This window comes from Dendrobates tinctorius, unplaced genomic scaffold (genome assembly GCF_039654945.1).
Source record: "Dendrobates tinctorius isolate UK_male_01 unplaced genomic scaffold, ASM3965494v1 ptg000011l, whole genome shotgun sequence".
Lineage (NCBI taxonomy): Eukaryota > Metazoa > Chordata > Amphibia > Anura > Dendrobatidae > Dendrobates > Dendrobates tinctorius.
The window spans coordinates 5,326,064-5,614,421 of NW_027361679.1; the positions used below are offsets into that span (position 1 = coordinate 5,326,064).

The window sequence follows — 288,358 nt, forward strand, 5'->3', positions numbered from 1 at the left end:
TAACAATTCCCCCTTTTGAGGGAGACAGACATTAATTGGAACCCTCAAATATAGCAAGATCTTCTTTCTTCTTTTCTTCTTCTTTGACAAAATAATTTAATATCAATAATAATAATAATAATAATAATAATAATAATAATTATAATAATATCAGATTACCGTTATAAGTACTCAATGACATAATTGATGTGAATTCATGTTATGGTAAGCCGTGAACAATATTCATATAAAATATGTATAATTATACTTCCCTAAGTCTAAATTGAAGCATCTCAGGTCCAGTCATCATCATCTGATGTCATCTGGTCTTCATTTTGATGTCTTCTGTCTTCTTCTTGGTTCTTTTAAAAATACAGTTTTCTTATAGCATATAGATGTTGTAAAAATCGTGTTGTATATAAAATCAAAGTCTATAGATGAAATGCAGCTTTAATATCTGTGCAGTGTCATCTTTAAAAACCTGGGCTTATATTGGCTCGCCTTGGATATTCTGGAATCCTCCATCGGTACTGGTCTTTGAACAGGTGTGACGTCTTTGGTCAGCAAAGCAAGGGTTAAAATGACTCTTCCTTGCTAAACATAGCACCATAACCAGTCCTTGTCCTAATGCACAGGACATATGTCAGGGTTGTAGCCTCCCGACAATTACCTTATTGTTCACCAGCCTTACATCGAAGCTTTACAGGTGATTGAAAACCTCTGGAACTTGATAAGAACGTGATAACACCGTTCATCTCAGCATCATAGGATCATCGTCCTCTGGTTGTCAGGTTAGACACTTTAATCGTGACTGTCAGTGGTGGATACTGCACTTGTGATTAACACAGTCTATTACTCAGTAATCATAGCTTTGTTACCTTCTGGGACTTCTGGATCGCGGCATTCTTCTTCTTGCAACTGATAAGAATCAATGAAGTTTAGAAATGTGAAAAGTCTTTATTAACATAATTTCAGTATCTTGCTTGAAGTCTTCATTCCCTATTCTATACCAAATCTGGTAATTTCCCTATCCCATAATATCACAGCGTACCATAGCAATCAGTAATATCCATATAATTATTATCAGAATTTGTACCATATATGGATTTCAATATTTGAAATAATAAACGATAATACATTATTATCCGCATTTTTCATGTGATAGAACATTTTTTATGTCATAGGTGTAATTACCTTTTTCAACCCATAGGTGTCACTGTGTTTTATGTAACCAGTGTTATCATCTTTATTAATAAGGAATATATTTATTATACTAATAATATGTAGGAATGTATAGCCATGAACCAAAATAAGAATATATGAGTGAGCGAATGAATGAATAAAAGAATTGTTGCATATAACTCAGAAGTGAAACATTTTCCTTAGTAATAGAACCATATAATTGCTATATTTAATGAAGCAATATTCTCAGTAGATATTACTTTACTAAATATTGGTGAAAGAATTAAAAATAATGAAAAATAAGAATAAAAATAAAAATAAGAATAAGGCCTTTATGTTGATGCAGAGTAGTTATGTCTTCAGTAACATATACCCTTAATATTTCCATGATCTGGATTATTTCATAATTGTCATAAACTTGTGTTATCAAAATATTCAAATTATGCAACTTTGCATGTAATTCCTCTTAGTGTAAAGAAATGAATCCTTATAATACTTGTTATTATACCCAATACTTATACCATTGCACCTTATTAATATTTTTTCCTATTAAAATGTGTGAAGAAGAAGTATTAATCAAATGTGATGATGTAGTCAGGATCAAAAACATATTTTCCCCCTTAATACCAAAAAATATTGTTCTATGAAATAATTCATTTATCAAAACCAAAATTAAAAATAATTAATGTATAAATTATGTGAATTTATACTTGCTTATACCATTATTTGTCTGAAGATGTGTAACCATCAAAATTAATTTGAATATCATAAAATTATCCTTTGGAAAAATTAATTTAAATGTAGTTTAAGATTAACACACTTGGACAGAGAAGGAAGGTCCACTATTCCCAGATGCAGCTGGTGAATACCAGGCTCTGTGCTGGTGCCTGTTTAAAAGAGCTAAAGCTGATAAGGAAAGAATAGATTTTCTTCCTAAACTATTTTCTATTTTGTTGTGCGATTGCACTTATCCACAATTAACTAAATCAAGAAATAATAATTACTATAGAAATATAGAAATATATGTTGTATAGATAATATTTCATTATGTATCTTAATATTCTAATAATTTCCTAAAGATAAAAGCTTTTGGGGTTTTTGTTTTTTTGTTTTTTTCCTTTCTCTCATGCATTCAGGATCCTGAGGTCTCACAAACATATCACATTACTCGCTCAGCAGCTGCTCATACACTCAGTCACTGTCACTCAGACTGTGTCACATATTAAGTTTAAACCAAATACCTCACATACGAAGGTGTGATGAATACACGTATTTTAACCCAAATTATCCTAATTATCAATGCATTGTAAACTATTTCAATTTAGTCTCTTAATATTTCTTTGAATATTCCCCAAATACACATGACATAAATATATGTATATGTATAGCTATACTTGACATTTAGGCCTGGAAAAAAAATTCCATTGCTTTGCAAAAGTTGAGACCCCCTTTAAAATTCTTTTCCTAAGGAACAGGGACATAGCATACTGGTATACTTGTATTATTAGAACAAGGTTCAAATTCCCCTGCTGTGGTTGTCATTCAAACCATGCAGTAAAGCACACACCCAGAACATTTTAAAAAGCAATTAGTTATTTCCTTTTAAGGGTTAGATATATAAAATCATGCAATATTGCAACTTCCTGTGTAAATAAAGGCATAAATCCTTGGAAGAGAATTTTTCTCGATTAAGTCCTGCTTTGAAATGAAAATTCTAAGGAAACATAAAAAATAAGGTTAATATCATATTCATATTCTAAATATTATTACTGATGTAGATTTTAATTTTCATTAAAAAATACAGTTCTACTATTTCTACTTCTACAAACACTCTATATATACTGTATGACTATGTATATATCCACAAACCATAAAACTACAGGATTATACTCTATAACTCACTAATTGTATAACACTGTTACACAATATATATTACTTTTTTCCTAGCCAATTCCTACACCCATACTTATTTCTCTGCAAAAAATATCCTGAAAGGTTCTTGCCATTTTAAAGCTGATAGATTCTTGGAGCAGAGTATTCAGTTTACAGGCCATGATGTCACTCACCACCTGTTTCTGTCTGTTAAATTCAGCCATCTTAGTTACAGAAAGAAAATCAGAACTCATCATTTTTCTTAATTCCATTTGTGTCTTTTCGGTGTTCTTTTGCATCATTCCATATGGCTTATAACAAACATGTGATTTTCTTTTTCTTTCTTCGTAGATTTGATTTTGGGGAAATCTCATTTTAGAAGGCTTTGCTAATACAGGCTTCTGATAAGATTTTACTCTGCCTGTCTTCCCAAAATTAGCACAATTTACTTTCCTCTCACGATTCTCGTGTTTTCTGGCAAAATCAAGGAATTGCGCACATTCAAACAAAGAATCTTTTTGTGACGCAATAACACGAGATGCAGGATTTAAAAACCAAAATTTGCTTACAAAACTCCTTATGAGGGACTGTGTTTTGACATTCTCACTCAGCATTTTGTACAAACGTTCATATATGGACATGAACGTAAAAATACATTCCTTCCGACCAATTCTTAATTTTTGAAGAATATCAATATCTGGATGATTTTCATTTGATGAACAAAAAATGAGAATTTTTAATCTGTCTTTATCAGTTAAATTCTCATGTGTTTCACCAGATAACTTTAAAGACAATCTCCTAGCAAAATTTACAGGGATCCACATTTTGAACAACTGATTCTTCTCCTCGTTAGATAAATCAAATTTATCAGAACAACTTTCAAAGATCTCAGAGTTTCTATAAACATCTATTTTGTTGTCATAAGCAGGAATTATTTGGCATATCTTTATCAAATCCTTCCTCACGCTACTTCGGATTTGGGCCTGTGAGTCTTCTATTTTTAGTGGTACGTCTTTCCCTTGTACGTCCTCTACGTCAGTTCTGAAGTCTCCTCCTACTTCTCCATCTTGTTCCACGTCTGCAAGGTCACCTTCAATGGCCGCTACAGACACTTGATTACAGTCAATCTCCCTAACTTTACAGCCAATCTCGAGAACATCACAACAATCATTTTTGGATTTCTCTGACACAGATCTATGAAATATATCTACCATCTGTAGAATATTTTTTAATCTCTCTCTTTCTCTATTGAAAAACTTAGAATCTAACCTCTGATTCTCGAGTTCACACTCGGCATATAAACTTAACCATAAAACTTCTGAATTAGAATTGTCTACAGACTTAAATTTCAATTTACTCTGCTTAGCAAGACAATTAATGACATCCATTTTATCTTACCTTGAAATGTCTCAGCTCCTTTGATGGACAACGCTGGGTTCCTGTTGTCTTGGTTTCAGCACGTCTGGCACTTTGGCACTTGTAGTACTTCTCAATCTATCTGGCAATTCTTACTTCTAGGTTCTGTGTGATTCTTGTAAGTAGTGGAATTCCCGACAACTTGCACATATGATTTGACGTTAGCAAAGTCCAATCCCCCTTGTGGGCAAGTGGAGGGAAAATCCACAAAAAAGTACAAAAATTCAGATCTGGCTGGCTCTCCAATGTAAAATAATGCTTATCCTGTAAAATACTCAGGACTAATTACCAGATAAAAATATAGTGGTTTATTTGGATTCTTCCATCAAAGAAAGGTTATTACAAAAAAAACAGGTGAATAAAAATAAGTGAAAGAGAGATTGTCCATTAGATCATAGCAAAGCAGCATGTATTCTTCTTTCTCTCCGGAATCTCACATGGCAAATGGCGTCTGTCTCTCAGTTCGGCTTCTTCGTAATAAAGTAACATACCAGCTGTTGAGTTATGTCATCTTGCGTCTGTGTCTCATGATGGTGAGGGAAGAAGAAGAGCGACCTCTACAGTTAGCCATGAATTATATACGTCTCCTAAAGCACGTGGTCTCTACATATATGGAGCTGTCTTTCTACCATGAGCCAAGCTTAAAAATAGCCTATGTCATGTAAGCTAAAGCATTCTACAGAACTGGGTGTAATAAGAAATAATTAACGGATTATTAATATTTAACACAGCCCCTGTTAGTTCCCTGGAGGGAATGAATGTCGGCTGCATGATAAAGGAACTGTGAGGTTACCCGGACGTGGGTGAGATAACTTGGGGCTAGGAAGCCTGCACATTGAATACTGCATAGCCTATATGACTATAGGACATTGCTAACAGAGGGAAACTCTGGAATGGACGCTATGCTGACTATGCTGTTAAGTGAACTGTCTGCTGCTGTGATGGTTTATGATGGTGAATAAACCGCAAGGACTGTATTGATTTGATGAAAAATCCGTGCCGGATCTGGTTTTGTGGCTGCAACTGAGTGATCCCCTACTTAGATGACAGCGCTACCTCACACTTCTTATACATTTTTTTCAAAAAACTTATCAACTAAATACCCTGTTTTTGTTATCATATTTTACCAGCACTTGCTGCTTATTGTTACACATATTTGACAGCAGAGTATACATGCACGTTTGTCATACTGTGTGGTTTTTCTGTGTCTCAGTCTTTGGGTGGTGTGAACATTGTCTTATTGACCTGTTCATTCTTGTGCATGTTCCATGTGTTTTTAATTTATTAATTTCTTGCTCATGCAAGCTTTGGGAGATCCCCGCCTATCTCTTGTGGGACTTGCACATGAAGACCCATTTTGCCCAGCGTGCCTATACCGGGCAGTGCCTTTCTGAATCCTGCTCATGTAGGTATTGTTCACATGATCAGGTTTAGATACATTAGATAGGACTGCTTTGAGAAGGGTATACCGTGACGTGGTGGAGTGGCTTCGCATACATTTTTTGCAAAAAACGTATCAACGAAATACCCTGTTTTTGTTATCATCTTTTACCAGCACTTGCTGCTTATTGTTACATATATTTTACAGCAGAGTATTCATGCACGTTTATCATACTGTGTGCTTTTTCTGTGTCTCAGTAAATGTGATTTATACACACTGTAGGGCTCAAAATGGAGAGGGCATTTAGATTTAGTAGTCCATAATTAACTGGATTTCTTTTGGGGTGCATGGAGTCAGAGCACCTTTCCAGAGCTTTTGTGCTACCTGTAAAGTGGAAATCCCCCTATATTTCCGCTAACAGATGACAGACCTGAGAGTGGACTTGTCTTTTTTGTGGATTGAGTTGAAGCTTTTATTCTGAACATTTTACATAAGATATTAGAACACATTTATCTAAATCTGCAAATGATGTGATTTATTCACTATAATGAGGCAGCAGAGTTACTCTGGACTCCGTTTGGCCTCTGTTTAGTGGTATTGTTATTTTTGCTCCACACTAATTTTGTACATTTAAAAAGGAGAACGTCGAATCATAAGCCAGATGTAGTCCACTGTGCCTCCATCTGTCTCATTACAGGGAATCTTCTACCAGGAATCTTCTACTCATTGTAGGGAGTCTTCTATACATGTCTAAATCATGTATTTCAGAGATTTAAACGGAAACCCCAATATACAGTGGGGGAAATAAGTATTTGATCCCTTGCTGATTTTGTAAGTTTTCCCACTGACAAAGACATGAACAGTCTATAATTTTAAGGGTAGGTTAATATTTAACATTGAGAGATAGAATATCAAAAATAAAATCCAGAAACTCACATTGTATAAATTATATAAATTTATTTGTATTTTGCAGTGAGAAATAAGTATTTGATCCCTCTGGCAAACAAAATTTAATACTTGGTGGCAAAACTCTTGTAGGCAAGCACAGTAATTTTGGTTCATTCCTCTTTGCAGATCATCTCTAAATCATTAAGATTTTGAGACTGTCACTTGGCATCTCAGAGCTTCAACTCCCTCCATAAGTTTTCTATGGGATTAAGGTCTGGAGAATGGCTAACCCACTCCATGACCATAATGTGCTTCTTTTTGAGCCACTCCTTTGTTGCCTTGGCTGTATGTTTTGGGTCATTGTCTTGCTGGAAGACCCAGCCAAGACCCATTTTTAATGTCCTGGCAGAGGGAAGGAGGTTGTCACTCAGTATTTTACGGAATATGACTCCATCCATTATTTCATTGATGCGGTGAAGTAGTCCTGTGCCCTTAGCAGAGAACACACCCAAAACATAAAGTTTCCATCTCAATGCTTGACAGTGGGGATGGTGTTCTTTGGGTCAGAGGCAGCATTTCTCTTCCTCAAACATGGCAAGTTGAGTTAATGCCAAAGAGCTCAATTTTTGTCTCATCTGCCCACAACACTTTCTCACAATCACTCAGAGAATCATCCAGGTGTTCATTGACAAATTTCAGAAGGGCCTGCACATGTGCCTTTTTGAGCAGGGGGACCTTGCGGCCACTGCATGATTTTAAATCTTTACAGCGTAATGTGTTACCAATGGTTTTCTTGGTAACTGTGGTCCCAGCTGCCTTGAGATCATTAACAAGTTCCCCCTGTGTAGTTTTAGACTGATCTCTCACCATCCTCATGATAAAGGATACCCCACGAGGTGAGATTTTGCATGGTGCCCCAGATCCATTTCGATTAACAGTCATTTTATATTTTTTCCATTTTCTTACTATTGCACCAACAGTTGTCTCCTTCTCACCCAGCGTCATACAGCGTCATACAAGTTCAGAAAAGAGCGACCAGAATGGTGACCGGTCTGCAAACCCTGTCTTATGAGGAAAGGTTGCAGGATTTGGGAATGTTTAGTTTGCAAAAGAGAAGACTGAGAGGAGACTTAATAGCTGTCTACAAATATCTAAAGGGCTGTCACATTGTAGAAGGATCAACTTTATTCTAATTTGCACAAGGAAAGACTAGAAGCAATGGGATGAAACTGAATGGGAAGAGACACAGATTAGATATTAGAAAAAACTTTTTGACAGTTAGAGTGATCAATGAGTGGAACAGGCTGCCACGAGAAGTGGTGAGTTCTCCTTCAATGGAAGTCTTCAAACAGAGGCTGGACAGACATCTGACTGGGATGATTTAGCAAATCCTGCTTTGAGCAGGGGGTTGGACCAGATGGCCCAGGAGGTCCCTTCCAACTCTACGATTCTATGATTCTATGATTCTATGATTCCCACTTATAGTTTTGTAGCCCATTCCACCTTTATGCAGGTCTATGATCTTGTTCTTGACATCCTTATAAAGCTCTTTAGTCTTGCCCATGTTGTAGTGGTTAGAGTCTGACTGAGTAATTTGAGTCTGTGGACAGGAGTCTTTTATAAAAGTGACTATGTAAGACAGCTGTCTTTAATGCAGGTAATGAGTTGATTAGAAGTGTCTAACTGGTCTGTAGGAGCCAGAACTCTTAATGGTTGGTGGGGGATCAAATACTTATTTCTCAATGCAAAATGCAAATAAATGTATATAATTTATACAATGTGATTTTCTGGATTTTATTTTGGATATTCTATCTCTTAATGTTAAAATTAACCTACCCTTAAAATTACAGACTGCTCAGGTCTTTGTCAGTGGACAAACTTACAAAATCAGCAAGGGATCAAATACTTATTCCCCCCCCCCGTAATTGCTCAGTGTGGAGTGCAGGATAAATGTGAGCTGAGCCTTAATGTGAACTTTGGGAGGCAAAATGAAAAAAATCACATCAGGTCAAGGAATGGTTCTAATTTTTACGCTTTTCCTTGTGCAGTATAAGTGAATAGATAATTTCATTCTCTGGGTTGGTGCGATTACAATGATACCAGATTTATATTGTTTTTATATGTTTGGCTGCCTTCACACACTAAAAACAATTTTTATTGCACATCACCATATTTTGAGCTATAATTTTTCCATGTGTCTGTCAATAGTCATGTGAGGGTTTGTTTATTGTGGTGTAACAAGGTGGCACGGGGTGGTATTCGCGGGCAAGTCTACTTAAAACAACAGTCCAAAATCACCCCGGCCCCTTGCACATGAAACACAGACAGGACAGATGCAGCCCCAGGCTATTTATCTCTTCTCCACAGTCACTGCAGTCCAGGCAATCAGGATCCAGGAACACAGTTATAATCCAACAGGGAACCTATTTATTTTTAGGATTAGTGAGGTAGACAAAGATAGAAATGGTAGTTGCAGTAAATATAGTAAAACTTCCTGCTATTTCCCTATTACTCTTCACCACCATATCAGCAGCAGCAACAATAATGACAGCTTACAGTGACAGTCCCAAGTCCAAATTCTGAGTGCCTATAGTCATAACATAAAGCATAACATTTAGCACAAAGGTACACCATCCGGGTACCACATAAAGTGCATGGGACTAACACCTAGGAAAGAGGGGAAGCAATGAGTCTCTCCGCCATCTCCTTACACCCCTCCCCCCTAAAACATGGTCATCCCCGGCCATGATGACCCCTGAAAAGTTGGTAGCAGCACTTAGATATATTAACATCAATGAAACAAATTTCAAATAACATCCATTCGATATACAATACAAAATAATATTGTGGTACCGTGTTAGTCAGAAAAATAGATTTAAATACTTATGTCTCCAAAAAAAATTAAGAAAAGTATTCAAGGTGTGATACCTTTATTGGCTAACCAGAGAAATTATATTTGCAAGCAAGCTTTCAGGGCTCAGAAGGCCCCTTCATCAGGCAAGATCACTTGAAATCTAGCCTGATGAAGGGGCCTTCTGAGCCCTGAAAGCTTGTTTGGAAATATAATTTCTCTGGTTAGCCAATAAAGGTATCACACCTTGAATACTTTTCTCAATTTTTTTTGGAGACATAAGTATTTATAAATAACATCCATGGAACAGTCCAAGTCTCTCTCTTAACATGGGTCCACGTGACCCAGGTCCCATTGCTCCTGGGACTGTTAAAACCAATATCCTAGCCCGATGACCAACTTATTACATAGTTTTTAACCCGGCTTGGTCCTCGGGTCCTCCTGATGGCACTCTCCCCTCCCTCTTTTGAGTGGGCCATGGGCTTTTGATGGTGGTGGGCTGCGTATAACATGGGGCTAGTCCAGGGTTAGAAATGGGGCAAGTCCAGGTGCAACATAGTCCAGTTCTGTAGTCGCACACAGAGCCCACCGCAATTAAGCTCTATAGGGTTACAGCCCCGTGGTCCAGCAGAGAAGGTGCAACAAGCACAACTGAAAACGGTGAGGAGGGGAAGAACTACATTAATCCACTGTGACCACATTGGCCACCACTGCCGCCTCAGTCCTTTGGCGCCATACAGGGCTCCCTGCCCTCTAAGGGATGCAGAATAGTCCCTTTGGCTCCACAGGTGTAACCAGTACAAGTCATACTTTCTCTTAAAGGGGCCACATCAGTCAATACACGGCCACTGGGTGATGTAATGGGTCGCATGCGGACCCTGTACAACGATATAGGTGTGGGACGAGGATCCGCTGTCCCCACTGTTCCTCTGGCTCCACATCCCCTCCAGCGGCTGTCCCACCGCTCACAGAGCTTTCAGTTCTGCTGCGACATTTGCGACTACCTCACTGAGTCTAGGTGCCACTCTCTCCTGCACATCCACAGGAACTGCGGCCACGGCAACCGGCCATTCATCGGGACAAGCCTCCTGCTTTGAACTTGTCTCCCAATCGGAGACCATTCGCACAGCCACCACATATGGCCCTCAGGGCCCCTGTTCTTTGACAAAAGCAACTCGGTCCCCCACCTGTAGAGAACCACGGAAAGTCAGGGACCTAGCATTTACATATACTATCACTACGGTCTCAAGCTCCTGAATGAACTCATATCCACGGGCCCAGTCGAGATGCCGGACCACACCGGTGGTCATCTGGCCAGCCACAACTCCCTGGCCGGTGCACTGCAATTTTCAGACAATGCAGTGCTCTTGCCGCTTCTTCTCCCGGATCACACGTCGTATCCACTGGGCCTCTTCCGCTGGGGCATCCGGGGTTCCTCCATATACATGCTGCTGGTGCTGGACAGGGCAGGTGCAGGCCAAGAGGACACAGGAGCTGCCAACACCAGGGTTGATGGCGGAGACGGGAGTCAGAATGCAGGACGGGTGGGCCACAGGAGGGGAAACAACAGCGGCCGGGTAAGTAGGTCGTTCAGACGGAAACTTCCTACTCACCGCTGCTGCGTCTGGTGACAGTCCTCTTGTGCAGCCGTGGAAACCAGTGAGGGCGGCTACAAAAACTCCCCTCATTGCCACTTCAAATGCCCTCCGTGCTCCTTCTGGTTGCGACTCCTTTAGTTCCGCGGGCTCCTCGCTCTCCACCGGTCGCTTGTCCGACTGCCGAAAAGGATGTCATTCCACGAACTCCTCTGACCACCAGGCCTCAAAGCGTAGGCCCGTCTCCTCCAGTCCTGGCGTCCGAGGTAACCACAAAATGACATGCTGGGAAGAGTCCAGGGGAAGAGTCTTGAGGAGATCATTTGCATATTCCCAGTGCCTTCTGGGATAAGTGAAGAGTCTCCGCGAGCTCAACGATCACTGGGTTTTGGACGTTGCAGCTGAAAAGAGGAAATCGGAAAACCAGGGGAAGAGTCTTGAGGAGATCATTTGCACATTCCCAGTGCCTTCTGGGATAAGTGAAGAGTCTCCGCGAGCTCAACGATCACTGGGTTTTGGCCGTTGCAGCTGAAAAGAGGAAATCGGAAAACCAGGGGAAGAGTCTTGAGGAGATCATTTGCATATTCCCAGTGCCTTCTGGGATAAGTGAAGAGTCTCCGCGAGCTCAACGATCACTGGGTTTTGGCCGTTGCAGCTGAAAAGAGGAAATCGGAAAACCAGGGGAAGAGTCTTGAGGAGATCATTTGCATATTCCCAGTGCCTTCTGGGATAAGTGAAGAGTCTCCGCGAGCTCAACGATCACTGGGTTTTGGCCGTTGCAGCTGAAAAGAGGAAATCGGAAAAACCGCGCGCCGATAGCTCATCTTTCATCGTTTTTAAGAAATCTCAAGATGGAAGAGGCCAGGAGCCATTTGGTGAGCTGCATTTCTTGCTACATGTTCACAGACTTACCAGTGGAAAAGCCAAACTTCACATGCCACAAATGCAAGCTTGTGTCCCTGTTGGAGGAAAAGTTGCAAAATCTCGAAGAGAGGTTAGCTACGTTGAAGATCATTAAGGAAGGTGAAGAGTTCTTGGACAGAGCAGAATTATCTCTTCATGTTACAGAAAGAGAAGAAATTCGAAGTGCACCTGAAGAAACAGAGGAATGGAGACATGTGACCCAGAGAAGCAGGAGGATCAGGAGGCAGTCAGCACCCATACTGCTCAGGAACCAGTACCAGGCTCTCACCCAGGAAAACAATGAAGAAATACATCAGGATAAGACTTTGCCAACAAGCAGCAACCTTGTACGCCTTCAGAGTCCTCCTGGATGGAGAAAGAAAAATGTTGTGAAGAAGAAACGGAGAGTGGTGGTCATGGGGGATTCCCTGCTGAGAGGAACTGAGGCCGCTATCTGCAGACCGGATATAACTTCAAGAGAAATGTGCTGTCTTCCAGGTGCAAAAATTAAAGATGTGTCTGACAGGATATCAGGACTCTTCAGACCTACAGATGACTACCCATTCCTGCTACTACATGTGGGGACAAATGACACCGCAAGAAACGACCTGGAAACCATCTGCAGAGACTTTGAAGACTTAGGCAAGAAAGTGAAAGAACTGGGAGCGCAGGTGGTCTTCTCTTCCATCCTCCCAGTGGATGGCCATGGAACAAGGAGGTGGAATAAGATTCTGCAGGTGAACAACTGGCTACGTCGATGGTGCCGTCAGCAACGATTTGGATTTCTGGATCACGGAGTGAACTACTTATACGATGGACTACTTGCTAGAGATGGGGTGCACCTTACGAAGACTGGAAAGCATGTATTTGGAAGTCGCCTTGCTACACTTGTAAGGAGAGCTTTAAACTAGAACAACATGGGAAGGGAAGCAAAAGACCAAAAAAAGCCATACACCTGACAAATGCTATTGAGAACTCTGCTATTAGAAGTGGAAAGGAAGAACAAAGACGAAAGAATCTAATTAATAAAAATATTGGAGAAAGAGAAACCAATCACAAACTAAAATGTTTCTATACTAATGCACAAAGCATGGGCAACAAACAAGGAGAATTGGAACTACTAACGCAGGAAAAGAAATATGATGTCATTGGAATCACTGAAACTTGGTGGGACGATACACATGATTGGAATACAAGACTAGAAGGATACAACTTATTTGTAAGAAACAGACTTGATAAACGAGGAGGAGGTGTCGCATTGTATGTTAGAAACGCGTATATCTGCACAGAGATTGAAGCTTCAGAGACTGGGAGTTCTGTGGAAACTGTTTGGGTAAGAATACAAGGACAGAACAATGGAAAGGACACCATTGTAGGCATTTACTACAGGCCGCCTGTGCAAGCTGAAGCTATGGATGAACTCTTTATGCATCAAATGGCCAAGTTCTCCAAAAAATATGACATAGTTGTCATGGGAGATTTCAACTATCCAGACATTTGTTGGGAATCTCTCTCAGGCAAAACTAACAGGTCAAGGAAATTCTTATCCTCTCTTGCTGACAACTTTATCTTCCAAAAGGTAAGGGAGAAAACAAGGGGAACTGCTACCTTGGATCTAATCCTTATAAACAGGGAGGAAATGGTTGAGGAGGTAAAAGTGGCTGGGACCCTAGGAGGTAGCGACCATGCTATTTTAGAATTTTGGATAACTAGAGGCGGAAGACCTGTGAAGACTCAGACGTCAAGGTTAGATTTCAGAAAGGCAGATTTTAAGGGATTCAGAAAGAGAATTGGAGGGATCCAATGGCTGGATATCCTTAAAGACAAAAATGTCCAGGAAGGATGGGAAATCTTGAAAAATGAAATTCTCAAAGCACAGTTGTTAACAATTCCGAAAAGAGGGAAGAATAGGAAGCAGTTAAGGAAACCAGGATGGATGAACACAGAACTTAAGCACATGCTAAAAAGGAAGAAAAAAATGTTTATAAAATGGAAAGAGGGAGGCATATCTAAAGAAGAATATAATGCTGTCTGCAGAACCTGCAGGGCACAAATCAGATTAGCTAAAGCTGAAAATGAATTGAGGCTTGCAAGAGATGTCAAAAGCAATAATAAAGGATTTTGGGGATATGTCAAAAGTAAAAGAAAAGTCAAAGATGCTATAGGATTTTTACAGGATGAAAATGATGAAATGGTAAGACAGGATGTTGAGAAGGCTGAACTTTTAAATTCCTATTTTGCATCTGTTTTCTCTCAGAAAGGAAATGTAACATCAACTGTTATTCACTGTCCTATTAAGGGAATAGAAGAATCCAGGATATCTATAAACAGAAAGATAGTGAGGAAACACTTAGCTAGCCTAAATGAATTCAAGTCTCCAGGTCCAGATGAATTACACCCCAGAGTACTGAAGGAGATAGCAGAAGAAATTTTTGAACCCCTCTCTATAATCTTTGAAAATTCTTGGAGAACAGGAGAAGTGCCAGAAGACTGGAGAAGAGCAAATGTTGTTCCTATCTTCAAAAAGGGGAAGAAGGTGGACCCAGGTAACTATAGGCCGGTGAGTCTGACTTCTATACCAGGAAAGATCTTTGAACAAATTATTAAACAACATGTATGTCAATACCTGGATAAGAATGAAGTGATTAAACAGAGTCAGCATGGGTTTGTAACTAATAAGTCATGTCAGACTAACTTAATTTCCTTCTATGACGGTATCACTGATTGGTTGGATCAAGGAAATGCTGTAGATATAGTATATCTTGACTTCAGCAAAGCATTTGACAAAGTCTCTCATACAATCCTTATTGAAAAAATGATTAAGTATGGAATGGACAAGGCAACTGTTAGGTGGATTCATAACTGGCTTAGTGATCGGACCCAAAGAGTGGTCGTAAATGGCTGCACATCCAGTTGGAAGAATGTCTCAAGTGGGGTACCACAGGGCTCTGTCCTGGGCCCTGTATTGTTCAACATCTTTATCAACGATTTAGATGAAGGAATTGAGGGTAAACTGATTAAATTTGCTGATGACACAAAGCTAGGAGGGATAGCTAATACTAGAGAAGAGAGAGAGAGGATTCAAAAAGATTTAAATAAACTGGAGAAGTGGGCAGCAACTAACAGAATGGTTTTTAACAGGGAGAAATGCAAAGTACTACATCTGGGCAATAAAAATGGAAAAAGCATATATAGAATGGGAGGAATAGGGCTAAGTGACAGCACATGTGAAAAAGACTTGGGTATACTAATAGATCACAGACTGAATATGAGTCAACAGTGTGATGCAGCAGCAAAAAAGGCAAATGCAATTCTAGGATGTATTAACAGAAGCATACAGTCTAGATCACGTGAAGTCATTATTTCCCTCTACTCCTCTTTGGTCAGACCTCATCTGGAATATTGTGTCCAGTTTTGGGCACCACATTTTAAAAAAGACATCAACAAACTGGAGCAAGTTCAGAAAAGAGCGACCAGAATGGTGACCGGTCTGCAAACCCTGTCTTATGAGGAAAGGTTGCAGGATTTGGGAATGTTTAGTTTGCAAAAGAGAAGACTGAGAGGAGACTTAATAGCTGTCTACAAATATCTAAAGGGCTGTCACATTGTAGAAGGATCAACTTTATTCTCATTTGCACAAGGAAAGACTAGAAGCAATGGGATGAAACTGAATGGGAGGAGACACAGATTAGATATTAGAAAAAACTTTTTGACAGTTAGAGTGATCAATGAGTGGAACAGGCTGCCACGAGAAGTGGTGAGTTCTCCTTCAATGGAAGTCTTCAAACAGAGGCTGGACAGACATCTGACTGGGATGATTTAGCGAATCCTGCTTTGAGCAGGGGGTTGGACCAGATGGCCCAGGAGGTCCCTTCCAACACTACGATTCTATGATTCTATGATGCTCCGTCTCTCCATTTCGGTAAGAAACGGCATCTCCTCTCTAGACACGCCGTCTTGCTCTGCTGGGTTCCACCCATTCGTGGGCGGTGTCACACTTGGCGGTTCCACCTATTTCCTTGGATTCTGGGTGGGACCTTATTCTTCGCCCGCACCCATTTAGGGCAGGCCTCTTTCACAGGGGAACGCCACCTTCTGCCTTTTGGCGCCAAATCTTCTCCATGATGCCCATGAAAGGTGGCAACATCTCTCATTTTCATGCCAACAGCCACCATCTTCTCCGTAGCGGCCAGCGCTATCTTTAAGTCATCAACACCCACCATCTTTGTCTGTTTTATAGCGGTCAACATCTCAAAGTCACTGTCAACCTCCATCTTCATTTCTTTCACGGTGGGCAACATCTCAAAATCACTGTCAGCTGCTATCTTCAATTCTTGCATGGCAGGCAACATCTTAACTTCACTGTCTGCCGCCATCTTCAATTCTTTCATGATGGACATTTCAAAATCACTGTCAGTTGCCATCTTCAATTCAGTCATGGCAGGCAACAAAGCACACATCAGTCTTTAGGTTACAGGGCTGCTGGGGTCAGATCCTGCTGACTATGCCAAATGTAACAAGGTGGCATGGGGTGGTAGTCGCGGGCGAGTCTACTTAAAGCCACAGTCCACAAATACCCCAGCCCCTTGCACATGAAACACAAACAGGACAAATGCACCCCCAGGCTATTTACCTCATCTCCACAGTCAATGCAGTCCAGGCAATCAGGATCCAGGAACACAGTTATAATCCAACAGGGAAGCTATTTATTTTTAGGCTAAATGAGGTAGAAAAAGATAGAAAAGGTAGTTGCAGTTAATATGGTAAAACTTCCTGCTCTTTCCCTATTACTCTTCACCACCATATCAGAGGCAGCAATGGCGGCAGCAACAACAACGACAGCTCACAGTGACAGTCCCTAGTCCAACTTCTGAGTGCCTATAGTCCTCAGCGGGGCAACACACAGTCCTGTGCCTGCTTCATTGCCCATAGGATCGGGGCAGCAGTCTTTGTTACCTTCCATGTGTCCGGCAAACTCCCAGCTGCTGCTGAGGACCTGCCCTGGGCAGGCATGCCCAGACACTGACTCACTTCCAGACGGGCTCCTTCTGCTCTAAGTGGGGACACACTTAGGCCCCAGATGGGGGTCCTTTCTGTCCCAAACGGGGATACATACCCTGCCTCAGGCACTCCTGCCTGGGCTCTGACTGGAAGCAGGAGCTTCCTGATGTCTTTTCTGGCTGCTACTCCAGCCCACACCTTAACCTTTTACTTTCCCTAGTCTGAACACACAGTAATACAATACCGAATAAAAGGGACATCACTCGTTGCATTAACACATAGGAAACATTGCAAACACAGCACATTAATAAATAGCAATATATCAATGGTACATAACATTTAACATACAGGTACACCATCAACGTACCGCATAACGTGCACGGGACATAGGAGAGAGGGGAAGCAGTGAGGCTCTCCACCACCTCCTTACAGTGGGACGAGTTGACATTTTTATTGGTACCATTTTCAGGCACATAAGATTTTTTGATTGCTTTCTATTCTTATTTTTGGGAGGCAGAAATAAATAAAATCTAGAAATTCATTAATTTGTTTTTATGCCATTTACCACGTGGTAAAATTGAGAAGGTAGCTTCATTCTTGAGTGAGTACGATTACAGCGATACCACATTTGCAGTATTTTTTTTAATGTTTTGCAACTTTTCCACAATAAAAACTATTGAAACAATAATGTTTTTGCATTACTATATTCTGAGAGCTATAACTTTTTTAATTCTCAAGAGACAGTGATGTATAGAGGCTTGTAATGATGAGCGGGTATACTCGTTGCTCGCGTTTCCCCGAGCATGCTCCGGTGGCCTCTAAGTATTTTAGTGTGCTTGGAGATTTAGTTTCTGTCGATGCAGCTGCACGATTTGTGGCTGCTGGACAGGACGAATGCATGTGAGGAATGCCTGTTTGTTAGGGAATTCCCACGTGTATTCAGGCTGTCCAGCAGCCATAAATCATGCAGCTGAGATGACAGAAACTAAATCTCCGAGCACGCCAAAATACTCGGAGACCATCAGAGCATGCTCGGAAAAACCCGAACAACGAGTATACTCGCTCATCACTAGAGGCTTGTTTTTTATGGGACAATATGGCATTTTCATTGATAGCATTTTTATTTCCATTTGACTTTTTGAACGCAGTTTATTCCACACTTTAATCAGCGGTATGATGAAAAATCATAGTATTTTTGACACATTTTTATTTAATTTTTAAGGTGCTAACTGAAAGGGATAACTAGCGTGACAGTTTTATAGATCAGGTTGTTCCAGTTGCGGCAATATCAAATATGTGTACTTTTTTGTTTACTCTTTTTTACATAAATATATCTCTTTATTGGTATAATATTTTTTTCATTGTTTTGTTCTTTATTTTGTGATTTTTTTTTTTTTTTTAGAATAATATCACAATTTTTTAAACTTTTTTTTTTACTTTGTCCCATCTATGTGACTTTAATTTGTATTTCTCTGATCGCTGGTATAGTGCATTATACCTATCAGTGCTGCACAGACAGAAGTCTCTTAGACCATGTTCCTGGCATGGTCTAACAAGCATCCATAGCTAGCTGACCAGGAGATTTTCATGATGACCTCAGTTTGCCATGCCAATGATCGAACGTTGTGATGACGTCGCGAGGGCGTTGATTGGAAGGGATACGGAGCCCACTCCTCTCAGCCTTAATGTTCCAATAGATATGGATTGTGGCATTTAGGGGGTTAAATGGCCTAGAGTGGTGCGGGCACTGCTCATGGCAGTGACAGCTAGAGCTTGGCTATAACTTAAGCCGATCTCCCTGTGGCGATTGCGCTTGCTTTGCACTGCTCCTGTGCCCTGTATGATCCCCATGATGTACCCATATGTCAAAGGTCGGCCCTATCTGATGATGTATGGGTGCGTCACAGGTCGTGAAGATGTTAAAGGTATTGTCTAGTGTAGCAAACTGTTATATACACCTTTAGAAAATTCTGCACTAAAAGAAAGCTTCTTTTATTAGGATCTTGTTATCTCGGACAGAGGGGCAAAAGGGATAGAAAGAGCATATCTCACTATAAAGGACCTGTCTCGTTCCTCATTACATAGATAAACCTGTGATTTTAAAGAACTACTATTTAATGCTTCATGTCCCCTCTGGTGGAGCTGCTGGGAAAATCTACCCGTATTGCTAAGTTTCCCCACAAATACCTGCTGATTTCTGAGGGTCATAGCATGCGGACAAACTTTAATCAGTTTATTCTCAAGACTTTTCTAAAAGTAGTGATTGTCCAAAGCAATGCCCCTCTATTGAGCTTTGGAGCTGTTACCAAAATGCTGGAGCTCAACAGCCTATTTTTGCTGACCTGTAGCATTTTTTAATGACTGAAGTTGGTTTTAAAATGTTTTAGATTTTCACAATGTTTTGATGTTTTTGGTGCTCTTAAAAGTCTAGAAAAACATTTGTGAATTTTTTTTAGGCATCTTGAACTGTACACTAGTTGCTGCTGATAAACATCAATGATCAGAAGGAAGAAACATAAATATCTATTAAAGTTTAAAGAAGAATAATAAGTCACAACGCTGATCTAGTTCTTATTGGTGGACTGACATTAAGTGAACCAATAAATCTGATAACACAGCATTAATTAAACCAAAATGTGTTAGTTTTCAGTAAAGTATATAATAATAAAATGTTTACTTTAAAATCTAAATCTAGTACAGTGAAAATTATTTTAGTGAAACTGACATCACTTGGAAAAGTAGTGCCAAGTATAAATTAAATATATGTCCAGACATCTTTACTTATTTATTAGCAAACGGACCTAATTATTGTATATTCCCATATCAAATAAAGAACGCAACTCATCAGAGACGTCTTGTGGCAAAAAAATAGTTAAATAACCACAGGTAATCTCCAGTAGTGTGGGACATTTGGCACACTGAATATTACATTTAGCATGAGAATGCATAAAATGACAGCGGACTCAACCAAGAATATGCCACTATTTGTTAAAAGTATTAGACAATATATTTATATATTTTGTAAACGAAACACCGATACTTGAGTAGATTAGTGAGCAGTCCGCCTCAAATAGCAAAATAACATGCAAAATAATAGGAATATAGCAGCGATATTGCTATGTCTGATACCTCCGACCGGCTCCCCCACTGGTTATCGCTGATTGCGCGAGAACGTCCTGGACCATTTCTCGTCGTCAGCTTCCTGCTGGGCTTCCTGTGGCGCCGAGCGATGCGTGGATGCGGGCGGGAGGACGTCAGGATCGCCGTGTCTGACAGGTAAGTAACGACCCCCGACCGCTGCTATGTCGCTGGTGAGATCTGCCTGTGTGGCAGCTCACTAGCGACCACTTAGCGATGTACCGGCGATCCTGACCGCGTCATATCGCTGGTTGGGAACGCTGGTGCATCGCTAAGTGTGACAGTACCTTTAGCGTGGGATGTTTTGCACAATAACTTAAGTGTTTAACATGAGAATGCATCTTACAACCAAGATTATGCCAATGTTGTACAATTTGTGATTTGTGAGCAACAGCAAATTTATACATTAAAACAAATACAGACCAGCAAAATGGTCACAAGCTCTAACAGAAAAAAGTGGAAATTAAAAGTTAATTCAGTTTCAGCACCAATGTATTTAATCTGTCAGGTGGGAGTCTGACCTTCAGTGACAATAGCTTAAATAAACAAAGGGCATTATACTCATTTTTTAAAAAAAAATACCAACCAAGCCCATGCCTCATAGTCCAGATCCCAGAAATATTGATGATTCTCCTATACTCTGCTAGTCACAGCAGAAAAAAATAATTTTTTGAGACAGTCATTATTCAGGCAGCATTGCAAAATCTTCTGACAGATCCTGTTTAAATAGAAAATGTCAGCTAAAGCCCTGTTATGTGTAGCACCGGTGATCGGATGATCGCAGCTTCTAGTCTTCTAGTAAGACTATTGAAGCCAGTAAAAAGTAAAAAAAAAAAAAAGGTTTTAAAAATATTAAAAACATTTAAAAAATAAAATCACCCTTTTGCCCCATTCACAATAAAACAATTAAATTTTTTTTCTTTTTTTTCAAAATACACATGTTTGGTATCACTGAGTTCAGAATCATCCGATCTATCAATATATAACAATAATTAATCTGATCCGTAAACAGCATAAAGAGAACAAAAATCAAAAATGCCAGAATTATGTTTTTTTTATTTTTTTATTCACTGCAAGACTGCATTAAAATGCAATAACGGGTGATCAAAACATCTTATGTACCCCAGTATGATATTAGTAAAAAAAATCTACAGGGCAAAAAATGAGCTCTCACTAAACACCAGATCATGAAAAATGGAGACGCTACGGATCTTGGAAAATGACGCCATTTTTTTTTATTTTTTTTTTTACAAACTTTTTTTTTCACCACTTAAAAAAAAAATCTACACATATTTGGTATCTACAAACTTGTAATGACCTGGAGGATCATAATGGCAGGTCAGTTTTAGCATTTCACGAACATGGTAAAAAGAAAAACAATTGTGGGGTTACACTTTTCTTTGTAATTTCACTGCGCTTTGATTTTTTCCCCGTTTTCCAGTACACTATATGATAAATTTAATGGTGTCATTCAAAAGTACGATTCATCCTGCAAAAAACAAGCCCTTCCTTACATGGCCATATTGACAGAAAAATAAAAAAGTTATGGATCTGGGAAGAACAGCAAAAGTCAGAAACTTAAAATGGAAAAACTCAAGGTGGTGAAGGGGTCAATAATATACTAATATAGGTCAATTAGGTCAGTTGCGCACCATCATCTGGCACTGTAGCCACTGCCAAGTCCATTTTATTTGTGCCAGTTTAAACCCTCACAAACTGAAGGCATTAGTAATGCTAGTAACTATGCAGTTCAACAAAGGAGGGCCCCCTATGAAACTCCCTAAACACCGTTCTCATCCCCGGAGTGCTATCAGAAGGTGTTTGTAGGTTGTCATGAAAGTCTTTAGCCTGCCATGTTAAAATTGAGAAAGGATCTGTCAGAAGTTTGGATTGTAAAGTACAGGCATGGCTATAATTGTTCTTCAATACAGATTAAATTGATACCTTTTTTGAAGAAATTTGCGTTTTCCTTCTTCAGTCATCACCATTGAAGCCATATATTAATGAGGCACAAGTGCAGCAGGTGTGAGACATTGCACTTAGTCTTCTCCTGCCATTCTTGGTATTCCCTGACCCCTTCTCCTGCTTCCTCTCTTTCACTTGCAGGCAAACTACTTTTTCAGTGATTTGCCTTCTTTGGTGTTACATGTGTAGATTGATTTCTTTGCATATAACTTTGTATGGACGTTACTGCGCATGCATCTCCCTCCGCAATGACGGCATCTGTGTGAGATTTTGGCAAGCATGCTCATTGCTGGGTTGAGTGCATGCGCAGTAACTTCCACTTGATGTTATCGAGCCAAGAAATTGATCTCTAAGTCCATGGTAATTGACGGAATGAAGGCACCTGAGTGAAATATTGGATAGAGTAGGCATGTCACTAAAAAAAGATACCTTTCAGTGAAAGAAAGGAGGCAGGTGGAGATGATGGAGAATACCAAGACTGACAGAAGACCAAGTGCAACGTGTGCCTCATTAGCATATAACTTCAACGTGTGATTACTGAACAACGGGAAAACGGATTGTATTAAAAAAGTATAATTTAATCTGCACTAAAGCTCTTTATAGCCATGTATCTACAGCACTTTGCAATTAAAATTCGATTGACAAGATCTCTTTAAAACTATGCTAAATAGCGAAATAATGATAGGGCAATACAGTGCAAAATAGAAGTATTTTGAGGTATTGTTCCATTGATAGGACAATTACAGGGGCAAACTAAAAATAATAAAAAAAAATAAAAAATAGTATTAGAAAAACACATACAAATATGAAGAACTTTCCTTTCCCAATTTATTGAAAAATTATAAAAATAAAAGAACATGATTGGCATCACTGTGCTCATAAAAGCACAATGCGTTAAAATATTAGGCTATTTTTTCTGAACAATAAACATAGTAAAAATAATTTTAAAAAATGCCACAAATGCTGTGCTTATCACTTTTACTACCAACACACATTTAAAATTTATATGCACCCCAAAGGGTATCAATATATTTACAGCTCTTCTGGAAATAAACAGATGCTTACACAGGTCTACTGAAAAAATATAAAAAAATCTATGGCCCTCATTCATTAAGACTGGAGTTTTGAATGCTAGCCTTAGTGATGGGAGTGCTGGAGCAAGAGATGGCGCGTACTGCAGTATGCAGGCACTGGGCCTCTCTGACCTTTCCCGGTGCCTGCGCACTGCAGTACTTTGCTCTGCCCTCAACAGGGCATAGAAGTACGCCTGTGCAGGAGCGCGACACAAAGCAAGCAGGAGGATGGCATTGCATGAAGATGGGAGGCGCCAGACCAAGAAGAGCAACACCCATTGGACCGGACCACCCCGCAGGTGAGTATAATAAAAGTTATTTTTCTTCTCTTCCGGGTTGGGTTGGGTCAGATATACAGCATTATAGAATGCTGTACATCATCCCTAAAAGGTGATGGCCGTAACTGAAGACAGGTTCCCTTTAACTATTTTGTGTGTTACCATTATCTAGATTGAAGGATTAAACAAGGAGTTGAGAACAATTATTTGTTCCAAGGCTATTTGGTTATTTATAACATTATTCACAGGCTGTACAGAATTATCAACTTTAAAATTATCCTGTTATATGTGGTCAAACATTTAAATAACTTGCCTCTAATGTGATGATTGGAGCTGTTTCTCTTTGGTGAGAAGTGTGATGTTATTTGGTACCGAAGATGTTCCTACTCACAACTGCTTTTCTAGGCTGCATAGGTCTGGAGCATAGATGACACAGATGCGTATCTCAAGTCTCCTCAAAGTGAGAAATTCATCACAGCAAATGTAACATTTATAGAACTCAAGCAGTAAGAGGTCTACTGTATACATCACATAGGAGACGCCAAGACTCCTGTATAAACAGTACAATCCTTGGCCGAAAATGTTGGGGACTAGGGATGAGCAAATGTGCTTGGTGATACATGGATATCACTCGAGTATCTGCATGCTCGGATGTGCTTGACACTCGGCGAGCATTAGACGGTGCTAGATTTCAAACTTGAATTTCCACCCCACATTTTTGGCGCCTGTTGCACAGCCAATAAGCATGCAGGGAGTGCCTGAGAGTTACTGTAATGCTGTGGTCATCTTTGTAGTGGCGTTACTGTGATTGGCTAGCAGGGCCGTCTCCAGATTTTCATGGGCCCCTGGTGAAACAGTCTCAGTGGGCCCCTTTAACACATACCATAATTCATGAGGCACAGATACAGCAGAGAAATATAGGTATTATACAATGCCAATTACTTCTTACATGAGTGATATCTATTGTAAATTCTACAATAGCTCAGAAACTGGACAGTATAGTCCTCCATACAGTATTATGGGCACCACATACTGCTCCATACAGAATAGTGAGCTCAATATATTGCTCCATACAGTATTGTGGGCACCACATAGTGCTCCATACAGAATAATGAGCCCCATATATTGCTTCATGCAGAATAATGGACCCCTTATAATGCTCCACACAGTATAATGAGCCACATATATTGCTCGATGCAGTATAATGAGCCTCATATATTGGTCCATACAGTATAATTGGCCCCATATATTGCTCCATATAGTATAATGAGCCCAATATATTGTTCCATACAAAATAATGAGCCCCATACATTGCTCCATACAGTATAATGAACCCCATATATTGCTCCACCCAGCATAATGGATCCCATATAGTCTCTATACAGAATAATGGGCCCCATATATTGCTCCATACATAATGAGCACTATATATTGGCAATATAATTCTCCAGTATATAATTGGCCCCATATAATGCTCCATGCAGTATATGATGGGCCCCATATAATGCTCTATATATAATGGGCCCCATATAATGCCCCATGCAGAATAGACCTATTTAATGCTCTACTATATGGTGGGCCCCATATATTGCTCCATACATGCTCCATAAAGTATATGATAGGAGCCATATAGTGCTCCATATATAACGGGGCCCCTTATAATGCCCCATGAAGAATGGGCCCCCATATAATGGTCCAGTATATAATGGGCCCCATATATTGCGCCATACCTAATGGGCTCCATATAATACTGCATGCAGGATGGGCCCATATACTGCTCCAGTATATGATGGACCCACATATTGCTTCATAAAGTACATAATGGGCCCCATATAATGCTCCATACAGTATATGATGGCTTCCATATAATGCTCCAGTATATAATGTGCTCCATATATTGCTCCATATATGATAGACCCCATATAATGCTCCAGTATATGATGGGCTCCATATATTGCTCCATATATGATGGGCGGTATATAATGCTCTAGTATATGATGGGCCCCATATATTGCTCTGAGCAAAAAAAAATTAAAATGAAATACTCACCTTTCCTCGCTGGCCACTGCTATGCTTTGGACTCCTCACTGTTGCAGTCTTCTAGCTCTCTATACTGTGACTGTTAAGAGCACAGAGCGCATATTAGTCATGTCATCATGCCCTCTGATCTGAAATTTCACAGAGTCAGAAGACGTGAAAGATGGCACAGTGGAGGAAGGAGGAGAGGTAAGTATTGCACGTGTCGGGGCCCTGAGTAAGCGGGTGGGCACTGGGCCCACATAGTGTGCCGGTGTCCCCGATGGCGAGTGGGACCCCGCCTGCCCTGTTGGCTGGCTATGTGACATCATCATGGGGTTATGAAGTGACAGGCTTCACAAGGCTCAGCAAACTGACGTCATTGCACAGCTCTGTAACAATTGTTATTGCAGGGAGAGAGTGCTTGTCCAGGCGTGCGTGTACACAGTTTAATGAATCATAGTCCTGTAGCATTGAAACTAGTGCTGAAGCTGAATCATCAAATTAACAGTCCTTGTAAGGGCTAATTTTGTGCTTTGCTGTTTGTATCAGATGCAATCTGCATTTAATCTAGGGAGGGAGAGAGTTGCAGGAGTAGGGAGAGTGGATGAACGCAGTCTCTAGGCAGGGATTAGGGCTTTTCAGTTTGTTGCTAAACATATAGCTGTGGCAGTTAACCACATTTATATTTTTTTTGGGTGAAAACATTTACTACAGTATATTGTAATGCATAGAGTATTAGGTGCTTTGTAGTACTTTTCAATGTTATATAACACTCCCAAAAAGTGTAGAAACATTTTTCTGTGTTAAATTATTCATCCACATAATATTGCATGGTCTGTGGTACATTTCCTTGTTATATAACACTCCCAAAAAGCATTGAAACATTTTTCTGTATTCAATTACTCATGCATATGCTATTACATGACCTATGGTATATTTTAGTATTCAATAACAGTCCAAAAAAGCTTAGAAAAACTTTTCTGTATTTATTTACTCATCTGTAAGGAGAAATTGAACTGATGGACCCGTCTATGAAGTCCAGCCTGAGGGAGAAGAAGGGGTCCCTATCTGAGTAGTCCACCGAAACATGCTACGTCCTTGCCTGTCATGAGATCCTGAAAGAGAAAGAAGAGCGCCAAGTGTTTCTGAAGTCCACTCCAGCGATCTTCAATTGTGATGAAGAAGAAGAACCTGCCTTACCCTTTGATCTGGACTTTCCATTACCCACTGGCACAGGAGAAGTGCGAGATCCTGAAACTCCTGACATGGCTGCTCCACCGAACCCAGACACGTCCCCATCCTCAACTGTCCAACCTGACTTGACTACTCAACTTGACTTACGCCACCACACAGAATGAAAGACAGCTTGAATACCTCCCAACCGTTATGAACAAGACCAATTTGGCAGCAAATCGTTCGAGAGATGGAGTCAACGCTTGCTGCAAGAACTCTCACCCATGGAATGGTGAGCTAAAGGAGAGGAGGAGTGTAAGGAGGAAGACTGGGCCATTGGTACCTGTACTGAGCCGGGTCTGGAGCTGTTTAGGCTGCCTCCCTTGTTGCTTGGGGGAAGGAATGAGAAGCAGAAATGACCTCATGACCCGGGTATGAGGGGCAGCTTAAGGAAAAAAGTGCACGCAGCCACAGGGAGTTTGGCACGAACCAGCAGCAGCGTGCAACCAGGTGAGCAGCATGCTCTGTCCTTTGAGTACAGCTGCATTGGTTGGTCCCCTCCCACCTCCAGTGTGACTGCTGCCAGAAATAGAAGTGCCGCGTGCTCAGTAGCTGCCAGAGACAGAAGTGCCGTGCGCTCAGTAGCTTCCAGAGACAGAAGTGCCGTGCGCTCAGTGACTCTGAGTACTGCACACATGCAAAGGAGAGAAGGCTGAGTACTGGACAGACTTTTGTGACCTTTACTGCCAATTGCTTCCCGCCCATTTACGTTTGACTCTGAGAGTGCCACGGCCTTGTTTGTTATGGCTGCATGTGCTTATGGACTAGGGGCTCAGCGGAAGGTACCGGAGACTGACCGCTGCTGTCAAAAGATGTACCATGGCTTAAAGGACCCCATCTGAGGACATTGCCTGGCCGCTGTTGGTTCTACAACCCCCCTATGGGATCATCTGCAGAAGAGCATACAGGACACGGTAAGTTCCTTCATTGGACTGCTATTGCTTTACATCTGTTATCCCTATTATTCCCCCCTTTAACCAATAACCTCCCTGCGAGGCGTGAATACCTTGTTCTATTAAATTGTTACATCTTATTAACCCTTGCTCTGCCTCCTGTCTGTCACTGCATCCTGCAACCTGCTTACACATCCACATACTATTACATGATCTGTGGTAAATTTTGGTGTTATGTAACACTCCCAAAAAGCACTGAAACATTTTTCTGTATTCAGTTACTTATCCATATACTATTACGTGGTCTGTGGTACATTTCAGTGTTATGTAACAGTCCAAAAAAGCTTTGAAAAACTTTTCTGTATTCAATTACTCATAATTGTACTAGTATGTGTTCTGTAATACATTTTGGTGGCATATAACACTTCAAAAAAGCATTGAAACATTTTTCTGTATTTAATTACTCATCTTTTTAAACTATTACTCTGTGGTATATTTCAGTGTTATATCACAGTCCAAAAAAAGTTGGAAAATTTGTCTGCATTCAATTGGTCATCCACAGATTATTAGGTGCTCTCAGTTACATTTTGGTGATACACACGACTATAAAAAAAAGTTGAAAAATATGTCTGGATTAAATTAGCAATACATACAGTATTAGGTGCTTTCTGTTAGAGTTCGGTGGTAAATAAGACTCAAAAAAAAGTGTTGAAAAATATGTCTGGTTTCAATTAGTCTTCCTTAAAGTATTTTGTGCTTCCTGTGACATTTTAGTAGTATATAGAACTTCAAAAAAGCATTGAAAAATTTGTCTGGTTTCAATTAGTCATCCATACAGTATTAGGTGCTTTCTGTTAAATTTCAGAGGTATAGAAGACTCCAAAAAAGTTTTGAAAAATTTGTCTGTATTCAATTAGTCATCCATAGAACATTAGGTGTTTTCTGTGACATTTATATGGTATATAACACTCCAAATAAGCATTTAAAAAATTATCTGGATTAAATTAGTCATCCATATAATATTTGATGCTTTCTGTGACATTTCAGTGGTATGTAGGACTCCAAAAAAGCAAATTTGTCTGGATTCAGTTAGCCATTAATTCAGCATTAGGTGTTTTCTGTGCTATATAAGACTTCAAAAAAGCACTGAAAAATTTGTCTGGATTCAATTAGTCATCTTAGAGCATTAGGTGCTTTCAATGACATTTCTATGGTATATAACACTCCAAAAAAAAGTTTAATAATTTGTCTGTATTCAAATAGGCATCGATATAGTATTTGATGCATTCTGTGACATTTCAGTTTTATATAAAACTTCAAAAAAGTGTTTAAAAATTTGTCTGTATTCACTTAGTCATCAATATAGTATTTGGTGCTTTATGCGACATTTTGGTGGTATAAAAAAACCAACAAAAAGGCATTGAAAAATTTGCCTGAATTCAATTAGTCATCCATACAGTATTAGGTGCTTTCTGTAAAATTTCGGTGATATATAAGACTCCGAAAAAGCAAAAAGGCGTTGAACATTTTTTGGGTTCAGTCATCCATAAAGTATTAATTAGGTGCTTTCTGTGAAATTTTGTTGGTATGTAAGACTCCAAAAAAGCCTTGTAACATTTGTCTGGATTCATTTAGTCATCTATACCATATTGGATGATATTTCAGTGGTATGAAATTCCAAATAAGCACTGAAACATTTGTCTGTATTCAATTATTTACCCATAGAGCACTAGGTGCTTTCTGTGACATTTCAATGGTACGTAGGACTCCAAAAAAGCATTTAAAATTTTGACTGGAATAAAATAGTCATCCATACAGTATTAGGATCTTTCTGTTAAATTTTAGTGGTATAGAAAACTCTAAAATAGCAGTAGCCTGTGGTCTGGAACCGGACGCTATCCCAGAACCATCAAGACTGCAGACAGGAGAGCAAGGATCTTGCAACTAATGAGCGGACTGCAGAACCAGGGCTGGTTGGGAGAGAAAAGGAGGCGAGCCAGGATCAGGGCTGGAGAAACACTAGAGGGCCCGCTAGCCACATGGCAACAACAGTTTGCATCCGAGGGGGAGGTTGTGACGTGCTACCGGCAGCAGAGAAGGGGGTCCATAGAAGAGTTTGGGACCCATCATCGCATCTTGTTCAACCAGGAAGAGATGGAACACTTGCCTTGATGGTTGCAAGAGTTGACGGCTGGAACCAAGGTTCTGTTCCTCAAAGTGAATGGTCAATATCACTGGTACTCGCTGTGTGAACCGAGAAGGAAAGGAGCAAGATGAACCCTCCTTGAGAAATAAATGGGCCTGGGAGAGGCTCCTCTATGCCGCCCCCTGGGAAATCATACTTTCTTTGGGGTTCTCCTCCTCCTATGCATGAGCAGGCAAAGATGCAGGTGACACAGGGGGCTTCTTGCCCATTTCTATATGTCGGGGGCTCCTGCACTACCCAAAACCAGGTCATTTACAGCCCAGGCACGGAACTGTTAGTGTACCTAGAATGAATTCTGGAAGGATCCAGCTACTGTACATTATGCCATCTCACACTATATTCCCAGGAGTAAGGACCGATGTGACATTCCCTCGTTAAGCCCTGTTCATGGCTTGCCAATCTCCAGCTACCATTTCTTGGAAGTGTTCTAGGAGCATTTCTCAAAACAACAATGCCAGGCTGTATGTTGCTCATGCTACTGTGAACAGCCTGCATTGCCTAAACATGCTATAATGGCCTGCAAAGTCTCCAAACTTGTCTCCCATCAACTACATCTGGGACGTCATTGCTAGGCAATTGCAAAGGGAACTGCCAGAAATGGTTCTTGATGATTTGCATGCACAAGTGCTTCAGCTTTGCAAAACATTCCTCAGACAACCATTAATAATGTCACTGATGGCATGACAAGGTGCATTGTATTTTTACACATAGCGCTAATACTAGATGCTTAATAAAGCAAAATGTTTTGAATTTTTTTTCCAATTTTTCATAATTTGCAATTCATTATCATGTCTATCGATCAAGTGATTTCTTTAGTTCCATGACTTTTCCTTCTTGATGTTGCAATTTAAGTTGTCATGGCTGGGTGTAATGTGCTGTTATTTGTGTGAATTTCCTACCTTCCAAAATATTCACAAATTGAAGGTAAAAGGGAATACATATGTTTGTAATTACTGTGAGCACTAGTCTATGTCAAATTCATCCAAATTGCTGTTGATCTCTCTCCATGCTTTCAAAACTTGGATGTAGAATGGATAGCTAAAAGAGCTTTTCCAGTGTTCCATGCTTGGTGAGCTTCAAAAATGTTTAGATTGGCCTTGAACACGGAACATGAATCAAATGAAATTAAAGCTGGATTATTTAATATCAACATCTCAATATTCTACTCACTGACGTCCATTGTATCAAATGCCAACATGACTTGGAGGGTCATTCATGTTTTGAAGTCTGTTGGCAAACACAATCTTATTTTGTATATAACTTTATTTTCCTTACTGTAGGGGTTAAAATAAGTATACAGGTTGCTTTCAGTCAGTATTCACATTACATACTAAATCCAAACATTTTATTTATATTCTAACATTAGCCTATATAGTCACTTGATAGATGCTTTGGATAGTGTATATCAGAGTTCTCAAACTAAAATGGGCTCCTTTACACATTATGATGGCCATATAGCCATAAGGGGGCGAAGCCCTGCCGAACTGAGACAAGTGCATTGATTTTGATGGCCACATAACTCCCTTATATACAGTGCGATGTCCCTAAAAACTCCTATACACGTTTTGACACCCCACAGCTCCCTATATAATGTATATTATAATGACCTCAAAGCTTTTATATACAATATGATGGTGCCACAGCTCCCCTACATAAAGTATAATGGCTATGCAGCTCCCTTTTATACAGTATGATGTCCTCACAACTCCCCTATATATGGTATGATAGTCCCATAGTTTCTCTATATACACTGTAAGGCTCCCACAGTATCAAAGCCCCAAAGATCCCCATGCACAGGATGATGGCTACATAGCCTCCCCAAAATACAGACTAAGGCTAGTTTCACACTTGCTTTTTTTTGCAGCGCGTTTTTCCCGCAAAAAAACGCATTGAAAAAACGCATACATAAGCATACAACTGCTGCGTTTTTTTCAAGCATTTTTATGAGCATGCATGAAAAAAACGCAGCGTTTTTATGCGTTTGTATGCGTTTTTAGCGCGTTTTTACCGCGTTTGCGTTTTTTTCCAACATTTTTAGGTGGCCCCTCACACTACCCAAACCATGACTTTACTAACCCTAACCCTGACCCTAACCCTAACCCTAACCCTGACCCTAACCCTAACCCTGACCCTAACCCTTAACCAAATCATACTTAACCCTAACCCAAACCCTAAACCCTAACTAACCCTAACCCTAACCCTAACCCTGACCCTAACCCTAACCCTAACCCTGACCCTAACCCTAACCCTAACCCTAACCCTGACCCTAACCCTAACCCTAACCCTGACCCTAACCCTTAACAAAACCATACTTAACCCTAACCCTGACCCTAACCCTAACCCTAACCCTAACCCTGACCCTAACCCTTAACCAAACCATACTTAACCCTAATCCTGACCCTAACCCTGACCCTAACCCTAACCCTAACCCTAACCCTGACCCTAACCCTTAACAAAACCATACTTAACCCTAATCCTGACCTTAACCCTGACCCTAATCCTTAACAAAACCATACTTAACCCTAATCCTGACCCTAACCCTGACCCTAACCCTAACCCTAACCCTAACCCTGACCCTAACCCTAACCCTAACCCTAACCCTGACCCTAACCCTTAACAAAACCATACTTAACCCTAATCCTGACCCTAACCCTGACCCTAATCCTTAACAAAACCATACTTAACCCTAATCCTGACCCTAACCCTGACCCTAACCCTAACCCTAACCCTAACCCTGACCCTAACCCTAACCCTAACCCTGACCCTAACCCTTAACAAAACCATACTTAACCCTAATCCTGACCCTAACCATGACCCTAATCCTTAACAAAACCATACTTAACCCTAACCCTGACCCTAACCCTAACCCTAACCCTGACCCTGACCATAACCCTAACCCTAAACCCCCTTAACTAACCCTAACTCTAACCCAAACCCCTAAATTCCATGGTTTAAAAAAAAAAAGCGCATATGCAAAAAAACGCATACATGAGCATGCCAGTGCGCACATATGCGCATCCATAGGCTATAATGGCCATTTTTAGCGCAAAACGTGCGCATATGTGCGCATGCGCTTTTTTGCAGGGCCAAAAAATGCAACATGCTGCGTCTGGAAAATACCAACGCACACCCCAAAAAAACGCAGCGCATGAAAATCGCATACATGCGCTGACCAGTGCGCAGGTATGCGCACCCATGTTAAATATAGGGGAAAAAACGCATGCGCAGGTGTGCGTTTTTTTCCAGCGCTAAAAAACGCAAATGTGAAACCAGCCTTAGTTTCCCTATATAAAGTGTGATGGCCCTACCATATGATGGCTCCAAAGCCAGTCAAACAGTACTTATCTTCGACTATGCAGCTCATTTCTCATCCAGCACTATTGCTTGGAGATCCTCTCCAGCAAATACAGGCAGCGGCAGGAAAGCAATGGGCCTTCTCTACAAAGAAAGAGTGGGGAAAGATGTTTCTTTATGTTTTTAATTAACCATTCCAGAGCAAATTCTCATATCTATCCCTTTTTGCTCTCTGGGAAGTCCAACAACTAGACCAGTCCTCCAAATGAAGCATCGAATCTTTTCTAAAAAGTTTATCCATTTGCTGAAGGACACATAATGCTAAAATGAATACACTGACCTAAGTAGACACAATTAAACATGAAAAACACTGGTTCCCTGAATTGTATACCCCCAATAGGCACTGGTAAATCTCCACTCGTGTGGTAAGGGTGCACTGGAAACCAGTTTTGCAGTTCACTTCCTGGGGTTGAGTTAGGTGAAAGCTCAGGACAATAGAGAACCAAGTTGAGAATTCATTTTATTCTTCAACAGTTAATTTTCCACAGAAATTCTGGCCAGTTCACTCTTGATCTCTGAAAACATCCTAATTTATTGCCCCTACTTTTGCATGAATACCCATACATTTATTTTTCTAAAATTAAAATAAAAAGTGTGAAATGGGATGATTAAACCCTTTAGCCACTTGTTCAGAAAATTCAGTGTTCAAAATTGCATAATTATCTCTCCTAAAGTTAAACGGTTTATTCCTCATCCCACTGTCATTGCATCATGTATAATCCTTTCTATTCAATGTACTGAATATCTGTTTATCCACATTCTTTTATTTGTATCCAGTGTCTCCTAAGTTTGTTGCATTTTGTTTCTCATTCCTATTGTTAATAATAAACCACCCATGAAAGTATTGTGTCGTAGCTTAAATCAATATTTCTATAGCTGTAATGCATCAAAGCACCAGACGAAAATCCAAGCCAAGAAGATTATTAACACCAAGGTTTAATATGGTATTTAGCACATAACAGCTAACTCTTATCCATTTTAGTGCATATTGGTGGTGCTCTTTTTTACCAACTGTACCTATATATTTGCATGTTTCACACACAGCACTTTGTAAACTTTTTCAACAGTATTTTTGTAGGTGTTTTAAGGGTTTTTCATGACTTCTTTCTGCAACCAGATATCAATTTAAGAATGAAAGGAACTACATACAAATGATGTTGGCTTATGGGCTTTTTAGGTGTGTTTTAGGGGTCAGTAACATTCTTTTTAAAATCCAGCATTCTCTAGTTATAACCAGTGATGAGCGAGGGTGCTCGTCACTGCTCGTTACTCGGTTGAGCATCAGTGTGCTCTACATGCTCATTACTCGATAAGTATTTTTGTATGCTTGCGCACAAGCTCGAGTCCCCCACCCCGCATGTTTGGCATTTCTTGGACAGCCAATAAACATGCAAGGATTGCATGCCAGTCACCGTAATGCTGTGGTCATCTTGGTTGTGGCATTACTGTGATAGGCTGGCTGCAAAGCGTCATCGGGTCTATAAGGCCTGTGATGTCATGCTCACCACAGTGCACCAACAGACACAGGCAGAGAAGGGAGAGGTGCCGCGCTGATGAGCTAGGGACAGAGTTGTAGCTGCGTATAAGCAGAGGTTAAACACTATTAATATTTCTTTCAACTGCAACAACAACCCTTATTAGGGCTATTTGCAATCAATATTCATACTGCTCATGTCACGGTGTGACTCGACCCCAAAGGGTGGTCGGTCAATGGATGGCGCAACTCACATACAACGGGATGGAAAAGCAAAAGGAAGGCACTAGAGATATGGAATGAGGGATTGTCACCACCTGAGCTCAGCCTGAGCCTGTCCCTGCACTCCCCTAACAACCTATGCAGGCTTTCCCCCTGCTGCCATCTTGAACCTAATCCCTAGTGTCACATGTCTCTACCCTGGCTAATGCACTGGCTGGCAAGGAGCACTAGCCTTTGCCACTGCAGATTTTACACACAGGGAAAAGTGATAAACACCAAAAAGGACTAGGAGAAAAAATACCCCACTTAGCTTATATGCACCGCTGATATCAACAGCAACAGGACTCAACACCAAACGTGGCAGGCACAAGAGAGCTGCTTCTGCTAGGCTGGTCTCCAGAAAGGACCTGAATAACCAACAGTCAGCTGATGCATCAGGCGACTCCATAAAGAATGGTGGGAGTGTTCACCACCTACATCAGCTGACCCAGCAGCACTGCAGTAACACCAGGTTGCTAGCGGGGAAAAAATGACATTAACCCCCGCTGACCTGAAAGGAAAAAGTTTAAACTGAGTGGAACCAGAGCTGTTACAAAAATCCAAAAATGGTTTGTGACAGTATCCCCAAAAATGGTTTGTGACAGTATCTCCCTTTCAATTAGGGGCCTCTGGACCCTCAACACCAGACCTGACCAGGTAACAACATATGGTGAGGATGCCTCGATCCACCAGAGTTCACCTCGGCAGTCACCTGACCCTCAGGTTTATGGCAAACACAGAAACTATTGGCTGTTTTAGATACAATTTTTGTAATGCTTATTTATGTTCCATGACTTGACAAATTTTGCCTGCCTAGTCACACCATAGTTGCTTCATTATCTACTGGTTTTTATCAATTCTGTATTTTCTACATGGTATTTACTATATGCACTCTCCTGTTTTTGCCCTATTTTGTATTTAAGTAAAAGAATTTTCTTGGCACTTTTTGCATAAAACTTGGCATGAGTGGACTTTGTTCTTTATTTTTTACCATGTTATTGTATCAAATTCTATGGAGGTATAGGCTCTCTTTAGCTTTCCGATGTTAATGTATGGCAAACGCAGCCTGATGGAAGTGACAGCAACGTAGGCTCCAGAGGCGCCACAAATCTCCAGACTGTTGACCTGGGGAATAAGTTGTACATGCATAACTGGGGGTGACTCCAACTGGAAAGTCCCCATGTTGAGAACGGCCGACACCCAATACGGCCCGATCACTCTAGAACTCCAGGTCCCAGTAGCACACTTCCACCTGATGTTTTTGGTGGACACCCACATGTACTCATTCACACACAGGTCCGGACCTGAATGTTTATTTCCATGCACACACTTGCCACAAGATTGTGAACTCTTAGAAGAACCGATAACAGAGGTGTCCCCTTGTGTCTGCACACTCACACCCTCACTATGTACAGAGGGAACCACCACCCTCCCCTGACCCCTCCTAAGAGGACTCTGACACACAGGGTTAGCTTGTAGTGAGTGTAGAGTCTTGCCCCTACTCTCTGGCACCACTTCTGCTGCCCCCTCCGGAGAAGAAGGGGTAAGTTGTAGAAGGACGGCAGAGATCATAGCTCCCGAGCAGCAGTCCTTACACGACTGACCCCAGCTGACTACTTACCTGGACTGCCAATCTTTGACCGGGTTGTGTTTTTTCAACCATGGGAGTTGGCATACCCTTCAAGTCGTAGCATGACAGGGACTCTTCGTGACGAGACTCTATGCGCAGGTGTATATCAACTACAACTTGGGTCAGCCTGGCTGAGTGGGACAGAGTCAATGGCCTGAACGCTTAAGGGTCTCACTAGCGTCTTACTCATCAGGCATGATTCTGGACAAAGTGAGCATCCACCAGACTAACTTCCACTCCACTGTCCACAAGCACTGGAATTGTCTGTGTCACCCTTCCAACCACCACTTCAGCCCACAGTAAAAACATGCCCCCATTACTCAGTGAACTGCAGGCAACCCCATTTGAGATCCAACTTCTCCCACCTGCATGGGTTTGTCTGTCATCACCGGTGTGTCCTCCTCCCCAGCAAGGACAACAGGGGGCAGATTTGGTGTATGCCTCTCCTTGAGGTGTCTATCCACCCGGATAGCAAGGGACATGGTTGATTCCAGTGACTTGGGAGCAGCGTACTGCACCAGAGTATCTTGCAACTTAGGAGACAGCCCCTGACAAAAATGGCTCCTAAGGTCATGGTCATTCCACCGCGTGTCAGTGGCCCACCTCCTAAATTCTGAGCAGTACTCCTCAGTGAGCTGGCCCCCTTGCTTTATATTATTGAGATGAGACTCAGCCAGGGAGATGCCTTCAGGATCCCCATACACAAGCGCCAATGCCACAAAAAACTGGTCCACTGACCGCAAAGATGGTGAATCGGTCGGCAGGGAGAAGGCCCAGGATTGGGGATCACCCTTAAGAAAGAAACTATAATTCCCACCCATTGTTCCTCATTCCCTGATGAACGAGGGTGGAGCCTGATGTACAACTTGCAGGCTTCCTTAAATACCAAAAACTTATCTCTCCCTCCCGAAAACCAGTCAGGTATAGATTTTGGGTTCCGGTAGAGCCTGCAACTGAGCCGAGGCCCACATCCCCATCAACTGCTGAAGCTGCTGTGTCACCTGACCCCACAGCTCCCTAAGCTAATCAATGAGGGTCTGGATAAGTTGGGCAAAGGTCTGCATTAGAGACATGGCTGACCGGAAAAAATGAGATGGTTGGTTATACTGTCACGGTGTGACTCGACCCCAACAGATGGTCGGTCAATGGACGGCGCAACTCACACACAACGGGATGAAAAAGTGAAAGGAAGGCCCTAGCGATAGGGAATGAGGGATGGTCACCACCTGAGCTCAGCCTGAGCCTGTCCCTAACACCCTATGCAGGTACTTCCCCTGCTGCCGTCAGGAACCTAATCCCTAGTGTCACCTGTCTCTACCCTGAATAATGCACTGGCCGGCACATTAAAAGGGACTAGGAGAAAAAACACCGCACTTAGCTTATATGCATCGCTGCAAAGTTCCACACTGCAAATATCAACAGCAACAGGACTCTTAACACCAAACGTGTCAGGCACCAGAGAGCTGCTTCTGCTAAGCTGGTCTCCATAAAGGACCTGTATAACCAACAGTCAGCTGATGCATCAGGTGACTCCATAAAGGATGGTGGGAGTGGTCACTACCTACATCAGCAGACCCAGCAGCACTGCAGTAACAACAGGTTGCCAGCAGGGAAAAAATGACATTAACCCCCGCTTGCCTAAAAGGAAAAAAGTTTAAACTGAGTGGAACCAAAGCTGCCACCAATCCAATAATACTTTGTGACAGCTCATAGCAGAACTTAGGGAGTGATTGTGCTGAAGGGATAGTGTAGGACAGCATAGGGTTAATCACATGTCCTTTCCGCTGCAACTCATACTAAAAACCCTTCAAGTTCTCAGGGCTCATAATATTCTTTTTGCACTTAATCCTGCAAATTGTTCTGAGCGGGGAAATATTATACACCATTTTTACTGTGACAGTTGTGCATCAAAAGCATACAGCCAGACCTGGTTGTTTAGCAATAACATCACTATATTGCTCCTGTACCTTATCAAGTTCATCTGAGGTGTGCAAATATTTCTGAGATAGTAATCCTACACATTTTTTTCAGCAGTGAAATATTACGCGCCATTTATAGTACACAAATTGTGCCTCAAAAGCATACAGACAGATTCGATTGATTAGCAATACTGCATGGGTTAGTAATTTAACCCCTTCCCAACCCATGACGCCTACGTAGGCGTCATGTAAAGCTGTGCCCTTATGACCCATGACGCCTTCGTAGGTGTCATGGTATAAATCACCCTCCTGCGAGTCACGTGACTGGGGTCACTGAAAGGTCACTCGACCCGCACATACAGGAGGTGTTGCACTTCACCCCAGGGTGGTGGCTTAGTGCCCCCGTGGCTACAAAGGCTCTGATTGGCTGTTGAATGTAAAACAGCCAATCAGAGCGATAGTAATATTTCATCAATAAAATTTGATGAAATATTACAATCCAGCCATGGCCAATGCTGCAGTAGCATCGGACATGGCTGGAGACCGAGATGAAACCCCCCCACATTGGCTGGCGGGGGTGATCGGCCCCCCGCCACGGACTGACAGTAGCGATCGGCCATCACAATCTGCTCCCCCTCCCTTCCCCCCACTCCCCCCACAGTCTGATCACCTCCCCTCCCCCCCGGTACCGTCCGAGTCCTACTCTGGCTCCCGGTGTCCCGCCGTCCCGGATCATGGGCGCCGCCATCTTCCAAAATGGCGGGCGCATGCGCAGTGCAAGTGGCAGATTCCATTCATTCATTTTGATCACTGTTTAAATTCTCACAATGATCAAAATGAAAAAAATAGTAAATCACCGGCCCCCTTATCACCCCCATAGGTAGGGACAAATAATAAAATAGAAAAATAAAAATATTTTCTTTAATAGGGTTAGGGTTAGAATTAGGGTTAGGGGTAGAATTAAGGTTAGAATAAGGGTTAGGGTTAGTGTTGAGTAGAGTTGAGCGATACCGTCCGATACTTCAAAGTATCGTATCGGATGGTATCGGCCGATCTTTAAAAAAAGTATCGGTATCGCCGATTCCGATACCGGAAGTCCCATTCAAGTCTATGGGACTTCCGGTATCGGAATAAGAAAAACCCTTTCCTGCCCTTGTACAGCCTCTCTGGGGTCTGTACGGGCCTTTCGGGGGGCTGTGCCGGCCTGCCAGGGGGTCTGTGCAGGCTCCGGTGGTCTGTGCCGGCCTGCCGGTGGTCTGTGCAGGCTCCGGGGGGCTGTGCCGGCCTGCCGGGGGGCTGTGCCGGCCTGCCGGGGGGCTGTGCAGGCTCCGGGGGGCTGTGCCGGCCTGCCGGGGGGCTGTGCCGGCCTGCCGGTGGGCTGTGCCGGCCTGCCGGTGGGCTGTGCAGGCTCCGGGGGTCTGTGCAGGCATCGTCCGATGGGACTACAAGTCCCATCGGGCGATGCCTGCTACCATGACAGTGATTGACACATTAGCCAATGATGGGACAGTAGTAGTCCCATCATCCGGCTAATGTGTTAAATGTAAAAAAAAAAAAAAAAAAAAAAAAATTACATGCTACATACATACAACATGCATACTACATACATGCTACATTCATACTACATACTACATACATGCTACATTCATACTACATGCAACATACATACTACATATATACTACATGCATGCTACATACATACTGCATGCTACATACATACCACATATATACTACATACATACTACATGCATGCTACATGCATGCTACATGCTACATACATAACACATATATACTACATGCATGCTACATACATACTACATGCTACATACTACATATATACTACATGCATGCTACATACTACATACATACTACATATATACTGCATGCTACATACATACTGCATGCATGCTACATGCATGCTACATACATACTACATACATACTACATGCTACATACATACTACATATATACTACATACATACTACATACATACTACATGCATGCTACATGCATGCTACATACATACCACATACATAACACATATATACTACATGCATGCTACATACATACTACATGCTACATACATACCATATACATACTACATGCATGCTACATACATACTACATGCATGCTACATACATACTACATGCTACATACATACTACATATATACTACATGCATGCTACATACATACTACATGCTACATACATACTACATATATACTACATGCATGCTACATACATACTACATATATACTACATGCATGCTACATACATACTGCATGCTACATGCATGCTACATACATACTACATACATACTACATGCTACATACATACCACATATATACTACATACATACAATACATTCATACAATACATACATAGACATACAGTACATATAACATAGAGTAACATACTTACCAATACTTGTCACATTGTTCCCCGAAGCCATTGTCTTTCCGGAATAAATATTAACATAACAAACCACAAAAATACTCACCCACGATCCGAAGCAGTCCACGAGTGTGTCCCACGACGATCTTGGGTAGAGAACTGCAGCATCAGATGATGCTGCCGTTCTCTACGGGCTGCAGGAATCCAATGACGGAAGGTAGGTATCCTTCCGCACTGTATTCCTCCGCCACTTAAAAAAAAAAAAAGTCCCTAGTCTCACTTTATGCCATTGCTGTGTGGGAAATTCCCACGCAGCAATGGCATAAAGTGAGACTAGGGACTTTTTTTTTTAAGTGGCGGAGGAATACAGTGCGGAAGGATACCTACCTTCCGTCATTGGATTCCTGCAGCCCGTAGAGAACGGCAGCATCATCTGATGCTGCAGTTCTCTACCCAAGATCGTCGTGGGACACACTCGTGGACTGCTTCGGATCGTGGGTGAGTATTTTTGTGGTTTGTTATGTTAATATTTATTCCGGAAAGACAATGGCTTCGGGGAACAATGTGACAAGTATTGGTAAGTATGTTACTCTATGTTATATGTACTGTATGTCTATGTATGTATTGTATGAATGTATTGTATGTATGTAGTATATATGTGGTATGTATGTAGCATGTAGTATGTATGTAGTATGTATGTAGCATGCATGTAGCATGCAGTATGTATGTAGCATGCATGTAGTATATATGTAGTATGTATGTAGCATGTAGTATGTATGTAGCATGCATGTAGTATATATGTAGTATGTATGTAGCATGCATGTAGTATGTATGTAGTATGTATGTAGTATGTATGTAGCATGCAGTATGTATGTAGCATGTATGTAGTATGTATGTAGTATATATGTAGTATGTATGTAGCATGTAGTATGTATGTAGTATATATGTAGTATGTATGTAGCATGCATGTAGTATGTATGTAGTATGTATGTAGCATGCAGTATGTATGTAGCATGTATGTAGCATGCATGTAGTATGTATGTAGCATGCATGTGGTATGTATGTAGCATGCATGTGGTATGTATGTAGCATGCATGTGGTATGTATGTAGCATGCATGTAGTATGTATGTAGCATGCATGTAGTATGTATGTAGCATGTATGTAGTATGTATGTAGCATGTAGTATGTATGTAGCATGCATGTAGTATGTATGTAGTATTTTTTTTTTTTTTTTTTTTTTTTTTTTTTAACATGTAACACATTAGCCGGATGATGGGACTACTACTGTCCCATCATTGGCTAATGTGTCAATAACTGTCATGGTAGCAGGCATCGCCCGATGGGACTTGTAGTCCCATCGGACGATGCTTGCACAGACCCCCGGACATCAGCACAGCCCCCCGGCAGGCCGGCACAGCCCCCCGGCAGGCCGGTACAGACCCCCACAGGGTGCACAGCCCCCCGGCAGGCCGGCAGAGACCCCGGGCAGTCCACACAGCCCCCCGGCAGGCCGGCACAGCCCCCCGGCAGGCCGGCAGAGACCCCCGGAAGGCCCGAAATGACGGCGCATCATGATGCGCACACACCGCGCATCATGATGACGTCAGGCCGTCAATCAACTGAACTTCCGATTCCGATGCCGAATTCCGATATTGAAAAAATATCGGAAGTCGGTATCGGAATTCCGATACAGCAAGTATCGGCCAATACCCGATACTTGCGGTATCGGAATGCTCAACACTAGTGTTGAGTGATACCTTCCGATATCGGGAAATATCGGATCGAATTGGATCGGACCGATACCCAAAAAGTATCGGATATCGCCGATTCCGATACCGGAAACCAATGCAAGTCAATGGGACAGAAATATTGGAATTAAAATAAACCCTTTCTTTCCTTGTAGGTTAATTCTACATGAAGGAAAACAACTAAGAATAATGTAGAATGTATTGGGGGAGGTGGAGGAGACATTAAGGGCATAGAGGTTTAGCCCAATCAAATGGAATAGCAGGAATTAATTTTTTTTAAGACGTTCGGAGTTACAAAGATATTGACTATGTTAAAGGGGTTGTGTAGCAATACAGGGATACGTTCAGAAAAGGCACATGTTGGCGGAGTGTTGGAACGGAGTGCTTCATCTAGCTTGGAGGTTGACTGAGCCCCTGACCTGGAGGACACGGCACGGATGCGGGCACCTGTATGCACAACAGACTGTGAGTAAAGCTTTGGAACTACATGCCCTGGTGTCCTCCAGTTATTCCTGTGCCAACACACTCAGCACTGCTACATCTCTGTGCCTGGCACTGCACCATCTGCGTCTCTTCACTACCTCTCCATATACACTGCCCTGGGACTACAGCCCTACCTGTGGAGGGCCACAACATCAAAGCTGCACCACACTATCTGTCCCAGAGGATCTGTCTGCAGCGTTGGCTTAACATCTTCATTGCCGAACACCACAGGTGGCGTCACGAATCATTCACTCATAAACTCATCATCCACACGTTCAACATTTCCCTTTTACAATGGATGCCCAGGGTCACGGACCGGGTCACAGCTACCGTGACATCTCCCATTGAAACCAACGGGCCCGCTACCAAGTACCCCACCAGCCCTGGCGGGCGATCCAACTTGGCGGAAATACATAACAGAACAGGTTGTCCGGGCTTTTCACATAATCTCAGTGCATATCTAGGCTGCAGAATGCTGACAATAAGTAATTTACCTTCTGTGGCTAGTCTGCACGGTTTCCAAGATATCATCTCTTGCTTCTAAGATAAATGTCCAGGGGGGGTGTTCTGACATTGAAATGAGAACTGGTCATTTCCTCCTTCCTCACTAGTTTCACTTTCCATAGATCACTGTTCAGTGTGTGTCTGAGGGAGGAGCAGATGGGTCGTCTGCTCGCAGCCAATCACAGCCATGCCATTAGTTAACATGCCTACATGCCTAACAGGATGTGCCCACACTTCTTAGGATTCCTCATTGGCTGAATCAAATCAAACTTGCTCTTTCCGATTCCGGTATTCGATATGCAAAAAGTATCGGAACTCAGTATCGGAATTCCGATACCGCGAATATCGGCCGATACCCGATATTTGCAGTATCGGAATGCTCAACACTAGTTAGGGTTAGAATTAAGGTTAGGATTAGAATTAGGGTTAGAATTAGGGTGAGGGTTGGAATTAGGGTTAAGATTAGGGTTAGGGGTGTATTGGGGTTAGGGTTGGAATTAGGGTTAGGCTTATGGTTAGGGTTATGGTTAGGGTTGGGATTAGGGTTAGGGGTGTGTTGGGGTTAGGGTTATGGTTAGGGTTGGGATTAGGGTTAGGGATGTGTTGGGGTTAGGGTTGTGGTTAGGCGTGTGTTGGGGTTAGGGTTGGAGTTAGAATTGAGGGGTTCTCCACTGTTTAGGCACATCTGGGGGTCTAAGAAACGCAACATGGCGCCACCATTGATTCCAGCCAATTTTGCGTTCAAAAAGTCAAAAAATGCTCCCTCCCTTCCAAGCCCCGACGTGTGCCCAAACAGTGGTTTACACCAACATATGGGGTATCAGCGTACTCAGGAAAAATTGCACAACAACTTTGGGGTCTAATTTCTCCTGTTACCCTTGGGAAAATAAAAAAATGGGGCTAAAAATTATTTTTGTGGGAAAAAATGAATTTTTATTTTCACTGCTCCGCGTTATAAACTTCTGTGAAGCACTTGGGGGTTCAAAGTGCTCACAAAACATCTAGATAAGTTCTTTGGGGTCTAGTTTCCAAAATTGGGTCACTTGTGGGGAGTTTCTCCTGTTTAGGCACATCAGGGGCTCTGCAAACGTAGCATGACGCCCGCAGACCATTCCATCAAGTCGGCATTTCAAAACGTCACTACTTCCCTTCTGAGCCCTGACGTGTGCCCAAACAGTGGTCCCCCCCCCACATATCGGGTACCAGCGTACTCCGGCAAACTGGACATCAACTTCTGGGGTCCAATTTCTCCTGTTATTCTTGTCAAAATAAAAAATTGCTGGCTAAAAAATCATTTTTTGAGTTAAAAAAAATGATTTTTTATTTTCATGGCTCTGCGTTTTAAACTTCTGTGAAGCACCTGGGAGTTCAAAGTGCTCACTATGCATCTAGATAAGATCCTTAGGGGGTTTAGTTTCCAAAATGGTATCATTTGTGGGGGAGATCCAAAGTTTAGGCACACAGGGGCTCTCCAAACACGACATGGTGTCCGCTAACGATAGGCGCTAATTTTCCATTCAAAAAGTCAAATGGCGCTCCATCCCTTCTGAGCCCTGCCGTGCGCCCAAACAGTGATTCCTCCCACATATGGGGGGGTATCAGCATACTCAGGACAAACGAGACAACAACTTTTGAGGTCCAATTTCTCCTGTTACCCTTGGGAAAATAAAAAATAGCGGGCTAAAAAATCATTTTTGAGGGAAAAAATGATTTTTTTTTCTTCACGGCTCTGTGTTTATATACTTCTGTGAAGCACTTGGGGGATCAAAATGCTCACTACACATCTAGATAAGCTCCTTGGGGGGTCTAGTTTCCAAAATGGAGTCACTTGTGGGGGGTTTCTCCTGTTTAGGCACATCAGGCGCTATGCAAACGCAACATGACGCCGCCAGACCATTCCATCAAAGTCTGCATTACAAAATGGTGCTCCTTCCCTTCCGAGCTCTCCCATGTGGCCAATCAGTGGTTCCCCCCCACATATGAGGTATCGGTGTACTTAGGACAAATTGCACAACAACTTTTGTGGTCCAATTTCTCCTGTTAGGCTTGTGAAAATAAAAAATAGTGGGCTAAAAAATCATTTTTGAGGAAAAAAATTATTTTTTTCACTGCTCTGCGTTATAAACTTCTGTGAAGCACTTGGGGGTTCAAAGTGCTCACCACACATCTAGATAAGTTCCTTAAGGGGTCTAGTCTCCAAAATGTTTTTTTTTCACTGTTTAGGCACCCAGGGGCTCTCCAAACGTGACATGCTGTCCGCTAACGATTGGAGCTAATTTTCCATTCAAAAAGTCAAACGGTGCTCCTTCCCTTCCCGGACTTGCCGTGCGCCCAAACAGTGGTTTATGACCACATGTGAGGTATCGTTGTACTCAGGAGAAATTGCCCTAAAAAAAATGGTTTCGTAAGTTTTGTTGTAAAAATGAGGAATCGCTGGTCAACTTTTAACCCTTCTAACTTCCTAACAAAGAAAAATTTTGTTTCCAAAATTGTGCTGATGTAAAGTAGACATGTGGGAAATGTTATTTATTAACTATTTTGTGTCATATAACTCTCTGGTTTAACAGCATAAAAATACAAAATTTAAAAATTCCGAAATTTTCAAATTTTTCTCCAAATTTCCTTTTTTTTCACAAATAAACGCAAAAATTATCAACCTAAATTTACTACTAACATGAAGACCAATATGTCACGAAAAAACAATCAAGGCATGGAGCCGATAGCTCTCTGCTCCAATCCATCTGCTAACAGTCTCAGGGTCCCAAGTATCCTACCACTGTCAAAAGTGTTGCCAGTGGATGCAGATCATGGTTGGACTGGCACTGCTGCCTGGGGTTGACAAAGCAACACATCATAAGAGTCACCCCAAACCACTACCTGAAGTGAGTTGCTCACCTCACCCCTGGTATTAGCAATGTACTCTCCAGAACAAACCAATGATACGTGAATGTGTTATAGCAGAACTTGTGCTGAGCTTTATAGTTTTGCTAACTAATATTACAGTTCATTTTCTCATCAGAATTGTCTCTCAAGAAGGCTTGCATGCCCTGTTAGAACATAGATATTGAAAGAGATTGGAAAGCTAGATGGTACTCAAGAGATATCTTGAGAATAGCCCTTTAATAAAAGTCTAAATTTCCAATACCAGAAAACTGTAGTTGATTTTGCATGACACAAAGATTCTTATTACAGTAATCAAGAAATGAATATTGAAATTGATTGACAGCAAGCAGGCATCTTGAAAACTAAGAGTATTTATGTTATGTGTGAAATGTATTGTATACAGTAACTTTTTAGGCCCATTTTAATAATAGTAACTAATCTATCCTTAAACGTTATTATCTCCCCATTTGATGAACAGTTTTGAGACATTTATCATTGTATTACTAGGGTAAATTGATCTGTTTTCATAGAAGTAAATTATCTGAATACATGGTAATTGTACGAATATAAACACAATTTCAACCTTCAGGACCTTTGTTTAAACATTTGGCAATAACTAACAAAAAGATTTGCTATAGTTATCTATAAAGTCTGATTTTGCATAAACACTATTTAATTGTGACCATGCTTTGTACTTTGATGTTCTGCTTCAAATTAAAAATAGTTACCCACAACTGTATGAAAATGACATATTTTGGCCCACATTGCCAATGCCTTTATAAGTCCTGGATGTTTTAATAGTCAGTACAAATACAGAATTATCAAAGTGAATCCATGTGTGGGAAATATCCACTATTCACCAACTCTAACCCCTTTACCCCCTGAGGGTAATTTGCATGTTAATGACTGAGCCAATTTTTGCAATTCTGACCAATGTCACTTTATGAGGTTCTAACTCTGGAATGCTTCAACGGATCCCGGTGATTCTGAGACTGCGTTTTTGTGACATATTGTACTTCATGATAGTATTACATTTTCTTTGGTATGACTTGCATTTATTTGTGAATTAAGCAGAAATTTGGCGAAAAATTGGAAAATTTCGCAATTTTCAAACCTTGAACTTTCATGCCCTTAAATCACAGAGATATATCACACAGAATAGTTAATAAATAACATTGACCACATGTCTACTTTACATCAGCACAATTTTGGAACCCAAATTTTTTTTGTTAGGAAGTTATGAGGTTTAAAAGTTGATCAGCGATTTTTCATTTTTCCAACAAAATTTACAAAACCATTTTTTTAAGGACCACATCACATTTGAAGTCACTTTGAAGGGCCTATATAAAAGAAGATACCTAAAAGTGATACCATTCTAAAAACTGCACCCCTCAAGGTGCTCAAAACCACATTCAAGAAGTTTATCAACCCTTCAGGTGCTTCACAGGAATTTAAAATATAAAAAAAAAACATTTAACTTTATTTCACAAAAAATATCAATATTTTTATTTTTACAAGGGTAACAGGAAAAAATGGACCCCCAAATTTGTTGTGTAATTTCTCCTGATGATGTTGATACCCAATATGAGGGAGGAAACCACTGTTTGGGCACACAGAAGAGCTCGAAGGGATGGAGCACCATTTGACTTTTTGGCGGAGGACATGTTGCATTTGGATAGCCTTTGATGTGCCTAAACAGTGAAAATCCCCAACAAGTGACACCATTTTGGAAACTAGGCCCCTCAGGTAATTGATCTAGATGTGTGGTGAGCACATTGTACCCTCAGATTCCTCACAGAAGTTTATAACATTGAGCCGTAAATATAAAAGAAAAACACATTTTCCCCACAGATATGTTTTCAGCACAATCTATTGCATTTTCATAAGAGAAACAGGAAAAATTGCACTATGCAAAGCTGACATCAACCCCAATACTATCACTTCACTTCCCAACGCACCACGATAAGTGGAGAGATCGATTTTAAGTGCCAGATTTGGCACATCTTATGGATGCACCATGTCTGGGGCGGCTGAGAGCTAATGTTTGTAGTCTGGGAGAGGCCAATATCTATGGACCCTTCTTAGCCTATTAATATCAGCCTACAGCTGTCTGCCTAGCCTTTGCTGGTTATTAATGATAGGGGGACCTCGTGTCATTTTTTGAGGGGTCCTTCATTTTAATAATCAGTAAGTATACAGCTGTGAACTGATATTAATGGCTTGGGAAGCTACATGGGTATTACCATCTTTATAGGCTATAAACATTAGCTCCGAGCTGTCACTGACATGTATCTATCTATTCAATGTAGATATATCTATTCTATTCGGACTTGTCATGCTGTGATTTTACTGTATGCAGCTGTTGAAATGTCATATTTAAAAGGACATGGGTGTGTAAAAATCGGATGGCACTCGCATGGTCCTAGTCCTGTGCGATTTTTTTAATCACACCCATTGACTTGTATTGGCAAGTCTCATCAAAGATATGAGGACAATCACAGCATACAGCGTTTTTTTCTCAGTCTGATCTGAGCTGAGAAAACAAATTGCAGATGAGCAGAAACTCAGACTAACGTTGGCCAAAATGCAATCCAATTTTTTTTATCGGACTGCACTCATCCTTTTTCCTTGTAGATGAGTATGAGCCTTAAATAAGAACAAGGAGTCCTAAACATGATGATATGGCCCCCATAGAACCCTGGTCTCAACATCATAGAGTCTGACTGGGATTAAATGAAAAGACAGAAATATATATGCAAGACTACATCCACAAAAGATCTTGGGTTAGTTCTCCAAGAAGTTTTTAACATCTTTTCTGCTAGGTTCCTTCAAAAACTGTGTGAAAGTATACCTAGAAAAATTGAAGTTTTGATATTGCTTTGACGGTAAAGGGTGGTCACAGCAAATATTAATGTAATTTAGATTTCTCTTGAGCATTTATTTTACATTTGTTCACTTAAAAAATATACTAGTAACATTCCATTTTTCAAAGAACTCTTGCTTTGCAGCATTTTTTCCACTCCCACCTAAAACTTTCACACAGTACTGTACATATAAGTACTAGTACATAGATTAGATTAGATTAGATCGATCGATCGATCGATCGATAGATAGATAGATAGATAGATAGATACAGTGGTTTGTAAATGTTTGGGCACCCCTGGTCAAAATTACTGCCATTGTGAACAGTTAAGCAAGTTGAAATTATCTATAAAAGGTCTAAAGATGGCACATTTCCTTTGCATTATAGAAAAAAAATACATGTATAGTCATTTTTTAAACTTTAAAAATTACAAAAAGGAAAATGAGTCAATGCAAAAGTGTGAGCTTCCTTGGAGATTTTTGTGCTCAGATAACTTTAACCAAGGTTTCAGACCTTAATTAGACTGTTATGGCTATGGCAAAAAACAATGGAGGCAGCGTTTCAAACTGACACCCAAAAAAAGAAGAGAACCATAAATATGACAAACAATTTTGTTTATCAAACAGTAAAAATGTTTAAAATAGCTACCAATTATTTTCAAACAAACGTATACCCCTGGGGGGCAGCATCAACTATAGCCTATGTAAATTTGCAATATTGTCTTTGTAGTATAATAATATCGCTCATTAACATAAAAAATGTATGAGCACAATATTATAAACACACCAAATATAGCTAAAAAGTTTTTAATAAAATAAGTGCATAATTAGAGGATGGCATAAAGGAATCCCATTAAACCGAGCCACAAATTTGCATACTCACTATGTGCCCCAATGTCATATACCTCTAATTATCCTAATCCATGCCCAATAGGTAAGTGCTATATGCATAAATATCCCCTATTATAATGGTGTACTTACTTAAAATATAAGCAAAGATAAGTGCCATTTGTGATGCTGTCCCCGCGCCCCGACGCGCGTTTCACCCGCTTGCTTCTTCCGGGGGCGTGACCCAATGAGTTGGGGAGGTGTTTTTATACAGACAAGGACCAATGAGGGTGCCGATAAAGTAATGAGTCATCCAGGGCTTTAAACGGCGCATGCGTCGATCACACAGCTCCATTGCCATTAAACCACACTTCCTGACATGCACTAAAGTAAATAGTGTGGTGTGACTCATGCATGTTATTATGGCAGCGCTGTCGGAAGTGTTTGGAGCATTGACCATAACGCATGCGCACTAGCTCCAGGTGTCCTTAGAATGAGAAGTAACCCACTCCTTAACGGAATTCAAGTGCGCCTGCGTATTCACGCTAATAATGTGAAGAAAAAGAAGATCACCAGAAAGTGCCCATGCTAAAATACTTATTTAATATGAATCATAATTAACGAGGAAAAAAAAAATATTGATAATAATAAATGTGCAGTTGAAAACTATATAAAATGTGAATTATTACATAATACAGTGACATATATTGTGCACAATTATTAATCATACATTACAGAAGGAAACTATAATTACCCTAATATAATGAATAGTGACAATAAATTGCAATTATTAAATTATTAAAGTGACATTTGTGTCACTATCATATAAATATAATAATAAAGCTACCTCAACGTAGCCATATATACCATTGTGATATTAAAGTGCCGTGCAATATACACTCACTGGCCACTTTATTAGGTACACCTGTCCAACTGTGTGTTAAGACTTAATTTCAGCCAATCACATGGCGGCAACTCAGTGCATTCAGGCATGTAGACATGGTCAAGACAATCTCCTGCAGTTCAAACCGAGCATCAGTATGGGGAAGAAAGGTGATTTGAGTGCCTTTGAACGTGGCATGATTGTTGGTGCCAGAAGGGCTGGTCTGAGAATTTCAGAAACTGCTGATCTACTGGGATTTTCACGCACAACCATCTCTAGGGTTTACAGAGAATGGTCCGAAAAAGAAAAAAAAACCAGCGAGCGGCAGTTCTGTGGCCGGAAATGCCTTGTTGATGCCAGAGGTCAGAGGAGAATGGGCAGACTGGTTCGAGCTGATAGAAAGGCAACAGTGACTCAAATTGCCACCCGTTACAACCAAGGTAGGCAGAAGAGCATCTCTGAACGCACAGTGCGTCGAACTTTGAGGCAGATGGGCTACAGCAGCAGAAGACCACACTGGGTACCACTCCTCTCAGCTAAGAACAGGAAACTGAGGCTACAATTTGCACAAGCTCATCGAAATTGGACAGTAGAAGATTGGAAAAACGTTGCCTGGTCTGATGAGTCTCGATTTCTGCTGCGACATTCGGATGGTTGGGTCAGAATTTGGCGTAAACAACATGAAAGCATGGATCCATCCTGCCTTGTATCAACGGTTCAGGCTGGTGGTGGTGGTGTCATGGTGTGGGGAATTTTTTCTTGGCACTCTTTGGGCCCCTTGGTACCAATTGAGCATCGTTGCAACGCCACAGCCTACCTGAGTATTGTTGCTGACCATGTCCATCCCTTTATGACCACAATGTACCCAACATCTGATGGCTACTTTCAGCAGGATAATGCGCCATGTCATAAAGCTCGAATCATCTCAGATTGGTTTCTTGAACATGACAATGAGTTCACTGTACTCAAATGGCCTCCACCAGATCTCAATCCAATAGAGCATCTTTGGGATGAGGTGGAACGGGAGATTCGCATCAGGGATGTGCAGCCGACAAATCTGCGCCAACTGTGTGATGCCATCATGTCAATATGGTCCAAAATCTCTGAGGAATGCTTCCAGCACCTTGTTGAATCTCTGCCACGAAGAATTGAGGCAGTTCTGAAGGCAAAAGGGGGTCCAACCCCTTACTAGCATGGTGTACCTAATAAAGTGGCCAGTGAGTGTAATTGTACTATGATATGAATATAGTAATAATAATAAGGCCACCGTAAGATGGTCCCATATACTATCCTGATATACAATAACCACACCACTGTGCAATTACAGAAAAAAATAATAAAAATATCTATATAATAAAGATATATAGATAAAAATAATAATAATAATAATAATAATAATAATAATAAAAAATCCATAAGAAAATAGACTCATGATGATTAGTCCCAAAAGCATTTCTTGTTACTTCTTCTTCAAAAACAATCGGCAAACCACCACTCTTCTTTTAATGGACACCGACATAATGACTCTTGAATCCTCTTCCAATGTACCAGATCAACAATAAATGGAAGCATAACTGTAACTAAATACAAAAAACAAATTAAAACCAACACCTTAAAAATTAAAATCCTAAGGAAAAAATGTGTATAGCCCAACCCATAAAAATACCTCAAATGAAACAAACTTATAAAAATGATGAGAAACCCAAGGTTTCATTCAAGCCCTTGGGACTCAAAGTCCCCAAACTAAATATCCACCTACTCTCACATTGCGCTAGACTTTTTGCCAAGCATCCTCCCCTGTAACCCAAATTGATCTGATCTATGGCTTTGATTTTTAAACCCGTGGCATTACAATTATGGTGTAATTTAAAATGTCTAGGGAGAGGTTTTAGGGAAGAGATTTCATCTATCTTTTTTGCTTTTTCTATATCTCTCACATGCTCCCTAGTTCTTACCTTTAGTTCTCTTGTGGTAAGACCCACATAAATGTTTCCACATGGGCATTGTGCATGATAGATCACTCCCACAGAATTGCAGCTGAGATGTTTTCTTATAACAAAGTCACGGGATCCATCCGAATTACAAAACTTAGTAGTTTTAACATGATTCAGGCAACCTTTGCAAAGGCCACAGGGAAAGAAACCTGGCATTCCAATCTCCGATTCCTTCCTAGGTGGTTCAAAATGACGATGAACAAGGGTATCTTTGAGATTTTTAGATCTTTTAGCGACAAAAGATGGTTGCTTAGGTAAAATGTGGGACAAAATAGGATCAACCAAAAGAACATCCCAATGTTTACGAATGATACCTTTTAAATCAATCGATATATTGTTATATATACTAATAAAACGTACTTGATTTGTCTCATATTTTTTAGAACATGGTGGTCCATACAGGAGTTTATCTCTTGAGGTTTTTAATGCTCTAAAATAGCCTTTTTTGATCATTCTTTTGCTGTATCCTCTTTCAGTAAAACGTCTGGTAAGATCAATAGCCTGTTTCTCAAAATTACTTTCAGTTGAACATATTCTTTTTGCTCGAAGAAATTGTCCCACAGGTATCCCACAAATGGTAGAAATTTGATGAGATGAATCTGCAGACAAAAATGAATTAGTAGCCATGATCTTTGTTATGGCTATGGGTTGTTCACTACCATTATTATGAAAGGCCAGGTGATGCAAATTTCCCAGCTTCCTAAGGTTTCCTAACCTTGTGCCAAAAAACAGCAGCCATGGGTTCTCCTAAACCACTGCCTTACACTCTGAAAAAGAAAATGGTGAAGACCTACAAAGCAGGAGAAGGCTATGATAAGATAGAAAAACATTTTCCAGTTGCCCTTTCCTCAGTTTGAAATGTAGTTAAGAAATGATAGTTAACAGGAACAGTGGATGGCAAGATAAGGTCCAGAGGATTTTTCAGTGAAAAATTTCTCGTAGGATGGATGGAGTGGCAAATCAAAACCCCTGATTGAGTGCAAAAGACCTTCAGAAAGATTTATCAGACTCTAGAGTTGTGGTACATTGTTCTTCTATTCAGAGACACCTGCACAAATATGGCCTTCATGGGAGAGTCATCAGAAGAAAACTTCTCCTGTGTCCTTACCATAAAATTCAGCATTATAAGTATGCAAAAGAACATCTAAACAAGCTGATGCATTTTGGACACAAGTTCTATGGACAGATGAGGTTAAAATAGAACTCATAGCCTCAATGATCAAAGGTATGTGTGGAGAAGAAGGGTACAGAATTTCAGGAAAAGAACATCTAGCCAACCATTAGGCATGGGAGTGAATCAATCATGCTTTGGGGTTGTGTTGCAGTCAAGGCCTTCACAGTCACAGTTCATTTTTCTTTTTGTAACTTTTTAAATTTAAAAGATGAACATATTTACATATTTTTGCCTAAAATACAAAGGCAATGTGTCATCTTTATCATTAGGCCTTTAGAGATCATTTCATCTTCAACTTGCCTAACTGTTCACAATAACAGTGATTTTGACCGTGAGTGCCCAAACTTTTTCATGCCACTGTAGATAGATACTACTTCTCCATATATACATATTCAATGATTCTATGAATACCAATTTTAATATGAAATAAACACTACTACAGGGAGAGGCTGCTATTCATTTTAATGATATGACCAGACTCTTTGTCAAATCGGTTTTCGTGGCTGTCAGCTGTTGATATCTAATTGGCTCTGGATTTATTTAGTGAAGAAGCAAATATTGAAGTGGAGGTATACATTTGGGAAAATGCAATGCATGTCAGACTAGTACTATTGGAATTAGATACAGAGCTATGAAAAATGTTTAAATTGCTCAGTAACTAAATTTGCTTATGATTTGTTTTTCAGTGTTTCCCATTTACCTGATTAATTAAGAAAAAATGTTAATGAATGAAGCAAATGTAAAATTACAGTAAATTAAAGTGTGAATACAAATTTGCATATTAAAGCTATTAAAAAGCTTCTTTTATAACTTCTCAACTGGATGACACATCATAAATATTCCATTTTTTATTGGTTCGTATTTCTTTCATCAAAAAATTGTAATCACATCAGGGAACAAATGTTACACATAAATCATGTGGATAATACATTTCAACATTTTCTCTACTAAGTGTATACACATACAGTATAATTAAAACTCACAAAAGTGAGCAGATACATGTTACTTCTGATTATGACTGTAAAACTGACTGTAAAATTATGTAAAATTTAATGATTGAAAAATTATGACTGGTTGCTTTTATACAGCACTAAAAAAGTAATAAAGCAGCTGCTTTTTAAGCAAAGAAAATATATAGGAAATGGTGCAGTTGAAATATATTTTCTGCCTTTATCATTTTGTATGTGCATTTTCCCTAAGGCCCTTATACAATTAAAACGTTCAATATAGTTCCGGAATTACAGAACTTTAATTTTCTGAAAAACTTTATAAGGCTCTAAACTTTTGTTCTCAGGGATTCATACAACATATAAATATATATATATATATATATGTATATATATATATATATATATATATATATATATATATATATATAAAGATTAGTGATGAGCGAGTATGCTCGGTACTTGAGATTTCTGGGTGTTCTCCGAGTATTTTGGGCATTCTCGGAGATTTAATTTGTGTCGCCGCAGCTGCATGAGTTGCGGCTGCTAGACGGCCTGAATACATGTGGGGATTTCCTAACAAACAGGCAACCCCACATGTATTCAGGCTGTCTAGCAGCTGCAAATCATGCAGCTTCAGCTACACAAACTAAATCTCCGAGCACACCCAAAATACTCGGAGAACACCTGACCATGATCGGAAATCTCGAGTAGCGAGTAGTGCATTTGTCTGGAGGCCTGTATGGGTAAACCTTTTTGCTTTTTGTCTGTGCTATTCCAATATTTTTTTCAGAATAAGTGAAAGAAATTGATATATAGCTATGTAGGAAAAGATTCTGACTAGCTTAGCTTAGATGTACACTGGGCGGTCTTATATTAGCATGCCTACATGATAGCTGTCAGTCACTGATAGGACCACCCACTGGATCTGATCCAAGAATTAGTAGGGATTTAGATAAAATCCTCTACACAGCGGTATACACCACACGCCGAAGGGGCCGTCGGTTGCAGGTAATATATCACCCTTATTTCACACTGCGCTTTTACCCTCACCAAGGGGTCACAATCAGCGATGCATTTATTTCTCTATTTCAGCGCAATACATACCATATAGTGACTTAGGTCGCCACACCAAAGCGCATTTTTTCCTTGTGCCTTGAGATACAGCATCCAGGTAAAACAAGGCCTTGCTTTGTTAGTCCCCACATTACTTTATATCTGGGCATTTTCTTCACATGGACAACCACTATATAGATAACCACTGTGTATATAACTATATGGCCTTATGTTACTTTCTCTTTGTTTCCTCCTAGGAGGACCAGCATACTTGAACCACGTTTAATATGAGCACCACTATATATTGTTCAGACACGATCTGCACCATTAATTGGAAACACTTATATCCTTTGCTTCATGGAGGTCCCTTCTCATCTTCTTTTCAACAGTGATTTCGGATAAACTATTGGCTATTTCTCCTTAACATCGTTATATATCTCACGGATCACGCGCACCTAAGGTTCAATCTCGAGAATTCAAGTTATATAATATACATATTTGACGTATTAATTTTGTTTCATTCATGTGTTTCTTTTCTCACTATGCATCATATGATATATTATTCTCTTTGAATATAATAATTATTGTAATGAGATTAATTTCTACTCTTTTATATATGTTCTCTAGAGAATCTCTGATGAAGATCCACTGTTGGATCGAAAACATTTAGTAAATATCTATCTGGATGCCAATAAACAAAGATTCACTTTGTTCACCATTTTCTGAGTGACAAGTTTTTGTATCATTTACTATATGGGCTGGAGACCCTACTTGTGCAGCTTCCACGAACTGATTGATATTTGAGTGCCTTGTTGTTTCTACTACTTGAATTTTTCCATCTCAAGAGCACCACCTAATAATGTCATGCAAGACCTTTTCATACAACGCTTCGGAGACTGCGGAGATTGTTTCCAAAGTGACTGCATCGAGTGATTTTCTCCAAACTTCCACAAGAGATATAAAAAACTGGGACCTAGAAAGGGAGTCTAGAAGAGCTATTAACTTAGAGCTACATTCCATTACCTTAGCTTTATATTTACGAGTCTTACGTATTCCAAGAGGCCTGAGAGTACCTTTACAACCCACTTTTTTCAAAGAGGACAAAGAGTACTGTACAAAGTTTGAACATATTTTAAATAAATGCTCATTTGACTTGATGACCCTAACCTTTTTGTTTCTTGCAGAAGAATTTGGAAATTGTTAATTCTCAAATATGTGCTATAGAAAATCACCTGTCAGCCACCATGACCCAGGAGGAGTTCCAGGAGCTCAAGCTCAAAAACCAGGAGAGCCTACTTACACACAGATCGGAGTTAGAAAAGAGGAAGAGATCAAAGTTCCTACGAGACACCGAGGACTACCTGCAAAACAGGGTTTACGGTTGGCGAGATACACAACGTTTTTCCAGACATCGCGCCTCACAAAGTTCTTCAGACAGCAGATCTGGTATAACCAACAATGCTACCTCTGCAACTTTTTTAGGCCACAACTGGGGCCACACAAGAGGAAGAGGAGGCAGGGCGGGCAGTGCCACCAGGGACACCAGAACCAACGTAACGACCAGATCACAGATAATACACCTCAAGTGATAAATATTTCCTCAAAAGACCTGGATACGAATCAATTAACTTTACTCCAGAAGGGGTTATCTTTCTGCCCAGCATACAAATTTAACTTTTTTGAACTTGACATGGACCTACACAGGTTTTATAGAAACCTTAGACTCAAGGTCCATTTTGCGAAACAACCATCAATGCCAACAGGTCAGGTGTCCTCAAGTCTACTCCAGTTTAATGAGTTGGGGCTTCATACACACAGTACATTTATGCCCCCAAAAGGGAATCCACCGGTTGAAACCTTTATCTCTTTGGTTGAAAGGGGCATACATCACTTCTACAGGGAGGTCAATCAGGGCAAGTTCCATCACCATACCAATTTGTCTAAATATGAAAGAATGACCCTTGACTGTCTATCTTCTGACAAATCGTTGGTCATTAAACCAGCTGACAAGGGCGGGGCCATAGTTGTCATGGACAGATCTGATTACCTGTGTGAGATCCATAGACAAGAGAATGATAAGGAGGTATACATGGCCATTTCTCACAATCCTCTCAATTCCATCATTATCATGATCAAACCTATCATTGAACATCATATAGGGGTGGGTACAATTGATAAAAAGATAGATTTTCTTTTGAAAACAGATCCCATTACACCAGTATTTTACACTTTGCCAAAGATTCACAAGAGACTACACAAACCACCAGGTCGCCCTATTGTGCCCTCTACAGACTCCATTCTTTCCCCACCTGCCATGTTTTTGGAGAAAATTCTCACGCCCCTAGTCAAGACCACAAGATCATTTCTAAAAGACACTAATGATTTTTTAACACTTATTAAATCTTTGGGCCCTCTCCCTCCTTCTTCTCTCCTGGTCACGTGGGACGTCAACAGTTTATACACGTCGATTACACACGAGAAGGGTATGAGAGCCACAGAGACGCTGATGGAGAGGGCAGGCATTGATATCAAGATCCGAAATCTCTGCTCTGATCTTTTGGTACTGGTATTAAAAGAAAACTACTTCCTTTTCAGGACACATTTTATATCCAGAGGCAGTGCACCGCAATGGGTTCTCATGTAGCGCCCCCTTACGCTATTACCTATATGGCTTCTTTTGAGGACAATTTTGTTTATACCCACCCATTATATATACAACACTCGATGGTGTGGGTAAGATTCATTGGTGATATATTTTGTGTGTGGAAAGGCCCCCTGAATACTTTATTACAATTTGATCAATACATCAACGGTGTTTGGCCCGAACTTAAATTTAGTTTACAACATGATGTAGAAAAAATGAGCTTCTTAGATACGTTGATTAGTAAAGATTCAAGAGGGACATTGTCGGTTGACCTATACGTCAAACCAACTGATAGGAACAGCATTTTACATTTTGACAGATTTCATTCATCTACTATTAAGAAGTCCATCCCCAAATCTCAGCATTGTAGGATAGACAGGATCGTCACAGATGAGGAATGAGGATACAAAGGCCCAGAGACTGATAGAAATGACAAATAAATTCACTGAGAGAGGCTATCCCGAAAGGCTTTTGACTGAATCTAGATCGAAGAGGGGCTATAGAACTAGCAAAACCAATAACTCCAAGAGGCGCATACCTTTTGTAAACACGTACCACCTTTACTCCAGAAAAATACAGGCCACTATAAATAGACACTGGAACATACTATCCAAAAGCTATCCTGAAATAGAGGAGTTTCAACAACCATTTCTCCCTTGCTACGGGAGACCAAAAAATTTAAGGGATAGGCTGGTTAGAGCCGATGCAGGCTCTAACACAATAATGCCGAGACAAACATTCCTTCGGACACAAAAACAGGGGAAATTTCCATGCCTATCTTGTTTACAATGTAGTAACATACAAAAGGAGAACCAGATTTTTCACCCTCAAACGGGAAGAGCCATTCCGGTCAAAGGATACTACACTTGTGAATCCACATATGTTGTCTATTTGATAAAATGCCCTTGTGGTCTAGCTTACGTAGGTGAGACTATGCAAATGGTAAAAGATAGAATATCTCAGCATAAATCAAACATCAGGTGCAAGAGAACTCATCTCCCATTACCATATCATTTCCTTGAGAAAGGACATAACATTTCCCAGTTAAAGTTCCAGGTTTTGGAACAGATCGAACCCAACAGAAGAGGATATGACAGAACTAAAACCCATAAAAGAAGGGAAGCCTATCGGATTTTCACGCTCCAGACCTTGGAGCCTAAAGGACTAAACAGAGACTACGATACACTAAGTTTCCTGTGAACAATGCTGTTTTAGGTTAATGTTAATGATGTTATTTTCCATCTGTTCAGCTTATTAACAATGTCTTCTCTTTTTCTATATAGAATTGCTACCTCTACTCTTCCCCTCCCTACTGGGCACCTCTGTCTACTCGGTATAGTATATTTTCACCAGCCATTGTTTAGCCTTGCTCATAATTATACATAGGCCATATTTGTTTATCTACAATAAGCCATAATTTTACTTATACATTTTACATCTAAGGGTTCATACTTTGCCCACTATAAATCCTTTTAATGGTTAACTTCATTGTTTATACCTTCAATCTTGGGCCATTACCAGCGAAGCAACCCCCCCTTTTTTCCCCCTAAATGTGGATACCACAGTTCCTGTTTGTAAGGCCACTACACCGGGAGCCTTCCCCTGACACACCTATACTCTATTGTGACCCACAGGAGCATCGCGTCACCAAACAGAGACGCGACCGCTCCGGTCACATGACCGCCTTAAACACTGACATGCGCAGTTCATCCAATGCTAAAATCAGCCCAGCCACTAACACAGCGCAGGCGTGATGCATCTGCATCATGTGACCACTATGACGCGGTCAGGGGAAGTCCCCGCCGGATTATAAAATCCGGAAGTACCCATTATGGCCTGGCGTCCTCTACACAGCGGTATACACCGCACGCCAAAGGGGCCGTCGGTTACAGGTAATATATCACCCTTATTTCACACTGCGCTTTTACCCTCACCAAGGGGTCACATTCAGCTATGCATTTATTTCTCTATTTCAGCGCAATACCATATAGCGACTTAGGTCGCCACACCAAAGCGCATTTTTTCCTTGTGCCTTGAGATACAGCATCCAGGTAAAACAAGGCCTTGCTTTGTTAGTCCCCACATTACTTTATATCTGGGCATTTTCTTCACATTGACAACCACTATATAGATAACCACTGTGTATATACAGTTGTGGCCAAAAGTATTGACACCCCTGCAATTCTGTCAGATAATACTCAGTTTCTTCCTGAAAATGATTGCAAACACAAATTCTTTGGTATTATCTTCATTTAATTTATCTTAAATGAAAAAACACAAAAGAGAATGAAGCAAAAAGCAAAACATTGATCATTTCACATAAAACTCCAAAAATGAGCCAGACAAAAGTATTGGCACCCTCAGCCTAATACTTGGTTGCACAACCTTTAGCCAAAATAACTGCGACCAACCGCTTCCGGTAACCATCAATGAGTTTCTTACAATGCTCTGCTGGAATTTTAGACCTTTCTTCTTTGGCAAACTGCTCCAAGTCCCTGATATTTGAAGGGTGCCTTCTCCAAACTGCCATTTTTAGATCTCTCCACAGGTGTTCTATGGTATTCAGGTCAGGACTCATTGCTGGCCACCTTACAAGTCTCCAGTGCTTTCTATCAAACCATTTTCTAGTGCTTTTTGAAGTGTGTTTTGGGTCATTGTCCTGCTAGAAGACCCATGACCTCTGAGAGAGACCCAGCTTTCTCACACTGGGCCCAACATTATGCTGCAAAATTTGTTGGTAGTCTTCAGACTTCATAATGCCATGCACACGGTCAAGCAGTCCAGTGCCAGAGGCAGCAAAGCAACCCCAAAACATCAGGGAACCTCCACCATGTTTGACTGTAGGGACCGTGTTCTTTTCTTTGAATGCCTCTTCTTTTCTCCTGTAAACTCTATGTTGATGCCTTTGCCCAAAAAGCTCTACTTTTGTCTCATCTGACCAGAGAACATTCTTCCAAAACGTTTTAGGCTCTTTCAGGTATGTTTTGTCAAACTCCAGCCTAGCTTTTTTATGTCTCAGAGTAAGAAGTGGGGTCTTCCTGGGTCTCCTACCATACAGTCCCTTTTCATTCAGACGCCGACAGATAGTACGGGTTGACACTGTTGTACCCTCGGATTGCAGGGCAGCTTGAACTTGTTTGGATGTTAGTCGAGGTTCTTTATCCAACATCCGCACAATCTTGCGTTGAAATCTCTTGTCAATTTTTCTTTTCCGTCCACATCTAGGGAGGTTAGCCACAGTGCCATGGGCTTTAAACTTCTTGATGACACTGCGCACGGTAGACACAGGAACATTCAGGTCTTTGGAGATGGATTTGTAGCCTTGAGATAGCTCATACTTCCTCACAATTTGGTTTCTCAAGTCCTCAGACAGTTCTTTGGTCTTCTTTCTTTTTTCCATGCTCAATGTGGTACACACAAGGACACAGGACAGAGGTTGAGTCAACTTTAATCCATGTCAACTGGCTGCAAGTGTGATTTAGTTATTGCCAACACCTGTTAGGTGCCACAGGTAAGTTACAGGTGCTGTTAATTACACAAATTAGAGAAGCATCCTCTTTTTTATGTTTGGTTTGGAATTATATCCAATTTGGCTTTAGGATAATTCTTTTTGTGTTTTTTCATTTAAGACAAATTAAATGAAGATAATACCAAAGAATTTGTGTTTGCAATAATTTTCAGGAAGAAACTGAGCATTATCTGACAGAAATGCAGGGGTGTCAATACTTTTGGCCACAACTGTAACTATATGGCCTTATGTTACTTTCTCTTTGTTTCCTCCTAGGAGGACCAGCATACTCGAACCACATTTAATATGAGCACCACTATACATAGTCCAGACACGATCTGCACCTATTAATTGGAAGCACTAATATCCTTTACTTCATGGAGGTCCTTTCTCATTTTCTTTTCAACAGTGATTTCGGATAAACTATTGGCTATTTCTCCTTAACATGGTTATATATATGCGTATGTGACATTTTATCTCACGGATCATGTGCACCTACGGTTGAATCTCGAGAATCCAAGTTATATAATATACATATTTGACGTATTAGTTTCATTCATGTGTTTCTTTTCTCACTATGCATCATATGATATATTATTCTCTTTGAATATAATGATTATTATAACGAGATTAATTTCTACTCTTTTATATATGTTCTCTAGAGAATCTCTGATGAAGATCCACTGTTGGATCGAAAACGTTTAGTAAATATCTATCTGATGCCAATAAACAAAGATTCACTTTGTTCACCATTTTCTGAGTGCCAAGTTTTTGTATCATTAGATAAAATATAAGTTATAAGGAATATTTTCCCACAAAACTACATATCAACCTATCAAGCTTCTCATCATTTAACATGATGCTGGCAGAACAGACTGCTTATTCAACCTGACAGTTTCTGTTTGGTTAACAGAGGGCATGCCATAACATAAAACTAATGCTTTGGGTGAAGAGATTTTCATGGAACTTTACAAAAGGTAAGCAAGTGTGAACAGGCAGGGTGTGTTCCCTAATGCCAGAAACTCATGAACATGTTTAAATACAGAGACACTTTCTTTTTTATATTCCAGGAAGAACTAAATACAATTTTTTTAGTTCTGTGAACCACTTTAGGTTGTTTTGTAATCAATGCATTATGGATAAAAAATAAAATGTTCTTTGTCTCAGGACGTATACTGTTAAGGCCATTGACTGACCGCAAACATCAAGACTATGCCATCTGAAGTCAATGTAAATATTGGAACAGACAGGAATGAAAGGGTTACTATATGATGTTTAATTATATCACATGTATGTCACATACAACCTTTTTATATTTCCAATTTATGCAAAAAGTTTTCTATAATTGCTCTGGTATTCTATAATTTCTGCAATCTTCATTTTCACACATTTTACTCCTATGTGCCCGAGAAGGGGTGAGTTACAGAATTTCCAACAATCCAATTAATTACTACGTTGCTCTTGAATCAACAAAGGGCTTTTTTATGTAGAGTAGATGATTTCAGAAGATTAGCACTGTACGTATGCTGTGGACAAAGAAAGCAGAAGCCAAGATTACTGCTAATTGTCAAAGCAAAAAATATTCAGTAAAATGCATAGGGATAATTACTATTCAGTACAATATTAGTTATTAGGGTAAGTAAATTACAGATGTAGCCCATATTTTATAACATTTTAATAATCTACAGTGAGAAATTTTACTGAAAACAACCAGGTGCAGCTATATCTTTGGGGAATTGGGGCCAACTGTGCAGCCACACAGGGGCCTAAAAGGTAAGGAGGCCACTTCAACCTCAAAAATAGGTGGATGGACTTGAGCATTATCAGCTGGTGGTCTGCAAAGGGTCAATATATTCTTGCACAGGGGCTCTCTTCCGTCTTTGTCCACCGATGAAAACAACAATGGTATTTTGTCAGATTGAAGAGTAGCATGAAGTTGTACCTCCTGCCTTTGACAATACTGATGTCCTTTGACTTGACCTTTGGCTTCCCCAATCATTCCTTTGCACCATCTATTGTTATAACACTGGCTGCAGATATAATAGATAATAATGTAGTGCCTGGTATGGCTGCTACCAACACTTTGGCATTACCCTGGGAAGACACTTCATTGAGTATTCAAAGTTAACCAACTAATGCTACATACAAGTACTAATTAATTGCAGTTCAAGGATGGATCTATGCCATATTGGTCATGCGGGTACTGCCTCTACACATAGTTAAGTTCCTGCTTACTGCATCATCTAAGTAGGTGGAGAACCAAAGAAACCACTGAGCATGGATCAAACAAAGAGAATAAGCGATGGCGACACTGGTGATAGAGTTAAATACCTTTATTGAAAAGTGGGTGGCAAAAGTTGGCATTGGCACTGTGTGCAAGAGTGCTCGCACAGTTACAATGATATTAAAAAGACAATTAAAAAAGGCAAACTGTGTACAAAATACAACTAATACAAAAGTTCTGAAACGCGAGTCGGGGTGTGCACCGCACTTTGAACCGGGGACCACCACTAGGCCACCACCAGGTAATACTCATTGATCCTATGTATACTATCCATACTCATATCCTCATTTATAAGTAGATTATGCAATAAACATGCCTCTCCTCATGATCACTTCCCTCTTGTCAGGAATACTGCACTGCACTTGCTCACTGAGCCAGTGTGCGTGTTCTGAGTAGAACAAACTATGCTAAACTATCTGTGGATCTGGGCATCAGCAGTGGAGATGCGTGCTTCAGGCAAACAGGACCTGCCAAGGGGCGGAGCCGGCTGCAGGTTTCCCAGAGGGAGCAAGAGCAGAGAGAAATGCTGGTCAGAAATAAGGCTCCTAGCAGGTATAGCACAAACAGAAGCGCCGATGAGCACTAGACAGGAGGGATGTCAGGGACAGGCTAAGGGTCACAACCGTATGGACAGCAGAAGTACCAGGGGCATAGACAGGAGAATCACCAGAAACGTAGCGGTCAGAAACCAGGAAAATAGACACACAGTACCGAATCAGCAGACAGAATGGATAGTCAGGACTTAGCAAGAGATCAATAAACCAGAATGGGCAATAGATGGTACAGAAATGGCAGGCAGGCACACAACAGGGACAGACCGGGTCAGAAGCCAAGATATCAAACACAGAAGCATGCACACTGCACAAGGCACAAATGCACAGGGGTCACTTAAACTAAGCCCAGGGCAAAAGTATAGCTGACAGAGAACCCTGGTAAAGAGTGAGTATAAATACCCCTCCCAGATCCAGAAAGAGGCCACATACACTTAACCCTGTGAGTGCAGGGCAAGAACCCCTCCAAACCATGCCACCTCCATCCAGGAGTTTGACTATTGATATCACATCATGGACTAATGTTTGAATTTTTGCAGACTTTCCTATATATGGGTATACTGTGTAGGAATAGTACCACTTGCATTGCTTTGTACCCATGTAGATCGTGCTGGGCATTTTGCCCTTTATATTTCTAGTAGTACGTTTCACCAGTTTGCACTTAGATAGATTTCAGTATATGTGCCCCATGTGCCTCTTTCTATAATTATTTTCTTATTTTTCTATGTAATTTTGGTGATTGATTTGGCACTATAATGTGGGCTAATCCTATGCATTTTTGTGCATTTTGTCATATATAGGGCTACTCATCATGGGAACAGTGTTTCTTTGCACCTTAACCCATCAAGCACTTTAAAATCTGGTTTCCATCATTTGTTTTGTAGTCCCCAATTCTTTTGTATTAATTGTATTTTGTACACAGTTTGTATTTTTTAATTGTCTAATTAATCTCATCATTGTAATTGTGCGGGTACTCTTGCACACAGTGCCAACTCTTGACACCCACATTTCAATAAAGGTATTTTACTCTATCACCAGTCTATCACCACCTATTCTCTTTTTTTTGATCCATGCTCTGTGGTTTCTTTGGTTCTCTATATTCCCAAATGATTTGCCATTCACTATCTAGGACACACATGCCACTATTACTCATGTTAGATGTTTATAAACGGATTTAGTTCTCATTTAAGTTGTTACGTCCATTTTTTCTCTTCGTTCTCATCTAAGCAGATGGCCACAGAGAGGAGATTTCCTATCAGTCCATCAACCCAACGTGTTTTTATAAAAGCCATGGGAAGAGGGAGGGACTAACAGTGTAACAGTGTCCCTCATGGCTACCATCATAGTCCACATATTGCACTCCTTTTCTGTGAGGTTTTTCTGTGACATGATCCTATTAAACTCTGCTAGAGGATGGGTCCAATGGGATGCCCTGCAGAGTTCTTGTGACAGTCATAATACACTGCAATTCAGAATTAAAAAGTGAATAAAAGAGTAAAACAATTAAAACAAATAAAAAATTATCTTTTCTCCCATTTTCCTTTTTTCTCATGCTATAAAAGCACACATACTTGGTACTGTCACTTTAAAAATGAACTCATCTATAAAAAGAAATGTTACTTGGCCAATACAGTGTATGTTACTAAAAAAATAAAAAAAATGCAAAACCGCTCTTTTGTTTTAGTTTCCTAAAAATGGAATAATTAGTTAAAAAAAAAAATCACATTTGCCCCAAAATGGTGCCAATGAATTTGCCATCTCAACAAGTTAAGGCTCAAAATATGGCTGCACAAACTCAAATTATTTACCCTTTTGAAAGGAATTTTATTATGCAAAAGTGCAAACAAAATAGATGCAGTCAAGTGCTGCCACCCTTGAAAATGTTCCAGAAAATGTAGTAATTCTCAAAGAAAATTATTGCAATTACACAGGTTTTGTTATACACAGGTTTATTTCCTTTGTTTGTATTGGAACACCACAAACAAACAGAGGAATAAGGGCAAATTGAACATCACTTCACACAAAATCCCAAAAATTGGTGGCGGGACAAAATTGTTGGCACCTTTCCAAACTTGTGGGCAAGCAACTTTGTTTCAAGTATATGATGCTCGTTCAAACTCATCGTGACAAGTAACAGGTGTGCGCAATATGAAAATCACACCTGAAACCAGATAAAAAAGAGAGAAGTTGACTCAATCTTTGCATGTGTGTATGTGTGCCACACTATGCACGGAGAACAGAAAGAGGAGAAGAGAACAGTCTGAGAACTTGAGAAAAAAATTCTTGAGAAATATAAAAAATTTCAAACTACAAGTCCATCTCCAGAGATTTTGAGGTTTCTTTGTCCACTTTAGTGACAGATGTGGCTATCAGAGCTTGCAGAAAGAGGACAGTTTGTTTAAAAGGGGTTGCTATGAAAATGACTAACAGGGATGTAGTCAGGTGCCCTATTATGTGGGAGGAACTACTTTATTTCTTATATATAAAGGCAGGCACTTGATATGGTGACCATGCTTTCATTTGACTTATATGCTGCCATATCACTCTGACAGTAAACAATAGCATACTTCTGTAAAATAACACATTTACTGAGTTCACTTGCACGCTCCAATTCAGAGTGAAATGGCATACTTTCTTTAATTGCTAAGGCAATAGCAGACAATTGTGAATGTAGAATGAGGACACCTCTATTATGGGGCAAATGGTGGTATTGAAATATAATAATTGCCATTAACAAATGTATGGTTTCATTTACTGTCAAAAAAAGGGGCAATTCTGTGATTTAGAGACATTAGGTAAAATGAGTATATTAGCCATGGGCATAGTGCAATATTTACACTTATGATATTTATCCATTGAATCTCATCACATTATTTATATGGCGGAATAGAAGAAGGAGAGATTTCCGGGGGCAAACATCCAAAGAATAATTCCTTTTTCTCGATGGAGAAAAAAACGCCTTTATTTTGCCAACATAAAAGAAAAAAAAAAAAGATGGCCACCTAGAGAGTGGCATTAATAGAAACCAACGTGCTTCAACAAAGAGACTTCATCATGGCGTGTAACATACCATACTGAATAAGGTTCTGATATATCCTACCAATAGACTTAGATCCAAGGGATACACGAATCCCATGTTAAATACAGCTAATACCATAGTTAATATTGACAGACAAAGTTTATTCTTGGATCACCCCAAAAATAGAAATCTGAATTTTTGTATTACTTTCTCAATAGCCCACAATACTCAGAGATCACCAGTATTATGCAAAAATAGGCATGGAGAGAAGATTCATTATCTTAATGAGTGGTGTCACGTGATAGCTCAGCAGAAGAAAGGCTGCTGGAAGCTGGAACGATGTGCTGAGAGGGCACGCTGGAGGGTGAGTAGGATTTTTTTTTTGTAATAGGGAGCATGCATACAATGAAGGGAGGGGGGAGCCACATATACCAGGACAGCTATGGGGAGAGTCACGCATACCTGGACAGCTACGGGGGGAGCCACACATACCAGGACAGTGATGGGGGGAGCCAAGCATACCAGGACAGCGATGGGGGAGCTACGCATACCAGGACAGGACGGGGGGAGCCATGCATACCAGGACAGCGATTAACCTGATCGCTAAACAGCGTAGCAAGAAAAAAAGAACACTAGAATTGTTTTTTGTGTATATATATATATATATATAGATGTCAGTGACACACACACATATATATATATATATATACACAGCTAGCTGAAGAGCCTGGCGCTGCCTGGGCATAGTAACTAACTACGGTTAGTTATTACAAATTATAATGATTATATATATATGAAGCTGAGTGTAGAGCCCCGCCCACTCCGCATAGCCACATTCACTATATCCCACATCATCCCGTCAGCCAGGGCCACCGGACTACTACCCCTAATATCCTACATCATCCCGTCAAAGCCAGTAAAAGTAGAATAGTGAAATTGCACAGAAACATGGTTCACTAAGATCCCCGGTTTTCTACTGATCAGGCTGATATTCTCACTTATCTGCCACCATAAATGGTCCTCACCGCTTGGCATATTCTTTCTCCACAGCCTCATATGTGTTTAATCCTCAGTGCTATACAGACTCAGCACTAACAGGTATTAACCCTTCGTTCATTTTATACTGCGTACTGTTTTACTTTGATACTTATATCGGTATCATTTACAGGCACGTAGCCTTATCATTCCAGGAAGTCGGACTCCATATTCAATGTCCACAATATCTTTTAACTTACCAGGTATAGATTTTTGTTTGGTCACGCTTCTGCAAAGGATCACCATACACCATATACTTATTTGGTTCTATATTCTTAATATAGCACAGAACATCCTGGGGACAGCTGCTTGATATATGATATACCTGCACTATACTTTGATAACAGGTATAACACCTTCCTTTTCTCTTAATTGCTACTTTTGCTCCTTATGGGGTTCCTGAACCACTTTATTTCATTTGTTATAGGAGTCCATACAATTCTTTACTTTCTATCTCGTCAATTTAATTTAATAGCAGTCGGGTAGGTCGTTTTCTCATTTTTTCTCCCTATTCTCACCTGGTTCTCCTGATGTATTGCTATTATGCATAAAAATGTTTATCCATGCAATTTTCTGATGTATTAAACTGCACATCTGGGCACATTATGCAAAATGTATACTGGATATAAATGTATTAATTATGGGGATTTATTTTTATTTTTAATTTTGCTTTCTGTATTTGCATTTAATTTACTACAGCAGACTGATGAATTCCAATTGTAGGCCGAAACGTCCCTGAGACTGCATTAAAATAAAATTTCATCTTACAAAGGATCATTCAGTTGAGTGCCAAGTTACTTTATTATTTCACTTGGGTCTGGGTAACCTACTTGTACACCTTGTGGTAGTGCCACGCTATACTTGACACGATAAATATCACAGTCATGCTTTTCACCAATGGACAGGCACAAACCTTATACATTAGTACAGTAGAGAAACCTTCACACACATTTTTATGCACCGTCAACTTGTAATTTGTCCGGCTGAGTTGCTCATGGATGTACAGCATCTGTATGCAGTATACAGTAGTATCATATTTAATGGGTTGTTATGGGAAAAGCATTACGTGTTATATGGGTATATTCAGGGGAATTATGGGGAAAGTAGCACTTTAAAAAAACTCACAGCATCAGAGCAGAGTAACACATCAATAATGCATAAAAGTGTTTTAGAAAATATTTAAATCCACATGACATTTAATATGTGCACTTTCCTACATTCATGTGTGTCACTTAATGATACCAAACGGGAGGGGGGATTCATATCTGTCATTTACTCACTGCTCCTTTCTGGGGCACAGACGATGGCTGGAGCTTATGTTCCTGGGGATGCTAGATTTCTCTCACCATGTCAGTGTCTGCTGAGGTGTTGTCAAGTGGGAAAACTTGTACATAGCAACCAATCACAGCTCAGCTACTTTTAACCAGCTCTGGTGAAATGAGAGATGCTTAGTGATTGGTTGCAAGGAAAACTGTTGGTCATAACTACCAATCACAGAATCACAGCTTAGCTTCTTTTGAACAGCTCTGGTGAAATGAAAGATGCTTCGTGATTGGTTGGTGATACACACACACACATTGATTTTTATATATAGAGACTAGCTGAAGAGCCCGGCGCTGCCCGGGCATAATAACTAACTGCGGTTATGGTTACGGTTAGTTAGTGTGCAAAGCTGAGTGTATAGCCCCGCCCATGCCGCATAGCCACATTCACTATTATATCTCACATCATCATGTCAGCCAGAGCTACCGGACTACTACCCCTAATATCCCATACCGTCCCGTCAGCCAGAGCCACCGGTCTACTAATATCCCACATCATCCCATCAGTCATAGCCACCAGACTACTACCCCTAATATCCCACATCACCCCGTCACAGCCGCCAGACTGCTACCCCTAATATCCCACATCGTCCCGTCAGCCAGAGCCACCGGACAACTACCCCTAATATCCCACATCATCCCGTCACAGCCGCTGGACTACTACCCCTAATATCTCACATCCTGTCAGCCATAACCACCGGACAACTACCCCTAATATCCCACATCATCCCGTCACAGCCGCTGGAATACTACCCCTAATATCCCACATCATGCCGTCAGCCAGAGCCACCAGACTACTGCCCCTAATATCCCACATCGTTATATATATATAAAGCTGAGTGTAGAGCCCCGCCCACTCCACATAGCCACATTCACTATAATATCCCACATTATCTCCTCAGCCAGAGCTACCGGACAACTACCCATAATATCCCACATCATCCCTTCAAAGCCAGTAAAAGTAGAATAGTGAAATTGCACAGAAACATGGTTCACTAAGATCCCAGGTCAACTTGTAATTTGTCTGCGTTGCTCATGGATGTACAGCATCTGTATGCAGTACACTGCGTGCAGAATTATTAGGCAAGTTATATTTGAGAGGATTCTTTTATTATTGAAAAACAACTATGTTCTCAATCAACCCAAAAGACTCATAAATATCAAAGTTTAATATTTTTGGAAGTTGGAGTGGGGTTTTTTTTAGATTTGGCTATCTTAGGAGGATATCTATTTTTTCGGGTAACTATTACAGTGCAGAATTATTAGGCAACTTAATAAAAACCAAATATATACCCATCTCACTTGTCTATTTTAACGAGGTAAACCAATATAACACAAAATTTAGAAATAAACATTTCTGGCATTCAAACACAAAAAAAATTCAGTGACCAACATAGCCACCTTTCTTTACGATGACACTCAAAAGCCTTCCATCCATAGATTCTGTCAGTTGCTTGATCTGTTTATGATCAACATTGCATGCAGCAGCCACCACAGCCTCCCAGACAATGTTCCAAGAGGTGTACTGTTTTCCCTCCTTGTAGATCTCATATTTTATGAGGGACCACAGGTTCTCTATGGGGTTCAGATCAGGTGAACAAGGGGGCCATGTCATTATTTTTTCTTCTTTTAGACCTTTACTGGCCAGCCATGCTGTGGAGTATTTGGATGCATGTGATGGAGCATTGTCCTGCATGAAATGATGTTTTTCTTGAACGATACCGACTTCTTCCTGTACCACTGCTTGAAGAAGGTGTCTTCCAGAAACTGGCAGTAGGTCTGGGAGTTGAGCTTCACTCCATCCTCAACCCAAAAAGGTCCCACAAGTTCATCTTTGATGATACCAGCCCATACTAGTACCCCACCTCCACCTTGCTGGCATCTGAACCGGAGTGGAGCTGTCTGCTCTTTACTGATCCAGCCTCGGGCCCATCCATCTGGCCCATCAATCAAGAGTCATTCTCATTTCATCAGTCCATAAAACCTTAGAAAAATCAGTCTTAAGATATTTCTTGACCCAGTCTTGACGTTTTATCTTATCTTTCTTGTTCAAAGGTGGTCATTTTTCAGCCTTCCTTAGGGTACTGTCACACTTAGCGATGTACCAGCGATCCCGACCAGCAATATGACGCGGTCAGGATCGCTGGTGCATCGCTAAGTGGTTGCTAGTGAGCTGCCACACAGGCAGATCTCACCAGCGACATCGCTGGGGACGGGGGTCGCTACTTACCTGTCACACTAGGCGATCCTGACGTCCTCCCGCCCGCGTCCACGCTCATCGCTCGTCTCTCCACAGGAAGCCCCGCAGGAAGCTGACGACGAGAAACAGTCCAGCCTTTTCTCGCGCGATCAGCGATAAGCGGCGGGGGAGCGGGTCGGAGGTAAGTATCTGACACAGCGATATCGCTAGCAATATCGCTATAACGTCACAAGTTATAGCGATATTGCTAGTGATATCGCTTAGTGTGACAGGCCCTTTACCTAGGCCATGTCCCTGAGTATGGCACACCTTGTGCTTTTTGATACTCCAGTAACGTTGCAGCTCTGACATATGGCAAAACTGGTGGCAAATGGCATCTTGGCAGATTCATGCTTGATTTTCCTCAATTCATGGGCAGTTATTTTGCGCCTTTTTTTATCAACACGCTTCTTGCGACCCTGTTGGCTATTTGCCATGAAACGCTTGATTGTTCGGTGATCACGCTTCAAAAGTTTGGCAATTTCAAGACTGCTGCATCCCTCTGCAAGACATTTCACAATTTTTGACTTTTCAGAGTCCGTCAAATCTTTCTTCTGACCCATTTTGCCAAAGGAAAGGAAGTTGCCTAATAATTAAGCACACCTTATATAGGGTGTTGGTGTCATTAGACCGCACCCCTCCTCACTACAGAGATGCAAATCACCTAATTTACACAATTGGCAGTTGGCTTTCAAGCCTATACAGCTTGCAGTAGGACAACATGTATAAAAAGGATGATGTAATCAAAATACTCATTTGCCTAATAATTCTGCACACAATGTATAGTATCATATTTAATGAGTTGTTATAGGAAAAGCATTACGTGTTATATGGGTATATTCAGGTGAATTATGGGGAAAGTAGCACTTTAAAAAAAACTCACAGTATCAGAGCACAGTAGCACATCAATAATGCATAAAAGTGTCTGTGAGAAAATATTAAATCCACATGACATTTAATATGTGCACTTTCCTACATTCATGTATGTCACTTAATGATACCACACGGGAGGGGGGATTCATTTCTGTCATGTACTCACTGCTCCTTTCTGGGGGACAGACGATGGCTGGAGCTTATGTTCCTGGGGATGCTAGATTTCTCCCACCATGTCAGTGTCTGCTGAGGTGTTGTCAAGTGGGAAAACTTGCACATAGGAACTAATCACAGCTCAGCTACTTTTAACCAGCTCTGGTGAAATGAGAGATGCTTAGTTATTGGTTGCAAGGAAAACTGTTGGTCATAGCAACCAATGACAGCTTAGCTTCTTTTGAACAGCTCTGGTGAAATGAAAGATGCTTCGTGATTGGTTGGTGATACACACACGCATTGATTTTTATATATGGCAGCGGGCCGCGTGAATCCTGGATACCCACTGTTTACCTTGGAAAACGGCGTACACGCTGGTTTCTAATGTAAACATCGGGTATCTAAGAGCCGCGCGACTCCTGGATACCCGATGCTTACCTTGGAAACCAGCGTGTACGCTGATTTCCAAGGTAAACAGCGGGTATCCAGGAGTCACGCTGCTAATGGATACCCGATGTTTACATTAGTAACCAGCGTCGCTGATCGCTGGTCTCTCACTGCCACACGCAGCGATGCTTGCTGGGCAGCGGGAGACCAGCGACCGAAAAATGGCCCAGGCCGATGCTGCATGATCAGCGATAACCGGCATGGGGACCGGTCGCTGATCCCCATCACACAAAATCAGCGATCTCACCTTTAAGAGTGGAAACCGGATTGTAGAGGGTTGAGAAGAGAGTTATCTGAGAGATAGTGGATAAGACGTGAGTGGACCAGGCGTTCCAGGAGTTTAGAGATGAAGGGAAGATTAGAGACAGGTCTATGGTTAGCGGCACAGTTTTGGTCGAGTGATGGTTTTTAAGGTAACAGATGTTTGATGGCATGCATAACACATCCATTACATATACATATATATGAGTGTGTGTCACTGACATGTATATACATGTATTCTATGTGTATATATCTATTCTATCTATTCTTTTCTAAGCTGTCAGTGTGATTTTACTGTAGCCGCACATGAATTGCTGGATTTTCAAAGGACACCGCATGTTGCAAGTGCTGCGCATTTTTTCTCTCATCCATTAACTTGCATTGGTGAGTCTCGTTCAAGATACGCAGCAAATCGCAGCATGCTGCTATTTTTTCTTAGTCCGATTTCAGCTGAGAAAAAAAATCGCAGATGAGATGTAAGGCCGGTTTCACATTAGCGCATTTTCAGCGCGCGCACGGCCGGGGGTAGCTCCGCCCCCGAGCCGGCTCTCTGCCCGGCGTGCCCGCCCCTTGCTTGTAGCGCCGCCTACTAGCGGACAGCGGCGCCTGCGATCGGCGCACCCTATCTTTAGCATAGGGTGCGCAGATCGTGCGCAGGCCGTGCACTAGTTGCGCTTTGACCTGCGCTGCGCACTTTTGACGGTGCGCCGTGCGCGCCAAAATCAAACTTTTCGGATTTTGGCGCGCACGGCGCACCGTCAAAAGTGCGCAGCGCAGGTCAAAGCGCAACTAGCGCACGGCCTGCGCACGATCTGCGCACCCTATGCTAAAGATAGGGTGCGCCGATCGCAGGCGCCGCTGTCCGCTAGTAGGCGGCGCTACAAGCAAGGGGCGGGCACGCCGGGCAGAGAGCCGGCTCGGGGGCGGAGCTACCCCCGGCCGTGCGCGCGCTGAAAAAGCGCTAATGTGAAACCGGCCTAACACATTGAATAACACTGGTCAGAGTGCAATCCAATTTTTTTATCGGATTGCACTCGTCCGTTTTTCCCGCAAATGAGTTTGAGCCCTTACTCCACATTTGGAGTGTGTCAGTAGAGCAATCGACAGGGAGTACAAGTTTCACCACTGCACAATGTGCCAAGTTTTCACAAAGTACAAAACACTAGCCACGTGGGGTATACATAGATGACCACTAAATACTTGTTGCAGAAGCAGGAGGAGTAGGTGATTTCCTGAACAAAATGGGTTTGAATGGTAAGGGATGGATGTTAAGACAACTTCCCCCCAAAAACTTTTGGTTGCTTTTACATTATGTTGCTGTCATCCATAGGGATTACAAAGTCTGAGGAAATCCAGCCCTTGTTCAATATTAGAAGAGTTAGCCAGTCTGCATTTTCTGTTGACAAGCGGTGTGCCTATCCGTTATGATTGCACCTGCCGAAATAAAAACCCGCTCAGACAACACACTTGTGGCAGGGCGTGGCAGCACCTCCAAGGCATACAAGGACAGGTCGGGCCAAATGTGGAGCTTGGAAAAACAATAGTTAAAGGGCACAGAAAAATAAGCCCTTGCTGATGTGACGGTCTCATAAAAATGGCACAGTCGGTGGATATTTTCACCCCTGAGTTGCACCTGGTGTGGATGACCCTCCCCTGTAATCCTTGTGTCGGTACCTCTGCCAGCAGTGTTGTCTGAGGGTAATCTTTTTAGGAAATCTTCCACAATGCATGCACTGAAAATGGCATGTCTGTCTCTGAAATTATAGAAGGAAATTTCTCCTTGTACCGTGGGTTAAGAAAGGTGTAAAGCCAGTATTTCATGTTGGACAAAATGTATTTTACGCGATGGTCTTGGGAAAGGCATCTGGTCATGAACTCTGCCCTGTGTGGCAGACTATAAAGAACCAAGCGTTTATTGTCCTCACCAGGAAGAACACTAATCATTCTCTCCTCAACGCATAGCCTCCTCCTCCTCCTCCTCTTCAGGCCATCCATGCTGGACAGGCATGAAGCTGGGATTGGTAGTGCAGACCAAAAAATCCTGCTCCTCCTCATCGTCCTCCTCCTCCTCCAGTTCATCGTCATTACCCAATGTGGCTTGAGAACATTGTGTGAGGCTGGGCTGTGTGGTATCAGCCAATGTAAAATCTTGCTCCATAGCCACCTGCTCGGCATTCAAAACTTCCTCTTTCAGATTCTGCAGCGAACATTTTAATAGACAGAGCAGCGGGATGATTACGCTGACAATAGCGTCATCAGCGTTCACCATCTTGGTGCAGTACTCAAAGTTTTGAAGAACTTCACATATGTCATCAATCCACACCCACTCGGCAGTTGTTATGTGTGGGGGCTGAGTATTACTCTGACGGGCACTGAGAAGCAGGAATTCAGACACTTCTTTCTGCTGCTCACTAAGCCTTGCCAACATATGAACTGCCTATCACCTCATCACAATTACAGTTGGTACGGAAAGTATTCAGAGCCCTTTAAATTTTTCACTCTTTGTTTCATTGCAGCCATTTCGTAAATTCAAAAACGTTCATTTTTTTCTCATTAATGTACACTTTGCCCCAATCATGACTGAAAAAAAAATAGAAATGCAGAAATTTTTGCAAATTTATGAAAAAAGAAAAACTGAAATATCACATGATCATAAGTATTCAGACTCTTTGCTCAGTATTCAGTAGAAGCACCCTTTTGAGCTAGTAAGGCCATGAGTCTTCTTGGAAATGATGCTACAAGTTTTTCACACCTGGACTTGGGTATCCTCTGCCATTCTTCCTTGTAGATTCTCTCCAGTTCCATCAGGTTGGAAGGTGAATGTTGGTGGACAGCCATTTTCAGGTCTCTCCAGAGATGCTCAATTGGGTTTAGGTCAGGGCTCTGGCTGGGCCAGACAAGAATGGTCACAGAGTTGTTCTGAAGCCACTTCTTTGTTATTTTAGCTGTGTGCTTAGGGTCGTTGTCTTGTTGAAAGGTGATCTTTCGGCCAAGTCTGAGGTCCAGAGCACTGTGGAAGAGGTTTTCATCTAGGATATGTCTGTACATTCATGTTTCCCTCAATTGCAACCAGTCGTCCTGTCCCTGCAGCTGAAAAACACCCCCATAGTATGATACTGCCACCACAATGTTTCACTGTTGGGATTGTATTGGGCAGGAGATGAGCAGTGCCTGGTTTTCTCCACACATACCGCTTAGAATTATCACCAAAAAGTTCTATCTTCGCCTTATCAGACCATAATAATAATAATAATAATAAATTTTATTTTTATAGCGCCGACATATTCCGCAGCACTTTACATTTCAGAGGGGATTTGTACAGACAATAGACATTACAGCATAACAATAATCACATACAGTAGATTATAACAAATACCAAGAGGAATGAGGGCCCTGCTCGCAAGCTTACAGTCTATGAGGAAAGAGGTAGACACGAAAGGTGGGTGGTAACAGTTGCCCTGATTGTATGGACCAGCCATAATGTTAAGTGTGCAACAGTACAGACACAGAGGGCTAATGGATGCATAAAGCATGTGGGAACATGATGCGGGAAATCTGGTTATGGTAAAACTTTTGGCTGTGCTGGCTGGATGTGGCTGGATTAGGTTAATGTGTTGAGGCGATTGGCCAGTCTGAATAAATGCGTTTTCAGGGCACGCTTAAAATTGTGGGGATTGAATCTTATTTCTCATAGTCTGGGAGTCCTTAATGTGTTTTTTAGCAAACTCTATGTGGGCTTTCATACAATTGTGGCCATAAGTATTGACACCCCTGCAATTCTGTCAGATAATACTCAGTTTCTTCTTGAAAATGATTGCAAACACAAATTCTTTGGTATTATTATCTTCATTTAATTTGTCTTGAAAAAACACAAGAAGAATTGTCCTAAAGCCAAATTGGATATAATTCCACACCAAACATAAAAAGAGGGTGGACAAAAGTATTGGCACTGTTCGAAAAATCATGTGATGCTTCTCTAATTTGTGTAATTAACAGCACCTGTAACTTACCTGTGGCACCTAACAGGTGTTGGCAATAACTAAATCACACTTGCAGCCAGTTGACATGGATTAAAGTTGTCTCAACCTCTGTCCTGTGTCCTTGTGTGTACCACATTGAGCATGGAGAAAAGAAAGAAGACCAAAGAACTGTCTGAGGACTTGAGAAACCAAATTGTGAGGAAGCATGAGCAATCTCAAGGCTACAAGTCCATCTCCAAAGACCTGAATGTTCCTGTGTCTACCGTGCGCAGTGTCATCAAGAAGTTTAAAGCCCATGGCACTGTGGCTAACCTCCCTAGATGTGGACGGAAAAGAAAAATTGACAAGAGATTTCAACGCAAGATTGTGCGGATGTTGGATAAAGAACCTCGACTAACATCCAAACAAGTTCAAGCTGCCCTGTTCTCTGAGGGTACAACAGTGTCAACCCGTACTCTCCGTCAGCGTCTGAATGAAATGGGACTGTATGGTAGGAGACCCAGGAAGACCCCACTTCTTACCCCGAGACATAAAAAAGCCAGGCTGGAGTTTGCCAAATCTTACCTAAAAAAGCCTAAAACATTTTGGAAGAATGTTCTCTGGTCAGATGAGACAAAAATTGAGCTTTTTGGGCAAAGGCATCAACATAGAGTTTACAGGAGAAAAAAAGAGGCGCTCAAAGAAAAGAACACGGTCCCTACAGTCAAACATGGCAGAGGTTCCCTGATGTTTTGGGGTTGCTTTGCTGCCTCTGGCACTGGACTGCTTGACCGTGTGCATGGCATTATAAAGTCTGAAGACTACCAACAAATTTTGAAGTATAATGTAGGGCCCAGTGTGAGAAAGCTAGGTCTCCCTCAGAGGTCATGGGTCTTCTAGCAAGACAATGACCCAAAACACACTTCAAAAAGCACTAGAAAATGGTTTAAGAGAAAGCACTGGAGACTTCTAAGGTGGCCAGCAATGAGTCCAGACATGAATTCCATAGAACACCTGTCGAGAGATCTAAAAATGGCAGTTTGGAGAAGGCACCCTTCAAATATCAGGGACCTGGAGCAGTTTGCCAAAGAAGAATGGTCTAAAATTCCAGCAGAGCATTGTAAAAAACTCATTGATGGTTACTGTAGGCGGTTGGTCGCAGTTATTTTGGCTAAAGGTTGTGCAACCAAGTATTAGGCTGAGGGTGCCAATACTTTTGTATGGCCCATTTTTGGAGTTTTGTGTGAAATGATCAATGTTTTGCTTTTTGCTTCATTCACTTTTGTGTTTTTTCATTTAAGACAAATTAAATGAAAATAATAATACCAAAGAATTTGTGTTTGCAATCATTTTCAGGAAGAAACTGAGTATTATCTGACAGAATTGTAGGGGTGTCAATACTTTTGGCCACAACTGTATGTTTGGCACTGAGGAGATGCTTCCGTCGGGCCACTCTGCCATAAAGGCCAGATTGGTGGATTGCTGCAGTGATAGTTGACTTTGTGGAACTTTCTCTCATCTCCCTACTGCATCTGTGGAGCTCAGCCACAGTGATCTTGGGGTTCTTCTTTACCTCTCTCACCAAGGCTCTTCTCCCTTGATTGCTAAGTTTGGCTGGATGGCCAGGTCTAGGAAGACTTCTGGTGGTCCCAAACTTCTTCCATTTAAGGATTATAAAATATGTTAGCGCTATATAAAAATAAAGATTATTATTATTATTATGGAGGTCACTGTGCTCTCAAGGACCTTGAGTACTGCAGAAATTCTTTTGTAACCTTGGCCAGATGTGTTCCTTGCCACTATTCTGTCTCTGAGCTCCTTGGCCAGTTCCTTTGACCTCATGATGCTCATTTGGTCTGACATGCACTGTGAGCTGTGAGGTCTTATATAGACAGGTGTGTGCCTTTACAAATCAAGTCCTATCAGTTTAATTAAACACAGCCAGACTCCAATGAAGGAGTAGAACCATCTTAAGGAGGATAACAAGGAAATGGACAGCATGTGACTTAAATATGAGTTTCTGAGCAAAGAGTCTGAATATTTATGACAATGTGATATTTCAGTTTATCTTTTTTAATAAATTTGCAAAAATGTCTACACTTCTGTTTTTTCAGTCAAGATGGGGTGTAGAGTGTACATTAATGAGAAAAAATGACCTTTTTTGAATTTACCAAATGGCTGCAATGAAACAAAGAGTGAAAAATTTAAAGGGGTCTGAATACTTTCGGTACCCACTGTAATCTATTATTATAATTTGTTTATATTGTTGCCCTTCTCACGGTCTCTTTTAGCATGCATCTGGTAGCCTGATGTTGATTTTTGGTTGTGGACTTGGACATTTTCATACATGAATGCATTAATATGCTCCACACAATTCTTCAGGTTTCTGCCTTACATAGAATAATAATATGAGTAATGAAACATGCTCTATATAGATATGCTGCAAGTTCAAAAATATTACCCACACATCGAAATTCAACATAATACCTCTGTTAGCATACGTCTTATACTGCTCACATACACAGCAACCCAGTAGGTGGGCGGAACGCCTGGGTACAAAATCAATGTCTGATGGTGAAACCACTGGCCCTTTCCCTGTGTTACGTCCTTCCCACTCTGCTGTCCAGGAAGGAGGCGCTGATGCCTCCTGTCCACAACTTGCAGTTGCACAGATACAACATTCAGCAACCACGTCCAATTTGTTGTCCCAGCGCAGTGTTCAGTTATCCCTTGTCAGCATATATGTCTGCTCATGAATTGCTAGTTAGACAGTGCATACATATTTGTTAGCAATTAAAATTGTACAGTGCTGGTGGGTCGCCCTCCCAGGACTGTGGGGTACTCGGTACCGGGCCTGTCCTTCAGAGGGGAATGTCACAGCAGCGGTGACCCGGTCAGTGGCCCTGGGCTCCCAAGTAAAAGGGGGGGAATTGAATGATGGAATAAAGTTGAATGGTTCGTGACGCCACCTGTGGTGTTTGACAAGGGAGATGTTAAGCCGACGCTGCATGCAGATTCTCTGGGACAGATGGTATGGCGCAGCAAAGATGTTATAGCTCCCACAGGTGAAGCTGTAGTCCCAGGGCAGTGTAGATAAGCATTGCAGGAATGGTGCAGTGTAGGCACAGGGATGTAGCGGTGCCAGGTGTGTGGCGCAGGAATCAGTGGAGGATACAAGGGCATGTAGTTCCAAAGCTTTACTCACAGTCTGTTGTACAAACAGGTGCCTGCCTCCATACCGTGTCCTCCGGGTCAGGGACTCAGTCAACCTCCAGGCCAGATGGAATACTCCTTTCCAACACTCCGCCAACATGTGCCTTTCTGAACGTCTCCTCTTATAGCGCCTTTAAATGAAGAACTCCTAGTACTGAGTTACACTGGAGTTCCTCCTGTCCGATGTTCTTATGAACTCTACTTGTACGGCAGACAGCTGTAGCCTGCTTCGGGGACTCCTTGCTACTAAGTCCCGTCTCACTATCCAGTTGCTGTTGTGCCCCCAAGTCTTGTGTGGGAATAAAGCGGTCACTACTTCTATTCCTCTGGTGTCTGCTGCAGGACCATTAGTATCCATACAACCTTGGGGACCGGGCCCCGGCCTTGCACTTAGAACTTCTAGGAAGGGTTCTCTTCTAACCCACGTCCTCTGATCTCTTTTACTCCTCACGTTCTGTACTAATCTTTCCTTCTTATGGAGAATTAGGCTTTCAGTCTATGTCACTCTCTCTCTCTTCCTTTCCTGTGCTAGCAGACCCAGGTCACTGGGATCTGCTGCAGCACTTCCATCCATCTATCCCTCTCTCTGGGGATCTTCTTCTTACTCACTCACTGAACAACTAACTAACTGACTACATCCTAAACTCTTCCCGCTCTCTTGAATGTAAACTAAACTCCACCCACCACTCAGCACGTTTCGTGTTCCAAGCAGGGAGCCACCAATGGGTGCTTTGCTACACTCCAAGCAGGGAGCAGCCGAAGGTGCTTTGCTACACTACTTTGTGGTGTGGGGTGCAGGTGTTGGAGTATGGTCAGGAGTCTCCACCTTACCTGGATGGTGGGGTACCACACCTCAGGAGGAGGTGCATTACCTCTGTGGCGACTGAGCCTCAGGGGCGCCACACTGGACAAAGACCATTGCTGACTTTTCCAGGCTCCTAAATGAGACTTATGTCTCTTTTTTAAACTGGAACTTCCCTTACATTTTCTAAATTTGGGTCCTTACAAAAAATGGTGGTGGGGTATCGGCCAGTTTCTGTACATTTTAAGCACGTCTAAGAGACTGGGTTAATGCGCTCCACAGACCTATTCAGACCACAGCCTTACACATATTGGAACATGGTATTTGCCACCCTGAGGCCTTTACCTGAGCTCTGTAGCACTGCCTGTCACCTGAGTATTATACTCCACAGACCTCGACTTTTTGCTGAAAATAATGCTTTTGCTGCACAAAACCATGCAAAAGATACATTCTGACTGGTTGGGGAGTTTCCAGAAGAAGTGTGTAGGCTTATGCAGATTGGTCAATGGCACTCCTGTCTCTTTCCCTTGAGGAGGCTGCTTCCAAGTAAAATGAGGCTTGTACATGTTCCTGACATGGGTTTCAGGCCTGACAGACTAACAATACAGGCTTACAGGATTTGTGATCATGTTCAAACTGAAATATTTTTCTAGTGAGTCATTTCTGGTCCAGAATAACAAGCAGTTGGCTTTGTTGGCAGCGGAGACCAGTATAATTAACGGGTGTATGATCAAAAATCCACTTCTTAAAGGTAAAAAACTCTCTTAATGCAAATTGCTTTACAATGATGGGCTAAGGATTTCTACAGATAGCAGCTGCAGTAAAAAAAAATACTCTAAGCATAACTCTACAGTATTAAAAAAATACTGCAAAAATGTTCCAACATCTCAAGGAAGAACACCATGCAATTAACATGTTCAGCTAAAATGTAAATGCTATGGACAGGGCCGGTTTTAGGCAAAGTCGGGGCCTAGGCAAAGTTTAAAATGGGGCCCCAAATGCTAGCATATTGCATATCACACAGAAGCATTTCGGTTGTAGTTACATGCGCTGAGATCAGGACGCTAAATGAGTGTGATCGACAATATTGAAGTCATTCAACACTTGTTTCCCATCCTCTTTACATAGTCTGAGAAAGAATGATGGGGACAGATCGATCACTAATGGATCACCATACAGTATCATGTTTTCAGCAGCACATCCACAGTTTACACCCCATAGTCCTCCATATAATATAATCTTCCCCATAATCCTCCATATAGTATAATACACTCCTCAGTCCTCCATATAATATAATGTGCTCCATAGACCTCCATAGAGTATAATACACTCCTCTGTCCTCCATATAGTAAACTGTGTTCCAAATTATAATGCAAAAAGAGTTTAGGAGTGATAAGGTTAGAATTTTTTTGTTTGTCATTTAAACTCATTGATGGTGATGTGTGTCAGGGCTCTTTATATCACTGAAAGCAATTGCAGATACATGTGCCAATTAGTTTGGCAGGTGTGTCCAAATAAAGGCAAGACTACTTAAGAAGGCTGTTCCACATTATTAAGCAGCCTACATTTTTTGCAAAAATGGGAAAGAAAAAGGATGTGTCGGCTGCTGAGGAGCAACAAATTGTGGAGTATTTAGGTCAAGGCATGACTACAATCAACATTGCCAAGACACTTCATAGTGATCATGGCACAATCAAGAAGTATGTAGCTGATTCCCAGCACACACGTGTGTGTGCTGATAAGGAAAAAATTGAGGACTCTTTCCAACAGGCAATTGCGTCAGGTTAAAAGAGCAGCTGCAAAAATGCCTTGTCATAGCAGCAGACAAGTTTTTGAGCTGCTGGTGCCTCCAACGTCCCCCGAACAACAAGATGCAGGGTCCTTCAGAGGTTTGCAGCTGTGCGTAAGCCATCCTGTCGACCACCTCTATCCACTGCACACAAGCAGAAACGGCTCCAGTGGGCCAAACGATACATGAAGACTGACTTCCAAACTGTTTAGTTCACCGATGAGTGCCGTGCAACGCTTGATGGTTCAGATGGATGGAGTGGAGGATAGCTGGTTGATGGACACTCCATGAAAACACGGCTAAGGCGCCAACAAGGAGGAGGTGGACTCTGGAGTAATGTTTTGGGCTGGAATCATGGGGAAAGAGATTGTCAGCCCCTTTAGGATCCCTGAAGGGGTAAAGATGACCTCCATAATCTATGTGGAGTTTCTAAAACAGCACTTCCTGCCATGGTTCAATAGGAAGAACCGTGCTCTCTGCAGCAAGATCATTTTCATGCATGATAATGCACTGTCTCATGCTGCAAATAACACATCTGCATCTCTGGCTGCTATGGGCATAAAAGATGACAAACTTATGGTGTGGCCACCATCTTCCCCTGACCTGAACCCCATTGAGAACCTCTGGAGCATCATCAAAAGGTGTGTCTATGATGGCGGGAGGCAGTTCACATCTAAGCAACAGCTCTGGGAGGGTATTCTGTCCACATGCAAAACAGTTGAAGCACAAACCATCCAAAAACTGACAAATTCAATGGACGAGAGAGTTCAGAAGCTTCTTTCGAACAAGGGGTCCTATGTGCAAATGTAACATCACCTAGAATAAAGTTTTGACTTGAAAACTGTTTGATTTCATTTTGTAATAAGCTAATAATGCTTATAATTTCACAATTGACCTTTTTTTGTTCAAAATAAAAATAAAAAGGTTGAAAACTCTGCTGTGCATAATAATTTGGAACATGCATTTTGAGTGTTTCTTATTTTTAAAAATATACTGTTTTCATAGGCAGTTTGTTCAAAAACATTGCAATTATACTAGAATATTAGATGACTGGAAAATAACAATGACTGCAATTCATATAGGTAATTTAGAGAAAATATGAGGAAATATTTTTTGCATAATAATTTGGAACACAGTGTATAATATACTCCCCATAGTCCTCCATATAGTATAATACACTCCTCATAGTTCTCCATATAGTATAATACACTCCTCAGTCCTCCATATAATATAATGTGCTCCATTGTCCTCCATATAGTATAATACACTCCTCTGTCCTCTATAAAGTATAATACACTCCCCGTAGTCCTCCATATAGTATAATACACTCCTCATAGCCCTCCATATATTAACATACACTGCTCAGTCCTCAATATATAGTATAATATACTCCTCATAGTTCTCCATATACTGTAGTATAATGCACCGCCATAGTCATCCATGTAGTACAATTGATTCCCCATAGTATAATGCACCCCATAGTTCTTCATATAATGTATTCCCCACAGTCCTTGATACAGCCCACATATAGTATAATGCAGCCACCCCACAGAGTATAATGCAGCCCCGCCATACAATATAATGTAACCCCCATAGAATATAATGCAGCCCTTCTCTTACAGTATAATGCAGCCACCCCTTAGAGAATAATGCAGCTACCCCAGAGTATAATGCAGCCACTCCACAGAATATAATGTAACCCCCCATAGAGTAGAATGCAGCCCCCCATATAGTAGAATGCAGCCCCTCCATAGAATATATATGGCAACCCCCTCATAGAGTATAATGCATCCCCTTATATAGTATAACTCATAGAGTATAATGCAGCCCCTTATATAGTATTATGTAGCCCCTCCATAGAATACAATGTAGCCCTCCTCATATAGTATAATGCAGCCCCCATAGAATATAATGTAGCCCCCTCGTAGTATAATGAAGCCTCCATACAATATAATCTAGCCCCCCATAGAATATAATGCAGCCCCCCATGGAATACAATGTAGCCTCCTCATATAGTATAATGTAGCCCCCTCATAGAGTATGATGCAATCACTCCCCACAGAATATAATAAATATAATACAGCACCCCCATAGAATATAAGGTAGCCCCAAATAGAATATAATGCAGCCCACCTCCCCATAGAATATAATGTAGCCCCCCATATTTTGTAACACAGCCTCCCTCATAGAATATAATGTAAAATGTACCCCCCATGGTATATAACACAGCCGCATAGTATATAGCCCAGCACCACATTGTATATAGCACAGCCCCACATGGTATATAGCACAGCCCCACATGGTAAATGGCACAGCCCCACATAGTATATAGCCCAGCCCACCAAGGTATCTAGCACAGTACCACACGGTATATAGCACAGCACCAAACAATATATAGCACAGCCCACCAAGGTATATAGCACAGCACCACATGGTATACAGCCCACCATGGTATACAGCCCAGCACAGCATACATCCCACCTTGGTATACAGTCCAGCATGGCATACAGCCCACCATGGCTGGCCCTGGCTATGGACACTTATGCAATGTAAAAAAATTTTTTCACATTTTCCTCCCTACTGCAAAATGAAGCAACCGCAGCTTTTTTCTGTATATTATTTTCATTCCTTATGTTAACTTAGTTATGTGGGCCAGAATGCTTACTCCCCTACTGAATTTACATAGCTTTTTTCGCTACTTTTGCACAAAAAATGTTTAGTACTTTTTGCCATATAAAAAATATTTTTGTGTTGCTATATTTTGGAAGCCATAACTTTTTTTAATTTTTTTTGTTAACAAAAGAGTGTGTGGGCTTTTTTTTTGCTATTAATTGATGTTTTCATTAATATTATTTTGAGATACATATGAATTTTTGAGCACTTTTTATCCTGAGATTAAAAACAATGGTAATTACATAATTTATTGCTTATATATTTTTTTTTACATCATTTACCATGGTTTTCTGTGCTTCATGTAAAATTTTGCACTCTATGTGACTGCAAATTGCTGAATCACGGTAATTGTAAAAGAAGCCAAAGACTAAGAAGCCTAATACTTAACTAGAGTATATTGCCTTATTCTTTCAGTGACAACAAATAACCTTACAAAAAACCTTTGGGAAGCCTTATTTAACAAACGTTTCCCTACTATCCCTAAACACGTCCAAATTCTCATATCATTTATATTCCTATAGCATTGGCCTGGAAAAAATCAGGTTTAGATTTATCAAAAGTTAAGAGATGTCTTTCTTGGTATATGGTCAAAGAAAAATTATCTGCCATACTTATGGATAAATTCCATAAATTTGAGAAAATGTTGCTTCCCTGGGCAGAATACACCAACCACACTCCCTTTGACACACCTTCACTTCATTTACATGCTCCTGACTCCCCAGATTCATCCTAATTATTTATATTGAATTTAGACTCGACTAACCCCTCCCCTGGGTGGTGCTCACAGCAATCCAGCAATGACAACCATAGAGGTCACGCGGGTCACCAGTGTGTGTATTTCCAGTGTGATTGCCGAAAGTACCATTTAAAGGCTGCTGCCAGCGGCTATTGTGGGCACATGTCAGCTGTTCAAAACAGGAAAGATGAGGTCTCACCGCCGGAGCCCACATCAAAGGGCGGGAGTCCGACATCGGCGTTCTATTACACACGATGTCAGAAAGGAGTTAAACGAGTTGTCCAGTCTTAAGCTACTTATGAATCCTCACATCACATATTCTGCTTGCTGTGAGGATTCTCTGTTGCAGGCAGCTGAAGTGACGGGTGCTTGACCGTAAGTATGTGATTTGCATACATGTGGTCATGTGCCAGCTAGATGGGTGAGACCTCGCTCAATGCATATGTATTGAGCTAAGCCAGATGCAGTCTAGATGGAATGTGGCCGGAAGAATAGAGAGGCATACTTGCAGCCACATGACCACCCGCTCAATACGCCAACCTTAGAGAATCCAAACAATGAACAGGGCTTCATAAGTCTGCAGTCACATAAGCTAAACGACTGCAGTTGCTCTAAGACCACAGAACCACTTTAACCATTAAAAAAAACAAAACTTTTTGCATTGCTGCATTCAAAGACACAACATTTTTATACTTCTGGAGCTTAGTAAGTGCTTTTCTATGTGTGATGACAAGCTGTCGAATTTTCGGTATCATTTTAAAGTACATTTATGAGTAAAGACAAAAATTTTTTCATATGCCAATCCCTGTGCTGGTTATGAAATGTAGCAATTTAATTGATTGAGCCATTGTGGACATGGTGATACTGATTACTCTAAATGTACATTTTATTTTTTCATTATTTTTTAAGTAGGAAAGCCTCTTTAAAGATAAAAAAAAATTTGTGCTCATTTTTTAGATTTTAAAATGTTATTTTTTTCAGATTTTTAATTTCTCTTAGTTCAACACTAGGGAACTTTATCACTGATGTATTACTCTGCGATCCTTCTGTACTATGCAGAAGTAAAAATAAAAAAAAATAATTTTTCAACCAAAATATCCCCCAAATAGCTCCAAATTTTTTATTTTCACAAGAGTAACAGGAGAAATGGAATAGATAACGTCAATGTCACGTTTGCAGAGCCCTTGATGTGTCTAAACTGTTAAAACCCCACACATGTGACTTCATCTTATAAACTACACCCATCAATGAATTCGTCTAGAGGTTCAGTGAGAATGTTAAGACCATAATTGTGTCACATAATTTTATACCATTAGGTGGTGAAGAAAGAATAATTCCAGTTTTATCACTAAAATTTTGTTCTAGCACCAAGTTTTTAATTTTATATGGGCTAATAGGAAAATATGGACCTCCCCATTTAATTGGTATCTACTTTTCAGGTACTGTGGAAAGCTCGGAAGGGAAGGAGTGCCATATTGTAGTTCAAATTTTGCTGTCATGATTTGCGGATGCTATGTCACATTGGCAGAGCCCCTGATGTGCCAGAACAGCAGAACCCCCATAAGTGATCCCACTTTACAAATGACACCTCTCAGTGAATTCATATAAGAGTGCAGTGATCAAATTGACTACACAGATGTGTTTTATACCATTGGGCAGTGAGAAAAAATGATTACATTTTTATCACCAACATTTTATTTTAGCCCCAGATTTTATATTTTCACAAGAGGAAAGGAGTAAAACTTGCAACAAAATTTGTCACCCAATTTCTGTTGAACGTGGCATTACCCCATAAGTGTCTGTACAGTACTGCTTAGCCACACTGTGAGGAGGGAAGGAGCTCTATTTGCCTCTTGGAGAATGGGTTTTCATAGAATAGTCTGCACTCCATATATAGAGCCCCTAAGTGACAGAAGGGCAGAATCCCTCCCTTCAAGTCAACCCATTTCATAAATCACACCCCTCTGGGAATTTATCTACAAGGGCAGCGACAATTTGGACTCCATGGTTGTTTTTCAGAAACAAACAGCAATAGATGTTGCTGAGTGAAAATTGCCCATCTGCAATTATGGTGCCCTTACAATGTAGTGCTTGTATATTGTTGCGCCCAGTACAATCTAATGCTCATAGATAGTGCCCATCTAGTGCTTCTGGAGACACGCATCCAATAAATTAAATGGGCTCTCCTCACTACAGTACTGACAAACACGTACAGTGCTGTGCAAATTAATTGGGACAAAGCATTTTTTTAAGTAAAATCGTAAGTTGGTTACCAGTCAGTGATTCAAACCAGTTTTAACTGCTTTGAACAGGCACTCACACCTGTTCAAAGCAGTTAAAACTGGTTTGAATCACTGACAGGTAACCAACTTACGATTTTACTTAAAAAATGCTTTGTCCCAATTAATTTGCACAGCACTATAGAATCACCCATAGTGTAGCCAGAAGAGAGTGCACTACACCAGTGGTAGTTAGCACAGTGAATCCGATAAGGTCAAAAACAACACCAGTGCTACGTAGGTCTATTCGTACTACCAAAGGCCTGCCCCCTATGAGGTTCCGCATATAAGTAGACTGTGTACATAAGAAATGTAAATGTTAATAATGTTTAATACTCTAACTATTTAAGCATATGTGCCTACAGAGACTACTGTAAGAACTTTTGAGCATTCTTATGGAAGATTGGGTCACTGGACTCATTGTGACCAGGACAATGTTTGTAAATAGTTAGCACTAATGGCTACAGAATAAAAACCATCTGGCGTGACCAAAGAAGTAGTCCAACCGGGAGACTACTTATGCCCTGTAGTCACACCCAGGGCCTACGTTGGGGGTTTGAGATGGGTCCCCCATATTGTACTGTGAATAGTGAAAAAGGACACCTCATTTCAGAACTTCACTGAATTGATGTTAAGATCTTGTAAATAGTTTTGGCTGTTTGCTTGTTAAAATGTTTCTTTTGTGTTTCCTCAGTCCAGGAGTACTGAATTTAACTAGGGGGGAGTGTGGCACGCCAGGAGTCCAGCTGCCACAGTCACATTGCTTCTTTCACAGGGGGTGATGCCATGCCTGGAAATAAAGAGGAGACCCCTTGCCAGGTAACACACAGCATGCAACACTTTTCCTACTCCAGACCAGAAGGGGGAGCTCTAACACCTGATTTCAGGGGAGCTTCCTTGGAACATTCTGGCTTGGGGAGGAGTTAGGAGAGTCTGTCTGTAGACATGGATGAGAGAGGACGTTTGGAGAGAACCTCGTTGGAGAGGAGCTGTATGCTACAGCTCACCCAGAACAGAGTTCTGTTAAAAGAGGATGCCAGAGTCCTGGACCAGATGGGGACTCCAAGCCCGACAGTCACATTTGGAGCACAGCAAATTGCAAGTTCTCTGTTCACACTGACACCTGCCAGCACAGCAGTAACACAAGAGCCAAGGTTGCCAGTGAAAAGAGACAGATAGGCTCACTCTGCCTGATATACAGGTCAGAAAAACAACACAGAGAAGAGGGCCACAGCTTAGCTATAAGCGGCAGAGGCCAGGAACAGAGAAAGTACAGCAGGAAGGCCTCTAAATCCTTCTGGCAAGGTGGAACCCAAATTGTTTCCAGGCAATCGGATCTCCAGGACCATCTGTAGCCAATGCCCTGGACACTGTACCTGCAGAACTGTGAGTAAAGCTTTGCAAACTGCACCTGACTGTGTCCTTTCAAGTTCTTCCTGCAACACCCACTCAGCACTGCTACATCCCTTGCCAAATACTACATCATTACTATCTTTACTATCTTGAACATACAACATCTGCCCTGGGACTCAGCTCCACCTGTGGGGAACTATACCAACTCTGCTGCCTCACCACCAGTCCCAGAGGATCTGCATTGCAGTGGTGGTCCCCTCTGACCAGAGACCACAGGTGGCGTCACGAACATTTCCCCTTTAAAAATCCCCTTTTCCTTTACATCATTTTTGCATGGACACCCGGGGCCACGGACCGGGTCACCGCCACTGCGACATTCCCTTTAAAGAGTGAACGGCCCGGTATCAAGTACCCTGCGGCCCCAGCGGGCGCTCCAGGTCTAATTAGGATGTTTGTTATAGGCCTCATGATTTACATGTACTTTCTTGTACTGTACATTCATTTAGTGACCACAAGTAAACTAAAATATTTATTAATATATAAAAGGATTACGCAAAGGGAATTCTGTACAATCCCTATACAATTCACATAGCACAAGTACAACATATGGTGACCATTCCTGATGCAAACATGGCATGAATTTACAAAGCATCACCCCTAGAGAAACTCCGTCATCATTACGTGCTGCACACTTCATCTGCATGAGTAATTGTTATTGTCAGGTTGAATAGGACATCTTTTAGGCATGGTTAATTAAAGATAATTTTAGTGCCTGGTGGTTACAAATATGATTTGTGCTATATTCTGTATTTTTTGCTCTGACAGATGAAGATGAGATAGAATAACCTACTTCTGTTATACAATGTAATATGGCAAAATAATTTTGAACTGCATTTTGCTATTTCTGGTCAAGTCCTACAATACATACTGAATTCTAGGAGTAAAAAATTGTATTAAAGCCCCCTACTTTGAACATGAATGGCAGCCTGCAGAATCATGTATCATTCTTTTAATTAGGGGGCTTCATTTTAGAACGATTTTGGGGTTGAGATGGACATTTCTGTTTAGCAATAGCTATATTTTCAGATTATGCTTGGAGTCTTACTTTTATAGATTGAAGAACTATAATAAGGATGTGAAGGACAAGTCAAACAAAATTGTACATTCGTTATTCGTTTTATCGGTAGCAAATTTAAAACATACCTCTCACCACTACGCAGCATGTCAAAACCTTTATTTATTTCATCAAATGGCAATTTGTGAGAGAGCAAATCATCCACTTTGAACTTCTCAGAAATCAGATCTGATACTAGTTGTGGTACACTTTCCTTGCCTCTAAAGCCTAAACAAACAGTGATGGTAAAAAGAATTAACATTAGGTAAGTATATACAGTATTTACACAGTGGGGGATATAAGATTTTGATCCCTTGCTGATTTTGTAAGTTTGCCCACTGACAAAGACAGTCTATAATTTTAAGGTTAATTTTAACATTGAGACTTAAGGTCCCGTTATATTTAGCGATGCACCAGCGATCCCGACAACTATACGACCCGGTCAGGATCGCTGGTGCATCGCTAAATGGTCGCTATTGAGCTGCCAAACAGGCAGATCTCACCAGCGACGTAGCAGCGGTCGCGGTCGTTACTTACATGTCAGACGGCAGCTCTGGTGACGACTTCCTCCCGCGTCCATGGAGTCGCTCATCGGCGCCAGCAGGAAGCTGACGACGAGAAATGGACCAGGATGATCTCGCGCGATGAGCGATATCCAGCGGGGAGCCGGGTCAGAGGTAAGTGTCACATGCAGCAAGATCGCTAGCGATATCGTTGTTGCGTCACAAAATCGGTGACGCTTTAGCTATATCGCTAGCGATCTCGCCATGTGTGAAGGGGGCTATAGAATGTCAAAAATAAAATCCAGAAAATCACGTTGTATAAATTATATAAATTTATTTGCATTTTACAGTGAGAAATAAGTATTTGATCCCCTACCAACCATTAAGGCTATGTGCACACGTTGCGGATCTGCAGCGTTTTGGGACGAGCAGAATTGCATGAAATCCGCAATGTAGTGCACATCTAATGTTAGTAAATGAAGAATTTCTGTGCACATGCTGTACCCTCTTTTGATGTTTTGAGAGGGGTTACAGTGAGAAAAACATCAAAAGAGGGTACAGGCGAGCCCTTAACACTCCAAGAAATGACCTTTTGTACTCGAAAAATAGGGTAGATGGAACAACTAAACAAGATGGTGTGTGGATGGTTACTACTTACCATAACAAGTGGTTTAAATTTAGAGAAATTTTTAAAAAACACTGGAGTGTTTTACAAACTGATCCGATTCTTAGAAAGATTCTGCCAGAATAACCGCTTTTAGTGGCAAGGAGATAAACAAATCTGCGTGACCTCTTGGTGCATAGTCTATATAATCCATCCAAATCAAATAATAATATGGATAATATGGACAATTGTGGTTTTTATCCATGTGGCCTATGCAAGGCATGCCTGAACTTGGTTAAATCCAAGAAATTCTGTAATTTTGAAAACAGCAAAATGTACACCATCAGGAGGCCAGGAGGCATATTACATGTGCATCCCCTGGTGTAATCTATCATGTCACGTGTCCGTGTAATAAAATTTATATTGGTATGACGACAAGAGAGTTAAAAATACGGACGCGGGAGCATTGTAGAGATATCTAAAATGCCAGAACAATCGAAGATATGTCTACATTAAAAACCCTTCCAAGGCATTTCCGGAAATACCATTCTTGTAGTTCCAAGAGCCTTAAGATAAAAGGTATTGATTCGGTATCACTGGGGGTGCGAGGTGGTAATATTGGCAGGGTTTTGGCACAAATAGAATCTCATTGGATTTACCGTTTAGGCACTTTAGCACCGCAGGGTCTGAATGAGTCTTTTGGTTTTGGGGCCTATCTGTAAATTTTAAATGGTATAATTAATTAAGTGGAAGCTTTTATAAATGGGGGGAGAGATTTTTAATTTATTTTATGTATTTAGATTTTATGTGTCTAATTATGGTGCATTATTATTTTCTAGATTTATGCCTGTCACATTATATCGGTTTCGATGCTCTTTGTCTACAAACAAGATTCATACTTGTCATAAGAGATGAGTGACTTTGCCTTTTTTCGGGTCGAGTCGGGTTTCATGAAACCCGACTTTCCCAAAAGTCGGGTTGAACGCAATCGGCTGATTATCGTGAAAAGTCGAAGGTCGACTGAAACACGAAACCCAATGCAAGTCAATGGGGAAGAAAAGTCGGCAGTGAGTGGAGGACAGGAAACACACCTAGAGTGCCCATTTTAATGCCAAAAACATCAATTCTTATTACTTAAGCTTGTCAACCTTAATTTACTTTATAATAAAAGTTAGGCATTGAAAACTGGGGGTTATTTGGCTAAAGTTGTGGGGGGGCGAAATAGGGCTAGCTCCAGATTTTCGAGGGGCCAAGGCCAAAGAGTGTCACTGGGCTCCTTTAACACATGCCACAATTCATGATCCTCTGATATGGCACAGAAATAGCGGTATAGTACAATGAAAAATAGTTCACTTCTTACATCACATGACTGATATCCATTTTAAATTCTCCAATAGCTCCAAAAACGGACAGTATATTACTCCATACAGTATCATGGCCACAGCATAGTGCGCCATACAGAGTAATGAGGCCCATATATTTCTCCATACAGAATCATTGGTCCCATATAATGTTCCATACAGTATATCATGAGCTCCACATAATGCTACAGTATATGTTGGTCCCCATGGATGAAGCTCCACTGTCTTATGGGCCCAAATAATGCTCCATATATATTGGGCCCCATTTCTAATGCTCCAGTGTATAATGGGCCCTGTAAATGCTGCTCCAGTGTCTGATGTCTCCCATTTGGAAAGCTCCAGCATATGATGGGCCTCACGGATTATGCTCTAGTGTACGACAGGTCCAAATAATGCTCCATATATAATCTGCCCGATTTACAATGCTCCAGTATATGATGGGCCCCATGGATGATGCTCCAGTGTCTTATGGGCCCAAATAATGCTCCATATATAATGGGCCCCATTTCTAATGCTCCAGTGTATAATGGGCCCTGTAAATGCTGCTCCAGTGTCTGATGTCCACCTTTGGAATGCTCCAGTGTATGGTGGGCCCCATATATCATTCTCCAGAGTATAGTGCTCTCCAAAAATTGCTCCCAACCTTTAAAACAATTAAATAAGTCTCCTCGCTAGGGAATCCCTGTACTCTCGACTCCTCGTCGTCCCCATCTTCCAGCTCTCTGCACTTGGACTGCTTAGGCAGAGGGCGTACAGACGTGATGTCATCGCGCTCTCTGACCAGAATGTCACTGTCAGGAAACGCGGAAGACGTCACGGTGATGGAGCAGGGAGAGGTAAGTATTTCAACTTTGCAAGTGCTGTGATCCTGAGCAAGCAGGGGGGCCCATTCGTTGGCGACAGCACTGGCACAAGGCCCCTCATAATACGGCGGTGTGTCTGATGGCGGGTGGGCCCTCCCACTGGCAGAGACAATTTTGCATACTATGATGGGCCCTGTGCCAGTGCCGTTGCCCATGAGTATGCCCCCCCACCTGCTCAAGGACAATGTAGTGCTCTGAGTGAATGTACCAGCAGAAAAATCTAGCAGTGGCTGTGCATCAGTGTACTCCATGTCAGATTAATCTTGGACTGGGGAATTCACGATTTGACTTGATAACCCAGGCATGGTATGTGAAAAGAGCTCCATGGAGTAATCTGTAGTGTGGCCTGCCGCATCCTTCACTTTTGGTAAGGGTGAAGGACACAAGGAAAGGTGTTGTTCCTGACCAGGAGCCTCCACTGACGACTCAGTGCTTTTATTTTTTGAAACTTCAGAAGAGGAGGTGATAGAGCTGGAGGCTGTGTCAGCAATGTAAGCCAAAACTTGTTCCTGAAGCCCCGGCTTTAAAAGCGGTTTACCTACTCCCAGAAAAGGGAGCCTTCGAGGCCTTGTGGAGCCAGATGATGACACAGGCTCAACACCTCCTGCCTTAGGTGCTATTGTGCTTTTGCCACTACCAGCAGATAAACCACCACCACCACCACCATCAGTACCAGCTGGCAACCCCCGCCCACTTCCACGGCCTCTTCCATCATACTTCCTCATTTTTGGGAAAATGTGCCCAAAATACCACCAGCTATATGGTACTGTAAAACAAGGTACAAGGTGTATATAGTATTGGGGAGAATTTGAATCTCCCTAGAGATTTTAGGGGGCTGAACAATTATCTCAGGCCCACTATAGATTACACCTCAATTTAACAGGCTGAAATTGGCTGGTGTATGACAAGGTACAAGGTGTATATAGTATTGGGGAGAATTTGAATCTCCCTAGAGATTTTAGGAGGCTGAACTATTATCTCAGGCCCACTATAGATTACACCTCAATTTAACAGGCTGAAATTGGCTGGTGTATGACAAGGTACAAGGTGTATACAGTATTGGGGAGAATTTGAATCTCCCTAGAGATTTTAGGAGGCTGAACTATTATCTCAGGCCCAATATAGATTACACCTCAATTTAACAGGCTGAAATAGGCTGGTGTATGACAAGGTACAAGGTGTATACAGTATTGGGGAGAATTTGAATCTCCCTAGAGATTTTAGGAGGCTGAACTATTATCTCAGGCCCAATATAGATTACACCTCAATTTAACAGGCTGAAATTGGCTGGTGTATGACAAGGTACAAGGTGTATATATTATTGAGGAGAATTTGAATCTCCCTAGAGATTTTAAGAGGCTGACAATGATGCTCTCAGTCCAAGTATGACAGCAGGCAGACTAATAAGCAGGACTGCTGCACACAAAAGTGTGGAAAAATGAACGCTTGGTAACTGTGCAGAAAAGAGGAAGAAAAGTATTTTTGCTTTTAAAAAAGCAGTTTGCACAGCAGTTTGCAAACAGCAATGCAGCTATCAGGGAGCCTTATAAGGCAGCCTAATAACCGACAGAGCTGATGCACACAAATATATCCTCCCCTGTCACTGCACACAAACTGTTGTGTTGTACAGTGAAAATCGCTACCAGCAGAAGCAGTTTTTTTTTCTTCTTCCCTGCCTAACGCTCTCCCTTATTCAGAATCAGCAGCAGCAACCTCTCCTTATGCTAAGATCGGCAAAAGTCAGATGGCGGTCGGCGTGCATGCCCTTTTATAGCCCCTGTGACGCCACACAAAGCAAGCCAATCACTTGCATGCCCTTCTCAAAGATGGTGGTGACCACTGCCCATGTCATCGCGTTGCCCACAGTGTGCGTCCTCCATCATTGGCTGAAAAAGGGCACTGGAAGCATCATTTGAAACGCAACTTTGGTGCTCTGGTCACCGACCTCATTGCTGACCTCACGTTATGGTCGAGTTTCGTTTTATGAAAACCGACTTTAGCGAAAGTCGGCGACTTATGAATTTGACCGACCCGTTTCGCTCAACTCTGCTTGTCATACTATATCGGTTTTTATGCTTTTTATCTACAAACAAGGTGAAGAGATGTCATGCTTTTGGGAAGAAGATCTTCAAAAATTATGTAGCTGACATTAATTGGACTTTTGACTTATGGACCTGTGTGGTTGATACATGATTTTGGGTCAACGGAATTGGGACTGAGTTCAGTCTGCCCAAATAATGCATAAAGCTGTATTAGTCCTATTTTAGTTCAGTCTGCCCAAATAATGCATAAAACTGTATTAGTCCTATTTTATTGTAAAAGAATCTTTGTATGGAGAGAAATGTCAAAAATTGCACTTTATGTCACTATGTCACCTTTATTTTATTTATAGCACTTTATTTATTTATATTAATATTGATATTATTATGATTAAATTGTTATAGTATGGTTTTGCACATAGCACTTTATATTTATCTATATTTATATTGGTATTATTATGGTAAAATTAATATATTAGGTTTATTATATACTCACTTAGACACATATATTAATTATATCATCATGATAAATTGCTGTATTATGCAGATTTATACATTTATACACATTAGATTTAATGCACTGCACTTTATATATCCGGGATGTGCGCATGCGCCTTTGGAGTCTCTCCAGACTTCCCATGTCTGGCACCTGATATGGGCCCCTGTCTTCCGCCCGGTTATTCCGGTGTGCAACGCAGTTCGCTCCATCAGCCGGAGGTGGGTGGTCACTTTTGGGAGCTGACAACATAGCCTCATGCGCCGTGATATCCTGATTTATACGTGAACTTTGGCCACTTAGTTAGAACACCACGTGATTCAGGAGTAGAAACCGATTGGATGGAGGGCATTTATAAACAGAGAGATCCCCCGGCTAAAAACATGCCCCTTTTGAAAAAGGAACGCCGAAACGCGCATCAGGGGACACGGAGTGGGTCCCGACACAGCATCACAGGTATTTCAATATGCATTGCACATAATGCTGGGGGATTATCTCTTGTTGTACTATTTACCCATATCCTCATAGTGACATGAGTTCGGCTCTTGGTGTCATGATCCCAGTGCAGGTTTTTGAGCTGCACGTCAGGGGTTAATGTCTGGAGCTCAGTGCAGGTTTTGACCTGCACACATGGGGTTAATGATGGTGGCCTCTTTCTGGTTCTGGGAGAGCTTCTTAAACCCCTGGGAAGCTTCAATCCCTGCCAGTTATACTTCTGCCTTTGGCCTAGTGTGCTGACCCCTGTGTGCCTGTGCCTGTTTGTTGCTATAGCTTGTTTATATGGTTCTGACCTGGTTCTGTTTCCCGTTGTGAGTTTGCCTGTTGATTCTGTATGGCGTTATTATCTCTGTGTATGACTCATTGTCTGTGACCTGACTACTCTCTGCTCACCCCTCTTGTACCTTGCAGCTATCTCTGTGTTTGACTCATTGGCTACGTCCTGACTATCCTCCCTGTCTATGCCCCTTGGTAACTTTGTCTCACAGTTACCCTGCTAGGAGTTCTCTTGCAGCTCCTAGCTCTCTGGAGTTTAGGCCACGCCCCTAGCTGTCACGTGCTTCAGGTCCTGCAGCTCTGAAGTACACATCTACACGGCTGCTGCCCGCTCCACAGGTATCGTTGAGCACAGTTCACTTTACTCAGGACACGCGCACTGGCTCAGTGAGCAAGTTCAGTGCGGTGTTCCTGACACTTGGTCTGCACACAGACACTTTATTGAAAGCAGCGGTCAGGCGCCATGATGTAATATTTTGGCTGCACATAGACACTTTGTTTTAAGCAGTGGTCAGGTGTCTTGTCATTTTTCATCTAATTGTAGTACACTTCAATTGATTTAGCTGCTTTCTATTAATTTTGTTTACTAATCTGTGCAATATTTTAAAATCATGAGCATTAATTGATATGAGTTATATATCAGTTTCATACCGCCTAGCGCTATATACATAATTATTTTGTGACCTGGTTGATTGTGTTTGTTCCCAACCATTTCTGATTGATCTGTGAGCACTATAATATGCATTGTTTTAATATTGATTAATAAATTGATTTTTTTAAAGAGATAATTGACTTCATACATTCTTGATATCCGCTTGGGTATGGTTGTTTTGAAGTATTATGTCTTGTTTGCTAGAGGGATCAAATACTTATTTCTCACTGCAAAATGCAAATAAATTTATATAATTTATACAATATGATTTTCTGGATTTTATTTTTGATATTCTATCTCTAAATGTTAAAATTAACTTACCTTTAAAATTATCAACTGTTCATGTCTTTGTCAGTGAGCAAACTTACAAAATCAGGAAGGGATCAAATACTTACACTATATATATATGTGTATATACAGTCATATGTTAAAGTTTGGGCACCCCTATTAATGTTCCTTTTTTCTTTATAACAATTTTGTTTTTTGCAACAGCTATTTCAGTTTCATATATCTAATAACTGATGGACTCAGTTATATTTCTGGATTCAAATGAGGTTTATTGTACTAACAGAAAATGTGCAATCTGCATTTAAACAAAATTTGACCGGTGCAAAAGTATGGGCACCCTTATCATTTTCTTGATTTGAACACTCCTAACTACTTTTTACTGACTTCCTGAAGCACTAAATTGGTTTTGTAACCTCATTGAGCTTTGAACTTCATAGCCAGGTGTATCAAATCATGAGAAAAGGTATTTAAGGTGGCCACTTGCAAGTAGTTCTCCTATTTGATTCTCCTATGAATAGTGGCATCATGGGCTCCTCAAAACAACTCTCAAATGATCTGAAAACAAAGATTATTCAGCATAGCTTTTCAGGGGAAGGATACAAAAAGTTGTCTCAGAGATTTAACCTGTCAGTTTCCACTGTGAGGAACATAGTAAGGAAATGGAAGAACACAGGTACAGTTCTTGTTAAGCCCAGAAGTGGCAGGCCAAGAAAAATATCAGAAAGGCAGAGAAGAAGAATGGTGAGAACAGTCAAGGACAATCCACAGACCACCTCCAAAGACCTGCAGTATCATCTTGCTGCAGATGCTGTCACTGTGCATCGGTCAACAATACAGCGCACTTTGCACAAGGAGAAGCTGTATGGGAGAGTGATGCGAAAGAAGCCGTTTCTGCAAGCACGCCACAAACAGAGTCGCCTGAGGTATGCAAAAGCACATTTGGACAAGCCAGTTACATTTTGGAAGAAGGTCCTGTGGACTGATGAAACAAAGATTGAGTTGTTTGGTCATACAAAAAGGCGTTATGCATGGAGGCTAAAAAACACAGCATTCCAAGAAAAACACTTGCTACCCACAGTAAAATTTGGTGGAGGTTCCATCATGCTTTGGGGCTGTGGATTCAACTCATTATCAGCAGATTCTTGACAATAATTTGCAAGACTCAGTGACGAAGTTGAAGTTACGCAGGGGATGGATATTTCAGCAAGACAATGATCCAAAACACCGCTCCAAATCTACTCAGGCATTCATGCAGAGGAACAATTACAATGTTCTGGAATGGCCATCCCAGTCCCCAGACCTGAATATTATTGAACATCTGTGGGATGATTTGAAGCGGGCTGTCCATGCTCGGCGACCATCAAACTTAACTGAACTGGAATTGTTTTGTAAACAGGAATGGTCACAAATACCTTCATCCAGGATCCAGGAACTCATTAATAGCTACAGGAAGCGACTAGAGGCTGTTATTTTTGCAAAAGGAGGATCTACAAAATATTAATGTCACTTTTATGTTGAGGTGCCCATACTTTTGCACCGGTCAAATTTTGTTTAAATGCAGATTGCACATTTTCTGTTAGTACAATAAACCTCATTTGAATTCAGAAATATAACTGAGTCCATCAGTTATTAGATATATGAAACTGAAATAGCTGTTGCAAAAACCAAAATTGTTATAAAGAAAAAAGGTTAACATTAATAGGGGTGCCCAAACTTTAACATATGACTGTATATATATATATATATATATGTATATTTATACAGTGCGTACATACAGTAAAATTAAAAAAAACTCGTGGATCGCCACTTTTTTGGAGTTTTTACGCACCTCCAAATAAACCTCCTTTCAGAGTTCGCCCGGTGAGAAATAATCTTGGTGAAAATGAGAGTGTTGATACTGAAGGTGCTACTCCAACTATAACAGCAGTGCCACAAGACAAGTGACTGGAACGTATTGCAGAAACCTGGGAGGATAGCGCAAAATAGAAAGATCAGAGCTTAGTTGGTGATAGGTACCGTAATACAATAAGAATTACTTACAAAACAACCATTATCTATAAGTCAGAATGAATGCAGCTAAAATGAATGTCTCTCTCTCTAAGGCTGGTTTCACATTTGCGTTTTTTTGCGCTTGAAAAAAACGCATACGTGCGCATGCGTTTTTTCCCCTATATTTAACATGGGTGCGCATACCTGCGCGCTGGCATGCGCACGTATGCGATTTTCATGCGCTGCGTTTTTTTGGGGTGTGCGTTTGTATTTTACAGACGCTACATGTTGCATTTTTTGGTCCTGCAAAAAAGCGCATGCGCACGTATGCGCACGTTTTGCGCTAAAAATGGCCATTATAGCCTATGGATGCGCATACGTGCGCACTGGCATGCGCATGTATGCGTTTTTTTAGCGCTGCGTTTTTTTGGTGGTGTCCACTTGTTGTACTAGTTATAAACTTCTAAAGTAAAAAAAAAAAAAAGTCTATATAAAGGAGGTGCCTGCCAAAACTCTGCCACTACTACACTGACAGATTGAAGAGCAGACAGTCACCAAGGAACCCATCTTCTATCAGCGTCAAGAATGTGAGTATATTACATTATATGCCTGTCCTTTTAAATTATGTATGTACTAATGATTTTTATTATTTTTACATGCAGTATGTCTTCAGAATCCGAATATTCCCCATCGCGGCAGGAATTGGCGCAAGCAGACCGTGAGGTGATTATTTTCGTGCATCTGGTAAGTATATCTGCTGCTACTCCAAATCTCTTACGTTTTTTCAACTTTTTTAAGACATCATCATCATCATCTTCTGCGGACGGGACTAGTGAGGGCGAAGAGCAGGAGCAGCGAAGCCAAGTCCCGGTGGTGATACGGAATGTATGTATCAAATGATTTGTAATGTTCTTTATTTTTTATCTTCTATTTTTACTCTTTTTTATGTTTCTTTTTTTTGTAACTTTTTATTCAATTTAAATTTGATTATTCTAATGAATGTGTTTTGTCTAGGTTCCACAACGGGATGAAGATGTCTACCTGGATAATGAGCAGCTCATCAGCCTGGTCCAGGAGCGTGCGCCGTTGTGGGACAGCCGTGACCGGCTGTACAAGGACAATGTGGTGACCCGGCGGCTATGGAATGAGGTGGCCGCAGCGTTGATGGATGGCTGGGACAGCGCCACAGCATCCTCCAAAAAGGCGTTTAGTGAGTATTTCCCTGCTCTGTATTGTGCCGCAGTGACTGTTGTCCTTGACGGCACTGTTGGGTTTCGTGCTAGGTATATTCTAGCAGGAAACCCAACAGTGTCATCGGGCTCTACAGTGACTGCTTTGAGTATTGTATTGCTATATTGTGCCGCAGTGACTGTTGTCCTTGATGGCACTGTTGGGTTTCGTGCTAGGAATATTCTAGCAGGAAACCCAACAGTGTCATCGGGCTCTACAGTGACTGCTTTGAGTATTGTATTGCTATATTGTGCCGCAGTGACTGTTGTCCTTGACGGCACTGTTGGGTTTCGTGCTAGGTATATTCTAGCAGGAAACCCAACAGTGTCATCGGGCTCTACAGTGACTGCTTTGAGTATTGTATTGCTATATTGTGCCGCAGTGACTGTTGTCCTTGACGGCACTGTTGGGTTTCGTGCTAGGTATATTCTAGCAGGAAACCCAACAGTGTCATCGGGCTCTACAGTGACTGCTTTGAGTATTGTATTGCTATATTGTGCCGCAGTGACTGTTGTCCTTGACGGCACTGTTGGGTTTCATGCTAGGTATATTCTAGCAGGAAACCCAACAGTGTCATCGGGCTCTACAGTGACTGCTTTGAGTATTGTATTGCTATATTGTGCCGCAGTGACTGTTGTCCTTGACGGCACTGTTTTTTTTTTCCCAACAGTGGACAAAGTCCGAACACGTTGGCGTTCGATCAAGGACCGCTTCAACAGTGATGTTTGTGCTGAGGGCCAGGTTCGCAGTGGATCTGCGTCAAGGACCAGAACTAGATACCGTCACTATCACGCGTTGCAGTTCCTAAGACCGGTCCTTGCCACGAGATCGTAAGTATTATAAATTTTGGGTTTTTATTTTTATTAATCTGTGTTTTTCTAATCCACAGCTGATGCTTCTTGTAAAGGCATGGTAGTAATGATTTTCCTTTCTTCCACAGCACCTGGAGCAGCACCCTGCAACCTGGCCCTGGAGCGGTCCTTCCTCGGATGTCCTCTGACCCGTCCCAGCCATCCAACAGCTATGAAGCACCTTGCAGGTCAGCCACACACACAGCTGGTGACCAGGAAGCTGGGCCATCAGGTGTTCCCCTGTCCCAGGTCTCTGCCACTGGTTATGCGGGCACTACCCGCCAGAGGCAGAGGGCCTTGGACAGGAATGTCTTGCCCGAGTTTATGCATTTGAGCGAGGCCTTTAATTCCAGCCTCAAGTCGCTGTCCAACAGAGTTGAAAGCAGTTTTGCACTCATGGAACGTGGTTTTAACCACTTTGAACACCGCTTCAATTCTGTAGAACAGCGCCTTGACCGTCTGGAGGCCGACCTCAACAGACCAGCACACCATTTTTTTAGTAAGATTGAAAAGGGCATGGCAGAACACCTTAGTCCTGAGCAACAGCTGAATGTGCTGCAGGCCTGCAACAATGCTTTCTTGCAGGCTATGCAGCATAATCGGTACGGTCAGCAGTCAGTGGTGTCATTTCCACCTGTGCCACCATTGACTCGCTTCACCTCACTACCGACTTGTGCTGCATACCACTGCACGGACACCTCTATTCAAAGCCAGGACACCCACCGTTACACCACCACAAGTCTGAGTGCAGCTGGTCACTTCACCGACACCACCATGGCAAGCGCTGCTCCTGTCTGGAGCACCACCGCCACTCCCATGCATGCGTGGAGCTCAGCCACCACTAGGCAAACATGGAACAGCCCTGCTGCTACAACAACATGTAGTAGCCCTGCCACCACCACTTCGCAAACCTGGACCATCACTGCTGCCACCAGTCCTCCTGCAAGGACGAGCACTGCCAACCAAGAGCAGCAGCAGCAGCCACCTCAGCAGCAGCAGCAGCCACCTCAGCAGCAGCCACCTCAGCAGCAGCCACCTCAGCAGCAGCAGCAGCCACCTCAGCAGCAGCAGCAGCCACCTCAGCAGCAGCAGCCACCTCAGCAGCAGCAGCAGCCGCCACCTCAGCAGCAGCAGCCACCTCAGCAGCAGCAGCCACCTCAGCAGCAGCAGCAGCCACCCCAGCAGACGGGGGACCTACACTCAATATTTGCCCCAAGTTCAAGGCGAAATCAATCAAGGCGGGAATTGGGCCAAAGTCGGTCCAGGCACACAAGCCTATGGCGACATGCCATTACAACAAATGTACCTGAACAGATTTCCTCTCCTCCAAGTGTTCCTAGTTTAATTCCCTTAACTGGACTACCTTCCCCCACAAGTTTTGTTGCCCCTTCCCCTCAAACACCGTCTTCAACTGCAAGTGTTGCATATTCCCTGCACACCCCCAAATTGAAACCATCTGCCCCCAAACGCCGGAAAAAATAATTTTTTGGTTTATTTTTGTGATTAAAAATAAATTTACATTTGTGGTTCACCATTACAAAGTTTCATTAATGTTGTTTGCGCCGCTCACACACACTGATGGGTAAATACATGTTAAAAACCAACCCAAGGCCTAGTATAGTCATATGTGAAATAACACGGACTAGTATAGTCATACCAAGGCCTAGTGTAATAACTCGAGTTTTACCAACTTGGATCTGGTTTCATGAAAAACAAAAAGTTGAAACTTGTCTAAAAAATAAGTTTCTTTCTTAAAAAGTTTCACCAGTTTGTTTTTTGTGAAACAAGATGCTAGTTGGTAAAAATTGAGTTATTACAGTAGGCCTTGGTATGACTATACTAGGCCGTGGTATTTCACATGACTATACTAGTAGGCCCAAGGCCTACTATACTCATATTTGAAATACCACGGCCTAGTATAGTTATACCAAGGCCTACTGTAATAACTCTAGAAACTTGTCTATTTATACACTACCACAATTTTAAATAAAAGTTGGAATTGAGCTGATTACATTCATCCACTCAATGCTGACTTGTATTCCCCATTGACTTTCATTGGGTGGGGTTGGGTTTTGAGGGTTGGGTTTTGAAAATATCACATACTTTTTTTTCAACTAGTTTGACAATTTTCTCTTGAAAAAAATTGGTTTCCTGATTCATGGCCTGCAGCTTTGCTCGTTCCAATATATTTCACGCAGACTAGCAATGCTGCATTTTAACTCAAATGTGTATTTACCTGCCCAGGTGTGTGAACATCAAAAAATTCAGTTATACATGGGAAGTTTTTTATTTAATTGGATTTTAAAAAATATAGTGCACTCAGTAATGGTATCAAATAAGGTTTTTTATTACCATAAACAAACAAAAACATTACACCATTTCATCTTGCCAGTGCACCCGTCCTACATCAGAAATAAAGTAGGCCGCAAATTGGTCCCTCATTTGGCCAACTTCAACGGATGACCTGAGAGTGTGCTGAGTGAATTCAGGCAATGGGTTAGGAGCATCATCGTCCAGTTCAAAGGTCGGGTGCTCTTTAGCCATCACAAAGTTATGTAGAACCACACAGGCCTTCACCACCTCATCAACTGTTTCAAGTTTAAGATTAATGGCCGTGCCCAGAATTCGCCATCTGGAGACAAGAATCCCAAAAGCACACTCGACAGTTCTTCTGGCCCTGGTCAGCCTGTAATTAAATATTTTTTTGGTGTGGTCCAAGTCCCGGCTGGAGTAGGGTTTCAGTAAGTTTCCGCACATTTGAAAAGCCTCATCGCCAACCATTACAAAAGGCAGTGGCGAAGCTTCGGTGTGAGGAAAAGGCCGTGGCATAGGGAAATTAAATTGGTTGCCATACAACCTCCGGCCCATGTCTGAGTTTTTAAAAGCCTGTGAGTCATTACCACGGCCAAATGCTCCAATGTCCACTGCTACAAACATACATCCGGCATCCGCAATGGCCATGAGTACTATTGAAAAGTACTTTTTGTAATTATAGTACTCAGATCCCGTTCTTTTGGGTTTGATGATCCGTATGTGTTTACCATCAACAGCTCCCAAACAGTTGGGAAAATTGCATACTGTCCAGAATTTGTCAGCAATTTCCATCCACTTTTCAGCGGTGGGCAGGGGCAGAAATTCTGGACAAAGAACATTCCAGAGAGCCCGGCAGGTGTCAGCAACAATTCCAGACAAGGTAGAGATTCCAATACGGTACTGGAAGTGTAGTGAAGATAGGGTTTCTCCAGTCGCCAGGAATCTGTGAACAGACAAAGAAGTAAAATTAATATTTATGTATATTATTTTAAAAAACTATAAAATAAAATATTAGTACATTCACGAAAACTAATTACCCAAGGTTTTGAATACTAAATTTAAAAAAAAAACATCAGACCGCACCCCTTGGTTTAATATTACATACCGTAATGTCACCAGTAGCCGTTCCTCAGGAGGAATCGCACGACGGAGCTGTGTGTCCTGTCTCCGGATGGATTGTTGGACACGAGCAAGCAAATCCCTGAAACTTTCTTGGGACATCCGGATATAATCTATAAATTTCTCTGGGTTTGCCTGGAGCTCGCTGTAGAGGGTGTGGTATGCCCCACGGCTTTCCCGGAGTTCAACAATCGGATGTATCCACATACGCCGCCGCTGCCGTCTTCGCTCCCTCTCTCTCTTCCTTTGTTCATGGCAAGCAACTGCATACGCCTGAGCTATCGCGATGTCCAAATCCAAGTTGAAGTGAAAACTCTTCCAGCGCAGATCCATGGTCACGAGAAGAATCAAGCAAATGTGAAGAATACTGTAGACAGGGTCTATATATTAACATACCACACCCACAATGAAGACCCATTGGTCTTGTGTGTTGTTGAATGTTTTTTTTTCCTTTTTTGGGGGTTTTTTCCAAAATCTGTAAAAAAACGCAAACGCACAAAAAACGCACAAAAACGCTGCGTTTTTTTCCTGCATGCGCATAAAAATGCTTGAAAAAAACGCAGCGTTTGTATGCATTTGTATGCGTTTTTTCAATGCGTTTTTTTGCGGGAAAAACGCGCTGCAAAAAAAAGCAAGTGTGAAACAGGCCTTAAGGACATGATTTATCCATGAATTTTCTAAAAAAAAGTGTATCAGGACATGTGTAACTCTTCTGTTATGCTGTTGCGAGGCATTAATCACTTGCTGTTTGGTTAACCCAACAGTTTACAGAATATCGTCAGGTATCCCAGCATCATTACAGCTTCCTATTGCTGGCGAATTCTTCAAAATGACAACTCATTCAGGGCCTTTAACGTGGTTAAAATACATTTTAATTGATAGATTCTGTAGCAAAAATAAGTTCCACAATTGGATGTGTGCAAATTTGTTTTTTCCTGTGCTGAGATAATGTTATAAATGTTATGCTGTGTACTGCGCAATGACTGTGTTTGACCGTGCAGGAACATGGTCTGATCATACCACAGCTCCTGGGCAGGGGAGGAAGCAAAAGAGTCTACAGACAGGACAGCATGGGATCACAGATGCTGGTTTCTGTGAGGTAAACATGTTTAAAAACAAGCTGTAAATGCTTTAATTCAGAGACAGAATCATCTGTGATCCCATGCAGTCTGTATACTCTCTTTTGTATCCTCTCCTGCCCAGGAGATGTAGTATGCACAGGCTGTGCTCCTGTATGGTGAGACTCAGCCAATACACAGTACATAGCAGGAGCACATTTATTTGATTATCTCAGCACAGGAGCACGAACATTTTTATTCCAAGATCTATAGACTAAAATGTACATTATTTGCAGGAAATCCCCTTTAAGGAGCACATATCAAGTGTTCCCACACGTCTGCTTTATACATTAATTTTTAAGCAACTATTTTATCCATACTATATGAATTCTAAAACACCTTTTATCAGACTCATGGCCCCGATTCATCATTTGTAGAGTTTTTTTAAATCACAACCCCTTTTATGTCTTGTGAAATTAGTTTTGGCACCATAACTTGTGGCATCAATTGATACGAAAAGTGAACCAAAACACTTGCTTACGCAAAAATACACCAGAGGGGACAGGAGTGGAGTTGTTCCAAAGGGTGAATTGGGCTAAAATATCTGAAATTGTTAGATTCTGCCTACAAGGCTGAAAATAAGCAAAAATATACTTCAAAAACGTGTAAATAGAATAATGAATTGGGTGCAAACAAAAAAAGGCAGAAAGCTAGGCAAAAAACAACTGTAAAGGCAATGATGAATTGGAGTCATAGTATTGGGCTGCCCTTATGTTATGCCTCCTAAACATTTAAAATTGACAACTAGATGTCATCAGTTGGGGAGGGGTGTCACTACCAGCTCTATTGTGTTCAATTGTTGCTAATAGTACCAGATTATGTGGGAACACAACGTTGTACCATGTTACTGTTTTTTTTCATGGGGATTTCAAGTACTCACTAAGAGTTCTTTCACACGTCAGTGTCTTCAGTACGTGTGGTGACAGTTTTTCTCATGGTGATCTGCTCTGAAGACACTGAGTTTGAACTGCGGTGACCTTATCACTGGCTTTTCCCACGATGCTGAGATCACTGCAGTTCAAACATGCTGTGAACGCAGCCTCACTGACTGATGATAAACTCGATGATGTTGCCGCTGGTCAATGATGCTGTGTTCACATCTTGGCACCGTCCTGGTTGAAAACTGTTTGCTCCCCAGACATTGATTACTGCGTGGGATAGAGCGACAGATAGGTGAGAGATATTGTTGTTATTTTTTATTTTTGGTTTATTGCAGGAGACGAGAGCTTCAGTGGAATTAGGCATTAGGTGAATATAACTGTTTATTTTTAAATAAAAATGGAAAATGGTGCTTTGTTTTATTTCTAATAAAATACTTTTTTTCTGGCTGTGTCTTTATTTATCATATAACTATAGTGTTATAGACACCTCTCCATTACTAAGCCATGAGTTTGATGTCACCTGACAATACAAATGTGATATCAATCCCACAAATATGAACCCCACTTGCCACCGCTACAGGGCAAGTGGGAAGAGCAGGGCAGAACTGACGTGTCTAATAGATTCGCCTTTTCTGGGCAGCGGAGGGCTGCTGTTTTTAGGCTGGGGGGCCTATATTAATTGCCACATACTAGCCTGAGAATACCAGACCACAGCTGTCAGCTTTAGCAGGGCTGGTTATCAAAAATGGGGGGACCCCATGCCATTTTTAAAATGATTTATTTAAATAATTAAAAAAAAAGGTGTGGGGACCTCTCTATTCTTGATAACCAGCCTTGCTGAAGCTGACAGCTGATGGTTGCAGCCCCAGCTGTGAGTTTTACCTGGCTGGTTATAAAATATAGAAGGGAACCCATGCAGGATTTTTTTTAAATTATTTACTTACAGCGCAGGAGCCGGCTGATGACTACCCATTAGCCGCTCCTGCTGTCACTGTTATTAGCGGCAGCAAGTGTAGAGTGATGAGAGTAATAGTCCCATCAGCCGCCGTCTGCTCTCATTGTAATCACTTGAATGCAACTCTCATCATTCTCCCCTGCTTACGTTGATCACCAGCAGAGCAGGGGAGAATGATGAGAGCTATCTCCAGCACCAGGGAACAGCACTTACTGTAGTACTGCTTCCCTGTCACCCTTCTGTGTGGTACTAATGTGGCACATGGGCGGCACAGGGTTGCCACAAGTGTGCCGCAAGTATTGTAAACACAGACACTGACATCTCCGGTACCGTTTTTTCCGGTACCGGAAATATCAGGACGTGTGAAACCGGCCCAAAACAGATATTTTGGAATTGCTGACAGATCCTTTTTTACACATACAGTCTACCCAAAATAAAGCAAGTTGTCAAAATGAAATAATGGAGTAAACTTGTCTAGGCAGGCTAATATTATATTCAACTTCAGAGGCTAAATTATTGAGGACACTCCTACTACAGAATATAAAAGTCTTGAACCTACAGTGAAATCCTTTATCTTGGTTATGGTTATGCATGGCAAGCAGCAGGAGCCCTACAAAATAATGATGTCCTGAAATGACACTGGTATTTACAATTCATGATGATAATAAGAGTCTGCGTCTTGGCTATCATTGTTTTGGTGATCTCAGTTTCCTTTGTTTGCATGGAAAGTAAACACAGCTGGTAATTAAATATTTCCATACCATTTTGTCATTTCTTTTTTATACCTGAGGGAATGCCAATCTTTCATTATTCTTTCAAGAGATGTGTTTTTGTTGGGCTTTAATTAGGGCTTGCTTGGATACAAATCGAGCTTTTATATAATTAGGCATTATTTCAGAGTCAAAACCATTTTTTTATACAGACAGTTTGGAGAGAAACTGTAATTTTGCCAAAGTTGTGTTGTACGGGTACTTTTACATAAGTGTTTCTTTTTATGCTACATATGTTACATCCAGAAAAGTGGAACCATTTTTTTCTCACTTGTCTGTGTGCAATTTGTGTGCAGTCTTTATGCAATCCATTTTTTTTTTAAAGTAGCAGCTTTAATCATTTACAGAACAATTTAGTTTCCTATGTTACAGAATTGCAATGTATCAGTATAAATCTTGTGATATACCGTGGCTACACATGGCATCCGATTTTTTTAAATGTCTATAAACTTGAAAAAGTTAGTCTCATCCAATTTACGGAAGAAACAAGTTCATGCAGGCAGGGATTCTTTGTCACACACAAATTCCGTCAGTGAAAAACAATCTCTCATTTGTGCTGCCCCATTGATTAAGATTAATCCATGTGCAATGTGCTTTTCCATGGACTGCATTTGAACTGAAAATACAGTCATATGAATGAACCTATTTACCAAGAAATTTAATGAAAACCAGATAGGAGAAGGGGAGTAGGAGATGCAGTTGCAGTCTGTCCCAAAGCGAGACTCCCTCCCCTTTTTATAGCAGCATGACAGTGGGTTGGGATATCAGAAGGGTATATTTAATATTTCAGGAGGGGAAGTCTACTCAAGAAGGATGAAGAATGAATGGCATCATTTATGTGAACCCGAAGATAAAGACGTAGCAATTAACCCATGTATTAACCTGGTCTTGCAATGGGTGTAGGAAAACATGAAAATATGAGATTATGTTAGCAGTTCCAGTAATTGCCTGAAGTTATTAGAGTGAAAGGATATTAACTGTAGATGAGATAATGGATCTGATGTGGATCAACTTTGAGTCTAATTAACAGAAATTTTCAGCTTCCCAGAAATTCAAACTAATTAGCTTTGCAGGGATCGCAAAACAAGAAAAAATAGCCAGTGCGATTTCATTCAATGCAGAGGATAACCTCATCTTCTTTTTCCTACAGTGTGGCTAATGCCAGTACCACTGGATAGCCATGACAGTCAAACATCTCTTTGGTGCATACTGTATTGCTGATAGGACACATACACGCTTAAGGTTACACAAACACCGCCTGTGTGCTAACACCAGCAAGGCCGTCATCTGCCCTCAAAAAGGAATATTTATTGTGCCATTTTTTTATTTAGGTAGCCTAAAATGTGTTACTGCAGTGTATTTGTGATGCTGAGTCACTAGTCACGAACATGCCATGAGGCAGTTTAGTCAAGAGGTTCAGGGTCATATAACAAGAGAGTTAATCATAAACCGAGCTAAACACTTCCAAAATAGTGAATGAGCTGTCGCTTAATAATAATAATCTTTATTTTTATATAGCACTAACATATTCCGCAGCGCTTTACAAGTTGCACATATTATCATCACTGTCCCCAATGGGGCTCACAATCTAAATTCCCTATCAGTATGTGGGAGGAAACCGGAGTACCTGGAGGAAGCCCACGCAAACACGGGGAAAACATACAAACTCCTTGCAGATGTTGTCCTAGGACTCGAACCCAGGACCCCAGCGCTGCAAGGCTAACCACTGAGCCACCGTGTCGCTTACATCGTGGTGGAATAATGACAGTACTTCCTCTTCAAGGGGGGCCATTTCTCAGGAAACCTAAAAATAAAAGCGTTGACCAGACGATTTGCCTTCACAACTTGTGTTGAAACTCAGGAAATCGTCTCTGTTATATATCCAATCCAATAGATTAGATACTAAAATGAATGATGAAACTTCTGAGAATCCAAAACTTTTTGTGCGTCGTACTCTGAACTGTCAGTGCCATAAACTGGAGGAGGCTGGGTTGATGGAGACAACATCGAAGGACCAAACTTCTTTAACAGGGACATATGGAAGATGTCACAGATGTGAAGGGATGTAAGAAGCTTCAGCCTAAAAGCCACCAGATTGACCCCTTCCAGAATCTCATAGGCATCAATGAAGTTCAGACCCAACTTCGACGGAGATTTGTTAAGTTTAATATTTTTGGATGAAAACCAAAACCTTATTACCAACTTCAAAGACAGGACCAACTGAACATTTTCTATCAGCCTTCTATTTTGGGCCCCAATATTCTTTTGAACCTCCATCAAAACATCCTCAAGTTTCTGTACGGTGACCTCCACCCCAGGTTATTCAGAACTAGTGATGAGCAAGCACGCTCACCACTACTCAGTAGTCGTTGAGCATCTCAGTGTTCGAGATGCTCGGACCTCGCCGAGTATTTCCAGGGTTGCTTGGCGGGAGCTTGGGTCCCCGCCCTGCATCTTTGGAGCCTTTTAGAGAGCCAATGAACATGCAGGGATTGTCTGCCACACACTGGAATGCCGCAGCCATGTCGGTTGTGGCATTACAGTGATTGGCTGGCCGCACAGCGTCATCAGGTCTATATCAGAACTGGCACCGCCATGCTCGTCACAGTCTTCTCCAGAATCAAGCAGTGTAGTGAGAGTTGCTGCTGAGCTAGGGAGAGATTTGCTTGTGCCTTAGTTAGTGTATGTATATCACAATTTATTAGACACATATCCATCTCAACTAACAGTCCTTCTGAGAACTAATCCAGCTACATAGATATCAGTGCTAGGAAGGCAGGCAGTATATGTGGCAGACTGCAGTGCATATAGCAAGAGGCTCCATTCCAGTTCTGTCTGCTGCTGCTGCTTTTACAGATATTTCTAGACATAGCCCCAGGTATCAGGGGCCAGGAATACATTTTTGTTGGATCTTAATCCTGATTATTTGATTAAAAAGCAATCCAGAGAACACCATTTTTCTGCTCCATTTGCTTGTCGGCACTGCAGAATACAGCCAGATTCTTTCCATATTACAGCGCTAAAAATCCATCTATTTATTGTCCATCACACAGATCACATATAAAAATTGTGCTTAAAATTCTGCAATTTCTGGCCTTCATATAAATTTTGTTGCAGTGTGTTAGCGAAGTTATTGCCACCAGTTTGCTGTTAAAAATAGTTACCTTCTGGCCAGCTATTTAAAACTGGTTTGTACATCACATGGTTCACATATAAAAAGTGCGCTCAAAACACTGCCATATCTGGCCTCCATTTAAATTTTGTTGCAGTGTGTTAGCAAAGTTATTGACACCAGTTTATTACCTGCAGCAGGCCAGCTGTTTAAAATTGTGGTTTTCTGTCACACGGATCACAGATAAGTTTGCTCCAAATTCAGCCATTTGTAGTGAATATGTTGGACGTGATGGTGATGGTGCATGCAGAGGCCAAGGCCAAGTCCATGGGCAAGCTGAAATTGTACCACAACAAACACCCACATCTTCTTGTTCAATCTTCCTGTTCCAAATACTAAGGGACTGCCCCTATTGAACCCAGAGCAGTGACAAAAGGTTGTTGGTTGTATAGAAGACAATGCTTCCAGTCACTTTGCCATGACCACCACCCTGTCTTCCACATGGTCAAGTCTCAGTAGCCGTGAGTCTGGACCGCATATTCCTCACCCTGATCCTTCTTCCTCCCACCATGCCGAGTGCCTGGAGACAACTGATCCCTCACTTAGACACTCCGAAGAGCTGCTCACTTTTCCATTTATAGATTTGGGCCTCTCACCCGGTCCACTAGAAGCGGGGCAAGAGGAGATCGCATGGAGACATCACCAACCATACAACTGAGAAAGTGATACCAAGGCCTTGAGGAGGACGAAGATGGCACACCTGAGGATGAGGCACCACCAGAAAGCAAATAAGAAAAGGGCACACAGCAACACCCAGAACTTACAACAAAATGTACAGCCAAGAAGCAGAGAAGAGTGGTAGTGGTGGGAGACTCACTACTGAGAGGCACAGAAGCAGCCTTCTGCAGACTGGACATAACCACAAGAGAAGTATGCTGCCTCCCAGGTGCGATGATCAAGGTTGTGACCGATAGGACACCAAAGCTGACCAGTTCCAAGGATATCCACCCATTCCTTCTGATACATATTGGCACCAATGATATGACAAGGAAGGACCTACCGACACCTGCAAGGAGTTAAGAAAAAAATTAAAGGAACTGGCTGAACAGGTAGATTTTTCTTCTATCCTTCCAGTAGACAGGCATTGCTAAGATGATGGTGCAGTCAACAAGGATTCAGATTCCTGGACCACGGTGTGAATTACCTGTATGACTAACTCCTCACCAGACACGGACTATACCTCAATAAACCTGGGAAACACACAGTCACCAGAAGACTTGCTACACTCATCAGGAGGGCGTTAAACTCAAAGAAGAGGAGATGGGAAGAGAAACATTAGACTCGAACAGGAAGACAGAAAATATATTGATGAAGGATATGAGGTGTGGCAAAAGAGTCCCAAGACAACATACTCAGAAAGGAGGTAAGAACATTTCTAAAACAATCCACAGGGAGGAGGTTGGAACAAAACAAAATCCTCTAAATTGCATGCTCGCAAATGCCAGAAGCCTGACAAACAAGATGGATGAACTAGAAGCAGAAATATCTACAGGTAACTATGATACAGTGGGAATAACCAAGACATGGTTAGATGAAAGCTATGACTGGGCAGTTAACTTACAGGGTTACACAAAGGAAAAAAAATTTTTGTCAGCTCACCAAACCGTAGCAAATGCGAAGTCTGGAGGAATGCAATCAATCCTGGGCGGTGCAGGGAACTTGGATTCCGGAAAATCTTGTAGGCACAATACTTGGGAGATGTTCCAGCAACTTCGACCAAAGGATGGTTAAAATCAAAAGACTTTATTCCAAAAAAATTGATTAAAAACAGAATAGATGCATAAAAAACATATGGTTCACCAATGTGACAGACGCTTACGCGTTTCGGACTAGAGGGTCCTTAATCATAGCTTAACATCTTACAAATAAACATGTACCTATATACACTTGCTGGCTGGAGTAAAGTGGGAGGGAAAAAAAAAAAAATGGGCGGAGGTCCACAATAGCAGGAAGGGAGGATTTTCTCCACCATATCATAAAGCATTGTATCTGAACATGGAGGAAATCACCACATCATCTTAATCATATATATATAAAAGATCAGATTTTAAATTCATGCCTGCGGGATATCGTGTTTTTAACTTTAAAATCCACATTGCTTCTTTACGCTGCAATTCCTTTTTTCTATCGCCTCCCCTCTTGGGGTTTTTAGATTGTAAATTTTAGATTATGATTATTAGTATTAAGGAATTTTATAAATTCTTTTATATTATCTGGATCACCCTTCCATATTATTATCAGATCATCAATAAATCTTCCAAAAAATTCTATATGATCCATAAAAATATTTTCCTGACCATAAATTTTTTCTTCCTCCCACCAAGTAACAAATATATTTGCAAGCGATGGGGAAAATTTCGCCCCCATCGCACATCCTTGTAATTGAAGGAACAAATTGTTTTTCCTTTTAAACATAAAATAGTTGTTTTTTAACAAAAATTCAGTTACAGATAAAATAAATTGCTGCAATTCCACACTGTATTTAGTATATTTAAGCAACTGATCCTGAAGTGCACGAATAGCTAGATGATGAGGTATAGATGAATACAGTGTAGCAATATCTGCAGTAACTAGTGTTGAGCATTCCGATACCGCAAGTATCGGGTATCGGCCGATACTTGCTGTATCGGAATTCCGATACCGACTTCCGATATTTTTTCAATATCGGAATTCGGCATCGGAATCGGAAGTTCAGTTGATTGACGGCCTGACGTCATCATGATGCGCGGTGTGTGCGCATCATGATGCGCCGTCATTTCGGGCCTTCCGGGGGTCTCTGCCGGCCTGCCGGGGGGCTGTGCCGGACTGCCCGGGGTCTGTACCGGCCTGCCGGGGGCTGTGCCGGCCTGCCGGGGGGCTGTGCCGGCCTGCCGGTGGTCTGTGCACCCTGTGGGGGTCTGTACCGGCCTGCCGGGGGGCTGTGCCGGCCTGCCGGGGGGCTGTGCTGATGTCCGGGGGTCTGTGCAAGCATCGTCCGATGGGACTACAAGTCCCATCGGGCGATGCCTGCTACCATGACAGTGATTGACACATTAGCCAATGATGGGACAGTAGTAGTCCCATCATCCGGCTAATGTGTTAAATGTTAAAAAAAAAAAAAAAAAAAATACTACATACATACTACATGCATGCTACATACATACTACATGCATGCTACATACATACTACATACATACTACATACATGCTACATACATACTGCATGCTACATACATACTACATACATACTACATGCATGCTACATACATACTACATACATACTACATACATGCTACATATATACTACATACATACTACATACATGCTACATACATACTGCATGCTACATACATACTACATACATACTACATGCATGCTACATACATACTACATACATACTACATACATGCTACATACATACTGCATGCTACATACATACTACATACATACTACATGCATGCTACATACATACTACATATATACTACATACATACTACATACATGCTACATACATACTGCATGCTACATACATACTACATACATACTACATGCATGCTACATACATACTACATATATACTACATACATACTACATACATGCTACATACATACTGCATGCTACATACATACTACATACATACTACATGCATGCTACATACATACTACATGCATGCTACATACATACTACATATATACTACATACATACTACATACATGCTACATACATACTGCATGCTACATACATACTACATACATACTACATGCATGCTACATACATACTACATGCATGCTACATACATACTACATATATACTACATACATACTACATACATGCTACATACATACTGCATGCTACATACATACTACATACATACTACATGCATGCTACATACATACTACATACATACTACATGCATGCTACATACATACTACATGCATGCTACATACATACTACATGCTACATACATACCACATATATACTACATACATACAATACATTCATACAATACATACATAGACATACAGTACATATAACATAGAGTAACATACTTACCAATACTTGTCACATTGTTCCCCGAAGCCATTGTCTTTTCCGGGATAAATATTAACATAACAAACCACAAAAATACTCACCCACGATCCGAAGCAGTCCACGAGTGTGTCCCACGACGATCTTGGGTAGAGAACTGCAGCATCAGATGATGCTGCCGTTCTCTACGGGCTGCAGGAATCCAATGACGGAAGGTAGGTATCCTTCCGCACTGTATTCCTCCGCCACTTAAAAAAAAAAAGTCCCTAGTCTCACTTTATGCCATTGCTGTGTGGGAATTTCCCACACAGCAATGGCATAAAGTGAGACTAGGGACTTTTTTTTTTTTAAGTGGCGGAGGAATACAGTGCGGAAGGATACCTACCTTCCGTCATTGGATTCCTGCAGCCCGTAGAGAACGGCAGCATCATCTGATGCTGCAGTTCTCTACCCAAGATCGTCGTGGGACACACTCGTGGACTGCTTCGGATTGTGGGTGAGTATTTTTGTGGTTTGTTATGTTAATATTTATCCCGGAAAAGACAATGGCTTCGGGGAACAATGTGACAAGTATTGGTAAGTATGTTACTCTATGTTATATGTACTGTATGTCTATGTATGTATTGTATGAATGTATTGTATGTATGTAGTATATATGTGGTATGTATGTAGCATGTAGTATGTATGTAGCATGCATGTAGTATGTATGTAGCATGCATGTAGTATATATGTAGTATGTATGTAGCATGTAGTATGTAGCATGCATGTAGTATATATGTAGTATGTATGTAGCATGTAGTATGTATGTAGCATGCATGTAGTATATATGTAGTATGTATGTAGCATGTAGTATGTATGTAGCATGCATGTAGTATATATGTAGTATGTATGTAGCATGTAGTATGTATGTAGCATGTAGTATGTATGTAGCATGCATGTAGTATATATGTGGTATGTATGTAGCATGCATGTAGCATGCATGTAGTATGTATGTAGTATGTATGTAGTATATATGTAGTATGTATGTAGCATGTAGTATGTATGTAGCATGCATGTAGTATATATGTGTTATGTATGTAGCATGTAGCATGCATGTAGCATGCATGTAGTATGTATGTAGTATATATGTGGTATGTATGTAGCATGCATGTAGTATATATGTAGTATGTATGTTGCATGTAGTATTTATGTAGTATGAATGTAGCATGTATGTAGTATGTAGTATGAATGTAGCATGTATGTAGTATGCATGTTGTATGTATGTAGCATGTAATTTTTTTTTTTTTTTTTTACATTTAACACATTAGCCGGATGATGGGACTACTACTGTCCCATCATTGGCTAATGTGTCAATCACTGTCATGGTAGCAGGCATCGCCCGATGGGACTTGTAGTCCCATCGGACGATGCCTGCACAGACCCCCGGAGCCTGCACAGACCACCGGCAGGCCGGCACAGCCCCCCGGCAGGCCGGCACAGCCCCCCGGAGCCTGCACAGCCCCCCGGCAGGCCGGCACAGCCCCCCGGCAGGCCGGCACAGCCCCCCGGAGCCTGCACAGACCACCGGCAGGCCGGCACAGACCACCGGAGCCTGCACAGACCCCCTGGCAGGCCGGCACAGCCCCCCGAAAGGCCCGTACAGACCCCAGAGAGGCTGTACAAGGGCAGGAAAGGGTTTTTCTTATTCCGATACCGGAAGTCCCATAGACTTGAATGGGACTTCCGGTATCGGAATCGGCGATACCGATACTTTTTTTAAAGATCGGCCGATACCATCCGATACGATACTTTGAAGTATCGGATGGTATCGCTCAACTCTAGCAGTAACCCATGTATAATTACTATTCCACTTAATGTTCTTCATTACACGTAACACATGTTTACTGTCCTTGATATAGCTGGGTGATCTCAATACTAGTGGTTGAAGTCGTGCATCCAACCAATCCCCCAAATTCTCCAATAATGACCCTATTCCAGATACAATAGGCCGCATAGGTGGGGGAAATACCCCCTTATGAACCTTGGGCAGGGCATGAAAAAGAGGAATTCTGGGGAAAGGTGGATTCATAAATTCCAAGGAGTCCCTCGGAAGCCTCTCAGCATTTTATTTCTGTACATGGAGGAGATGTCAGTACTTGCAGGGTTAATATAATAGAAACTGTCCCAAACCCCAAGAGGGGAGGCGATAGAAAAAAGGAATTGCAGCGTAAAGAAGCAATGTGGATTTTAAAGGTAAAAACACAATATCCCGCAGGCATGAATTTAAAATCTGATCTTTTATATATATATGATTAAGATGATGTGGTGATTTCCTCCATGTTCAGATACAATGCTTTATGATATGGTGGAGAAAATCCTCCCTTCCTGCTATTGTGGACCTCCACCCATTTTTTTTTTTTTTTTTTCCCCTCCCACTTTACTTCAGCCAGCAAGTGTATATAGGTACATGTTTATTTGTAAGATGTTAAGCTATGAGTAAGGACCCTCTAGTCCGAAACGCGTAAGCGTCTGTCACATTGGTGAACCATATGTTTTTTATGCATCTATTCTGTTTTTAATCAATTTTTTTGGAATAAAGTCTTTTGATTTTAACCATCCTTTGGTCGAAGTTGCTGGAACATCTCCCAAGTATTGTGCTTACAGGGTTACAGTCTGTTTAGAAAGGATCATAAAAATCAGAGCAGGGAGGGGTTTGTCTTTATGTAAAGTCAACTTTAAGGGAGGATATTAGCGAAGGGAATGAGGATGTTGAGTCCATATGGGTTGAAATACATGGAGGGAAAAATAGTAACAAAATTCTCATTGGGGTCTGTTATAAACCCCCAAATATAACAGAAATCATGGAAAGTCTACTACTAAGGCAGATAGATGAAACTGCAACCCAAAATGAGGTCCTTGTTATGGGGGACTTTAACTACCCGGATATTAACTGAGAAACAGAGACCTGCGAAACCCATAAAGGCAACAGGTTCCTGCTAATAACCAAGAAAAATTGTTTTTCACAATTGGTGCAGAATCCAACCAGAGGAGCAGCACTGACAGAATAAAAAATCTGCAGGTCTTCGGGCACCTAGGAAATAGCGACCACAATATTGTACAGTTTCACTTGTATTTCACTAGGAGGACTTTTCAGGGAGTCATAAAAACGCTGAACTTCAGGAAGGCAAAGTTTGACCAGCTTAGAGATGCCCTTAACCCCTTAGTGACTGAGTCAATTTGCAGATTAATGACCAGGCCAATTTTTACAATTCTGACCACTGTCACTTAATGAGGTTATAACTCTGGAACGCTTTAACGGATCCCGCTGATTCAGAGATGGTTTTTCGTGACATATTTTACTTCATGTTAGTGGTAAAATTTCTTCGATATGACTTGCGTTTATTTATGAAAAAAATGGAAACATGGTGAAAATTTTTAAAATTATGCAATTTTCAAACTTTAAATTTTTATGCCCTTAAATCAGAGGGATATGTCACACAAAATACTTAATAAATAGCATTTCACACATGTCTACTTTACATCAGCACAATCTTGAAACCAAAATTTTTTTTTTGTTTGGAAGTTATAGGTGTTAAAAGTTGACCAGCGATTTCTCATTTTTACAACAAAATTTACAAAACCATTTTTTTTTAGGAACCACCTCACATTTGAAGTCACTTTGACAAACAAGATGGATGAACTAGAAGTCATATGGCAGAAAATACCCCAAATTGACAACATTCTAAAAACTGCAGCCCTCAAGGTCCTCAAAATCACATTCAAGAAGTTTATTAACCCTTTACGTGCTTCACAGGAACTGAAGCAATGTGAAAGGAAAAAATTAACATTTAACTTTTTTTTACAAACATTTTACTCCAGAACCAATTTTTTTTATTTTCACAAGTGTAAAAAGAGAAAATGAACCACAAAATTTGTCGTGCAAATTCTCCTGAATACGCCGATACCCCATATGTAGGGGTAAACCACTGTTTGGGTGCATGGCAGGGCTTGGAACGGAAGGAGCGCCATTTGACTTTTTCAATGCAGAATTGGCTGGAATTGAGATTGGACACCATGTCGCGTTTGGAGAGCCCCTGATGTGCCTAAACAGTGGAAACACCCCCCAAGTGACACCATTTTTGAAACTAAACCCCTTAATGAACTTATCTAGATGTGTGGTGAGCACTTTGAACCTCCAAGTGCTTAACAGAAGTTTATAACGTAGAGCCGTGAAAATATAAAATCATATTTTGTCCACAAAAATGATTTTTCACCCCAAAACTTTTATTTTTACAAGGGTAACAGGAGAAATTAGACCCCCAAAGTTGTTGTGCAATTTGTCCTGAGTACAGCGATACCCCATATGTGGGGGTAAACCACTGTTTGTGCGAACGGCAGAGCTCAGAAGGGAAGGAGCGTCGTTTGACTTTTTCAATGCAGAATTGGCTGGAATTGAGATCAGATGCCATGTCGCGTTTGGAGAGCCCCTGATGTGCTTAAACAGTGAAAACCCCCCACAAGTGCCACCATTTTGGAAACTAGACCCCTTAAGGAACTTATCTAGATGTGTGGTGAGCACTTTGAGCCCCCAAGTGCTTCACAGAAGTTTATAAGGTAAAGCCATGAAAATAAAAAAATCATTTTTTCCACAAAAATTATGTTTTCACCCACAAATTTTTACTTTCAAAAGGGTAACAGGAGAAATTGGACCACAAAAGTTGTTGTCCAATTTGTCCTGAGTACCCTGGTACCCCATATGTGGGGGAAAACTAATGTTTGGTCACACATCGGGGCTCGAAAGGGAAGTAGTAACGTTTTGGAAAGCAGACTTTGATGGAATGGTCTGCGGGCGTCATGTTGCATCTGCAGAGCCCTTGATGTGCCTAAACAGTAGAAACCCCCAACATGTGACCCCATTTTGGAAACTAGACCCCCCAAGGAGCTTATCTAGATGTGTGTGCAATCACATCAGAGGAGAGAGAAATTAAATGGCGCATCGGACTTTTGTTTTTTTGCTGTTGCCGTTATACAGTTAATAATGGTGATCGCAAAACCGGGATCGGTATAAACCAACCTGAATCATGTTCTCTGGGGTCTTGGCTCCCCCGGCAGCTAAGACCCTGGAGAAAATCCGACTCTGGGGGGCGCTATGCACTTTTTCCACAACTCCATTAATTAATGACGCTGTGGTTTAAGTTCCCCTAACTACTGGCGTTAAAAGGCGTATCGGCGGTCGTTAAGGGGTTAATCTGGTTGACTGGGACAATGTCCTCAGAAGTAAGAATACAGATAATAATGGGAAATGTTTAAGAACATCCTAAATAGGCACTGTAAGTGGTTTATACCTTGTGGGAATAAAAGGAAAAGAAATAGGAAAAACCCAATGTGGCTAAACAAAGATGTAAGAGGGGCAATTAACAGTAAAAACAAAGCATTTAAACTACTAAAGCAGGATGGCACCTTTGAAGCTCTAAAAAGCTATAGGGAGAAAAATACTTTATCAAAAAAACTAATTAAAGATGCCAAAAAGAAAACAGAGAAGCACATTGCTAAGGGAGTAAAACTAATCCCAAACTGTTCTTCAACTATATCAATAGTAAAAGAATCATAGGTGAAAGTGTAGGCCCCTTAAAATACTCTGAGGAAATAATGGTTGCACATGACGAGGAAAAAGCTAATATATTAAACATGGTGATGAGAGAGCACTAAAATGCTCGGGTGCTCATGGCTCGGGTCGAGCAAATTGGAATACTCGGGTACTCGGACAGAACAACGAGCCCAATGTAAGTCTATGGGAGACCCGAGCATTTTTACCACAATCCCCCTCGGTGGTCCTTTTAAGGTCTAAAAATGTCTGAAAATGATGGAATCACTGCTCAAATGACACTGGGACATCATGGGGATTGCCCCTGGAAGCATTTCTTACTCCTAGTTCCCAGCTTTAAACAATGTTGTCAGAGTTTCATGCCATTTTTACCAGTGCATCAAAAACATACCAAAATGAAACCAAAACGGATTTTGCTGGGAATTATGTTAAGGTACATCCTTTTCAGGTTAATGACTTGTATGTAGGTAGGTGTGAGGTGACTGGGGGGTAGTCCTCTTTCCGCCGCGAACAGACTGGGACAGAGACTGAAGTGCGTCCAACAGGTCCTCTTTATTGGCTGTCCTCTCGATGAACCGCAGCATCACACAGCAGCTGCTCGACCCCGCAGCACCACACACAGCAGCTGCTTGACTCCACACACAGGCCCGGGTACCTTCACTTCCTTCCTTTTCCTAATTGACGTCCCTCGCGGCTCTTTCACTGTGGCTGCCCTAGGCCTACTACCACAGCGCTTCACCCGTCTGAGTCCATCCATTTGTGTTACCCCAGGCTGTCTCTGTTCTGTGGCTCCTCCTATCAGGGCCACCCCCCTGACTGTCTTCCTCCTCAGTCCCTGCTGGAGCTTGTCCTCTGTCTGACTCCTCCTTCCGTCTCTTCTTCCTCTAAGCTCCTCTCCCTGGACTGACCCTCTGTCCGACTTCTCCTTAGTCTCTTCTCCCTCTAAGCTCCTCTCCCTGGACTGACCCTTCTGGAACTCTCTGCAACTATTTATTCCCCTCCCCGGGAATTCCCCCTCTAGAGCTAGAGAAATCAGCCAGATAATCAGGAACATCATGAGACTGAGGAGAGGGGGAGAAAACAGGAGCATCCCTAAGAACACACTGACAACCCCAACTCACCACAGAGACAGATTTCCAATCCAAAACTGGGTTATGAGTTTGCAACCAGGGGAACCCCAGAACAATAGTATCGTGCAAATTATGCAGCACCGAAAATTTACAATTTTCTTGGTGGTCTGGGGCAACTCGCATTATCACCAGGGTCCAAAACTGAGGTTTATTCTCCGCCAAAGGAGGGGCATCAATACCCCTCAAAGGAATAGGCGTCTGCAGAGGCGTCATGGACAAACCACAATGTTTAGCAAAGTCCAAATCCATCAGATTTAGAGCTGCTCCTGAATCCACAAAAGCCTTAGTGGAAAATGTGGACAAGGAGCAGATCAGAGTAATTGCCAAAAGGAACTTAGGTTGTATACTGCCCACAGCAAATGTGTGTGCAAAACGTTTCTCTCATTTAGGGCAGACAGAAATAGTATGAGAGGCGTCTCCACAAAAAAACACAGCTTATTACGCCTTCTAAACTCCCGACATTGCGCCCTAGACAAAACCCCATCACATTGCATAGGTTCAGACATTTGTTCAAAAGGTGGCAGCGCCTCCCGTGTAGTTTTATGTTCACGTAAACGCCGATCAACTTGAATGGCTAATGACATAGAGCCATCCAGACCAGAAGGAACAGGAAATCCCACCATAATATCTTTTACTGTCTCTGACAAACCTTTCCGAAAGAGAGCCGCCAATGCACTATCATTCCATGTAGTAAGGACTGCCCACTATCAGAATTTTTGACAGTACAACTCTACAGGATCCTGACCCTGGTCTAATGCCAGCAGGGTTCTCTCAGCTTGATCAACAGCATTAGGTTCATCATACAACAGCCCCAACGCTTGAAAAAATGCATCCTCATTAGTCAAAATAGGATTTTCAGGTGTCAGAGAAAAAGCCCAATCCTGGGTATCGCCGCGCAGCAAGGAGATGACAATTTTAACCTGCTGCACAGAGCTCCCCGATGAATTAGGCTTCAAGGCAAGAAATAATTTACAATTATTCTTAAAATTCAGAAATTTAGACCGATCCCCAAAAAACACATCAGGAGTAGGAATCTTAGGTTCAGCAGCATGTGACTGAATGAGGTAGATGGAAATTCCCTGCACTTCAGCAGCAAATTGCTCCACACGATCAGACAATTGCTTAATCTCCATTAAAAAAAATCCTCCTACGGCCCCAGAAAAAAAAAGAGGAAAAAATATACCAAAATAAAAATAAAAAATTCTGACTTTTTTTTTTTCTTTTCCTTTTCCCTTAAACAATCTTTCCCTGCTTTTGAGTGCCCTAGAATCTGCAGTATGGCTGGTGATTCTGTTATGAATGGGTCACCGAGGAGGAACAACAGAAAGCTATGTCCCAGAAAACCACAGAGGTTGGTCTGTTATGAATGAGTCACCGAAGGAGGAAAAAACAATAATACAACCTAAGTCCAGAAAACCGGAGAGGTTGGTAGCTATCGGATTGCAGACCCCTGATCCTATCCACAACAACTAACAGTAGCCGTGGGGGGTTCCTACGATGCCGTAGACCCCTCGATCACAGCCGGAGAACTAAATAGGCCTAAAGAAAGAAAGGGAAATCTAAACTGCCCCAGAGCAGACCCCAAAGCAATAGGCAGCCCCCAACATATAATGACGGTGAAGCAAGATGAAAACACTAACACAGATAGAAAGATAGGTTGAGCAAATGATGGGGCCCAAGCTAACTAAAAGGACAGGATAGAAAAGCTGCTGTCTGCAATCCGTAAAAAACCCTACCAAAAAATGTCCCAACCGTCTGATAGGAAAAACAGGCCCTGAAGTCGCTAGTACTTCAAAATGACTATATCAGCACTCAGGTAAATTCTGAAGACAGAGCAAAGAGACAAACTGATCAGAGACAAAAATGGAACACAGCACACCCCCGACTGGGAATGGCGGAACTCCAAAAAACAAGGTAAACAAAACAAAACTAATAAGTTCAATAGCAGAGCAAAAACTTATCTTTGGGAAGCAGGAATCAGACTGGTCTCCAAGAATCCAGCAGAGAAATCACCATCGACTCAGAAGGGCGTTGGCTGCCTTATATCCAGTCAGAATTTCCTGTTACCCAGTCATCATCTACCAGATCAGGTGTTTGGTAATCAGCCTCACTACCTTCTTTCACCAGAAGAGGGAGTTCATCAGACATCGACGGTGAAGGGGAAAATGCCCTCACAACAGTACCTCCCCCTTGAGGAGGGGTCACCGAACCCTCATCCACGCCACCAGGGCGATCAGGATGGGCCCGATGAAAGGCACGAACCAATCTCTCGGCATGAATATCGGATGCAGGGACCCAAGAATTATCCTCCTGGCCATAACCCTTCCATTTAACCAAATACTGGAGTCTCCGTCTAGCCAGGCGAGAATCCAGTATCTTCTCAGCCTCATATTCCACATTACCTTCAACCAATACCGGGTCAGGAGGTGCCACCACAGGAACTACTGGCTCAACAAACCTCTTTAACAGAGACTTATGAAACACGTTATGGATCTTAAATGTACCAGGAAGAGCCAATCGAAAAGAGACTGGATTAAGAATCTCCAAAATCTTGTAAGGTCCAATAAATCTAGGTTTAAACTTTGGAGAAGCCACCTTCATAGCGATATTCTTTGTTGACAACCAAACCATATCACCCACCTTAAACTGGGGACCAATGGTCCTATGCCGGTTGGAAAAGCGCTGGGCCTTTTCCTGGGAGAGAGAAAACTTATCCACCACTTGGTCCCAGATCTGGTGCATTCTCTTCACCACAGTGTCAACACCTGGACAGGCAGAAGGCTCCACCTGCCCTGAAGAGAATCGAGGATGAAACCCAAAGTTACTAAAAAAGGTGACATCAAAGTGGCAGAACTAGCTCTATTATTTAAAGCAAATTCGGCCAAGGGCAAAAATGAAACCCAATCATCCTGATCAGCAGAAATAAAACATCTCAAATACGACTCCAAAGTCTGGTTTGTTCTCTCTGTCTGCCCATTGGTCTGAGGGTGAAACGCAGAGGAGAAGGACAACTGAATTCCCAGCTTGGAACAGAAAGTCCTCCAAAATCTAGACACAAACTGAACTCCTCTGTCAGATACAATGTTCTCAGGAATCCCGTGTAAGCGAACCACCTGTTGCAAAAACAAGGGCACCAACTCTGAGGAAGATGGCAACTTAGGGAGTGGTTCAAGATGGACCATCTTAGAGAATCTATCTCAAATCACCCAAATAAAAGTCATTCTCTGAGAGACAGGCATATCAGAGATAAAATCCATTGAAATATGGGTCCATGGCCTCCTGGGCACCGGAAAAAGCATCAACAACCCACTAGAGCGAGAACAAGGTTTAGACCGAGAGCAAGTCCCACAGGACTGCACAAAATTCCTGACATCACGAGACAAGGCGGGCCACCAAAAAGACCGACTCACCAAATCTCTAGTACCAAAAATACCTGGATGACCAGCCAATGCAGAGCAATGAACTTCAGACATCACTCTCTTCCTCCACTGGTCAGGAACATACAATTTTCCAATGGGACAATGCTCAGGTTTGTCCTCCTGAAACTCTTCCAGAGCACGTCTCAAATCTCGCGAGATGGCAGAAAGAACTACCCCCTCACCTAAGATGGTAGCAGGCTTGGTCACAACAGGAGAATCAGCAAAGAAACTCCTAGAGAGTGCGTCTGCCTTGACATTCTTAGTGCCAGGAAGAAAAGAGACCACAAAATCAAAACGTGTGAAAAACAAGGCCCACCTAGCCTGTCTAGGATTCAAGCGTTTGGCAGACTCCAGGTAAATCAAATTCTTGTGGTCAGTAAGGACCACGACTTGATGTTTAGCTCCCTCCAACCAATGTCTCCACTCCTCAAATGCCCATTTCATGGCTTACAGTTCCCGATTCCCCACATCATAGTTACGTTCGGATGGGGAGAACTTTCGGGAAAAGAAAGCACAGTGATTCATTTTAGATGTTACAGGATCTTTTTGGGACAAAACAGCTCCTGCACCAATCTCAGAAGCGTCCACCTCTACCTGAAACGGGAGTGAGACATCAGGTTGCCGCAAAACCGGAGCAGAAGTGAACCTTCGCTTCAGCTCCTGAAAGGAAGAAACAGCCTCCGGAGACCAATTCAGCACATCAGCACCCTTCTTAGTCAAATCAGTCAATGGTTTGGCAATACCAGAAAAATTAGCTATAAATTTACGATAAAAATGAGCAAAACCCAAAAACTTCTGGAGGGCCTTCAAAGAAGTGGGCTGAACCCAATCATAAATAGCCTGTACCTTGGCCGGGTCCATTTCAATAGTTGACGGAGACAAAATAAATCCCAAAAATGAAATCCTCTGTACACCAAAAAGACATTTCGATCCCTTGACATACAGGGAATTCTCCCTCAAAATCCGGAACACAGTCTGAACATGTTCCACATGAGAGCCCCAATCCTTGGAAAAGATCAAAATATCATCCAGATAGATGATCAAAAATTTATCCACCAAGTCTCGGAAAATATCATTCATGAAGCACTGGAAGACAGAAGGGGCATTAGTGAGCCCAAAAGGCATCACCAGGAACTCAAAATGTCCCTCCGGAGTATTAAACGCCATCTTCCATTCATCCCCATGCTTAATGCGAATAAGATTATACGCCCCCCTGAGGTCAAGCTTTGTAAACCAGCAAGCACCTTTAACTCTGGAGAATATATCAGAAATCAGAGGTAACGGATACTGATATTTAACAGTAATTTTGATGAGGGAACGATAGTCAATACAAGGCCTTAATGACCCATCTTTCTTAGCCACGAAAAAAACCCCAGCATCTAAGGGTGAAGAGGATGGTCTAATATGACCCTTCTCCAACGACTCCTTAATATAGGATCGCATAGCCTCGTGCTCGGGTACAGATAAATTGAAAAGTCGACCCTTGGGGAATTTACACCCAGGGCTCAGCTCAATTGCACAGTCATAACTCCTATGAGGAGGCAAAGACGCAGACTCATTCTCACTAAATACATCATAAAAATCAGCCAAATAGTCAGGAACATCATGCGACTGGGGAGAGGTGGAGAAAACAGGAGCATCACTAAGGGCACACTGACAACCCCAACTCACCACAGACACAGATTTCCAATCCAAAACTGGATTATGGATTTGCAATCAGGGAAACCCCAGAACAATGGTATCATGCAAATTATGCAACACCAAAAATCTGCAATTCTCTTGATGGTCTGGGGTGACCCGCATTACCACCTGGGTCCAAAACTGAGGTTTATTCTTTGCCAAAGGAGTAGCATCAATCCCCCTCAAAGGGATAGGCGTCCACAGAGGTGTCATAGGAAATCCACAACGTTTAGCAAAATCCAAGTCCATCAGGTTCAGAGCTGCTCCCGAATCCACAAAAGCCTTAGCGGAAAATGTGGACAGGGAGCAGATCAGAGTAATTGCCAGAAGAAACTTAGGTTGAACACCACCCACAGCAAATGTGTGTGCAAAACGTTTCTCTCAATTAGGGCAGACAGAAATAATATGCGAGGCATCACCACAGAAGAAACACAGCTTATTACGCCTTCTGAACTCCTGACATTGCGCCCTAGACAAAACTCTATCACATTGCATAGGTTCAGACATTTGTTCAACAGGTGGCAACACCTCTCGTGCGGTTTTGCGTTCACGCAAACGCCGATCAACCTGAATGGCTAATGACATAGAATCGTCCAGACCAGAGGGAACAGGAAATCCCACCATAGTATCTTTTACGGTTTCTGACAAACCCTTCCGAAAGAGAGCTGCCAGGGCACCATTATTCCAGGTAGTAAGGACCACCCACTTTCGGAATTTTTGACAGTACAACTCTGCAGAATCGCGACCCTGGCTCAATGCCAACAGGGCCTTTTCAGCCTGATCAATAGCATTAGGTTCATCATACAACAACCCCAAGGCTTGAAAAAATGCGTTCACATTAGTAAGAATAGGATCATCAGGTTTCAAAGAAAACGCCCAATCCTGGGGATCGCCACGCAGCAAAGAGATGACAATTTCAACCTGCTGCGCGGAGCTCCCTGACGAGTTAGGCTTCAAGGCAAAAAATAATTTACAATTATTCTTAAAATTCAAAAATTTAGACCGATCCCCAAAAAACACATCAGGAGTAGGGATCTTTGGTTCAGCAGCATGTGAATGAGCAAGATAGGCGGAAATTCCCCACACTTCAGCAGTGAGCTGCTCCACACGATCAGACAATTGCTTCATCTCCATTGAGAAAGAAAAAAAAATTCCCCCTACGGCCTCAGAGACATAGAGGAAAAAATATACCCCCAAAAAATAAAATTCTGACAAACTCTTTTTTTTTTACAATTCTTTCCTGCTATTGAGTACCCTAGAATCTGCGGTATGGCTGGTGATTCTGTTATGAATGAGTCACCGAAGGAGGAAAAAACAAAAATACAAGCTAAGTCCAGAAAACCGGAGAGGTTGGTAGCTATCGGATTGCAGACCCCTGATCCTATCCACAACAACTAACAGTAGCCGTGGGGGGTTCCTACGATGCCCTAGACCCCTCGATCACAGCTGGAGAACTAAATAGGCCTAAAGAAAGAAAGGGGAAATCTAAACTGCCCCAGAGCAGACCCCAAAGCAATAGGCAGCCCCCAACATATAATGACGGTGAAGCAAGATGAAAACACTAACACAGATAGAAAGATAGGTTGAGCAAACAATGGGGCCCAAGCTAACTAAAAAGGACAGGATAGAAAAGCTGCTGTCTGCGATCCGTAAAAAACCCTACCAAAAAATGTCCCAACCGTCTGATAGGAAAAACAGGTCCTGAAGTCGCTAGGACTTCAAAATGACTATCAGCACTCAGGTAAATTCTGAAGACAGAGCAAAGAGACAAACTGATCAGAGACAAAAATGGAACACAGCACACCCCCGACCGAGGATGGCGGAACTCCAAAAAACAAGGTAAACAAAACAAAACTAATAAGTTCAATAGCAGAGCAAAAGCTTATCTTTGGGAAGCAGGATTCAGACTGGTCTCCAAGAATCCAGCAGAGAAATCACCAGCGACTCAGAAGGGCGTCGGCTGCCTTATATCCAGTCAGAATTTCCTGTTACCCAGTCATCATCTACCAGATCAGGTGTTTGGTAATCAGCCTCACTACCTCCTTCACCAGAAGAGGGAGTTCATCAGACATCGACGGTGAAGTGGAAAATGAACTCACAACATTGGTCACTATGCAGATTGCAGATCCCTAATCTTAACCACACAACTAACAGTAGCAGTGGAGCGTTCCTACGTTGTTCCTAGATGCCTCGTCACCGCCAGAGGACTACATAAACCTAAAGCAAGAAAAGGGAAAACTAACTGCCCCAGAGCAGATCCCAAAGGAAAAGACAGCCCCCACACATGTATTGACGGTGAAGCCAGATGAAAACACAAACACAGGCAGGAAAATAGGCTGAGCAAACAATGGGGCCCGACTAACTAGAAAGGACAGGAGAGGAAAGCCACTGTCTGCAATCTGCCAAAAAACCCTACCAAAAATAATGTCCAACACGTCTGATAGCAAAATTAACCCTGAAGTCACTAGACTTCTCCCACTATATCAGCACTCTGAAATATTCTGAAACAGAGCAAAAAGAGGCCACTCTAATAAGGGACAAAAAGGCAAATTGGCAAATACAGAAAAATAGGAGTGGAAGTTCAGCATAGCCCCTGCAGGGGCAAGCTGACCACACAAGAAACTGAATTGACCAACAAGCGCAAGTGTGAACATTAGCAAAAAACAAACTTAACTTAAGAAGACTGGAAGAGAGCTGAAGTCCAAGACCTGAGAAGCAGACTGAATCACCAGCAGCAGGATAGGGTGTCGGCTGTCTTATATCCAGTCTGATACTCCAGAGATCCAATCGTTATCCTTCTCATCAGGTGGCAGATCACTACCACTTAAACCAACCTCACTACCTCCTGTCACCACCAGAGGGAGAACGGAAGGAGAACTCTCAACTGGAGGAGCAGAAAATGAGCTCATAACACATACATTTTCCCCTTTGGAGTACAACTCAACCTTTTCCATAACAAGTATTTAACACCCAGCAAAAACCCCCACCTTTGTTAGGATTTCGACAATGGCTGCAGCAGCACGGAACACGTTGACGCTGGTTATTTAGTGGTGGCAAATGATGAGACGTGGAGAACGCCTGATTAAAAACTAAGCCCAATTTAAAGGAGCGAGATGGTCTCCTAGATTTGGAATGCCCATACACTGAGTGTATGGGCTGTCAAACATTTCCCCCTGGAGGTAGATATCAACATAGTGTGGCTTTCTTTTTTGGAGGGGGGCATCATAAACACCTTGCAAAACTGTAACTTGGTTTTATACACAGTTGTTGCTAGGAAGGTGCAGGTTTTTAGTAAAAATATGGTGGACGAATCGTTGCATGAAGTGATCTGGAAAAGGGTCATGGTGATGACAGGAATGGGAAAGTACATGATAACAGCAGTGGCTATGGGAGGTATGAGATCCAGGATACAGCCAACATTGATTCGTCATTTAGCCACCATCAATTACCATAATCTGTTTCACGCCCGTCATAAGAGTGGTGTACCAGATGCGCGTGTGAGACTCCTCCTAAGAAATGCCCGTCCAAAATATGTTGCTAAACACACACGTGTCTGTATAAAGGGCAAAGTGCAACATGTTCATGAGATGCTGAATTATACAAACTAAATCAGTGTAGGAGGAAAACCAAACAAACTGATGGATGCTAGTGAATAACTAAATTAAAAGAGGAGTGCACCATCCGTAACTATAAACACACCTGTGCAACAAGCTTCTTCATCTTCACCCATACATATTACCAATAATATACAAATGTCACAGTCTGAAAATAATTGTCCAAGTGTAACCAAAACTGTTAAAGGAATGCCACAAAACGTAAATAACCACGACCCTTTGAAAAACGTGATTTCCTCTTTACAACATATGGACGATGATGGTATTGATAAAGACTTAGAAAATTTCCACATCCACACGAAGAAGATGAAGATCACAGCACAGCTGCAAAAAATGTTCGAAAATGGCAGTGAATGTCTGGAAAATCATTTTCTCTAGGGAAAAGTTTCCCTCTTACTAAAGTGGTACCGAATGAGGCTCTTTGGTGTACTCAGCATGAGATGCTTGACAGATGATGTATTCTAATTTGTCCATGTCCAATTTTTGAAAGTAAGCTGAAAAGAAGGATGATTATGCGGGAAGATGTGTGATTTTGGTCAGTAAGGAGGTGATGTCAGGTACAGACAAGTAGATCTGCGTGTCATCGGCGTAGTGATGATATTGCAAACCGTGCCATTACATCAGCTGACCCATGCTGAAGATGTAGATGGAGAAGAGTAGGGGTCCTAGAACAGAGATTTGTGGAACAACGAAAGACAGGTGTCGAGGTGAGGCGGTGATGTGGTAGAGGGAGACAATGAATATCCCCCTACCAGTCTTCTTGTTTTTTAAAGACTCTGCCAATAACCAAAAAAGGCCATTTGCACCACCGGCCTCAGCCACATCTGCAGGGATAGTAAAACTACCAGCCTTACCACCACCAGCATGATCAGGCACATGGCAGCAAAGCAAAAGCCTTTGTTGGTTGAACACCAGGATCCATGAAGTGTCTGCGGGTGATACCACTACTTCTTCCACTGACGTGCGTGCAATCCAATCCCCTGTCCACAGTGCATGTGAAGATGACTCCTGCCCTGCATCTGTCATTGACCACAGTCAAACTGCACCATCATCAAGCACGTCCAGGTCCCAGCGCAGCCTTCAGATGTCCATACCCTAGTCATTGGACCGTAAGTGGAAAGACGCAGCCAACGCTACACAGGCCACAATACTAAATTCACAAATTTCTCTTCTGCTTGGCTCGTGGGAAATGGACGTTTTCTGCAACCTGATGGCGGTGACCATAACAATGTGCTCGGTCCCCACCTAGCACTATTTCTCCCGACATTAGACAAGCAAGCACGTGTCCCACAACATTACCCGGGCCATCAACAATGCTGGTACAGGGAAAGTGCACCTAACCACAGACACATGGACAAGTGCTTGTGGGCAGGGACAGTACATCTTGCTGACAGCACACTGTGTTTGCATAGAAAATGTCATGACCCAGTCGGACATTGGGAGACCATGTCACAGATGTATGGAGGAGACAGGTTGGGGAAGGTTTTGCATGTCATATTTAGGGTTTTGAACTGTAGCCTATGGGTAATAGGAAGGCAGTGAAGGGATGGCAGAGAGGAGACACTGTGGAATAATGGAGGGTCTGTTGGATTACTCTGGCAGCAGAGTTTTGGATAGATTTGAGGGGTGCAACAGTGCTAGAGGGGAGGCTACAGAGTATAAGGTTGCAATACTAGAGGCGGGATATCATGAGAGCATGCACAAACATTTTTTACGTTTCTTGTAATGAAATATTTTTGAGCTGCAATGTACAGAAGGAGGCAGTGCTTTGATATGTAGCTTGAAAGAGAGGGCAGAGTTGAGGATCACCCCGAGGCCACGAACATGCAGCAATATTTGTCCCAGTGTGTCGGGAAAGTCCACCTAACCACAAACACGTGGACAAGTGCTTGTGGTCAGGGATGGTACATCTCACTGAGGGTACACTGGGTTAACATAGTGGAAGCCAGGACCCATTCTGACCTTGGTATGGTGACCCTCCTCCCAAACACCGAGTATTGTGTGCCATACATTTATCTGGGTTGCCCCCACAGTGCACAGCTCCTACACCACCTCCTCCTCCTTCGTCTCCTCTTCAGCCTCCAGTCACAAAAGTAGCACATCAGTCACAAGCTGGAAGCACTGCAGCACTGCCTCATCAAAACTGGAACAGGCTGTGCTGAAGCTAATATTCTTAGGTGACAAACCCCGCAATGCTGAAGAGTTGTGGACAGCTCTGAAAGAGCAGGCAGATCGGTGGCTAAGACTGCTGAACCCACAGCCAGGCATGGTTGTTTGTGACGATGGATGGAACCTGGTGGCTGCTCTGTGGCGAGGCGAGCTCACACCCATGCCATGCCTGGCTCATGCGCTTAATGTTATTGGTCAACATTTTTTGAAAAGCGACACGGAGCTGTCATATCTGCTAGGAAAAGTACAACGCTCTGCGTACCCATTTTAGAAAGTCAGCTATAGCTTCATCTGCCCTTGCCGTGATTCAGCAGTGCTTGCAGCTTCTGACTCACCGACTGGTGTGTGATGCCCCCATGCATTGGAACTCTACACTGCAGATGTTGGAAAGGATTTGTGAGCAGAAGAGGAAAGTTGGTGACTAGTCTACCAGCATCATCAAGGTTGTCGGTATTCAGTTATGTCTTCGCGCAAAACATCTGAGGAGTGGACATGGATGTCTCACATATGTAACATCCTCCAAAACTTTGAGGAATCCACCAAGAGGGTGAGTGTCAATGACACAATAATTAATGTCTCCATCCTGCTTATCTGTGTTCTAATTTGAAGATTGATAGTTATTATAGGGCGAAAACATATTTACAGTTAAACAGTTTCAAACACAACAGTTATAAGTAACAAAGATTCCAATCCGCGGGAAAATCGCATTTTAAATTCCCGCGATTTTCCCGCGGAAAAACTAGCATTTTGCAAGCATATTTAGCTTGCAAAATGCTAGCGTTTTCCAAGCGATCTGTAGCATCGCTTGGAGAACTGATTGACAGGTTGGTCACACTCGTCAAACATAGTGTTTGACGAGTGTGACCAACTTTTTACTACTGAGGCCGCCTATGCAGCATCAGTAGTAAAAGATAGAATGTAAAAAAAAAATAAAAACCGGTGTTATTCTCACCCTCCGACGTCCCACTCAGCCGTTCCCAGTAATCCTTTGCGAAAATGCCCGCGATGACGTCAGTTCTCGCGGGATCGCGACATCTCGCGGTAATTCGCGATGACATCGCACGAATGACCGCGAGACTTCGCGATCCCGCGAGAAGGGACGTCATCGCGAGCATTTTCGCAAAGGACTACTTGGAACGAGAGCGTGGAGAGAAGCGGGAAGACTGCGCGGGACGCCGGAGGGTGAGAATAACAATATTTTTTATTTTAAATTCTATTTTTTACAGGGATATGATACCCAAAGCCCGGAGGACAGTCTTCTCTCCTCCGGACCATGGGTACCATCCGCAATTGTTCTGCTTACTTTCCGCATGGTGTGCACAGCCACATGCGGGAAGTAAGCGGAACAATGTATTCCTATGGGTGCGGGATCGCTGCGATTCCGCAAATTAATGAGCATGCTGCGGTTTTTACCGCGAAGCGATTCCGCCGCAGTAAAAACCGCAGCATTAGCACAGCATTGCGGAATCCCATAGGAATGCATGGGATGCTTATTTTTCGCGGCAAAATCGCGCGGTTAAAACCGCCGTGGAAACGCGAAAAAAACGCCACGTGTGAACTCAGCCTTAGCAGTCTTGCACAAATGGCTGAATTTATGTTACGTTGCCTTTCCCGACACCCTCGTGTATTCAAAATTTTGGGTGACGGGCAATACTGATTGGTGACACTTCTAGACCCACACTACAAGGAGAACTTTACATCTCTTTTTTCAGAGGAAGACAGGTGTACTAAAATGTTGGAGGACCAGAGGGCCCTTCTTGCGGAATTATTAAAAATAATGCTACATAATGCTGTATATAATTAGTGACACACAGGACAGAAAATGGAAAACCAGCCTAACGGCCAAACTTGAAGCACACACAGATATGAGCTGGCATTGAGATACCACACCGACAAATGTGTGGCCTGTATTTTTTTATTTTTTGGCTAAATAGTGCTGTATATACGATAAGTACAGTGACACCCAGGGCTGTATTTACCAATAGGCACCGGAGGGCACGTGCCTAGGGCGGGGCTTAGCGGGAGGGAGGCACCTGAGCAAGGGTTTTTTTTTTTGGTCCGGGGTCGGACCTCCCCCTCGTTCACCCCCTCATCCCCTCTGCAAACATACTCACCTCCTCCAGGCTCCAGCGGTGCCTGTTGCAGCTCAGATGGTCCTGCACGACTGGGCCGATATCTGTCTTTTTGTGTCAGTGTGCAGTCATGTGGTACCACTCATTAATACATGAATATGGACGCCACCCCTCTCTAATAGGCGTGGCGCCCATATTCATGATCTTAATCAGCAGTACCATGTGACTGCACACTGACACAAACAGGAAGAGAGCTCAAGATTCCAGCGTCGCAGCTCCTGGCACATGATGCAGGAGCATCAAGAGGACCAGGGACCAGGAACCAGACCGCGCCACAACAGGTGAGCTGGAAGGAGAATGGGGGCTGGGGGAAGAATTAGCAGCAGGGAGGAATGAGCGGGGGGGCGGTGGAATGATCCAGGGGGAGAATGGGGGCCGTGGGGGGGACACTGAGCAGCGGGGGGGGGTTGAGCACAGGGGGAATGAGTGCCGGGGAGGGGGGGCAATGATCCATCCAGGGGGAGAATGGGGGGAGAATGGGGGCAGGGGGGAAACTGAACAGCGGGGAGAGGAGTCTCTGCAGAGACTTTGAAGACTTAGGCAAGAAAGTGAAAGAACTGGGAGTGCAGGTGGTCTTCTCTTCCATCCTCCCAGTGGATGGCCATGGAACAAGGAGGTGGAATAAGATTCTGCAGGTGAACAACTGGCTACGTCGATGGTGCCGTCAGCAACGATTTGGATTTCTGGATCACGGAGTGAACTACTTATACGATGGACTACTTGCTAGAGATGGGGTGCACCTTACGAAGACTGGAAAGCATGTATTTGGAAGTCGCCTTGCTACACTTGTAAGGAGAGCTTTAAACTAGAACAACATGGGAAGGGAAGCAAAAGACCAGATAAAGCCATACACCTGACAAATGCTATTGAGAACTCTGCTAATAGAAGTGGAAAGGAAGAACAAAGACGAAAGAATCTAATTAATAAAAATATTGGAGAAAGAGAAACCAATCACAAACTAAAATGTTTCTATACTAATGCACAAAGCATGGGCAACAAACAAGGAGAATTGGAACTACTAACACAGGAAAAGAAATATGATGTCATTGGAATCACTGAAACTTGGTGGGACAATACACATGATTGGAATAAAAGACTAGAAGGATACAACTTATTTGCAAGAAACAGACTTGATAAACGAGGAGGAGGTGTTGCATTGTATGTTAGAAACGCGTATATCTGCACAGAGATTGAAGCTTCAGAGACTGGGAGTTCTGTGGTAACTGTTTGGGTAAGAATACAAGGACAGAACAATGGAAAGGACACCATTGTAGGCATTTACTACAGGCCGCCTGTGCAAGCTGAAGATATGGATGAACTCTTTATGCATCAAATGGCCAAGTTCTCCAAAAAATATGACATAGTTGTCATGGGAGATTTCAACTATCCAGACATTTGTTGGGAATCTCTCTCAGGCAAAACTAACAGGTCAAGGAAATTCTTATCCTCTCTTGCTGACAACTTTATCTTCCAAAAGGTAGGGGAGAAAACAAGGGGAACTGCTACCTTGGATCTAATCCTTATAAACAGGGAGGAAATGGTTGAGGAGGTAAAAGTGGCTGGAACCCTAGGAGGTAGCGACCATGCTATTTTAGAATTTTGGATAACTAGAGGCGGAAGACCTGTGAAGACTCAGACGTCAAGGTTAGATTTCAGAAAGGCAGATGTTAAGGGATTCAGAAAGATAATTGGAGGGATCCAATGGCTGGATATCCTTAAAGACAAAAATGTCCAGGAAGGATGGGAAATCTTGAAAAATGAAATTCTCAAAGCACAGTTGTTAACAATTCCGAAAAGAGGGAAGAATAGGAAGCATTTAAGGAAACCAGGATGGGTGAACACAGAACTTAAGCACATGCTAAAAAGGAAGAAAAAAATGTTTATAAAATGGAAAGAGGGAGGCATATCTAAAGAAGAATATAATGCTGTCTGCAGAATCTGCAGGGCACAAATCAGATTAGCTAAAGCTGAAAATGAATTGAGACTTGCAAGAGATGTCAAAAGCAATAATAAAGGATTTTGGGGATATGTCAAAAGTAAAAGAAAAGTCAAAGATGCTATAGGATTTTTACAGGATGAAAATAATGAAATGGTAAGACAGGATGTTGAGAAGGCTGAACTTTTAAATTCCTATTTTGCATCTGTTTTCTCTCAGAAAGGAAATGTAACACCAACTGTTATTCACTGTCCTATTAAGGGAATAGAAGAATCCAGGATATCTATAAACAGAAAGATAGTGAGGAAACACTTAGCTAACCTAAATGAATTCAAGTCTCCAGGTCCAGATGAATTACACCCCAGAGTACTGAAGGAGATAGCAGAAGAAATTTCTGAACCACTCTCCATAATCTTTGAAAATTCTTGGAGAACAGGAGAAGTGCCAGAAGACTGGAGAAGAGCAAATGTTGTTCCTATCTTCAAAAAGGGGAAGAAGGTGGACCCAGGCAACTATAGGCCGGTGAGTCTGACTTCTATACCAGGAAAGATCTTTGAACAAATTATTAAACAACATGTAAGTCAATACCTGGATAAGAATGAAGTGATCAAACAGAGTCAGCATGGGTTTGTAACTAATAAGTCATGTCAGACTAACTTAATTTCCTTCTATGACGGTATCACTGATTGGGTGGATCAAGGAAATGCTGTAGATATAGTATATCTTGACTTCAGCAAAGCATTTGACAAAGTCTCTCATACAATCCTTATTGAAAAAATGACTAAGTATGGAATGGACAAGGCAACTGTTAGGTGGATTCATAGCTGGCTTAGTGATCGGACCCAAAGAGTGGTCGTAAATGGCTGCACATCCAGTTGGAAGAATGTCTCAAGTGGGGTACCACAGGGCTCTGTCCTGGGCCCTGTATTGTTCAACATCTTTATCAACGATTTAGATGAAGGAATTGAGGGTAAACTGATTAAATTTGCTGATGACACAAAGCTAGGAGGGATAGCTAATACTAGAGAAGAGAGAGAGAGGATTCAAAAAGATTTAAATAAACTGGAGAAGTGGGCAGTAACTAACAGAATGGTTTTTAACAGGGAGAAATGCAAAGTACTACATCTGGGCAATAAAAATGAAAAAAGCATATATAGAATGGGAGGAATAAGGCTAAGTGACAGCACATGTGAAAAAGACTTGGGTATACTAATAGATCACAGACTGAATATGAGTCAACAGTGTGATGCAGCAGCAAAAAAGGCAAATGCAGTTCTAGGATGTATTAACAGAAGCATACAGTCTAGATCACGTGAAGTCATTATTTCCCTCTACTCCTCTTTGGTCAGACCTCATCTGGAATATTGTGTCCAGTTTTGGGCACCACATTTTAAAAAAGACATCAACAAACTGGAGCAAGTTCAGAAAAGAGCGACCAGAATGGTGACCGGTCTGCAAACCCTGTCTTATGAGGAAAGGTTGCAGGATTTGGGAATGTTTAGTTTGCAAAAGAGAAGACTGAGAGGAGACTTAATAGCTGTCTACAAATATCTAAAGGGCTGTCACATTGTAGAAGGATCAACTTTATTCTCATTTACACAAGGAAAGACTAGAAGCAATGGGATGAAACTGAATGGGAGGAGACACAGATTAGATATTAGAAAAAACTTTTTGACAGTTAGAGTGATCAATGAGTGGAACAGGCTGCCATGAGAAGTGGTGAGTTCTCCTTCAATGGAAGTCTTCAAACAGAGGCTGGACAGACATCTGACTGGGATGATTTAGCGAATCCTGCTTTGAGCAGGGGGTTGGACCAGATGGCCCAGGAGGTCCCTTCCAACTCTACGATTCTATGATTCTATGATTCTATGATTCTATGAATGGGGGAATGAGTGCCAGGGGGAGAATCGGGGCTGGTGGGAAGACTGAGTGACGGGGGGCAATGAGCAGGGGGGTAGATGAGCGCAGGGGAAATGAGTGCCGGGGAGGGGGGGCAATGATCGAGGGGGAGAATGGGGGCCAGGGGAGACTGAGCAGTGGGGAGAGGAATGAGCAAAGGGTCAGAATGGGGGCTGTGGGGGGACACTGAGCAGCGGGGGGATGAGCGTGGGGGGAATGAGCGCCGGGGGAGGGGGGCAATGATCCATCCAAGGGGAGAATGGGTGCCGGGGGGAGACTGAGCAGCGGGAAGGGGAATGGGGGGAAATGAGTGCTAGGGGGAGAATGGGGGCCGGGGGAAGACTGAGGCCGGAGGGGGCAATGAGCAGGGGGGGATGAGCGCCAGGGGAGGGGGGGCAATGATCCAGGAGGAGAATGGGGGCCGGGGGGGAGACTGAGCAGCGGGGAGAGGAATGGGGAGGAAATGAGTGCCGGGGGAGAATGGGGGCCAGGGGGAGACTGAGCAGCTGGGAGAGGAATGAAGGGGGGAAATGAGTGCCAGGGGGAGAATGGGGGCCGCGGGAAGACTGAGTGCCGGAGGGGGCAATGAGCAGGTGGGAGATGAGCATGGAGGGAATGAGCGCCGGGGTGGGGCAATGAACCAGAGGGAGAATGGGGGCTGGGGGGAGACTGAGGAGCGGGGAGAGGAATGAGGGGGGAAAATGAGTGCCAGGGGGAGAATGGGGGCCGGGGGGAAGACTGAGCAGCGGGGAGAGGAATGAGCGGGGGGGTTTTAATGATTGCCAGGGGGAGAATGGGGGTCAGGGGGAGACTGAGCAGATTTTTTTTAATACCTGCAGTAGCGGCAGCAGCAATATATGGGGGCATATTCTATGGGGCATCTTATGTGGGCAGCATATGGGGGCATAATCTATGGAGCATCTTATGGGGACAGCATATGGGGGCATATTGAATGGAGCATCTTATGGGGGCATATTCAGTGGAGCATCTTATGGGGGTATATTCAGTGGAGCATCTTATGAGGGCAGCATACAGTGGGGCAAAAAAGTATTTAGTCAGTCAGCAATAGTGCAAGTTCCACCACTTAAAAAGATGAGAGGCGTCTGTAATTTACATCATAGGTAGACCTCAACTATGGGAGACAAACTGAGAAAAAAAAATCCAGAAAATCACATTGTCTGTTTTTTTTTCATTTTATTTGCATATTAGGGTGGAAAATAAGTATTTGGTCAGAAACAAGCAATCAAGATTTCTGGCTCTCACAGACCTGTAACTTCTTCTTTAAGAGTCTCCTCTTTCCTCCACTCATTACCTGTAGTAATGGCACCTGTTTAAACTTGTTATCAGTATAAAAAGACACCTGTGCACACCCTCAAACAGTCTGACTCCAAACTCCACTATGGTGAAGACCAAAGAGCTGTCAAAGGACACCAGAAACAAAATTGTAGCCCTGCACCAGGCTGGGAAGACTGAATCTGCAATAGCCAACCAGCTTGGAGTGAAGAAATCAACTGTGGGAGCAATAATTAGAAAATGAAAGATATACAAGACCACTGATAATCTCCCTCGATCTGGTGCTCCACGCAAAATCCCACCCCGTGGGGTCAGAATGATCACAAGAACGGTGAGCAAAAATCCCAGAACCACGCGGGGGGACCTAGTGAATGAACTGCAGAGAGCTGGGACCAATGTAACAAGGCCTACCATAAGTAACACACTACGCCACCATGGACTCAGATCCTGCAGTGCCAGACGTGTCCCACTGCTTAAGCCTGTACATGTCCGGGCCCGTCTGAAGTTTGCTAGAGAGCATTTGGATGATCCAGAGGAGTTTTGGGAGAATGTCCTATGGTCTGATGAAACCAAACTGGAACTGTTTGGTAGAAACACAACTTGTCGTGTTTGGAGGAAAAAGAATACTGAGTTGCATCCATCAAACACCATACCTACTGTAAAGCATGGTGGTGGAAACATCATGCTTTGGGGCTGTTTCTCTGCAAAGGGGCCAGGACGACTGATCCGGGTACATGAAAGAATGAATGGGGCCATGTATCGTGAGATTTTGAGTGCAAACCTCCTTCCATCAGCAAGGGCATTGAAGATGAAACGTGGCTGGGTCTTTCAACATGACAATGATCCAAAGCACACCGCCAGGGCAACGAAGGAGTGGCTTCGTAAGAAGCATTTCAAGGTCCTGGAGTGGCCTAGCCAGTCTCCAGATCTCAACCCTATAGAAAACCTTTGGAGGGAGTTGAAAGTCCGTGTTGCCAAGCGAAAAGCCAAAAACATCACTGCTCTAGAGGAGATCTGCATGGAGGAATGGGCCAACATACCAACAACAGTGTGTGGCAACCTTGTGAAGACTTACAGAAAACGTTTGACCTCTGTCATTGCCAACAAAGGATATATCACAAAGTATTGAGATGAAATTTTGTTTCTGACCAAATACTTATTTTCCACCATAATATGCAAATAAAATGAAAAAAAAACAGACAATGTGATTTTCTGGATTTTTTTTTCTCAGTTTGTCTCCCATAGTTGAGGTCTACCTATGATGTAAATTACAGACGCCTCTCATCATTTTAAGTGGTGGAACTTGCACTGTTGCTGACTGACTAAATACTTTTTTGCCCCACTGTATGTGGGCATATTCAATGGAGCATTTTATGGGGGCATATTCAATGGAGCATCTTATGGGGGGCAGCATATGGGGGCATATTCAATGGAGCATCTTATGGGGTCATATTCAATAGAGCATCTTATGGGGGCAGGATATGGGGGCATATTCAGTGGAGCATCTTATGGGGGCAGCATATGGGGGCATATTCAGTGCAGCATCTTATAGAGGCAGCATATGGGGGCATATTCAGTGGAGCATCTTATGGGGGCAGCACATGGGGGCATAATCAATGGAGCATCTTATGGGGGGCAGCATATGGGGCGTATTCAATGGAGCATCTTATGGGGGCATATTCAATGGAGCATCTTATGGGGGCATATTCAATGGAGCATCTTATGGGGCATATTCAATGGAGCATCTTATGGGGGGCAGCATATGGGGGCATATTCAGTGGAGCATCTTATGGGGGCATATTCAATGGAGCATCTTATGAGGGGGCAGCATATGGGGGCAAATTCAGTAGAGCATCTTATGGGGGCAGCATATGGGGGCATATTCAGTGGAGCATCTTATGAGGGCAGCTTATGGGGGCATATTTGGTGGAGCATCTTATGGAGGCAGCATATGGGGGCATATTCAGTGGAGCATCCTATGGGGGCATATTCAGTGGAGCATCTTATGGAGGTAGCATATGGGGGCATATTCAGTGGAGCATCTTATGGGGGCAGCATATGGGGGCATATTCAGTGGAGCATCTTATGGAGGCAGCATATGGGGGCATATTCAGTGGAGCATCATATGGGGGCATATTCAGTGGAGCATCTTATGGGGGCAGCATATGGGGGCATATTCAGTGGAGCATCTTATGGGGGCATATTCAATGGAGCATCTTATGGGGGCAGCATATGGGGCATATTCAATGAAGCATCTTATGGGGGCATATTCAATGGAGCATCTTATGGGGGCAGCATATGGGGCATATTCAATGGAGCATCTTATGGGGGCATATTCATTGGAGCATCTTATGGGGCAGCATATGGGGGCATATTTAGTGGAGCATCTTATGGGGGCATATTCAGTGGAGCATCTTATGGGGGCAGCATATGGAAGCATATTCAATGGAGCATCTTATGGGGGAAGCATATTGGGGTATATTCAATGGAGCACCTTATGGAGCAGCATATGGGGCATAATCTATGGGGCATTTTATGGGGCTTATTCTATGGAGCATTTTATGAGGCAGCATATGGGGCATAATCTATGGAACGTTTTATGGGGCCATAACCTTTATGGAGCAGCATATGGGGCATATTATTCTATGGAGCATCTTATGGGGCCATTATAAACCTTTGTGCAGCATTATATGGGGCTTATTTTGTATGGAGCCTCTTATGTGGCCCATCATGAACTGTATGGAGCATTATATAGGGCTCCTGATTCAATATGGATATTCAAAAACATTTAACCTACTGATGTCTCAATTAATTTTACTCTTATTGGTATCTATTTTTATTTTTGAAATTCATCAGTAGCTGCTGCATTTTCCACCCTAGGCTTACGCGCGTGTCAATAAGTTTTCCCAGTTTTAAGGGGGTCGGCTTATACACGAGTATTTAGGGGTAATCTCGAATGTCTGCTGGACATGGTATTGGGATAGTTATAGTTCAGTTAGCACAGACAACATACTTCTTGCTGTTAACCAGTTAATGTTTTCTTGTCCACCACACTGCAGTGTCAAAAGAGGAAGACAGCGAGACAGGCAGCAACATCGCATCAGAGAGCTCATGACCTCGAAACAGAAGATCCTCAGATCCTGGTATTGTGACATAATATTAAGAATAATATTTATTCATTGATATTGCGCTATTAAATCCACAGCGCTTTACATACATCATCAACACTGTCCCCATTGGGGCTCACAATCTAAACATCCTATTTGTAGGTCTTGTGAGTGTGGCAGGAAACCCACACAAACGCGGGTAGAACATACAAACTCTTTGCAGATGTCATCCTTGTTGGGATTTGAACCCCAGAGTGTGGCTGGGGGGCTCAGGATGGTCCCATCACAGCGGGCAGTGAGTGCTGTGCTCAGCGCTCTGCACCAACAATCAGCCCCATTCACTGGAATGAGAGGAATGTGCGAGCGGCGCTGGGTCCTAGAGCTGACTTCTTATGTGGCCTCCTGCTGCCTCGGGTCCTAGTGCCGGCGAGATGTATGTGGCTGATGCTGAGCAGGGTCCTACTGCCGACAATGTGGTCAGAATCACATTATGCTCTATTTCATCTTATCATTCCAGAAAACCATTTTTTTTCCTTGAGGTAGATTACTTTATGCAGAACCAACATGGAGGTTAAGTAGCCCAATTTTGGAGTACATGTAATTTACTGGATGGTAATTATTTAGAGATGAGCCAATTGATATATAGGCCCCTGATCTAGCTGTCCCATAAGTAGTCTGTGGACACTGGACAGGAGCCCTGATGACGGCCTCCCACCTGCCAGCGCATCTTGTGATTCGTTGGCTCGGCGTGATGTCATGTGAGGGTCACGCCACAACAATGCCGTCACTTCTGAAGATGTGCCAGGGATGCTGAGAGGTAGGAGGTGGTTCACAAGGCTCCCGTACGGTGCCCTAAGACTACTGACATGGCAACTGGACCAGGGTCCTGTTCTCTAATATTAATCACTATTTTTAGGAAAAGGAATGGACGTCGTGTGAGATCTAGTGACTATACCTGCCCTGATACCATGATGTTGGGGTGCCTGGTAAATGCAAAATGCATCCAGGATGGCGGGGCACTGAAGTGAGGACCGGCTGCCACGGAGAACTGGACCAGAACAGTGCAAAATGAATTGTTCCTTTCATGATCTCTGAGTCTGTATGATTAAAGGGGATGTCCAGGCTTGGCGCACAAGTCTGCACCTGCTCTAAGTGACTGCACTGTTAGGAATCCACACAGTGAACGGGCTGTCATGTGACCACAAGTATGCCATTTGCATAATCCCGGCCACATTCCGATTAGACGTGTCCAGCTTCATTCAGTATACTTATATAGAGTGAGGCCACACACGTCAAGTCGGCACGTGACTGCATGTAGGTAAATCACACTGGAGAATCCTCATAGAATCTACAAAAGAGTGTGTGCAATGAATATTGAAAATGTGAATTTGGGTGGAAAATATTTTGGCATAGGGGGTCAATTGAAAGTTTGTACCGGGGCCCATAACTTTGTAGTTACACCACTGATCAGCACCAGTATCAATACTAGAGGACTCTCATTAAACTGTGTACACACAGACCTGGATAACTACTTTCTTCTTCCAATCAGAACTTTCCCTGAGCTGTGCAATAGTGTCAGTGAGTTGAGCTCGGTGGCGGCAGTCTTTTTATAACCTCTGATTAGGAATGCAGCCAGCCAATCACAGTAATGCCACTCTCAAGATGGCTACGGCATTACAGTCACTAAAAGGCAATTTCCACATGCTTATTGGCTGTGTCGCAGGCTCAAAAATGGCAGGAAGGGATTCGAGCTTCAAATCTGAGCACCAGCCAATGCTCATTGAGTGCCAAGCATATCTGTACATCCAGACACTCGAGTGATATTCGCTGAGCACACTCACTCATCCCTAGTGTCTATGTAAAATCTGTAATAACTTGATCTATTTACCATGATATCAGTGTTTCCAATGCATTCAAAAGAATAATGGACTCCACCATTAGTCATCTTCTGTATCACCTCATGTATTGGATTTTCATAGTTCTTAGGGTTGATAAACTCAGTGGCTCCAAGCTCTTTGGCTTTCTCAAATTTTTTGCTGTTTACATCAATTGCAATAATTCTGGCAGCACCGGCTACTTTACATCCTATAATCACTGAAAGACCAATGCCACCCAAACCAAATACAGCACAAGTAGATCCGGGCTCGACCTGAAAAAGAAAATCTGTTTATATAAGATGATTATAGTTGGATTTATTTTTTATTTTAGAACAGTTTCAAACGTTCTCTTTTTATTTTATGTGGAACTATAATACTGTAAGAAACAGGTAATCGCTAAATACAAAGGAGAAAAAAAGGAGAACCAATTGGAGTGTTTGAGGCTAAAAAACTTTTGTTAATACTAAAAGACCCCTGCAGAGGTTAAAAAAGACATACAAATGGTGACAAACAATGAAAGCTGATCATTTATGCATAGTCACTAGGAGTAGGTGAGTGAGGATGAAAATTTAACATATCCATATATATGCCATAATTGCCATTCAATTTCCTCCATCAACACTCCCCACCACACTTTAGCACAATAATCCAGACAAAAAGGAATCCTTACCCATTCTGCACAAAATGATCCCCAGTACACATGCAGGTGAATCCCCAACGTGTGTTTCACTTACGGTATTTGTTTTGTTGCTTTCTCAGTAGGACGTGATAAAAAATTTTCACTGCAGGACGTTTTAAACATACTGTATGACCATGGTTACCTGATCGCTGGACCATCATTGGGATTGGGCTATCGGCACATGTGCAAATTGCCGTGTGCGCACTCTGTCCACACCCAGTTATTAGACCAGTACTATGAATGTCAGGCTAAGATATGTGCAGGCCGACACAAAGATGTAGGGGCATAGACCGGAGCACAAAGTGGAGAAAGGCAGTCCCAAAGACAATAACAGAAAACCTGTGCCCCCATCTAAGAGTTCCTAATAAAAAAAATGAAAGAAAAAGAGAGGAAGAGGATGAAACTCAGCAACAATTTTATGTATAAATAATATTTAGGTACAGTGCACAATAAATATTCATTGTTGATTGATGATGAATTCCTCTGGGTAAGTAGCATAAGCCACAAATGTCATAAATTGTCACAGGCATCCTCCCCAATATTTATTTGTTGTAAAGGAATAGGAATAGTAATTGATCCCAGCTTACCAAAAAAAACAGATTTATCATGTCTGAAATGGAACTGAAGATGAACAAGAAGTGTCACAAACTATATACACAGTAACATAACTTAGAAATATAAAAACATAACAAACTTGAGTAGTTTGTCACCATTTGTATGTCCTTTCTTAACCGCTGTAGGTTTCTTTTAGTGTTTTTTGTACTAATAAAAAGAATATTTTTTGCCTCAAACTCTTCAATTTGTTCTCCATTTTTTCTCTTTGGTTTTCGAGGACTTGCTTTTCTATAGTAGATGCATTTAGGGTCTATAATGGCCTGATATTTATTTAAAGTGATGCTGGAATTTGTTTTACTAAATACAAAGGAGTAGATAAAGTTTGGCTATATTTCACTTGTTTTTTTTCACTTACTTGTAATTAGCTTAATCACTTACCTTAGCCAAATTAATCGCGGATCCATATCCTGTGGAAAAGCCACATCCTATCAAACATACTTTGTCCAGGGGTGCATCATCATGTATCTTGACCACACCCATTTCCTCCACCACAGTGTATTCAGTAAATGTGCTGGTGCTAATGAAATTATGGATCAATTTTCCATTGCAGGTAAATCTGCTGGTGTTATCTGACATCAGCCCAATATGCTTGCCAATGCTGTTATAAGTAAATGCAATGAGAACAATTATATGTATTACATTATGACATCTGACACAAAAACCTAACGTAACTAGAAGAATGCCTCATGAAACATACAACAATATCATTCACAGCATTTCTGCAAGTTTTTAATAATTAAACTCTATATAATAAAGTGACTGGTGTTTCAGAGAAGGTGTTACCCAGAAGGGTCATTGCCTGTTTCTGACTAGATGGCGTCAATGTTTCACTGAAGTATCAAAAGGTGGGTCTGAGATGAGTTCACATGCTGCATGTGTGTTTGACATGTTCGGTGAAAAAGTACACAAACGCATGTTAGACATACACTATGGAGCAGGCTAGTGGCCTGTAAGAGAGACCAGAGCCTAACCAGAGGTTGAGGGGGAGTGGAGTCAATATGGCTACAATGCAAGGACTGTGAAAACAAGAAATAAAAATACATCCTAGAGATTAAAGCCCTCAAAGTGGTCAGTCAGACATAAATGAAGACTTGCATAGACATATGAGCCTGAGAGATAACTGAACCAGAAGCAACAGTTTAACCTCTTTACCCCCAAGGGTGGTTTGCATGTTAATGATCGGGCCAATTTTTACAATTCTGACCACTGTCCCTTTATGAGATAATAACTCTGGAACACTTCCATGGATCCTGGTGATTCTGACAAAGTTTTCTCGTGACATATTGTACTTCATGATAGGGGTAAAAATTCTTTGATATGACTTACGTTTATTTGTGAAAAAAAAACGAAATTTGGCGAAAATTTGGAAAATTTCCCAATTTTCCAATTTTGAATTTTCATGACTTTAAATCACAGAGATATGTCACACAAAATACTTAATAAGTAACATTTCCCACATGTTTACTTTACATCAGCACAATTTTGGAACCAACTTTTTTTGTTATGAAGTTATAAGGGCTAAAAGTTGACCAGCGATTTCTCATTTTTACAACACCATTTTTTTTAGGGACCATATCACATTTGAAGTCACTTTGAGGGGTCTATATGACAGAAAATACCCAAAAGTGACACCATTCTAAAAACTGCACCCCTCAAGGTGCTCAAAACCACATTCAAGAAGTTTATTAACCCTTCAGATGCTTCACAGGAATTTTTGGAATGTTTAAGAAAAATGAACATTTAACTTTTTTTCACAAAATCATTACTTCAGATCCAATTTTTTTTTAATTTTCCCAAGGGTAACAGGAGAAATTGAACCCCAAAAGTTATTGTGCAATTTGTCCTGAGTACGCTGATACCCCATATGTGGGAGTAAACCTCTGTTTAGGCGCATGGCAGAGCTCGGAAGGGAAGGAGAGTGTTTGAATTTTTCAACGCAAAATTGACTGGAATTGAGGTTGGATGCTATGTCACTTTTGGAGAGCCCCTCATGTGCCTAAACAGTGGAAACCCCCTACAAGTGACCCCATTTTGAAAACTCGACCCCTTATGGAACTTATCTAGATGTGTGGTGAGAACTTTGAACCCTCAAGTGCTTCACAGAAGTTTATAACATAGAGCCATAAAAATAAAAAATCATATTTTTTTCCACAAAAATAATATTTTGCCCCCAATTTTTTTCCCCAAGGGTAACAGAAGAAATTGGACCCCAAGAGTTATTGTGCAATTTGTTCTGAATATGCTGATACCCCATATGTGGGGGTAAACCACTGTTTTTGCACATGGCAGAGCTCGGAAGGGAAGGAGCACCGTTAGACTTTTTCAACACAGAATTGGCTGGAATTGAGATCAGACGCCATGTCACATTTGAAGAGCCCTCTGATGTGCCAAAACAGTGGAAACCCCCCAATTCTAAATCCAACCCTAACCCCAACACACTGCTAACTATAATCCCAACCCTAACCATAACCGTAACCACAAACCTAACCCTAACACACCCCTAACCCTAATCCCAATCCTAACCCTAATGGGAAAATGGAAATAATTACATTTTTTTAATTTATTATTTTTCCCTAACTAAGGGAGTGATAAAGGGGGGTTTGATTTACTATTTATAGCAGGTTTTTATGCTTGGCAGCTGTCACATGCTAAAAGATGCTTTTTATTGCAAATTTTGAGAGCTGTAATTTTTCCATATTTAGTACCATTTTCGGGCACATGATATTTTTTGATCGCATTTTATTCTAAACCAGCAATTCATGAACTTCTGCTGACATCACTTATCGGCGCTGCAGAGGCACTTACTTGTGGTAAGTGCTCCAGTGGATCTGAAGACACCAAAGATTAAGTGCATGTGGGGAAGATTTAGAGTGGGGATGGGGAGCTTTGTAGTGGGGATGGGAGATTTAATGTGTGGGGGAAATTTGGCATGGGGATGGGGGTGTTTAATATGTGTGGGGAGATTTGGAGTGGGAATGGGGGGATTTATTGTGTGTATGGAGATTTGAAGTGGGGATGGGGAGATTTAATGTGTGTGGGGATTTGGAGGGGATGGGAGACTTAATGAGTGTGTGGAGATTTGGCATGGGGATGGGGGTGTTTAATGTGTGTGGGGAGATATGGAGTGGGGATGGGGAGATATAATGTGTGGGGGGAAGATTTGAGGACACAAAATAAGGAGCAAAGGGGGAGGCATTTATGAGGAAACAGTATGGTGGGATGGGAGCATGTATAAGGAAACAGTATTTGGGGATGGGGTCATGTATAAAGAAACAGTATGGAGGAATGGGGGCATGTATGAGGACACAGTACAGGAGAATGTGGGGCATGTACGAGGAAACAGTATGGGTGAGTGGGAGTCATGTATGAGGAAACGTTATGGAGGAATGAGGGCATGTATGAGGAAACAGTACAGGGGAATGGGGGCATGTATGAGGAAAAAGCATGGGTGGATGGGTGCAGACAGTATGGTGAGTGGGGAATGGGTGTAGATGCAGTATGGTGAGTGGGGGATGGGTGCAGAGAGTATGGGGAGTGAACGGGGGAATTTATGTGGACACAGTATGTGTAGTGAAGGGAAAAATGTATATGGACACAGTATAGGGAGTGAAGGTGATAGGATGTATACAGACACAGTATGTGGAGTCAGGGGTAAGTGTGAGCAGGAAGCAAAGAGAGTGAGGTGGTAAATATATGAGGAGACAGTATGGTGAATAGGGGGATGTGAAACAGTATGAGGAGGGAGAGGAATAGTGTGAGGAAACAGTATGGTGGGAGAAAAGTTAGTGAGCACAGAATAGAGACTGAATAGTGGGGGCTGTTGTGAATTCTCTTGATCTGACTTCTGAGTCGGGGCTCCCTCTGGTGGTTACTGCGGGTAGTGGAGCTGGCCGGGTTGACAGAAGTCTGCCACCTGACGACGATGATTGGAAGTCAGGGGTTATTGATTGGGAGTATTTAAGTGAGCAAGCTTCCCTCAGCTGCTGCTGGTGATTTTGGTTTCTTCCTGTGCATTTGGAGGTTTGCTGTCTCCTGCCTGATCCTGCATTTTTCAGTTAAGTTGTTCATTTGCTAATCCTTTGCATCTGATCTGGTTTTGACTTTTTCTGCATTCTGCTTTGCTGTGAGGGTTCAGCGTGCTCCCTGTTGGGGCAGTGCTGGACCCCGCTCCATATGTTACAGCTTGTGTGAGTTTGTTCAGTCCCCTGTTATATTAGTCTCTTTTGCATTGCTGCAAAGTTCACACCAGAATGCTGATATAGTGGGGGAGAGGTCATGAGTAGTGTTGAGCATTTCGATACTGCAAATATCGGGTATCGGCCGATATTCGCTGTATCGGAATTCCGATACCGAGTACCGATATTTTTACAATATCAGATACCGGAATCGGAAGTTCCTATAATGCAATGAGCCAGGGTTGTGGCTGTGATTGGCTGCTGAAATGATGTCATCATGATGCGCGGTCTGTGCGCATCATGATGCGCGGTCTGTGCGGGCTTGCCGGGGGTCTGTGCGGGCCTGCCAGGGCTCTGTGCGGGCTGCCGGGGCTCTGTGCGGGCCTGCCGGGGCTCTTTGTGCGGCCTGCCGGGGCTCTATGCGGGCCTGCCGGGGCTCTGTGCGGGCTGCCGGGGCTCTGTGCGGGCTGCCGGGGCTCTGTGTGGGCTGCCGGGGCTCTGTGCGGGCTGCCGGGGCTCTGTGCGGGCCTGCCGGGGCTCTGTGCAGGCATCCTCCGATGGGACTGCAAGTTCCATCGGGCGATGCCTGCTACAATGACAGTGATTGACACATTAGCCAATGATGGGACAGTAGTAGTCCCATCACCCGGCTAATGTGTTGAATGTAAAAAAAAACATACATACTACATACATACTACATATATACAACATTCATACAACATACATACATACTACATACATACTTCATATATACTACATTCATACAACATACATACATACTACATATATACTACATTCATACAACATACATACAACATGCTACATACATACAAGATACATGCAACATACATACTACATACATACTACATACATACTGCATACAATACATTCATACAATACATACATATAGACATACAGTACATATAACATAGAGTACATACTCACCATCACTTGTCACTTTGTTCCCCGAAGCCAGTGTCATCTCACTGTAAAAAATATTAAAATAACAAACAACCGATATACTCCCTGATCCACAGAAATCCACGAGTGTCCCACGACAATCTCCTGCACTGCATCACTGAGAGGTTACTATAGTTCACTGGTCTCACTTTATGGCAAAAGCTGCATGGGAACTTTCTCACACAGCAATGCCAAAAGTGAGACTAGGGACTATTTGTTTACAGTGGCGGAGGAATACAGTGCGGAAGGATACCTACCTCCCATCATTGTATTCCTGGGGCCCCTAGAGAGCGGTGGCATCAGCTGATGCTGCTGTCCTCCAAGGGAGATCGTCGTGGGACACTCGTGGATTTCGGCGGATCAGGGAGTATATCGGTTGTTTGTTATTTTAATTTTTTTATAGATGACACTGGCTTCGGGGATCAAAGTGACAAGTGATGGTGGGTATGTACTCTATGTTATATGTACTGTATGTCTATATTTATGTATTGTATGAATGTATTGTATGTAGTATGTATGTAGTATGTCTGTAGCATGTTTTATGTATGTTGTATGTATGTAGTATATATGTAGTATGTATGTTGCATGTCTGTAGCATGTTTTATGTATGTTGTATGTATGTAGTATGTACTATGTATGTATGTATGTTGTATGAGTGTAGTATATATGTAGTATGTATGTAGTATGCATGTATGTTGTATGAATGTAGTATATATGAAGTATTTATGTAGTATGTATGTATGTTGTATGAATGTTGTATATATGATGTATGTAGCATGTATGTATGTTGTATGAATGTTGTATGTATGTATGTTGTATGAATGTAGTATGTATGAAGTAGTATGTATGTTGTATGAATGTAGTACATATGTAATATGTATGTAGTATGTATGTATGAATGTAGTATATATGAAGTATGTATGTAGTATGTATGTTGTATGAATGTAGTACAGTATGTATGTATGTTGTATGAATGTAGTATATATGTAGTATGTATGTATGTTGTATGAATGTAGTATATATGTAGTATATATGTATGTTGTATGAATGTTGTATATATGTAGTATGTATGTAGTATGTATGTAGTATGTTTTTTTTTTACATTCAACAAATTAGCCGGATGATGGGACTACTACTGTCCCATCATTGGCTAATGTGTCAATCACTGTCATTGTAGCAGGCATAGCCCGATGGGACTTGTAGTCCCATCGGACGATGCCAGCACAGAGCCCCGGCAGGCCCGCACAGAGCCCCGGCAGCCCGCACAGAGCCCCGGCAGGCCCGCACAGAGCCCCGGCAGGCCCGCACAGAGCCCCGAGAGGCCCGTACAGACCCCGTCCGCTCACACAGACATGCACAGTGTCCGCCCACGCACCACCCATACTCTTCCCCCCTCCCGAATGTGCAAGTAAAGAAAGGGGTTTTTTGACTTCTGATATTTGTGTCCCATAGACTTGCATGGGGCTTCCGGTATCGGAATCGGCGATACCCGATACTTTTCGGGTATCGGTCCGATCCAATCCGATCCGATATTTCCCAATATCAGAAAGTATCGCTCAACACTAGTCGTGAGACCTCAGTATTTTTGTACATCAGATGTGTTGGATTTTTTAGGGTTTTTGCGTGATTGCAGACAGTGTCTTTCATTTCCTTTCCTATCTAGACAGTATGGGCCCCATCATTTGCTCAGTCTATTTTCTGCCTGTGTTTGTGCCTCATCTTGTCTCACCGACAATATATGTTGGGGTTATCTATTCCTTTGGGGTTCTACTCCGGGGCAGTTTAGATTTCACCTTTCTTGCTTTAGGCTTAGTTAGCTCTCCAGCTGTGCCGAGGTGTCTAGGGCATCGTAGGTACGCCCCACGGCTACTGTTAGTTGTGTTGTTAGGATTAGGGGTCTGCAATCCGCTAAGTTACCAACATTTCTGGTTTCCTGGTGGCCTAGCCTATTCCTGCCATCCTCCCCGGTGATCTATTCATAACAGGGGGCGTAGCATGGGGGGACAGTGTAAGGGTACAGCAGGGAGCGGACAGTATACCAAGGAGGGGGAGTGTGATGAGAGAGTACAGTATAGAGGCTGGGCCCTATAAGGGGGACAGTGTTGGAGGACAGTGTGACGAGGGGGGCCAGTATGGAAAAGAGGGTCAGTGTGGAGAGCATGTACTATAAGACGGACAGTGTGTGGGGGTTATATTTTGTTATTTTGTGCAGACAATATAGTGAGGAGCAATTATTTATTCAGGGCCTCAGCGTAGGGCATATACTGTATTTATTAGTATCTATTTTTATAATGACACTTCTATCTTTAACGGCATCATGTGGAGATTTGCTGCAAATGAGTGAAGAAGATGGAAGTCTGCAGACGTGCTGTGGATGAGAAAACTCATCATGTGTGCCTTGACTACTGCAACCTCCTATATTGTTGCTTCCCTTTTAACCCTCTCGCACCCCTCCAATCCATTCTAAACTCTGCTGCCCGACTAATCCACCTGTCCCCCTGCTATTTCCCAGCCTCTCCCCTCTGTCAATACCTTCACTGACTCCCCATTACCCAGAGACTCCCTTTCAAAACCCTAACCATGGCATACAAAGCCATCCACAATCTGTATCCTCCATACATCTGTGACCTAGTCTCCCAGCACTTACTTGCAGGAAAACTCTTGATTCTCACAAGACATCCTTCTCCTCTCACCTCTTATCTTCTCTTCCCACAATCGCATGAAAGATTTAACCAACACATCCCCACTAGTCTATAAATCTCTAGCCCAACATATCAGACACTCGTCTATCATAGAAACCTTCAAAAGGAAACTGAAGACCTACCTCTTCCAACAAGAGTACAGCCTGCAGTAACCACCGATCCACCAAACCACTGCATGACCAGCTCTACCCTCACCTATTGTATCCTCACCCATCCCTTGTAGATTGTGAGCCCTTGCATAAAGGGTCTCCTCTCTTCCTGTACCAGTTGTGACTTTTTATATTTAAGATTATTGTACTTGTTTTTATTATGTACTAGCTGAAGAGCCCGGCGTTGCCCAGGCATAGTAACTAAATGGAGTTAGTTATAACAAATTATAATGATTATATTGCATATAAAAATATTTCACATCATATATTCAACACTACAGATTTGCAACACAAATTAACTAAACAATTATCTACGTATTGACAGTATTTTATTTTCAACTCATTCAAGAGCCTTTTGATAAACATTTTTTATTTTTCCTTTCGGTGCAAAGATGAACAGATTTTTGGCAGTTCCAACTCTTGAACAGGCCATGTAAAGTTGACTATGAGAAAAGCATGGAGATTGCAAATCGATCTCTACTACTTTCAAGGACTGTCCCTGAGCCTTGCTAATGGACATTGCAAATGCCAGTCAAAGTGGAAACTGGAGGCGTTTAAAATCAAAAGGCAAATCAGATGGAATGAGTGGAATTCTTGGAATGAAAATGTCCTCTCCTTTGGCACATCCTTTTGCTGAGCCGTGTCTCTAATCCTGTCCTGTGTGATACTGACTGCTGAGCTGTGTATCTAATCCTATCCTGTGTGATACTGCCTGCTGAGCTGTGTATCTAATCCTCTCCTGTGTGATACTGACTGCTGAGCCATGTATCTAATCCTATCCTGTGTGATACCGTGTGCTGAGCTGTGTATCTATTCCTATCCTGTGTGATACTGACTGCTGAGCTGTGTATCTAATCCTATCCTGTGTGATACCATGTGCTGAGCTGTGTATCTATTCCTATCCTGTGTGATACTGTCTCCTGAACTGTGTATCTAATCCTATCCTGTGTGTTCCTGTCTGCTGAGCCGTGTATTTAATTCTATCCTGTGTGATACAGTCTGCTGAGCTGTGTATCTAATCCTATCCTGTGTGATACTGTCTGCTGAGCCGCGTATCTAATCCTCTCCTGTGTGATGCAGTCTGCTGAGCTGTGTATCTAATCCTATCCTGTGTGATACTGTGTGCTGAGCCGTGTATCTAATCCTATCCTGTGTGATACAGTCTGCTGAACCATATATCTAAGCCGTATATCTAATCCTCTCCTGTGTGATACTGGGCTCCCCCTGCAGTTTGTGTCAGAGGGTGGTCTGTGTAGCACGGTAATAATTTGTGTTATTTCCAGCTTTACAGAAGGACGATAACACCAGAGAAATGATAAGAATAATAGGCCTCAGTTACCACAACTGTCTACAAGGAAAACTGTTGCTGATAGCAACCAATCACAGCTCACCTTCATTTAAACAGCTCTGGTGAAATGAAAAATACTTAGTGATTGGTTGTTATGTGGAGTGGGCATGGCTGATACACACTCTCATTTTTATAGATATAGATAAACATACTCAGCTTTGTAGCACAGGTTACTTTTAGGTTCAGCACAACCTCTGCATTCTCCACAGTAAGGAAGAAATAATGGTATTACTTTGTCTCCTAATATCGATAAAACAAGAAAAAAATGGTTTTAAACTTTTATCAACAGGGATCATAGACCCAATAAATGACAAGTACTAAAAATTATAAATGGAAGAACGCAGGATAGCTTTGTATGGTTTGTGATGTCTAACTGAAGAATTCCATTATCCTATTGACTGCAATAATAATTTTAAAATCAATAACTATGAAATACCCCTGAGCTATACAGATCTGCTTCGCGCCAGGTTCATGCAAGCATATGAAAAAACATCCAGACCAAATTTGATTCAGAAAAATAAGACAATTTGCAATCCATACTTTCAATCGTATGCCATCAGTATTTCCTCCATATGTCTGTATTTTTTATATAATTATGACATCTGGATAGCATCTGTAGTCTACATTAACCATTTAAAATACAAAGAAAATTACATTTCTGAAATCCCGTGCACATGTTGCTCATTTTTACCTTGCAGATTTGAGGCAGTTTCAAACTTACAGCATGTTATTTCTTTCAGCATTTTTCGCCCTTTCTAATGAATGCGAAAAATGCATAAAAAAACGCATGAGCAAAAACACAGTATGCAGTATTTGCAGTAGATTTTTCAGAACGTGTTCACATACCCTAATGCTCCAAATACAGTTTACTAAGTTAATAATTGCAATGGAGCTGTGAAACATTTCATGCTTTATGGATGGCGTTTGTTTAACATCCAACTTTTAACTCACCCTCTGAGTTTAAAGGACAAGACTGATGAAAAAATGAAGCAGAGTAGTGTATGTTGTGATGTTTCAGGCTGACCAGCAATATACAAGTGCTTGGCGAAATTCACAAGTAGTGGACTGCTGCTGGAGTCTATGAGAGTATACTGCAGCCCCTCTCATAGAGTACAGTTGTGCTCAAAAGTTTACATACCCTGACACAATTTTTGCTTTCTTGGCTTTTTTTCAGAGAATATGAATGATAACACCAAAACTTTTTCTCCACTCATGGTTAGTGGTTGGGTGAAGTCATTTATTGTCAAACTACTTTGTTTTCTCTTTTTAAATAATAATGACAACCCAAAACATCCAGTTGACCCTGATCAAAAGTTCACATACCCTGGTGATTTTGGCCTGATAACATGCACAGAAGTTGACACTGATGGGTTTGAATGGCTACTAAATGTAACATCCTCACCTGTGACCTATTTGCTTGTAATCAGTGTGTGTGCATGAAAGTTGAGCGGGTTTCTGGGATCCGGACAGACTCTTGCATCTTTCATCCAGCCACTCATGTTTCTGGATTGTGAGTCATTGGGAAAGCAAAAGAAATGTCAATGGATCTACAGGAAAAGGTAATTGAACTGTATAAAACAGGAAAGGCATACAAAAAGATATCCAAGAAATTGATATTGCCAGTGAGCAGCATTCAAACTGTGATTAATAAATGGAAAATCAGGGGCTATGTAAAAACATAACGACGGTCAGGTAGACCAAGAAAAATATCGTCCACAACTGCCGGGAAAATTGTTCGGGATGCAAAGAAAAACCCACAAATAACATCAGATGAAAAACAGGACTTTCTGAAAACTAGCGGTGTGTCTGTTCAAGATGCACAATAAGGAGGCACTTGAAGAAAATGGGCTGCATGGTCGAGTTGCCAGATGAAAGCCATTACTGCACAAATACCACAAAGTATCTTGCCTACAATACGCAAAAGATCACAGAGACAAGCCTCAAAACTTCTGGAACAAGGTAATTTGGAGTGATGAGACCAAAATTGCACTTTTTGGCAACAACCATAAACGTAACAGTTGAAGAGAGGTCAACAAAGCCTATAATGAAAGGAACACCATTCCTACTGTAAAGCACGGAGGTGGATCGCTGATGTTTTGGGGATGTGTGAGCTACAAAAGGCACAGGAAACTTGTTCAAAGTTGAAGGAAAGATGAATGCAGCACATTATCAGCAATTACTGGAGGCAAGTTTGCACTCATCAGTCCAGAAAGCTGCGCATGGGATGTACTTGGAAGTTCCAACATGACAACAATCCAAAACAAAAGGCCAAGTCCATCTGTCATTGGCTACAGCAGGACAAAATGAAGGTTCTGACCTCAATATCATTGAACCACTCTGGGGAGATCTCAAGAACGCAGTTTATGCTAGACAGCCCAGGAACTGGAGGCTTTTTGCCATGAAGCGTGGGCAGCTTTATCATCTGAGAAATTAAAGAACCTCATCCACAACTACCACAAAGACTTCAAGTTGTCATTGATGTTAGAGGGGTCAATACACAGTATTAAGAAATGGGGTATGTGAACTTTGATCAGAACGATTTGGATGTTTTGGGTTGTCATTATTATTTAAAAAGAAAACAGTAGTTTGACAATAAATGGCTTCACCCAACCACTAACGAGTGGAGAAAAAGTTTTGGTGTCATCATTCATATTCTATGAAAAAAAGGCCACGAAAGCAAAAAATCTGCCGGGGTATGTAAATTTTTGAGCACAACTGTATAATGCAGCCCCCTGAGAGCATACTGCAGCCCCCTTCATAGAGTATAATGTAGTCCCCTCAGAGCACAATACAGCATAATACAGCCATCCTCAAAGTATAATGTAGCCCCCTCAGAGTATAATGCAGCCCCACACACAGTATAATTCAGCCCCCCACACACACAGTATAGTGCAGCCCACACACACACAGTATAATGCAGCCCCCAACACACACATTATAATGCAGCCCCCCCACACACAGTATAATGCAGCCCCCCACACACACAGCATAATTCAGCTCCTTCAGAGTATAATGAAGCCCCTAAGAGTATAATGCAGCACCCTCTGAGTATAATGCAGCCCCATAAGAGTATAATTCAGCCCTACATACACACACAGTATAAAGCAACCACCCAGAATATAAAGCAGCCCATTCAGAGTATAATGCAGCCCCCAGAGTATAAAGCAGCCCCATCAGAGTATATTGCAGCCACACACACACAGTATAATGCAGCCCCCCCACACACAGAATAATGCAGCCTCCACACACAAACAGTATAGTGCAGTCCCCCCATAAACACACAATATAATGTAGCCCCCACACACAGTATAGTGCAGCCCCCACACACAGTATAATGCAACCTCCACACACACAGTATAGTGCAGTCCCCCCACACAAAGTAGCATCACATGACGCTCTCTCCTCCATCACTGCTTAAAACTATATTGGCACCTACAGTGCTGTGCAAATTAATTGGGACTTAAAACAAATTAATTGGGACATAGCATTTTTTTTAAGTAAAATTGTAAGTTTGTTACCAGTCAGTGATTCAAACCAATTTTAACTGCTTTGAACAGGCCCTCACACCTGTTTAAAGCAATTAAAACTGGCTTGAATCACTGACTGGTAACCAACTTACGATTTTACTTAAAAAAATGCTTTGTCCTAATTAATTTGCACAGCACTGTATGATGCTGTGATGCCGATAAGTTGATTGCATGATGTGGGAGGAGGGGAAAGGAGGCGCCTTACTCCTGGCTGTGGGCACCTGGAGGAATGGGGGCCCTAGGCGGCTGCCTGGTCTGCCTGCCCCCAACGCCGGCCCTGCATATGAGTACTGTCTGAGAATTTTATGCACCCATAGACTCGATCAAAAAAAGTCTCTGTTTTTTTATTTCAATTCACTCTGCAACAATACTTGGACATGTTAATAGTTCCACAGACTTTAATATGAATTCTGTCTGTGGTAAATCATTTATTGAACTTGTACATGAAACACAGCTGTCGGAATGAGGTCTTAAATCTTATGTACAATCCTATATTTGATTAACGGGTTCGACATTTGTTTTGTGGAACTTACCAGGCTTCACAGTAGTTACTCCATCTCCAATGCTCTCTACAATACCGGCAGCTTCATGGCCTAAAATCACTGGATACTTGCTTTCTTTCATTAATCCTCCCACTACATTGTCATCTGATCGACATATTCCAGTAGCAACTATCTGTTCAGAAAAAAAATATGTTTAACAATGTGTTGGCAAATAGTTCTTACGTTTTCATGATTATAAACAAGTTTTTGATGCCTAACTGCAGCACTTATATCTTAATTTATTGTTTAAATGGCTCAGACTCATTAAAAATAATAAAAGAAAAGAAACTCATCGTTACTGATCCCCGTAGCTTCTGATGCATTCATAGGCTGGAAAACGCCATTGCACTAAGTTCCCATGATGAATATTTGGTGACTTTTTGACGCTCCTGATTTTCTGCAGCATTTCTGCACCAACTAGCTAAATACATATGTTCTAATATATAACTTCGTGTTCCTTCACCCAGCACTTATGTAAAGTTCAGCAGAGTGAGCCACACACAATTTAAGTGACACCAAGTTCTTTATATTAGTCAAACATTTACTATACAGTCCAAGTTCATCATGTGGGTACAGGTGGGATATGGTACAGCAATTTGTACTTCCTTGCTCGTTAGTGCAACGCCTCTTCTGTTCTGTCATCTGTTCATCATGGACTACCCCCATTCCCGCTGACTCAATCAGCCTCAGGGATTCATTGTCCACTTTGCAAGAGCACTGGGAACCATTCAACTGCCCTCCACATATTTCCACGTCCACTGACCCTGTTATGTCAGAAGACCAGGTCTGCTCCTTGGTACCTGGCCCGAGCCCTAGGCTCCAAACACAGCAGGAATGTTCATATGAGAACTCTATTCAGCCTCTCATTGCCTCGAATGGTTAGCCCATGCTGCCTCTAGCAGCCCATCGCATCTGAGTGTGGCAACTATGCACTTCATTAAAGGGCATCTGTCACCCCTTTTTTGAGATATCATATATTGATATCATTCAACTGTGTGTCACATAAGGATTCTCTTAGTACTTTTGCTTCCCCCTGACCCCGCACCTTTCATGCATAAATACCTTTTATATGTCGGTTCAGATGTATGTAAACTGCCGCGGTCCGGTCCGATGGGCGGGGCTTATTCACCTGCTCCCCCCTCCCTGTCTTGCTCTATGCATTTCTTCTTGCGTAGAGCAAGACAGGGAGGGGGGGTGAGCAGGTGAATAAGCCACGCCCAGCGGACCGGACCGCGGCAGTTTACATACATCTGAACCGACATATAAAAGGTATTTATGCATGAAAGGTGCGGGGTCAGGGGGAAGCAAAAGTACTAAGAGAATCCTTATGTGACACACAATTGAATGATATCATTATATGATATCTCAAAAAAGGGGTGACAGATTCCCTTTAACTGACACTGAACTCTAAATATCCAGGATGTGTCCTCCTTTTATTGACGCTAGTGCCCACCACGCATTGGGCTTGTTCTATCCTTAACCATTTCCTATCTTATATGCAACACCTATTATCTGTATTTTATATCTTATGCTAACCTAAGCTTATCCTATGCTATACTTACATTATGATTTAACACTTTGCATACTGAATATTACCATAATACATTATATTAGAGATCACATCAGAGGAGAGAGAAAGTAATAGGAAAATTGCAGATTTTTTTTTGCAGTCGCCGTTATACCGTTAATAAAGGCGATCGCAAAAGCAGGGTCGGTAAAATCCGACCCAAATCATGTTCTTTGGGGTCTCGGCTACCCCGCTGCAGAGAAAATCCGTGGGGCGCTATTCACTTTCTCCACAGTGCCATTAATTAATGGCGCTGTTGTTTAACCCCTTAATGTCCAATGACGGACCCAGTCCGTCATTGGCCTTCTCCTCTGCTTTGATGAGGGCTCCGGCACTGAGCCCGTATCAAAGCCGGGACATGTCTGCTGTTTTGAACAGCTGACATGTGCCCGCAATAGGCGCAGGTGGAATCGCGATTCACCTGCACCTATTAACCCGTTAAACACAATTGTTAAACGCTGACAATGGCGTTTAACCGGCGCTTCCGGCCGCCGGGCCGGAAATGAGATCATCGCTGACCCCCGTCACGTGATCGGGGGTCAGTGATGCGTTGGCATAACAACCAGAGGTCTCTTGGAGACCTCTATGATTGTTGATGCCGCTTTGCTGTGAGCACCACCCGGTGGTCGGCGCTCATAGCTATGCAGTAATACTGCTACATATAGGCGATCTGCTCATCGCCTATATGTAGCTGAGCCGATCAAGTATGGCATGCTTCTAGCCTCCCATGGTGGCTAATGAAGCATGACAAAATTAAAAAAAAGTATTTTAAAAAATATGAAAAAAATAAAAAAAATATAAAAGTTCAAATCACCCCCCTTTCGTCCCAATTCAAAATAAAACAATAAAAAAAATTACACATACACATATTTGGTATCGCCGCGTTCAGAATCGCCCGATCAATAAAAAAATGCATTAGCCCGATCGCTAAACAGCGTAGCAAGAAAAAATTCAAAACCCCAGAATTACGGTTTTGATCTCTGTGACAATGCATTAAAATGCAATAATGGGCGATCAAAATAACGTGTCTGCATAAAAGAGGTATCATTAAAAACGTCAGCTCGGCACGCAAAAAATAAGCCCTCACCCGACCCCAGATCACGAAAAATGGAGACGCTACTGGTCTCGGAAAATGGTGTTGTTTTTTTTTTTTTTAGCAAACTTTGGATTTTTTTTCACCACTTAGATAAAAAAGAACCTAGACATGTTTGGTGTCTATGAACTTGTAATGGCCTGGCGAATCATAATGGTGGGTCAGTTTTAGCATTTAGTGAACCTAGCAAAAAAGCCAAACAAAAATCAAGTGTGGGATTGCACTTTTTTGCAATTTTACCGCACTTGGAATTTTTTTCCTGTTTTGTAGTACACGACATGGTAAAATCAATGGTGTTGTTCAAAAGTACAACTTGTCCCACAAAAAATAAGCCCTCACATGGCCATATTGATGGAAAAATAAAAAAGTTACGGCTCTGGGAAGAAAGGGAGTGAAAAACAAAAACGCAAAAAAAGAAAATAACCCCGGTCCTTAAGGAGTTAAGTACCCTTAACTATCGCCGTTAACAGGTGTATCGGCGGTCATTAAGGGGTTAATACAATTAGATCTCATGGGATATCTATTGTTGATTGATAGCCTGTGATCATTATATTATTCACTTATACTGTCTTCTTTTTTTGATTGTGAGCCCCAGCTACTTTTTCTCTTCAATTTGTATTTTTTTAATTGGGTTAGTATGGAGTGCAGGGCCATGTTAGCGGCAGGCAGACCAGACAGCTGCCTAGGGCCCCCGCTCCCCCAGGGGACCCAGCTAGCAGCACATCACGCAGCCGCTATGGGGCCCGTGAGGCAGGGAGGGCCTGCCTGCCGCCAACGCTGACTCCCCCTGCAGCCGCCGCATTGAACTATACCAGCGTCATAGACACCTGTACAGTTCAAAGCAATGATAGAGGAGAGAGCGTCTCCCATCGTTCCCCTCTGCCTCTGACACTGCGGGTGCGTGATGACATCATATTATCGCGCGCCCACTGTGTGCTGGGCAGACTGCAGTTGCTGAGACCAGAGCTGGGAGAGGTGAGGAATGTGTGTTTTTTTTTCTTTTTAATATAGCCGTGAGTACTGGACTGTGGCGCTATGGGGGGATGGAGAAGGCCGTGCTATATACATTGGAGGGAGGATGGAGGAGGCTGTGTTATATACAATGGGGAGTGAATGGAGGAGGCTGTGTTATATACAATGGGGAGTGAATGGAGGAGGCTGTGTTATATACAATGGGGAGTGAATGGAGGAGGCTGTGTTATATACATTGGAGGGAGGATGGAGGAGGCTGTGTTATTTACATTGGAGGGAGGATGGAGGAGGCTGTGTTATATGCAATGGGGAGTGAATGGAGGAGGCTGTGTTATATGCAATGGGGGGATGGAGGAGGCTGTGTTATATACAATCGGGGGGAATGGCGGAGGCTGTGTTATATACAATTGGGGGAATGGCGGAGGCTGTGTTATATACAATGGGGGGATGGAGGAGGCTGTGTTATATACAATTGGGGGGAATGGCGGAGGCTGTGTTATATACAATGGGGGATGGAGGAGGCTGTGTTATATACAATGGGGGGGAATGGCGGAGGCTGTGTTATATACAATGGGGGGATGGAGGAGGCTGTGTTATATACAATGGGGGAGGATGGAGGAGGCTGTGTTATATACAATGGGGAGTGAATGGAGGAGGCTGTGTTATATACATTGGAGGGAGGATGGAGGAGGCTGTGTTATATACAATGGGGGGAGGATGGATGAGGCTGTATTATATACAAAGGGGGAGAATGGAGGAGGCTGTGTTATATACAATGGGGGAAGAATGGAGGAGGCTGTGTTATATGCAATGGGGGATGGAGGAGGCTGTGTTATATACAATGGGGGATACATTATATTCTGTGGGTGGGCTGTATTATATTCTATTGGGGTACATTAAATACTATGGGGGGCTGTATTATATTCTATGGGTGGGCTGTATTATATTCTATGGGGAGCTACAGTATATTCTATGCGTGGGCTGTATTATATTCTATGGGGGGCCGTATTATATTTATTATATTCTATGAGGGGTGATTGCATCATACTCTATGAGGGGGCTGCATTATAGTCTATCGGGGGGCTAGATTATATTGTATGGGGGCTTAATTATATTCTATGAGGGGACTACATTATATTCTATGGGGGCTGTATTATACTCTGAGGAGGGCTACACTGTATTCTATGGAGGGACTGCATTATACTATATAAGGGGGCTGCATTATATTCTGTGGGGGCTGCATTATACTCTATGAGGGGGGTTACCATATATTCTATGGAGAGGCTGCATTATCCTATATGAGGGGGGCTGCTTTGTATTGTATGGGAGTTGTATTATATTGTATGGCGGAGCTGCAAAATACTCTGTGGGGTGGCTGCATTATGCTCTGTGGGGTGGCTGCATTATGCTCTGTGGGGTGGCTGCATTATACTATATGTGGGCTGCATTATACTGTATCAAGGACTATGGAGAATACATTATACCATATGAAGAACTATGGGGCGTATTATACTATGGGAAGTGATTTGTACTACATGGATGACTATGGCAGTGCATTATACTATATGGAGCACTACGAGGAGTGTATTATACTATATGGAGGACGGACACACTTGGCGTATTGTGTGCAATTTTGGACACCGGTCCTCAAGAAAGACATTACTGAACTTGAAAGGGTTCAAAGGCGGGCTACTAAAATGATAAATGGAGTTGGTTCACTACAATACCCAGAAAGGTTATCAAAATTAGGTCTATTTACTCTTGAAAAGAGAAGACTTAGGGGAGACCTAATATATATGTACAAGTATATCAGAGGGCAATACAGAGATCTCTCCAATCAACTGTTTGTACCAAGGACTGTGACAAGAACAAGGGGGCATTCTCTTCGTTTGGAGGAAAGACAATTTCTGCACCAGCATAGAAGAGGGTTCTTCACGGTAAGAGCAGTGAGGCTCTGGAATTCTCTTCCTGAGGAAGTGGTGATGGCCAACTCACTGAATGAATTTAAGAAAGGAATGGATGCTTTTCTTGTGAGTAACAGTATAGAAGGTTACGAATAACATAATATTATAGGTAGATGGTTGACCCAGCTTAGCGGAAGGAATTTTTTTTCCCTATGGAGAAAATTGGCTTCTACTCTGTGGGTTTTTTGCCTTCCCCAGGATCAACAATGCAGAACAGCTGCACTAAAAATAGGCTGAGCTAGATGGACATAAGGTCTTCCTTCAGCCTTCAAAACTATGTTACTATGCATGTGTTAGGAACGGCAGAATGCACTAAATAAAAATAATAAAGTGCGTTCGCCGCTCGGGGTCCACCGTGCAGTAGATGATATGACTGCTGCTAAGTGGTGGCAGGAGCAATATGGCGGTATAATGCGCACGGGTTTAACTTCACCCGAAGTGCGCAGAGCGGGCTCGTTCACACACAGAGGCGCCGCAACATAAACATACAAAAAACGCTGAGCCTGTTAGTGTCACAGGCCTCAGGTAAATGCACACATGGTATCTAGTCACAGGACCTAAGACAGAGGAGCTGCATTATTCTAGACCTACCATGTGTGCGGCGTCGCTACTGCGAGCACCAAGAGGGGCTGCAACTGCAGCGCGGCGCAGGACACTGCCGCTCGATGACAAAGCTGGAAAGCAAGCGCAATGTCGGACGCTAGCGTAGAGGTGCGGTGTGCACAGTGGCCTAAGGCTTGCCACTGACTGGCGCTGACTGCTAAACTAATTCCCTATCCACATGCGTATTATCAGAGAGAAGGGGTTTCAAATGAGTCAGTCACCAGAGTCATACATCCATTCACACATAGCAAGTATAGTCTATACTAGTGCATGGCCGAACGGTCATGCACGCTTTTTATAGTCGTGCGGGACCTTCCAGATCGCCGAGATGGACCAATGAGATCTGGAACAGGACCTGGGCACATGACTCCCGATCTCCAATGGGAGATCGTCTCGTGAGCATGCCCAGTAGGAGCACAGAGGGATTTAGTCTCTGGAGCGGTCTGCTGCAAAGTAATCTCCTCTGCATTAGAAAGACAACAGGAGACCGCAGAATGTGAGGCTCTGGATTCGTGCAGAGCAGAAGCCGAAACCTGACGCCTAACAGTATGACTGAGGAGTGTATTATACTATATGGAGGACTGAGGAGAGTATTACACTCCATAGTCCTCCAGATAGTATAATACTCTCCTCAGTAATCCATATAGTATAATACACTCCTCATAGTCCTCCATATATATTAAAATACACTCCTTAGTCCTCCACATAGTATATTTTAATATATATGGAGGACTATGAGGAGTGTATTATACTATATGGAGGACTGAGTAGTGTGTCATACTATACGGAGGACTATGGGATGTGCATAATACTATATGGAGGACTGAGGAGTGTATTTTAATACATGGAGGACTATAGGGAATGTATTATACTATATGAAGGACTATAGAGAGTGTGTTATACTATATGGAGGACCATGGGGAGAGTATTATACTATATGGAGGACTATGGGGAGTGTATTATACTATATGGAGGACTATAGGGCACATTATAATATATGGAGGACTATGTGGTGTATTATACTAAACAAGCAAAATGCTAAATATTCATCGAGTGATTTGATTGTTTATGCCGGAACAAAAATAATTGTTCTCAGAAGCACATCGCCGAAGTAAACTATAGATGTGCTGCTGATAACATGATACTGTATGGGGACAGATTGATCTAATAGTGATTGTTCTGTTCCCATAATTTTTTCTCAGTTAGTTTGAAGAGGCCAGTAAAAAAGCATTGAACGACTTCAGTATTGTCAATCACACTCGTTTAGCGGCCTGAACTCAGCGCATGTAACTACAAGTGAAATGCTTCTGTGTGATGTGCAATATGTTAGCTTTGGGGCCCCATTTTAAACTTTTGCAAAGGGCCCCACTTTTCCTAAAACCAGCCCTGATGGAGTGTGATATATTGCTACCTCCAGCACTAATGTTGGGTTACTCTTTTTAACCTGTTCAACAGATAGCAACTACTGGTAGCCCCAAAGAGATTTAATTTTATTTACAGAAGATAATGCCTGTAGACCAGACCTGGCAAAACTGCAGCTCGTGGGCCGCATCAGGCCCTCTGGCTGTCTCAGTCCGGCCCACGGTCCGAGACAGCCGTGGGGCTGGAAACCAGAGGTCTGTGGGCCGCACCATGCCCGCCCGCCCGCTGGCTCTCTCCGTTTTCTCCATAGGTGCAGTCAGCATTGGTGGAGGTGGGGCCTCCGGCCACTTCCGCCACCAATCAGCATCTGAAGCAGCTGACGTGATGACGTCATCTCATCGCATCAGCTGTGTACCACCGGAGAGTCAGTGCACCGGAGGCAAAGAGAAGAGCAGTGTACCAGGGAGTGGGACCGAGGTGAGTATGTGGTGGTCTTTTTTTCATGTGTATGAACATGGGGATTCTATGGGGGAGACAGACAATACGTGGAGATTCTTTGGGCGTGACAGACAGCACATGGGGATTCTATGGGGGTGAAAGACAGCACAAGGGGATTCTATGGGGGTGACATACAGCAAATGGGGATTATATGGGGCTGTTGCGCAGAACATGGGGATTCCATGCAGGTTACATGCAGCACATGTGGATTCTATGGGGCTGCCATGCAGAACATTGGGAGGCTATGGGGGTGACATAGCACATGGGGAGGCTATGGGGTGACATGTATCACATGGGGAGGCTATGCGGGTGTCATCCTGCACATGGGCATGCTATGGGGGTGACATGTAGCACATGGGGAGGCTATGGGGGTGACATGCTGCACATGGTGAGGCTATGGGGGCCTCATGCAGTATATGCAAAGGCTATGTGGGGCTCATGCTATATATGGGATGGCTGTGTGGGGCTCATGCTGTATATAGGGAGGCTGTCTGAGGCTCATGCAGTATATATAGGGAGGCTGTGTGGGGCTCATGCAATATAAGGGGAGGCTGTGTGGGGCTCATGCAATATATGGGGAGGCTGTGTGGGGGGCTCATAAAGTATATCGGGAGACTGTGGGGCTCATGCAGTATATAGGGAGGCTGTATGGGGCTCATGTTGTATATGGGGAGGCTGTACAAGGCTCATGCTGTATATGGGGAGGCTGTATAAGGCTCATGCTGTATATAAGGGGCTGTGGGGGGTACATACAGTATACAGAAGGGGCTGTACTTGGGTTCAAAGATGTATAGGGGGATGTCAGCATACTTAGTGCTGCTCAATATTAACTGACACAATTAATATTAATAAATTAATATTGAGTAGAATTAATTTCAAGCTGTTGGATTGGCCCTCCACAACAGTCATTGTCTCTCATGTAGCCCCTCTGGAAAATTAATTGCCCACCCCTGCTGTAGACCGTGATGTTGCATTCTGATATGACTATACATTGCCCCCTCAGTGAATAATAAACAAAAAGCAAGTTTTGCACTCTGCTTTGACTTAGGATACCAACAGCAAGGTGACCATTATACATAGAATGATTTAAAAACAAAGATCCTCTTTACCTGCCTGAGAAGGGTATGTATATGTTCAGCTTACCTTTATTCTGACTTCATGGGCCTTAGGTGGGGCAACTTCAATCTCTTCAATCTTCAGTGGTTGCTGAGGCTCCCATAAGACTGCAGCTTTGCATTTAATAACCTGAAAATAGGAAATATAACTGTATATTGTTTTTTAAAAACATAAAAACATAGGCACAAAGGCGCTGGTTCCTACGTGATAAGGCCTGCAGCTGCAAATATAGACAACAACCACCCAATTTGTCCAACAATAAAAGTCAATTAATAAAAATAGGTAATTTGCGCTAGCAGGATAAATACTGAACAAACAGTGTATAAACTCACACAGTGTATAGACACATACAAGACACTTCTCCCCTTCTCACACCAGGGGTAATACCGTTCAGACGTTGCAAAGAAATGTCCACAGTGGAACTGGTTCACAAAATGTATATAACGATACCTTCGTTCGGATGAATTAGGAACTAATGGAAGACTCCTTCCTCAAGCAGGGTCCCGATGCAGAGGTGACGCTGCAAGCAGTAGTGATACTGACGGTGGTAAGCTTTAGAACGTTAAAGCTCAGTTGGAGAATGCAGGTATTGGACGCTGCTCCGGCCGGTAGCAAGCGTCCTTCTAATCGCGTGACCGCCGCCGACACCCAGCGAGTATAACCGCGCGAATAGAATTCAAAAGCCGGCAAGGTAGCAAAACGTGCAGGACCTTGCGTGACGTCACGGTCACGCGGAGCACCACGTGACTGGCTAGTGAGCGCAAAAAAGACCAAAAAACTGTCTTACGCGTTTCGGAATCACCGGATTCCTTCCTCAGAGATGGTCTATAGGAATCAAATAAGTGCTTATATACCCACAATCTCCAGCCTCCATATTCATTGGTTAAAGGCAAACAATTCAATCTCGCTGTTTAAGCCATTAGGAACAAGTGTATTCATTTCAAAAATCAGTCTGCTTTCTTCTCTTGACATTTGTTGGATAAAGTTCCCCTTTCGCCAGCTTTTTTTAACCACTCTAATGCCCGTAACTTTAACATTTTTAATAGAGCCTCCATGCTGATTAGCAAAATGGTGTGAAAGTGGGTGACCCATAAATCTGTTTCCAATATTGCGCAGATGTTCTGCTAACCGGACATGCAGTGGGCGTTTTGTGCGTCCTATGTACAGTTTCCCACAGGGGCATGTAATACCATAAATAACCCCTGTGGTGTCACAGGTTATAAAATCTTTAATTTTTACCTCCGCAAATTTATTAGTAATCACTCCTTGTTTTTTAGAGGTCAGTTTTTTGCAGGGGCCACACTTTCTGCACGGAAAAAACCCCCCTGGTAATTTCTCCAGATTTGGTGTAATGCTGCTTGAAGGTTTGGAAATAGAGGGGGCTATAAGATTGCCCAAATTTTGCGCCTTCCTGAAAATGAACCTAGGGTATATTGGTAAAGATTCCCCTATAACCTTATCATTTCTCAGAATATTCCAATGTCTCCTGACAATTTTTTTAAAAATTAAACTGTTAGAATTATATTGTGTAATTATAGGGGTATCTTCCATAAGAGCATTACCATTTTTTCTCTTCCGTTGTTCCAGTAGTTGGTCCCTTGGAATTTTTTCCACTAGTTTTTTTGTTTTTACTAAAGATATTGGATCATAACCCTTATTGGAGAACTTCTTCATCATTGCCTCTGCCTCTCTATCAAAATCCTCCCTTTTCGAACAATTGTGATAAGCTCTAATTAGTTGACTTTTTGGAACATTTAGTAGCCAGCTAGGTAAATGGCAGCTATCAAGTGAAATAAAATTATTAGAATCTGTAGGCTTATGGTATAATCGTGAGCCAATGACATTGTTTTCTACAAAAATTTTTACATCTAAAAAATTAACTTCTTTTAAACTGGTGGTCATAGAAAATTTTAAAAAATAAGAATTTTTATTTAGTGAATTAAAAAATTGTTCCAATAGCAAGGGACCACCAGACCATATAAAAACAATATCATCTATGAATCGATGCCATAGCATGAGGTTCGCTAATAGTCTGCCGTCGGGATAGATGGTTTCCTGTTCCCATCTTCCAACGTACAGGTTTGCATAACTGGGAGCGAACCTCGTGCCCATGGCTGTACCCCACTGCTGGGAGTAGTAGTTCATCCCATATCGAAAAAAATTATGGGTTAAAATAAAATTTATACACTCAAGGAGATATTCAATTTGATCAAGCGGCAGTGAACCATCCCTCCTCAGGAAGTGTTCCACTGCTTCGCATCCCTTTTTATGCTGAATGACTGTATACAGGGAAGTTATGTCCAGTGTGCCCAGAATATAGTGGTCACACCATTGTATATTCTTTAAAATACCTAAAATATGGGTGCTATCCTTGAGATACGCCGGGAGATCAGGTATCAGTCTTTGTAAGTGACAGTCAACAAATTTAGATAAATTTGATGTTAAACCCCCAATGGCAGAAATAATAGGTCTCCCGGGTGGTTGACTCATATTTTTGTGCACCTTAGGTAAATAATAAAAGTACGGCACTCTAGGATGAGGTGTATTAATAAAATCCATTTATTTTTTATTTAAAATACCCTTTTCAAAGCCCTTGTTTATCAATTCCCGCATCTCTACCAGATACTCGTTAGAAGGATCATGGGTTAGTAATTTATAGGTTTGTCTGTCATCCAAAATCCGGAGTGCTTCTTTCTCATAATCTGACGTATTTAGTATTACTATCCCGCCCCCTTTATCTGCTGGTCTGATAGTAATCTCCCTATTCTCCTGAAGTTGCTTAATGGCTATTCTTTCCTTATGTGACAAATTGTGTTTAAATTTATTACATCGCCTGTCCGAGACTTTTCTGATTTCGTATATAACATTATTTTGAAAAGCTTCAAATGCCTCTGAATACTCCTGTATTGGATTAAAGTTAGATTTTTTCTTTAGATCAGTATGTATATATAGATCAGGAGTACTCATGGGGTCATCTATATTGCTACTAATTTTCTTTTTCATGTAGTGTTTCTTCAGGGCTAGTTTCCTCATGAACAATTTTACACCCACGAAGGCCTGAAATTTGTCAAATTTAGCACTGGGAGCATACTTCAGACCTTTATTCAGTAAACGGGATTCATTTTCTTGTAGGGGGTATTGACTTAGATTAAATATTTTTTGTTCAGGGGCCACTACTTGATCTATCTTTGATGGGGATTGTTGTATGTTCTTTTTTTTGGTAGATTCCCCGCCCCTACACCCCCTTTTTCGTTTCTTTTTTGGCCTACCTGAAAAAAAGGAAGGTGACTCTGCTTTGTTTTTAGTTGTTGTTTTTTATGTTCCCTCGGACCAGCCTTGTCCTTTCTAATAACTAGTGGAGGATTGTCTTTATATTTATCACTCCCCATAGAGGGAATATTTTCTATATTTTCTATAACCGTGAATCGGTTATGGGTACTAATAGAGGGTAGTGGTGTGGAAATAGCTGGTGATTCTGCCCCCTGTATAGCAGTGGTGCCTCCATTGTTAGCTATTTCCATGTGGGTAGGATTTTCCATATCGGAAGTAAGGTGAATAGAAAATCTTTCACTCGATGTAAGAAGGGAAGTGTCCTCTCCATGTATCTCATCTAGAGTTAACAGTGGACCTGAAGATTTAGGAGAGCGTTGTTCTTCATACTGATGTACAACATCGCCTCTAGTTATTTGGCTATCCCCGTAATTAGATGTTATAGATATTAAGTTTTTATTAGTAGTGAAAACCGAGTCTCTCCCAAATTTCCTACGTTTTTTCTCTACTATTTCCTTTTCTTTATTACGTATCCTCTTTTTGATGTTATCAGAGAGGTGTATGATTTCAGGATGGAGCTCATATGGTTTAATCTCCTCAAATAGATTAGTGATTTCCCTGCGTATCCTCAGTAGTTCACTCCTCCTCTTCTCAATAATGAAGGATACAGTTCTTTTAGAAAAGTCCTTAAACATAGCATCCCATTCAGCTAATGTTTCTGAGTCCCCAATATCGCCCGTCAGGGGTTTATACACCATTAGCCCCTTTGGTATACAGTTAGAGGCTAGATATCTTTCCAGCGTCGATATCTCCCACAAATCTCTCATTTCTTTTAACAAGTATTGTTCCAAGGTTTTAAGTGATTTAATAATCTGAGATATTTCCCCCTTATCGGGGTTGTCCACAGGTACATACTGTTCGGAGTTAAAAAATCTCTGGATATTATATATCCTTTCCTTCCTATCAGACCATTTAATCTAAGTCAATACCCCCTACAAGAAAATGAATCCCGTTTACTGAATAAAGGTCTGAAGTATGCTCCCAGTGCTAAATTTGACAAATTTCAGGCCTTTGTGGGTGTAAAATTGTTCATGAGGAAACTAGCCCTGAAGAAACACTACATGAAAAAGAAAATTAGTAGCAATATAGATGACCCCATGAGTACTCCTGATCTATATATACATACTGATCTAAAGAAAAAATCTAACTTTAATCCAATACAGGAGTATTCAGAGGCATTTGAAGCTTTTCAAAATAATGTTATATACGAAATCAGAAAAGTCTCGGACAGGCGATGTAATAAATTTAAACACAATTTGTCACATAAGGAAAGAATAGCCATTAAGCAACTTCAGGAGAATAGGGAGATTACTATCAGACCAGCAGATAAAGGGGGCGGGATAGTAATACTAAATACGTCAGATTATGAGAAAGAAGCACTCCGGATTTTGGATGACAGACAAACCTATAAATTACTAACCCATGATCCTTCTAACGAGTATCTGGTAGAGATGCGGGAATTGATAAACAAGGGCTTTGAAAAGGGTATTTTAAATAAAAAATAAATGGATTTTATTAATACACCTCATCCTAGAGTGCCGTACTTTTATTATTTACCTAAGGTGCACAAAAATATGAGTCAACCACCCGGGAGACCTATTATTTCTGCCATTGGGGGTTTAACATCAAATTTATCTAAATTTGTTGACTGTCACTTACAAAGACTGATACCTGATCTCCCGGCGTATCTCAAGGATAGCACCCATATTTTAGGTATTTTAAAGAATATACAATGGTGTGACCACTATATTCTGGGCACACTGGACATAACTTCCCTGTATACAGTCATTCAGCATAAAAAGGGATGCGAAGCAGTGGAACACTTCCTGAGGAGGGATGGTTCACTGCCGCTTGATCAAATTGAATATCTCCTTGAGTGTATAAATTTTATTTTAACCCATAATTTTTTTCGATATGGGATGAACTACTACTCCCAGCAGTGGGGTACAGCCATGGGCACGAGGTTCGCTCCCAGTTATGCAAACCTGTACGTTGGAAGATGGGAACAGGAAACCATCTATCCCGACGGCAGACTATTAGCGAACCTCGTGCTATGGCATCGATTCATAGATGATATTGTTTTTATATGGTCTGGTGGTCCCTTGCTATTGGAACAATTTTTTAATTCACTAAATAAAAATTCTTATTTTTTAAAATTTTCTATGACCACCAGTTTAAAAGAAGTTAATTTTTTAGATGTAAAAATTTTTGTAGAAAACAATGTCATTGGCTCACGATTATACCATAAGCCTACAGATTCTAATAATTTTATTTCACTTGATAGCTGCCATTTACCTAGCTGGCTACTAAATGTTCCAAAAAGTCAACTAATTAGAGCTTATCGCAATTGTTCGAAAAGGGAGGATTTTGATAGAGAGGCAGAGGCAATGATGAAGAAGTTCTCCAATAAGGGTTATGATCCAATATCTTTAGTAAAAACAAAAAAACTAGTGGAAAAAATTCCAAGGGACCAACTACTGGAACAACGGAAGAGAAAAAATGGTAATGCTCTTATGGAAGATACCCCTATAATTACACAATATAATTCTAACAGTTTAATTTTTAAAAAAATTGTCAGGAGACATTGGAATATTCTGAGAAATGATAAGGTTATAGGGGAATCTTTACCAATATACCCTAGGTTCATTTTCAGGAAGGCGCAAAATTTGGGCAATCTTATAGCCCCCTCTATTTCCAAACCTTCAAGCAGCATTACACCAAATCTGGAGAAATTACCAGGGGGGTTTTTTCCGTGCAGAAAGTGTGGCCCCTGCAAAAAACTGACCTCTAAAAAACAAGGAGTGATTACTAATAAATTTGCGGAGGTAAAAATTAAAGATTTTATAACCTGTGACACCACAGGGGTTATTTATGGTATTACATGCCCCTGTGGGAAACTGTACATAGGACGCACAAAACGCCCACTGCATGTCCGGTTAGCAGAACATCTGCGCAATATTGGAAACAGATTTATGGGTCACCCACTTTCACACCATTTTGCTAATCAGCATGGAGGCTCTATTAAAAATGTTAAAGTTACGGGCATTAGAGTGGTTAAAAAAAGCTGGCGAAAGGGGAACTTTATCCAACAAATGTCAAGAGAAGAAAGCAGACTGATTTTTGAAATGAATACACTTGTTCCTAATGGCTTAAACAGCGAGATTGAATTGTTTGCCTTTAACCAATGAATATGGAGGCTGGAGATTGTGGGTATATAAGCACTTATTTGATTCCTATAGACCATCTCTGAGGAAGGAATCCGGTGATTCCGAAACGCGTAAGACAGTTTTTTGGTCTTTTTTGCGCTCACTAGCCAGTCACGTGGTGCTCCGCGTGACCGTGACGTCACGCAAGGTCCTGCACGTTTTGCTACCTTGCCGGCTTTTGAATTCTATTCGCGCGGTTATACTCGCTGGGTGTCGGCGGCGGTCACGCGATTAGAAGGACGCTTGCTACCGGCCGGAGCAGCGTCCAATACCTGCATTCTCCAACTGAGCTTTAACGTTCTAAAGCTTACCACCGTCAGTATCACTACTGCTTGCAGCGTCACCTCTGCATCGGGACCCTGCTTGAGGAAGGAGTCTTCCATTAGTTCCTAATTCATCCGAACGAAGGTATCGTTATATACATTTTGTGAACCAGTTCCACTGTGGACATTTCTTTGCAACGTCTGAACGGTATTACCCCTGGTGTGAGAAGGGGAGAAGTGTCTTGTATGTGTCTATACACTGTGTGAGTTTATACACTGTTTGTTCAGTATTTATCCTGCTAGCGCAAATTACCTATTTTTATAACTGTATATTGGTCATAAAGAATTGGTTATTGAGTAACAATATTAACCCCTTACCCCAAAGTGTGGTTTGCACGTTCATGACCGGGCCAATTTTTACAATTCTGACCACTGTCCCTTTATGAGGTAATAACTCTGAAACACTTCCATGGATCCCACTGATTCTGACAAAGTTTTCTCGTGACATATTGTACTTCATGTTAGTGGTAAAATTTCATCTATATAACTTGCGTTTATTTGTGAAAAAAATGGATAATTGGTGAAAATTTTGAAAATTTCGCATTTTTCCAACTTTGAATTTTTATGCCCTTAAATCACAGAGATATGGCACACAAAAAACTTAATAAGTAGCATTTCCCCCATGCTTACTTTACATCAGCACAATTTTGGAAACAAAAATTTTTTGTTAGGAAGTTATAAGGGTTAAAAGTTGACCAGCGATTTCTCATTTTTGCAACACCATTTTATTTTTACGGACCACATCACATTTGACGTCACTTTGAGGGGTCTATATGATAGAAAATACCCAAAAGTGACACCATTCTAAAAACTGCACCCCTCAAGGTGCTCAAAACCACATTCAAGAAGTTTATTAACCCTTCAGGTGCTTCAGAGGAATTTTTTGAATGTTTAAATAAAATGAACATTTTAAGACCATAAAAACATATGCACAAAGGCGCAAGTTGCTACGTTATAGTGCCTGCAGCTGCAAATATGGACAAAAACCACCCAATTTGTCCAACAATAAGAGTCAATTAATAAAAATAAATTATTTGCGCTAGCAGGATAAATGCTGGACAAAAAATATGTAAATAAACACAGTGCACTTCTCCCCTTCTCACACAGAGGGTAGTACCGTTCAGCAATAATAAGGAATTGACCACAGTGGAGCTAGTTCACAAAATGTATATAGCGATACCTTCGTTCCAATGAATTATGACCTGATGGAGGACTCCTTCCTCAAGCGGGATCCCGGTGCAGAAGTGGCAATTCAAACAGTGGTAGTGATGAAGGTGCCAAGCTTTAGATCGTTGAGGCTCAGTTGGGAACTGCAGGTATTGGACGCTGCTCCGGCCGGTAGCGAGCGTCCGTCTAATCGCGTGTCCGCCGCCGCCACCCGGCGAATATGACCGCGCGAATAGATTCAAAGCCGGCAAGGTAGCAAGACATGCAGGACCTTGCGTGACATCACGGTCACGTGGAGAACTACGTGACTGGCTAGTGAGCGCAAAAAAGACCAAAAAGCTGTCTTACGCATTTCGGAATCACCGGATTCCTTCCTCAGAGAAAGGAATCCGGTGATATTTTTTGTCCAGCATTTATCCTGCTAGCGCAAATAATTTATTTTTATAAAATGAACATTTAACTTTTTTTCACAAAAAAATTACTTCAGGTCCAATTTTTTTTATTTTGCCAAGGGTAACAGGAGAAATTGGACTGCAAAAGTTATTGTGAAATTTGTCCTGAGTACGCTAATACCTGATATGTGGGGGGGAACCACTGTTTCGGCGCATGGCAGAGCTCAGAAGGGAAGGAGCGCCGTTTAACTTTTTCAATGCAAAATTGGCTGGAATTCAGATCGGACGCCATGTCACGTTTGGAGAGCCCTTGATCTGCCTAAACAGTGGAAACCCCCCACAAGTGACCCCATTTTGGAAACTAGACCCCCAAGGAACTTATCTAGATATGTGGTGAGAACTTTGAACACACAAAGGCTTCACAGAAGTTTATACTGTACAATTAAAAAATCATATTTTTTCCACAAAAATGATCTTTTCACCCTGTATTGCCAACTGTTTAGCAATAAGGTTCGGCTACAGCTTTAAAGAAGGCACCACTTGGATATGACACAATTTTATTATACAATGATTAATTTAAATGATAAAACACCAAATTAATGGAATGGCAGATATAATATTACCCTGTTTTGTTAATTCATTTCATGTGAATCATACAATTAATATGAATTATAGTACATAGAGAAATAAGCATCATTACTATACATTATCAAGTATTGCAGCATCACTTCTCCACTGGAGGGACCACAGTGTCAGCGAGAAGGAAATACTCTGGTCTTGTCATCACAGAAACCGTGCACCCACGATACCTTCTGGAAAATGTCCCTCCCTCACTGACACAGGGTCCACCTTTTTATACAAAACTTCCAGATCCTCCTCTATTACATCTGTGCAATATGTTTAGGCTGAATCATCATCAGAATCTTGAAATTGCACAGTACGTTGTTGTCTTGATAACAGCACAAGACTTCAAGGTCTGTTTGTTATAGACTACTACAATCTTAGTTTGTTTGCACCAACCAGAGATTCGTTTGCCAGTAGCATGTCTCTTAACAATAGCACAATGCATCAGGGTTGTTTTGCTACTGATTACAACCCAAGGTCTGTTTGCCTCTAACAATCAATGATGCCTGTCCAGGTCCAACATATGTTGCTTGTTACAAAGTTAACTCTTCATGCTCAAAGCATAATGCTTTAAGATGGTAACATATGGGAAGCATGACTTCCATAATCACCTATTCTGAAAACTGGATACCTATCGTAACCCAGGCACACACTCATACTTGTCTCATTTGAATCACAATCGGTCCTTGATTATTGATGTCATGCATGACCATTGCTACATTTTGGTCTCCCTTGTAGAATTCCCATCAACCACCCTCCAATTGGCAGGATATAGAAAAGTGAAAGTATTCAGTATCTATCATCACTGTTTGACAAAGCAAATATCACAGTGGTCTCTTGTGTGCAAATCAGGATAATGAATCTTTGAAACACAAAGCTTCAAAGACCACAGAACAATTCTTTGTCTTACGGTATTAACACAGAGCAAACGCTTTGTGGCTCAGTATCAAAGTTCAGCATTAATGATATTACACCATAGTATATTGCAATATATAGTGTTTGGATTCAAACAACCATATTTCATATTTGCACCCTTGGGCTAGAGACCACACTATATCAAAGCATATAAACAATATATTACAATATGTAGGCTATAAGATATCCATATTTTTATTAGCACCACACACCCCCAATTTTTATTTTCCCAAGGGTAACAGGACCCTAAAAGTTATTGTGCAATTTGTCCTGAGTACACTGATACCCCATATGTGGGGGTAAACCCCTATTTGGGCACATGGCAGAGCTCGGAAGGGAAGCAGCGCCATTTGACTTTTTTGGCTGGAATTGGGATTGGACACCATGCCGCCTTTGGAAAGCCCCTGATGTGCCTAAACAGTGGAAACCCCCCACAAATGAAACCATTTTGGAAACTAGACCCCCCAAGGAACTTATCTAGATGTGTGGTGAGCACTTTGAACCCCAAAGGGCTTCACAGAAGTTTATAACGCCCGGGCGTCAAAATAAAGAAATCATATTTTTTCCACAAACATGATCTTTTTGTCCCCAATCTTTTTATTTTCCCAAGGGTAACAGGAGAAATTGGTCCCCAAAAGTTGTTGTCCAATTTGTCCTGAGTAGGCTGATACCCCATATGTGGGGTTAAAACACTGTTTGGGCGCATGGCAGAGTTTGGAAGGGAAGGAGCGCCATTTGACTTTTTCAACGCAGAATTGGCTGAAATTGAGATCAGACGCCATGTTGCATTTGGAGTAGAGCTGAGCAAAACAGGTTGGCCAGATTCATAAGTCGCCGACTTATGCCAAAGTCGGATTTTGCCGACCGAATCCCGACCATAGCGTGAAGTCGGCCATGCGGTCGGCAAAACGAGCGCCAAAGTCGGATTTCCCAGAATGCTTGCAGGTCCCTTTTTTCAGCCAATGAGCAAGGACGTACACTGTGGGCAATGAGATGACATGTGCAGCATCCACCACCATCGTAGAGAAGGGCATTGCAGTGATTGGCTTGCTTTTGGGGGGCGTCATAGTGTCTATAAAAGCCCTGACCACCGACCTCCATTTTACTTCTGCCGATCTTAACAGTAGGGAGAGGTTGCTGTTTATCAGTAGGGAGAGAGTTAGGGCTGTAAAGATATAAGAAGTTTTATGTGCTTGTGCTGATAGCAATTGTGTTGTACAGTTAGTGTTCAGTGACAGGGGAGGATTTTCTTGTGGGCAGCAGCGCTGGTTATTAGGCTGCCTGATAGCTTTATTGCTGTGTGTACACTGCTATGCAGATTGCTTTTTACACAGCACTAATACTTTTATTCTTTTTTTCTGCACAGGTCCAGATGTCATGATCTCAGTGCGGGTTTGACTCGCACACGTGGGGTTAATGTCTGGAACCAGTGCTGATGACTGGCATTTCTGGGGTTAAAGGTTGTGATCCCAGTGCAGGCTTACCTGCACACCTGGGGCTGTGATTGTGGCCTCTCCCTGGTTCTGGGAGAGGCTTTTTATAGCCTCAGGATGCTCCCATCCCTGTCAGTTATACTCTTGCCCTTGGCATAGTGTGGTGACCCCTGAGTGTGTTTTTGCTGTGTTCTGGTTGCTTGATAATCTGTGTATGACTCAGTCTGTTCTCTGGATATTGCTTTGGATTCTGCTTGGTACCTTCTATGTCTGTTTGGTTTTGACTGCTGCTTGGCCCTGACTATCCGCTCTGTCTCATACTTGGTACGTTACGGCTATCTCTGTGTATGAACCCCGTTTTGCCTGACTCCGTAGGTCCCGTGTCTGCTTGCTAAACTTCAGCATCCACAGGTCTTGTGCATCGGTACTTTCTGGCTGTACCTGACCCCGGTACCCCTACAGTGCGGGTGAGTCCCTGCTCAGCGGAGGCTGCACGCTGGCGCTGACAGGATCCTGACACTCAGGACACGCACACTGGCTCAGTGAGCAAGTACAGTGCGGTGTTCCTGACACCCGACTGTTCATTTTTTCCCACACCGTATAGAGCTGTACGCTCCTAACACACTACCGTGTACTGGCTGGTATCACGGACAAATACATGCTGACTATATGTGTGTGACTCTGGAAATAAATACGGAGATTTAAATTTTCCCCTACACCGTATACAGCTGTATGCTCCTCATACAGTACCGTATATCTGCTGTTTGTATTACGGTCAAATACATACTGAGTGAGCGTCTGTGTGTGACTCTGGAAATATATACGGAGATTTAAATTTTTCCCTACACCTTATACAGCTGTACGCTTCTGATACAGTACCGTGTATCTTCTGTTTGTATTATGGTGAAATCCATACTGAGATCGTCTGTGTGACTCCGTAAATAAATACGGAGATTTAAATTTTCCCCTTCACCGTATACAGCTGTACACTCCTCATACAATACCGTATCTCTGCTGTTTGAATTACGGTCAAATCCATACTAAGTGAGCATCTGTGTGTGACTCCGGAAATAAATACGGAGATTTAACTTTTCACCTACATCGTATACAGCTGTATGCTCCTCATACAGTACCGTATATCTGCTGTTTGTATTACGGTCAAATACATACTGAGTGAGCGTCTGTGTGTGACTCAGGAAATATATACGGAGATTTAAATTTTTCCCTACACCTTATACAGCTGTACGCTCCTCATACAGTACCATTTATCTGCTGGTATTTTTGGTATATTTTCCCAAACATGAGGAAGTATGGTGGAACAGGCCGCGGACGTGGGCGGGGGGGACCAGCTGGTACTGCATCTGCTGGTAGTGCCAAAAGCACAATAGCACCTAATGCAAGAGGTGTTGAGCCTGCGTCATCGTCTGGCTCCAAAAGGCCTGGAAGTCTCCCTTTTCTGGGAGTAGCTAAACCACTTTTAAAGCCGGAGCATCAGGAATAGGTTTTGCCTTACATTGCCGAAACAGCCTCCAGCTCTATCGCCTCCTCTTCTGAAATTTCAAAAACTGAAAGCACTGAGTCATCCGTGCACGCTCCTGGTCAGGAACAACACCTTTTCTTGTGTCCTTCACCCCCCACCAAAAGTGAAGGCTGCGGCAGGCAACACTTCAGATTTCTCCCTCGAGCTCTTCTCACATACCATGCCTAAGTTATCAAGTGAAATCCTGAATTCCCCAGTCCAAGATGAATATGACATGGAGTGCACTGATGCACAGCCAGTGCTATATGATTCTGCTGGTACATTCACCCAGAGCACCACTACTGAGTCAGATTCTGACCCTGATGAAACTCAGGTTCCCCTTCCCGCATACTATACCACCTTACACGGTGACACAGAGGAAAGTGCAGATGAAATTGAAGGAGGTGATGGATGGCCCAGTTGTTGATCCGGATTGGCATCCATTGGGGGAAGAGGGTGCAGCTGGCAATAGCGCAGACGAGGAGGAGGATCCACAGCAGGCATCGACATCGCAGCTGCAGTTATCTGGCAGGCCCATAGCAGTCCAAAAACGTGTTAAAAAAACAAAAAGGGTTGCAGGACAGCTTGGCCAGATGGTAAAATTAGCACAGCGTGCAAGTCCTGAAAATTTTTCCCATAGTAGGAAGAGTGCAGTGTGGCACTTTTTTGACCAAAATCCTATTGATGAGGCAAAGGTTATCTGTAAGAAGTGCGAAAGGACCTTTAGCTGAGGGAAAAATCTCCGAAATTTGAATACCAGTTTCATGCTTAGACATGTAATCTCCATGCACTTGCAAGCGTGGACGGACTACAAAACCTCAGGTAGCACACGTGCACCTGCTCCGACTGAAGGTAGCCAGCAACACTACATCACTTCCCCCACTGTAAGCCCACCGGTTAGCACACCACCAGCAAGAAATGTTGAGGTGTCGTCGCAAGGCCAAAGCAGTCAAGGAATCACAATGTTTTTCCAACAAAAGACTGCATCTAGGCCATCACCACCACCATCACCAACCCTCTCTCAGTCTGCCATGTCCACCGCTAGTTCCACCATATGCAGCTCTCAAGTTCAGCTCATCCTAGCAGAGACTCTGAGTAGGACAAGAAAGTACTCATCCTCTCTTCTGCGTACACTGGCTTTGAACGCCTACATTGCCAAACTGATCTCATTAGAGATGATGCCCTTACGTTTGGTTGAAAGCGCAGCGCTCTGAGAGCTCATGGCCTACGCTGTCCGATGCTATGACCTACCCAGTCTGCACTTCTTTTCTAGAAAAGCCATCCCTGCCCTCCACCTGCATGTGAAAGACTGCATTATACATGCACTCAAACAATCAGTGAGTGGAAAGGTGCATCTCACAACAGATGCATGGGCTAGTAGGCATGGCCAGGGCTGTGACGTGTCCATCACTGCACACTGGGTGAATGTGGTGGATGCAGGGTCCACAGGGGACAGCGGCGGTGGGACAGTGCTGCCTAGCCCACGGTATAGGAAACAGTTGGCTGTAGGCGTTTGACCCTCCGCCTCCTCCTCCTCCAGAAGCGAAAGCTCTTCGACAGAGCGCAGTCGCACGAGCACTCCATCCGCAGCTGCCAGTGTTGCAATGAGGTGTCCCACTGTCGAACAGCTAGTGGTAAGCGTCAGCAGGCTGATTTAAAGATGATGTCTTTGGGCAACAACAGACACACCGCGGAGGTACTTGCCGACTACTTGCAGCGAGAAACTGAGTCATGGCTGGGCAGTCTACATCTTGAGCCAGGCAAGGTAGTCAGTGATAACGGACGTAATTTTGTGGCAGCCATAGCCCTGGCAAAACTCAGATATATACCTTGCCTGGCTCACACCTTGTACCTGGTGGTGCAGTGCATCATAAATAATTATCCAGAGTTACCAGCCCTGCTCCATAAGGTGCGAAGACTGTGCTCGCACATCCGTCGCTCGCCCTTAGACTCCAGTCGTATGCAGAGGCTGCAGCGATCGCTCCACCTCCCCAAGCACCGCCTAATCATAGACTTTGCAACAAGGTGGAACTCCACCATGCACATGGTTGAGAGGCTGTGCGAACAGAGGCAGGGTTTAATTCATTTGTGGGAGGATACACGGGCAGGCAATTTTAGGGCAGATATCGAGTTGTCGGGTGTGCAGTGGTCAAAGCTGAAAGACCTCTGTAAAGTCCTTCAGTGTTTTGAGGAATGCACATGGCTGGTAAGCGCAGATGATGCCATCATAAGCATGAGCATCCCACTTATGCGTCTGCTCATGCAAACTTTGACGCACATTAAGGATCAGGCGTCTGCAGCGGAGGAGAAGGAGGAGGAGGGAAGCCTTGATGACAGTCAGGCATTGTCTGCTCAGGGAACTGTCCTGGACGAGGTGGAGGAAGAAGAGGAAGAGGAGGAGGATGAGGGGGATGATTATTTTGGGGAGGAGGATGCTTCTCAGGGGGCAAGAGAAAATGTTGGCTTGCCAAGGTAAGGTACAGGGTTTGTGCATGACTGGAGGGAAGTGGATTTGGCAGAAAGTGTTCCTCCACCCACCACTGGCAGTGCATCATTGACACCTGGAACATTGGCCCACATGTGTGATTATTAGAGTTTAGCGAAACGGGTCGAAAAATTTCAAAAGTCGCCGACTTTTGGCAAAGTTGGGTTTCATGAAACGAAACCCGACCCTAGGATGAGGTCGGCCACGAGGTCGGCGACTTACGCGCCAAAGTCGCGATTCAAAAGTTTGTTTTGCGCTCTTTTTCAGCCAATCAGGATCCACGGACACTGTGGGCAACATGATGACATAGGCAGGGGTCACCACCATCTTTCAGAAGGGCATGCAAGTGATTGGCTTGCTTTGGTGGGCGTCACAGGGGTTATAAAAGGGCGTGCACGCCGACCGCCATCTTACTTCTGCCGATCTTAGCATAGGGAGAGGTTGCTGCTGCTGATTCTGTAGGGAGAGCGTTAGGCAGGGAAGAAGAAAAAAAAACTGCTTCTGCTGCTAGTGATTTTGCCTGTACCACACACCAGTTACTGTGTGTGCAGTGCAAGGGGAGGCTATATTGCGTGGATCAGCGGTGTTGGTTGTTAGGCTGCCTTCTAAGCCTTCCTGACAGCTGCATTGCTGTTTACCCACTGCTCTGCAAACTACTTTTTTAAAAGCAATCCCAATTTTTTTTTTTGTCCTGCTGAGGTACTGAGCGTGCATTTTTTCACACCATACAGCGGTGTACGCTCCTCACACAGTACCGTGTAACGGCTGTTATCACAGCCACAGTGAAGCTATCTGTGTGTCACTCTGTGAGAATAAGTCGAGGACATGTTCCGTTCTTACAGACCTGCACCTACTAGTTTTGTCTAGCTTTCAAACAGTTAAATATATTTGCTGTTTGATCACATTCAAAACTATAGAGAGACAGCGTGTGTCAGTCCGTATACTTAAAAAACACGGAGCTTGACAATTTTACGTACACCGGACAGCCGTGTACGTGCACGCTCCTCTCAGTACCGTGTAACGGCTGTTATCACGGCCACAGTGAAGCTATCTGTGTGTCACTCTGTGAGAATAAGTCGAGGACATGTTCCGTTCTTACAGACCTGCACCTACTAGTTTTGTCTAGCTTTAAAACAGTTAAATATATTTGCTGTTTGATCACATTCAAAACTATAGAGAGACAGCGTGTGTCAGTCCGTATACTTAAAAAACACGGAGCTTGACAATTTTACGTACACCGGACAGCCGTGTACGTGCACGCTCCTCTCAGTACCGTGTAACGGCTGTTATCACAGCCACAGTGAAGCTATCTGTGTGTCACTGTGGAAGGATAAGTGGAGGACTTGTTCCGTTCTTACAGACCTACACTCTAGGGAGATTCCTATTCTGCCCAATTCTACATACACCTTGTAGTTTGTGATACACTAGCCAATTTCTGCCTGTGACATAGCTCTCTGATATTCAGTGGGCCTCACACAATCCAAAAGTGTCCAGTGTCCACTAGTGTGTGCAGAAATTCAAAATCTCCCCTATCCTGTAGTCACTTTTTTCACACCTGTGCCATCGAGCCTGTGACATAGCGCTGTGATATTCAGTGGGCCTCACACAATCCATAAGTGTCCAGTGTCCACAAGTGTGTGCAGAAATTCAAAATCTCTGTGATCCTGTAGTCACTTTTTTCACACTTGTGCCATTGAGCCTGTGACATAGCGCTCTGATATTCAGGGGGCCTCACACAATCCAAAAGTGTCCAGTGTCCACTAGTGTGTGCAGAAATTCAAAATCTCTGTGATCCAGTAGTCACTTTTTTCACACCTGTGCCATCGAGCCTGTGACATAGCGCTGTGATATTCAGTGGGCCTCACACAATCCATAAGTGTCCAGTGTCCACAAGTGTGTGCAGAAATTCAAAATCTCTGTGATCCTGTAGTCACTTTTTTCACACCTGTGCCATCGAGCCTGTGACATAGCGCTCTGATATTCAGTGGGCCTCACACAATCCATAAGTGTCCAGTGTCCACTAGTGTGTGCAGAAATTCAAAATCTCTGTGATCCTGTAGTCACTTTTTTCACACCTGTGCCATCGAGCCTGTGACATAGTGCTGTGATATTCAGTGGGCCTCACACAATCCAAAAGTGTCCAGTGTCCACTAGTGTGTGCAGAAATTCAAAATATCCCTTATCCTGTAGTCACTTTTTTCACACCTGTGCCATCGAGCCTGTGACATAGCGCTGTGATATTCAGTGGGCCTCACACAATCCATAAGTGTCCAGTGTCCACAAGTGTGTGCAGAAATTCAAAATCTCCCCTGTCCTATAGACACCTTGTACCTTGTTTTACATTACTATATAGTTTGTTGGATTTTGTCTACATTTCTACAAAAAATGAGGAAAGCTGGTGGAAGAGGCTGTGGAATTGGGCGGGGGTTGGCAGCTGGTAATGATGGTGTTGGTGGTGGATCTGATGGTAGTGGCAAGAGCAAAATAGGACCGAATGCAGGAGGTGTTGAGCCTGCGTCATCATCTGGCTCCATAAGCCTTCGAAGGCTTAGTTTTCTAGGAGTTGGCAAACCGCTTTTAAAGCCAGAGCATCAGGAAAAAGTTTTGTCTTACATTGCTGACTCAGCCTCCAGCTCTATCGCCTCCTCTTCTGAAGTTGTAAAAAGTAAAAGCACTGAGTCATCATTGGAGGCTCATGTTCATGAACCACACCTTTCCTTGTGTCCTTCACCCCAACCAAGATTGAAGGATGACGCAGGCCATACTACTGATTACTCCATGGAGCTGTTTTCACATACCATGCCTGGATTATCAAGTGAAATGGTGAATTACCCAGGCCAAGATGAATCTGACATTGAGTGCACTGATGCACAGCCGCTGATAGATGATTCTGCTGGTACATTCACTCAGAGCACTACATTGTCCTCGCAGTGTACAGAGCCAGATTCTGACCCTGATGAGACTCAGGTGCCCCTTCCCGCACACTATACCACCATACACGGTGACACAGAGGAAGGTGCACATGACATTGAAGAGGAGGTGATGGATGACCCAGTTGTTGATCCAGATTGGCATCCATTGGGGGAAGAGGGTGCTGCTTCCAATAGCTCAGATGAGGAGCATCCACAGCAGGCATCGACATCGCAACAGCTGTTATCTGGCCGGCCCGGAGCACTCCAAAGACAGGTTCCAAAAATCAAAAGAGTTGCTGGACAGCTTGTCCAGAGGGTCAAAACATCACAGCGTGCTAGGCCGCAAAATGTCTGCCAAAGTAGGAAGAGTGCAGTGTGGCACATTTTTGAACAAAATCCTCATGATCAGGCCAAGGTTATCTGTAAGAAGTGCGCAAAGACATTTAGACGAGGGAAAAATCTGAAAAAATTGAATAACAGTTGCATGCTTAGACATTTAACCACCATGCACTTGCAAGCGTGGACACAACACCAAACCTCAAGTGCCACATGTGCAACTGATCACAAAGAAGGTAGTCAGCAACGCTATATTGTTTCCCCCACTGTAACCCCACCAGTTAGCACAGCAGCAAATGTTGAGGTGTCGTTGCAAGGCCACAGCAGTCAGGGAATCCCACTGTTATATCAACGAAATACTGAATCTAGGCCATCAGAAAGAACACCAACTCCATCACCATCATCAACCCTCTCTCAGTCCGCCCTGTCCACCGCTACTTCCACCATATGCAGCTCTCAAGTCCAGCTCACCCTCCCAGACACTATGAGTAGGTCAAGAAACTACTCAGTCTCTCATCCGCGTACACTGGGTTTGAACGCCCACATTGCCAAACTAATCTCGTTTGAGATGATGCCCTATCGGTTGGTGGAAAGCGCAGCTTTCCGCGAACTCATGGCCTATGCAGTACCACGCTATGACCTACCAAGTCGCCACTTCTTCTCTCGCACAGCCATCCCAGCCCTCCACCATCATGTAAAAGACCGCATTGTCCATGCACTCAAGCAGTCAGTGAGTGGAAAGGTGCACCTCACAACTGATGCATGGTCCAGTCGGCATGGCCAGGGCCGTTACGTGTCCATCACTGCGCACTGGGTTAATGTGGTGGATGCAGGGTCCACAGGGGACAGCGGTGGTGGGACAGTGCTGCCTAGCCCACGGTATAGGAAACAGTTGGCTGTAGGCGTTCGACCCTCCTCCTCCTCCTCCAGAAGCGAAAGCTCGTCCACAGAGCGCAGTCATACGAGCACTCCATCTGCAGCTGCCACTGTTGCACATGAGGTGTCCCCCTATCAAGCAGCTAGTGGAAAGCGTCAGCAGGCTGTGTTGCAGATGATGTGTTTGAGCGACAGACACACCGCCGAGGTGCTGGCCGAGTACTTGAAGCGACAAACTGAGTCATGGCTGGGCAGTGTACATCTTGAGGCAGGCAAGGTAGTTAGTGATAACGGCCGTAATTTTGTGGCAGCCATAGCCCTTTCAAAACTCAGCCACATACCTTGCTTGGCTCACACCTTGAACCTGGTGGTGCAGTGCTTCCTCAAAAATTATCCGGAGTTAACAACCCTGCTCCAGAAGGTGCGAAGACTGTGCGCGCACATCCGCCGGTCGCCTGTACACTCCGTTCGTATGCAGAAGCTGCAGCGATTGCTCCACCTTCCCAACCACCGCCTCATTATCGACATTGCAACAAGGTGGAACTCCACCCTGCACATGGTGGAGCGGCTGTGCGAGCAGAGGCAGGCCATAATGCATTTGTGGGAGGATACACGGCCAGGCACTTTGAGAGCAGACATGGAGTTGACAGGTGTGCAGTGGTCGAAGCTGAAAGACCTTTGTAAAGTCCTTCAGTGTTTTGAGGAATGCACACGGCTGGTAAGCGCAGACGACGCCATCCTAAGCATGAGCATCCCACTTATGCGTCTGCTCATGCAAACTTTGACGCACCTTAAGGAGCAGGCGTCTGCAGCCAATGTTGACGAGGAGGGAATCCTTGATGACATTCAGCCATTGTCTGCTCAGGGACCTCTCCTGGACGAGGTGGAGGAAGAAGAGGAGGAGGAGGATGATGATGGGGATGATTACTTAGGGGAGGAGGATGCATCTCGTGGGGCAAGTGAAAATGTTGGCGTGGCAAGGTCTGGTACAGGGTTTGTGTGTGACTGGAGGGATGTGGATTTGCCAGAAAGTGCTCCTCCAACCAGCATTCGCAGTGCATCATTGACACCGGGAACATTGGCCCACATGTCAGATTATGCCTTGCAGATCCTAAAAAGGGATGCCAAAATGATGAACGATGACGACTACTGGTTGGCCAGCATCCTGGATCCACGCTATAAAGGCAAATTACAAAACATCATGCCACAGGAGAACCTTGACCTAATATTGGCTAATAAACAAGCAACTCTGGTAAATCGGTTGCTTGAGGCATTCCCAGCACACAGCAGCGGTGATGGTTCTCACACGAGCCGTACGGACCGGGGGCAGCTTGGCAGAGGTGTTCATGGTGCACACAGCAGAAGTGGCATTGGAGACAGGGGTTTCATGACAATGTTGTGGACTGATTTTTCAAGTACCGCTCACACAACTGGTAATACTGCAACGATGGAAAGTGACAGGAGACAGCAGTTGTCAACTATGGTTACAAACTACTTTTCCTCCCATATCGATGTTCTCCCACACAGGTCATTCCCCTTTGACTATTGGGCTGCTAAACTGGACACCTGGCCTGAATTTGCACAATATGCCTTACAGGAGCTCGCTTGCCCAGCTGCAAGTGTGCTATCGGAAAGAGTCTTCAGTGCAGCTGGATCAATCCTGACAGAAAAAAGGACCCATCTGTCAACCCAAAATGTGGATGATCTAACCTTCATTAAAATGAACCATGCATGGGTTTCCAAGGATTTTGTCCTACCTTCCCCTGATGACACATAGGGTGACAGAAAAATATCTTGCTTTGGTCCACCTCTTCCTGGGACTTGACCTATTTCGCCTTTTGCATCATCTGAATGTCCAACATCAACATATGCCACTTTCTAAAACTCCCTAACTGCGCTGCCTCCCCCCCCCATGACCGGGGTCACCACGTAGCGCACGACACCGTGCGAGTGCCGTTGCCCTGGACAGGTGGGTATGCCGACTCTTGGGCGCGGGCACTGGCACAGGGTCCCTCATAGTGCAATCAAGTGTCTCTGACGGTGGTGGTGCACACCCGCCATCAGACACACCGCCGTACTATGAGGGGCCCAGTGCCAGTACCGACGCCCACGAGTGGGCCCCCCTTGCTTGGGCAGGGCCCCAACATTTGCAATCTTTACCTCTCCCTGCTCCTCCGCTGTGTAGTCTGGGCCGTCAAATCCATACTATGCCTGACACCGTCTGAGCCTGCCTCCTGATGTATAGACATATATTTTGAATGTGTACGCTATCCATACATGTTATCCGGGGATACGGTACCCTTTCTCACCTTTGTGCAATCACGTGCAAGCCATACTGGGCCTAACACCGTCTGAGCCTGCCTCCTGATGTATAGACATATATTTTGAATGTGTACGCTATCCATACATGTTATCCGGGGATACGGTACCCTTTCTCACCTTTGTGCAATCACGTGCAAGCCATACTGGGCCTAACACCATCTGAGCCTGCCTCCTGATGTATAGACATATATTTTGAATGTGTACACTATCCATACATGTTATCCGGGGATACGGTACCCTTTCTCACCTTTGTGCAATCACGTGCAAGCCATACTGGGCCTAACACCGTCTGAGACTGCCTCCTGATGTATAGACATATATTTTGAATGTGTCTGCTATCCATACATGTTATCCGGGGATACGGTACCCTTTCTCACCTTTGTGCAATCACATGTAATCCATACTGGGCATGAGAACGGCTGGCGAGCTGTTAAGCAAGCTACAGCACCTGTGGTTTGCACACGTAAGTTTTTCATTTTTTCAGGAATGACGGTTAGGCCTAATTCCGGAACTGCGGTTGACCTGCACTTACTGGGAAATCATCGTTCGCGGGTAATAATTGTAATCAGTGATCCCCATCACTAACGTTGTTCAGCGGGTTATCTGCACCTGTAAGCGACAAACGCTGGCCTTTTCAGTGTAGCGCACATGCAGCCACGGACATGTAAGGGCATGACACACCAGTTATTGGCCAATCTCATGTGCCAGAGCCTCACGTGTCCCTCTAGTAAGCCAGACTCGGACCGCGGGGCATGACGGAGTCTCGTTCGTTAACGGAATTAAGCTTGCAATGTGTGCATCTTTTCTGTAGCTGGCATGGTTGAGGTTTCCCAGGTGGAGTCGAATTTAACCGTAGGCTCCACTCCTGGTGGTGCCCTTCTGGACATTCCTTTAAGGTTCAGCTTTGCAACCATACTGCCCACGTAAAACAAACACTTTGCCTTCATGAACGCTGTTTGGAGGGTCATGACTCGTGGGAATAACGCCGCCCAATCAGTTAACCTGCTAGAGAGATCCTTCGTTGCTCCCAAGCATGACATCACACTCCCTAGGAGGAAGGTAATGCCACTGTGGTGACCGTACTCCTGGGGGCGACACAAGTGCACTGATGCCCAGCCACTGCTTGATGAATCTGCTGGTACATTGACCCAGACCACTACATTCCCCTCGCATGCTACACGGCCTGAATCTGACCCTGATGAAACTCAGGTTACCCTTCCCAGATACAGTTCCATCTTACACGGTGACAAAGAGGAAGCTGCAGATGAAAGTGCAGGTTCGGCCCACCCGCCATCAGACACACCACCGTACTATCAGGGGCCCTGTGCCAGTGCCGTCGCCAACGAGTGGGCCCCCCCTGCTTGCTCAGGATCACAGCACTTGCAAGGTTGAAATACTGTGCAGTGTGATGGAAGATGGGGACGACGAGGAGTCCAGACTAGTACAGGGATTCCCTAGCGAGGAGACTTATTTGATTGTTTTCAATGTTGGGACAGCAATTTTTGGGGAGCACTATACTCTGGAGAATGATAGATGGGGCCCACCATACACTGGAACATTCCAAAGGTGGACATCAGACACTGGAGCAGCATTTACAGGGCCCATTATACACTAGAGCATTAGAAATGGGGCCCATTATGTTTGGAGCATTATTTGGGCCCATAAGACAGTGGAGCTTTATCCATGGGGACCAACATATACTGTAGCATTATGTGGAGCTCATCATATACTGTTTCAAACATTATATGGGACCAATGATTCTGTATGGAGAAATAGATGGGCCTCGTCATGAGATGTAAAAAGTGAAGTATTTTTCATTGTACTATACCGCTATTTCTCTGCCGTATCGGAGCATGATGAGTTGTGGTATGTGTTAAAGGGGCGCTCTTTCGCCCAGGGCACATGAAAACCTGGAGCCAGCCCTTCCCCCCCACAACTTTAGCCAAATAGCCCCATTTTTCAGTGCGTAACTTGTATTATGAAGTTAATTAAGGTTGACAAGCTTAAGTAAGAAGAATTGATGTTTTTGGCATTCAAATGGGCACTGTAGGTGTGTTTCCTGTCCTCCTCTCACTGCCGACTTTTATTCCCCATTGACTTACATTGGGTTTCGTGTTTCGGGACGACCCCGACTTTTCCCTATAATCGGCCGATCTTGCTCGACCCGACTTTTGGAAAAGTCTGGTTTCACGAAACGAAACTCGACCCTAAAAAACCAAAAGTCGCTCAACTCTAGTGATTATCTCTTGCGGATTCTAAAAAGGGACCCCCGCATTGCCAAAATTATGAAGGATGACGACTACTGGTTGACCAGCATCCTCGATCCACGCTATAAAGGCAAATTACAGAACATCATGCCACAGGAGAACCTAGAGCTAATATTGGCGAACAAACAAGCAACTCTTTTAAACCGTTTGTTAGAGGCATTCCCTGAACACAGCAGCGGTGCAGGTTCTACCATGAGCCGTATTGGGCAACATTGAAGGTGTTCTTGGTGCACACAGCCGAACTGGCGTTGGAGACAGGAGTTTCATGACCATGTTGTGGACTGATTTCCCGAGTACCGCTCACACAACTGGTAATACTGAATCGATTGCAACAGACAGGAGACAGCAGTTGTTAACTATGGTTCAAAATTACCTCTCCTCCCCAATCGATGTTCTCCCTCACAGTTCATTCCCCTTTGACGACTGGGCCTGTAAACTGGACACCTGGCCTGAATTGGCACAATATGCCTTACAGGAGCTTGCTTGCCCTGCTGGTAATGTGCTATCAGAAAGAGTCTTCAGTGCTGCTGGATCAATCCTGACAGAAAGAAGGACCCGGCTGTCAACCCAAAATGTAGGTGATCTCACCTTCATTAAAATGCACCATGCCTGGGTTTCAATTGATTTTGTACCACCTTCCCCTGATGACACATAGGTTGCCAGCAAAATGGCTCGCTTTGTCCTCCTCTTCCGCGGACTTCTCCAATTCCTTCATTTGCAGCTGCTGAACATCCAGCCTACACCTCAACATATGCCAGTTTTTCCACCTCCCTAACTGGGCTGTACCACCCCACAATTTTAGCCAAATAACCCCAAGTTTTCAATGCGTTACTATTATTATAAAGTAAATTTAGGTTGACAAGCTTAAGTAATAAGAATTAATGTTGTTGCCATTGAAATGGGCACTGTAGGTGTGTTTACTGTCCTCCACTCACTGCCGACTTTTATTCCTCATTGACTTGCATTGGGGTCGGGTTTCAGTCGGAACTCCGACTTTTGCCGATAGTTGGCCGATTTCGTTCGACTCGACTTTTGGTAAAGTCGGGTGGTCCGAAAACCGACTTGACCCTCCTGGAGACAAAGTCGCTCATCTCTAGCTTGGAGAGCACCTGATGTGCCCAAACGGTGGAAACACCCCAATTCTAACTCCAACCCTAACCCCAACACACCCGTAACCCTAATCTCAGCCCTAACCCTAGCCCTAACCCTAACCATAGACCTAACTCTAACCCTAGCCCGAACCCTAATGGTAAAATGGAAATAAATACATTTTTTTTAATTTTATTATTTTTCCCTAACTAAAGGGGGTGATAAAGGGGGGTTTGATTTACTATTTATGGCGAGTTTTTATGTTTTGGCAGCTGTCATACGCTAAAAGATGCCTTTTATTGTAAAAATAGTTTTTGCATCACCACAGTTTGAGAGCTATAATTCTTCCATATTTTGACCCACCGAGTCATGTGAGGTCTTATTTTTTGCGGGACAAGTTGACATTTTTATCGGTACCATTTTTGGGCACGTGACATTTTTTGATCGCTTTTTATTCCGAATTTTGGGACGCAGAATGAACAAAAGCTAGCATTTCATGAATTTCTTTTTGGGGGTGCGTTTATACCATTCCGCATGTGGTTAAAATGATAAAGCGGTTTTATTCTTCGGGTCAGAACGATTATAGCGATACCTCATTTATGTCATTTTTTATGTTTTGGCGCTTTTATGCAATGAAAACAATTTTATATAAAAAAATTTATTATTTTTGCATTGCTTTATTCTGCGAGCTATAACTTTTTTATTTATTGATGCTGCTGTGTGGCAGCTCGTTTTTTGCGGGACAACATGACGTTTTCAGCGGTACCATGGTTATTTATACAAGAACAGAGATTGCGGACGGCACCGCTATTACCAAATATCCGCTGGTGGTATATGCCTGGGAGCAAGCTGTCGTCCAGAGCTCCCGGGTGCTTGACCTCGCAGCGATCAACTCATTGAATCCATATAGTGGAAAGGTCGCACTCAACAGGATAAAATGTCGCTCATTTATTGACATATAATTACATGTCAGGTCAGAGTGGAAATACAAGAGTGCTCACAAGCTGACAAAGGCCGTTTCGCGCTGTTCTAGCACTTCCACGGGTCCATGGTTATTTATATCCGTCTTTTTGATCGCGTGTTATTGCACTTTTTGTTCGGTGGTATGATAATAAAGCATTGTTTTTTGCTTTGCTTTGTTTTTTATTTTTATTTTTTAAGGGGTTAGCTAAAGGGGTTAACTAATGGGACAGTTTTATAGGGCGGGTCGTTACGGACGTGGCGATACTAAATATGTGTACTTTTGGTTTTTTTTTATTTCCAAAAAATGAATTTATTTATTTATTGATTTTTTTATAAATTATTTTTACACTTTTTTTTTTTAACTTTATTACACTGTCTCAGGGGGGACATCACTGCCATGTGTGAGATCGCTGATCTGACACATCACAGATCACTGTGTCAGATCAGCGATCTGACACAGGCACTGCAACAGGCTTCCTCATGTCTGCGCTCTGCAGGCAGTGAGGAAACCGGCTCCCTGCAGGCCCTCGAAGGTCCCAGCCGCCATATTGGATCCGGGGACCTGCAGGGAAGGAGGCCTCTGCAGCAGTGCTGCACATTGCGCTTCTGCGGGGGTCTCAGGGAAGCATGGAGGGAGCCACCTCCCTGCTGATGCTTATCTAATCCCCCGGTACACTGCGATCGTGTTTGATCCCCCCGTGAGCGCCGCTGATCTCTATGACGTACTATCCCGTCCATGGGCATAGGGGCCCGAGTCCCATGGACGGAATACTACGTCAGATGTCAGGAAGGGGTTAATTCATATTGCATTTCACTACATTACTCTTTCACCTCAGTCACTGCCATGTAGAATCAGTTCCTAAACCTAATAATGATACTTAAATTTTCTTATGCAGAAAATAAACAGAAAAAAACACCTGTTGTCCTAATAGAGATGTTCTTGTAATTCATTTTAATCCTGCATGACTTACTAATTATTATCATCTTTAGAAGTTATCACTAGTGATGAGCGAGCGTGCTCGTCACTGCTGGTTACTCGCTTGAGCATCAGTGTGCTCAAGATGCTTGTTAGTCTGAGTATATCTAGCACGTGGTGTAAGACGGCTCTTTATGTGCATGTCACACAAGAGAGGGGTGGGGTCTCTCAAACCATGCAAAAGCAAGGAAAAAATGGATTAAAAACACATGTGACATGCACAAATGTGAACAAGTCGGTCAGACAGTGTTCACACCACTCACTGACTGAAACACAAAAAAGAAAGCACAGAATAACAAATGTGCAAAAATGCCCTGCAGTAAAAAATAGGACAATAAAGAGTCGTCCTACACCACGTGCCCATACTAGGAAGCTCCTGTCTTAATCCTGTTCATTTAGACACTGTTCATATGTTCAGGTTTTAAATACATTAGATAGGGACTGCTCCATTAAGGGTTACCTTGACGAGGTGGAGTGGCTTGGTATACACTTTTTTGCAAAAAAACGTATCGACTAAATACCCTGTATTTGTTGTCATCTTTTTACCAGCACTTGCTGATTACTGTCCTATTTTTTACTGCAGGGCATTTTTGCACATTTGTTATTCTGTGCTTTCTATTTGTGTTTCAGTCAGTGGGTGGTGTGAACACTGTCCGACCGACTGGTTCACATTTTGTGTTTTAGTTAGTAATAGCATCGCTATATTGCCACTGCACTGTTACCAGTCCACCTGTAGTGGGAACATTTTCCTGTGATAGTAATCTTGCAAAGTTTTTCAACAGGGAAATGTTATACGCCGGTTATACTGCACCAGTTGTGTGTCAAAAGCATACAGCCAGAATTGGTTGGATATCAATAGCATCACTATATTGCTCCTGCACTGTAAGAATTCAATCTGAAATGGGCACATTTTCCTGCAATAGTAATTGTTGTCAGCAGGGAAATATTATGCGCCATTTATACTGTGCCAGTTGTGCATCAAAATAAAAAAGCCAGACTTGGTTGGTTAGAAATAGCATTGCTATATTGCTTCTGCACTGTAACAAGTCCTTCTGAGGTGGGCAAATATTCTTCCGACGCTAATTCTCAAAGTTTTCTCAACAGGAATATACCATATGTAATTTTAAATGAGCAAGCACATGGAACACCACTCTTGAAGATAGACCAGTGTGAAAAGGTTGTTGGATGGATAATGCTTCCAGTCACTTTGCCAGCACCACCCTGTCTTCCACGCGGTCCATTCTCAGTATCCATGATTCTGGACCACATAATTTTCATCCGGATCCTCCTTCCTCCCACCATGTCGAGTGTCAGGAGACTAGTGATTCCACACTTGGACACTCTTAAGAGCTGTTCACCATTCCATTTATAGATTTTGACCTCTCTCCCTGCCAGTTTCAAGCGGGACATGAGAAGATTGCATGTAGCGCCATCCAAAGATTTGAGCAGCCACGTTCACAAAAAGGCAATGGTGGGAAAATGTATTTACTGTCACAAGAGGTGGATGATGATAAGTCACAATTGCCAACAAGTGATGTTGTTAGGTCAGCAAGTCAGGAGGAGAACCAGGGTGCGGAAGTGGAAGACGAGGTGGTGGACGATGAAGTCACTCACTCAACCTAGGAAGGTGACATGCAGAGTGAGGAAATCAGTTAATGAGGGCGGGATCTGCAGCACCACAACAGGCAGGAAGAGGCAGTGGGGTTGCCAGAGACACAAGGCTGATGTTGTGAGTTCATTTTCCCCTTCACCGTTGATGTCTGATGAACTCCCTCTGCTGGTGAAGAGAGGTAGTGAAATTGATTGGGTTGGGAAGAACCTGTCATCTGAACAGGTAGAGCCTGATTGGACACCCGGAATCACTGAGTGGATATAAGGCAGCCGATGCCCTACAGGGGTGCTGGTGATCCTTTCTGCTCTGAGCTCTTGCAAACCAGTTTCAGTACCTGTCTTCTGAAAGCTAAGTATTTGCTCTCTTATTTTTCCATGAGATATTGTCTGTTTACTTAGTGTTTGTGTTCTGCCTGCCCTTGTTGGTTCAGGCTGAGCTCCATTTTTGTCTCTGGTCAAGTTGATCTTTTGCTCAGTCTTCAGAATATACCTGAGTGCTGATATAGTGTTTTTGAAGTCTAGTGACTTCAGGGCCTTTTTTCTATCAGACGTGTTGGACATTATTTTGGAAGTATTTTTGCGGATTGCAGCCAGCATCTTTTCTGTCCTTTCCTATTTAGTTAGTTGGGCCCCATCATTTGCTCAACCTGTCTTTCTGTCTGTGTTTGTGTTTTCATCTGCTTTTCACCGACAATACATGTTGGGGGCTGTCTATTGCTTTGGGGTCTGCTCTGGGGCAGTTTAGATTTCCCCTTTCTTTCTTTAGGCTTATTTAGTTCTCCGGCTGTGAACGAGGGGTCTAGGGCACCGTAGGAACCCCCCACGGCTACTGTTAGTTGTGTGAATAGGATCAGGGGTCTGCAATCCGATAGCTACCAACCTCTCTGGTTTTCTGGACTTAGCTTGTATTTTTGTTTTTTCCTCCTTCGGTGACTCATTCATAACAGGCTGGCAACTGATCCTTAGATAAAGTTTCCAGACAAAGAGTTAGATGTTCCCAAGTCTGACACTTTTTAAAGGGAATCTGTCACCAGTTTTTTGGCCTGTCAACTAAAAATATCATCTAATAGAGTGTGAGCTATACATTCCCAACAACTACTTGTGAAACCCCCTGACTCCCCATGAATCCCCCATAAAAACCTTTTATATTGCTCCCGCGCTGTATGTAAATATCCTCTGTGCAGTCCAATGGGCATTGGTTCTGGTCCCTCCCTCCACCCCAAATCGGCGTGCTGCACGCATTCCGCTCTGTGAATAACGTTGTTCATGTACAGATCCCGCGCATGTGCAGTATGCTTTGCCCAACTGTGGGCAAAGCCGAAAATCATTAGTGCGCATGTGGCGGTGAACTGTGTCCCGTAACACAGGAAAATAATTGTTTTTGCATCACTTTATTCTGACATAACTTTTTAATTTTTTCACTGATGATGCTGTATGGTGGCTTGTTTTTTGCATGACAAAATTATGTTTTTAGCAGTACCATGTTTATTTACATCCATCTTTTTGATCATGTTATTCCACTTTTTGTTCGGCAGTATGATGATAAAGCATTGTTTTTTTTGCCTTGGTTTTTTATTATGGTGGTCACTAAAGGGGTTAACTAGTGGGACAGTTTTATACGACATAATGCAGAAAGTGGTGAAGCTAATACAGCAACTGTGGCAGTAGAATTTTTAAAAATATATATATACAGTGGGTACGGAAAGTATTCAGACCCCTTTAAATTTTTCACTCTTTGCTTCATTGCAGCCATTTGATAACTTCAAAAAAGTAAAAAAAATTCTCATTAATGTACACTCTGCACCCCACCTTGTCGGAAAAAAAAACAGAATTGTACAAATTTTTGCAAACTTATTAAAAAAGAAAAACTGAAATATCACATGGCCATAAGTATTCAGACCCTTTGCTCAGTATTGAGTAGAAGCACCCTTTTGAGCCATGAGTCTTCTTGGGAATGATGAAAAAAGTTTTGACATCTGGATTTGGGGATCCTCTGCCATTCTTCCTTGTAGATCCTCTTCAGTTACGTCAGGTTTGATGGTGAATATTAGTAGACAGCCAATTTCAGGTCTCTCCAGAGATGCTCAGTTGGGTTTAGGTCAGGGCTCTGGCTGGGCCAATCAAGAATGGTCACGGAGTCGTTTTGAAGCCACTCCTTTGTTATTTTAGCTGTGTGCTTAGGGTCATTGTCTTGTTGGAAGGTGAACCTTCAGCAAAGTCTGAGGTCCAGAGCACTCAGGAAGAGGTTTTCATCCAGGATATCTCTGTACTTGGTCATATTCATGTTTCCCTCAATTGCAACCAGTCATCCTGTCCCTGCAGCTATAAAACACCCCCATAGCATGATGCTGCCACCACCATATTTCACTGTGGGGATTGTATTGGGTGGGTGATAAGCAGTGCCTAATTTTCTCCACACATACATATAATTATCACCAAAAAGTTCTATCTTCATCTCATCAGACCAGAGACTCTTAGTTCTCATAGTCTGGGAGTCCTTCATGAGTTTTTTGGAAAACTCTGTGCGGACTTTCATATGTCGTGCACTTAGCAGAGGCTTCCATCGGACCACTCTGCCATAAAGGCCCAACTGATGGAAATCTGCAATGATAGTTGACTTTGTGGAACTTTCTCCCATCTCCCTACTGCATCTGTGGCGCTCAACCACAGTGATCTTGGAGTTCTTCTTTACCTCTCTTACTAAGGCTCTTCTCTCACGATTGCTCAGTTTGGCTGGATAGCCAGGTCTGGGAAGACTTCTGGTGGTCTCAAATTTATTTTCCTCAAATTTTAAGGATTATGGAGGCCACTGTGCTCTTGGGAACCTTGAGTACTGCAGAAATTCTTTTGTAACCTTGGCCAGATCTGTGCCTTGCCACAATTCTGTATCTGAGCTCCTTGGCCAGTTTCTTTGACTTCATGATTATTTGGTCTGACATGCACTGCGAGCTGTGAGGTCTTATATAGACAGGTGTGTGCCTTTACAAGTCAAGTCCTATCAGTTTAATTAAACACAGATGGACTCCAATGAAGGAGTTAAATGATCTCAAGGATGATCACAAGGAAATGGACAGCATGTGACTTAAATATGTGTGTCTGAGCAAAGGGTCTGAATACTTATGACCATGTGATATTTCAGTTTTTCTTTTTTAATAAATTTGCAAAAACTTCTACATTTCTGGGGTTTTTTTCAGTCAAGATGGGGTGCAGAGAATACATTAATGAGAAAAAAATGAACTTTTTTGAATTTACCAAATGGCTGCAATGAAACAAGAGTGAAAATTTTAAAGGTGCTTTAATACATTCCATACCCACTGTGTATATATATATATATATATATATATATATATATACACACACACTGTATATATTTATACATACAGTGGGGAAAAATATTTAGTCAGCCACCAATTGTGCAGGTTCTCCCACTTAAAAAGATGAGAGGCCTATAATTGACATCATAGGTAGACCACAACTATGAGAGTCAAAATGAGAAAACAAATTCAGAAAATCGCCTTGTCTGATTTTCCAAGATTTATTTTGCAAAATATGTTGGAAAATAAGTATTTGGTCACCTAAAAACATGCAAGATTTCTGGATCCCACAGACCTGTACCTTCTTCCTTAAGGGGCTCCTCTGTCCTCCTCTCATTACCTGTAGTAATGGCAACTGGTTGAACTTATTATCAGTATAAAAGACGCCTGTCCACAACCTCAGTCACACTCCAAACTCCATTATGGTAAAGATCAAAGAGCTGTCGAAGGACACCAGAAACAAAATTGTAGCCCTGCACCAGGCTGGGAAGACTGAATCTGCAATAGGCAAGCAGCTTGGTATGATGAAATCAACTGTGGGAGCAATAATAAGAAAATGGAAGACATAAAAGACCACTGATAATCTCCCTCGATCTTGGACTCCACACAAGATCTTACCCAGTGCGGTCAAAATGATCACAAGAACTGTGAGCAAAAATTCCAGAACCACACGAGGGGACCTAGTGAATGACTTGCATAGAGCTGGGACCACCATAACAAAGGCTACCATCAGTAACACACTACGCCACCAGAGACACAGACCCTGCAGTGCCAGACGTGTACCCCTGCTTAAGCCAGTTCATGTCCGAGCCCGTCTGAAGTTTGTTAGCGAGCATTTGGATTATCCAGAAGATAATTGAGAAAATGTCATATGGTCTGATGAAACCAAAGTAAAACTGGTAGAAACAAAACTCATCGTGTTTGGAGGAGACAGAATGCTAGTTGCATTCAAATAACACCATACCTACTGTGAAGCATGAGGGTGGCGACATCATGCTTTGGGGTTGTTTCTCAGCAAAGGGACTAGGACGACTTATCCATGTACATGAAAGAATGAACGAGGCCATGTATCGTGAGATTTCGAGGGCAAACCTCCTTCCATCAGCCAAGGCATTGAAGAGGAAATGTGGATGGGTCTTTCAGCATGATATTGATCCCAAGAACACCACCAGGGCAACAAAGGAGTGACTTCGTAAGAAGCATATGAAGGTCCTGGAGTGGCGTAGCCAGTCTCCAGATTTCAACTCCAAAGAAAACCATTAGATGGATTTGAAAGTCTGTGTTGCCCAGCGACAGGCCCAAAACAACACTGCTCTAGAGGAGATCTGCATGGAGGAATGGGCCAACATACCACCATCAGTGTGTGCCAACCTTGTGAAGACATACAGAAATCGTTTGACCTCTGTCATTGCCAACAAAGGATATATAACAAAATAATGAGATGAACTTTTGTTAATGACCAAATACTTATTGTCCATCACAATTTGTAAAATAAATCTTGCCAAATCAGACAAGGTGATATGCTGGATTTGTTTTCTCATTTTGACTCTCATAATTGTGGTCTACCTATGATGTCAATTACAGGCCTCTCTCATCTTTTTAAGTGGGAGAACTTGAACAATTGGTGGCTGACTAAATACTTTTTCCCCACTGTATGTGTATATACTGTATATAGGTCAGTGTTACTACCTTTGCTATTTATGACAGTTTTTATTGCTATTTTAAAGAAGGTGTTTTAGCTGAACTTATTTGCACTCATGAAAGATAAATCATTTTCCTTTCCTGCGAGAGTCCAAAGTTAAACTGCATATTTTACCAGTATGATGAACATGCATTTACACTGCTATTACCTAAATAGAACTAAATGTCCATTGTGTCAGTATTCATAATCCATAGATTATTAAAGTAAATCATTAAGTACATGTACCCATAAAGATTTCTGAACTTAGAAAACACTAAAAAATGCAATCAGAAAAAAACACAGCCTGGCTGAGTGATAGCATTTAATAGAAAACATAGTTTGAAAGGGCAATCAAGGAAAACAGGGTGAGACCTGACTAGTCTTGTGTGCTACCCAGCCAGCTTCTCCCCACATCATTCTCACTGAATGTCAGCGCAAAAACACAGAAAAAAATGTTGCCATTAGTTTTTGCAGTGTTTTTAGTAAAAAAAACCAAAAACATGTACAGTAGGATGTCAAACCCATTTATTTTTGTGATTTTCTCAAATTTAAACCAAAATAACTTAGTATCCGCACCGGAGAATGGCAGTTGGGATTAGTACAAATGAATTAAATTAGTGATGTATTAAAGTAAACAATTGCCTGATCATCTCAATGGCCAACCATTGTGTAAAAGTAATCATTGTCTGTCTTGCTACCACAATTGCAGACAGAAAAGACATGTTTGTGTATAAATCCCTCGTGGTTTATTTCTGATATCTGTTGGGTCAAAGTGCAAATTCATTCACCATCATTTTTTGAAATGTGGCCTTGGGACACGTATGGTACAAAGCCACAAGTCACTGTAAGGGTAAGTTCACGCTAGGAGTTTTTTTCAGCCTTTTTTTTCTGAAGCAAAACCTGATCTCTTGGCAGGAAAGAAGCTGCAAAAAAAAAGCACATTTTCCTTGTGTTTCTTGTGGCGGTTTTGGCATGCTAGATATGTCTCTTGTGTATGCTGATAAAGTTTAGTGCTGAAAAAAATGTACTATTACATAGAATCAGGTTTTGACACAAAACCTGATACCTGCATTTTTGGTGTGTTTTTTCGCCATTTTTTCACCACCCATTTAAGTCAAAAACGCTGAAAAAAGCGTTAAATGAAGTGACATGCTCCATTGTGCAAAAAAACATGCAAAGCACATAATACTGATGACACAAAAAAAGCAATGTATGTGCATGAGATTTCTGAAATCTCATAGGATTTGCTGTACTGTAAAACGCAGCTGAAAATTTGCATTAAAAAAAAAATAAAAAGAATGCTGAAAAATGCCCAGTGTGAACTTAGCCTAAAGCCCTAGTTTTTTGGTGCATCTGAAGTTTTGGAATCTGTTGTTAACACACACTGTTAAGGGGAAGAGAGGGCTAAAAAAGATAAGAAAAGTTTGTACAACACATAAGTTATTCCTTTAAATTTCAACTATTTAAAGAAACATTACTAAATTGTTCATCCAAAATGACATATTTGTACACTTTTATTATTGTTAAAGGAATATGGTGATGACGCCTCTTCTTTTGGATTTGCCAAGTAGCGGGAGTTATATCAATCAGAAGTGATCTGATGAGACACAATCCTAAGTAATTCACATAGCACTCACGAAAATAATTGGGAAGCTAGGGATCAGTTACCACCCCATTACATTACCTAATTCTTACTAATATTGCACACTATAACCTTATTATTAAATTTCAATGCATATGAAGTATCAAAATTGTATACTCTGCTTCATCTTGTCAGCTGTTGTCTATCTTGTTGCCCTAGTTTTTATCTGTCAGCAACTTCTGAATGTGTTGTTTACTCCTATAAAAAATGATCTAATGTAACCCCTACAGCAATTATCAGTATGTCCAAGTACACTGCAAAATTTCTTACTTTCCCGGCAGTATCCATTTTGGCTCAACGATCACAGAAGATTCTGGAGGACTGCAAATACTTGTAGTGCAGTACTATATTTATGCACAGCTAAAAGTACAAGACAAATTTATAACCCCTCCCAGTACCTGTAAATGATTCCAATATTTCAACTTCTGTGCAGCCTTGTTTTCTGAGAACAGCAGTTTTCTTGTTGCTTTTTTTTTTTACAGCTAATGTGTGACAAAAATCATACACTAATGCTGCAAATCGGATTAGTGTCACATTACAATGTACAATTTCAGCACTCAGCAATTCTGCATTTAGTTCTTCATATACCTAATTTACCTGCACATGAATGAGGAAATTAGATATGGAATTGGACTCCTAAATGTTGAAGAAAAATAATCCTTAATAAATATCCTGAGTTATTTCTTGTTTCTGAGAAAACTGAGTGAATAATTTCCATCTTTACAATTGGTGCATTTAGCAATCCACGCATGGAAGGGCAGAGTCAACCAAATGGTCTCCACTGATTGTACCCAAGAATGACTTGGACTAGGTATCTAAAGGAGCATTCAGGGCCTAGAGAAGGAGTAGGCAGGGTAGGCGGTATCCCTGCCACCCCGAGGGGGGTGCACTTTGGGGAAAAAAAGTGACATTGCTGAATGCCGGAGGCAGCCCGGCACCTTCCTCAGGCCGAAGGCATTCATCACATTGATGCATGGGGCGAAGGCACACAGCTGAGCTGTGTCAGTCACTGACACAACTCACCCCTCTCTGTGCCTGTATGAGCAGGTTACGGGATGCAGTGATGGACAGGAGGCAGAGCAAGGGTTAACAATTTTAGTTAACAGGGAATACTTCATGCAGGGAGGTAAACAGTTAAATGAGGGAATTAACGGTTCAAATTGCAAAGGATATGCTGAGTTCAGGTACAATGAATCAGGTAACAGCAGTTCTTATGAAACACTTGTGTCTGAAGTTCCTCAGACTGCAAATCCTCCTGGAAAGTCAATAGTGCCAGCAATAGCTTGCACGGTGTCTTTTTCAATGGAGTCCTGTGGGCATCAATGCTCCGTCTTCTGGCTGCAGTGGTCGGTCTCCGGTACCTTCCGTTGAGCCCCTAGCCCATATGCTGCAGTGGCTGACAAGATGCGGGCTACAGTCCCGTATGAGCCCAACATGGCTCAGCAAATATACACTTGCAAAATCAGGGCGCAGGCTTCTGTCCCGTACCGTTCACTCTGATGTGGAATCTACACTGTACTCACAAACATGGAGCATACTGCGCCTTAGTCTCTGGTAGTCACCAGGCACACACTGCACGTCTCCCTCTTTCTGGTAGTCACGGGGCACACTGCGTGCTGCTGATGATCCCAGGACGGAGCACTCCTCTCTCTGGACTGCTGCAGTACGCACGGCTCCTCTCCTGGTAGCATTCCCTCTGGAGATGGTGGGGCTAGTCACAGCACCGATACTCTGTGGGGAGGAGCGGAGCACGCCGCTCGCCTGACTGCACACTGCCCTGGGTTGGCAGGTCAGCTGTCACGTGGGGTATGAATGATGCCTGTGCGGGGTCCCCGCCAGGTCCCCGTCCCCTCGCTGTGGCGCACGTACCTCAGTAGGGCCCCCATTGGGGTCCCCGGTCTCAGTCTGCTTCCTGCCGCGCTGCCTCGGCTCTCTCCCTTGCTCCTGCTTCCTGGCGCGCTGCCTGCACATCCCCAGGTATGAGGCTTAGGTCATGTTTTGCATGTTTTTACATATTTCCTATAAGGGATGGGGGCATTGCTCTAGAATCACTGTGCTGAGAAACATGTGATGGTGTCTCCACAGTGTTGGATGTTGATCTCCATGAGTTCATTCATCCTCATTTTCACAGTCTTCTACTAAGCATTGCTCCTACTGGCCAGTTTCTTACTCCACACTGATGAGGAGCAATACCCCGAAACAGCTGTGGGTGGATGGATATCATGTTTTAGCATAGGTGGTTTCCTTCATTGGAGACTGCCCTTCCCGTGGTTGTTCCTTCCTAGGGAAAGACCTGGCTAGTCATTGCTTGCGTTGAGAAACATGTGATGGTGTCTCCGCGGCTTGTGTTTTGCATGTTTTTACATATTTCCCATAAGGGATGGGGGCATTGCTCTAGAATCACTGCATTGAGAAACATGTGATGGTGTCTCCGCAGTGTTGGATGTTGATCTCCATGAATTCATTCATCCTCATTTTTCACAGTCTTCGACTAGGCATTGCTCCTACTGGCCAGTTTCCTACTCCACACTGATGGGGGCAATACCCCGAAACAGCTGTCTGTGGATGGATACCATGTTTTGGCATAGGTGGCTTCCTTCATTGGAGACTGCCCTTCCAGTGGTTGTTCCTTGCTGGGGAAAGACCTGGCTAGTCGTTGCTTGTGTTGAGAAAAGTGATGGTGTCTCCGCGGCTTGTGTTTTGCATGTTTCTGGCATGTGGGTCATCACCTGGAGTTGGGGAGGAGACCACCGGCCTCCCACAAACCGCCTCTGCGAGGAGTGAGTTCCATCTGCCGCGTTAGTGCCTCCTGCTGCTGCTGGTGTTGTAGCTGCTGTACCAACAGCTTGTTTGTTTCTTGCTGTGCCAATTGCTGCTGTTTACTATTGAGCTGTTGCTCTTGTTGCACCTGGACCAAATGCTTTACAAGCTTCTCCATGCTGTCAAATTTCCGTCCTGCAGCCGCTTTCACACAGGACATGCAGTATCAGCAGTCACACTGCCTCTTGGGATTTGGGCCCATGCTTCTAGCACCAATTGTAGTGATCTGAACTCATCTGCGGTTGAGGTAGGCACAGGAAGCGGTATGGTTGAAATGTCCAAGCAAGTTTATTAAAACTGCACAAACCGCTCTGGATAGCCAAAAGAAATATCCATATATTACTGCGGGTTCACCTGCTCAGGTCAGTGTCTTTGGCAACAAACACTGGATGTCTCCAACACTCCAGCCACAGACACTGAATGAAACACTTGGCCTCCATTTTATTAGGTAAACCACACCCCCTGGGGTTGGGATATGTGAGTGGTCACTCTCACTCATCTCTTATGACCACCCTGGAATGGTCAAATAACTATACATGCTGGAGCATACTTCGGAGCTCACATCACCGCAGCTAATAGCTGCTATGACACATATCTCTCCTCAATGACTCGTCTGGCGGCCATTTTACACTTCATTCCAACTAAAAATGTCTGGTCTCACTCAATTCATTTTCATTGAGTGAGGCCACACATGCCTAGTCACCATGCAACCACATTTATGCAAATTAAATATTTGCAGTTTCGTGACTTGCCATTTTCTCTGCCAGCATCAGAGAATTCTGACAGCGTGCAGTGAGCACTATGAGAAGTCAGTTCACCACAAACCTAAACAACCCCTTCCTAGCAAATAAAAACATAATAACCCATAACTAATGATGGGTGAACCCGAGGATGTTCGGGTCCGACGGGTTCAGCCGAATATCTAAAAAAAAGTTTGGTGTGGGTACCCGAATGGTGCCCGAACCAGAACTTGGACCGCATTCAGATGAACATCCTCTGTTTACCATGCTGTCATCTGCTGCCATGAGAAAATTCACCAGATTTCATAGTTGATTAACCCAGAAAACCCCACTTACGGCACTGCATAGGAACTTTCTGACAGCATGGGAACCGCAGCTCTTGGACAGTTTGTTGTTTATAATTATTTCTCTTTTCCAGGGGACATTGGCATCAGTGGATTAGGCATAAAGGTGAGTGTGACGACAGCATTTAATCTTATTTATTCAGATGTCTATTTTCAGTAAACCAGGAAGCATAAACTGTTATCTATATGTTCACTATTGAATGTATGTGTTTCTTTATTCGGTTGGTTAAGAGTCTGAAATGTTGACTCCTCTTGTATGCTGAATTGATATTTGTAAATTGATGAATGGTTGTCATTACCTCTTATATCAGCTCCTACATGTTATCTTTGCAAAACAGGGATGAAGGGTCACTGAACAATGATCAAATAAAAAAGGGGAGAAGCCAGCACTGCTTGTGGTCAGAACGCAATACATAAAGAGCATATGCACATATTAATTTCTAACTGTATTTCAATATGAGACATTTAGCAAAAAATTGGTCAATATTTTGAGCCACCCTGCCACACCAAGGCATTGTCATATGGGGCAGTCCTGCTGTACGTTTTTTATATTCGCTGTGCCATTACGACCTCCTAAATGTATTAAAAGCAAGACCATATTAAATGCAAACTGTACCTGAAGCATTTCTGAATCACTCCCATGGAGCCAGAAAAGGCAAGTGCAGATAAAGGTTGACCAGGCCCGGACATAGACATTTCAGGTTTTACCCCCACACTGCCTGACCAGCACCACAGATGAAGAGTGATACAGGCTCAGACACAGGTGCACAATCAAACGGAGCCTGGGGTAGGGCAGGGCTGATGTGTGTGTCAATCACAATGAACACAGAAAGAACGGCGAACATAACATTATTTGATATTTTATTTGATATTATTTGATATAACTAATGGCATGGCTGTGAGCAGACCACCCAGCTGCTCCTCCCCCAGACACACGCTGAACAGTGATCTATGGAAAGTGAAACTAGTGAGGGAGGAGGAAACGACCAGTTCTCATTTCAATGCCAGAACACCCCCCCCTGGACGTTTATCTTAGAAGCAGGAGATATCTTGGAAACCGTGCAGACTAGCCACAGAAGGTAAATTACTTATTGTCAGCATTCTGCAGCCTAGATATGCACTGAGATTATGTGAAAAGCCCGGACAACCTATTCTGTTATGTATTTCCACCAAGTTGGATCGCCCACCAGGACTGGTGGGGTACTCAGTACCGGGCCCGATGGTTTCAATGGGAGATGTCACGGTAACTGTGACCCGGTCCATGGCCCTGGGCGTCCATTGTAAAAGGGAAATGTTGAACGTGTGGATGATGATTAAAGTTTATGAGTGAATGATTCGTGACCCCACCTGTGGTGTTCGGCAATGAAGATGTTAAGCCGACGCTGCAGACAGATCCTCTGGGACAGATGGTGTGGTGCAGCTTTGATGTTGTGGCCCTCCACAGGTAGGGCTGTAGTCCCAGGGCAGTGTAGATGGAGAGGTAGTGAAGAGACGTAGATGGTGCAGTGCCAGGCACAGAGATGTAGCAGTGCTGAGTGTGTTGGCGCAGGAATAACTGGAGGACACCAGGGCATGTAATTCCAAAGCTTTACTCACAGTCTGTTGTGCATACAGGTGCCCGCATCCGTGCCGTGCCGTGTCCTCCTGGTCAGGGACTCAGTCAACCTCCAAGCTAGATGAAGCACTCCATTCCAACACTCCGCCAATATGTGTCTTTTCTGAACGTCTCCTTCTATTGCTACACAACCCCTTTAACATAGTCAATATCTTTGTAAAAAAAAATTAATTCCTGCTATTCTATTTGACTGGGCTAAACCTCTATGCCTTTAATGTCTTCTCCACCTCCCCCAATACATTCTACATTATTCTTAGTTGTTTTCCTTCATGTAGTATTAACCTACAAGGAAAGTAAGGGTTTATTTTCATTCCGATATTTGTGTCCCATTGACTTGCATTGGTTTCCGGTATCGGAATCGGCGATATTCGATATTTTTGGGGTATCGGTCCGATCCAATCCGATCCGATATTTCCCGATATCGGAAGGTATCGTTCAACACTAGTCAACAGTGTGATGCAGCAGCAAAAAAGGCAAATGCAATTATAGGATGTATTAACAGGATCATACAGTCTAGATCATGTGAAGTCTTTATTGCCCTCTACTCCTCTTTGGTCAGACCTCATCTGGAATACTGTGTCCAGTTTTGGGCCCACATTTTAAAAAAGACATCAACAAACTGGAGCAAGTTCAGAAAAGAGTGACCAGAATGGTGACCGGTCTGCAAACCCTGTCTTATGAGGAAAGGTTGCAGGATTTGGGAACGTTTTGCTTGCAGAAGAGAAGACTGAGAGGAGACTTAATAGCTGTCTACAAATTTCTCAAGGACTGTCACATTTGTAGAAGGATCATCTTTATTCTCATTTGCACAAGGAAAGACTTGAAGCAATGGGATGAAACTGAATGGGAGGAGACACCGATTAGATATTAGAAAAAACTTTTTGACAGAGTGATCAATGGGAACAGGCTGCCACGAGAGGTGGTGAGTTCTTCTTCAATAGGAGTCTTCAAGCAGAGGCTGGATAGACATCTGTCTGGGATGATTTCGCGAATCCTGCTTTTAGCAGGGGGTTGGACCAGATGGTCCAGGAGGTCCCTTCCAACTCTACGATTCTATGATTCTATGATTCTACGCAGTTTGTTGACTTCAATGACTTGCAAACATTGAAGGATAAACTAAATAATCAAATAATGAGAGTTAATCTCATCACCCCTTCCCTTTGACCTGTGAATAATGGCTCAAAGAACAGTTGTGAACTATAAAAATGGATATGCCTTTTTATCAATATACATCCAGACTTGCAAGAGAGCCAAAGATCCAAAGAATCAGAGACTATTTACAAAACCACAGCCAGGAACATTCTATAAGACAGCAGCCAAGACATCATGGCTCCAACACGATGGACACAGATTTGACTTTCTACAGGATGCCAGCTTAGGGGTCCCCCGACAGATCTGCTCCATTGACCATCACTTAACCCATGGATACATTTGGGGAAGTAAGGATTTGGACCCACCCATAACCAGAGCCCCATGGATACATTTCAGAAAGGCAGGACTGGGACCCACAGGTCACCTAGCTCCATGGAGATGTTCAGAGAAGCTAGGTTGTGACCCGCCGGTCAAGTGGCCTTGTACCTCAATGGACTGTCAGCTTCCTAAGCTTGTCATTACATCTTCTCTGTGCCTTTCCACAGGTGGCCATAGTTGGCTATGGGAGTCGCAGCTGCTTTAGTTTTAATCCTGGCAAGTCGGCGTGAGAGTGTAATTTTGCACCATCTTGGGTATTATGCTGGGATTGTTCTATGTGTTATTGGCAGTTCAATAAAGTGTTCCCACACTTTTACCCTCACCCTGTGTTGTCTGAGTAGTATTATGCTAACGGTAAAAGGAGAGCGGGCACTAGAAGGGATTATCCTTAGTCCGTGCAGTTTAGGCTAACGGACTACAGCTCCTGCTGAACCCCCCTTGTCTCCAGTGTCTATTATGGCTGTTTGCTATTTTCTGTCTTTTAACAGGTGACATAGGCTTCAATGGATTAGGCATAAAGGTTAGTATAACAGTGTTTTTTTATTTTTCTTTCAAATGAAGGCGTCTGTCAGGGACAGCAGGCATAGGCTGATGAAAGTAGTTTACTCTCATCAGTCAAAGCCTATGACCCACAGTAACCTTTTTACCACCGGTCACAGCTGCTGGCTCAAGCTATCTTCTGACAGCATGGGAAATGCCCAAAATTAGGGTTGCCGAACCCGAAAATTAACATGGAATTCCTGTAGAAGTCCGTGTTCAGGGTACAGGCACGAACACTAGGTTATTCTACTTCTCGGGCTTGCCCATCTCTATTCATAACTTGTCAGATAACTCACCACTTTATTAAGATAGCCATGTATCACGTAAACACCATCAGTGCATGGTACATCAATTATAATGCCAGGTCAGATCCATATACATTTGTACCACATGTGACTACAACTTCCAGCACATCCTTAACGATGGTAAGGAGATACTGGGAGTTGTTGCTACCAGTCATCCTCAGACTGCATACCATACAGGAACCACAGTACTGATGAGAAGTAGTCAGTGTCTCAAATAAACATTTTACATCTAAAGGGCCCGTTACACATAGCTATATCACTAGCAATATCGCTGTAACGTCACTGGTTTTGTGACGTAGCAGCGATATTGCTAGCGACATCGCTACATGTGATACTTACCTCCGACCGGCTCCCCCGCTGGTTATCGCTGATCGCGCGAGAACATCCTGGACCATTTCTCGTCATCAGCTTGCTGCTGGGCTTCCTGTGGCGCTGACGAGCGACACGTGGACGCGGGCGGGAGGACGTCAGGATCGCCTCGTCTGACAGGTAAGTAGCAACCCCCGACCGCTGCTATGTCGCTGGTGAGATCTGCCTGTGTGGCAGCTCACTAGCGACCACTTAGCGATGCACCAGCGATCCATATCATTGTCGGGATCGCTGGTGCATTGCTAAGTGTAATGGTACCCTAAGTACCTTATAGATAACAATGTCTCTGCTTGGAGTCTTCATCTTTCTTTTCTTCATCTTGCCCAGATGCCTTCATGACTTCTCACAGCCTCAGCTTGTCTCTGCAGATATCCATTTCCTCCAGTCTTCTACAGAACATCCACACATGATACCGTTAAAAATAGCATAGTCATTATGATGCTCCTGAATAAAAATATCTGCCCTACACTGAGCCTCTGAATAAATAACTGTACTCTCCTTTCCATACTATGTCCACACCCATCCTCCTCATTCTGTTTCCACACCAATTACCCCACTCACCATATTGTGTCTACACCCATACTGTTTCCTCATGCATGTGCCCCATCTACACTTTGCTCCTAATATTGTGTCCTCAAATTTCTCCCTCTTCCAAAACGGTGTCTTCAAATGTTAACCCATTGCACTAAACCTTCCTCCCACTTGACTAAATTTTTCCCATCCCCGAACTTATCACCAATCTTGATTGCGCACAGGCAAGTAACATCAACAGTGTGACCACATGACCTTATCATGCTGGTGACGTCACCATGGCTCCGCAGCCTGAAAGACGAGAGTACAATTGATCTCTGGAAGCCGACATGCTGCACCCTCTGTGAGCCAGCTGTTAGCTTTACTGCTGGCTCAGAGAACAGCCGACTGCCAGTCCATGGGCAAAATGCAGTCATCAGAGAAACACTTTGGACTGCCGCACCAGGCTGCCAGATGGTGACCCCCTGCCGGCTGCCCTTCTGGGACACATGCCCTCCCTCCCTTGCCCCCTTGATATGCCTCTGATTTGGCCTGATCCTTTTAGTTTAAAAAAAAAAAGCAGAGACCTAACAAACAAAGGTAGAAACTATGTTCACTTTGTTCTTTATAGGCCTGTCTAATCCTGAATATGTGTCTTACTGAGTCTCATTTTGTTAGGCGTCAGGTTTCTGCGTCTGCTCTGCAGGAATCCAGAGCCTCACATTCTGCGGTCTCCTGCTGTCTATCTGCTGCAGAGAAGATTACTTTGCAACAGACTGCTCCAGAGACTAGTTCATTTGTGCTCCTACTGGGCATGCTCACGAGACGATCTCCCATTGGAGATCGGGAGTCATGTGCCCAGGTCCTGCTCCAGATCTCATTGGTCCATCTCAGAGATCTGGAAGGTGCCGCACGGCTATAAAAAGCGAGCATGACCATTCGGCCATTCGCTAGTATAGACTTTTCAAGCTAAATGTGTGAACGGTGATGGATGTATGACTGGTGACTGACTAATTTGAAACCCCTTCCCTCTGATATTATGCATGTGGATAGGGAATTAGTGCAGCAGTCAGCGCCAGTCAGTGGCAAGCCTTAGGCCACTGTGCACCCCGCACCTCTACTCTAGCATCCGACATTGCGCCTGCTTCCTAGCCTTGTTGACTAGCGGCCGTGCCCTACGCCGCGCTGCAGTTGCAGCCTTCCTTGGCGTCCACAGTAGCGACGCCACACACATGGTAGGTCTACACGGACGCAGCCCCTCTGCCTTGGGTCCTGCTCCTGTGACCTGATACCGTGTGTGCATTTCCCTGTGGTCTGTGACACTAACAGGCTCAGCGTTTTTGTATGTTTATGCTGCGGCGTTTCTGTGTGTGAACAGAGCCCGCTTTGCGCACTTTGGGTGAAGTTGAACCCGTGCGCATTATACCGCCATATTGCTCTTCTGTCTTTACCTAGCAGCGGTATAACATCTACTGCATGGTGGACATCGAGCGGCGAACGCACTTTATTATTTATTATTATTTAGTGCGTTCCACCGTTCCTAACATTATACTAGCACCAGGGTCTGGCTAGTAATGGCAGATCAGCAGCAACTCCTTCAGTGTATTCGCCAGCTAGAGGGCCGGTTGGCTACTCTTGAGAGTGTTATCTCAGTGGCGAAGTCTTCGGAGGCTGCTGTACAGGCAATCGCAAAGGCGGTTTCACGTATGTCCACATCCTCTCCTGCGCCGACAGTTTCCCGCCTCCCATTGCCCATTAAATTTTCTGGCGATTGCACCTCCTGTAGGGGTTTTGTGAGCCAGTGCTCTATCCAGCTGGAGTTACTGGCTGCGTGATTCCCTACGGAACGGGCTAAGGTGGGGTTTATTATTTCCCTTCTGTCGGGCAGGGCGTTGGAGTGGGCCACGCCACTGTGGGAATGTGTTGACCCTAAGGTTCGGACCGCTGCTCAGTCCTTAACATCTATCAAGCAGGTTTTCCTGGGACCACGGGTCACGCTCGATAACTCTCTTCAGATCCTTGCATTAACTCAGGGATCCCTCTTGGTCAGCCAGTATGCCATTCGTTTTCGGACACTGACTTCCGAGCTGGAGTGGTCTGATAAAGCTCTCATCCCTGTGTTTTGGAGAGGTTTAGCTGAGCATGTTAAGGATGCTCTATCTACTAGAGAGGTTCCTGCAAGTCTGGAGGAGCTGATTGCCATTGCCACCCACATTGATCTCCGTTTCTCGGAGCGCGGGCTGGAGCGTGCTAAATCCAGATGGAGGGTTACTCCAGTTCCCAACCTCTTTAAACCTCTGGAATCACCCGAGCCAGAGTGTTCACTCCCAGAGCCCATGGAGGTGTCTCGCACCAGTCTCGAGGCGCGTCCGGCACCAAGCTCCACTTGCGGCTACCACTGTCAGCACTCTGTTCCCCAGGATAACGGGGCCCCGCAATGGCCAAACTCTGTGCCTCCGGGCAAGACCTTTGTTCCCCCTTGCCTTCGGCCGAAGGTTCTCACGTGGGCACACGCATCCAGGGTGGGTGGTCACTGTGGCTACATGCAGATCATAAAACTCCTGACAGGGTCATATTGGTGGCCGCACAGGACTCTAAAATATATATTCGGGCATGCGCCTCATGTGCTCGGGATAGCCTCCTTAAACAGAGAGTGGAGACGTCCGCTGACACACCGCGGCGTTCCACATCAACCTATGCTCCGGGCGGTTTTGCCGCTCCCGTTGTCTCCCATGTGTCCCTTCTTAAACCTGGCGATCTTACCGCCTCTGATGCCTTCCACGTGTCCCGGTTTTCCGTATCATCTACCGGGACATCAGACTTGCCTTCGGACGAGTCTGAGCCCTATGCCTCTGATGGGAACAAGGTGGTGGATTGGAAGGCTCAGAGGGGAGGGGGCCCTAGGTGGAGGGGTAATGCTAGGCGTCAGGTTTCTGCATCTGCTCTGCAGGAATCCAGAGCCTCACATTCTGCGGTGTCCTGCTGTCTATCTACTGCAGAGAAGATTACTTTGCAACAGACTGCTCTAGAGACTAAGTTCCTCTGTGCTCCTACTGGGCATGCTGAGGGGACGATCTCCCATTGGAGATCGCGAGTCATGTGCCCAGGTCCTGCTCCAGATCTCATTGGTCCATCTCGGAGATCTGGAAGGGCCTGCACGGCTATAAAAAGCGCGCATGACCGTTCGACTATGCGCTAGTATAGACTTTTCAAGCTAAGTGTGTGAATGGTGACGAATGTATGACTCTGGTGACTGACTCATTTGAAACCCCTTCCCTCTGATATTATGCATGTGGATAGGGAATTAGTGCAGCAGTCAGCGCCAGTCAGTGGCAAGCCTTAGGCGACATGTGCAACCGCACCTCTACTCTAGCATCCGACATTGCGCCTGCTTCCTAGCCTTGTCGACTAGCGGCCGTGCCATATGCCAAGCTGCAGTTGCAGCCCTCCTTGGCATCCGCAGTAGCAACGCCACACACACGGTAGGTCTAGACGGACGCAGCCCCTCTGCCTTGGGTCCTGCTCCTGTGTCCTGATGCCGTGTGTGCATTTCCCTGTGGTCTGTGACACTAACAGGCTCAGCGTTTTTGTATGTTTATGTTGCGGCGTCTCTGTGTGTGAACAGAGCCCACTTTGCGCACTTCGGGTGAAGATGAACCCATGAGCATTATATCGCCATATTGCTCGTCTGTCATTACCTAGCAGCAGTGTAACATCCACTGCACGGTAGACCCTGAGCGGCGAACACACTTTATTATTTATTTTAATTTAGTGCATTCCGCTGTTCCTAACACATTTTCTGTAAACAGACAAAATTTAAATTAAAATTGGTATGCAATGTAGTAATAAAAAAATCTCTTAACAGAGTGTAATCTCCTCATGAAATCATGCACTATGTAACTATGTATTAAGTGTAGAGATGAGCGACTTTGCCTTTTTTCGGGTCGAGTCGGGTTTCGGGTCAAACGAAATCGGCCGACTATAGGGAAAAGTCGGGGTCCGACTGAAACACGAAACCCAATGCAAGTCAATGGGGAAGCAAAGTCGGCAGGGAGTGGAGGACAGTAGACACACCTACAGTGCCCATTTCAATGCCAACGACATCAATTCTTATTACTTACGCTTGGCAACCTTAATTTACTTTATAATAATAGTTTACGCATTGAAAACTGGGGGTTATTTGGCTAAAGTTGTGGGGGGGTAGGGCTGGCGTCAGGTTTTCGTGTACCCTGGGCCAAAGAGTGTCAGTGCACCTTTTTAACACATACCACAATTCATAATCCTCCGATACGGCACAGAAATATAGGTATAGTGCAATGAAAAATACTTCACTGCTTACATGACATTACTAATATTATCTATTTTAAATTCTACAATAGCTCAAAAAACGGACAGTATATTACTCCATACAGTATTATGGCCACCACCTAGTGCGCCATACAGAATAATGAGCCCCATATATTTCTCCATACAGAATAATTGGTCCCATATAATGTTCCATACAGTATATGATGAGCTCCACATAATGCTACAGTATATCTTGGTCCCCATGGATGATGGTCCACTGTCTTATGGGCCCAAATAACGCTCCATAGAGTCCATATATAATGGGCCCCATTTCTAATGCTCCAGTGTATAATGGGCCCCATATACAGTTGTGGCCAAAAGTATTGACACCCCTGCAATTCTGTCAGATAATACTCAGTTTCTTCCTGAAAATGATTGCAAACACAAATTCTTTGGTATTATTTATCTTAATTTAATTTGTCTTATATGAAAAAATACAAAAGAGAATGAAGCAAAAAGCAAAACATTGATCATTTCACACAAAACTCCAAAAATGGGCCAGACAAAAGTATTGGCACCCTCAGCCTAATACTTGGTTGCACAACCTTTAGCCAAAATAACTGTGACCAACCGCTTCCAGTAACCATCAGTGAGTTTCTTACAATGCTCTGCTGGAATTTTAGACCATTCTTCTTTGGCAAACTGCTCTAGGTCCCTGATATTTGAAGGGTGCCTTCTCCAAACTGCCATTTTTAGATCTCTCCACAGGTGTTCTATGGGATTCAGGTCTGGACTCGTTGCTGGCCACCTTAGAAGTCTCCAGTGCTTTCTCTCAAACCATTTTCTAGTGCTTTTTGAAGTGTATTTTGGGTCATTGTCCTGCTGGAAGACCCATGACCTCTGAGGGAGACCCAGCTTTCTCACACGGTCCCTACATTATGCTGCAAAATTTGTTGGTAGTCTTCTGACTTCATAATGCTATGCACACGGTCAAGCAATCCAGTGCCAGAGGCAGCAAAGCAACCCCAAAACATCAGGGAACCTCCACCATGTTTGACTGTAGGGACCGTGTTCTTTTCTTTGAATGCCTCTTTTTTTCTCCTGTAAACTCTATGTTGATGCCTTTGCCCAAAAAGCTCTACTTTTGTCTCATCTGACCAGAGAACATTCTTCCAAAACGTTTTAGGCTTTTTCAGGTAAGTTTTGGCAAACTCCAGCCTGGCTTTTTTATGTCTCAGGGTAAGAAGTGGGGTCTTCCTGGGTCTCCTACCATACAGTCCCTTTTCATTCAGATGCCGACGGATAGTACAGGTTGATACTGTTGCACCCTCGGACTGCAGGGCAGCTTGAACTTGTTTGGATGTTAGTCGAGGTTCTTTATCCAACATCCGCACAATCTTGCATTGAAATCTCTTGTCAATTTTTCTTTTCCGTCCATATCTAGGGAGGTTAGCCACAGTGCCATGGGCTTTAAATTTCGTGATGATACTGCGCACGGCAGACACAGGAACATTGAGGTCTTTGGAGATGGACTTGTAGCTTTGAGATTGCTCATGCTTCCTCACAATTTGGTTTCTCAAGTCCTCAGACAGTTCTTTGGTCTTCTTTTCTCCTTGCTCAATGTGGTACACACAAGGACACAGGACAGAGGTTGAGTCAACTTTAATGCATGTCAACTGGCTGCAAGTGTGATTTAGTTATTGCCAACACCTGTTAGGTGCTACAGGTAAGTTACAGGTGCTGTTAATTACACAAATTAGAGAAGCATCACATGATTTTCCAAACAGTGCCAATACTTTTGTGCACCCTCTTTTTTATGCTTGGTGTGGAATTATATCCAATTTGGCTTTAGGACAATTCTTTTTGTGTTTTTTCATTTAAGACAAATTAAATGAAGATAATAATACCAAAGAATTTATGTTTGCAATCATTTTCAGGAAGAAACTGAGTATTATCTGACAGAATTGCAGGGGTGTCAATACTTTTGGCCACAACTGTATCATTCTCCAGTGTATATTGCTCCCCAAAAAATGCTCCCAACATTTTAAAAAAGTTAAATACCTCTCCTCGCTGGACATTGCTTTACTCTGGACTCCTCAGCATTGCTATTTTAAAGCTCTCTGCACTTGTACTGTTTTGGTAGAGGGCATACAGACATCATGTCATCGCGCTATGTAACCTGAATGTCACTGTCAGGAAAGGCGAAAGACATCACGGCAGTGGTGCAGGGAGAGGTAAGTATTGCAAGTGCGAGAGGAATGTAGTGCTGTGGGTGAATGTACCAGTGGAATCATCTACCAGTGACTGTGCATCAGTGCACTACATCTCCGATTCATGTTGGACTGGGGAATTCAGAATTTCACTTGATAACACAGGCATGGCCTGTGAAAAGAGCTCCATGGAGTAATCTGAAGTGTGGGCTGCCGCATCCTTCACTTTTAGTGGGGGTGAAGGAGACAGGAAAGGGGTGGTTCCTGACCAGAAGCTTGCACTGACGACTCTGTGCTTGCAGTTTTTGTAACTTCAGAAGAGGAGGCAATAGAGCTGGAGGCTGTTTCGGCAATGTAAGCCAAAACCTGTTCCAGATGCTCCGGCTTTAAAAGCAGTTTACCTAATCCCAGAGAAGGGAGCCTTAAAGGCCTTCTTGTGCCAGCTGATGATGCAGGATCAACACCTCCTGCCTTAGCTGCTATTGTGCTTTTGGCAATACCAGCAGATGCACCACCACCACCATCAGTACCAGCTGGCCCCCCACACCCACGTCTGCGGCCTCTTCCACCATACGTAATAATTTTTGTGAAAATGGACTAAGAATTCCAGCAGATATATGGTACTGGTTCAGAAGCGGACAGCTCTATACAGTCTAGGGATAATGGTAAATTTCCGTATATATTTCATGAGTCAGACACAGATGGTCACAGGCTCAGTATGGATAAGACAATCATCTAAAAATTTGCAAAAGGGTACAGTATCACTAGATACAAGGTGTATATATAGTATAGTTTAAACATACTGAATCTCCGTATAAATTTTAGGAGGCAAACACAGACTCTCATTTTGAATACAGTCAGATGTTAATATGTGCATTGCACTTCATGTTATGCGTTCTGACCACAAGCAGCACTGGCTTCTCTCTTTTTATATTTGCATATTGCGTTGTGGCTGACCACCACTGTTGCCATGCGCGCTGGGTTATGCTTGCCTTTTTTGCTGTGTTCATTGTGATGGATCTAGGCTGCTGTGCACACACACAGCAGCCCAGCCCTGCCCCAGGCTTTATTTAATTTGTGCACCTGTGTCTGAGCCTGCATCGCCCTTCATCTGTGTTTGCTGGTCCGGGCAGTGTGTGGAGGTCAAACCTGAGATGTCTATGTTCAGATCTGGCTGGCCTTTATCTGCACTTGTTTCATCTGGCTGCACGAGAGCGATTCAGACATGTTTCAGGTACGTTTGCATTAGATATGGTCTTGCTTTTAAAATATTCAGGAGGCCGCACTGGCACAGTGAATAATAAAAATGTAGAGTAGGACCTCCCATATGAGATTGCCTTGGCACGGCGGGGTGGCTCAATTTATTGATCAATGTTTTGCCAAATGTCTCATTTTGAATACAATCAGATGTTAATATGTGCATTGCACTTCATGTTATGCGTTCTGACCACAAGCAGCGCTGGCTTCTCTCCTTTTATATTTGCAAACACAGACACTCTCAGGCCCAGTATGGATCCAACAACAATATTGAAAGTTGAGAAAGGGTACGGTCGCCACAGAGGTACTGCACCTCATCCAAAGGTGTCATGAACTCATTTTCTGCACCACCAGTTGAGTTCCCCTTCCGTTCTCCCTCTGGTGGTGACAGGAGGTAGTGCGGTTGGTTTAAGTGGTAGTGATCTGCCACCTGATGAGGAAGATAACGATTGGATCTCTGGAGTATCAGACTGGATATAAGACAGCCGACACCCTATCCGGGTGCTGATGATTCAGTCTGCTTCTCAGGTCCTGGACTTCAGCTCTCTTCTAGTCTTTTCAAGTTAAGTTTGTTTTTTTGCTAATGTTCACACTTGCGCTTGTTGGTCAATTCAGTTTGTTGTGTAATCAGCCTGCCCCTGCTGGGGCTATGCTGAAATTCCACTCCTATTAATCAGTATTTGCCAATCTGCTTTTTGTCCCTTATTAGATTGGCCTCTTTTTTGCTCTGTCTCAGAATATTTCAGAGTGCTGATATAGGTTTAGAAGTCTAGTGACTTCAGGGTTAATTTTGTTATCAGAAGTGTTGGACAATATTTTTGTAGGTTGTTTTTGGCAGATTGCAGACAGTGTCTTTCCTTTTCTGTCCTTCTTAGTTAGCTGGGCCCCATCGTTTGCTCAGCCTATTTTCCTGCCTTTGTTTGTATTTTCATCGTTTCACCGTCAATACTTGTGGGGGGCTGTCTTTCCTTTGGGGTCTGCTCTGGGGCAGTTAGTTTTCCTCTTTTCCTGCTTTAGGCTTATGTAGTTTTCCGGTTGTGACGAGGCGTCTAGGACCAACGTAGGAATGCTTCACGACTGATTCTAGTTGTGCCGTTAAGATCAGGGATCTGCAATCTGCATAGTTACCAACTCCTCTGGTTTTCTGAGACTTAGATTTTTGTCTTGTTTTTCCTCCTCGGTTTCCCATTCATAACAGAATCACCAGCCATACTGCAGATTCTAGGGTACTCAAAAGCAGGAAAGAATTGTTAGAGAAAGAAGAAAAAAACAAAACAAAGGAAAAAAAGTCAGAATTTTTTTTTTTTATGTATTTTTTCCTCTTTTTTTCTGGGGCCATAGGAGGATTTTTTTTCCTAATGGAGATTAGGCAACTGTCTGATCATGTGGAGCAGCTTGCTGCTGAAGTACAGGGAATTTCCACCTACCTTATTCAGTCACATGCTGGTGAACCCAAGATTCCTACTCCTGATGTGTTTTCTGGGGATCGGTCTAAATTTCTGAATTTTAAGAATAATTGTAAATTATTTCTTGCTTTGAAGCCTAACTCATCGGGGAGCTCTGTGCAGCAGGTTAAAATTGTCATCTCCTTGCTGCGAGGCGATCTCCAAGATTGGACTTTTTCTCTGACACCTGAAAATCCTATTCTGACTAATGTGGATGCATTTTTTCATGCCTTGGGGTTGTTGTATGATGAACCTAATGCCATTGATCAAGCTGAAAGAACCCTGTTGGCACTAAACCAGGGTCAAGATCCTGCAGAGTTGTACTGTCAAAAATTCCAAAAGTGGGCGGTCCTTACTACATGGAATGATAGTGCATTGGCAGCTCTCTTTCGGAAAGGTTTGTCAGAGACCGTAAAAGATGCTATGGTGGGATTTCCTGTTCCCTCTGGTCTGGATGGCTCTATGTCATTAGCCATTCAAGTTGATCGGCGTTTACATGAACGTAAAACTACACGGGAGGCGCTGCAACCTTTTGAACAAATGTCTGAACCTATGCAATGTGATGGGGTTTTGTCTAGGGCGCAATGTCAGGAGTTTAGAAGGTGTAATAAGCTGTGTTTTTTCTGTGGAGACGCCTCTCATACTATTTCTGTCTGCCCTAAATGAGAGAAACGTTTTGCACACACATTTGCTGTAGGCAGTATACAACCTATGTTCCTTTTGGCAATTACTCTGATCTGCTCCTTGTCCACATTTTCCACTAAGGCTTTTGTGGATTCAGGAGCAGCTCTGAATCTGATGGATTTGGACTTTGCTAAACATTGTGAGTTGGGGTTGTCAGTGTGTTCATAGGGACGCTCCTGTTTTCTCCACCTCTCCTCAGTCTCATGATATTCCTGATTATCTGGCTGATTTCTCTGATGTTTTTGGTGAGAGTAAGTCTGCGTCTTTGCCTCCTAATAGGAGTTATGACTGTGCAATTGAGTTGATGCCTGGGTGTAAATTTCCCAAGGGTCGGCTTTTCAACTTATCTGTACCCGAACATGATGCTATGCGATCCTATATTAAGGAGTCGTTGGAGAAGGGTCATATTAGACCATCCTCGTCACCGTTAGGCGCTGTTTTTTTTGTGGCCAAGAAAGATGGTTCATTAAGACCGTGTATTGATTATCGTTCCCTTAACAAGATGACGGTTAAATATCAGTACCCATTACCTCTGATGTCTGATTTATTCTCCAGAGTTAAGAGTGCCTGCTGGTTTACTAAGCTTGACCTCAGGGGGGCGTATAATCTTATTCGCATCAAGCACGGGGAAGAATGGAAGATGGCGTTTAATACTCCGGAGGGACATTTTGAGTACCTGGTGATGCCTTTTAGGCTCTCTAATGCCCCTTCTGTTTTCCAATCCTTTATGAATGATATTTTCCGAAACTTTGTGGATAAGTTTTTGATCATCTATCTGGATGATATTTTGATCTTTTCTAGTGATTGGGATTCCCATGTGGAACATGTCCGGACTGTGTTCCGGATTTTGAGGGAGAATTCCCTGTTTGTTAAGGGATCGAAGTGCCTCTTTGGTGTACAGAGATTTTCATTTTTGGGATTTATCTTGTCTCCATCGACTATTGAAATGGACCCGGCCAAGGTACAGGCCATTTATGATTGGGTTCAGCCTACTTCTTTGAAGGCTCTCCAGAAGTTTTTGGGTTTTTCTAATTTCTATCGTAAATTTATAGGAAATTTTTCTGGTATTGTCAAACCACTGACCGATCTGACCAAGAAGGGAGCTGATGTGCTGAATTGGTCTCCTGAGGCTGTTTCAGCATTTCAGGAGCTTAAGCGGAGATTTACTTCAGCACCAGTTTTACGCCAACCTGATGTCTCACTTCCATTTCAAGTGGAGGTGGACGCTTCTGAGATTGATGCAGGAGCTGTGTTGTCCCAAAAAGACCCTGTGACTTCTAAGATGAATCCCTGTGCCTTCTTTTCTCGAAAGTTTTCCCCATCTGAACGCAACTATGACGTGGGAAATCAGGAATTGTTGGCCATGAAATGGGCATTTGAGGAGCGGAGACATTGGTTGGAGGGAGCTAGATATCAATTTGTGGTCTTCACCGATCACAAGAATCTAATTTATCTGGAGTCGGCCAAACGCTTGAATCCTAGACAGGCTAGATGGGCCTTGTTTTTCACGTGTTTTAATTTTGTGGTCTCTTTTCTTCCGGGCACTAAGAATGTTAAGGCAGACGCCCTTTCTAGGAGTTTCTTTGCTGATTCTCTTAATGTGACCGAGCCTACTACTATCCTAGGTGAGGGGGTAGTTCTTTCTGCCATTTCGCCCGATTTGAGACGCGCCCTGGAGGAATTTCAGGAGGATAAACCTGAGCGTTGCCCTATGGGAAGATTGTATGTTCCTGACCAGTGGAAAAAGAGAGTGATGTCTGAAGTCCATTGCTCCGCATTGGCTGGTCATCCGGGTATTTTTGGTACCAGAGATTTGGTGAGTCAGTCCTTTTGGTGGCCTGCCTTATCTCGTGATGTCAGGAATTTTGTACAGTCCTGTGGGACTTGTTCTCGGTCTAAACCCTGTTCTCGTTCCAGTGGGTTGCTGATGCCCCTGCCGGTGTCCCAGAGGCCATGGACCCATATCTCAATGGATTTTATTTCTGATCTTCCTGTCTCTCAGAGAATGACTGTTATCTGGGTGATTTGTGATAGATTTTCGAAGATGGTCCATCTTGTACCACTCCCAAAGTTGCCATCTTCCGCTGAGTTGGTGCCCATGTTTTTACAACAGGTGGTTCGGTTACACGGGATTCCTGAGAACATTGTGTCCGATAGAGGGGTCCAGTTTGTTTCCAGATTCTGGAAAGCCTTTTGTTCCGATCTGGGAATTCAGTTTTCCTTCTCCTCCGCATTTCATCCCCAGACCAATGGGCAGACTTAGAGAACAACCCAGACCCTGGAGTCTTATTTAAGATGTTTTATATCTGCTGATCAAGATGATTGGGTCTCATTTTTGCCCTTGGACGAATTTGCGCTGAACAATAGAGCTAGCTCTGCCACTCTGATGTCACCCTTTTTCTGTAATTTTGGCTTTCATACTCGATTCTCTTCAGGGCAAGTGGAATCTTCGTCCTGCCCAGGTGTGGACACTGTGGTTGTGAGAATGCAGCAGATATGGGACCAAGTGGTGGATAAGTTGTCACTCTCTCAGGAAAAGGCCCAGCGTTTTTCCAACCGGCGTAGGATCATTGGTCCCTGGTTTAAAGTGGGTGATATGGTTTGGCTGTCGTCTAAGAATATTCCTATGAAGGTTGCATCTCCAAAATTTAAGCCAAAATTTATTGGACCTTATTAGATTTTGGAGATTCTTAATCCTGTTTCTTTTCGATTGGCTCTTCCAGTTACGTTCAAAATCCATAACGTATTTCACAAGTCACTGTTGAAGTGGTTTGTTGAGCCAGTAGTTCCTGTGGTGGCACCTCCTCATCCTGTTTTGGATAAAGGCAATGTGGAATATGAGGTAGAGAAAATATTGGATTCTCGTTTGGTTAGACGGAGACTCCAATATTTGGTCAAATGGAAGGGTTATGGCCAGGAGGTTAATTCTTGGGTCTCTGCCTCTGATATTCATGCCAATAAATTGGTTTGTGCTTTTCACCGGGCCCATCCTGATCGGCCTGGGGGCATGGATGAGGGTTCGGTGACCCCTCCTCAAGGGGGGGTACTGTCATGAACTCATTTTCTGCTCCACCAGTTGAGAGTTCCCCTTCCGTTCTCCCTCTGGTGGTGACAGGAGGTAGTGTGGTTGGTTTAAGTGGTAGTGATCTACCACCTGATGAGGAAGATAACGATTGGATCTCTGGAGTATCAGACTGGATATAAGACAGCCGACACCCTATCCGGGTGCTGATGATTCTGTCTGCTTCGCAGGTCCTGGACTTCAGCTCTCTTCCAGTCTTTTCAAGTTAAGTTTGTTTTTTTTGCTAATGTTCACACTTGCGCTTGTTGGTCAATTCAGTTTGTTGTGTAATCAGCCTGCCCCTGCTGGGGCTATGCTGAAATTCCACTCCTATTAATCAGTATTTGCCAATCTGCTTTTTGTCCCTTATTAGATTGGCCTCTTTTTTGCTCTGTCTCAGAATATTTCAGAGTGCTGATATATGTTTAGAAGTCTAGTGACTTCAGGGTTAATTTTGCTATCAGAAGTGTTGGACAATATTTTTGTAGGTTGTTTTTGGCAGACTGCAGACAGTGTCTTTCCTTTTCTGTCCTTTTTAGTTAGCCGGGCCCCATCATTTGCTCAGCCTATTTTTCTGCCTTTGTTTGTATTTTCATCTTGTTTCACCGTCAATACTTGTGGGGGGCTGTCTTTCCTTTGGGGTCTGCTCTGGGGCAGTTAGTTTTCCTCTTTTCCTGCTTTAGGCTTATGTAGCTTTCCGGTTGTGACGAGGCGTCTAGGACCAACGTAGGAACGCTCCACGACTGCTTCTAGTTGTGCCATTAAGATCAGGGATCTGCAATCTGCATAGTTACCAACTTCTCTGGTTTTCTGAGACTTAGCTTTTTGTCTTGTTTTTCCTCTTCGGTTTCCCATTCATAACACAAAGGTGTGGTATCCCACCCTCAGGTAAGGAGGGATCACCACTCAGGACTCCTAACCCTGCACTCAACACACACACTAGTTAGTCAGTGCTTTCTGGGTATACCCGGCGGGAGGATGGCCTCATCCCAGACTGACTAGAAAAGGGTCTTGGGGGTTAGTGTGGAAGGTAGGTACAGTGGGAGGGGCTTAGGTAGTGGAGTGATTGTGGGCATCCAATCAGAGAGAGCAAGCTGACAGTTGATGGGTTTAGCTAGTCTGAGGTAAATGGATCTTTCTAGAGAGTTGTCAGTCGGTGACAGGACAGAGTAAGAGCAGGATTGCTGTGAGAGGGCTGAGGGTCAGATAAGAGAGAAAAATCTTGTCCAAGCTCATAGACTGGAAGGAAGGGGTCCATGGGGCACGGGAAGTGCAATAAGCCACCTGTGAAGCCCGTTTCTGGAGAAGGAAGGACCAGGCCTCATTGGGGAAGGTGGCTCCTAAAGGTAGTGGAGAAATACAGGGCTCAGCTAGAAAGACGGAGGCTGAGGTAACTTTAAGTGCCTCAGTCGCAGCCGCATTCAATACTCAAAAAGGCAGCTGTTGGAATAATGGACCCCAGAGCCTGACCCACGTCGCCCGGTGTGATCCATGGCTGCCGGCTTGGGACAGTGTTTGCGAAGGTGCACAGCAGGAATGAAGGGAGATATCAGCGCAGAGACACTGCCTAGAAAGGATACACAAGGAGGAGTCTTGAACAGGTGTTCCTTTTCTAGCTGGAGTTTGCCAGACCCCTCCCTCGGATGACACAGTACCAATTGGGTCATCTTGTGCACAAAACTTTAGAGGAAAAACTCAGAAACTGCACCCGTGTCCTTGGTGGCTTTTACAACTCGCCTGCTACACACACTACACTCACCATCACCGTCAATGGCTCACAAACACCATCTCAACAGTCCTGGGATACAGCTCTGCCCATGGAGAGCTTCATCATCTTGGCTGCTTTAACACCGGCCCATAGGATCTGCATTGCAGCTTCGGCTACCCTAGCTGATTACCACGGGTGGCGTCACGATCCCCCTTTTCCAAATTAATTATCATACCATCTTCCACCTCATCTGAACTGTCATCTTCTTTATTGGACACCCAGGGCCACGGACCAGGTCCCAATCACCACTGTAACATACATCCCCCTTAAAAGAGCCTGAAAGGCCCGGTACTGAGTAACCCCCAGCTGTGCGTGGCGTTTTATTTTAATACCAGATAACAGGGATATATTGTATAGTTTCAACATTATAAATCTACGTATGTATTTGTGGAGGCAGACACAGACACTGTCATGGCCAATATGAATTTGACAACAATCTAAAAAGTCAAAAAAGGGTACAGTATTACCAGATCCAAGGTATATATAGTATAGTTTCAACATTCAAAATCTCCGTATTTATTTCAGGAGGCAGACACAGACGCTCTGAGGCCCAGTATGGATTACACAACAATATAAAAAGCAGTAAAAGGGGAATGGATCCCAAGCATACTGCTGTATACAGTGTTGGGGTCATTTGGCGATCTACATATATATTTCAAGAGTAACACACAGCCTCTCACAGGTTCAGTATGGATTATACAAGAATATAAAAACTTGAAAAAGGGTAATGTTTTACAATAGTTCACCTGCATACAGTGTTGGTTTCATTTTAAATCTCCTTATATTTTACCAGAGTAAGACACAAACTCTCACAGGCTCAGTATGGATTACACCAGAATATAAAAATGAGAAAAAGGTAAATGTATTCTAAACGTACACCAGTAGACAGTGTTGGAGTACTTTGAAATCTTCGTTTATATTTCAGTGTCAGTTTGCCAGTCCAGACTCTACGCTAGAGGAAGGTAGATGGATAAAAGTACAGACGTAAAGTCAAGTGATTTTAGATGTTTTTAAATTATTAATCACGGGAAAACCTCCCGGGAGAATTCGCAGAGGCGATGCTGACCCTCAATAACTTTAACTGTGGATACAGCAAATTAGTGAACAAAGGGTTGCTGTATCGCAGTAGCGTCGATCCCATCACAGTAACTCATCTCCATCAAATTGTGATCACAGGGAGAGCTGTAGACATGCTCCTCACTGCTTATCATCATCTGTCTGGTCACTTTGGAGTGCAAAACACACACGCCACAGGCCGTAGGGAATTCTATGGGATTGCCATGAGAGGAGACATTGAAAAATGGTGGCAGGAATGTCACACATCTGTAACTATGAAAAATGTGAAAGGTGATCATAAAGCACCACTGCATCTGATTGGGTGTTGACGTCCATTACAAATGGTAGCCATTGGTTATGTGAAGGTAGAGGCCAGCAGCACAGGACATAGCTACATCTTAACCATCATCGATCAGTACACCAAATTTGTAGTGGCCGTCCCTGTGAGGGATTTAACTGGCCAGACTACACAGCGGTGGAGCATGGAGAGGTAAGTATTGCAAGTGCTGTGTCCCTGAGCAAGCAGAAGGGACCCAGTCGTGGGCGCCGGTACTGATACAGGGCCCCTCATAGTACGCCAGTGTGTCTGACGGCGAGTGGGCCCCCTCACCGTCAGAGATACTTTATTGTACTATGAGAGGCCCTGTGCCAGTCCCGTCACAAGGGTGGGGCCACACACCTGTTCAGGGCAACAGCACTTGCCTGGGTGTGGCAGGTGTTGACCCTGGGCCTGGGGTGGAGGGAGCAGCCCATTTCGGGTGGTTTAAAAAATGGCATATGTTGATGTGTAGGCTGGACTTTCAGCTGCTGCTAATGGAGGAATTGGAGAAGTCAGAGGAAGAGGACAAAAGCAAGCCTTTTTCTGCCAACCTATGTGCTATCTGGGGAAGATGGGAGAAAATCTTTTGAAACCCATGCATGGTTCATTTTAATGAAGGTTAGATCATCAACATTTTGGGTTGACAGACGGGTCCTTTTCTGTCAGGATTGATCCAGCAGCACTGAAGACTCTTTCAGATAGCACACTACCAGCAGGGCAAGCGAGCTCCTGTAAGGCATATTGTGCCAATTCAGGCCATGTGTCCAGTTTTGAGGCCCTATAATCAAAGGGGAATGACCTGTGAGGGAGAACCTCGATATGGGAGGCGAAGTAGTTTGTAACCATGGTTGACAACTGCTGTCTCCTGTCACTTGCAATCGATTCTGTATTAGCTGTCGTGTGCACGGGACTTGAGAAATCTGACCACAATATGGTCAGGAAATCCCTGTCTCCAACGCCAGTTCGGCTGTGTGCACCATGAACACCTCTTCCATTTTGCCCACTACGGCTCATGGGAGAACCAGCTCCGCTGCTATGTGCTGGGAATGCTTGAAACAACCTGTTTACCAGAGTGGCTTGTTTGTTAGCCAATATTAGCTCTAGGTTCCCCATGATGTTGTGTAATTTGCCTTTATAGCGTGAATCGAGGATGCTGGCCAACCAGTAGTCGTTATCCCTCATCATTTTTGCAATGCGGGGGTCCCTTTTTAGGATCCGCAAGGCATAGTCACACATGTGGGCTAATGTTCCAGGTGTCAATGCTGCACTGCCAGTGGTGGGTGGAGGAGCACTTTCTGGCAAATCCACATCCCTCCAGTCACGCACAAACTCTGTACCTGACCTTGGCACGCCCACATGTTCTCTTGCCCCTGAGAAGCATCCTCCTCCCCAAAATAATCATCCCCCTCATCCTCCTCCTCTTCCTCTTCTTCCTCCACCTCGTCTACTCCAGTTCCCTGACCAGACAATGGCTGACTGTCATCAAGGCTTCCCTCCTTCTCCTCCTGTTGCTCCTCAGCCGTAACCCTGCTCCACAGCTGCTTCAATCAATATTTACTGGATTTAACTCCAACATCCTATGGGCTAACTGATTTGTACAATTTTGTTCTATAATGATTTTGCACACAACGATCCTGTACATGATGATTTTGTATATAGTGTAAATATGTAATTGTGTAAATATGTATATCTGTTTAAACCTCTACAGAGTTTGTACATTTTTGTGATTATTACTGTATATATCCTAATGTCTATCTTTATGTGTCTCTTCTAGTGAGGTTTGAAAAAGACCCGACATAGGGTCGAAACGTTACCTCAACGCACTATTCCCCTGTGGTGTCTTCAATAATAAAAAAAAATTTTTGCATTGAAAATCAAAATTTCCCAGAGTGCAGCTGTTTTCTCTTCACTGGATGACTGTCTGGACTAAGTTCCAGGTTCAGCTTGCACATACCTCATATCCACAGAGAGCACGCCTTGTCTGTATCACTGCTCCTCAGCTGCAGACGCCTGATCCTTGATGTGCATCAAAGTTTGCATGAGCAGACGCATAAGTGGTTTGCTCTTGCTTATGATGGCGTCGTCTGCGCTTACCAGCTGTGTGCACTCCTCAAAACACTGAAGGACTTTACAGAGGTCTTTCATCTTTGACCACTGCACACCCGACAATTTCATGTCTGCCCTCAAACTGCCTGCCCGTATATCCTCCCACAAATGCATGACAGCCTGCCTCTGTTCGCACTGCCTCTCAACCATGTGCATGGTGGAGTTCCATCTTGTTGCAACGTCTGTGATTAGGCGGTACTTGGGGAGGTTGAGTGATCACTGCAGCTTCTGCATATGAGTGGACGTTTGAGAGACGGATGTGCGAGCACAGTCTTCACACCTTATGGAGCAGGGCTGTAAACTCCGGATAATTATTTAGGAAGCACTGCACCATCAGGTTCAAGGTGTGAACCAGGCAAGGTATGTGTATGAGTTTTGAAAGGGCTATGGCTGCCACAAAATTATGCCCATTATCACTGACTACCTTGCCTGGCTCAAGATGTAGTCTGCCCAGCCATGACTCAGTTTTTCGATGCAAGCAGTCGGCCAGTACCTCAGTGGTGTGTCTACTGTCGCCCAAAGACATAATTTTTAAAACAGCCTGCTGCCACTTACCACTAGCTGTTCAATAGTGGGACACCTCTTATGCAACACTGACAGATGTGGATGGAGTGCTCGTGCGACTGCACTCTGTCGACGAGCTTTCGCTTCTGGAGGAGGAGGAGGGTCGAACGCCTATAGCCAACTGTTTCCTATGCCGTGGGCTAGGCAGCACTGTCCCCCCGCCGCTGTCCCCTGTGGACCCTGCATCCACCACATTAGCCCAGTGCGCAGTGATGGACACGTAACTGCCCTGGCCATGCCTACTGGTCCATGCATCTGTTGTGAGGTGCACCTTTCCACTCACTGATTGTTTTAGTGCATGGACAATGCGGTCTTTCACATGCCGGTGGAGGGCAGGGATGGCTTTTCGAGAAAAGAAATGCCGAGTGGGTAGGTCATAGCGTGGGACAGCGTAGGCCATAAGCTCTCGGAAAGCTCCGCTTTCTACCAAACGGAAGGGCATCATCTCTAATTAGATCAATTTGGTAATGTAGGCGTTCAAAGCCAGTGTACGCGGATGAGAGGATGAGTACTTTCTTGTCCTACTCAGAGTGACTGGAAGGGTGAGCTGGACTTGAGAGCTGCATATGGGGGAACTAGCATTGGACATGACGGACTGAGAAGGGGTTGGTGATGGTGAGGGTGTTGATGGCCTAGATTCAGTGTTTCCTCACAAAAATATTGTGATTCCCTGACTGGTTTGACCTAGCGATGACACCTCAACATTTCTTGATGGTGGTGTGCTTAGCGGTGGCCTTACAGTAGGGGAAGGAATGGAGCGTTGCCTGCTAACTTCAGTCGGAGCAGGTGCACATGTGCTACCTGAGCTTTTGTAGTCCGTCCATGCTTGCAAGTGCATGTTGGTTAAATGTCTAAGTATGCAACTGGTATTCAAATTTCTTAGATTTTTCCCTCTGCTAAAGATCCTTCGGCACTTCTTACAGATAACCTTTGAGTCATCAGTTGGATTTTGTTCAAAAAAGTGCCACACTATTCCTATTATGGTACAAATTTTCAGGGCTTGCACTGCGCTAATTTGACCGTCTGGACAAGCTGTCTTGCAACTCTTAGTTTTCTTGCCAAGTTTTTTCACAGCTACGGGCCTGCCGGATAACCGCTGCTGTGATTACGATGCCTGCTGCGGATCCTTCTCCTGCTCTGACCTATTGTCACCAGCACCCTCTTCCCCCAATGGATGCCAATCCGGGTCAACAACTGGGTCATCCATGACCTCGTCTTCAATGTCATCTGCACCTTCCTCTGTACCTTCCTCTGTGTCATCGTGTAAGGTGGTATAGTATGCGGGAAGGGGCACCTGAGTTTCATCAGGGTCTGCTTCGGGCTCAGTAGACTGTGAGGGCAATGTAGTGCTGTGGGTGAATGTACCAGCAGATTCATATAGCAGTGGCTGTGCATCAGTGCACTCCATGTCAGATTCATCTTGGACTGGGGACTTCAGGATTTGACTTTATAACCCAGGAATGGTATGTGAAAAGCTCTATACGGTGTCTGTGTGGAAAATTGTAAATCTCCGTCGATTTTTATACGGAGTGACACACGCTGTCTCTGTGTAGATTTGACCGTGATCAAACAGCAGATATACAATACTGTTTGAAAAGCTGACAGCTCTATACGGTGTAGGTCTGGAAAAATGGAAAATCTCCTTGGTTTGTTTTTCCAGAGTCACACACATTGTGAGATGTCTTGCAGAGGGATGCAGCAGTCTTGAAATTGCCAAACTTTTGAAGTGTGATCACTGAACAATCAAGCGTTTCATGGCAAATAGCCAACAGGGTCGCAAGAAGTGTGTTGATAAAGAAAGGTGCAAAATAACTGCCCATGAATTGAGGAAAATCAAGCGTCAAGCTGCCAAGATTGCCACCAGTTTTGCCATATTTCAAAGCTGCAACATTACTGGAGTATCAAAAAGCACAAGGTGTTCCACACTCAGAGACATGGCCAAGGTAAGGCAGGCTGAAAAATGACCACCTTTGATCAAGAAACCTAAGATAAAACATCAAGACTGGGCCAAGAAATATCTTAAGACTGATTTTTCTAAGGTTTTATGGACTGATGAAATGAGATTGACTCTTGATGGGCCAGTTGGATGGGCCCGAGGCTGGATCAGTAAAGGGCAGAGAGCTCCACTCCGACTCAGACGCCAGCAAGGTGGAGGTGGGGTACTGGTATGGGCTGGTATAATCAAAGATGAACTTGTGGGACCTTTTCAGGTTGAGGATGGAGTGAAGCTCAACTCCCAGACCTACTGGCAGTTTCTGGAGAAACCTTCTTCAAGCAGTGGTACAGGAAGAAGTCGGTATCGTTCAAGAAGGACAATGCTCCATCACATGCATCCAAATACTCCACAGCGTGGCTGGCCAGTAAAGGTCTAAAAGAAGAAAAAATAATGACATGGCCCCCTTGTTACCTGATCTGAACCCCATAGAGCACCTGTGGTCCCTCATAAAATGTGAGATCTACAGGGAGGGAGAACAGTACACCTCTGAGAACAGTGTCTGGGAGGCTGTGGTGGCTGCTGCACACAATGTTGATCGTAAATAGATCAAGCAACTGACAGAATCTATGGATGGAAGGTTTTTGAGTGTCATGGTAAAGAAAAGTGGCTATATTGGACACTAATTTTTTTTTTTTGTTTTTGAATGTTAGAAATGTTTATTTCTAAATTTTGTGTTATATTGGTTTACCTGGTGAAAATAAACAAGTGAGATGGGTATATATTTGGTTTTTATTAAGTTGCCTAATAATTCTGCACAGTAATAGTTGCCTGAAAAAACAGATATCCTCCTAAGATAGCCAAATCTAAAAAAAAACCACTCCAACTTCCAAAAATATTAAGCTTTGATATTTATGAGTCTTTTGGGTTGATTGAGAACATAGTTGTTATTCAATAATAAAAAGAATCCTCTCAAATACAACGTGCCTTATAATTCTGCACGCAGTGTACAGTGAAAAGCGCTAGCAGCAGAAGCTATTTTTTTTTTCTTCTTCCCTGCCTAACGCTCTCTCTATTGAATCAGCAGCAGCACCTCTCCCTATTCTAAGATCGGCAGAAGTAAGATGGCGGTCGGCAGTCACAGCCTTTTATATGCACTGTGACGCCACACAAAGCCAGCCAATCACTTGCATGCCCTTCTCTAACATGGTGGGGGCCGCTGCCGACGTAATCGCGTTGCCCACACTGTGCGTCCTTGATGATTGGCAGAGAAAAGGCGCTGGAAGCATTATTTGAAACGCGACATTGGCGCTCAAGTCGGCGACCTCATGGCCGACCTCACACTATGGCCGGGTTTTGATTGGCGAAACCAGACTTTAGCAAAAGTTGGCGGATTCTGAAATTGGCCAACCCGTTTCGCTCAACTCTAATTGAGTGTATTTGTCCAAGTTACTGGTCAAATAATATTATCACAGAGGGATTTAAAGAAGCAGGAAGCTTTGACAAGAAAAGGAAAGTGAACTTTATATTAAATAAATGCACTTGGGCAGGGGCTGACACTGACAGCTTGGGGCCCCTGTGCAACAAATGTGTCTGGGCCTCCCTCCTTTTATGGATACAAAAGTATGGATTATATAGACTCTGTTTTTTATTATATAGCGCCCTCTCTTATTAAATACATAATGCAATGATGGCTGATTGTGCATGGGAGAGTTTCTTTTCTAATGGAGAAGCTGATGGACTGGTCTCCGGCTGCTCCATCGACATTCATTTTATATTCTAACAAGAAAGGAGACTATATAATAAAAGAGGATGCTGTGAATAATAATAATAAAAAAAAAGAATACACTATGTAAGAGACGGTGCTAAACATAACAGCAGAGTAAACTATATAATAAGTGATGGCACCATACATACAGTAACTAGAGAGGATGGTATGTAATAAGGAACGTTATTATACATTATAAAAGCAGAAACTACACAACTGAGGATGGTGCTGTACATAATAAGTGAGTAAACTATATACTAAGGGACTGTGCTATACATAATAAGTGATTACACTATATACTAAAGGACTGTGCTATACATAATAAGGCTACATTCTTGTATCCATGTGCAGTTTCAGTGTGCAGTTTCGGTGTGCTGCACGCTTTTACAGATGCATTGAGCATGTCATATTCAAAATTGGATCAGAAGAGGACATTCTCTGACCCTTATGGATCTCATTCTCAGAGCAGTGATTTTCATGGATGTTTGAATGGACCTATAAAACTCTATCCGTTTGCCATCTGATAAAAAAGTCTGGAAGCACACGGACATTTCACACAAATGTGATATAACATTATTATTCCAAGTCACACAGAGAAGATACAGAATGATATTTATATCCAGGAACCTACCACTGACGTCTTATCTAATTAGAGCCATTTTCTGCTGTTTCTTCTCCATCTGATGAGATTTTCATGTTGACATCTCCCACCCACCACCCGTCTTGTCACGATGATCATCACAACAGTGAAAATAACAAGGTCACATACAGTACATAGTATACAAGCATGTGTTTCCCCCTTGAATACAGATTAGTACCCCATCATTTAAAATATACAGTAAAGTGATAAACAGCACTATTCCCCCCATGAACCTTAATCTCTGCCACCCAACAATATAAATTATTCAGTCTGTGACTTTCCCCAATTAACTGTAAGGCTACGTTTGTTATGGAAAACATGCAAGGTTTGTAAGTGCAAGCAAAGTGAATGAGATCCTTGAAGTCTCATGCACGTGTTCCTTTTTTTTTTCTTGCAGATTTGCAACAGATTAAAATCTGCATAATGTCAATTCTTGCAGCCTTTTTCACCCACACTAATGAGTTGGGGAAAAAGCAACAAAAGCATGAAAAAAACTTTGCAAAAAAAAATGTAATTTATGCTATGTTATTCCTACCAACACATTAGGAAATGCAGCAGAAGTTTTTCCTGCAAGGCCCTGTCCTGTGTGTAAGTCCTTGATAGCATCAAAATGAATTTCGGTGTGGGAGAAGACATTATCAGGTACCTGACAGCATCTTCTCCCACCTTTCAATTCATTATAAAGGGTCCAATGCACTTTACCTCCTCCTCTCCCACTCCCCAATAAATTTTAAGTCTCTGATAGCATCACAATGAATTGTGAGATGGAGGAGGACGTTATCAGGGGCTTAGCACCCTCCTCCACCACCCAATTCATTTTATATCCATATCTAACATTCTCCTCCTCCTTCCCCTTTTCATAAGTCCATTATAAGTCCCCCTTCCTTCCATCCCACTCCCCCACATCCCTCATTGTCATCCTCCCCCGGCATCCCATCATTGTCCTCTTTCCCACCTCTATTGTTGCCCTCTCCTCCACCTCCATAATTGCTTTCTCCGCTCACCACCATCATTGCCCTCTCTACCCCCTCCATCATTGGCCTCTCCACTATCTCCATCATTGCCCTCTCCACCATCCCATCATTGCCCTCTCCACCACCTCCATCATTGTCTTTTCTGCCACCTCCATCATTGCCCTCTCCATCATCCCATCATTGTCCTCACGACTGCCTCCATCCTTTGTTCTCCCCACCACCTCCATCATTGATATCTCCACCACCCCAATCATTGTTCTCACCCACCACCCCATCATTCCCCTCTCCACCACCTCCATCACTGCCCTGTCCACCATCTCCATCATTGCCCTCTCCATCACCCCAATTATTGTTGTCCACACCACTTCCATCATTGCCCTCTCCACTACCCTAATAATTGCTATCCCCCACCACACCCATCATTGTCCTCTCCACCATTCACCTCTTCGGACGTTCCCCAGCAGCATGATCTTCGCTGGCAACTTTCTCTCTGACACTGGTGTGCGCTGAATGCTGACATCATCCAGCCATGCACCTGTGTCAGACAGAAAGCACCAGGCAAGAAGCAGGAAGCAGATGACGGATCCCTGCGGCTCTGCTGCCCACAGCACATGAGGGCTATCTGGCCATGGGCCCCCTGGAGCCTTGGGGCTGGAAACAGACTAGATTGCCCTCATTATTAGTCACTCTGCAGGGGCCCATCTCCACCTTCAGGCCCATGGTACAGCTGCTTCGGCGGTATGTCCGCCCCTGCACTTGGGTCAAGGTAGCAAAATGTGCAATCATGTGATTTACATACAGTAAAATACTGATAAAAAAATGGTCACAAAAAGACTTAGGGCTAGAGATGAGTGAATCAATTCATGTTGAATTTTAGGAAATTCATAGGTTATGGCAAATTCAATCAATGTGTGATTTGATTCATGCAAAACACCCCCATAAAAAATCCCATTTTACACATTGCAGAAGATTGCATAAGCCACATAAGGCTCAAATGACACTCGGGCAGTAGAAAATATTGCCACTTTCATCACGGTTTAGTAAGTTTATTTAGATGAGGTGTAGAAGGCTTTGTTGCAGATGGATGCAATATCTGTGCTCTATCTGAGAATAAAAATCTGCACCTGTTTAGTCCCTGCTGCAGTGTCTGTGTTGAATTTGGCTAGAACAAGGCCTTCTACATATCATCTAATTGGACTTACTACACCTTGGTGAGAGTGGGGATAAATTTATTGTTAATTAGGGATGAGCGAAACTGAACTGTAAAGTTAGGAGTGCACACCGGATATCTAGCGTCCGGTATCGAACCTCAAACACAGACTTTTAACAGGATGTCAGGTTCACTGTTCGGGATCGGATGCTTAATAAAGTTTTTTGAAAGACTGCAGCGCAGCTAATCAACAAGTTTTTAGGCTGTGGACTGATTAGTGTTGAGACAGGACTTAGCTGGAGTGAGGGACAGTGTTAGGTTGCAAACTCTAAAAAAGCCCTGTCTGTACCCTGTACATGTCTCATCGGCAAAACTGTGCTAAAAAGTTGCTGTGTATACTTTGCACTAGTAATGAGAGAACGTGCTCGACTCTACTCGTTACTCGCCTGAGTATCATCACGGTACTCGGTGTACTCGGCGAGCACTGAGCATTTCTAGGATTACTCGGCGGGAACTTGGGTCTCCACCCAGCTTTTTTAGTGGTCTTTAGAGACCCAATCACAATGCAGGGATTGTCTGCCAGGCAATGAAACATCGCAACCATCTTTGTTGTCGTCATGCAGTGATTGGCTGGCCGCACAGCATTATCAGCATCATCAGGGATATAAGAAACTGGACGCCGCCCTGCTCGGCGCATTCAGCTCCGGATTTAGATAGTGTAGGGAGAGCTGCTGCCGAGATACGGTCAGATTTGGGGATTTATTAGTCAGTGTGGGGTCTACCATCCTAAAGTACTCAAATCCAGCTAAACTAACAGTCCTTGTAAGGAATAATTCTGGAGTGTATAGGTTGCAGTGTTAGGTAGCCGGGGGTTTTAAGTCGCTCTATACATTTCAGTGCAATGCCTGCAGGCACTGTATGTGTGTGTATATACATATCATTGCATACATCAAGAGGGTCCATTCCCTTCCTGTCTGCTGCTGCTGCTACTACCTATCGAATATATTGCCTGTATATACCTAGCCTCAGGTCTAATTGGCTAGGAAAAACTTTTTGGCCAGGTTAATAGAGCTTATTTTATTGCAAAGCAATCCAGAGCCTGTCACGAAGTGACTGGCCCTGTGTGACACGACCCAGCAAGCAGTTGGTCACTAAACGACAAACAAACAAGGGAACACCGGGGACACAATTACACCGGTGGGCCCTGCAATAGAGAACGGGGAAATGGACACCTCCTGCACTCTCCTGAGGCTGTGCCCTGGTCTATCCTGATGTCCCTATACGACTTCTTTCAAACCGTCGCCAAGCAGGATACCTTAGCCTTCACTTGCCCTGCACCTATACCTCAATAGGGAATTGGTAAGTGCAGACACTGGTCCCACCGCTGCACTAATATAACACCAAGGGAAGATATACAAACAACACTTAGCTTTGTCTGCTACAATGCACTGCACAGCAGAGTTCGGCACCAGATCATAACATTCAGCTGAAGCACCACAGCACTCAGCCAGCTCCTGACTCCAGCTTGGTTGGTCTCCTAAGAGGAAGTGTATCACCAACAGTTAGCTGAAGCATCAGGTGACCTTTTAAAAGAAGGTGGCTGCATCAGCAAATTGACCAGCCATGTAATTACACCAGCGGCTGGAAAAACTGATATTAACCCCCAATGGCCTGAAAGAAAAAAAGTTTATATATGAGAATCCTAGATCTGACACAGATCCAAAAATGGATCGTGACAAAGCCCTTTATTTTCACCATTTGCTTTTTTCACACTGCACAATACAGCCTTATCCTTTTCCCAGCACAGCGTGAAAATCCAGGGGTCACAAAAATCACTTTTGTGTGCGCAGAGAAATCTTTCCCTTTTTGTGGTAAGGTAGAATAGAATTTCTTTTGAGTGACTAAGGCTGGTTTCACATTAGCGCTTTTTAAGCGCACGCATGGCCGGGGGTAGCTCCGCCCCCGAGCCGGCTCTCTGCCCGGCGTGCACGCCCCTTGCTTGTAGCGCCGCCTCCTAGCGCACAGCGGCGCCTGCGATCGGCGCACCTTATCTTTAGCATAGGGTGCGCAGATCGTGCGCAGGCCGTGCGCTAGTTGCGCTTTGACCTGCGCTGCGCACTTTTGACGGTGCGCCGAGCACGCCGAAATCCGAAAAGTTTGATTTTGGCGCGCACGGCGCACCGTCAAAAGTGCGCAGCGCAGGTCAAAGCGCAACTAGCGCACGGCCTGCGCACGATCTGCGCACCCTATGCTAAAGATAGGGTGCGCCGATCGCAGGCGGTGCTGTGCGCTAGGAGGCGGCGCTACAAGCAAGGGGCGGGCACGCCGGGCAGAGAGCCGGCTCGGGGGCGGAGCTACCCCCGGCCGTGCGTGCGCTTAAAAAGCGCTAATGTGAAACCAGCCTTACGCAATTTCTTAACACCATTTTGCTGAACCCCACAAAAAATACATACAGGCCACATACTTTACAGTGTGGTGTATCTGTGATATGCCTCATCCATCCGTCTGCTAAAAATGTGGTCATTTTAGGCCTAAATTCCATTTTTTTCTTGTGTGTCACTGTAGTTATTTACAGCACAATTTAATCTAAAAAAGCAAAAAAATACAGGCCACAGAATTGTCAGTGTGGTATCTCTGTGCCAGCTCATATATCTTCGTGCTCCAAGTTTGGCCTTTTTAGGCTGGTTTTCCATTTTTTTTGTGTGTGTCACTGTAGTTATATACAGCACTATTTAGCCCAAAAAAGCAAAAAATACAGGCCACAGATTTGTCAGTGTGGTATCTCCGTGCTAGCTCATATGTCTGCATGCTCCAAGTTTGGCCATTTTGGGCCTGTTTTCCATTTTTTCATGGTGTGACTGTAGTTATATACAACACTATTTTCTGCACAGCTTGTTGCACAGCTCCTTGAATACCCACAGTTGCAGTAAAAAACTTCACAGTGCAGATTGCATGGGATAATAAGCTTTTACTTGTCAGAACATGAGGTAAAGGAGAAAATGCACAGTCATACAATGTGCATCATCAGGAAGTAGGAAATCAAAAACAAAACTGAAACTAAACAAGAGAGACCTTTTCTCTGACAATACATTAAGCAAATAAACTTTACACAACATCACCATCTATTGTCAGATCAGCATAAAGTCCTCCTTTACACAAACAAAAAAGTCCACAGCTGTTGCATATGCCAACACCCTTTCTCAACAGTAAAGACTTATTCAGTCAAACCTATTTTCTTCATTAGTCTCTGATGTTTTTCAGCATTCAATGCCTTTGTAAAAATGTCTGCTGTCATATCTTCAGTAGGACAGTATTTTAATTTCAGGATTCCTTGTTCCTGATGATCCCTCAAGAAATGATACTTCACATCAATGTGCTTGGTTCTTGGGTTCACTCTTTCCATCTGAGCAAGAACAAGACATCCTTGATTGTCCTCATTTATTTTTGTTGGTTCCAACTGTGGTTGAACTAGGTTTGTTAGCAATTGTCTTAACCATAGAACTTCTTGACTTGCATGTTCTGCTGCAACATATTCTGCTTCTGTTGACAATAGCATTATTATTGATTGTTTTTTACTAGTCCAACTAATTGGTCTGCCTCAGAGAAAGAAAAGATAGCCACTGGTAGATTTTCTGTCAGTTGGATCTCCAACCCAATTTGCATCAACGTATCCAGTTAAAATGCATTTACCACTTGTAGGCAGTTTCAGTTTAACATTGCTAGTTCCTTTCAAATAATGTATTACTCTCCTCACGGCATTCCAACCTGATTTATTTGGCTTAGTTACTTTTCTACTCAGAATTCCTACTGATGCTGCGATGTCTAGCCTTGTAACAGTCGCTAGATACAGTAATTTTCCAGTTGCCATTCTGTACTCTTCAATATTTGGTAACACATTTTTCTCATTATTCGGTAACACATTTTTCTCATTATTCATCTTCTTAAGATAATTAATTTCCATCGGAGACTTGGTTATTTTTGCATCTTTCAATCCAAATATTTCGGTTATGTCTTGAGTCATGTGATTTTGATTAAGTAAGAAACTTCCATCTTCTTCTCTTTCTATCTGTATTCCTAGGTACTGTTTCACATTTCCCATGTCTTTGATCTTGAAATGTTGATTCAGGATTTTTAGTATGTCCTCTTTATCCCTTTGTTTTTCAAAACAAACTACAATATCATCAACATATATAAGTACATATATCCATCTGTCCATTAGTCTTTTTGTGTACAGGCAAGTATCAGCTTTGCTGCTTTGAAATTTTTCATTTGTGAGCACTTCCGGGATTTATCATTCCACGCTTTAGCTGCTTGTTTTAAACTGTATTACTTTTCTGTAATTTGCAAACCATGTTTGGGTTACTTTAATCTTTGAATCCTGGAGGTTGTTCCATGTAAATATCTTCTGTTAAATTTCCATTCAAAAATGCTGTCTTTACATCCAGATGTTTCAGTTCCATTTGTTTCATTGCTGCAAATGCAAACAAAGTTCTTATTGTTGTATGTTTGACAACTGGAGCAAATGTTTCATCATAGTCTTCTCCATATTTTTGAGAATAACCTTTAGCTACGAGTCTTGCTCGGTATCGTTCAGTTGTGCCATCTGTTTGGTACTTTACTTTAAAAACCCATTTACATCCTATAACTTTTCTTCCTTCTGGTAATTCTGTTAGTGTCCATGTTTTTGAGTCATGCATGGATTTTATTTCTATTTCTGCTGCTTCTATCCATGTATTAACTTCTTCTTTAGGAAGTCTAGATATGTCTTCCCAAGAGGTAGGTTCATAAATTTTAATTGTACTTGCCTTGTATGTGAGATGTATTGGTGGTTTTACTTTGTTTTCTCTTGTTGAACGTCTTGGTTCTGTGTCTGTTTTTAGTTGTATCTCTTCACTTTCAGAATTCTGTTTTTTATCAATTTAAACTTCTTTTTCAGCAGATATTCCTTTAGCTATATCACTGCTGTTTTTCTCATTTTTTGTTTCCAGTGAAATCATAGTGTCTTCCTTTAGATCCTCAATGAATGTCACACTGTTATTGATTGTAACTTTGTCTGTTTTGGGATCTAGGATTCTATATCTTTTGCCATTTTCACTATATCCAACAATGGTTATTACCTTATTTCCTGCTAGGATTGTACATTTATCATCTTTGAATTTTACAGTAAGTCCTTTAGCTGTTAGACGTTTTACAGATAACAATCCCACTTCTAATCCTGGAACATATAACACATCCTGTACAAGTATTTTTGAATCATGCCCAAACTTGTTAGAACAGTTTAGCATTCCTTGGCCAACACCTTCTGCAGTTATTTTGCTTCCATCTGCAAGATAAACGGCTTCCTTCTTATTTAAATCAAGTTCAGTAAAGAAATCTTTATTACTTGCCATGTGATTTGTTGCTCCTGAATAAAAAACCAACCAAATGATGATTTCTTATCAGTTACTTTAAATGAGCCATTCCAATTATTTTCACATGAATCAGAAATTATGTTTTTCACCTTCTGTGTATTTTCCTTATGGTGTAATTTCTGTTCTGTTTTCCATATAGTACAGTCTATCTTTAAATGTCCTTTTATTACATATGAAACAATGTCTTGTCTCTTTATTATAGGGCCATTTTGATTCTGTAGCTTTAAGAGCATTTCCCTTATCTTTTTCAGTAGAAGAATCATTTGTTTGTTCTTTCCTTCTTTGATATTCATCTATGAGTCTGGTCTTCACAAATTCTAATGTAATATCTATTTGAGGTCTTGTCTCTAGTGCATTTATTAAAGCAGTATATGAATCTAGTAAACTGCACAATAATATTGCTGCTACATGGCTTTCCTTAATATCTTCACCAATTGATCTCAGCTGTGATATCACTTCCATAATAGAGAATATGTGCTTCTGAATGCCATTGTCTGCACTTGTCATTGTCTCATACTGTAAAGCTTTCTTCACAGAAATAACTTGTGATTTAAGCTGGGTCTTTCATGCAAATTTCTCAGTGCCTCCCACATTCCCTTTGCTTTATCCTCATTCCTTTTGTGGATTAATTGAGCATCATTCATTAATAGGCTGATATTAGATTTTGCTTGCCTATTTTTTCTATCCTATGTCTGATTATCTTCATCAGGTCATCTGTAGTTATTACTTCCCATGAATCATCTTTAGACAATAACATCTCCACTTTGAACTTCCATAACTGATAGTTCTCATTATTCAGCTTATCTACTGGGAGTTTTAGCTCTGTGCTACTCATCATCTTTAATTTGTCTTACTTGTTTGTAGAGAATTGTGCTGAACAATTCTTCTACATTCACCAGGGTCTTTGCTGAGAGTTCAGGTGTCCTGGGTGTCTGGTATCATCTGTGCTTGGGATCCTTGGTGAGTCTCTGGGATTCTCTGTTCCTGGGATTCTCTGTGCCTGGGAGTCTTGGTGCCTGGGCCCATAACATGTTGCACAGCTTGTTGCACAGCTCCTTGAATACCCACAGTTGCAGTAGAAAACTTCACAGAGAAGATTGCATGGGATAACAAGCTTTTACTTGTCAGAACATGAGATAAAGGAAAAAATGCACAGTCACACAATGCTGCATCGTCAAGAAGTAGGAAATCAAAAGCAAAACTGAAACTAAGCAAGAGACCTTTTCTCTTACAATACATTAAGCAAGGAAACTACACAACATAACCATCTATTGTCAGATCAGCATAAAGTCCTCCTTTTCACAAATGAAGATGTCCACAGCTGTTGCATATGCCACACTATTTAGCCTAAAAAAGCAAAAACTACAGGCCACAGAATTGTCAGTGTGGTATCTCCATGCTAGTTCATATATCTGTGTCCTACAAGTATGTCCATTTTAGGCTGATTTTCCACTTTTTCTTGTCACTGTAGTTATATACATAATTATTTAGGCTAAAAAAACAAAAAATACAGGCCACAGATTTGTCAGTGTGGTATCTCAGTGCTAGCTCATATTATCTGAGTGCTCCAAGTTTGGCCATTTTAGGCCGGTTTTCCATTTTTTTCTTGTGTGTCACTGTAGTTATATACAGCACTATTTAGCCTAAAAAGCAAAATATACAAGACAGCAGTATTGAAGCCCAAGTAGTGTGAAAAGGGTGTTGGTTGGATAGAGGATAATACTTCCAGTTACTTATCCACCACCAGCACCCTGTCTTCCACGAGTGAGAGTAGCCGTGAATCTGGATGGCATATTCCTCACCCTGATCCTCTTTCCTCCCACCATGTTGAGTGCCCTGAGACAACTGATCCCACACTCAAACGCTCCGAAGAGCTGTTCAGTTTTCCATTTGCAGATTCGTGCCTCTCGCCTGGTCCACTTGAAGTGGGGCAAAATGATATTCCTGTAGAGATGCACAAATATTTGAGCAGCCACGGTCACAAGAGGTGGACGATGATGAGACACAATTGCTGGAAAGTCAGGAGGAAGACCAGGGTGCGGAAGTGGAAGATGAGGTGGTGGATGATATAGTAACAGACCCAACCTGGCAGGAGAACATGCAGAACGAGGACAGCAGCACACAGGGGGAGGTAGGCGTAGCAAAACTTAAGGCAGGAAAAAGCAGTATGGTGGCTGCAGACAGAAGGCATGCAACCGTTCCCCGTAAAACCAACATGACGGAAGTTGCCAGTCCAACTGTTAGGTCTTCCCGAATCTGATTATTTTTTAAAGTCTTTGCCGATAACCCCAAACAGGCCACTTGCAACACTTGTCATGCCAGCATCAGCAGGGGTAGCAAAACTACCAGCCTTACTACCACCAGCATGATCAGGCACATGACAGCAAGGCATCTGACTTTGTGGGCCCAACCCCAGGCTGCAGAAACCGTGTCTGCGGGTGACACCACTGCTTCTTCCACTGTTGTGCATGCAAGCCAATCCCCTGTCCACGGTGCATGCTAAGATGCCTCCTGCCCTGCAGCTACCATTGCCCACAGTCAAATAGCACCTTCATCAAGCACATCCACATCCTTGTCCCAGCCCTCAGTTGTCCATACCCCAGTCATTGGAACGTAAGCGGAAGTACGCAGCCAATGCCCCATAGGCCACAGTACTCAATTCTCATATTTCTCACCTGCTTGCGCTCGAAATGTTGCCTTTTAGGCTCATGGAGATGGAAGCTTTGTGCAACCTGATGGCAATGGCCATCCCAAGGTACTCGGTCCTCACCCTCCACTATTTCTCCCACTGTGCCATCACGGCCTTAGACAAGCACATGTCCCACAACATTACCCGTGCCCTCAACAATGCAGATACTGAGAAAGAACACCTAACCACGGATATGTGGACAAGTGCTTGTGGCAAGGGATGGTACATCTCACTTACAGTACACTGGGTTAACATAACGGAATCTGGGACCCAGTCAGACCTTGAGATGGAACACGTCCTCCCGACGCCAAGGATTGCGGGCCCTATATCAGTCAGGATTGCCCCACTGTGTACAGCTCCTGCACCTCCTCCTCCTCTTCTTCAGCCTCCATCTCCGAAATGTGCACATCAGTCACAAGCTGGAAGCACTGCAGCACTGCCAATGCCAAGCCACAACAGGCTGTGCTGAAACTAATTTGCTTTGGTGACAAACCGCACAGTGTTGAAGAGTTGTTGAAAGCTCTGAAAGAGCAGGCAGATGTGTGGCTGATACTGCTGAATCTCCAGCCAGGCAGGGTTGTGAGTGACAATGGCAGGAACCTGTTGGCGGCTCTGAGGTGAGGCGAACTGACACACGTACCATGCCTGACCCATGTGCTTAACCTCGTTGTTCCTCATTTTCTAAAAAGCTACCTGGAGCTGCCGAATCTGCTGGTGAAAGTACACCGCCTGTGTGCCCATTTTAGAAAGTCAGCTACAGCTTCAGCCGCCCTTGCCATGCTTCAGCAGCAATTGCAGATTCCGGCTCACTGACTGGTGTGTGATGTCGCCACTTGTTGGAACGCTACACTGCATATGTTGGAAAGGATTGGTGAGCAGAAGCGGGCATTTGTTGAATACCAGCATCAACAAGGCCATCGTTTTTCAGGTTTGACTCCACACATAAGACCTCGGGAGTGGACATGGATGTCAGACATATGTAATCTTCCAAAACTTTGAGGAGTCCACCAAGATGGTGAGCGTCACCATCCCCCTCATCTGCATTCTGAAAAGCTTTCAGCTCACAATGAAAGAGGATGCATTGCAGGCGGAGCATGAGGACATAGAGCAAGGAACTATACAGGGTGATTACACACAGCCCAGCCTCATGTCAATGTTGCGCCCCTGAGGGCCCAGTTGCCACAGAGATGCTGCACCTCACCCAGAGGTGTGGTATCCCATGATCAGGTAAGGTGGAGGCATCTGACCACATTCTATCCCACATCCCACACACATGTAGAATAGCAGAGCACCCTTTATGGCCCCTGCTTTGGAACACGAAGAGTGCTGGGAGGTGGGCGGAGCATAGATTGAGAGTGGGAGAATTATAGGATTGAGTAGAGTTCCCTCAGAGGGAGGGAAGGAGATGGACGTGTCTTGTGCAGCTTTAGTCAGCAGGCGTTGCTGGATGGATTGGCTTACGTAGAAAGCTCCCTAAAAGGAAAGGTGGTTCTTCTGAGACAGGGTTGGAGCATACTCCCCGTGGGGCTCATTCCACACTGACAGAAGTTAGATGGGGAAGAAACTTGATCGCAAAGGGTCACGGCCCCTAGTCTAGTGAGCGTACTTCAGGGCGCTACTAGCAAGCCGATAGTTGTGGTGACTTTATGGACCACAGCCCCTACCATAGTTATTCTTACCAGAAAGGCAGCTACATAGGATCACAGAAGCAAAGGGTACACATTGACAGGATTCGCAGCTGCTGGCCTGAGACGTTAACTGTGAAGTGCTGGAAAGGAAGGAAAGTGGAAAGCAACATATTGTGTGGAGATGGCCAGGAAAGGGCATCTAAATTCCTCTCAACTGCCCTGGGACTACAGCTCTGCCTGTGGAGAGCTATTACACCTCAGCTGCCTTATACCATCTGTCTCAGAGGATCTGCAGTGCAGCGCTGGTCACCTCTGAGCAGAATACCACAGGTGACATCACAAATGTATCCATACAAACTCTATTCCTATTCAATTCCCTTAATTTTACATGAATGCCTGGGGCCACTGACCAGGTCACGGTCACTGTGACACATCCCTTTAAGACACCCGGCCTGGTCGAGTAACCCACGGCCCCTGGGGCACTTCATCATCCCAACGTGGATTGATTGACAATGAGGAAAAGGATGAGGAGGAAGAACAGGAGCTACTTTCATGCGCTTTAGACATTACTACAACCACAACTGTCATACCGTCTTTTAGGTGTGGATGGCCTGAGGACAGGGAGGAAGAGGAGAAAGAGGACACCTTGTTCAGTTGTCCTGTTGGTGAGGACACTGAATGCTTGAATGTTACCAGTCTGGCATGCATGGCTGACTTTATGTTGCGCTGCCTTTCCTGTTACCCTTGTATTGTAAAAATATTGGGTAACAGTCATTACTGGGTACTGACACTTTTAGACCCATGCTATAAAGAGAACTTTCAATCTCTTCTTCCAGTGGCAGACAGGTGTACTAAAATGGTGCAGTACCAGAGGGTTGTTGTTGCAGAATTATTAAAAAAATTCCCATCTCAAAACGCTGGCGGCAGAGATAACAGTTCATTGGCCATCCAAGGAGGACAAGCTAGAGAGACACAAGTCCAATTCAGCAGAGGAAGGGGAACACTGGAAAAGTTCTGAGACAGTTTTCTCAGACCCTCCCATCTCCCTGACCCTGAGGCACGGGGTAATCTCACAAGGAATGCAATATTTTCTAAGATGCTAAGGGAGTACCTTGCTGACCGTACCAACGTCCTCCATGATTCCTCAGTGCCTTTTAATTATTGGGTATCCAAGCTGGTCATGTGGCATTAACTGGCTCTCTACGCCTTGGAGGTCCTGGCCTGCCCTGCCGCTAGCGTTTTGTCAGAGCGGGTTTTATCTGTGGTGGAATTATCACAGATAAGCACATTCGCCTTTCAACGGAAAAGGCTGACAGGCTGACTCTTACAGTATAAAAATGGACAAGTGTAGGATTGGGCCAGACTTCTCGACTCCACCAAATGATGACAGCGAAATATAACCTCCAATGTAGTGTTTTTTGCTTTTGGGAGGTGTATAATCCCATGTACCTCTTCACACCCACACATGTGTGTACGATTCCTGATTTTGGCTATTTGGTGTCCTCCTTCTCCTTCTCATCATCCTCACCGTCCACCACCACTCGAACACCAGGATGAACGTATACCGTAATGCCCCAGGCACTCTATTTTTTGGCAAGGGTGTTATGATGCCCGTCACCAAATTTTAAAAAATATGCACCCCCCAAGGGCATTACAATCTAGGAGACCCGCTCCTTTACATTGGGCCTATTGTTTAATGAGGCCTTCTTCCATGTCTCATCATCTACCGCCACTAGATCACCAGGGATAACGTGTTCCGTGCTGCTACAGCCAGTGTCGAATTATTTACAAGGGTCGGTGGTTATGCTGGGAGCAAAATACTTGTGGGAAAAAAAGGTTGAGGTGTACCCCACAGGGGAAATGTTTGCCATCCCATATAGTATTACAACTCTAGGAGACTTTACATTGGGCATATTTTTTATAGAGGCCTTCCTCCACGTCTCATCATCCACCGCCCATAGATCACCAGAGTTAACGTGTTCCGTGCAGGGTAAATGTTTGCCAGCCCATACACTTAGTGTATGGGCATTACAAGTCTAGGAGACCCGCTCCTTTACATGAAGCCTATTTTTTAATGAGGTCATCTTCCACATCTCATCATCCACTGCCACTAGATCACCAGGGTTAACATGTTCCATGTTGCTACAGCCAGTGCCGAATTATTAACAAGGGTCGGTAGCTATGATGGGCATATAATACTTGTTGACAAAAAGGTTGAGGTGTACTCCACAGGGGAAATGTTTGCCAGCCCATACACTAACTGTCCCCTTACACTAAACGATGCACCATGGATCCCGACAACGATACGACCTTGTCAGGATCGCTGGTGCCTTGCTACATGATCGCTGGTGAGCTGTCAAACAGGCAGATCTCACCAGCGATCAGGACCAGCAAGGACGCTGGAATCCAAGGTAAATATCGGGTAACTAAGGCGCACGTCACTTAGTTACCCACTGTGTACCTTGCATACCAGCTCCCAGCGTGAGCACGCAGGTATCCAAGGTAAATATCGGATAACTAAGCGCACGCTGGGAGCTAGTAATTAGCACAGGGTAATTTATTGAATGGGACCAGATGACACAACTTACTAAACAGGTCTACCACAACCCAGATGACAGAAGAATCCTCAGAGAGTGGCAGGTCGGTGATAAAATCCATTGCAAGATGCGTCCATGGAGAACTAGGAGCCTCTAATGGGCACAGCAACCCTGCCGCTGGAGCATGAGAAGCTTTAGATATAGCGCACATGGTACACTGACGCACCCACTTGACGATGTCTCTTAGCCACCCCGGCCACCAGAAATTACAACCGATTTGTTTCGGCAATCCCTGGATGACCCACCAGACAAGACTCATGACATTCCATAAACAAAGCTCTCCTCAGGGCTTTAGGCACAAATAATTTCCCATACGGAGTGTTGGTTGGTGCTGCATCCTGGGCTTTAAGAATGCCATTTTCCAACTCAGAACCTAAAGCTGCCACCACCACCCCTTTCTGCAGAATAGATTCCTCCTTTTCAGTATTAACCACTGGGGAGAAACTTCGAGACAAAGCATCAGCTTTAAAATTCTTTGTCCCAGGGATATATGTCACAGAAAAATGGAACCGGGCAAAAAACAATTCCCACCTGGCTTGACGAGCATTCAAACGTTTGGCAGCATCCAGATAGATCAGATTCTTGTGATCAGTAAAGACTTGTATAGGATGTCTAGCGCCCTCCAAAAAATGTCGCCAAAGCTCAAACACAAGCTTAATAGCCAGCAATTCTTGGTCCCCAACATCGTAGTTGAGCTCTGCCTCCGAAAATTTCTTAGAGAAGAACGCACAGGGATGTACCCCATCCTCTCCTTCCTGTGACAGAACAGCCCCCACTCCTACTGATGAGGCATCCACCTCTACCAGAAAGGGCTTATTCTCATCTGTCTGGATCAAGACAGGAGCAGAGCTAAACTTCTCTTTGAAATGCTCAAAGGCCTTGACAGCCTCAGGGGACCATTGGATAGTATTGGCACCATTCTTAGTCAGATCAGTAAGAGGTTTGGCGATAACAGAAAAATTCTTTATGCATTTTCTGTAATAATTAGCAAACCCCAAGAATCTCTGAATTGCCTTCACGCATTCAGGTCTTGGCCACTCCAATACCACCTGAACCTTCACTGGGTCCATCTCAAACCCATCACTGGAAACAATGTACCCCAACAAGCTAATTTTCTATACAGCAAAGTCGCATTTCTCCAGTTTAGCAAAGAGTGAGTTTTCTCTCAGAATCAGCAGAACCTCGCGGACTCTCTGCTAATGCGACTCCAGATTGGGCGTGTAGATCAAAATATCATCCAAATAAACGATAACACTCTTAACGATCAACGGCCTCAGAATGTCGTTGATGAAATTTTGAAAGAACGCCGGAGCATTTGTAAGGCCGAAAGGCAGTACTAGACACACAAAATGACCTTCTGGGGTATTAAAGGCTACCTTCCATTCATCGCCTTCTTTAATTCGCAGCAAATTATATGCCCCACAGAGATTAATCTTAGAGAACCACTTGGCTCCAACCAATTGGTTAAACAAATCCAGAATCAGCGGCAAGGGGTAAGGATTGCATACAGTGATCTTGTTAATCTCCCTGAAATCCAAACATGGCCTAAGACCCCTCTCTCTTTCTTTTTGACAAAAAAGAATCCCACAGCCACAGTGGACTTGGAGGGTCTGTTATGACCAACAGCAAGACTAGTCTGCAGTATTCCTTTAAGGCCTCCCTCTCGGGAATCGTCAGATTAAATAAATGACTCTAAAACCCCCGTTACACACTGCGATATCGCTAGCAATATCGCTGTAAAGTCACCGATTTTGTGACGTTACAGCGATATTGCTAGCGATATCGCTGCATGTGATACTTACCTCCGACCGGCTCCCCCGCTGGTTATCGCTGATCGCGCGAGAAGCTGCTGGACCATTCCTCGTCGTCAGCTTCCTGCGGCGCTTCCTGCTGTGACGACGAGCGACGCGTGGAGTCGGGCGGGAGGACGCAGGATCGCCGCGTCTGACAGGTAAGTAGCGATCCCCGTCCCCTGCGATGTCGCTGGTGAGATCTGCCTGAGTGGCAGCTCACTAGCGACCACCCAGCGATTCACCAGCGATCCTGACCGTGTCATATCGCTGGTCGGGATCGCTGGTGAGTCGCTAGGTGTAACGGTACCCTTAGGGAGAGTAGCACCTGGGACGAACTCAATAGCGCAATCGTAATCTCTATGCGGTGGCAGAGCTTGTGACTCAACTTCAGAAAATACTTTCTCACTGATCGTTGGTCTCCTGTTGCCACACGCAGTGATGCGCGCTGGCCATCGGGAGACCAACGATCAAAAAATGGCCTAGGACACTCCTGCACAATCAGCGATACCCTGTGGGGGGGCCAGTTGCTGATGCATGTCACACACAGCGATATCGCTGGTGAGATCGCTGATGCGTCACAAAATCAGCGATCTCGCTGTGTGTGACGGGGCCTTTAGTGTATGGGCATTACAAGTCTAGGAGACCCGCTCCTTTGCATTGGGCCTATTTTTAATGAGGCCTTCTTCCACGTCTCATCATCCATCAACACTAGATCACCAGGGTTAACGTGCTCCATGCTGCTACAGCCAGTGTCAAATTATTAACAAGGGTCAGTGGTTATGCTGGGTATAAAATACTTGTTGAAAAATAGGTTGAGCTGTACCCCACAGGGGAAATGTTTGCCAGCCCATACACTTAGTGTAAGGGCATTACAAGTCTAGGAGACCCGCTTCTTTACATTGGGCCTATTTTTTAATTATGTCTTTTTCCTATTCTCATGAGGGTGAGTGGTTATGCTGGGCGTAAAATACTTGCTCAGAAAAAGGTTGAGGTGTACTCCACAGGGGAAATTTTTGTCAGCCCATACACTTAGTGTATGGGCATTACAAATCTAGGAGATCCGCTCCTTTACATTGGGCTTTTTCTTTAATGAGGCCTTTTTCCACGTCTCATTATTCACCGCCACTAGATCACCAGGGTTAACGTTTTCCATGCTGCTACAGCCAGTGTCGAATTATTAAAAACGGTCAGTGGTTATGCTGGGTGTAAAATACTTGTTGAAAAAAAGGTTGAGGTGTACCCCACAGGGGAAATGCTTGCCAGCCTATACACTTAGTGTATGGGCATTACAAGTATAGGAGACACGCTCCTTTGTAATGAGACATTTTTTTTATGTGGCCCTCCTCCATGTTTCTTCCAAGGGGGATTGAGATTATTTAGGTGCATATGACTTGGTAGCAGGGCAAGCCTTGCAGTCCATGCATAAGAAAACAGAATGGGAGTACAAAATGAATAATGTGAAGTGGATTTTTCTGTACCCTTCCAGTACGTGTCTTTAAAATCTTATTGGGATGCAAGTACCTTTGGGGCAGGCCAAGCATTGCATTCAATGCAACATTTTTTACGGAAGCCATCCAGGACATCACGTGAAAGGGGTATTGGTGTGCGTCGTAATTCTTGGCAGCTGTCACGTAGTGACTTGTCCTGTGTGATGCAACCAGCAGGTCGGTAACTGAAACGACAAGTCAAACAAGGGAACACCGGGGACACAGTTACAATGGTGAGCCCTACAATAGGGAATGGGAACGTGGACATCTCCTGAACTCTCCTGAGGCTGTGTCCCTGAACACTCCTAACATTCCCTATACACGCTCTTCACCTGTCGCCGACCAGGATACCTGAATCCCTCACTAGCCCTGCACATATCCCTTACTAGGGAACTGGCTAGTGCGGACACTGGTCCCACCGATGTACTAATATAACATTAGGGAAATAACGAATAGGGGAAAACAAACAACTTAGCTTTCTCTGCTTCCAATGCTCCTGAGGCAACAGAGTAAGGCTCCTGGACACAGCTTCCAACTGAAAACACCAAAGCTCTGGATGAGCTGCAAAGCACTGCTCCCAAAAGCTCATCTCTCCTCCAAGGTTGGTTAGGAAATGACCAGTATCACCAACAGTGATTCAGAGCACCTGAACCTTTTTATAGGAAGGAGGCGAGGGTTAACACCGGCTGGCTAATTTATACATGTAGCAACCCCAGCGGCCACCGGGGGCAATCCATTAGCAGCAACCAAGGTTGTAATAACCCCAGCGGCCACCGGGGGCAAAAACTAAACTTTAAGCCAGAGGCTTGGAGGAAGAAAAAAAGGTTATATGTGAGCCCAGATCTGCCACAGTTCCAAACATGGATTGTGACAGCAGCCCATCCACTCACTGCATATGCAATAACAGCATAGGAGACCCACTGTTTATTAATGGCCCATTAAGAAGATTAATGCTGCCTGATTGTTACGGTTCTGCAGCACAGGACTAGGGTAGGAGGGGGAAAACTGACCCTGCACTGCAGCTAGGCTGATGCCCTACGATGGAGTGGGCGACCCATTCCTTGTGAATAGACCCACCGACGATCCTAGGCTAATCTCAAGCAAAGACCTATAGATAGGGGGAAGGGGGTCCCTGAAAGATATAAGGACTGGGTACAAAAATGGGTCACCTCCTACCAGAAAACACAAAGAAGGCTGCAGAAACAAACTGAAAACAAAAACTAAGACTAGCAGAACCAGTGATCCCAGAACTGCATTAGTTAAACACACAGAAAGCAAAGCAAGACTCCAAGCCAGACTTCAAACGGATTAACACTGTTGTCCAGCAAGGAATGGGAGACAGGTGCAAGCTAACAAAGGGTGATACAATCACCTGACCAAAGGCAAATCCAGCACCAGGGGAAAAAGACCAGCAGCCAGAACACTACAAGAAATTGGCGGATAGTCACAAACTGAGCAGATTCTAACACTGATGCAACTATAAAAATAGGCTCTGTGACTATAAGCATCCCTCCTTCACAAATGAAACAAGATGTGTCTGCTTATGTGTCACACCCCACATAGCCAGCTAGGGTTGTTAAATGTTACAATGACATTTCCCAGTGAATGCATTTGTATTGGTTGAAAGCAATGCTAAAGTTGCAAAACTCCTCAAAAACACTGTGTGTGAACATAGCCCAAGTGGTAGAGGCACATTTTTGTTTTGGGTTAATTTTTTGGGCTTAGATAAAAGTCATTAACCTGGAAAGGATGTTTCTTAACATATTTCCTAGCAAAATCCATTTTGGTTTCGTTTTTGTAGGTTTTTTGGTGCGCCTGTAAAAAGGGCGTGAAACTCTGACCATATTGTTTAGAGCTGTGACCTAGGAGTCAGAGATGCTTCCAGGGGCATTTGCCATGATGTTCCCTTGTCATTTGAGCAGTGTTTCCATCATTTTCAGACATTTTTAGACCTTAAAAGGTCCCCCGGGGGGACCGAGGTAAATATGCTCGGGTCTCCCATAGACTTACATTGGGCTCGTAGTTCTGTTCGAATACCCAAGTATTCCCATTTGCTCGACCCGAGCAACGAGCACCCGAGCATTTTAGTGCTTGCTCATCACTACTCTACACCCATATCTGTGGGACAACTGTACCAAAATGCCGCTGTGTATACTCTGCACTAGAGATGAGCAACTTTGCCTTTTTTCGGGTCGAGTCAGGTTTCACGAAACCCGACTTTCGCAAAAGTCGGGTCGCGCGAAATCGGCCGATTATCGTGAAAAGTCGAAGGCCGACTGAAACACGAAACCCAATGTAAGTCAATGGGGAAGAAAAGTCGGCAGTGAGTGGAGGACAGGAAGCACACCTAGAGTGCCCATTTTAATGCCAAAAACATCAATTCTTATTCCTTATGCTTGTCAACCTTAATTTACTTTATAAGAATAGTTAGGCATTGAAAACTGGGGGTTATTTGGCTAAAGTTGTGGGGGGGTAGGGCTGGCTCCAGATTTTCATGGGCCCAGGGCCAAAGAGTGTCACTGGGCTCCTTTAACACATGACACAATTCATGATCCTTTGATACGGCACAGAAATAGTGGTACAGTACAATGAAAAATACTTCAATTCTTACATCACATGACTGATATCCATTTTAAATTCTCCAATAGCTCCAAAAACAGACAGTGTATTCCTCCATAAAGTATTATGGCCACCACATAGTGCGCCATACAGAGTAATGAGGCCCATATATTTCTCCATACAGAATCATTGGTCCCATATAATGTTCCATACAGTATATGATGAGCTCCACGTAATGCTACAGTATATGATGTTCACCATGGATGAAGCTCCAGTGTCTTATGTGCCCAAATAATGCTCCAGTGTATAATGGGCCCTGTAAATGCTGCTCCAGTGACTGATGTCCACCTTTGGAATGCTCCAGTGTATGGTGGGCCCCAGATATCATTCTCCAGAGTATCGTGCTCCCCAAACATTGCTCCCAACCTTTAAAACAATTAAATAAGTCTCCACGCTAGGGAATCCCTGTACTAGTCTGTACTCCTCATCGTCCCCATCTTCCATCTCTCTGCACTTGGACTGTTTAGGCAGTGGGCGTACAGACGTGATGTCATCGCGCTCTTTGACCAGAATGTCACTGTCAGGAAAAGTATTTGGTTTCCGGGGGCAGTATGGTTGCAAAGCTGAACCTTAAAGGAATGTCCAGAAGGGCACCACCAGGAGTGGAGCCTGCGGCTTAATTGGACTCAACACAGGCAACCTCAACCATGCCATCCATAAAAAAGCTGCACAGATTGCAAGCTTAATTCCGTTAATGAACGAGACTCAGGCATGCCCCCGCAGTCCGCGTCCAGCTTACTAGAGGGACACGCGAGGCTCTGGCACACGAGATCGGTGAATAACAGGTCTGTCATGCCCTTACATGTCCGGGCTGCACACGTGCTACAATGAAAGGACCAGCATGTATCGCTTACAGGTGCGGATAACACGCTGAACCCCGTTAGTGATGGGGATCTGGGATTACAATTCCTCCCCGTGAACAAGCTTTAATCAGTAAGTGCAGGTCAACCGTAATTCTGGAATTAGGCCTAAACGGCATGCCAGAAAGAATGTGAAAAAATTGCGTGTCCAAACCACAGGTGCTGTAGCTTGCTTAATAGCTGGGCTCCTCTGCTGAGTAGCACACAGTTCTTACATAAACAGGCGGCATAGCTTGGTTCACGGGTGGCCAACTCTGCTGAGTAGCATATTCAGTTACTAGGCCCAAAGTATTAAGTGGTGTAAATGCAGTCAAAAACTGGTTCTTTCATAAACAGGCGGCATAGCTCGGTTCACGGGTGGGCTCCTCTTCTGAGTAGCAGACACGGTTACTAGGCCCAAAAGGATTTGCAGGACAATATGCAGTAAAAAATTATTAGAAACACACACGGTGTAGCTCCTTCACAGGTGTACTACACCGCTGGCTGCCAGACACCGCTGCTATGCCCTAAAACTGTCTATTATCATTGAAAACCATTATTAAGGTGAAAAAAAGATACACTTTTGTATAACGAAACATAATCGAACGGAAACTCGAACAGCCGAATTTTAATCAAAGTGTTGTAGTTCGACGAAAGGATCCAACACCGCCCAAAACAGCTAGAATTTGAACTTGGCCAACAGTTCCACTCACACACCACTCATCTGTAATCAGGAGGCAGACTCACACGGTCTCAGGCACAGTATGGATTTGACAAGATTGCAGAAAGTTGAGAAAGGGTACAGTATCACCGGATAACAGGTATATATAGCATAGTTTAAACATTTAAAATCTCCGTGTTTATTTCCGGAGTCCGACAAAGACACTCACAACCTCAGTATGGATTAGACAACAATCTAAAAAGTAGAAAAAAGGAAATGTTTTTGAAGCGTACACCAGTATACACTGTTGGGGTATTTTTAAATCTTCATATATATTTCTGTCTCAGTAAGACAGTCCAGACTCTCCGCAAGAGGAAACGGGATGGATAAAAGTACAGACATAAAGTCGAGTGATTGCAGAAATTTAGGAATTACTAATCAGGGGAAAAACTCCTGGGAGAATTCTCAGAGGCGATGCTGACCCTCAATTACTTTGAGTGTGGAGACAGCGAAAACAGTTCTTTGTGAAGAAAGGGTTGCTGTATCGCAGTACCGTTGATCCCATCACTGATACTCATCTCCATCAAATTTTGATCACATGGAGAGATGTAGACATGGTTCTCACTGCCTATCATGCTCTGTCAGGTAACTTTGGAGTGCATGAGAGGGTATTGTTATGAATGAGTCACCGTAGGAGGCAAAAACAGAAATACTAGCTAAGTCCAGAAAGCCAGAGAAGTTGGCAGCTATCGGATTGCAGACCCCTGAACCTATCAACAACAACTAGCAGTTGCCATGGGGGGTTCCTACGGTGCCCTAAACCACTCGATCACAGCCGGAGAACTACATAGCCTAAAGACAGAAAGGGAAATCTTAGCTGCCCCAGAGCAGACCCCAAAGCAATAGGCAGCCCCCAACATATAATGACGGTGAAGCAAGATGAAAAAACACTCACACAGGTAGAAAGATAGGCTGAGCAAATGATGGGGCCCAAGCTAACTAGATAGGACAGGATAGAAAAGCTGCTGTCTGTAATCCACCAAAACCCTATCAAAAGCAAGAGCCAACAGCTGATAGGGAAAAAAGCCCTGAAGACGCTAGGCTTCAAAAAGACTATATCAGTACTCAGGTATTTTATGAAGACAGAGCAAAAAGGAATTCAGCTCACCCCACCAAGGAATGGCAGAAATCAAGGAAAACAATGCAAAACAAAACCAAAACACAAATGCAAAAAGTAGAGCAGAAAACTTTGCTTTTGAGGAGCAGGAATCAGACTGGTCTCCTAGAATCCCTCAGAGAGATCACCAGCAAGGCAGAAGGGCGTCGGCTGCCTTATATCCAGTCAGTAATTCCCGTCACCCAGTCATCATCATCCTACCCAGGTGCTTGGTAATCAGCCTCACTACCTTCCTTCACCAGAAGAGGGAGTTCATCAGACCTCAATGGTGAAGGGGAAAATGAACTCACAACAGGGTACATTTAAAAATGTGGGCAGGAATGTCACACATCTGTGAGTAGGAAAACTGTGAAAGCTGATGATAAACCACCACTGCATCTCATTGTGAGTCGACGTCCATAAGAAATGGAAGCCATTGATCATCTGAAGCTAGACACCGGCCAGCAGGACAGGGCATAGCTACATATTAACCATCATCTCTCAGTTCACCAAATTTGTAGTGGCAGTCCCAGGGAAGGATTTAACAGCCCAGACTACACAGCGGAGGAGCAGGGAGAGGTAAATATTGCAAATGCTGGGGCCCTGCCCAAGCAAGGGGGGCCCACTCGTGGGCGTCGGTACTGGCACTGGGCCCCTCATAGTACGCCGGTGTGTCTGACGGCGGGTGTGCACGCCCACCGACAGAGACACTTGATTGCACTATGAGGGACCCTGTGTAAGTGCCGGCGCCCAATATTCGGCCCACCCACCTGTCCAGGGCAATGGCATTCGCACGGTTGCATGCGCTAGGTGGTGACCCCGGCCATGGGGGGGTGAGGCAGCCCAGTTAGGGAGGTTTAAAAAATGGCATATGTTGATGTTGTACATTCAGCAGCTACAAATGGAGGAATTGGGGAAGTCCGAGGAAGAGGAGGACAAAAGCGAGCCATTTTTCTGGCAACCTATGTGTCATCAGGGGAAGGTGGGACAAAATTGTTTGAAACCCATGCATGGTTCATTTTAATGAAGGTTAGATCATCAACATTTTGGGTCGACAGACGGGTCCTTTTTTCTGTCAGGATTGAGCCAGCATCACTGAAGACTCTTTCCGATAGCACACTAGCAGCAGGGCAAGCGAGCTACTGTAATGCATATTGTGCCAATTCAGGCCAGGCATCCAGTTTAGAGGCCCAATAGTCAAAGAGATATGACCTGTGAGGGAGAACATCGATATGGGATGAGAAGTAGTTTGTAACCATAGTTGACAACTGCTGTCTCCTGTGACTTTCAATCGATGCAGTACTACCAGTCGTGTGAGTGGTACTTGAAGAATCAGTCCACAACATGGTCATGAAACCCCAGTGTAAAACGCCACTTCTGATGTGTGCACCACGAACACCTCTTCCATGTTGCCCCCTACGGCTCGTTGGAGAACCATCACAGCTGCTGTGTGCTGGGAATGCCTCAAACAAACGGTTTACCAGAGTTGCTTGTTTGTTAGCCAATATTAGGTCAAGGTTCTCCTGTGGCTTGATGTTTTGGAATTTGCGTTATAGCGTGGATCCAGGATGCTGGCCAACCAGTAGTCGTCATCGTTCATAATTTTGGCAATGCGGGGGTCCCTTTTTAGGATCTGCAAGGCATAATCTGACATGTGGGCCAAAGTTCCCGGTGTCAATGATGCACTGCGAGTGCTGGGTGGAGGAGCACTTTCTGGCAAATCCACATCCCTCCAGTCACGCACAAACCCTGTACCAGACCTTGCCACTCCAACATTTTCTCTTGCCCCACAAGAAGCATCCTCCTCCCCTAAATAATCATCCCCATCATCATCCTCCTCCTCCTCTTCTTCCTCCACCTCATCCAGGAGAGGTCCCGGAGCAGACAATGGCTGACTGTCATCAAGGGTTCCCTCCTCCTCTTCCTCATCCTCCTCGGCTGCAGGCGCCTGCTCCTTAATGTGTGTCAAAGTTTGCATGAGCAGAAGCATAAGTGGGATGCTCATGCTTATGATGGCATCGTCTTCGCTTACCAGTCATGTGCATTCCTCAAAACACTGAAGGACTTTACAGAGGTCTTTCAGCTTCGACCACTGCACACTCGACAACTCCATGTCTGCCCTCAAAGTGCCTGGCCGTGTATCCTCCCACAAATGCATTACAGCCTGCCTCTGTTCGCACAGCCTCTCAACCGTGCAGGGTGGAGTTCCACCTTGTTGCAACGTCGATAATTAGGTGGTGCTTGGGAAGTTGGAGCAACCGCTGCAGCTTCTGCATACGACTGGAGTGTACGGGCGACCGGCGGATGTGCGAGCACAGTCTTCGGACCTTTTGGAGCAGGCCTGTTAACTCCGGATAATTATTGAGGAAGCACTGCACCACCAGGTTCAAGGTGTGAGCCAGGCAAGGTATGTGTCGGAGTTTTGAAAGGGCTATGGCTGCCACAAAATTCCAGCCGTTATCACTAACTACCTTGCCTGCCTCAAGATGTAGACTGCCCAGCCATGGCTCAGTTTGTCACTGCAAATAGTCGGCCAGTACCTCCGCGGTGTGTCTGTCGCCCAAACACATCATCTTCAACACAGCCTGCTGATGCTTACCACTAGCTGTTCGATAGTGGGACACCGAGTATGCAACACTGGCAGCTGTGGATGGAGTGCTCATGCGACTGCGCTCCATGGATGAGCTTTCGATTCTGGAGGAGGAGGGTCGAACGCCTACAACCCACTGTTTCCTATACCATGGGCTAGGCAGCACTGTCCCACCGCCGCTGTCCCCTGTGGACCCTGCATCCACCACATTAACCCAGTGCGTAGTGATGGGCACGTAACGGCCCTGGCCATGCCTACTGGACCATGCATCTGTTGTGAGGTGCACCTTTCCACTCAATGATTGCTTGAGTGCATGAACAATGCAGACTTTCACATGAAGGTGGAGGGCTGGGATGGCTTTGTGAGAAAAGAAGTGGCGACTGGGTAGGTCATAGCGTGGTACTGCGTAGGCCATGAGTTCGTGGAAAGCTGCGCTTTCAACCAACCTATAGGGCATCATCTCTAACGAGATTAGTTTGGCAATTTGGGCGTTCAAACCCAGTGTATGCGGATGAGAGGATGAGCACTTTCTTGTCCTACTCATAGTCTCTGGTAGGATGAGCTGGACTTGAGAGCTGCATATGGTGGAACTAGCGGTGGACATGGCGGACTGAGAGAGGGTTGATGGAGTTGGTGTTCTTTCTGATGGCCTAGATTCAGTCTTTCATAGCAATAACATTGTGATTCCCTGACTGCTTTGGCCTTGCAACGACACCTCAACTTTTGCTGCTGGTGGTGTGTTAACCAGTGGGCTTACAGTGGGGAAAACGATGTAGCGTTGCTGACTACCTTCATTGGGAGCAGTAGCACATGTGGTATGTGAGGTTTGCTAGTCCGTCCACGCTTGCAAGTGCATGGTGGTTAAATGTCTAAGCATGCAACTGGTATTCAAATTTCTCAGATTTTTCCCTTGGCTAAAGGTCTTTGCGCACTTCTTACAGATAACCTTTGCCTGATCATTAGGATTTTGTTCAAAAAAGTGCCACACTGCACTCTTCCTACTATGGAAGACATTTTGAGGCCTTGCACGCTGTGCTAATTTTACCATCTGGCCTAGCTGTCCTGCAACTCTTTTGGTTTTTGTAACCCATTTTTGGACTGCTCTGGGCGTGCCAGATAACAGCTGTTGCAATGTCGATGCCTGCTGCGGATGCTCCTCCTCCTCTTCTGAGCTATTGGCAGCGGCACCCTCTTCTCCCAATGGATGCCAATCTGGGTCAACAACTGGGTCATCCATCACCTCCTCTTCAATGTCATGTGCACCTTCCTCTGTGTCGCCATGTAAGGTGGTATATTATGCGGGAAGGGGCACCTGAGCTTCATCAGGGTCAGATTCTGGCTCAGTACACTGCGAAGACAATGTAGTGCTCTGAGTGAATGTACCAGCAGATAAATCTAGCAGTGGCTGAGCATCAGAGCACTCCATGTCAGATTCTTCTTGGACTCGGTAATTCACGATTTGACTTGATAACCCAGGCATGGTATGTGAAAAGAGTTCCATGGAGTAATCTGTAGTTGGCCTGCCGCATCCTTTACTTTTGGTAGGGGTGAAGGACACAAGGAAAGGTATGGTTCCTGACCATGAGCCTCCAATGACGACTCAGTGCTTTTATTTTTTGAAAGTTCAGAAGAGGAGGCGATAGAGCTGGAGGCTGTGTCAGCAATGTAAGCCAAAACTTGTTCCTGAAGCTCCGGCTTTAAAAGCGGTTTACCTACTCCCAGAAATGGGATCCTTCGAGGCCTTGTGGAGCCAGACAATGTCACAGGCTCAACACCTCCTGCATTATGTGCTATTGTGCTTTTGCCACTACCAGCAGATCCAACACCACCACCAACACCATCAATACCAGCTGGCAACCCCCACCCACTTCCACGGCCTCTTCAAACACATTTCCTCATTTTTGGGAAAATGTACCCAAAATACCACCTGCAATATGGTACTGTAAAACAAGGTACAAGGTGTATATAGTATTGGGGATAATTTGAATCTCCCTACAGACTTGAGGACACTGAACTATTATCTCAGGCCCAGTGTAGATTACACCTCAATATAACACGCTAAAATTAGATGGTGTATAAAATGACTATATAGGACTGGGGAGAATTTGAATCTCCCTACAGACTTGAGGACACTGAACTATTATCTCAGGCCCAGTGTGGATTACACCTCAATATAACAGGCTGAAATTGAATGGTGTATAAAATGTCTATATAGGACTGGGGAGAATTTGAATCTCCCTAGAGATTTTAGCAAGCTGACAATGATGCTCTCAGTCCCAAGTATGGCAGCAGGCAGCCTAATAAGCAGGACTGCAGCACACAAAAGTGTGGAAAAATGAACGCTTGGTAACTGGGCAAAAAAGAGGATGAAAAGTATTTTTGCTTTTAAAAAAGCAGTTTGCACAGCAGTGTGAAAACAGCAATGTAGCTATCAGGGAGACTTATAAGGCAGCCTAATAACCAACAGAGCTGATGCACCAAAATATAGCCTCCCCTTGCACCGCACACTAACTGGTGTGTTGTATAGGCAAAATTGCTAGCAGCAGAAGCAGTTTTTTGTATCTTCTTCCCTGCCTAACACTCTCCCTACAGAATCATCATCATCATCAGCAGCTCTACCTATTCTGAGATCAGCAGAAGTAAGATGGCGGTTGGCGTGCACGCCCTTTTATAGCCCCTGTGACGCCACACAAAGCAAGCCAATCACTTGCATGACCTTCTCAAAGATGGTGGTGACCTCTGCCTATGTCATCGCGTTGCCCACAGTATGCGTTCTCCATCATTGGCTGAAAAAGGGCGCTGGAAGCATCTTTTTAAACGCGACTTTGGCGCTCTGGTCGCCGACCTCGTGGCTGACCTCACGCTATGGTTGGGTTTCGTTTCATGAAACCTGACTTTTGCGAAAGTCGGTGACTTTTGAAATTGACCGACCCGTTTCGCTCAACTCTACTCTGCACCCATTTCTGTTGCAGTACTGTTGCAAAAAGCTGCTGTGTGTGTATTATTCACCTATATCTGTGGGAGTACTGTGCCAAAAAACCTCTGTGTGTACTTTGTCTATGTACTACTGGCACCCCTGCATGGTGTCCACTTTTCCCTCAATGCAGGGACACCAGCGTATTCACTGTCCCGGCAATCTGGGTCCCTAAAAATTAAATCTACGTTGCAGCTGTCTCTTTGCCATTTGCAGGCCAAAGAGTAATTCTACTGTGTAGCCATCTCTTTTTCATTTGTAGACCGCTTTCGCTATACGATTAACATAGCTCCCAACCATCCTGGATTCAGCGGAACTGTCCTGTCATGTCAGAACTTTTATCCTGGCTTCCATACTCAAATTTATTCTTTCCGATGTCTTCATCGCTCTTTACCTCTTCCTACTCATGGGGCATGTCCACATTTCTCATTTTCAGTGCATAAATTCAAAAGTATATTCACTGATTCTTTCTCCTGTGTTTGGTCTCCCTGGTACTCTTTCTTTTCAATGTTCTTTTTATTAAATTTTAAAACGTAACATGAAATGTAATGGTACAGTATTACATATTAGGGTTTCATTGCTCAACAAACATACAGTAGTCTAATCAAAACCCTTCAGGTGAAAATCATATACTTATGGTTTGCGTTATGCTACCATGTTGAAGAAAATAGCTTGATATCTGAGAAATTCAAAATACCATAATGATAAGTGTCAAATCTAGCCAAGTGTCTCAGGTTCATTTCCAACGCTCGGCTTTTCCAATATAGCTGCCTGAGACAACAACATAAAGAGTAAGAGATAGTGAGAATGAGAGAAGGAAGAGTAGGACAAAGAGTGGGGAGGGGGGGGGACAAGTGAGTCATCACTGGGTGGCATCCTGCGCCAAATCTGAGTGAATGTTTGATCTGAATCGAGTCCAAGGTTTCCATGAATCCTGAAATAGCGCTAATGAGAGGTTTGCATGTGCCACCAACTCAGCCGTGTAGTACAGTTGACCTACCTTATAGAGCAATTGCTGTCGTGTGGGACTGTTCACAGTTTTCCAGTAAGTGGGTATTAGGAGTTTGGCTGCCGCTATGATGTTATAAACCAATATGGAGTTTCTTGTTACCCGGCCACACCGGAAGGTTCAGTAAGGTGGTTTCGGGCATTAGGATAACTGTTTTTCCAGTTATCTCTTGAATGACATTTTCTGTGAGCGCCCAGAAGCGTTTTATAACTGGACAGGACCACCATAAGTGTAGATAGTCACCTTCTCCCATGCCACATCTCCAGCAGTTCGTGTGATGATTCACCCACCAGGCCTGATATTGTGTTTGTGAGATATACCATCTGGACACTATCTTATAGGAATTTTCTTGAGTTTTAACACATTTAGTCGGTCCATGGGAGTGTTTATATATTTGACGTACTTGTTCTTGCGAGAAAGTGTAACCTAGATCTTTTTCCCACTTTAGTATATAGGCACGCTTAAGGCTACTTTCACACATCAGGTTTTCGGCGTCAGGCGCGATCCGGCGTCGTGCCGGAATGCCGGATCCGGCAAATGTTTTGTAAAACCTGAAGTGCCGGATCCGGTTTTCTGCCGGATCCGTCTTGTTCTTGACAGACAAAATCGGATCCGTCTCATCCGGTTCATCCATTTTTCTATCCGTTTTTCGACGGATTACGCCGGATCCGGTTTTTAAAATTGACCCTTGTGGCCTTCCGAACGGGATTGGCTACTGGAAAACTAGATATAGCATGTTCCTACAGCCCTTCTTTGACAGGTTGTAGAGAAGAAAGTGCAGGTTGGAGAGAAGAGCAAGTTACTGGCGAAGATGGATGTTGTCATTGGAAATATTACCAATAGAAGTTCTGTGACGGTTTCAGGGACAATTTTCCACTATACTTTATGTCACCTCAAGGCAGAGTACACTGGGATGACAGAGTGTGAGAGATTTTTGCCCTAAACTTGTGTACCTTCTGGACCAACAGTATATACCTTTGCCAACCAAAGTTAGCTATCTTGTCATGGTCTTACTATTTTTACCTTTAGGCCACAGGTGTGTACCTGGTTGTGTTTTATGCAAAGTATTTCACCTTTTAACAAAAGTTGTGTACATTGGTAGGAAATCACCAACAATAAACACAACTTTTTCGGTGAAATACTTTGCTTCAAACACAACCAGGAACACAACTGTGGCAAAAAGCTAAAATTTACCCACAGTTATACCTGGTTTTGAATACCTTTTTACCTTTGAAATACCCTGTATTTAACCTTTTTTTAAAACATAGTTCGCCGCAGAAAGAAATGACAGACAACCATTGTGAAACGATAATTTAACTTTTATTTAAATTTTTTTTTTTTTGTAAAATGTTTTTAAAGTGCAAAAAACTTTTTTAATAAAGGTTTTAAACCCAATGGGCATTTTTATTACAAAAAAACACACATTACAATTCTGTGTACTGTGGGGTGGAAATACTGCTGGAGGGGCTGCGGGACACTTCGACACTGGGTGTGTGGAGAGAGGACTGGGATCGTGGTGGGGAAGGAACAGTTAGAGGTGAAGGTGTGGAAAAAACTACAGAATGGGTGGACATGTGGGAAGCAGAAGAGGTGGTGGGTGGTGGAGTGGAGGGTTGGGCAGGGACTGTAGGAGCAGATGATGTTGATGGAAAGTTGTATGGGGAAGGAGTTTGGTACGGGGAAGGAGTTTGGTACGGGGAAGGAGTTTGGTACGGGGAAGGAGTTTGGTACGGGGAAGGAGTTTGGTACGGGGAAGGAGTTTGGTACGGGGAAGGAGTTTGGTACGGGGAAGGAGTTTGGTACGGGGCAGGTTGCTGGAAGTGGGGAGATGACTGGTACTGGGGAGGTTGCTGGTACTGGGCAGGTTGCTGGTATGTAGTAGGAGGGGGAGGATGGAAAGTGGCTGGAGGGGGTGCAGATGTAATAGGAGGGGGAGGATGGAAAGTGGCTGGAGGGGGTGCAGGTGGAGGAACTACAGTGGTGGGAGGTGGAGGTTGGGAGGTAACCTGCTGTAGAGCACCGTGGCACGAATGCATTACATGCATCTGCTGGGTAGGAGATAGTGTTGCCATGCGCTCCACAACAGACCTGAAAAAGGTGTGGTTTGGCGAAGATCTTGCTTCTGAATGCATGGTTTGCAGAAGTGTCTTCACCTCCAGAATGCTGGAGTTGATCTGCTGAAAGCCTGCGGAGATTTGCTCTGACAAGACTTTGAGACAGTTCTGGAAAGATGCATTCAGATGCAATAACTCTTGCGCATAACTCTTTTCCTGACCCCTCTGCCGCTGCCGCCCAGTACCCGCAGGTGTACTAGAGGCGGCAGGGGCAGAAGGGTGGGGTAAAGGGAAAGCGATCTCCTCACCAGCAGCTTCATGTAATGTAGGCGGCCACGATGCTCCTGTGCTGGTGGATGGGACAGATGGGTCGAATGTGTGGGAAGGCTGGGAAGGTGCAGATGTACCGGGGCGGTCGAAGTGTCCCTCGGTGCCGGTCTCCTCAGGGATCGCCTCAGAAGGGTCCAATCGTGCAGGCTCCCGAGTGCTGCTCACCGTGCTGTGGAATAAAGAGAAAAAAAAACAATTAAAATACTGACATGGTATGGCCCTGGCTGAAAAAAAAAAGTTACATCTAACATTTTTTTTCACATGTGGTGTGTAATATTTACCTTCTGGTGAGCATTGTTTCCCGGAGGAATGACAGGGCTTGTGCGTACTTGTACTTGCTCCTGCGTCCTCCAGATCCACTCGGGGCCCGCATCTCTTTATTGAACTCCTTCTTGAAACGATCCCTCACAGACCGCCACCGATTCACAATTCTGTTCCCTGAAACGAGAAAGGAGTGGTTAGTATACAACATCAGTGTTTCACAAACTCCAGTCCTCATGGTCCCCAGGGGTCATGTTTTCAGGATTTCCATAGTAAATAGAAATCCTGAACACATGATCCGTGGGGACCACGAGGACTGGAGTTCGGGAAACACTGGTTTACATCAAACAACCGTTACTGTATATACTTACGCTCTTTAATCTGGGCCCGAGCTTCGAGGTCCTCCCAGCGGCCCACAAGGAGAGAACAGATTTCCTCCCAGAGTCGTCGGGTAATGATCAGGTCAGCGTGGCGGCGGTCAGCCATATTCCAGAGCGGCTCCCTTTCTCTGACGAGATCGATGAGGCGGTCCACATCAATCCCTCCATCCTCACCGTCAGAGTCGGGAGCACGCTGTGAAGGCTGTTAAAGAAAAAGACAAAAATAACATAATTAGCCTCCACAAAAGAAATGAAATAAAAAGTGCAAAAAAACAAAGCAAAAATATTTATACTTACACGCTGGTGACCGCCGCGTTGCTGTCGCCGACGACCCTGGGAGGCACTGCGAGGACCTCTTGGCCGAGCACCAGATTGGGAAGACTAGAGAAGAAAACAAAAAATGTTATGTCTTTGGATGTAGGCATTTGTTTGCTGTGTGTGGTCTGCAGAACATTGTTTTCTATGTGTTGTGTGTAGTGTGATGTTGTGTTTCTGCGTTTGATGCAAAAAACTTACGAATTGTGAGCCCACTCCAGGTGTCTGTCCACCCCTTCCTTCTTCTTCTGGGAGCTCCTCTTCATCTTGTGATTCCTGTTTTGAAATAAAAGGCAATGAATAGACATATATTACAGAGATGATGGATTTTGGAAATAAAAACTTACCGTCAAACGCTGACGATGCGAGGGAGGGCTCCCAGAAGAAGATGTGCTGTCCTGTTGATGGCCAGACTCCATGGCTGTGGGTATTGCTGCTGCCAGTGATGCCATTTCTGCTGCTGCTGCTGCTGCATCTCTTTGGCGGCTGTTGAATAAAGAGAAACAAAGGGCCAATGAATATCTTGATATTCCATGGCCCTAGTTTGGAGGAATGGGGGATTTGATAATTACCGTCTCTCATCTGCTTCTGGACTCCCCTCCCGTTCAGCATGCTGCTCCATTTGGGGTGGTGCTGATGGTGCTGCTGCTGCAGATGTCTGCTGCCTTCTCCTGCTCCTGGTTCTTGGCTTGGGTGGCATGTTGGGTGTGGCTGAGGGTCCCATTGTCTTGCTTTTATATATCTCCTGTGGGCAGAGCTACTGAGCATGCTCAGACCAAAAAAACCGGATCCGGCCACCGGATCCGGCGCATTGCGGCGCTCATAGGCTTTCATTGTGTGAAAAAGCCGGACGCGCCGGATCCGGCGGGTACGGCTTTTTCGCCGGAGACAAAAAACGTTACAGTAGACGTTTTTTCCAGACGCCGGATCGCGACACATTGCGACACATTGCCGGATCCGGCGAAAACCGGATGAAACGCATGGCCATCCGGCGCGATCCGGCGCAAATGCAAGTCAATGGGGGGGAACCGGATCCGGCATTGCATTTCGCCGGATCCGGTTTCTGTCAAAAGCGCCGGATCGCGCCTGACGGCGAAAACCTGATGTGTGAAAGAGGCCTAAGGCACTGTTCCACAAGAACTAATTCATGGTATATGGTGGATAGTATTTTTGTGGGTTTGTTTAATTTGGAGCATAGAGTCTCGAAAGGTGTGAGTTTTCGCTTGAGATCTGCGTTGTAGTGTATTCTGTTATGAATGGGTCACCGAGGAGAAAAAAGCAAAACAAGCTAAGTCACAGAAAACCAGAGAGGTTGGTAACTATGCAGATTGCAGATCCCTGATCCTACCACACAACTAGCAGCAGCCGTGGAGCGTACCTACGATGTTCCTAGACGCTTTGTCGCAGCCAGAGGTCTAAATAAGCCTGAAGCATGAAAAGGGGAAAACTAACTGCCCCAGAGCAGTCTCCAAAGGAATAGATAGCCCCCACACATGTATTGACGGTGAAACAAGATGAAGGCACAAACACAGGCAGGAAAATAGGCTGAGCAAACGATGGGGCCCAAACTAACTAGAGAGGAAAAGAAAGGAAAGACACTGTCTGCAACCTGCAAAAAACCCTACAAAAATAATGTCCAACATTTCTGATAGCAAAATTAACCCTGAAATCACTAGACTTCTCCCACTATATCAGCACTCTGAAATATTCTGAGACAGAGCAAAAAGAGACCAAACTAGTAAGGGACAAAAAGCAAATTGGCAAAATACTGATAAATAAGAGTGGAAATTCAGCACAGCCCCCAGCCGTGGCTGGTTGACCACACCAAAAAACTGAATAGACCAACAAAATCAAGTGTGAACATTAGCAGAAAAACAAGCTTTAGATGACTGGAACAGAGCTGAAAACCAAGAGCTGACAAGCCAGAAGGAATCACCTGCAACTGAATAGGGCATCGGCTGTCTTAAATCCAATCTGAGCCTCCTGAGGTCCAATGGACATCCTCATTCTCAGGTGGCAGATCTCCACTGATCAAATCAGCCTCACTACCTCCAGTCACCACCAGAGGGAGTCTGGAAGGAGAACTCACAACTGGTGAACCAGAGAATGAACTCACAACAGTATTCTTTTCAATGTCTTTTTTATTGTAGAGTATTGTATAAAATTGATATTAGCTAGTCCGGGTAATTTGCAGAATTCTGGAAGTGACGGAAGCATTCCATCCATTAACAACTGGTCTATTGTGATTTCTAACCCTGGCGTAGCCTCTTCAGTCAAAGTGCCTAGAGAGTGAACTAAAATGTCCGATAGCATTAATATTGGTGATGAAGGGGGTATCAGAATGCTGTGTGTTTTTTCCCACACTTTTAGCAGTGAGTGAGTAAGTAGATTTGGAAAGGAAGGAAGGGGGCTCCCTTTAGAATAGGTCAATAAGAGCTGTCTCATGGGTAGAGGCGAGAGCTCTTTTTCTATTGTCACTAGAGATGAGCGACTTTGCCTTTTTTCTGGTCGAGTCGGGTTTCATGAAACCCGACTTTCGCAAAAGTTGGGTCGAACGAAATCGGACGATTATCGTGAAAAGTCAAAGGCCGACTGAAACACGAAACCCAATGCAAGTCAATGGGGAAGCAAAGTCGGCAGGGAGTGGAGGACAGGAAACACACCTACAGTGCCCTTTTGAATGGCAAAAACATCAATTCTGATTACTGAAGCTTTTCAACCTTAATTTACTTCATAATACTAGTTACGCACTGAAAAATGGGGGTTATTTGGCTAAATTTGTGGGGGTAGGGCTGGCTCCAGATTTTCATGTGCCCTGGGCCAAAGCGCGCCCCTTTAACACATACCACATCTCATGATGCTCCGATACCGCAGAGAAATAGCGGCATAGTACAATGAAAAATACTTCACTTTTTACATCTCATGATTGATATCCATTTTTAATAGCTCCAAAAACGGACAGTATATTACTCCATACAGTATTATGGTCACCGCATAGTGCGCTATACAGAGTAATGAGGACCATATATTTCTCCATACAGAATCATTGGTCCCATATAATGTTTGAAACAGTATATGATGAGCTCCACATAATGCTACAGTATATGTTGGTCCCCATGGATGAAGCTCCACTGTTTTATGGGCCCAAATAATGCTCCATACATAATGGGCCCCATTTCTAATGCTCTAGTGTATAATGTGCCCTGTAAATGCTGCTCCAGTGTCTGATGTCCACCTTTGAAATGCTCCAGTGTATGGTGGGCCCAATATATCATTCTCCAGAGTATAGTGCTCCCCAAAAATTGCTGTCCCAACATTGAAAACAATTAAATAAGTCTCCTCGCTATGGAATCCCTGTACTAGTCTGGACTCCTCATCGTCCCCATCGTCCATCTCACTGCAGTTGGCTGTTTAGGCAGAGGGCGTACAGACGTGATGTCATTGCGCTCTCTGATCAGACTATCACTGTCTGGAAACGCGGAAGACGTCATGGCGGTGGAGCAGGGAGAGGTAAGTATTTCAACTTTGCAAGTGCTGTGATCCTGAGCAAGCAGGGGGGCCCACTCGTTGGCGACAGCAGTGGCAAAGGGCCCCTCTAATAGTACGGCGGTGTGTGGCGTGTGTGTCTGACGGCGGGTGGGGGTGGGGGTGGACCCACCGGCAGAGACACTTTTGCGTACTATGAGGGGCCCTGTGCCAGTGCCATCTCCCATGAGTATGCCCCCCCACCAGCTCAACGAACCTGCACTTACATCTGCACCTTCCTCTTTGTCACCGTGTAAGGTGGTATAGTATGCGGGAAGGGGAACCTGAGTTTCCTCTGGGTCAGATTCTGGCTGCGTAGAGTGTGAGGGGAATGTAGTGGTCTGGGTCAATGTACCAGCAGAATCATCTAGCAGTGGCTGGGCATCAGTGCACTTGTGGTGTCGCCAAGAGTACGGTCGCCACATTGGCATTACCTTCCTCCTAGGGAGTGTGATGTCATGCTTGGGAGCAATGAAGGATCTCTCTAGCAGTTAAACCAACACACAACACATTTCCCACTCAACGCCAGCAGGGAGACCTCTGAACATGACTGCTGAGGAGCTGCTCTCTGTGGTCGGGAGGAGGTAAGTTAGGCCATTCTGTGCAGGGAAGGGGAAGTGTGTGGACTTGAGAAGGGGAGCTGGAGGATGAGCAGAGTTAAGGCTCACTCCTAGCTGGAGCGCATGGTCCGGATTCCGGTCTCTGAGTTTGTAGGGACACTGACGTTCCTGCAGCAGAATCCGGAGGAAGTAGTAGCTGTAAATGCTCTGTACCCAACTGAGGCTCGGAGGCCCCAGCATCGACGTGTGTGAGCCAGAAGGAAAAGGCTACGGCTGCCAGCCATACGAGAAAGTTCCAAAAGAGAGTCAACAGGGGGAACTTCATTGAACTCAGCACTGCGAGTACCTCAGATAAGCGCTAGAACGGAAGCCACACTACCTATCTGCAGAGAGAGAAATCCAAATTTGCTTCCAGGCTGACCAACTGCTTCTAAAGCTGTACTCTGGGTCCTGGACAGCACCTACCAAGTACAGGTAAAGGAACTGCATGACTGTGTATGTCATCTTTCTCCTGCGCCTGGCGCATGGCTCAGCTACATCCTGCACTGCACACCATCTCCCAACTCTTTCATCTGCCCTGCGACTACGGCCCTACCTGTGCAGATCTTCTACATCTTAGCTGCATCACAACATCTGTCCCACAGAAGCGACACTGCAGCGCTGGTCAATCTAATCAGAAACCAGAGGTGGCGTCAACTATCATTCACCTATAAACGTAATTCACCCCTTTGCATGGATGCCCAGGGCCACGGAACGGGTCACCACCACCGTGACACATCCCGGTGAGACACCGTCCCGGTACCGATTAACCCCACTGCCCTGGCTGGCCACCCACACTCCATGTCAGATTCATCTTGGACTGGGGAATTTACGATTTGACTTGATAACCCAGGCATGGTATGATAGAAAGAGCTACATGGACTAATGTGAAGTGTGGCCTGCTGCCTCATTCAGTTTGGGTGGGGGTGCAGGACACAAGGAAAGGGGTTCTTCCTGACCAGGAGCCAGCACTTGACCACTCAGTGCTTGCATTTTTTTAAACTTCAGAAGAGGCGGGCATATTTGATGGAGTCTGTTTCGGCAATGTAAGCCAAAACCAGTTCCTCATGCTCCGCCTTTAAAAGCGGTTAACCTACTCCCAGAAAAGGTATCATTCCAGGTGTTCCGGAGGCAGACCATGACGCAGGCTCAACACCTCCTGCCTTAGCTGTTATTGTGCTTTTGCCACTACCAGCAGATGCACCACCACCATCATCACCAGCTGGCCCTTCCACGCCCACGTCCGCAGCCTCTTCCACCAAACTTCAAAATTTAGCACAAAATAGACACAAAATAACATCAGATATATGGCACTGTATCAGAAATGTACAGCTCTATTCAGTCAAAGGATAATTGTCAATCTCCATGTATATTCCATCAGTCACACAGAGACGCTCACAGGCTCAGTATGGATTAAACAAGAATATAAAAAGTAGACAAAGTGTACAGTATCATCAGATAGCAGGTATATAAAGCATAGTTTAAACATTAAGAATGTACGCCTATATATCAGGAGTAGTGTTGAGCCACCACGCTAGTGTTTTGGTTCGTCACACAGGAGGCATGTTCGTCAAATGTTCATTGAATCCCATTGAAAACAATGGCTGGCAAACTCAAACACATACAAACCCATAGAAAACAATTACAAAACACCTTAAAAGGTGTCCCAAAGCAGAGAAAATGCTCAGAAGACAAAAATTACATATGGAAAAGGGCAACTACATTTAGAAAAGAGGTGGAGGAGTAAAAGGAGGAGGTGGAGGAGACACAGATATAGGCTTGTCATTCCCTTATGAAGTCAAGAAAGGCTGGAATAAAAATGTAAAATACCAACCAAAAAAAAAAAATTCTGAAATCGAACACGATCATATACCGTCAGACTTCCCACCAATAAATTATGCCAACTGGCGATCGGGCGGCGTTATTCCCACGAACGTCCAAACAGCGTCCATGAAGGCAAAGTGTTTGCTTTCCGGGGGCAGTATGAATGCAAAGCTGAACCTTAAAGGAATGTCTAAAAGGGCACCACCAGGAGTGGAGCCTGTGGCTTAATTGGACTCCACCCGGGAAACCACAACCATGCCACCTCAAGAAAAGTTGCACATATTGAAAGCTTTGTCGATTGTGTGTGTGGTGTGGCATGTCCGTTTGTAGTTGTGCTAGCAATTTGTTAGCTTTATTCCGTTAACGAACGAGACTCCGGCATGCTCCCGCGGTACGCGTCAAGCTTACTAGAGGGATACGCGAGGCTCTGGCACTATCATGGTCTATCATGGCGTTACATGTCCGGGGCTGCATGCGCGCTACACTGAAAGGACCAGCATTTGTCACTTACAGGTGCAGATAACTAGCAGAACACCGTTCTTGATGGGGATCTGTGATTCCAATTATTCCCCGCGAACGATGATTTCCCAGTAAGTGCAGGTCAACCGCAATTCCTGAATTAGGCCTAACCGGCATTCCTGAAAAAAATGCAAAAAAATTACGTGTTCAAACCACAGTTGCTGTAGCTTGCTTAACAGCTCGGCAGCCGTTCTCAGGCCCAGTATGGATTCGACAAGATTCTAGAAAGTTGATAAAGGGTACAGTTTCACCGGGTAACACGTATATATGTTGCATAGTTTACACATTAAAAACCTATGTCTATAGATCAGGAGGCAGGCTCAGACGGTCTCAGGCCCAGTATGGATTTGACCAGCTTGTACAAAGTGGAGAAAGGGTACATTATCACTGGATAGCAGGTATATATAGCATAGTTTAAATATTTAAAATCTCCATCTTCTCAGTATGGATTAGACAACAATCTAAAAAGTAGAAAAAAGGAAATGTATTTGAAGCGTACACCAGTATACACTTTTGGTAGTATTTTTAAATCTTCATATATATTTCTGTCTCAGTAAGACAGTCCAGACTCTCCACAATAGGAAATGAGATGCATACAATTACTGACATAAATTCTAGTGATTGCAGAAATCTAGGAATTCCTATTCACGGGATAAACTTCCGTCACAATTCTCAGAGGCGATGCAGACCCTCAATTAATTAGTGTGTGGAGACAGCGAAAACCTTTCTTTGTGAAGAAAGTGTTGCTGTATCGCAGTACCGTTGATCCCATCGCCATTACTCATATCCATATAATTTTGATCACAGGGAGAGATGTAAACATGGTGCTCACTGCCTATCATGCTCTGCCACGTAACTTTGGAGTGCAAAAGACAGAAGCCACAGGCCGTAGGCGATTCATTTGGACTGGCATAAGAGGGCACATTTAAAAATGTGTGCTGGAATGTCACACATCTGTGGGTAGGAAAACTGTGAAAGCTGATGAGAGACTGCTGCCTATGTCATCACGTTGCCCACAGTGTCCGTTCTTCCTGATTGGCTGAAAAAGGGCGCTAAAGCATCTTTTGAAATGCGACTTTGGCGCTAAAGTCGCCGACCTCGTGGCCGACCTCACGCTAAGGTCGGGTTTCGTTTCATGAAACCCGACTTTGAAGAAAGTCGGCCACTTTAGAATTTTTTCGACCCATTTCGCTCAACTCTAATTGTCACCCATTGCTTGTCTTGCGAACCTCGTATCAGGTGTACTGAGCGTGTTAGCACCGAGGTGTAATAATACTTTCTTATGTCGGGAGCTCCCATTCCCCCCCTTACCTTAGGCAGGGTCAGAGTGTGAAAAGCTATTCGTGGTCTAGTCTTGTTCCACATATATTTGGAAAAAAGGGAATTAACTCTAGCCAAGTAGGAATCCGGTATTTGGATAGGTAGCTGTCACGCTTGCGCCTTGGCTGAGTGGCGCGAGCCAGGGGGGTGTGGCCCCACTGTGCCACAAACCAGACTACACTGGAAGGGGCGTAACTACGGCAGCTACCTCGGTCTTCACTGGAGCCTCTGATGGTGAGGTCAGGCTTGTGCGGCAGGTAGCTGCCGGGTGCCACTCCAGGGTGGCGTCTGGCTGTGGCTGCTGATCCCACTTGGGAACAGGACACCTGGACAGGTGCGAGTGACAAGCAGGCTGAGACACAGGGCAAGCCGGCACGGCTTGGAGACACAGGACAGGCGGGCACGGCTTGGAGACACAGGACAGGCGGGCACGGCTTGGAGACACAGGACAGGCGGGCACGGCTTGGAGACACAGGACAGATGGGCACGGCTTGGAGACACAGGACAGGCGGGCACGGCTTGGAGACACAGGACAGGCGGGCATGGCTTGGAGACACAGGACAGGCGGGCACGGCTGGGAGGCACAGGACAGGCAGGCACAGCTGGGAGACACAGGACAGGTGGGCACGGCTGGGAGACACAGGACAGGCGGGCGTGGTATGAGAAGGGGCAGGTAGGGACTTGTTCACACAGCAGGTGCAGGCAGTAGGGAGTGGTGTATGTTGGAACAGGATTTGGACCTGTTCACACAGGAGGTGCAGGTATGGATATTGGCAGGAGTGTGGAGTAGGCAGAGCCGCAGGAGTGCGGAGTAGGCTGGGCGGCAAGGGAGCCGTGCAGGCAGAGCAGCTAGAGAGCCGTGCAGGCAGAGCAGCTAGGGAGCAGATGCACAGATAGAGCTGCAAGGGTGCAGATTCACAGATAGAGCTGCAAGGGTGCAGATTCACAGATAGAGCTGCAAGGGTGCAGATTCACAGCAAGGAAGCCATGGACAAGGAGAAAGGGAGACTAAGGTAGGACAGAGTACAGACAAGGTACTGGAACCAAGACTCAAGGGCCAGGATATTCAGCCTCCTGGCAGGCAGACAGGGTACAAGGCAAGACAAGAAGTATTCCTCCAGAGAAGGAGATACACAGAACAGGGCCTGGCTAGCTCAGCAGCAAGATACTAACTGAGTATAGACATTGCTCAGGCCAAGGTCAGTGGGTGTGGCGAAACTAAATAGTCAAGGGCTCTAGGTGATTGGTAAGGGACATATTACACAGGTGCACCCTGACTGCATAAGAACCAGAGAGTTCAGGTGCCGCCCCCCTATACACACAGTCAGGAAACATGGAGAGCAGAGGCACAGGTCTGGCAACAGACAGAATGCATGGCTTGAAGCAGAAAGCAAGTTGGTGTGCAGGGGATGGGAGGCCATGCAGTGATGCCAGCAGGGTTGTTACAGTAGCATTTGGAACATATAGGTGAATTTTGGTAGTATCAGGCTCTTTAGAAGATTTTTTCTCCCTGTCCATGATAGTTACGAGTCTCTCCACGATCCAATTGTAGTTACTGCGTGTTCTATCAATGGGTCATAATTATACTTTATTAGTTCTTTTTCTGTTCTGCCTATTTTGACTCCCAAATGCGTGATATAATTTTTAGGCCAGGTGAACAGGTATTCCCTTTTCAGTTTGCTGAGGATGTGCACTGGGATGTTTAGGTCCAGTGCCTCCGATTTAGACACATTCACCTTAAAATTTGAGACACTGCCATACTCATCTAGTATCCTCTTAATGGCTGGAAAGCTTCTAAGTGGTTTTGTCATTATGATAAGTAAATCGTCACCAAAGGCTGCAGTCTTATAATTTTGCCTTCCAATTTTTACTCCTATTTCTGGGCACTGCTGTATTGCATTCAGGAGAGGCTCCATCATCAACGTCATCCCTGGCGTGTGCCATTTCCTATGGTGAACATGTCTGAGAGTGAACCATTAATGTCAATGTGGGCCTTTGGGTTTTTGTATAATTTCATTATGGTTAGAACGTTCTGGTGTGGCAATCCAAACCCCAACAGCATTTCTTCTAGATAAGTCCAGTCCACCCTGTCGAAGGCCTTTTCAGCATCCGTGCCTAGTAAGACCAGAGGGAGTTTACTCCTTTTCGCATGTTGCATAAGGTGAATAACCTTGTATGCGTTGTCTCTCCCCTCTCCCCCCCCCACAAAACCTGTTTGATTTAGAGATATTACTGTCGGCAAGGTCTTTGTTAATCTACACGCCAGCATGCTTGCAAATAGCTTCAGGTCGACATTAAGCAGCGATATTGGCCTGTAGCTACTGCATTGTTCCTGATCTTTGCCTTCCTTATATATTAATGATATTTTAGCTTCCAAAGCTTGGGTAGGGAACGAATCCCTGTCCATTATAGAGTTGCACAATCCCAATAGGTGTGAGTTGAGGATTAGGGAGAAGGTCATATAGAATGTTATTGGTAGGCCATCTGGTCCGGGTGTTTTCCCTTTTAGACTCTTCGACAGGGCAGACCCGAGCTCATCCATCCGAATCGGCCTAATTAGTTGAGTCTGCTGCATTTCTGTCAATTGAGGTAAATTCAGTTGGGTTAGAAATCTCCCATTTGCCTCTTTCCTTTTCTGTTGTTCTGCACTTGTTTCTAATGAGGGTATGTTATATAGTTGTTTAAAATATTTTAGGAACTCTAACTCTATTTGCGCATAATTTTGAGTGCTTAGTCCTCCTGATTTTTTGATTGAGTGTATATATGTGCGTTTTCTTATGCTTGAAAGCATAAATTTAGTAGCTTTGTCTCCATGTACAAACATTTTGTTTCGCCATGAGGCGTACCAATTTGCTGATTTTTTGTTTAAAAAATCTTTCATCTGTTGTCTCTTTTTGGTTAGCGCGCCCAACCATTTTGTGTTTGGTTGTTTCTTATGTAGGGTCTCTAATCCGAATATCTCCTTGTATAGAGTGTTTATTTCGTGTTGCCGCTTCTTATTTACGAAGTGATTGAGATTAGCTCTCCTCTTATTTCTGATTTGTGCGCTTCCCATAAAATAGGGGCTGAAACCTCTTTTGTGTCATTTTTTGCAAAGTATTGTTCAAGTGTTTTGGATATACGGGTACATATTTCTGGGTCGGTCTGGATTGACTCATTTAGTCGCCATGTTCTTGTAAGGGAAAAAGGCTTGTCCAGCGTCATTTGGAGTGTAACTATAGAGTGGTCCGAATGAACGTTTGGGAGTATTTTTGAAGTCAGGGTGTTGGGGAGTAATGTTCTCGGAATTAGTATGTAGTCCAGTCTATGATAAGTCTTGTGGGGATGGGAGTAGTAGGTGAAGTCCTTCTCACTAGGCTGTAAATACCTCCAAACATCTATCATCTGCATTGACCTAATTTTTGTTTTGATCCTAGTTAGATCTCGTAGAGATATTGAGCTTTTCTTTTTTGTGGTGTCTATTTGGGGTCTAGTGCTACATTTAGGTCTCCCCCTATAACAGTGTCCCCTCCCTAAATTCTTCTATTTTCCTAAAGGTTGCTAGCAGCCACTTCAAGTGTTTCTTATTCGGGGCATAAAGGCTACAGATAGTGTACTTATTCCCCGCCAAAAGTCCCTTAACAAATACATATCTCCCATTTGAATCCGCTTTTATATCATGTATTTGAAAAGGAATTCCTTTCGCTATCGCCACCGAAGTACCCCTAGAGCCCGTTTGTGTTGTTGTAGCGTGGTACCATGAGTTGTAATGCGACCGTTCAAAGTTAGGGAGTTTCTCTGATTTAAAGTGTGTTTCCTGGACCATCACAATATCTACTTTTTGCCTTTTGAGCATGTCTAATGTTTGCCATCTAATAATCGGCGAGTTTAGGCCATTTGCATTGAGGGAGGAGAAAGTAAATACCTTGTTATGGATAGCCATAGGGTTGAAAGGTTTGGCGGGTGAATCTTCTCTGGATCAGTAACGGCTTTTGACGCAGGCGCTTCTTGATGCCGGATCTTGGGTAGGGGGTGGGGAGGGGAAAGAGACAGGAGACACAGAATAGGTAAGAAGAAAGAAGAAAATATAATATGATGAGATTCATGTATAACACATCAAACAAAAAATTACATTTAACAGTTCTACTGAACTCAATCATTGTTCTTGTAGGCTTTTTGAGGGAAAAAAATTTTCTGGGGCTCCGAGCCCAATGGGGCAAACCTAATATAGCGTAGCATTGATGCTGTAACGACAGCCACCGCAACAAGGCAATGGTCACAGGCCCAGAAATTTCTGTCATGGAGTATTATAAAACAAAGGGAAAGTGAAAGTCCACAGCAAAACAGCGGATTAACAAGGGGTCCGATTGTTCATGTCGCCCCTTCTTCTCCTTTTGATCTTGGGGACTTTGCAGTTTTCTTCTTTTGCTTCTGAAGTTTTGGGGTCCCCACCAGTTTCCACGGTGTTGGGTTTGGCAGGTGTTGATAATTTGAGGCGGAATGAAACGTGTCTAGGTCCGGATACTTCTCCAGGGAGATGTCCAGGGTCTTGCAGATTTCTTTAATGTCTGGAGATGATCTGGCTTGAAGTTTTTTGTCACCCGCTGTTATATAGATTCCAAATGGGAACAGCCAGCGATAGCGATAGCCTTTTTGTGTTAGGGCTTCTGTAAATGGTTTTAGGATCTTGCGTTTTTTAAGTGTTGTGGCTGACAAGTCTTGGAAAAGTCTTATCTGTGAGCCTTCATATAGAATTTCCTGCGTTTTGCGGGCTCTGCGAAGAATCAAGTCCTTCTCCCGGTAGTCAAGGAAACGGCACAGCACATCTCTTGGGGGTTCTCCTTGTTTGGGTCTGGGACGCAAAAACCTGTGTACTCTTATGAGTTCAATTTCTTTGGGGTCGTCGTCTAATAAAAGATCAGAAAAGATCTCTGCTGAAGCCGTGGATAGCGCCTCCATAGCCATGGATTCCGGGAGCCCCTTTATGTGTATGTGGAGCCCCTTTACGTGTTCGCTAAGACAGTTATAAAGGGTGTTGGTATGCTGTGTCAGGGTTGTCTGATAATTTTCAACCACTTCGAGCCTGTGGCCTTGTTGTGAGATGTCTTGCTTTATCTCTGCCAGTTCTCTTCCGATAGGTTCCAAAGCTTTTGAGAGGATCCTTTTAATAAATGAGCGGGTCACCAGGGTGTCTTTCGTGGTTCCCCCTCTATCTGAATCGCTCTCCAGATCTGTTTCTGAGTAGAGTTGAGCGATACCGTCTGATACTTCAAAGTATCGGATCGGAATGGATCGGCCGATCTTTAAAAAAAGTATCGGTATCGCCGATTCCGATACCGGAAGTCCCTTTCAAGTCTATGGGACTTCCGGTATCGGAATAAGAAAAACCCTGTTTTTGCCTTGTACAGCCTCTCTGGGGTCTGTACGGGCCTTTCGGGGGGCTGTGCCGGCCTGCCAGGGGGTCTGTGCAGGCTCCGGTGGTCTGTGCCGGCCTGCCGGGGGGCTGTGCCGGCCTGCCGGTGGTCTGTGCAGGCTCCGGTGGGCTGTGCCGGCCTGCCGGGGGGCTGTGCCGGCCTGCCGGTGGTCTGTGCAGGCTCCGGGGGGCTGTGCCGGCCTGCCGGGGGGCTGTGCCGGCCTGCCGGGGGGCTGTGCAGGCTCCGCGGGGCTGTGCCGGTCTGCCGGGGGGCTGTGCCGGCCTGCCGGGGGGCTGTGCAGGCTTCGGGGGTCTGTGCAGGCATCGTCCGATGGGACTACAAGTCCCATCGGGCGATGCCTGCTACCATGACAGTGATTGACACATTAGCCAATGATGGGACAGTAGTAGTCCCATCATCCGGCTAATGTGTTAAATGTTAAAAAAAAAAAAAAAAAAATACTACATACATACTACATGCATGCTACATACATACTACATGCTACATACATACTACATGCTACATACATACTACATGCATGCTACATACATACTACATGCTACATACATACTACATGCTACATACATACTACATATATACTACATACATGCTACATACATGCTACATACATACTGCATGCTACATACATACTACATACATACTACATGCATGCTACATGCATGCTACATACATACTGCATGCTACATACATACTACATACATACTACATACATACTACATACATACTACATGCATGCTACATGCATACTACATGCTACATACATACTACATGCTACATACATACTACATATATACTACATGCATGCTACATACATACTACATGCTACATACATACTACATGCTACATACATACTACATATATACTACATACATGCTACATACATGCTACATACATGCTACATACATACTGCATGCTACATACATACTACATACATACTACATGCATGCTACATGCATGCTACATACATACTGCATGCTACATACATACTACATACATACTACATACATACTACATGCATGCTACATGCTACATACATACCACATACATACTACATACATACAACATGCATGCTACATACATACTACATACATGCTACATACATACTACATGCATGCTACATGCATGCTACATGCTACATACATACCACATACATACTATATACATACTACATGCTACATACATACTACATGCATGCTACATACATACTACATACATACCACATACATACTACATACATGCTACATGCTACATACATACTACATATATACTACATGCATACTACATACATACTACATGCTACATACAATACATTCATACAATACATACATAGACATACAGTACATATAACATAGAGTAACATACTTACCAATACTTGTCACATTGTTCCCCGAAGCCATTGTCTTTTCCGGAATAAATATTAACATAACAAACCACAAAAATACTCACCCACGATCCGAAGCAGTCCACGAGTGTGTCCCACGACGATCTTGGGTAGAGAACGGCAGCATCAGATGATGCTGCCGTTCTCTACGGGCTGCAGGAATCCAATGACGGAAGGTAGGTATCCTTCCGCACTGTATTCCTCCGCCACTTAAAAAAAAAAAAGTCCCTAGTCTCACTTTATGCCATTGCTGCGTGGGAAATTCCCACACAGCAATGGCATAAAGTGAGACTAGGGACTTTTTTTTTTTAAGTGGCGGAGGAATACAGTGCGGAAGGATACCTACCTTCCGTCATTGGATTCCTGCAGCCCGTAGAGAACGGCAGCATCATCTGATGCTGCCGTTCTCTACCCAAGATCGTCGTGGGACACACTCGTGGACTGCTTCGGATCGTGGGTGAGTATTTTTGTGGTTTGTTATGTTAATATTTATTCCGGAAAAGACAATGGCTTCGGGGAACAATGTGACAAGTATTGGTAAGTATGTTACTCTATGTTATATGTACTGTATGTCTATGTATGTATTGTATGAATGTATTGTATGTATGTAGTATATATGTGGTATGTATGTAGCATGTAGTATGTATGTAGTATGTATGTAGCATGCATGTAGCATGCAGTATGTATGTAGCATGCATGTAGTATATATGTAGTATGTATGTAGCATGCATGTAGTATATATGTAGCATGCATGTAGCATGCATGTAGCATGCATGTAGTATGTATGTAGCATGCATGTAGTATGTATGTAGCATGCATGTAGTATGTATGTAGCATGCATGTAGTATGTATGTAGTATGTATGTAGCATGTAGCATGTATGTAGTATGTATGTAGCATGTAGTATGTATGTAGCATGCATGTAGTATATATATAGTATGTATGTAGTATGTATGTAGTATGTATGTAGTATGTATGTAGCATGTAGTATGTATGTAGCATGCATGTAGCATGCATGTAGTATGTATGTAGCATGTAGTATGTATGTAGTATGTATTATGTATGTAGCATGCATGTAGTATGTATGTAGCATGCATGTAGTATGTATGTAGCATGCATGTAGTATATATGTAGTATGTATGTAGCATGTAGTATGTATGTAGTATGTATGTGGTATGTATGTAGCATGTAGTATGTATGTAGCATGCATGTAGCATGCATGTAGTATGTATGTAGCATGCATGTAGTATATATGTAGTATGTATGTAGCATGTAGTATGTATGTAGTATGTATGTAGCATGTAGTATGTATGTAGCATGCATGTAGTATGTATGTATGTAGTATGTATGTAGCATGCATGTAGTATGTATGTAGTATGTATGTAGCATGCAGTATGTATGTAGCATGTATGTAGTATGTATGTAGCATGCATGTAGTATGTATGTAT

General features: G+C 43.3%; 1 protein-coding gene across 1 annotated transcript; it reads right to left on the reverse strand.

Moving 5' to 3' along the window:
• Nucleotides 1–63,672: 63,672 nt before the first annotated feature.
• Nucleotides 63,673–207,964, reverse strand: LOC141100807 (alcohol dehydrogenase 1-like). The gene is made up of 9 exons (XM_073589486.1): nucleotides 207,872–207,964; nucleotides 172,246–172,347; nucleotides 163,035–163,176; nucleotides 159,127–159,214; nucleotides 150,019–150,238; nucleotides 148,358–148,618; nucleotides 101,930–102,065; nucleotides 92,611–92,749; nucleotides 63,673–63,945 (listed from the first exon to the last, which is right to left on the reverse strand). Exons 1-9 carry the CDS (start codon nucleotides 207,887–207,889, stop codon nucleotides 63,921–63,923), a joined length of 1,131 nt encoding a protein of 376 aa, XP_073445587.1. The 5' UTR covers nucleotides 207,890–207,964; the 3' UTR covers nucleotides 63,673–63,920.
• Between the last annotated feature and the right edge of the window lie 80,394 nt (nucleotides 207,965–288,358).

Bases quoted from the DNA above. Each gene is read 5' to 3' on its own strand.
- LOC141100807 (XM_073589486.1), bottom strand. The intron at 148,619-150,018 runs GTAAGTGATTAA...TTTCTTTTTCAG, and splicing joins CCGCGATTAATTTGGCTAAG to GTCGAGCCCGGATCTACTTG. The intron at 63,946-92,610 runs GTATGTTTTAAA...CTTTGTCCACAG, and splicing joins ATGCTGCGTAGTGGTGAGAG to CATACGTACAGTGCTAATCT.